Below are 230,753 nucleotides of genomic sequence, written 5' to 3'. Positions count from 1 at the left end.
GCGCGATAAATCCCCATTGGGCCGAAGGAGTATCGGCCGACCCAGAAAAAGGTGGCGCGACAACCTTGAAGCAGGATAGGAGGCAAGGATGTCGAAGATAAAACAGACGACTACGCCTAATACGAAGAAGAATCCTGCTAACGCTCATATAAAGGAAAAAAAGATTGAATACATATGTAAGACTCCATTAACACTCACTAGAAGCTTCCGCAACAAATTTCACATAGTCAGTTTTATTTTCTCTTGGATTATTGGCTAGAAATTACCAGCTACCTACCCAAAGATTATTGCAGGTTTTCGATATTTACGAGGTTTGTCTGAAAATTTTCCGACCTCAACCTAAAGATGTTAACACATAAATATAGTCGATGCGTGTGCGTTGAGATATTCTCAATCAAAGTTTAACCATTTCGGACGCTTAGCTTCTGTTTGACGCATTCGAATTAAAATTTTCTAGGCTTTATTGACGCGGTTTTATCAAATTGAGTCGATTCATAACCGTAGATGAAACCTGAATCATACCACTACACTCATGAAATGAAAAAAAAGTCAGGACAGAGGATTGCAAAGACGAACCTACTCCGAAAGAGGCAAAGACGGTTTCATCTGCCGAAACAACAATGGAAACTGTTTTTTGGGCTAGTTATGAGATAATGTTTATCGACTAACTCCAAAAAAATAAACAAGAATGTACCATGCATCATTGCTTGATTAGGTGAAGTGTACGCATTTAAAAAAACGGACAGTGCTTTTCCATCAGGATTAACATCCTCACACCTCAGTGATCTCCGTGGCTAAAATTAACGAGTTGCTTTCCGAATTGACTGATCACCTACCGTATTCACCAGATCCGCCCCCCAGCGTCTGTTTTCTGTCCTAACCTCAAAGTTTCAATTGCAGGAGAGAGATTTTTTTAGACGAGGAAGTTATCGCTATTGTTTAGAAGAGTTGAATTGGTTACCACCCACTATATTAACCATATCTAGACCCCTCTAGACTATTTCCTGTTACCTAACCTTGAAGTTTCACTTTAAGGAGAGAAATTTTTATCCGACAAGGATGTTCGACTGGAGATTATGTCTTACTTCTTTCTTTTTAGACAATCTTCGTAATGTAATCAAGAAGAAATTTCTTGGAATGAATTATACCGGTACATGACAAAAAATTGTTTCTTGCGGACCAATCATTATACTTTTTACACATGTTACTTATGTATTTTTTTGGTCGAAATTCTATTTACAGAAACCGGAAAATAATAAAACAGAACGACCCAAATACTAGTAGATAAATCAATAAAGATATAATTAACTTTTATTGTCAACAAATAGTGTTCTAAATTTCTTGTTTCTGTTTTTTCAGTTAATCAACTCAATTATTTTAAATTTTTAATAGACTCTAAATTCGAATTTTAGATATGTTTTCAGTAGTTTTTAATAGTTTGTAGATGTTTTTGTTTAAGTTATCTTTTAATAATTATTTATTCTTGATTTAGGTATCCTGTTCCTATTGGAAAATATCATTCAATATTGCCAAAGTTTATTTCGTACCTACTGCCTCAATCGATAAATCGATTGAACTGTTGCGCTATATCTGGGAAAACACGCTGAATAAGCTACTCTTTTGAGTCTGTAATGTGACAGAAATCTGTGGGTAGTGTGATGAATCCGATCGAGGTGTCTACTTTATTATTTCCTATGTCTAACAACTGCTTCGCAGAGCACATAATTTCAAATATCACTATCACAAAGGATCACCAAAGTAAAGAAAGTTCTCGCACACGTAGCGGTAATCGTCAATCACAAAGATAGAAGGATGCACTCTTTGTCCGAGGTATCGATCGACATAGAGGATGGATACACATATTAGTTAGTTGTCAAATGTCAAATATTATGGTTGCGTTAAGAAATTTAATTTGTGACGACACTTACATGTATGATTTATCAATCTACATATAGTTGGTTGTCATATGTCAAATGTTATGGTTGCGTTCAGAAATTTAATTTGTAACGACACTTACTTGTATGATTTATCAATCTACATATAGTTGGTTGTCATATGTCAAATGTTATGGTTGCGTTCAGAAATTTAATTTGTGACGACACTTACCTGTATGATTTATCAATCTACATATAGTTGATTGTCGTATGTCAAATATTATGGTTGCGTTCAGAAATTTAATTTGTGATAACACTTAAGATTAATTATCAATTTACATATAGTTAGTTGTCAAATGTCAAATATTAAGGTTGCATCCAGAAATTTAATTTGTGACAACACTTAAGATTTATAAATCTACATATAGTTAGTTGTCAAATGTCAAATATTATGGTTGCATTCAGAAATTTAATAAGTGACAACACTTACCTATATGATTTATCAATCTACATATAGTTGGTTGTCATATGTCAAATATTATGGTTGCGTACAGAAATTTAATGTGTGACAACACTTATGATTTATCAATCTACATATAGTTGGTTGTCATATGTCAAATATTATGGTTGCATTCAGAAATTTAATTTGTGACAACACTTACCTGTATGATTTATCAATCTACATATAGTTGGCTGTCATATGTCAAATATTATGGTTGCGTTCAGAAATTTAATGTGTGACAACACTTATGATTTATCAATCTACATATAGTTGGTTGTCATATGTCAAATATTATGGTTGCATTCAGAAATTTAATTTGTGACAATACTTACCTGTATGATTTATCAATCTACATATAGTTGGCTGTCATATGTCAAATATTATGGTTGCGTTCAGAAATTTAATTTGTGACAACACTTACCTGTATGATTTATCAATCTACATATAGTTGGCTGTCATATGTCAAATATTATGGTTGCGTTCAGAAATTTAATTTGTGACAACACTTACCTGTATGATTTATCAATCTACATATAGTTGGCTGTCATATGTCAAATATGGTTGCGTTCAGAAATTTAATTTGTGACGACACTTACCTGTATGATTTATCAATCTACATATATTTGGTTGTCATATGTCAAATATTATGGTTGCGTTCAGAAATTTAATTTGTGACAACACTTAAGATTAATTATCAATTTACATATAGTTAATTGTCAAATGTCAAATATTATGGTTGCATCCAGAAATTTAATTTGTGACAACACTTACCTGTATGATTTATCAATCTACATATAGTTGGCTGTCATATGTCAAATATTATGGTTGCGTTCAGAAATTTAATTTGTGACAACACTTACCTGTATGATTTATCAATCTACATATAGTTGGCTGTCATATGTCAAATATTATGGTTGCGTTCAGAAATTTAATGTGTGACAACACTTATGATTTATAAATCTACATATAGTTGGCTGTCATATGTCAAATATTATGGTTGCGTTCAGAAATTTAATTTGTGACAACACTTACCTGTATGATTTATCAATCTACATATAGTTGGCTGTCATATGTCAAATATTATGGTTGCGTTCAGAAATTTAATGTGTGACAACACTTATGATTTATAAATCTACATATAGTTAGTTGTCAAATGTCAAATATTATGGTTGCATTCAGAAATTTAATTTGTGACAACACTTACCTGTATGATTTATCAATCTACATATAGTTGGCTGTCATATGTCAAATATTATGGTTGCGTTCAGAAATTTAATGTGTGACAACACTTATGATTTATCAATCTACATATAGTTGGTTGTCATATGTCAAATATTAAAGTTGCATGCAGAAATTTAATTTGTGACAACACTTAAGATTTATCAATCTACATATAGTTGGCTGTCAAATGTCAAATATTATGGTAGCGTTCAAAAATTTAATTTGAGTCCAAACATCAAGGAAAAATAAAATTGTTGTTTTTAGTTAATTCCGAGCATTTTCATATTCATTCCCCTTTTAAACCTTCTCTGGACAAAATCTGTCCAGCCGCTCACGAGTTTTAGCTAGCAAGACTAACGAATAGCAATTTAATAAACATATCCATTGCAAAATACGATCAGAGTGTAGAATACGTGATGTCATTCAAATATCTAGGAACGGACATAACAAGTAATAGTAGTTTAAAGAAAGAAGTGAAAGGTCAAAAAACAAAGGCGTCATTAATATCAAGGTACCTGGGTATTGAATGGGCGAGAAACCGGCGAAGGGAATGGAGAGACCACGTGGACGGAATGTCATATGGTTGGCAATGATTGCAAAGGAAGAGAAACCGAATACTACTAGGACGACGATCTACAAGATGCTATGAAAGCTGATCTTCATCATCCCAGCTGTAGCTAGGCAACCATTGATGCAAAAACAGAACTAAATGCTAACGTACGGTGAAGGAGAAGAAGATTACATGTGGCTAGACAACTATTTTGAGTGGATTCCGACAATTATTTCATTTTAATATCTTGATTAGTTATCTAAATAATTTTTAATGAAAAATATTTACAAAACACTTATATAAATTATTCAATCTTTTTTCTCGTGCGCTTGGAGACAAAATGCATTTAACATAATTTTATATTTCTCATGAAAATAATCTCAGCACATTTTTTTGTAGATCGGTAACAAAATATAATGAAATTACGTAAAATATCTGTTTTTCATTTCCAATAACTATTGGAACCGCGTTAATTAAACGTTCATTTATTTTTCTACGTTCATGCAATAAACACAACTTTATTGAACTATATTTACTGGAAAAAGTGGATCTTTATTGCACTCATCTATCATTATAGTACAGAGGTTTGTGATGAAGACAAATATAAACATTCAAATGAGCGACATATTTAATCCCTTTTCTGTGAGATTCAAAGAATTGCGAATTTTATTTTATTATCAATCATTTACTAGATCACGACATTACTAGAAAATGCATTTTTTCCTAAATTTCCATATGATTACAATTTAAAAACACAAACGTAAATGCGTCAAACGTACGCGATCACGACTACTATGATTTGGATTATGCAGTTCTAGAAATTTTAGTTAACAATTAATTCTTTTTTCATGAACGTAGAAAAAATATTGTATGCAACTCGTGCAAAAAGTGTTTATTGCACTCGACGTGTTGTCACTTAATCTTGAACTTGTTGTATAAATAACTATTTGGTATAAGTATGATAAGCCACACCAAAAGGATCGTCATGAAATTTTATACATATACTATTGATAATACGAAAAATCGATTTTTCATATCTATTTTATGCGGAAACATTTACTTCCGGAGATACCGGAAGTGGCCATTATCTCAGGAAGGCTAACAGATATCTAACCATGGATAACTTTGTTCGATAGATCTCATCAAGATCTATCTGTGTGTGAAAAGTCATGATGGTTGACACATGCGCAGAGTTTCACGAAAAATCAATAGATAAAATTATAATTTAGTAATTTTTGTAAGGTTAAGTAAGGTTGTGTTAGAAAGGTAAATAAAAATGATTGTAAACAAAAATAATTTTCTTTAATACGAGGCATATTTTTTAAGTAATTACCGTTTTGCGATTCCGCCGCCGCAACCCCAAGGTCGGCGTTCCACGCTGGTTATTTACATCTTTTGTCTACGCACTGACGCCATTACAATCTGATTCTTCATTGTGTACGTTGTTTACTGAGTGTTTAAGATGCCACCGACAATCGTGAGTCCCGCCGATTGTGAAGTACGGGCTGTTATACGATTTCTTAGTGCTAAAGGCATATAACCGATCGATATTCATCGTGAGATCTGTGAAGTTTACGGACAAAACATTATGAGTGATGAAATGGTAAGGAAATGGGTGGAAACATTTAAAGATGGCCGCACGAATGTGCATGATGAAGAACGGAATGGGCGTCCTTCGGTCGTTAATGAAAATTTGGTGCAGCAAGTGGACGAAAGGGTGAGAGAAAACAGACACTTTACAAATTCATCATTGTGCGACTACTTTCCTCAATATTTTCAAAGTGTTTTGTATCGCAATGTGGCCGAGAACTTTAAATACCGGAAATTGTGTTCACGTTGGGTTCCAAAAATGTTGACGGATTTGCACAAAACCCAACGTTTAGGCAGTGCATTGACTTACCTTGAGCGGTACCGCAATGAAGGTGAAGATTTTTTAGACCAAATTGTTACTGGTGACGAAACATGGGTGGCCTACGTCACACCAGAATCGAAACAACATTATTCATGGAATGGCGATATTCATCATCACCCAAAAAAGTGAAGTTTAAGCAAACAATTTCTGCCCGGAAAATCATGTGCACAGTTTTTTGGAAAAGGAGTATTGCTAGTGGAGTTTCGGCCTCTTAATGAGACAATCAATGCAGCGTCTTATTGTGAGACATTGAATAATCTGCGTCGTGCAATCCAGAACAAAAGACGTGGCAAGTTGAGTAGGGGTATCGTTTTGCTGCATGACAATGCCCGTCCACATGTGGCTAATCGGACCAAAGATCTCATCAAATCTTTTCAATGGAAAACTCTAGATCATCCTCCCTACAGCCCTGATCTGGCGCTCAGCGACTACCATTTGTTCCTCCACTTGAAGAGACACCTGGCGGTCAGCGTCTTCAAGACAACAGTTGTGATACAGTGGTTAACAAGTCAGACGGCAGAATTTTATGAGGAGCGTATTCAAAAACTGGTGCCACGTTATGACAAGTGCATCAATATTCACGGAAATTATGTAGAAAAGTAGGTTAAGGTACAGAATTACATGTAAAAATAAAATTATTACGATATCTTTGCACTTCTTGTTTTAATTCCAAAACGGTACTTACTTAAAAAATATGCTTCGTAAAATATTTTAATTGGCGTTAAATCTCTAACTTATACATTTGATTTCTTCTATTAATGAAATTAATGGGTCTATTTTTGGTTCAGATTTCCGACATTCTCGTCGCCATGTATATTCTATGACTCTGTTTTCCCAATCTTCTGAAGGTACATGCCTATCGCGAAAGAATAGAGGTCTTTAGCTGGCCTCAATTCTTTGGGTATGAGCCCCGCTATCAGAAACAAATATTTCTTTGTGATTGACCCGTTCATAAGTGTAGACTTCATTGCTGAGGTTTCGATAGTCCAGTTATCTGGTATCTCCAGAAGTAAATATTTCCGCATAAAATAGATATAATAAATCGATTTCTCGTATCATCATTAATCTATGTCTAGAGTTTCATGATAATCGTCGTGGGGTGGCTTATCATACTCTTACCAACTATGTTTACTTATGTTTACGTAGCATGCACTCGAGGTATAATTTTAAATTTATTGTGCAAATATGAGATTTTAGATAGAGGTTTAAAGAGAAAGAAAAATGCATACACAACAAAATATCAAAATCCAGTGGAAGATTTACCAGTAGACTGAGTGGGTTGTAGCCTAAGGTGACAGATTTTAAGAGGCAGCAAATTTAATTTTCATTGTTAAAAAAAATTATTTCTATTTACAAAATATAAAACAAAATATTGTCCGCACTTATCATATTTTTTAATTTAAAATCTATAACGATTAAAAATATATTCCAAATTTCTATTAAATGATTAATTATTACATTAAAATTCTAATAACGTGTAATATATGATCGTAAATCCCACATAATCGATATAAGATATTCATTAATTCAATATAAATATTGGTAAAATGAGTTTGTAGTATAGGGGGAATCCCGCTACAGGAAAGACCAGATTCAATAAACCTTTCCATTGACTACTCTATATTGGATAACGTGTATTGGTACTAAATGTTATTAAATCGGTATTTCCCAATTAGATTTAATATATACTATATACATTATATTTAGTGTAGCCTTTCTAAATTTAGCGAGATTTCCATTCATGGAATATGTTGCAATATCATTGTTATCTATTTTAGGAACGTTTTGATGTTTTGAAGTGTTTCCTATTCAATATATACTATCGGACAAAAGTTTTTGCCCACCCTATAGTTTGAATGATGCACAAAAAATAAAAACAATACGATCGATTTTGATATTCATTCATTTTAAAGTATATCCCAAAGATGTAAAATGGAAGTAAGACATGGACATTTTCCTGACATGGGATCATTGACATACTGGACGATGAATTTTCTGCCGATCAGGCACTAGCCAGAACGTCACTTTCCTTTAGTATTTTTTACAGCTTTCTCTCTTCAAAATCCCTTCAATTTTTACCAAGTCTCCAGTCGCCCTTCCTCCAAAATATCCCCAAGCAATCACCGATTCTCCGCCGTGTTTTACAATCGCTATTACTCAAGGTCCTTTAGCCTGCACACAATTTTTATGTTCTTTTCTCCCCTGCAACAACGTCTTAAAATAGGTTTCTTCACTGCCCCCCTTTCAAAAAGACCAGGTTTTCTCAATATCCTTTTGACTGTAGAAGTACTCATATGAAGTTCACAAGAAGATGTGTTGGTCCAAAAAGTATAAATCACAGCACGTTGTTGCGTCTCTCAGGGCTACTTGGACTAAACTACAATAATAAACACCATAAACGAGTTTTAACTTGTCACACTCACTAAAATATTATTGTCTATAAAATTTAAGCAGATTCATAATTCATATTATGTCCTCCATAATAAACATGTGTCGTTAATGAACACAAGTCAAGATATAATTTGCTATCGCTTTTGTGAGAGGTTATCCGATTGGTGAGTAACCTCTTTGACTGACCAATGTATTTCTTGTCACAATTTGAAGAAGGAATTTCATATACTATGTTAGGCAATTTATTGGTTGGTGATTCACCTTTTATATAAAAGAAATTCATCGACAACAAATTAACCTCACCTAACCTCTGAAATTCAACTGATAACGACTTAACCTAAAAAAATTAAGGTCATTAATCATGTAGCAAATGAAAATCCACAAATATTTCTATAACAACCATAATCAAAACCTTAATATTTCTACGATCAAGCGTCAATTTTAATATTGATTTTTGAAATCGATGAATTTAATGTTTTGCCTTTTTAAAAGAAACAACAAAATTTGAAACGCCGCAATTAATTGTTATACTTTCATAGATATTTTTAGATTGTACTTGACGTTGAATATAGGCTAAATAAAGTTAGGTTGTTGTGGATGATGTTTAATATTGATTGGTTAGTTTACAAACATAATTTCAGTCCCAGACGATGGATACATAAGTATTCGAAAGCTTGGAATATATTAGTGTTAGTACACTTTGGTGAATAATTTTGCCACATACGAAAACGCTCATAATCTAGCTGGCAAAGATTTTGTTCCAATTCATATATCACGTTACGGTGTCCTCGATTAAAAATTATGTTTGTTTAATTGCAAAATAATATGTTGTCAAAGTTCTGTGTAAGATAACTTCAGACAATCAATAAAAACATTCCTGTAAGTACATTCAAGATAATCTCAAAATTTATTATTTTTCATTAAGATTGAATATTACTACCTAATATTTAATAATTTGTTGTTATGAATAATTGAAATGAAAGCTTCCTCTTTCTGCATGCATGTAGACGTCACGGCGCTGACGATATTCTCGTGCGGCGCCCATTCCCCTGGAATCGAATGAGTCACGCTGCCCTGAAGGCCCACTCCACAAGCTTTTCATAATAAACTAATTCCACTCAATCCTTGTTCGCAGAAATTCTGGAATCGTTTTCCAAGAAAATTCAGGCCCCCTTTTCCGAGAAATTCCGGAGAGAAAAGAGATAAAGAAATAACATATTTACAAGGTTCAGTCCAAGAGTTCTTATCATACACAGGGTGTTCGGAAGAAGATCTCTCATGTAAAATTTTTTTATGAAACTAAATCTCGGAAAAATGATTTGATAATAAATAAGATGTGGGTTGCTGTTTTCACTTGATTCAAATTTCAATTTGAAATTACTATCTTTACTTAACTTTTAGAAAAAAATTCAATTTGACTCACCATATCGTAGGGATAATATCTCCAAAAGAGGTTGGCTAAGGAAATGTTATCCATCATAACTTTATTCCAGTAAGGACTTTTTGAATTTTGTCGAATGAATTTAAAAATGTTGAAGAATTAGTTTTTATACAAAATGTATCATTTAATGATTGCTTTTACGTCATTTTAACTTCTATCGTCATTAAAAAAATTACTCGTCCACAATATAGACCGTGAAGCCTGTTCACTTATGAGTCTAATTTTGATGAAAGCGTCGAATGCTGAAGCAAAATGGGTAGTTATATATGATCGATAAATATTTTGTTATATACAAAAACAATTCAACTTTTTTTAAAACGAATTGTCTGCTTTATACCGTTTATAGAATAAAAAAAATATTTAGCAATGCTTTAAAGACTACGTTCCGAATGCTTTCAAAGGCGGAAGGTTAGATTAGGTTAGGTTTTTTCGACTTCAAGTATCGATATCTCGAAAACGAAGCAAGATATCGAACAATTTCGATGTACAAAATGACATAGCCAAATTTCGCCAAATGGCGCCACTGAGGTCGTACTTGAGCCTAGGATTCTTCTAGCAAAAATTCCTATCTATGTGTCAGATTTATGTCAAATTTTGATAGCTAACATAAAAAACATGACGAAAACTAACTGTAGTGAAAGTCGCCCTCGTATTTGAAATGTCAACAGAATCAACCTCCCTCGTTTCAAGAACATTTACTCGTCATTGATCTTTGACCTATGACTCATTTCTCTAAATTACCTCCGCATCCGTTGTGATGATATCTTGTGACGGAAATAATGTTTTGGGGTGTTTTTGCTCCAAAATGAAATTGAACTCTCAGCCGCCGACACTTTATTACAAGCGAGCGGCAACCACTTTAAACAATGCATAATAGCAACCAGATTTGTACTATTGGATAATGGTCGATATTTGGCTTATATATCTTTTCTAGGTCCCCGAATCCGAATATAAAGTTTGTTTTTAATTAAATTTGCTGGAAAATTGTCAATATCGAATTTAGAGAAAAAGTTTCGATAAACATCGAGTCATAATTTTTTGCGCTCAACTCAACTCACACAAGTCAGCGAAAAATCAATATTTCTTTAAGAAAATTTCAAAGTATCAAAAGCTATCCAAAATTTCCAAAGCATTTTCCGGTCGAGCAGGAAATTTCGGAAAATTTCGCACATTGAAATGAAAAAGTTGAGTCACAAAGTTTTCAACTACATAAATCACAACATTTCAAATCAGCTTCCACGCAATGGACTTTTGCAAATACTCCATTGCTGAATTTCTATCGTAGTCTTCTTCTTCTTATTCATTTTTAAGATCTCATGATCTGTTAGTGTTGCAGGTTCCTCTGTATCAGTTCCTGGGAGGTGGACTGCAAGCTGCCAGGTGGTCGTCCAGGTTCTCTTTTCCTTATTGGTTTCCCTTCAAGTACGATGCGTAGGATTCTATTCTTCTCACGTGGGCGTACCAGTATATTTTTCTTTGTCTCCCCCATCTTACGATGTCTTACATCCCACATTGTTCCCTGATGTCAGTGTTCCTGATTCGATCTACTCTTGTTTTTCCCACTATAGTTCTGAGCGTTTTCATTTCGGCTACCCGAAGCATGCTTTTCGTTTTGTTGGTCTCTGGATTCTATTATATCGTAGTAATCAGGAGAAATATTTCCATCATTATCAACTGACCATGCACATCCTTTCAAGACTTCACTAGTTATATTTGAACTATTGTTCTGCTTCCACTCATTCTTTTGCCAAAGACGTCGCAAAACGTGTTTTTGCAATGCAGGCTTGAATGGTGGTAATTTGTCAATACTTACATATTTGAACGTAGCTAAATTTTGTATCTTAAAGAATTAACAACTAATTAGATAGCTTTGACATAGATAGAAAGTTGCGTCGCGTCATCGAGAAGAACGTCTTCTAAATTGGAAAGTCTATTCAATTCTTCTTCATCGAATCCATTAAATAAGTATCAGAAATCATTATAATAGAAAAGAACAAACTCTGTAGCTATATTAGAACTTGAGATATAGATCTCTGAATGTAGAAAAATTGCCAAAAACCTACAAAAATCCATAACTCCTCATTGAATGTCAGCTCCTAGCTCCTCTCCAACTCAACCGATTTAAGTGTTCAAAAACTCAAAAGAAAGAAGGTGTTTCAGCAAGTGTTCTTAAACCAAAACGAAGACTCTATCTTGAATAGAACCTGAGATATTGAGGATAGAACGTGTGTATGTGAAAAACTCCCATAAGTAATGTACAGGGGGAAATCGCATTTGAGTATAACTTGAGAATGGTGAAAATTAGATGAAATCCGATGGTTGATGGCTGATCTGTGCATCAATACCTTTCAATGAAAAAAAAATTAAGCAAATCGGTTGGAGAGAACGCCTGAACGGACTCGGAATGGAAATCATCAATTTTTTTAATATATAAGATTTATAGACGTGGTATTTCCGTCCGTTGCTCACTAGGGTGCAATTTTATAAAGATTTGAATGATAAAAGTTTTCATAATAATTAAAAGAAATTTTTTTGTGAAAAAAATGTTCTTACTCGTATTTGGCAAGTGCAAATACAAAAAAAAACTCATTTTCTTCGTCTCTAGACGAAATTGAGGGCTGAAATTATCAGAAAAACTTCCTCAAACTATGTACGTTTAGACTATATATGTAGTGATGGATAATTAAAATTTTTCTCACTCAACTTTTTCATTTCAATATGCGAAGTCATCAAACAATGAAAAAAATTTTCTAAAATTTCCCGCTCGGCCGGAAAATGCTTTGGAAACTTCGGACAGCTTTTGATACTTTACAAAATAGTTGGAGAATATGTTATAGAAACTTTTTTTTTAAATTCGATATTGACAAGGTTCCCTCAAATTTAATTAAAAAAATATATTCGGATTCAGCGACTTTAAGTCATTAGTACGAATGCTTTCACTTTTCTAAGCGTCTTTTTGGGAGTTTGCCGCTCACCTATTACGTCACCGTGACCGTGGAAAGTTTGTTTCCTAGTTTTCATCCTTTCGCATTGGAAAGGATGAGTAATATTTCATATAATAGAAATGGATTCTAATAGACTCATGACGCATCATTTTATTAATGATTTTACTGTTGGATGGCTTCTAATTACATCGTCATGTAGCTATCGAGTTAAATAATACTTTTTAATTGTTATAGTAAAATGTTAACTTAAACATAATGTGGATATGACTCATGAAATAAGAAATTATGAAAAATGCAGTTTACTTAGTTATGTATCACTTGTAAACGATGTTTGAGTTTTTTCATTTAAGTCAAGATTATAAACTGGATAAATTTCGTTGGTTAATTTGGTTGCTAATTCGATATTTTTTCCAAAAACGAGTTCGAACGGTGTGTAATCATAGTTGATGGTGTTGTCTTGTATGCGAAGCTGTAATTAGATGATTGTGAGTGGTGAGGTGTTGATTGATTTGTTTAATTCCAAGTAGTTCATTCACACTCTTAAGAACTTAATTAAAAAATTCTTGTCCTTCTTCACGAGTATAGAAGGTGGTCCATAAATTAGAATACAATTTTCGACTAATGATTTTTGCTATTTCATCGGGTATTGGGATCGTTGTAACATAATTTTATACATTTATTTTATATCAGTTTAATCTACAGAGGACAAAAAGTTTGATTTACCAAAACATAGAAAATATCAAAAAAATTGTACCAAACATCTATACAAAAAAATGAACGGTGCTTAAACTAAAACCAGCCAATGAATTTCTAATAGCGTGTGTTGCCACTCCTCGCTCTAATTACAGCTTCCATTCGTCTTGGAAGATTTCTAAACAGGTTCTGGTCGTATCCTTGCGGCATGTTTTCCCAAAAGTTAAAAAGAAAATTTTTAAGATCATCTAGTGTTCTTATTGGTGCCGTATGTAGCTGAATTTGCCATCCTAGATAGTCCCAGACATGCTCTATTGGGTTAAGATCCGGGCTACGTGCAGATCAATTCAGGGTGGGTATTTCGACCTCTTCTAAATACTTTGAACCACTCTAGCATTTGGACGAGCATTGTCGTGCATTAGCACAGAGTTGTCACCGATACGAGGCATATAGGGCACTACATGGGGTTCTAGGATATTGGTTATGTACCTGTCAGCATTAAGTCTTCCATCATTCACTGGTATTAACTCCGTGCGATCCTCGAAAGAAATTCCTCCCCTATTCATGATAAAGCAACCACCAAAGCTTTCAGTTTCACAAAAATTAACCTGATCGTGCCGTTCACCACGTCGCCTATAAACTGGTACACGCCTATCTGATGAATACAGACAACATCTTGATGTTCCCGATGTAGTTGATGTACTCGATGTTCTCTGGTAAGACGTGGACCTCTAGCTGGCACTCTGGTGTTGTTGTTTGCAATGCGATGTTTTGCAATTTTTGTTTCATGATATTGTTTAATCAGCTAATGCTTTTACCCTTTTTTACACTTGTGAAGCGTGTGGAGAATGTTTGTACCTTTTTAGTATTGGAACTTACGACTGGAATTCCATTTCCACTATGATAAATCATTCGGATTCTGTCCAATTGCTCAGTTATTTTTTGTTTTCTTTTCGAGGATTCATTCTAATATAATAATAATGGTAATTGTACTCAACTGCATACATTCAATTTTCGTGAAAGTACTTGCTTGGGACAAATTGCCACCATCGCTTCTTTGACCGGCAGCTTGTACGTTGATTATTTCTTCGTTACTTGTAGTACCTCCCATATTGCTTTGTTCTTGATTTTTTCCTTTGGTCTTATCGGAAATATTTTATTTTCACTTATTTGAATTCGAAGAAGCTCAATTAACACACTGTACTCACTGGGGGGACTGTCTAATTAATTTAATGTTTAAACTGTTTAAATAATTTGATTAATAAGCATGCGTGTGCTACATCCTCTTGGTTATTAATTACGTTTATTAATAATAGCATGCATAATACGTATGCTACAGTTGTTTATTTGCGAGTCCCCAATCTCGCGATGAAATTTTAAGGTACTTAAACACCTAAAATTGTTTTCAAGCTTGAAGTGGACGTATTTATTGATTAAAAAAGCTTACTTAAGCCACAAAAGTTCCAAAAAGCACTATAATTTCCACGTGAAAATAAATGTTTTTAACACAAATACATAGTTAATTTAATTAATTGTGTTATGACAACGAAAAAGGTTTTGGAATCAACGATAAAGTATACAATGAAGCATACTTATTATCTGATACTTTTGGTTGGATAGAAGATGTACAGGGACTTTCACGACGAGCTGAATCGATATGCATATGGAAAAGTAGTGCTCCGAAAAGTTGCTTGCATGGGTTTTCTGAAATGCTCGTTTCAGCTAAAATAATTTCAGTTTTCTGTTATACCATAAGTGGACCCAAACTTCGTTATTTTAAACGGGATGCTATGGTTTTTATTAAATTTTTGGAATCTTCGCGAAATTTCAATATAACTTTATATAAAGTATAGTATGCCTAAAGTACACCTTTTTTTAATTATTTCACATTTTCGAAATTTTTCGACACAGCCGTCCACTAAAAAAATTATATTTCTAAGTTTGAGTGAGTCATGTCTTATATTTTTGGGATTTGGACAAATAACATTTACAGCTTTCAAAATCTGTGAAAACCTTGACAAAAATTTATATAGGGTGTTCAGAAAATAGTGCTGAATTTTGCTACCTAAAAACTTAATTTTTCCAAATAGCAACCCCCATTTTTCTCTTTACAATTGGATTGTACACTTCAAATTAAGGGGACTCCCTATATAAATTTTTGTCAAGGTTTTCACAGATTCTGAAATCTGTAAGTGTTATTCGTCCAAATCACAAAAATATTAGACCTGACTCACTTAAACTTAATTAAACATTAAATTTAATTTTTTTAGTGGAGGGCTGTATATGTCCAAAAATTTCGAAAAGGTTAAATAATTAAAAAATAATGGACTTTAGGAATACGATGCCTTATATAAAGTTATATTGAAATTTCGCGTAGATCCCAAAAATTTAATAAAAACCATAGCATTCCGTTTAAAATAACGAAGTTTGGGTCCGGTATAATTGGAAGTTTCAGAAAACTGAAATTATTTTAGCTGAAACGGAAAACCCATGCAAGCAAATTTTCAGAACACTAGTCGCAGTACTTTCCCATATACATATCGATTCAGCTCGTCGTGAAGGACCCTGTACTGTCATTCAATTCATTTACCTGTTATATCGGATAGGTAGGATAAGAAGGATAAGAAGGATTTTTGTACGGATTTCTTGGAGTAGGCCTTAATGTAGGAATAGTTCCTCTGCTTTTTTTGCCGCATTCCGCATTTCGTACGCCACACTTTTCTACCTATCCACTCGTTTTCCTGGATAGCTCTATTTTTCATATTTTATTCAATATCTTCCTTCCAAGTTCTTGAGTCTTCCTCGTCTCCTTCTATTCTGCGGTTGAAACATCAATGCTTTCTTCGGCCACCTGTTCTGCTCCATCCTCATTCCATGTTAGTACCAGAGCAATTGCTTAGTCTGTATTCTCCCTGAAGTGTTTATACTTTATATCTTCGTTCCCTATATGCTGTCCATTTCCACAGCCTCTATTTTTGTCTTCTGTTAATCTGTTGCCAGCACTCGCATCCAAACGCTAGAATGAGCTCCACTATGACTTTGTATATTGTCATTTTTGTGTTTAGGTTAATTTTTTCTGACCAGAGCCATGAATTGTGCACTACACAAATTCTGTTATTTTTAATGCGTAGACAAATCTGAAAATAGATAAATTCGAAATATCAAAATTTCAAAACCATACGATATCAGCTTTAGAGTGGAAAAATGTTTATAGAATACGTTTGAGCGTATGAAACGTATAGACCTAAGGGCGATTATTTCGATTTCTTTGGAACTTGTTATAGTCCGGGAGCAGCAACAGAAATACAATATAATAATAAAGCTTAGTGAATACGTCAACTGCGGCTCGGTGGGTGGGATGAGATGAGAAAAAAAAAGAAATTTGGTTATTTCCTCCCAACTAAAAATTTGTGAAACTGTAACTATCCCAATATCTCGAGGAAACAAAATAATTAGCTCACTACACTATAATATAATATACGTCAGTTGGCGCCTCGAATATGAAAAAAAAAATTATATTACAAGAGATTTTTTCTCAAATGAAAATTTTATTGATGTTAGCTTATATGTAACTGTGAATAAATATATAAGTCAGCTGGATATATCTCGGTGGAAAAACCTTCAGCTGATACTTTGGAAGTTATTACGTAAGAGTTAAGCGGAAACATCAGGTTTTCCTCGATTCACTGCTAGATGATTTTTTTTATATATCACAGCAGAATATTAGCAATTAGCTACTGCCGCTTATCCCATCCACCGAGCCGCAGTTGATGTTCACTAGTCCTTTATACATAACTCTCTGATACATATCACCAATTATCTTTCGAAAGGAAATAATTAACCAAATTTTCACCTGCCTCCCGGACTATTCGTTTCTGTTTCCAGCATCAAAAATATTCCACAACTTGGCCTATAAAAGAAGTCATCCTAAATCGTACTTGATATTTCGATAAGTTTTACAGCCAAAGAAAGCTCGAAAATTTGCTCAGGTACATTTATGATGATTTTAGGAAATATTTAGATTATTCTGAAATAATATTTGAAATGACCGTACTAAGCTTTGCATTAGAAATTATTTTTTACAACCCTCTAATACATAGAAACAGACTATAGTGTAAAAGCAGTGTATGTAGTACAGTTTAAGGAATTTCTACTGAGTGAAATTCTTCAATTTCGAGACATTTATAGTTATTGTCATCAGATAACAAGACTTTCAGTATTTGATGAAAAATCGTTAATTTCTTAGCTTTTATAAAACATTTTAAAGCTGCTTGTTGTATGACGATGAGCTCCAAAAATTAAATATCGAAGTCGTAGAAAAAGTTAAGTTAATATTAGTTGTATGTGGAAAACAAAAACGAAATTTTGTCAACAGGGGACACATGAAAAAAGGAAGTAAATTAGATCGATATAAATCATAGATACTCCAAATTCTCTAGTATTGTCCTTATTTCTTTTCTATAGACCAAGTCAAAGGTTCATTTCAAATCAATAATCTGATACCTTTCTGTTTGAACCATTCTATTATTAACTATTATTTAGGTCTTTTTGTTATCAAGTTAGAGATCGTATCGATTTCACGTGCTTATATTTTATTTTGGAAAGATTTTAAATTATTATGAACATCATATAAAAATAAGTTATTCAACTAATATTGAAAAAAAAACACTTGCGATGTAGAATCAACATTTAAATAATGTAAAAATAAGTTCGAGTTGATTTAATTGCTATTTCAATCATGAATATGTAGGTATTTGTAAACTAAAGTTATTTCTGTTAACTCAGTCATCTTTTGCTTATTACCTATTAATGACAAGATATTGAGTCACGTAAACGACGCCTGATGAAATTCTATAGAGACGCTCAAGTCCAGACGTCGTTAATATGCCTACAGTGACAATCTCGATTATTAAGTGGCTATAACCATAAATATAAATAGAGCATCCGTAAATTCAAAATAAATTAAATCGATATTTTTTAACAGAATTGTTTTGGTTGAAAATACACGTTGAATTTAAATGAAATATATAAGTGTTCAGTTGTAAATTAGTGCATAGTTTAGTGAATTATTAAGATAATTTAGTGAATAGGGTCTAAATAAATTATGTAAGAAACATTGTGTATATATTCACCCCACCCAACTGTTTAAATAATTGAGAAAAAACTATAATAGTAATCGAAATTCTAGGAATTATTTAATATTTAAGTTTTCATAATTAATTTTCATTATTGATAATGGTCGTGGTATAATAATTATGTAACACAAGCTTTGTTTTATTCAAGGCTATATATCCAATTTGAGCTCGTTGGCGAACACGATAACCTCCCTTTGAATATGGCGCTGCACGCAACAATCAAGAACTTTGGGCCGAACGTCGACGACGCCGGCTGAAGCGTCGCGGCGCTATACACACACCGGTTGGTTTGTAATCGTGTAGTAGCGACTGGCGCCGTTACGAGGCGCGTCTACAGACGCTTTCGTAGTCCAGCGGGTGCCAATACGTCTTATAATGAAAGAATCGTAGTCGTTTATCCGTAGTCACAATTAAATAGACTTGATTTGATTATTCGCTGGAAAATTCTGAATTGTATTAATTTTAGTAGTCATACTTTTTCTTTGTGATAAATTTTTATCAATTCAATAAATTTATTATAATTACTTATAGTTTTTAATTGATATTAAAATATAAGAGGAACGTGACAAATTATGTGCTAGATTTGAGAATCGCTTTGCAAAAAGGAAAAATTGAGACGGTATAACACACAAGAAATACGAGGTGTGGAAAAAGTAGGGTAAAGTCGCCCATACAGAGTGAGTTTCATATCTGGAACGCCTCAATTATCTCGAAAACTATTTTTATAAAGTTTTGTTCGCAATGATCTTATGGTGCTATGGTGGTACTTACAATGTTGTCAGATCTGTCCTATTTCTGGAAAAATAATGAATTTTGTTATTTCAAATGTATCACCCGCTTTTCGAAAGCCTTAAGAAACACTTTAATAATTTATATCCTAACGGAAATCCCATAACAAGATCTACTGTCAGTAGTTTAGTAAAAATTTAACGAAACTGGTTCAGTAAAAGATTTATCCAAATCAGGGCGCAGAAAAATTGCATCAACTGAAAACAAATCTTTGGATGTTTGTGTTCTGTCTGAAGACGATCCACACTTGAGTACTAGACAAATATCCAGGTAACTTGATATTTGATATATGATAATAAATTCCATCTATACAAAGTAACGTTCATTCAAGAGTTGTCAGAGTTTGCAGACCTAATGATGGAAAAATGTTATAATAAAAACGATCCACATTTGTTATGTTATGCTTTGCGATAAGGCCACTTTTTGTATTAATGGAAACAAAAATCAGCGTAATTGTAGATACTGGTCACGTAACAATCCTCGTTGGATGCGTGAATCCCACACTCAATATCCCGAAAAACTAAATGTATGGGATGGAATAATGCGCGACATAATAATTGGTCCCTGTTTCATTGAAGGTAACTTAAAAGGTGTGGCATATTTAGATTTATTGGGAAATAGTATTATACCTGAGTCGGCTCGGATATTTCCAAATCCTAGTAAGTATTTTCAATAACATTTAAAAAAAAACTTCATTATTAGAAATTTTCAGACAATAACGATATCCCAAACGACAATATTTGGTTGCAAAAAGATGGTGCCCCACCTCAATATGCGTGTGAGGTGTGGCAATACCTAAATAATGATGGATTGGGCCCCGCGATCACCAGACATTAATCCTTCAGACTATTTCTTGTGGGGTCACTTAAAAAACATCGTTTATAAAACAAAACCTGCCAATATTCAGGAATTAAAAGATAGGAATACCACAGGGATAAGAAGAATAAGCAGTCAGGGATGTTGCAAAATGTGGCTTGTTGTATTAAAATCAATGGACAACATTTTGAACATCTGCTGTAATCGCCTTTACTGTATGTTTCCTAAAATTCATATTTTTTCTACTTCACAAATGTGGATCTACTTCTAACATGACACAAACCTTTAAAGATTTGTCTTCAGTTCCTGGAGGTTTTCTGCGCCATGATTTGGATAAATATTTTACTGCACCAGTTTCGTTAAACTTTTTACTAACTAGATCTTGTTATGAGATTTGTATTTTAGCACTTAAATTATTAAAGAATATTCAAATTTAACGAGTTTATTCAATCGTAGCCATCTAAATTACAAAATTTATAGTAGCTTATGTGGAGATACCGTAAATGTAGCTAAAACTCCGAAATTATGGCATTTAGGTATAGAGAATATTACATAGAACATAATCAGTATTCCTTGAGGATTTCAAAAACACAAAATATATAGGGTGATATAATTGAAATAATCAAAGTTCATTATTTTTCCAAAAAAAGGAAAGACCCTTCCGCACAGAAATTTATAATATTCGTTTCCGAGATGATTGAGGCGTTCCATACATAAAACTCACTCTGTATAGTACCACTTGTCTCGTAATTATATAAATTAATGTTAGTTTTAAGATTATGAGCGGTTTCAATTTTAGTTGCTTAATATATTTCTTGAATAAAATATTTTTTGAATAACCTTGAAACCTTTCCAAAATGAATAAAGTCGTAAAAATTTTACAAATTTTACAAGTGGTGAAACTTGTTTATTTTCACTTTGGCTGCGAGAAAGAACGACGACGACACAATAAATGCGGTGTACCACAATGAACGCAAGATTTAAATTTGCCGCTATTTTTACAGTAAAGTGTTGACAACCCTAAGAAACAAATCGTCGTCTGACAGTTTAGGGTTAGTAGAAATGGATAGTTACACGATTAAACAATGTGTCTTTATTATTGAACATTATTTGAAAAATAATGAAAGCTGGAATTAAGATTGATTAAACAATTCCGGGAGACAGGATCTGCTGGAGATGTCAAACACACTGGTGGTCCGAAAACAAATCGTTCAAATGTCAATATCGAAGCTGGAACCTCAATTCGGCGGCGTGTACAAAAATTGCAAATTTCAAGAAGCTTTCAATAGCGTGTACTAAAGATCTGCGTCTCCATGCCTACAAAATTCAATTCAATTAAAGCAACAATTGAATCCTAATGACCATACACAGCGGAGGGAGTTTTTTGAGTGGATTAATGAGTATCAACAAATGGATGCTGATTTTTCGATCAAAATCATTCTAAGCGACGAAGGACATTTTCACCTTAATGGGTTTTGGAAAACAAATGCATGGTCAAGCAGTAACTGTTACTGATGCTCGATATCGCGACAAGATAACAGAGTTCTTTAGGTCGAAATTGGTTTCAAAACAGTGCCTCAAGCCATACATCCCATTAGATCGTGGGATTTAACACCATTAGATTTTCTTCAAGTGGTTATTTCAAATCACGGGTCTACGTCAACAAGCCCACAAGCACACGTGCATTGAAAGAGGAGATTCAAAGTTGCATTTTGTAGCTAAGAATGCTTTCTGATATTGTCATGGGTAGAGGCTGATAGGAATCGTTTACCGGTGTGTGGGTTCAGAAGACTGCTGACATCTTCGAGTACTTTCTGGCAATTCCTCTATTCACCAAAAAATGCTCAATTATCAACTAGAAATGTTATTTTTTTCTAAAGTGAAGAGGAAAGCTCTGTCAGCATAAGCTACGAACCAATACTGGCAGAAGTGTGCAGTTCATATGCACTAAAACTCAATCCACTCATGTCTCATTTATTTCCCCGCGGAAACCATTAGCGCGCAGGGAGGCATTAGCTAATTTGCTCTTCCTTCTTGATTACTTGTTGCTTCTTTTTTTTTGCTACTTCGACGTTTGTCAGTTGTGACACGTCCTACTTGGCTCTTCGATCACAGAACATGAAGAACTTTTACAACTATGTTTTTCTTTGCATTCCACTTGTCTTTGTCGACTAAGGTCTCAGGTGTTATGCCTTGATCCAGCGTGGCTTGCAGCTCATGTATATTTCAAATATTGGGCTCCACTGCAGGCTCGGAGTTCTTGAGACTCCTTTGTAAAGGTATCACCTAAATCACCTAAGCCCAGATAGCATCTGAGTAATGTAGTGGCAGACTCCTCCCACGTCTTTTGCCTATTTTGCATACTCGCCTCTCTCTTCTCAATTTCCTCAGCTAGTTGCTTGTTACCACATCCAACATTTAGCCCGGACCTTGTACCGTCAGATTACTATTTATTCAGATCCAAGGCGAAATCTTGATAACAAAGAAGCCTAAAGAATGGCTTTACCAAGAGTTTACTGAACGTTGGGTTGAAACTATTGAATACGATGAGCTCTACTTCGAATATTAAGGCTTTCGTCCAGTCAATTACATCACCATTATTTCAGCGATATCCAGGAGATTATTATCGTTTACTTACGTATGACTTAACAAGAAAAACAGAGAATATGTAAAATAATGTGGAAATATAATTGTTTAAAAGATATGATTTTGTTGTTTTTTTGTTTCACGATATATATAATTAAAAATAAATATATAGAAAGAATGTTTATCCAAGGATATCTTGTTTCACATTTCTGGATTAACTATTCATTTTAATTAGATAATTATAAATGAAACTATTCGATCGGACCAATTATGTATGTTCCTTCTTTGTATTTTAATGTTTTGTCAACATTCTGCAAGCTTGTCTACGTCACTAAAACGTGAAACCCATGAACTGAAAGATGAAAGTTGAAATTTTTTATAATTCCAACCGCATCAAGTGACAATCGCGTGCGCTGATGTCACGTCTCCTAGAAATTCAAAAAAACGCAGAAACATTTTGCCCAGTTGAAAAACCATAGATATATTACAGATAGAGCTGCGGCGTGGCTTGACCTAGATCAAAATTTGGTGAGGGGCTCTTCAACCTAACTATTCTTTGTTCTTTGCGTTTAGTTTGTTGTCAAATAAAGGGGTAAATATCTCTCTCTCTTTCTCCGCCCAACCAATTCATTAAAAAATATCTTTGTAAAGCGCAGGCTTAATAAGCTTTCTTTTCTTACATTGTTTCATTTGTCTATGGTTCATTGAATTTTAAAAGTTATTTATCTCCGTTAAATGGGTGTCTACTATTAATTCTAATGAGCAGCGTCATTGATAGATCAATGAAGTTTTTATATATTTCAGCATTTCAGTATAAAAATAGCTTATTATCGTTAAACTTTATTGTAAAATCCGTGTGAGGAGGTGAATCGTTGTTAACTGGCTTATTGCCCCTGATATTTTTATTTAAAAAAATATTTTCGGAGGATTTTAATTGAGATTTAAATATATCTTGTTCTTCTTCTTTCCAACATGAGTGACCCAATTAGTAGACTATTGTCTGTTGATTATCTTCCCAGGAAGACGAAGGCCAACATTCTTGCCATCGTTTAGGTGGTCTTCCTTGTGGCTTTCTTCCTTTCGGTTTGTTCATTTTTGCGTTCTTAACAAATATACTGGCTTCCATTATTTTTGTTTCTTCCAGAATTGTCGTCTTCTTTCTGTAGCCTGCATTCCGCTTTGCTGTCAATCGAAAATAATCGATTAATCGAAAATAATCAATTTTCGATTAATCGAAAATAATCAAATCGGTAATAAAGTTTCAAAAGAACGATTGTGGTTTGATTTCTACAAAAAACAAACCAAATAATGAACCTACAGAAGATATTTGGAAGTAAGATTCTGATATTGAATTATGTTGAAATAATTATTCATAAAATAAAATTTTTAATCGATAAATTGATTATTTTCGATTAATCGATATTTTCCGATTAATCGATATTTTTCGATTACTTAATTATTTTCAATTAAACGATAAATCGATTACCGATTATTTTTAAAAATATATATCGATTAATCGATCACCCGATTAATCGATTATTTTGCCCACCCCTAGTCTGCATAGCGTAGGGCGTGGTAGAATGTTATTCCCATTTTGAATTCCTCTGTATTTGGCAAAGTTTTATTATTTTATCCATAAGCAAATATTAAGGGACTGAGTGAGTCTCCTACAGTACACCTATGATCTATCTGATCCATTAAAATTATATTTATAAGAAAATACATCACAGAAGTTTCCATGTCCTTTTTAGCATCTAGAATACACGTGACAAACAATTTTAGAAGAATATGCTATTTTCAACGACCCACTCTGTAGTTTTTCATAATCAAATAGTTCTCCAGTGTCAACTAATAAATGTTATTAGGAATTATAAAAACTGAGCAATAAATTAATTAAAATAGTAATTCAAATGTGTAAATTTTGAATGCAATTAAATTAATCCGATGGAAACGAGACGACATACTTTTATTTATTATTATACTGTTGTAGATTGAGTTGCCGGAACAAAACAAATGTACATTTGGCAACGTTCCATCACGTTATATTTGTAATCAAACAGAGAAACGATCAAACTAAATAACGAAGTAAAAGCGAGTAGTCGCAGTGAAACAGGGATCGGACGAACACGATATTCAGGTTGTTTTCAACGTGAGCTCCTTTCAGTTTCGCACGTGATCGTGGCATCCAATCAACAGATTCAAACTCGCGGTTTCTCGGAATCGTTGTTTGGTCATCGTTTCTTAAAATAATCCTGTGGAACGGCTTGGTTAGTCGGTTTATTTCATTTTAGCTTCGTCGAAGTTCGAACGTTGTGTTATCAAATTACAAGGAATATTTTTAGTGAAAGTTTTAAATAAGTGACTATTTTCATGATTTGTTTTTAATAATCGTCGGTTAATTTTGTGACGAGTGTTGTTAGATGACCTTGATTATTGTTTGGAATTTGTTATGTTATATGTTAAGGTAAGATAAACGATATTAATCATCATTTTAAATTAAAAAAAAAATCATCTCATTGTATGTTGTTACTAAAATACGCTCTTTTCTGTCAAGGATCATCAAGAACTTCCACTAGAAATATAAATATCATGGATTACCACGATTTAGGTGTGTACATAATTACGTGTTATTTGTTGTTGGAAAGCATGCTTCGATTTTGTTGTTGATAAATTTTAAAAGGCAGTTGTTGGCTGTTAGACATTTTTTAGATTATTTTCGCTATTTAGCTAACGTAGCATTTCTATTTATATCGGTGAATATTTGGCAAAATATATATTATCACCTAACTAATTCAGTAGAATATCATTTAATTTCTTTATGTGTTAGTTGCAACTGTATCAAGCTACTAAATAAAATCTTTTACCTTATTTAGTTTACGTTATTTTGCTCCTAATCACTTTTATAAGCTTTTGCCTGCATGTGTATTTTTTTGTATATCATTAATTAGGAAAATCTGTTCCGGAAGTAATATTCAAAATTCATTTCTACTGGCAAAAACCTATTCAATTATCTCGATCATTTTTCAATTTTACAATATTCATGTTCTAGCTCTAGATGGCCCTATCTGTTAATGAAATTAGATAGTGTTGACAGGTTAATAGGTATATATCAATCATTCTGTTTCACATGGTCTTGTTGGGTCAAGGAGGTATACATCATTGAATAGAATGTACAGTAAAAGCTCTTTATTCGCGGGGTATATGTTTTGTAAATACGCCGCGATTATGGAATGGTAATTTATATTTGGTATAGGGGATATTTTCCTAGATGACAAAATAAAAACAAATATATACGAAAATCAATTGAAGTTTAGACAATGGTTTAAAGAATTTAGTAATTTTGTCCTGCTTGGCAATTTTTAAAAGCTTCAGACAAATCTTCAACATTAGAAATTTGCCTTTCAAAAATATGACTTTATCTTGCAATTCAAGCAACTACTTGAACACTTGATTCTATCTGTTCGATCCCATTTCGTCCTATTCCATTCGGAATTTCAGTTGAAGGTAAATGGTCTCTGAAGACGACAACTTAGTTATCGAAACGCGCGCCAGACAGTGTAATTGTGAGTGTTGGTGTAGTGGTAGTGTACACAGTGTGTTCAGTTTTTGAAAAATTGTTTGAAATTTGCACAACAGTAATTTATGGGAAACTTTATTATTAGGTATTAATTTGGATAAAAGTTATTCTTCATCAAAAGTTCTATATGTTGTAAAACTTTAAATGTTGCTATCAAATATTGAAATTTTTTAGTTGTATGAGAGTTAAGATAGAAAATATGAATAAGTTCAAAAGTAGAGTAATTATTTTATTGTTTATATCCAAAATTGTTATCAAGAAAATTTATTAAAAATTTCAAATAGTACCTAATAAACCGTTGACTATTTTTTTATCAAAATGGTAATGAACTCTTCCTAAAATAAGTGATACACAAAATTATTTAAGTATTTCACAAAATTATTTGACACATTTTAATTACATTTGAAAATAGTCCTTGTTTGTTTACATTCCTTTCAAGTAACCCCAAGAGAAATAATCTAACAGTGTTAAATTTATTAACTGACTCTTTGAATATGAATGTATTTTTCAATTAAAAGGCATTTTCAAAATATTTTAATCTACAAGATACTATAAGATGTTGCAGTCTAGCTGCTACCCTACATATTTCAGATTCATGTAGGTCATAAAGATAAACAAACAATTGATTTTGTGATAAGTTTAGATAATGTGTGAATTCAAAGCTTTATAAAAAAAACGGCCCTTATAAATTCCACTTGAATATTTTTCATATCTGCCCCATATTTGAATGAAATATACTTAGTTTAATCTAAAATAATGCTTTTCTGACAATAAAAAGGATAATTTCCAACTGTACCTATATGTTTTCTCTTCTTTGTTATTGGCAGTAAGGAAAATAGGTCTTGAAATAAATGAAATCAAAACGAAATAATTGACAAGTGATGCCTGCCAACTCAACTGAACAATACAAAGAGGGAACTCTAATAAAAGCTATAGAGCAACAACTCTTAGACTTTGAGAGAAGAATATTGATATATAGAATATTTGAAGATTTGCTCACTATCTAGATCTACTAAAGTATTCCTCTACAAAGTCCTTATATGCCCAATTCTGTATTTTGGATCAGAAACACTGGAACATGAAAGCTATAGAGCAACATTTCTTAGACCTTGAGGCAAGAATATATGCTTATAGAATACATGAAGATCTGCTACCTACCTAGATCGACTAAAGTATTCCTCTACAAAATCCTTGTGCGCCCAGTTATGTAATTTGGATCGGAAACATTGCATGACATAAAAGCTTTAGAGCAACAAAACAATTTAGAATCAGTATTTGATTATCTTGCTGGGGATGATGATGACTCTTATTATAGTAAGTTTTAATAAATGAATAAATTTTAAAGTATTAAATTTGGAATGGAAGATATAGAATACATACTGTTGCGCCCTAGATATCCAGGCAAATCCTCATCGAAACTGAGTATTTCAACATAAAACGACTTTGGAAATTAGTTAAGATAAGAGAATTATATATGAAACAAAATATTGAAGTATAAAGTTCGAATAATAACGAACAACGTACATATATATTTATAACTAATTTGTAAATAGTGTATATTATCTTTTTTCACTTATACCTACTAAAATGTTTGTCATAAGTGCTAATTATTTCGTTTTTACTAAAGTGAAACTACGTCCTCATTTTTAGCTGTGGTTTCATTCACTTTTATCACTATTCTATCGTACTAATATCTATAACATTTATTGCAATTACGCCTTCAAAATAGTGTTTCAATGTTAAAAATTGACACTTCAGTGGCCATAGATAACCTTCAAATACATAGTGGTGTGTTCCGAAATTTATTGTTTTGTGCTTCGCTTTTTTGACTCATGTATTGGCTTGTGTTGTGAAACAAAAATTCATCTTATTTTTCTATAGGTACAAGGTGTTTACGGGTGACATTTTTAGTCCATTGTTTTTATCTATTTAAATGTATACTTTTAGTTCTATCTACAAAATATGCGCCGTCATAAATAGTTTCTTTTTATAGTATTTTAATGATATGCTTTATCCGAAACGTATAAATTCAAGGTTTTATAATATAAAAACGCTATTGTAAATACTCATGTTATGCTTTTTGATATTTATTATTAGGACTTAATTGATGTTTACAATTCTAGATATTTATGTAAAATTACTCAGGTTTAACAGGGCAGATTAACATTTTGAGCAGGTGCAACTATACGGACGATAATTGCCAAGGGAACAAAAAAAGTAATTAATAGTCCCCACCGTACTTGTGTTTGATATTTGGACTTGAATCTGTATATTTCATTAAAAAAGTAAACTATATCGATACATATATTTTTTATTGATAAATCGTCTTGATTGCAAATTTGTTTTTGAAAAAGGTAAAATATTTTAACCACACTAAAGAATTTTTTTAATCCCAAGTTGTCGTATCTGAAAAATATGTAGCAGCCATCATTTTAATTATTCATAATCGAATTTTATAAAATAGAATTATAGAATTTTGCTCAAACTAACTTTCTATTAAAAAAGGTCTAACATCAAGACAATTTATGAACAAAAACATAAAAAGAAGTAAAGATCTAAAGAAATTTGTTTTGTTACTTTTATTGATAATCTTCTTGAAGGATTATTTTCTATGGTAAAGGCCTAAAAACTATTGATATTCATGCAATGTACGGAGTTTAGGTTCGAAAGTTGGCTAGGGCACAATGAGGAACGCAGTGGCCACACAATGCGCATGGAACTGTTCCTTGAACAGACTCACGAACAAAGTTAATGCATAGTTCTATTGAAGAACGAAAGAAGAATTATTGCAACTTGCGTTGTTGCCTTTTTTTGTCGCCAGTGACATTTGTGGAACTAGTCGTTTTCACTTCTGTAGAATTATAAGCATACTTAGGATATTGCAATTATGTTTACTAATAATAGTGTGAAACATGATCGTTTAACGAATGCAAATAGCGGAACAAATCATCGAGTACTTACCTACATCATGTGATCCGGTGTTGTCCATCGATAATACAGTTTTATTATAATTGAATCTACAAGGTGTCCCGCACAAGAACCGCCACAAATCGGAGGCCGAAATATGACAATTGGGGCCAATTTACCTCTGTAACAAGTTCCAACAATGAGTAGTAGTAGTATCATTCATGAGAACCGGATGTTTTTAAAATAATCATAAAAAATTGAATATTTACTTTGAAAAAGTTTTATTGGTACAGAAACACTTGTTAAATCATAGAATTACTTACTCATGTCCATTTTGGGCAATACATTGTTGTAGCCTTTGACAGAAACTGGCCTCAATTCTGTGCAGCATGTCTACATCAATCTGGCTGACGTGTCGACGAATTGCGATCTTTAGGTCCTCCAAAGTACGCGGTTTATTGTTGTCACTCATTAACAATATCAAATTTTCATTTTCTCAAAAATGGTAAGCATTTGTCGACAAAATTGTAACTGCTGCACGATGCCTCTGAATAGAGCGGCGCGGGCTTCTGACAAAGGCTTCCCTTACTCGTTCAATGTTCTCCGGGATGCTAGCAGTTCGTTGGGGACCCGGTGGTTTTTTCTTCGATATTGATCCACTTATTGGAAGGTTGTTTACCTATCGCAATATTGTGTTACGAGAAGGGACACTTGCATTTCGATGGATATTAAACTGACGGCGGAAATGTCGCTGAACAGCAGTTACGGATTCGTCATTTCACAGAAAACTGTCATAAACGTACAAGCTTCAGTGTAGCGTCCACGGCTCCATCTCAATGACTGAAATGAAAATGCTATGAACAAAGGAAACGTTAAATACCAGTCACGTGTCCCTCCCACCATGAGCGCCCGTGTACAACCCACCTTAAAAACATCCGGTTCCCATGAATGACCCTGTAAAACCTCAAAGATTTCGAAAAAAATCGATTTCTTTGCAACTCTCAACTTCAATAACCAAATTTAATACACTGTACGGTAATATCAAGTTTTTATCTGTCATTTGATTTGGAAAAAAATATTTTCACACCGTTTTTATAACTAAAAAGTTAGGAGCTGGATAATCTAACACCCATAACATATTTATCACCACGCATTCAATAAATTGATATTTATATTTTAAAGAACACATATATAAATAAGGATATATAGTAATTCTAAAACTACAGTCTGTAATTTTACATATTTAACTCTTTGATTTGTCGATGTAATCCCCTTTTGCTTGTATTATTTCGGAGCACACTTTTGGCATTCTCTGTTAAAATTTCGTCAAATAATCTTCGTCTATTTGTTTCCATTCGTTTTTCAGGATATTCCAAAGATGTGAAGTGGAAATAGACCACTGCTTTCTGACTTCCCTGTCCAATTTGTACTACAACAATTTTTTACGAGTTCTCCAGTCGTCCTTCCTCCTAAACATACCCAAACCATCACCGAGCCTCAGCCGTGTTTTACACTCGCATTTACACATGAATCTAACGTCCGTTATTTTTTTTTTAACTGCTCACAAACACCCTCCTTTTAGACCCAAAAACCTCAAACTTTCATATATCACTCCATAAAATTCTCTCCCACTCTTCATGTGTTCAATTTTTATTATTTTTCTTAATTCTATTTTGACGTCTTAAAAGGGGTTTCTTCACTGCCAGATCCCTAAATTCATTGATCTGAGCTGCTATCCCTAGACAATTACTTGAAATGGGAGTTACGTATTGCGGCTTTATTTAAGAAATTAAGTTCCCCCTGTTTTGCGTTGAGATTAGTTTCCAAAGAACTGAATTTATCCACCTCCTTAACAGTTTATTATACTCTTGTTGAGTCGCAACTCCAAAACGTCCTTCCCTTCTAGGGTACGTGTGGTGCGACTCAATTTGAGCGAATCTTCAAACTACAAAAGTGAGCTGTTAGATATTTACTCGGACTTCTTTAAAAGATTAAAAATTCTTACTCTTCCTTCCTTATTCATCTTTGAACTAATTCGTAAGCACGTTTCTCCAATTTCAAAAAAATACTTGCTCAGCTATCCACTTAGGAATGTGGAGCACGACCTTTACCTACCTACTCTACATTCAGAATTAGTTAAGGGCTCAATATTTTACAATGTAAAAAAATGTACAATCACTTGCCAATTGAAATCAAATCGATATAATTTTGTCTCGTATTTCACAATAATTTGAGGGCATATTTACGGGAAAGTGCCTTCTACTATGTAATCGACTTCTATTCTAATAATAATATTCCATTCCGGGCATGCTGCATACTGGTTTAATTTTGCTATGGAAGACGGGAAACGTATTAACATTGAAGTTGCCATTCCAATATATTCATTATGTGTTGTTGTCTTTTTTCATTTCTCTAGTATATATTTTCTATGCCCTCAACCTAATATAGTTTTCTTGATTTACTAGGTAATAAGTTTAATGACACTGACACTTCATCTTTATCATCTATTTTTCCAACAATGTAACTCATTTTTAAACTTTGTTTAATTGTCAAAATTAATTATAATCTTCCAGAAAAAGGATTAAACATTTCGCTCATTTGAATATGTTTGTTTTGATATAGTTCTTCTAATATCAATTGCAGACAATCAATATTTCATAAATACGCAGGGCACTAATACCAATTTAAGAAATGAAAAATAATGTTTACTCCCTGTATAATATTCGGTAATCATCTAACCAACCGTTAGTTCACGTGGACTTATCTGTTTACCAATGAAAACATCGAATCGTAAACAAAAATGCAAAAGTATTCCTGCTAGATAGTCTGCGATAAGCAGTGGCGTGGCTTGGTGAGATTCATTTAATTGATTTAATTTATTCTTTGAATAAATAGAAATATGGCTTTCTTTAGACCATGGGCGAATGAAGACAATGAAATTGCACAGGTTAGAATTTAATAATAAAGATTTAGTTATACAAACACAGCAAGTTATTTTCAATATATTCGAATGTTTAAAAAAGGAAAATATTCAGCAATCTGATATTGGAATCATAATAAGAATTGTCAAATTAACTAGAGTAAATAAATTTTCCATTTATCAAGTAGTCACGAAAGGGGTTGTTGTGGATAATTCACAGAACTGAAAAACATGTAAATAAAAACTGAAATCAGTTGACAAAGGAGAACAGGGCTGCGACATTAGAAGTAATACAGCAAAAGGTAGCAGGCCTTGTCAGCTTGTGGCTTTAAACACAAAAAGCGGATGGCAATAACCGAATCGTCAAGGATAGTTCGATGGCGACAATATTATTTGCTTCAGATAAAAGACTACCGAAGTTCTAATAGACGAATGGGGTACTAAAAGGGCTCGGTTCACGTCTGGTACCCTGTTTAAACCAAACTCCCTTACAGGCAGGTACATTTTACTCGTCTATTTACGTTTTATAATTTAATATTCAGTTGTAGCAAATGACAAGATATAATAATGATAATTTATGAAATGAGGTATCTACGCCTATGGTAGATCAAACAAAATTGCCGGCAAAGGTTTTTATAATCTGCAGTTGATATTGGAAGAACTTTACAAACCTCTGTACTCAGTTGAGTTCTATGAATTGCACTAGTGCAATAAAGATCCGCTTTTTCGAGTAAATATGGTTCAATAAAGTTGTGTTTATTCCATGGACGTAGAAAAATAATATATAATGTAAAAGGAGTAGAAAAATATAATATATACCTGTTTCTGAACAATAACACGCGCAACTGATGATAAACAAATAAATGGATATATTTTGAATCTATATTGTCGTGTGTGCAAACACATACTTTTGCTAAATCAGTAATTATAACCGAAAATAGCATGGCCCTGAAGAGGTTATTGCCTAGAAGTTGTTAAGAATTTTAGAAACAGTATTAACAGCGTATTTTATTGTGTAAATAATACGAACAAGTTTAGAGAAGCAAAGTTTCATTAACGGAATTTAAATTTTGATACGAGGAAGTAGTTATAAAAATCGTTCAACTATTAATTTTTTTTGAATGCTTTGATTTTTCAAGTATATCCAATAGTGGTTGTTCACATACCATAATAATGTATACAGGACGATATAATTTAAAGTTTTAACGACAACTTTTACTTTGTAAATATTAAAATTGAAGAAATACGACCCTTTTAAATTTTCTGAAAAACGTTATTCGAGCCCTATGACGCCATATGGCCCAAATTGTGCGTTATTTACTCTACTTTGAGCCGGTGCTCTCAGAATTAAAATTTTCCGAGAATCCCGGTAAAACTAAAAATGACTTTTTTACAAAAATCGATTTCTCAAAAACCCCTCCATTAATTTGCGCGAATTTTTTATATGTTTTTCAGGAACCCCTGACATACCTATCTGCCAAACGGCAGTTTACCAAAATGCACCATTCGGAAAATACGGCCCCGTAACGAAAATGTCGGTTTTGACCTAGACTTGCACATGGCGCCACAGGGTTCGAAAAACGTTTTTCGGAAAAATGAAAGTGGCAATATTTTTCCAAATTGAATATAGAATGATATCCCAAAGTTTGTAAAAAATCAAAGACATCCAAAGTACCCAAAGCAGCGTTCGTACCAGTTGGCGACTTCTCTACGAATCCATTTTAAAAAGGGTCATATAATAATTAGACAAGAAGCCCGCGAGAGTCAGTTGCGTGGAAGACGTAAGAACCAATGTTTTAGGATAGTCTGGAAATATGAAAAACCCGCGGTTCCCATAAAATATAACGTAAAGATCGTTTAAATGTGTGGATGAACCATTATTTCGTTATGGTTATATTTTCGTATCCCTCTTTTGTAAAACTAAAAGTTATTCAATTATTTAATTTAATAGAATAATCATAAAATTTGGACGATTTGGACTATCACAAACAGAATAGAAAAAAAATGGATATCACTAGTGCGAGCTGCTAAATAGACTATTAAGGAAATAAAGACCTACTTAGCAATAATGGCAGTGGAAAAATAATTCGAACGACTCGAAATCCTACCCAGATCTATTAATTACAAGCTAGACGCTTTATAAGTTAAGCTATCACAGGAATACGTATTCCAGGCACCTGCATAAGAGACCCACAGGGTAATATTACCGTCCATCTTATCGAATAGAGCCATTTTGAGAATTAGAATTAGCCTATAAGATCATTTTCATTCGTTATAAAAAACCAACTGTTGTAGTGACGACGTTATTATTTTATGCAGATTTTTGTAAGCCGCTCTTATTATAAAAGTTATGAGAAAAAACTGCTGCTTGTAAATGGATATATGGGGAAGGAAAGCAATAATGGAAATGGAAGGCCTACTCAGTAAATAAGTTTCAGTAATCGATTAAATCATTCGGATATTCCCCGGACTAATTCTAATGCCAAGATTTTTTTTATTTTATTATTGCAAAACACGTTTTTTTTGTTTTTTTTTTTTGAATTATAATTTATTCACTTCCAAGTTCACTGATTTGGTTTGGTATTCATTGTAGCGCCCGCTCCTGCTAAGTCTTGAGATAAGTAAGATTTGTTTCTAGATTATAACGAATCTTAATGTGATCTTAATTTGTCTGAAATAAATAAATTTTAAATATTCTCACCTCTGACTATTTAATTACCCTCCCGTAACTGTTTGCCTCCTGGGGACACCGTGATCATAATTTTGAAATACATTGAACTCTTCAAAAACAAACAACCTAGAGATTTTTATCAAATTATTATATATATTATTACAGCTATCATTTCACTATATTATTTATTAATTCAGTTTAAACTTGATGCTAAAATTTACTTCATTAAGTTAAAAAAAGATAATTTTCATATAAACTTTCTTCTAATAAAAACTCAAGGCCATCTGAAGTTGAACGATGAACAATTCTGTGTGAAGTACCATACAGTATGTATGCCAGTAAAATACCTTGGATCACCTTGTGTTTTATGACGCCACTGCTATTAAATTAACAATAACTATATAGTGAATGTTATGGCAATAAAATATTTGTTTTTACTTATAATTTATATAACTTAGAGACACGCTCTATCGAATTAACTTTTCCACTGGTACATCCAACAAACACACAAATTAAGGGAATCAAATTATAAAAATAATTGGCTACTTACTTTGTCGTATCCCTAAATGTTTTCACTTTGAGTTGTGGTGATTGTTCAATAAAAAAGTGTTATAGTCTTTAACTTTTTTGAAGATTTGTCGTTTACAGCGACAAATCTTTGTGAATTTGCGTGAGGTCAACTCTTTTACACATGTTTAAACACTGCGCGTTGCTCTATATGATTCATTTTGATAATGATATGTGATGATTTCGAATTCGTTGTTCTTCATCAAGTTCTACACAATTTATTCAATAAAACCATTTATAGAAAACTTTGTTAAAACGCAATAACCACGATTACAGTTCAAATGATCTACACTACATCACCAAAATAAGTTCTGTTGAAGTGTACTTTTCTGTGGGGTAATAAAAAAAGCACTATGGGAATATAGGGATTATTATGTTTAGTAATGAGCGAGACTTTTAGTCTTTGCTCTGGTCTCAAAAGTTTTATCAAACTGTAAAATTGAGTATTCTAAGACCACTTAAATTATAAATTTTCGTCTCTTTCTTACTGTTCGTAGTAGTGGGCCCATTAAGCACATAGGCTTTCTGCTAGACTAGAAACTATCAAAGGCCGGTGTCGAGCGTTCTGGCTTGAGCATTTAGACGAATTAGGATATGATTCCTAACCACCCGAAGAGGAATAAACTGGACCGTCTCGGCAGCATTGGCCTTATCTCTTCTTTGTTCTCCTCCGCCCCACTGATACTACGGCGTTTGAGCCGGGAAGAGTACCTGTTAAAGCATCGATATCGATAGGAACCGATGCTTTGAGGGTAGTGGTTTCCTTGTTTGATGAAAGCTCTCGGGGGGAAGAGGCTACTCTTGCAAGGCCCTTGGAATTTCGCTAGGTTTCCCGCGATACTTGATTAGTATTTAGAATTTTTCTCGGCTTTGGATACCTGGCTTTGTCTTTTAGCCAGTCGGTTCCTTCAGTTGAAGTGGGCCCTCATGTCTTGAAATCTTCTTCCGACGGTTTCATCCATGATATCTTTTATGTTCTCTTTTTAACTTTCGGTAGATATATATCTACCAAGGGCTGTTCCCTGCTTGACTCAGGCTGATATTCTGCTGGATTCGAAGCTTTGTTCGGTGACTTATGATGGTGTGTGTTGTTTAGATAAGGATGGCCCTGTTGAGGTGGAGGTTGATCTTCAGTTCCAGCTTGGATCGTCTTCCGATGATTCGTGATAGTCGTCCAATTGTAATGGCCGCTTTTTGTGCATCAATTACTTCATAACACACCTATCCTGAAGATCATTTTAATGTTTTATGGCGAAACCGCATACCAATTAAAACCTGTTGCTTTCGAAAGGAAAGATTGACCAAAACATACCACCAAAGATAGCCGCCAGGCATTCCAGGCGGTGTTACCGTGCATCCAATAACTTGCATCATGATCCTACTAGATAATATCAAATATAGGCGTGAAGTTGAACTAATAAAATGCCATTCATCAAAACAAATATGACTCACAAGTAATAATTGTGTGTTTACAATTTCGCACAAAACGGAAATTCCAGTATTTATACGGGTATTCACTGCTATTATTTAATGAACAAGTTGTAAAAGACTTGGATAACTTAAAACTCGACGGTGTGGTCAGTTCCTTTTGAATTGGAAATCAATTGGAAGGTAATGGAAATTTTTAAATTGTGCATACACGAACTATGAGTGTTAACTATTAAATGTTTGATGACATTATTGACGCTATAAACCAGGGGTGGATCAATACTTTGAAGCGCTTGCAAAAATGTCTGAGAAAAGCGCTGACATTCTCATCAATTACACTTGTTCTGGGGCACTGCAGGTCTAACAAGTTTGACCACCACTTCTCGGCAACACCAATTATAGTCTTGGAAAGGCACAACAAACATTAGGACACAAAAAAGAAGGTTCTCTTCAAATATAAGGGCCGCACAACATTAAGAATCAAAATTCATAGTTTTTATTGAATTTTTGAACCATATACTACAATTATTATTATAGAAATTCTTGTATGCACACCACAACTCAGTACGCATTTATTTGAAGTATTTTGAAAAAAATATTTGGATAAACTTCCGAAAAACGCCAAGAGGAATTGGAAGGTAAAAATGATAGGGAATTGTCACAATCGAATAAGGACTAAGAAAATATTCCTGGATCGTGCGCATACGCGGAAAAGTGAATTAAAAATTCGGTCAAAAAAGGCCTATTCGTTTCAATAAAAACGAAAGAAAAATAGAAATACGTTAGTAAACGCACCGGGCCTAACCTGACCGAATCTGTAACATCGACGTATTTCCCGATCCCGAAAGAGCAATAAAAACAATAGAAATAAATGAAAAGCAATTTTATTCCATAAAAACTTAGTCACTTACCTCATCCTCTTCCATTGGAGGTCGATCATTCTTTCCAGGATACAAAAATTTTATATCTGCAATGATTGCATCGAACGGATCCACATTTTTTCACTCGCCGTCTCCAGAGACATTCACAAAGATGCAGGTCCAAGTTATTTTTGATTCCCCCCTCGATATTCTTTTTCTTATGTGCCTCCAGCTGGATTCAATATTTTGGGTGTAGGCCCCTGTTTCAGGATCAACAAAGTGCTCTTGATGGTTGGATATTTCAGCTCCTATTTACCCGCGCACGAAATGACCGCGATTTTCGACATTGCGAGGAAATCGCGGGAATTTCAAAAATATCGACGTCACCTGTAAAATTTCATTGGCGTTTTTCGGAAGTTCAGCCAAATATACTTTAACTTTAAGCTTTAAGAACTTTAAATATAAGCATTTGAATAATTGAGTAACTACTTACCTATGGATAGTTACATGAGAAACTTTATTATTGCATTATTAATAAAAAACACTCAAACTGAAGTTAAAATCTCTACTTTTCATGTGCTTGTTACCTCCTTTCATATTTCTATAATTATAATACATACGAGGGTGAATCAAATATAAACGCGAGACTTTTGGACCTGCGCGCGCAATAGTGATGGAAGAACGTTCCGCTGTTATTGGCTGTTAGGTTGGTTTGTCAGGAGTGGGGGAAGCACGTGACTCGTCATCATAGACTCGCTCAGTGTCCATCGTTACGATGTCCGAGCAGGAGGTACCTCCTTCTATTGCGCAACGTATTGTTATAAAGTTTTTAGCTGCAGAAGGTGTAAAATCGGCCGAAATCTTGAGAAGATTGACTGCACAGTTTGGGGAAAAGACGCTGTCGCGAGCTAGAGTGTTTGCTTGGCATAAACAGTTCGTGGAGGGCCGTGAACGTGTTGAAAATGAGAGCCATGACCGCAGACCCCGCACCAGCATTACAGCGGGCAACATCGACAGTGTTCGTCAACTTGTTGAAGGTGATAGGCGTCTAACAACTTCGGATATTGCAATTGCGATATGCAAGACTTGCATATCGCCGCAAAAGACGACACCTTCCAATGAGAAAAGTGATTCTCCTCCATGACAATGCTCGCCCCCATACGGCAGCCCTGACAGTACAAAAATTGGAGCAACTGGGTTGGGAGACACTGGAACACCCTCCATACAGTCCAGACCTGTCTCCCTGCGACTTCCATGTCTTTGGTCCTCTCAAGGAAGCTTTGGGAGGGCAAAAATTCCACAGCGATAATGAGGTTGAAGCATATGTGCGCAATTGGCTACAAACACGACCTGATTCTTTTTACATGGAAGGAATTAAAAAATTACCTATACGCTGGGAAAAATGTGTTTCTAAATCAGGAGATTATGTAGAAAAATAAACTATGATTGTTTGTGCGTTTAAAATCAAAATAAATATTTTAAAAAATAAGTCTTGTTTATATTTGATTCACCCTCGTAGTTTGGAATATTTTTGCTTTGAAAATCATCAAATGTATTCCACTGTTATATAAATATTATCATTCTACTAATTCTTGGAATAATTCAAACTCGTTTATCGTTTTTATCAATTGCACCGATTTTTTATCAGTTTTCCAATTTTTCAAATACACCTACTGACAAGCCACTGCTAACAGATGCTATTTAAAAATAACACGCTCGCCATAAATAAACTTAGTATAGCATATGTTTCGCACTTCCAGAATAAATATTTGAGGATAACCTCACAGTTAATGTTCTCTATTATTATCAAGTCATGCTACATTTATTACTTAAATTCATTTATTATTGCGTTATTTATAATCAATAGTTATTTAATGGAACTCGGAGGTAGGAAAACAATGTATAACTTATTTCATATTCTTTAATAATTGTGAAGGCGCACTCAAAGACTTTTCCACAAATACAAATAAAAGACAAGTTCATATAAAATAATAATTTTGTTACCAGAAGATTGGTACACTTACGGTTAATTTTCGACATAATCACCGAAGAGATTGAGACATTTGTAATATCTGTGGACAAGCCTAACCGTTCAGTAACAATAAAGTACAAAACAGACTTTGAAACTTCTGGAAATTCCGTAGACAAAGCTGTAATGGTGAATCTGCGGTTTTCTTTAACCATTCTGTCTGTTGAACCAGGTCATCTGAAACGACAGATTTACGTCCTTAGCCCCCGTCCCATTCACGCACAACATTATCACTCATGAAATTTTCCCCATACACACGATTTCAGCAGCACTATTGCCTTCAGCCTGTAAAAAACGAATCACACGTCGCAATTCACACTTGGCAAGAGCATCAATAATGGCGGACATGTTTACGTGGCTGTAGCACAACGCCGACTGACGCCTGAATGTCAACAATGGCGGAATGTGTAGTGCGAGAGCTTTGTAGTCGCCTACAGCGCACGCCCCCTTTCTTCTGACCGCGTAACGACTGCACGGAGCGATCGGAGGTTGAAAAGAATATGTCTACCTAACCAAATCAGACTGTCTTTTGACGTTACAAATTATATGACTTTACTATATCTCACTTTATAGTAAAATGTAAACAAAGACCATAATAATGTGGTTTCCTTCAAGTAAACATCATTTTATAATATGAATAAATTGTGAATAGCTTCTCAAGTTTGAACAAAATTATGAGCACAACATGAGAAATTGTATATATTGAAGAAATATCTTAACTGGATTCAAGAAATATGATGTATACAATCCCACAGAAGCTCGTATCAGTCTTGCGAAACCTATATTTATTGTAAAATAACAGAAACAAAAAATTTGCCATATAATTTACGTCCACTGCAAATTTTATACACCCGATATGATATAAAACACTGAACCAACTGAATTTGGAATAATCACCAAAAGGTTTGATGATTATTCCCAACCAGCATAGGAGTAAGGCAAGGATACTCAAGATCTCCGAAACTCTTCATAGCAACATTGGAAGAAATTTCCGTAAACTAAAATGGGACAACAAAGGTATAAGAATAGATGGAGAATACCTTAACCATCTAAGATTCGCTGATGATATTTTGCTTTTTGGCCAATAACTCCGAAGAGCTACAAGAACAAATAAATGAACTCAACACAGCCACCAATAGATTAAGTCTAAAATAAACCTAGCCAAAACCAAGGTAATGTAAAATGAGCTGGTACATAGACAGGACATCCTAATAAATAATGGAGTGCATATGATAGAAATTCATTAATATTCAACAACACTTTATCTAAAATTCTTTGACATATGGAAGCGAGACTTATACATTCAAGATCTAAATTACTAAGAAACTCCAGGTTGCACAAAGATCAATGGAATGCGACAAAAAAGGATCGTAAGAGAATAGAATGGATATGGCAAAAGACTTAGGTAAAATTATTCAAATGGCAATGGGCAAGATTCTTGGCAAAAAGGACTGATAATAGATGGAGCACAAAAATTACATGGTACCCACGAAACATAAAAAGACCCAGGAGAAGACCTAACCTAAAGTGGAACCATGATATAAAGAAGCAACAGGGACAACTTGGGCCCGACTAACCAACGATAGACATCAATGGGCTCAAATGAAGGACCAATACATTCGATAATGATGAATATAGAATAGCAAATTGCTATCCTAAATTTTTGAGTGGAAAATATGATCATTGCTCTTGTCAATGTCACCGAGATGAAACTTTCACAGGTAGGTATGCAACATCGCTCATAAAATTATAGAATTATAGATATTTTGAAAAGTTTATGAACGATATATCGATAATTTTTCAATAGAAATGAGACATTACTTCATTTATTTTGACATTTAGGAATAACCCTGTCATGTTATCCCACACCTCCAACGCAATTTCTTTATAGGAGTAACAGTGGATGGCAGAAACATGAAATTCTGCTTTTGCTTCAGTAGGGTCAATATTTTATGGTCGCTTCAAATGTCATATATCGCGTCAATAGACGAGTTAACAACATAGTTTCCTTTTAAATCCAGATACTTAAATCAACGATGCTGCAACCTTTTTAACTTTTCCAAATAATAGTTGACATCTTCTCCCTCAAAATAGGGGCTTACGTATTCGATAACTTCCTCGTCTCATAATAATCTCTATTCTGCAATTGAGACTTTAAGGTAAAGAAACCGGAAATGTTCGCTTGGGACGATTGTCAAACAATAACTAAACATTTAAAATGGTGGAAATTTAAGTGAGGATCGCATGGGTAAATATCTTTAGCAACTAATATTGATAAAGTTAAGATTGAATACTTTTCATGCAAACCTCGTACAACATATATGGGAAAACCTCGCACATAACTGTTTCCTAATCGTTTCAGAGGTTGCCAAAAGAGTTCCATTGGCCTCAATTGAGGCACATTAGGAGCATTCTTAGATTTCTCAATAAATGGAATAATCAACTCTGCAAAAACTTTAACAACTTCATTTGCATAACGAGCAATTGCCATATCTAGCCAAAACACAAAATTTCCTTCAGGACGGTCTTTTATGAACTGATCTAGATGTGTAACAAACTTTTTTTCATATATTTGGGCGGTTACTGAATTTCCAAAAGGACTATTATTATTCGCAGTTTCGTTCCCGTAAAAAGTTTTCCAAACATTTAGCAGGCTGCTCAGAACATTTGGGAGCCGATTTTTTTTTATTTCAGAACTACATTCTGTTTGTTTAATACAATAAGTCGCTAATATTTCGAACTATGTTTAGTTCACGAAAAAATATGTTGAAATTCGATTTAGGTCATCTACTATGACTTAAAAATTGTTTTCTGGGAAAAGACTATTTTTGCAGGCATCTACCTTTTGTATTTCGATATCTAAAAATTACATTCTGCGATCATTTATTAGTAATGATAATTGGAAATAATTTATGATATTTAAATACAATTAATGATAGAAAAACCTACTATTTCTTCAGTTTAAATAATTTCCCAATAATTTTAATTTCACATCACTGTAACTCATTTATAAAGTGTGGTCTAGACGGTTTGGTATGTTATTTAATAGACTGAAAATATATACAGTGTGTTGTGGGTTATAGATTAATCATTCCCACATTATCTTTGTAAATTAATAAAAATAAAAAACTGGAATATATAGTATCACGGCAACCTTGGGGGGAATACAATTAAAAAAATAATATATACAATAAAAACCCAAACGTCACACAATTCTTGGAATCGAAGAAGCCTTCTCGGCTTACCTATATCTTGAAAATAAATTCATGTTCATACAATTCAGTCTTGTTTTGGTTATCTCTTCGGAAAAGCGTCGTTGAGGCAATGATTTTTTTTATTATTGCAGATACTGAAACACAGGAAGATGGAGAGCTAACCGAGGAAAGTATCGAATTAAGTGATGTCAGTAAGTTTTTATTTTCGCATATTATTTTTTCTTCAAAATTCAGATGTAATATTTAAGTTTCAATTTGGAATTTATGGAGCCGCTGGTGATAGTCGAGTTAAACATATTAATGCATCTAAAATGCTCTTGATTTTAGGTCTCTTCTGTTTTAAAATTAGTTTTATTTGGAAGAAAGATAAAATTTGAACATATTGTTAACTGCTAGCACCACACTGTTTCGATAACCAATTCACAACCAGATTAGTTACTTCCATTGACGAATCTAAGTTTATCCAAGCAAAGTCTTCTTTTAGTAGACAGTTAAAATATTTTTTGAAGGTGTACCTTGAGTATTTGTATAAATATAATGATGTACATTCATATTTTCGCCTAAAAGACCTGATTATAATTCCTAAACAGCTGCAGATGAAAAATTGCAACATTTTCTAAAATGTTTTATTCTTCCGAAAGGTTATAACATACTGGTTATCAAGGTATAGAAGCCACAACTTCGACTTTCCAATTATGTCACATTCATAATTAAAAAGTGTGAATAATAATTAAAAACTCGCTAGTATAAGTAGTAAATGATGGACCCATTTTTAAAAATTTATATTTATTAAAGTACAAATGCTACTTGAATAATTTTTATACCAATGAAAAGAAGAAGTTTCACAGTTTTTTTAATGTATTACGAGTGTTCAATGTGGCCTTCAGCTGCTGCACGGCAAACATCTACACGTCATCAAGGTAAAGCTTGTACACCAAATGCTACTCAAAACTTTCCATACAGTTGGTTGGGCTATTCCAAGTTCTCTACTAGCTCTGTTGGTAGGCTTACCTGGGTTGCGAACAAAACTGTCTACTATCCGTCTGACAGCATTTTCTGACACTTCCAGTCTCTTTAAATTGATTTAACCAACGAGTAATGCTTTTTCTAGTTGGTTGTCTAATACCAAATTCAGCACGAAATGCCCGCTGCACTACAATTTGCGACTCACTTCTTGCGAACTCAATAACACAGAACACTTTGAGCTCCACAGTCGCCATCTCACAACTGGCAGTGACAGAAAATGGCGGCCTTATGCCGCGGGAACTCTAGTGGCCGCTTCTGGAACCATCACCACCTGCTACACTTGTAATACACTAAAAAAAAACTTTGAAACTTCCCCTTTTCATTGGTATAAAAATTAACTATGTAGCATTTGTACTTTAATAACCCTTTATTATAATTCACATCACTTCCACATTTTCTCTTTTGCCGCTTTTCAGTCTTCTCTTCCTTTCCAGTCGTCAAAAACAACTGTTTAATACCACTCCTTTTAAAAGAAACCAATTTAATCGGGTTTAGTTCGCAATGATATGGTGGAGATCTGAGGGAACGTTTACAAATAATCACAACCTCTTTTGAAGATTGCAGTCCAATTTTTCACGGTCGCATACGAAGAACATTGATCACCAAGGGTATTAAGCATATCTTCGTAAATCTGCTTACCTCTTAACTCTCTTAAATACAGTACATACTCCAATGTTTCGATTTTCACAATTTCGGTAGATATCTTTTGTCTTTTAATTTATTGCGTAACTCTGGTTTACTTTTTTGACGTCAAACGTTACACTTACACTTCTAATAATTTATTGTTCGTTGCTATGGTAACGTAATATTTTGTTTATACATGGAACTGGTCTAAGCTAACTAGATATTAATACAACCTCGTATATATATTTTCAACCATATATAAGAGAGGTGAAGTTTCTTTACATGGGGGTAGGGCATATCCAATATCCAAAAAAAATGCGTTACGTAATTTGTGAGCGTTCCCTACTCAGCGTATTCCACGATTTTCTGCAATTTTATATTTTTTTGAATTTCCCTTTATGTAGGGAACTCACGATGTGTACCGTGTGCTGTTAGATGGTGGATTTAAACCAGGAGATGAATTATATAAAAAAGCCTGTCTTCGACTTAACATTTCATGTTGTAAAAATTTGTTTTGTGTCCTTCGTTGATCTATGTGCCTTCATAATTAAATATATTTATTTGGTACCTCGTTTGTTTTATAATTCTGAGGTAATTTCTTCTCCATATCTTCCTAATGATTTTCTATTTGAAATTTTGATTTTTCTTGATCTTCACGCGCTTTTTGAAATTCGTCACATTTCTCTTGTTTAATAACTTTGTAAAATCGTAGATTTCCTAACTAATTCCGCTGTGTCATCGGCATTTTTACATAAATGTTTCTATGTAAATGATTTAAAACCATGTTAATATTTTTTCATTAACCGCTGAAGACCGATTTTTCGACATTTCCAAATTTTCCATTATCACACTGGAATTCAAAATAGACTGCGCCTTGCAAATCGCAACTAAAGTAAACTGCTCAATTGTACTAGATTATTGCTTTTGAAATAACTTATTTTTTACGAATATTGAGAAAATTGAATACCTATCTTATTTCACTAATGGTCTAGTGCCACTTGGTCTAAAACACTTAGAACAACCGCTAAAATCTAGGAAAAAGTCTCAGAATAATCCATTTTATAGCATTTTCTCGAAATGTTTTGTTCCAAAATGGCATATGGCTGAGAATGACATTTTTAGAGGAAAATTTTCACAGTATTTTTCAAGGTGACGGTTCTAGAAAAAAGCGACAACAATCAATATCATAAGGATTTCTGAAATTGAGGTGGCAGTGGAATATTAGTTAAATCATGTGATTAATCTACTTAAAATATATAAAAAACATTTTTTTCCACGTACTTTAGACACACTTTCGAGTGCGTAATATATTACTTTACACACTAGTGCGTACAGAAACATACTTTGAGTAGTATTCCGACAATATTCACAATCGTCGAAAAAGGCAACTTTACACACTTGTTACATGTAACAATTTTTTTTTCTGCAACCAATATCATAGAACGACTCAGAACGACGATTATAACCGCGATTGCTCGAAAGTCTGCTTGTTAAAAATTATTTTTCGCGAAATTTGTGAATAATATAGAACAAACCTATAACAACACAGAACAACTGTCAAAAATACGTAACTTTAAAAATGCCAGCTCGAAAATCTTTTCCCCTATTAGAACAACCTTGAAAATTTTGGAACTCCAAGGTACAGTGCGATTTCTTGAGGGTCACCGCGCTACCATAACGTGAAGGTTTTGTGTAGACGTTCGAATTAGATGAGATTTTGATTGCTGCTTATAATAAGAGCTTCTCCAATTGTAAATTGAAAGTCTTTACTATATCAAGCTTTTCACGTAGGTAGTGTTGAACGTGTATTAGCTCCAGCGCAAATTCATAAATTTTTAAAATCAATCTTGGTAGGAAAATATTTATAAATACAATTCTAATAATAACGGTTTCAAATTTATTTTTTAGAACAAATATTCTTCGATATTAATACTGGAAATCAATTGTTTTAGTTGAGGTTATTGAGACTGATCCAGATTTTCAAGAATATAAAGAACCAATCCAGTCTTCCGCAATGTTTAATGGAGGAGGGGAAATACCTATACCACAACAACCCACAGCAAACCAAGCTAGTCAGTATTCATCATTGTCGGCGAAAAAGTAAGTACCATTTTGTACAGTGAGTAGCAAATACATATTAATGTTCTTGGCACGACAAGATGACACAGAATGGACTCCTTTGGGATTTAAGTAGGACGCCAAACTCGCTACGAACTCAGTCTACTTGCAACTCCGGCTTCTACTTCCCCAGTTCACAAATATTCCCCTTGATAGTCCATAATGCCACAGGAAGATTATTTTTAATACTGCTAATGGTTCAAATGTATTGACTTAGAAAGAAGAGAGTACACAGTAGAATAGTAGGTGGTCAACTGCTGCTCAGGCGCATAGACCCGTCGTGTCCTACTTGAAAAGCTCGTCAGAACACAGTAGGCCAAAACGAATATTGGAATGTGAACCTCTAGATCAGGGGTGCTCAAACGATCGATCGCGATCGTCCAGTCGATCGCGAGTGCTTTTTGAGTAGATCTCGAGAAGAAAAAAATTTTTAATAAGTAGGTAGGTAACTAAACTACAAAAATGTATGTAATAAAATAACACTGTTTGCGGCAAAAGGCGGCTTTATCAAAGGAACGCGCGGCACTTGTCAAAGAAAAGCCGCGTTGTTTCTAGACTAGACTGTACTGTCTAGTTTCGGGCGGCGCGTTTGACGGGAACATTCGAGACTTTATTTCACGCCGATATAAATGTTGCGCCTGCATGAATTGGAGTCATTCTGAATTGTAACTTGATAGCGATACTACGTCGATACAAAGTTTATTATTAAATAGTGGAAAATGAGTGCAGTGAAGAAATCTAAAACGTATCATCATTTTAATAAGGATTGGGAGGAAGAATTTTTCTTTTGTATGGTGAAGGATAAGTGCATTTGTGTTATTTGTCGTGCGTCAGTTGCAATACCTAAGCGTGGTAACTTAGAGAGGCATCATAAAACGGTTCATAAAAACTATCAAAAGGATTTTCCGCCACAGAGTGAATTAAGAAAACGAAAAGTAAGTGATTTTATATCTTGTTTGAAAAAAGAACAAACCATGTTCACAAGACCAGCCAAACAATCAAAAGCTGCTACGATATCTCATATATTGGCGAACACGAGAAACCATTCGAAGATGGATCGGTGGTGAAGGAAGCATTTATTGAAGCGGGTGACAGTTTATTTGGAGATTTTAAAAATAAAAAAGAAATCATGTCTGCTATTAGAGAACTTCAGTTATCTCGTCCGACTGTCACAAGGCGTATTGAAGTCATGAGTCAGGACATCGCAGATAAACTAAAACATTATATCATGGAATGTACATACTTTTCTTTACAGTTCGACGAATCCACCGATATGACAGACACTGCCCAGCTGTGTATTTTTATTCGGATGGTATTCAATGACATGTCGGCTAAGGAAGAATTTTTGACAATCATTCCTCTGAAGGGGAAGACCCGTGGCGAAGATATATATGATATAAATGATAATTTTGTAAAAAACTACGAGCTACCAATATATAAATTAGTGTGCATTACAACCGATGGAGCACCAACAATGACTGGAAACAAAAACGGTTTTGTGGCATTGTGTCGAGCTAATGAAGAATTTCCTTCATTTTTTTCATTCCATTGCATTATACATCAACAAGTTTTGTGTTCCAAAGTTTTAAACACGGAGGAAATTATGGACATTGCAACAAAAATTGTGAATTCCATCCGTGCACGTAGCTTGCAACGGCGGCTCTTTCAGTTGCAATTGGAAGATAGGGAGTCAGCTGAACGCACTGATTTAGTTCTTCGCACAGACGTCAGGTGGTTGAGTCGCGGAAAGTTCCTACAAAGGTTTCAAGAATTATTGCCCGAAATAACAGCTTTTCTAGACGAAAGAGGTGATGACACTCAGATTTTGAAAAACGACAAATGACTGACTGATTTGGCATTTTTGACTGACATCACAATGCACTTAAACATCGTTAACTTGGAGCTTCAAGGTAAAGGAAAAACTATTATTGAGATGATTAGCGCAGTAAACGCATTCAAAAGTAAATTACTACTTATGATAGATCAACTGAAAAGAAAGGATCTGAAACATTTTCCGTCTTTGAAAGCAAGGATTCCTCAATTTAATTATGATACGTATGAGGCTGAATTATCAAATATTTTGGGACAATTCGACATGCGTTTTTATGATTGCAGTAAATTGGAAAATATAGCATCATTTATGAGTTATCCTTTTTCATGTAAAAACATTGAGGAATTAGCTACTGAAATAGCAAGTCAGTTTAATATGAACTCATGTTCTGTTGAAAATGAGTTGGTGCAGATTATATCAGATATACATACATCTCAAAGCTACAGCATCTGATACAAATTTCTCCGGTGTTTTATATCTGAAAATAAATATCCGAATCTAAGGCAAATCGCCCTTCAACTGACGGCATTGTTTGGGTCAACTTACTTGTGAGAGTCTGCATTTTCTGAAATGAAGATAATTAAGTCAAAATATCGCAATCGACTAACTGACGATCATATGTCATCATGCTTGCGATTAGCACTCAGTGGTTACGTACCATCTTATGAAAAGTATGCTGAGGACATGCAGTGCCACGCTTCAACATCCAAAGCCACTCTTTAGTTAGGTTTAACACCATATGTAACTCTTTTGTTTTGTAACAACCAATAAACTCGCAATTTTGAATAACTATGAGTTTTTTCATTAATATTGTAGAGAACAACCTAACTAAACCTAACCCAAACCTTGACTAAAATAATGTACCTATATTGTGCAGAAAGCTAATATCTATATATGCTACGGCACACCCTACCTAGGTAGGTAGGGTGTATCGTGTATGTATGACAACCCTGCATCACACATACTTGCAGCCTCTCAGAGTCGATCGTAAGTAGTCTAAAAATATTGAGGTAGATCGCCAGGAGTTCAAGTTTGAGCACCCCTGCTCTAGATAGAAGACGTAGAGATGATAGCTAGAGATCTCTAAGGGATTGGCATGAAAGGGAACTGTGGAGGACAAGAATGGTTATTTCGTAAAAAAAATACTAAAGAAGAAGAAGAAATTTGAGAACGTTAAACGCAAACGATATATTCATACTAAGGGTTAAGTTAGATATCGATTTTTTTTGTTTTTATTTTCAGACAAGCTCGTATAAGGATAGTAGAACAACCCGCATCGAAAGCGCTAAGATTTCGATATGAATGTGAGGGTAGATCGGCGGGCTCCATACCAGGAGCTAGAAGCACCCCAGAAAATAAAAGTTACCCTACGATTAGGGTAGAAGGTTATAAAGGCAGGGCTGTAGTAGTAGTATCTTGTGTAACACGTGATCAACCATACAGGTAGGCGTTGCTAAAATTTTTTTTTATATTAATGTGTTTGTTTTCTCATGGTTTTAATGTTGCTTATGATGAAGTTGATAATTTACTAATGCATACAACATTTAGAGTAATTATTCAACAATTTAAAATGAATTAAAATTTAGTTTTCGTAAGTAGTAATTTGAGAACGAGCTTTGAATGATTCGTCAGGCATTGCGTATGCTTTCTTTTGCTTGCAGGAACGTTTTGATATATAATAATTGTACAGGATGTATCAGAATTAACTATTGAGATGTGGGGTTTAAAGGTGGATCGTATAATATAAAAATTTTATGTTGTTTAATCAAAAATCCGGCTGAACAATGAATCAAATAATTGACCAATGTAATTGTAACTGCCCATGCATTTATCATATTTTTTTAACAGTAATATCTATTATAATTGGTGGGTTTGGAAACTGATTAGTCCCAGATATAGCATTTCCACGAATAAATAACATAAGATTTTTATTATTACCTCCACCATTATTTCTTTTAATTGTAGAAAGAGGTGCAGGAACAGGATGAACAATTTGTCCCCCCATATATCCCCCCTTTCATCCAATATTGCCCATGGAGGTTCTTCAGCAGATGTAGCTATTTTCAAGTTAAATTTAGCAGGAATTTCTTCTATTTTGGGGAGTAATTAATTTTATTACCACAGTAATTAATATACGACCTAAAGACATGTCATTAAATCGAATATCTTTATTGGTCTGACCGTTAAAATTATAGTGATTCTCCTTTTATTATCTTTACCAGTTCTTGCAGGTGTTATTATTGAACTATTGACAGATCGAAGTTTAAATACGGGAGTTTAAATGCGGGAGGAGCTGATTGAATTTCATACCAACACTTATTCCGATTTTTTGGACTACCTGAAGTTTATATTTTAATTCTCTCAGGATTTGGTTTAATTTCTCATATTGTTAGGCTCAATAAAAGATTAAGGAAATTTTATATCGTCACAAATACCTCGTTCGTTTGCTCTATAAAATTGAATAATCCGATTTCAATAATTTGTTTTTATTTTCAGTTTTACGAGAAAAAAAAAATAAAAAAATTAGTTTCAGAGTTCGAAATGCTCATGTAAACGAACCCATTTACGTATAAATGTTGGTAATTTTTTTCCAAGTTTCAAATATTTCAATTAAAATCACATTTGACCTTTCCTAGTATATTTGAGTGCTCGGTTGTACTCGCAATGCCCTAATACTATTTTTTACTTTTGATACGGTTGTTCAGCTATTATTAACAAATAATAGTGACAATGAAAATTCATCAGGGAATAAGAAAAAATACCCCATTGAGGTTGAACCGACTTATAAATCGGATAGTGATGATAAGTCTTCTTTGGCACAACATCCACTTCCAAATGATGACGTTCGGGTAAATAATTATGCATCTCCATGATGTGAAGGTCAGATACAAGTTACTTCGCAAAAAAATAAGCACAGATAGATCTGAAGCTGCAAATGAGTTAGATTGAGACTTGCTTTTCATCTCTTTTTACAGAAGTAAATCTACACCAATGCTGAAATTGCAATAGAATCTGAAAAATACGAGAAAGTAGTATTTACTACTCAGAAACAACAGATCCTTTTGAGGTTAGAGCTCAAGACGTTGAAAGAAGCCGTGGATTATTTATACTCGGAAGTTATCGAGGCCGTCATAATCGCTTTACCTCCCATGGTGGACAATCTCACCATCGAAGAGGATGTGGATGATGGCGATCTGGAAATTCCCAATGGTGATATCGCTGGACGTATTGAGTTGGACGTGCCACATCATTTTGACTCGAGTGACGATAATTTTGATAGTGATGACGATAAGAAAATAAACAGACAATAGGAAAACTAAACTTGCTAACTTATCTCCAGTTACAAATTTTTGACGACGCTGTGTACGACAAGACCATTGAAGAAACAATTCGCTACGCAATCGCCGAGAAAATTAATCACGATATTTTCGTTGAAAAAGATTATTCGAAAATATTTATTGGATTTTTTCTATCCACCGGATATCATACACTACTAAATGAAAGAAACTACTGGTCCGACGATGAAGACTTTAGGTATATCGATTATACTCAACGCTTTTAGTAGGAATTTTTATCTTGAATTGAAATCTGTGCTACAAAATGCAATGCAAAAGCTGCCTAGAATAAAGAAGACAGAAGTTTCAAAATTCGTCTACTCATAGAAAATGTAAATATAAATTTTCGCGAGTGAGGAAGTTTTCATCGTGATTTAGCAATAGATGAAATTATTGTTAGATATTAATGCGTTGAAGCAATTTATTAGAGCCAAATCTATAATTTCTTCTTGTATGGTGGAAATGGAAATGAAAGTGGTGAAGCTGCAAGTGAACCTTTAGGATCTAGGATTGTAGAATATCCCTATTACAGCAACTTCTTCAGTAGCTACCAATTATTTCTAACACTAAACAAAATGGGTTTTCGATCAACGGGAACTATTTGAGAAAACCGAACTTAGAAGTGTCTTTTTAAAATAAATGGAAAAGTCTGGTAGTTACGATTACTATTTTGATAAGAAAAATGAAATACTCATTTTGAAGTGGAATGGCCATAAATGTGTGTCAGTAGCTTCCAACTTGGGGAGAGTACGATTTCCGTGGCGCCGGTTTTGGCTTAATTAGTCCAAAATAAATCGAAAATGAGGAATGAAATTTTCCAATATCTCGCTTCGTTTTCGAGATATCGATACTTAAAGATATAATCAAACGTTAGTTCAAAATTTGCTTTATTGAACAGATGGCGTTCAATATTTTATCATTTTAAATTCAATATGAATCTTGTAATTCAATAAAAAAAAGGATTTTTTATTCAATTTTTATATTCATTACCCTGATAATCCAAAATTATATTGAAAAAAACTAATTTTTATAACAAAATGAGCCATTTTTGAAAACTTTCATCATTCTGTGATGAATATAACTTAACATACGATAAATACATGAATAATTTGATGTTTTTCATATTTTGTCGGTTGTTTTTCATTATTTATACAATAAAAAAATATATTTAATGATAGTTTGAAGAATTAATTAGTAATTTATTGTAAAAATATCCTGTTTCGAGCAAAAAGTACGTTCTGAATGCTTTCAAAAGTTATTTATTTTCGTTTGTTTTATAATTGAAAAGCCAGACTACTGTAGTATTTCACAATTATCCTGGAAAAGTTCTCTAGCAATTATTTTTGCATCATTTATCCTATTTTTAACGACAAAATCAACCGAATAAAAAAAATGACTGTAAAAAATCGTTCCAAATCTACCCGCTCCGAATTTATCTGCCCTCAATCTCCCTTCTCCAAATTCACCCGTTCCTCGCGGCATGTGGCCTCCCATAAGAAAAAAAAATAATAAAATAAAACTAAAATAATCCTCACGCGAATAAAATTTTTTTAGACAATTTTGGCTGTAAAAAATTCACGATTTTTCAACTTTTTACACTCAAAGTGCACCACGAGAAGGTTAGGTTGGGTTGATATGTACAAATATTAAATAAAAATCAATTTTTTCAACTTCAAGTATCGATATCTCGAAAACGAAGCGAGATATCGAAAAAAATTTATTCCTTATTTTCGACTTATTTTGGGTCGATTTACAAAATGGCATAGTCAAATTGAGGCGCCACGGAAATCGTACTCGTGCCTCCAACTTTGACACAGTAGATCCTTTGGCAACACTACAACGATGGTATCGAAAAAAAAAGGAGCGGGTACCATTTCTACAACCAAATGCTGTAAATAATTAAAATCGACATGAGGGGGGTGTAGATCACCACTATTGGTTGCTTGAAAAGCACTCAATAGCAATTAAAGGAAAAAAAGTGGTACTGGAGTTTAGTTACGCGTATTATAGACATGGCAGTGGTCATTGTTTTTTTATTGCCTCGTGCAGTAAACTGTAAAAAGTCGATATCAAAATAGATTTCCGGAGGCAAATTGCAGTTCCTTACCTGAAAATTGGACATTGGCAACGAGTAATGAAGAGTCAACAACTTAGCTTACCGTCGACATCAAAATCAAGTATTGAAACTAGTGTCAGGTAGGATTAAAGAGAAAAATAACGTCGGTGTCAATTTAGGGGTTCCAAAGGTAAGCCGAGAACATTTTGTAGTAAATTTAATGTAACATTATGTTCTGAATGTTACACTCTACAAATAAAGTAAATTTTATATTTCTTTATATTTTTATTTAGTACTTAATTATTACATATAAAATAAGAGATTTACATAACCTAACCTACTTAAAAATCTATCAACTTTCCCTCTATTGGGTTATTTTATGACTCGACCTACCTGCACTTCTTAGCGCCGAAAATACATGTCGGATTATCTACCCTTCTTGGTCAGACAGGTAAAGAAGGATGGTTAGCGCCCAAATTACACTCGCCGAAATTTATAGTCCCATACTCCTAGCGTCCTCATTTGAGGACGTCCCTCTTTGAATAAATTTAGACGTGGTATTATTTTTTTTTCAACGCTGGTAAGTTTCTAATGGAAAATATTCTGTAATTTTGATCTTTTGAAAAAAAGTAAATTGGGCGTTAATGAGTTAAACGCGTATTTTGAGAAGGAAGGCGTGTAAATATTATTTGGAAAGATTAGCTGGAGTCATAAAACCATATTGTAATGTTTTTCTTATTTATTTACACTATTTCTATTCGTGGGGTAAATTTATAAACACACACTCTTCATCATCATCACCATCAAGCCTCCCAATCCTATGTGGATTATGGCTATCGCTTTTGGCGCTTCAAATCCTTCTTTTTTTAGGTGGATTACTCCTCGTTTTCTAATTTTTATTTTCTTCATAGTTTGTCGTTTGTTTTGGCTGTGTTTGCTATTATTTTCCATTCTTTTGGGTTCCGACAATTTGCTCTACAGTTTTCTATATTGAGTACTCTTATGTCCTCCTCTATTTCGTTTCTCAAAGTTTTTCTCGGCCTGTCCCTTCTCCTTGGCCACAATGGGATCCATTGCGTTATTTTTTTGATCATTTCAATTGGTTTTCTTCTCATTATATGCTCAGCCCAGTTGAGTCTTTTTGATTTTATGGGTCCCACTATATTGTCCTTCCCCAGTTCTCTCTCTATTTCTTCGTTTTTCTTTGCTTTTCTTTCTCCTTTCTGTCTTATGTTTGGACATGTTATAGTTCTGATTCTCTTTCTTTCGGTTCTTTCAAGTTCATCTTCTTCTCTTTTATTTATTACTGTTGTTTCCATTGCACTCACTCTTACGTTCTCAATTTATTTAGAAACTATACTCTACACTTAACTAACTTATATAATTTATTTAAATTCTTCGGTTACTTTTTTATTTATTATAAACTATATTGTTTATATATCCAAACGAAGTTCTCAAAAATTCTAGAAAATAAAGAAACAAAACAAATAAATAAATTGACTTGACTAGAAATTAGTTCAAAAGAAAATATGTAAACAAATCGTCTGCTATGATAAAAAACAAACATCAAACGAATTCCAGGTATATCAAAGTGTCGCGCGTTCACCGAATTTTAAAATTTCACTACAGCCGAACAGGACCGGCTCCAGGACCTACATCGCGGACTTGTTCGTAACAATTTGAAATATTCAAATGAGATATTACCCGTATTTTTTTCCATAAATTTTGTGTAAAATAAATTTTCTTTGAAATCGGATGGATTTCTGTAGCCAAAAAACGAGGTGACCGTGATAATATAAAATTTCCGAATTTGTGGATGAACCGATTCAAAATTTGTTCTTTATATTGATTTACAAAACATTTATTTCGTTTTTATAGTACACGTCACTGACTAATAATTTAATTTTTATTCACCGATAATAGATTAGGTTCTACTCTAACTTGGATGGTATATTATTCAATAGCTTTCTAAATATTACGAAGATTTATTATGAGGACGTACAGAAGACGCGCTCAAATTATTATTAACAACTATAATAAAAGTTATATTGGTTATGTGATATTTGTTTTTTAATTTTATATTCATTAGAATTGTCGGTAATCAATTATTTCGTTCGTAAATACTTATTTTAATCATCTAATTTTACCATAAAAATGTGCATAATAATCTTTTGTATCTTTTATAATGTATCGCGTGGATAGAAAAGACTATTGGGGAGGGGCAATTGTCCTCTTCGCCCCCCGAAATTGCGCCAAAATTACTGCAAAATGTATTCGCCACTGATGATGAGGAGCACGACCTTTTCGTCGCTAACCTTGATTCGCTCTACATTTGTTAAATTAATTACTGAAAATTCTATTGAGTTTCGACTATAGATAATATCATCTATTGTCTTTCTTCCTCTTAACCTTCCATTAGTAGCGCCTGTATCTACGAGATACATGGCTAACTTTTTGCTAAATATTTATTTATGTAATAGCTCTAGAAAATGGAGATTTGCAGTAGTTCTCGGTAGATGTATCTCGAAGCCTTTCCTAGAAGTACGATCGGTTTCACTTTTACAATTCCTGGCCACCCCAAAACCCGTCCGACCGCCGGATTTGTACCTGCTAGATACAGCGCGACCAAAAGCGTCAGTTTATCTTCAGATTTAATTGGGATAAGGTCTCGTTCATTTCGACGTTTTGTAATTATTCAAACGTAAATTTTATAGTTTTTAAGTGTTTATTTGTATTCTAAAAGTGCTTGTGCGAGTGTCAAATTAAAACCAGAAGATATTGAAGAACTTACTAGTCTCGCTTTTTCCGAGAACGAAAATTTACAAGATGATGTGGATGACTCTGATGAATCTGAAACAGGAGACCACGTAGAGACAAGATCAGTTGATTCCGAGACTGATCATGAATTTGAAGTAAGCGATGATGGTGAAAACGATGACAGTGGAAACCAAGAAAACAGTAAATTTTTTTTGGGTAAGCTGGAGCAATTTTATGCACTTGTATTGAAATGGTCAATGTAGGCAAAGACGGAATACGATGGAGTAAAATTGTACCAAGAGTAACTCGAGCCCGTCCTCATAATATTATGATGAAGTTACCTGGTGTAATTGGTTAAGCAGCCATAAACGCCGAAACTGAATTAGATTGCTGGATCCTATTTTTTAGTAATATGCTAAACATGATAGTTGATTCCACAAATCTATATATAGAAAGTATAAAAGCCAAATTCAACCGTGAAAGAAATTGTCGTCCTACTGACTTGATTGAAATAAGAGCATTGTTTGGCATGTTATACCTAGCAGGTGTATTTCGAGGAGGTCACCGCAATTTGAAAGATTTTTGGGCATCTGACGGGCTAGAAATTGATCTTTTCAAAATGGCAATGTCTGAAAAGCGCTTCAGATTTCTACTCAGATATCTAAGATTTGATGATCGGTCTACAAGAGAAGAAAGACGTGAATTTGACAAGTTAGCAGCTGTTAGGAATCTCTTCAGTAATTTCATTGAAAACTGCAAAAAACATTGGGCAAAACATGACCATAGATGAAATGCTGCCGGCATATCGTGGTCGATGTGCATTTCGACAGTACATACCGTCGAAACCAAACAAATATGGTATCAAAATTTTCTGTTTATGTGACGCCAAACTTTACTATACTTCGAATATGGGAATCTATTGTGGACAACAACCAGAGGGACTCTTTCGGCAAAGCAATTCATCCTCTGACGTAGTAATGAGATTGTCTGAACCAATTTTTCAGTCGGGTAGAATATTACCGCAGACAATTGGTTCACAAGTGTAGAGCTGGGTGAGAAAGTTAGAAGAAAAGAAGCTGTCGTACGTGGGGACAGTTCGAAAGAATAAAAGAGAACTTCCAGCTAACTTCGTCTTACCAAAAGGGCGTCAAGTATTTGACAATATATTTGGATATACAAAAAATGAAACATTAGTTTCATATGTCCCGAAAAAAGGAAGTAGTCCTTATTTCCAGTTTGCATGTGGCGTTGAACGAAGTGAAAGAAGATGCCAAGAAAATCCGGCGTGATTTGGTCGACAAGCTTTGCGCTACTTATAATGTTGCTAGATCAACTAAGAGGTGGCCTATGGTAATTTTTTGCCATTTACTGAACGTAGCTGGAATCAACTTGCGGGTGATATTTCTTGGAAACAAAAATACGTTTGTCACAAGAAGAGAATATTTGAAAAAATTAGGACTAGCCTTGCTAGACGAACAACTAAAAGTTAGGGCCCAAATAAAAAGTCTTCCACGACAAACCAAAGATTTGCTCAAAAATTACAAAATTTTGGAAGCACATCAAGAAGTTCACGAGGCAAAACTTGGACCAAGTAATGAAAGCGATGCGAACCATGATATGTAGAAAATAAGAAAATCTCAGTGTCTGCATATAGTTGTAAAAAATGTGGAATTCATTTATGTATAAAACTCCATACAAATATGATTTGTATTAAATGTTATAATAAAGAAATTGAAGAGGGTGATTACTCCTATTAAATTCATAAGTTTGTAAAATATTTTGAATAAATAATGTAACTTTAAACCTAGTTCTGACGATAACCTAATTAAAATTTTACACATTTTACATATAAAATAATTATTTCTTTTTTACTTTAAAAAATGTTAAATTAAAAGCGGAGAAAAGAAGTATTCATACAAAATTTGCTGTATTAATATATTAAAAATATTAATAACAAAAAAAAAATATATTTGATATAATGTATCTGCTAGATACAACGCGACCAAATACATACGTTAGAAATACCCGCGCGCCTAATGGAAGGTTAACATACATTAAATTGTGGTAATTTTCGTTTTAAATATTTAGATTTTTAAATGTTGCTAAAAATGATGGAATCCTATTATCCCAATATTTTGCAAACGAAAACCTTTACAAATACCATTTTTTTTTGAAGTTAACTCGCTTGGATATAACAGCAAAAAGTCTTTTTAACTTTTTTTAAACTTTTGTTTAATGTTGCCAAGCTTACCAAAGTAGTTCTGTATTTGCTTGATGATGTGTTTAGAGTGTTTTGTTACAAGTGCATGTTAACCAATTTTTTTTAATATATAATCTATTTATTAATTGTATAAGTTTGTTCTTATTGCGTGTTTTATAAAATAATTTAATTGGACTATCATATTTTAATCATAAATTATTATCATTCTTATATTATGAACGTAGGTTAAATTGAGAGATAAACTTTGAAGCTTAGGTCTATTTCTGTTGTTGCTACTTTGAGTCTTATGCGCATATTTTAACAGGTTATCCTTCTTTTACGCACAACGAAAAACAAAGAAAAAACTTCTAATCAAAATAATTCATTTATTGAATCATTTCGAGATAAAATTAGCACCCAATGGTGCTAATACCTTGTTCGTATGATAGTTTGAAGGGATCTACGCTACCAAGTGCGCGTGTTCTTAGTATTCTTTGCCTCTCTGGGGGCTTTTTGATACTGTTTCTGGTCATTCAAATGAAAATACTTATAATAGTACAAATTATAAACGAATCTGGAATATCTATATTATCGTCTCTCAAGCTATTCCTCGCCTATCTACATGACCAACCAACGTCTGTAAGTTTTGAAGGTTATACTTCCACAAGTGTTAAAATAGATCTGTCTGTTGATCCCATAGCTTTAAGGGCAATTTACTATGAATTTCATGATGGCATAAGTTCAGTTGAAGTGGATGATGATCTATCCTACAGAACTTACACCACCTCGAAATGAACAATTCACCAACAACAAATTAGAGATTCGTCTAGGAGAAATTATTAGATAATATGACGTGTCCAGAGGAACTAGAATCCTCACTTAGTTGTAAGGACTCTAAATTGAAAATGGTTGTAATTATTATTCAGTCATTTCAATCTATACGCAACAAAACGGATGAGTTGTATTTGTTTTTGGAGAAATTGGGGTTCCCGCTGATAGTGACTATTTTTGAACACTGGCTACATGAAAATTAACCATTTTTTATTGACAAATACAAGTTATTAGTAGATATGATGAGGTATGAGGTAATTAACGGAAGAACACTAATTTTGTCTTCCTGCAAGTACTTCTCGGATGTATTGAATTATGATTTTTTACTAGTAGAGTTTTCCATAAAAAACAAAACTATCGATTTATGTATAATTTATATTTATAGACCTCCTCAATCAAATATTCATTGTTTTCTCAAAAACCTTCTAAATTTACTCGACGCTCTGATTTTAACATTGACTTCACTAATGATTGTACCATTCGAGAGTCTCTGGTAAATATTTTTGAGTCATTTCAGCTAAATATGCACATTCTAGATTACATAGTTTCCCACTTCCTATCCCATGATGTGATTCAGTAATTAATTAAGCTCTCTCTGACCGTAAAGCAGTTTTCGCCGAATTTTATATTACCTTGTAAATCTCTTGAGAAAAACACTCAGTTGCTGAGGATTTTCTCTAAAGAAAACTTCACCAAATTTCATAACTCATGAAGTTCCGATTAACTAGAAGATTATGACATCCGACGTGTTTCCTTGAAATGGTTTATTATATCTTGAATGTAGAAAACAACTGGTATGACCTGATGGTAAGGTTTCGAGTAATTTACCAATTGGCAGTGGTGTACCTCAGGGTTCAGTTTTAGGTTCAATTCTCTTTTTGATATTCATTAATGATGTTATAGATTTACGAATTAATGGTAAATTCACTTTATTTGCGGACGACACCAGTGTAACCTGGAGTGGTCCAGATATACAAGCTTTACATACTACTATGAGCAAAGATCTCATTACTATAAGTCCTGATCTGAAGCAAACACTGAGAAAACTTTAAATTTTATCCTACAAACGAGTTTTTCGACTTCTAAAACTCAACAATGACTTATCCAATCTTCAAATTCGAGTTTCTTGGTCTACATATTTGACGGTGCTTTTCAATGGTATCTGTACATTACAGCTCGAGTTTCGTACTGTTTTAACAACTTAATACGCATTGTTCGAATCGCATTTTTGCTATGATTTGCTTTTCTGGTGGTCTTGTAGTTTGCACCTCTTCTGATCTATCTTCAAGTTACAAAAAATACATATTTCTAACTCTCCCGTCTCTTTTTATTTTAGAATCTTTTTGTTTGGTTCGCAAACACTTTCACAACTTAACTGAGAGACCCATTCATAGTTATCCTACTAGAGGAACAAATTTGGACATTTATCAAGCAATACCCACCTCTGATTTGGTAAAACATTCCATCATCTTCAATGCCAAATAATTCAACATTCACTATGCAACCAAATTATGCCGATTTATCAAAAAAATGTTAAAATTTTCTCTATTTGAGATTCAAAGAAAGTCCGATTCGCAGTTTTCCAATACTTATTCAATATAATAAATGATGGATAGTAGAACTGGTATCCGGGTCTCAAGTAACTTAGATGGGAATCTGATCTAATTCTTTTGCAATGACGGATAGATCTTTTGTTTAAAAAACTTTTGCAGATCGTTGCATACCTGAATTCTTCCGATTGAGACGATTGATGTTAGTGCTTCCAAGAATACCAATTTGCAAAGTTACGAGCAATCTGGTGCAGTACTGGTTAAAAAACACGAACTCGGAGCAAAAGCTTCTTCTGACAGAATCCAACAGCGCAAAGGGATTGAATTACATGTCCTTGCCCTAAGAAAGTACGTTTCTGTTATATAGACCTAACTGGTGGCCATACTCAACGAATCAAGAATAACCACACTAGTATGTACATCTAGAGAGTGAAGTGGCTCTACAAAGTATGACCACCAATTCAAAACTGGAATAACAAGGCGCTCCATAAGCTAGCTTGCGACAGACAGACAGACAATTCCTCTAGTTTCCTTGTCGTAGAAGACTCATGACATTGTTGACGAACTGGTCAAGCTGGGAGCCACTCAACCGATGGGTGCACCCAAAGCTACAGTAAGAAATCAACATAACATAGCTGTGTAAAATAAAAATAAAAGAGCAATCGCTCCTGTTGTTTAGCTGCACCTCGAAATAAACAGTTACAGCTAAGTAAACGGAGGGCAAAGACTATGATACTTATCCGCACTGCTGGCTCTGTGAGATAGAGAAGGAAACTGTCAAACTCTTATAAGCACACGAAGTAAACTCATAGGATCTAGTACAAGAGTCTTACTATTAAACCAGCGACTCTTAGAGGATTCTCTAATATCAGAGAGCCTCCAAGGAGACTACAAAATGATTATCCAGATAACTAGGATCGAATAAGGCCAATTTATTAGAAGCAAAACTGTTTATTAGAATACTAAACAATTGATTTGATTTTTATTCTTATTGTTTATTATGATTATCTCCAAGTACTTTTAACGACTGTTTTATCGTCTTAATAAACAAGCAATTAAAAAGTAGTTGGTATGTTTAATTACGTTATTCAACCTTGACAGTTTGGAACGTGTTTTCAAACTAAATAATATGCATTATAATTTTTATTTGAATTGATTCACGGCTTTGATTTATTTATTCTTTGAGATGTGGGCGGTGAAAAATTGTTAGGATAATATTGTTCTTGGAAGTATTGAGAATAAATAGACTTTTTTTTCTAAGAAACTGAAATTGTGAAAAAGTCCACAAAAAAAATGAGGTACGAGGATTGTCGCAATAAAATACTAAACTACATCTTCTAAGTAGTTCCAAAATATTCATAGAACGGGTCCGTTGTATTCGTTAAGTTTCAAAAAATGAGAATATTCTCCAATTGAACTACCTGTCTACGAGAATGGTCCCAGAAGTACCTGGCCCAACAAAGTCTGGGAACAGAAAATAATCCGAAGGGGCTAAATCTGTCAGATAAGTTGCATAATGAAGTAATTCAAACTCTAATTCATTTAATTTTAGCCATTGGAATAACAGATGTGTGAGCCTTGATTAAACAACACTTTCTTCTAAGACAAATGCGGACGTTTTGCTTAATTTTTTCGCACAAACGTTGCAATAAGTTCGCATAATACTCACCGTTGATAGTGATAGGGCGATAACAAAGAAAAAATATTTATGGTAATTCGTGGAAAAAATGATTTAAGTCTTTTAGTCTAGGAATTGCAAGTCTTTTTAAAACAGCTCTTGCTTTTCAATTCTATCACATAGTATAGTGTTGTTTTGGATGAAATGAAAGATTGCACCAGAAATAAGAATCTACTTAAAAAGCACTAAACGGAAGAAAACTGCGCGTCGTTGCAGCGAGCAGCTTTTTGCTACGAAAATTGATGCAAAAGTACATTACGATCCTTTATAAGCTGTTATTCAAATATACATATAAAAATACATATTTTAAAGGAAAAAAATCAAATCAACAAATCATCGTTTATGTTAATTTATCATTTCGGCTCATGCGCATAAGATTTAAAAACAATCTAAATAGACTCTAGCGTCAATTATCATCATCACTAGCTATCTAAATTCAAATATCACAATTGTAGAGGGTAACTTATATTTTCAATATATACCTTGTAGTCCTGAGGGAAAAGGAATTGGTGATTTGTTATTTGTCTTATTTTAAACATGTAATAAATAGTTCCTCAAATAAACAGAAGAAGTAGGAGACAAGGTACAAGCTACGTATAGAGCATTTGGTGCAAATACACAATGTTGGTGAACAAAGAAATAATAACAGAACAAAAGAATAGAAGAAGTGCTGGTGGACGAGAATATGGCGAAGATAATGAAAAATCAATAATAAGATGCTGAAACATAATATATGAAGAGGAATGATGGTAGAGTGCACTGTGATAGAGAAGACCGAGATGAATTTGGAACGAATGGAAGTGGAAAATATGCAGAAATAAAGAAAGCTAGTAAACAGGCTGAAGATTAAAGAAGATGGGGACTGAACATTTGAGGCATCTATGCCATATTCCAATACATTAGTAATATCTTTAATAGATGCACAACTATAAATACGATGATAATTTCAATGAGTTTATCAAGATTTCGTATGCTGCTTTCCTTCCTTTTTATGTTCGATCTACAACGTTGGGACCACAGAGCTGACGGCATTATCTAGCAGATTTTTACGTCGTTGAATTTGAAAGTAAAATTGTTCCTTATTTCACAATAGTGATGTTCTCGCAGAAAATAAAACCTAAAGTAACATTGATGTTTTACTATGAGAAAATAAAACTCGTATCTTCTCTAGAAAATAATATTTTAAGCTGCAAGGTAAACTCGTAACTATAAAATTTAATCCTTCAGATGGAGGATTACACTGAGAAATATCACACGTGGAGCCAAAAAGAATGAAATAAATTCTTAATGGTGTTTGATAGACTAATGACATTTTTTCAAATACCCCAAGCTTACCACACTTTTTTGCTCCTATTCTATTCTGCTGGTAGTACCAGAAAATTTCTCTTTTTGAGCCTGTCGTTAGAGTTAGCATAAAAGAACTCTTAGCCACTCCACTACGACTAAGTCTTGAGACAGTCTGGGAATTGCTATTCTTTTTTATGAAAAATTGTTTGCTGAAGCCACTCCTCGCTCTTGAATGTGCAAAATGAAGGAAAAGTAGAATACCAGTGGCAAAGAATATGACAAACCTTTATATAGTTTAACAACGAGGAGGTGCCCAGAAGTAACCGGAATAGCATTGCCATGGATGGAGCTTTTGTAGTACTTATTTCTGCCGCTATGGCCTGCCGAGCGCAACACGTTGCCAGTTCAGTGCCGCGCGGGCCGTTGACCTGCCACGTTCTGTTCGTCACTAGTGACCGTTTTTGCTACTGCTTTTTCACTGCCGCTATGCCGTATGATGGCAAAAACGCTGCTGAAACTGTTCTTATGTTTAAAACTGCTTACAAAGATGATGCTATGGGGAAAACTAAAATGTATGAGTGGTTTTCTCGATTTAAAACGGCGATATGTCCCTTGATGACAAACCTCGCTCTGGACGTCCATCAACTGCCCGAATCGATGAAAATATTGAAAGAATTCGAAAGCTTTTGTGCATAGACCGTCGAGAGACAATTGATCAACTGTCTGAAATCAGTGGAATATCTTGGAGCTCGCTTCAACAAACAGGTGATTGGTTCTTCCATCATGACAACGCTTCTGCACACTCAGCCATCACTGTTAGCCAGTTTTTGGTTAAAAATAACATTGTTCCGCTGCCCCACGCACTTTACTCGCCTGACCTGGCTCCGTGCGACTTTTTCTTGTTTCCACGCATGAAAGGACGAAAACATTGAAGACACCAAGAAAAGACGAGACAGGAGCTTGCAGCCATCTCTAAAGATGAGTTCAAACAATGTTTCGAACAGTGGAAGCACCGCTGGGACAAATGTTTTACTTGTAATGGAGAGTAACTTGAAGGGGATAAGGATGTTTTGTAAATATATAGCATTTAAAACATAATTCCGGTTATTGTTGGGTGCCCTCTCGTATATTATCCTGAACACCTGAATGACAACTGCAATTTGCAGTTCTTGTTACTACATTTATATATAAGCGGGCTGTATCAAAAGTAAGTTTCCCATATATTTTTTTCAATTAAAAAATATTGTTTATTGTTGTTAATATATACATCATTGAAAAGGTTACACTGTTGTCTACTTTTAATTTAGTCTACATGTTTTTCGAGAGATTTGGACCAACTAGTCGAAGAAATCTCCAGCCAATCCTTTGAGGAAGCGTGTGACTTCTGTTCGGACTTCATCGTCGCCACCTAAGTGTTCCTTCAGCTTTGAGAACAGATAAGTCCCGGCTGTAAGGGGCTAGAGCAGAACAGTCCACCCAAAAGCTTCTGTGATTCCGTCAGTCATCGACAATACTGGAATGCTTGCCGGGGTTTGGTCTATGTTTCACAATATCTGTCTGAGTTTACTGTTCCATGTTGCATTAAATCGATAAGTTACCCTCTTCCTATCCAAAAACACAGCTGTTTAAGTGTCGGTGTTTGTTCTTTTCTTCTTTTATTATAATAATAATGATACACTATTGTATTTCGTAAACGCACAACTTTAATTACTTATATTATCCTTGCATCTCATATATTGATATTGAATTATTATACATTAAACGAATTTTTATAAATTTTACGTCTGCTACTCTTGGGGTGTGTATCTTGAATGACCTGGGTTTTTGTTTTCCCTCTTCTGGGCCCTCGTGGTCGCAGCGTTGCCAGGTTTAGCTTCCATATAAAATTTAGAAGTCGTAACAACAGCCGATAACGTTTGATTGAATTTATTTAGTGGTGGTGAACCAGAAATTGTTGTTTTGTTTCAGGGGTGTAATAAAATATCTCATGTGACGATAGAGTCCACCAAATTCTCTTTGTTGCCTACCCCCTCACATTGTTGAAGAAATTTGAGAGCACAGTCAAGGCGCTGCTCTATGGGGAACCCAATGGCTACTCACCTTGCGTTACCCCACGCTTTTGTTAAAGTTTTTTCGTTCTTGGAAAACTTCAACAAGTGACAATCCGATCTTTAAACATCTCACTGTTCCGGCGATCTTCCCTTCCGTTCTTCACTGTGAACTTCAGTTCAACCATCAGCAATAGCTTCTGCAGTATTTGCAGACATGCACTCTTTACCATAAATCTCAGTCAGTTGCCGATGAATTTTGGGCGAGCAACTTTTTAATTGCATCTGCCATTGTTGACCGAACAATGATCCTCGTTTATTTCATTCCTTAAGAGACTGTAATGTCAATACTCGACTGCATGTTGCAGTTTACAGGAACCTCATATAGAGAAAAATTTAAAACAAAACTATATTCATAACTTGAGTTGATTCGTACACATTGTCAATGTTCCACTTTAATTCTCAAATAGGGGTGGCGATTCTTTCCGAAAAAAGATCGATCTTTGAATCGATTCGAATCGTAACCTTTATAAGATCGATTTTTAAAAAATAGTATTTTTTAGTTCAGAGAATTCCATAATAACAATTATTTTCATTACCATATCAAAGTGTAAGATCAGGTATAGAAGAAGACAATTATTTTCTAAATGTCTAAATTTTAAAAACAACAGTCTGTCAAGTCTACTGGGATCCAAGCGGTTCCGCTTATGACTTGCGATGTTGCCGGCAATTCAAAAAAGGAGCTCACAAGGAACAGGCACGTTACTCATTTACATCACGGCTGTTGGGTGAACATAGTTTTTGTTCTAGCCAGTGAAGTATAGGATCATACTTTAGATGCACAACTGCCGGTGATAAATGATGTTGTATTTTTATTTACCAAAACAGAAAAAATCGATTGTCGATTTTCAATGGTGATTTATTTGGTCCAAGGAATCGATTCTTCGATTTATTGATTTCAGATCGTCATCCCTACTCTGAACTAATGTTAATTGTCCTGAAGGCAATTGAACCGATTAAAAGTAGACCGGTCAAATAATTGAAATGGTAGTAGTTTAAATAGATTTTGCAATAACCCATCAATTTGTTTATAAATTTATATTGGTAATTTATCTTTTAACGGCATTAGAAAAAAATCTTATTTGGTTGTTCTATAAAATCTCTGTCTACAATTGTGATATTATAGGGGTATATCATAAATGTTATAGCACAGTTAAATGAGAACCAGATCTTATTTCACGCATCTTTTAATGTTGAAACACTTTCAGGCCACATCCGCATAATTTAGTCGGTAGAGAAGGTTGTAAGAGGGGCGTGTGTACATTAGAAATCCCGACTGATACAATGACAGTTCATTTCTCGAATTTGGGCATTCAGTGTGTTAAGAAAAAAGACATTGAACATGCCTTAAGGGTACGTGAGGAAATCAGGGTCGATCCCTTTCGAAGTAAGTTTGCAATTACAAAAAAATGATTGGCTTTAGTGTGTAGTTTATGCTTATATGTCTTTCCTACTAAAACAGAAACGTTTCTCATACTGCAATAAAAAAATCTAATTTAGTGCAACTAAGTTGTTGGTAAGAGAAAAACATGTAATGCTAATTTTTTATAATTGATTGTTAAGCATAATTAAAAATGTATTGAATCAAATTTAATAAAAAATAACTACAAAACGCGTTATATTGTAATAACCTTAAATGAAATCGTTTTCCGCGTCTGACTCTTCGTCCACGATAACTTCTCCTAAGGCCTAGTTTCCATTCGTGAATTTAGCAGTTAAGTACTAACTATCCCTTCAATTGTACATTTGAAATCATAACTGTAAAGTCGAGAACTCGAACGTGGTTGAATAGTAAACATGGTAAAGTAACTCGTCAACTCTATTCCTCAAACCACCTGCTTCTACTCCATTTGTTGTAGAGAAAATACGAGCATGTATAGTCAAGTGTCTAGACTTAGTGCAGACATCTCGTACGAAAGTGACTCTATAGATACAAGAGAACCAAAAGTCTTTTTAGGATAATGATTATTTATTTTCAAAGTACGTTCGCGTCTGATGGAAATCTCTCCCTTGAAGCGTTCCATTGTGACTAAATTTCCAAGAAACAAGGACCGTTTACAAAAGTCCAAAAATAAATTTACACATAAAATCTGTAAAATTCTAAGAGCTTGCTGTGGACAATTGAAATGGGATTTACATATTGCCGCCTTATCTAAAAAATTGAGTTCCTCCTGTTTTGCGCTGAGATCAATTTCCAAAGAACTGAACTTATCCATCTCCCCAACAGTCTATTATGCCCTTATTTAGTCTCCTTATAAAGTTGAATCTTCAAACTACAAAATAGAGCTGTTAGATATTTACTCGGACTAAACAGCAGGTCTCACTGCAGGGACTTCTTTAAAAGAAAAAAAATTCTGACTCTTCCTTCATTATTCATCTTTGAATCCGTTTGCCTAATTCGTAAGCAGACTTCTCCAATTTCTGAAAGATCGTTGAACGGCTATCCACTTAGGAACGCGGAGCACGACCTTTACCTACTTACTCCACGTTCATAATACTTTACAATGCGAAAAAATGCGAAAAAAATTTATTGTGGTTTTCTTCTTTATATTGAAATTTTATTTTATTTGTATCTTTATTTAGTTATTTTTTTTGTTTTTTACAAGTTTTTGTCTACAAATTGTAACAATTTCTTGACAATAAAGCATTTCTCCCTCTCCCTCATTTTCAATGAAAAATTCTTACGCTTTTTTAGAATTCGATGGGCTTTTTGCTCATTGGAAGCCCTGGCTTTTGATGATATAAAAACTATACATTACTATGGTAAAATTTTTCTCGGAAAACGTAAAATATTTTTTGATCAGTACAATTTTTAGCTAATTATTGAAATTTCACACTAAAATTACTCAAAAAGTGTGAAATTCCATGATAAACAAAAAAAATTCAAATCTATCAAATATTAAGATAGGATTCGAAGGGAGTTCAATCTAAAAATGTGAATGCTGCAATTTTTATTATGTAAAAAAGTTGATTTATTGGATTCTAATTATATTTATGTCATAGAAAAACTCATAAAATATAAATGTAAATCATGCTATTCAATTCAGATACTTTATACTGATTTGTTTATTCATTATAATATTTTTTAATACATTAATCTTTTTCTCTATAAATACTCTTTTTCTACGCCCATGTCTGTAAACGTCAAAAATAGCACTGTCAACATTCCTTGTAAATGACATTTTTCTACGTCCATGTCTGTATACGTCAAAAATCTCACTGTCAACATTCCTTGTAAATGACATTTTTCTACGTCCATGTCTGTATACGTCAAAAATCGCACTGTCAACATTCCTTGTAAAGGACATTTTTCTACGCCCATGTCTCTATACGTCAAAAATCGCACTGTCAACATTCCTTGTAAATGACATTTTTCTTCGCCCATATCTGTAAACGTCAAAAATCTCACTGTCAACATTTCTTGTAAATGACATGTCTGTAAACGTCAAAAATCTCACTGTCAACATTCCTTGTAAATGACATTTTTCTACGTCCATGTCTGTATACGTCAAAAATCTCACTGTCAACATTCCTTGTAAATGACATTTAACAATAACATGCGCGTTATGAGATCTCATAACATACACGTGCGTTTTGAGGAGAAAACTTAAAATTCTTGGTTTAATTTAATCACAATAAAATTTTTATTTACTTGAGACTTTATTTGACCTATTTATACAAATTTAGTCAATTAAAAAACATAAAAACTTTTAGCATTATCGAGATATATTTAGGATTGAAACAATGATGCCCCTAAATGTAGGCAGCACATTATCCAATTTCTTTTCTTAAGTAGCATGTTTTTTATTTAATGGAAAAACATGAATGGTATATGAATGAAAATTATAGTACGTTGTAAGCCCATTACGCACTCAACAAATTTTTCACTTCGTGTCTAATGTGTTACAACTCTTGCTACGTAATATACTAATTTTGAATTCTAATCAATTATCCATTAGTTTTTGTCTGTTTGATGTCATTTCTTTATTGTTAGATTTGGACAGATCTTCCCTATTTCTGTACATCTTCGAAATCTTCAAAACCATCACCGTCTTCATTTCCAATTTTATTATCATCAACTTCCTCGTAGCTTTTTCCTTCTTAATTGGAACACTATTTACTACCATGAAAATTGAAATTAAATTTTGGCATTTTAAAACTCATTTTCAGCAGCGACACTTCTGTGACATTGATATTCAATTTTTTATTTAAGACTTGCAGTTTTGCCTCAAATCGAAGAAAACATTTACTATTTTTATCACTTTTTGTTATACGTTGAGGATAATTACAATTTATGATAATTTTCTTCAGAATGTCTCTTTATGGCTAACGGTTTACTTGGCATGTACAACGATCTGAAAATCTACATATCTCCTAAACTATACATTTTATCAAGTTGAACAAAGAATAAGCTTTTGTTGAAAAATTGATTTAAAAATTGATTTCTGAGCCGCCCTTGGCGTTCAGATAGTAGTGTAGTAGTTCTGATTTTGTAACTTTAAATGCCTATAACTCAGAAACGAGGGGTCGTATGAGAAAAATTTTTTTATTTATTGATTAATTTCACTCCCAATTTGTCATATCAACTCCAGTAACACCCTGTATATTATAAATTCAATGACATTTTTAGAAAGTTTCAAATAAAAAATACGTGCTTGGTACAAATTAGTAAATAGCAAAATAAAAATCTATATAAACTGACTGTTCCACATTGCTACTATCAAAACCTGGTTCATCCCATCTTTATCAAGTTTTTCAAATAAATCTCCACGTAGGCAATAGTTGCATTTGAATTAATTAAACAATCATTAATAGTTTTTATCTACGTTTTAAATTATAACAGAATTAATAAAAATGGTCTTTATCTGATGACTCAAGCTCGGAGAAATGATAAGTATTCCTCATATACAGTGAAAATTTTTTACCACAATTTCGAGATAATACGTGAGTAATAAACCGCTAGATTACCTAAAGTTAAAGGTGGTGCAACTGCAAGACAAACGTTTCTGTTTTATCGACAATAAGTTAATTGAAATTTGTAAATGTTATGCGCATCCAAATTTAGTCTAGCCAGAATCGGTAATGTCAAAGAAACATTTATATTTTAATGTGGGTTTAAACAGATAAATAAAAATAAATATTCATAGAACAATAAAATGAAAATAAATAAGAATTTTTCTTATTTTGGGTTGTTAATCGAAGTTTTCTGTGTATATTTTGTAAACGTTCGATAATATTTAATATCTCAGTTTTTTATTATATTGATGCATATGTGACGAGTAGAACACGACGATGTTTCAACGTACCCAGAGCAGTGTTGCCAGAGCTAGTACAATTGTACAATTTTAGTACATTTTAGTGTATTTTATAAGCTATTACATTTTTCCTTTTTTCTAATACATTTTCCCTGCGTTCGCAAATATAAAGTTATTTTATATTTTAGTTTAATAAAATAAACTAGAAATTGTACTAGATTGTAACAATAATTAGAAAACAGAGCAAAGTTGATTTATATTTAGATCGTGTGATTTTTGTACTGCATTGCTAATTTTATCGGTAAACTTTATATAAATTTTTCATCCTTAAAATAATAATTGACACAGTCTATAACATTTTTGGAAAAAAAATTTAATTTAAATTTATGTTTATACATATTTCTATAATTTTATTAAATTTTTTTGAAGTTGGTACAATCTAGTACATTTTCTAGTTCAATTTTTACATTCAGCTTTTAAATTGTGGCAACACTGACCCAGAGTGGTATATTACGTAATTATCGTAATAGCGGCAATTTCAATAAAATCGATTTTATTTGTGACAGGTACGCACGCGCACAAAGCGTCACTAAGAAAGTTCTTTTAATAAAGATGGCTATTACCTATCCAAATTCTTTCAAATTTACGTTGTGATTAAATCTTTTAAATGCAAAAATATTTAGATCTGACTCGATTTTTGTCTTCTACTCATAGACCGGGAGGGATTGGACCGAGTTTTGTCCGCTATTTTCTGATTGCTGTCTGAGTACTGAATGAATATAGAAAGCACTTACGATTCTTGGAAAACTTCTCGTGTTCCCATTGTTATTTTCCTCGAGAAATGAGATTTTCCAAAAAAGTGCCCGGTCGTGATTTTCCGATTCCTGTCGATAGTTTATCTTTGATTTTATTGCTAAAATCAGAAAATCCCGGAAACCCAGGACAGGGCTGGGCTGGGCAATTATCAAAAAATATAATCGATTATAGAAAACAATCGAATATTTTCGATTAATCACAAATAATCAAAAATAATCGATTGATTGAAAATCGGAAATAAAGCTTCAAAAGAACGATTGTGGTTTGATTCCTACAACAAAACAAGATAAAGGGCGAGTATACCACTAGGAACATACAGAAGACATTATGATTTGATTCCCAATAAAAACAAACCAAATAATGAACCTACAGAAGACATTTGGATTATGTTGAAATAATTATTCAGAAATTAAATTTTTTAATCGTTAAATTGATTATTTTAACGATTGTACGAAAAATAGTGTGTATGTCATAGCCGCGAAACTTTTTAACGACCTCAAGATTATCTTATCGATATTTTTATATTTTCTGATTAATCGATATTTTCCGATTATTCCATATTTTTCGATTGTTTGATTATTTTCGATTAATCGATTACCGATTATTTTTAAAAATATATATCGATTAATCGATCACCCGATTAATAGGTTATTTTTCGATTATTCTGCCTACCCCTAACCTTATAACTTTCCTGCCGTTTTAGTAATAAAATCGATGATAAACTATCGTTCTATCAATATAGCAGGAATCCAAAAATCACCAGAGGATCAATTTCTGCAAAGAAAATATTATTTTTCTAGAAAATTGTCAATGCAAACCAAGTATTTTTTCAGGAATCGTAAGTTCCTTCTTTACTCTTTCGGTTCTTAAAAAGGCAGGAATGATAAAAATCGCGGACAGTCACTAGTCCAATACCTCCCGGTCTATGTAGGCGCCTTTTAACAGGTCTGGTTCTAGCTTGAGTCTATGCATAATAAATTACGGCTCTCAAAATTTGTGATAATGTAGAATCTATTTCCTAAAACAAGGAAATACATTGACAGTTCGGATCGCATATAATTTTGATTGCTATCTACTGTATCAAAAAGGTTTTTGTTGTTTGTGTAAATATTCACACTTATGAATTAATCACTCTGTATAAAGATTATCTATAGTTGTAGTTCAACGTATCAAAATTCGTACTTTAGTTTTCAGAAGAAAACAATAGTTGAAAGTTGGTCTTTTTTTATGTATATTGTTATATAAAAAGTCAATTATTTTTATTTTTATTTAGAATTCAATTTTGATTTATCTGTATAAACCAACTTTTGAAGACAACTGAATATATGAATTATTTTGCATTGTTATTAGAAACAAAGTCCAGAGATTTTTACATAATTCCCGTATATATATGTAAATCATAAATTTTTGTCTAATTAAACTATATGCCTATTATTTTGTCCAACATATTTATAACTATGATTATGTTAAGCAGTATACGTATACTTTTTGTTACAAAAATATCGATATTTTGTATGTATTCAAAGAATTAGAATTATGTTGTTATTGTGCAAAGACTTATCGTTAAATTTAATTGGTGTCTTATGGCTTTGAATGACTGTTGGCTATGCGTGTCGACAATTGTAGCAGCTACCATTCTCAAACAGAAGAGTAGAGTAAACATCGTTTATCAAAAACACAGTTATACACATTGATTTGGCACAGGATCAATGTAGTGAAAACAAAAAACATAATAAAAAACTTACGATACACTCAATCCAAAAGACAATGGGAATGATCACTGGACATTTTACTATTGGCACTAGACTCCAAAAACGTGTGTTAACGTACAACTATTGCAAAGAGTGTCAAGAAGAAGAAGAGCCAATTGAGCATCTGCTCCAACTTAACATAAAAACAACGTCAAATGCTGGAAGCCCATAGAATAGATAGAAGAAACAACAGAATTAGCCATGACCAATCTAGGTCGAGAATACTCCTACTAACCTAACATAGTAAAGGGTTGCACAAGCAGTTAGTATAAGCTAAGGCACAGGGTAAAATATGATGACACAAGTCATTATTCCATACCAAACGCAGTAAAAGTATAACGTCAAAAAAGATGTAGATACAAAATATATCCAGACAATAACTCTAATTCAAGAAGAAGAAATGTACGACATTTTCAAATCTTTGATTCTTTATTATGTCGAAAACTTTGTTTACGTTATGTGCATTTTATTTTTCTTTCTCGGATAGTAATGGGTGATGAAACTTACGATACCATGAAACTAAACTACAATCAATGGAATAGAGGCATACTTGGTCCTTAACGAAAGTTAAAGTTAAGTATAATGGGCAGAAAAGGCATTTTGTTGATTGATTTCTTAATAGGATAACAAACAATCAATGCACTTGTGAAACCATGAAGAAATTTTCACGCAATGCAGGACAATCGCCGAGGATTATTAACAAAAGATGTTTTTTTTTACGATAATACTGCGAACAAAAACACTACTACAGGAATTTGGATGGGACGTGTTTGATTATCCTCCGTACAGCCCGAACCTTGCTGCTAGCGATTTTCATCCCTTTATACAACTAAAATATTTCTTTGCTGGTCATAAAAAACATGTTACCACATGGTTGAAAACAGACGGCAACCTTCTATACAGAAGACATACAAAATATTATGCCAGCTACATAGAAAGTTAGTTGTACAATAAATATTTTTTCTATATTTGTATAAGTTGTTTTATATAACCAAAAGGCATCGGACATCAATCATTTAGTAGAATCTTTTCTATTAAATTACGCCGGTTTTCGGAATCAATTATTTTATCGTAATGGTGAAAAAGAAAAAAAATACTTCAAATAATCTACAATACATAAACTTTTAATTTATTTATTTGCTCATTTCTATGATATATCATAGACCGATAAGTTTCATTTACTACCTTGAGGTCGACAATAAACTCCATGTTTACAAAACTTTGTCATTAAATGTTATAATTCTTTAGAATTAATAACATGAAGGAATCTTGAAAAAAATTGTTCTGTGAAATGGTATACGCAAGCTAATCCGACAATTTGAAAGTACATAACTGTTTTAATGTGTAAAATATACATTCTACTTGGTAGGCTTGTCAATAAATGTAACTTCCCAGTAGCAACATTTAAATTTTAAATTAAAACAAACTAATACTCTGTTATAGTCTTTTCATTAATCGTACGAAGACATTTTACTAGAATGACTGTAATAAAAATAAAATTTAATCTTCATAAACCATTTAACGATTTGCAAACATTTACTTTCTTACTTTTTTCTTAAAACTTTAATCATTGTCTCTCCACTAATTATTGCAGTAGCTACTTCTTTTATTTTGGGTTTTAAAAAACTGTCTTAAATGTAACAAAGTTACATAAATTTGTAACACGTGCCGACAACAAACCTATTGATTGATTGATATCTCGGTGTTTTCTGTTTCCTCTGGGTCGTCCAATTATTCATTCTTTAGGTTAGGTGATTATAGATGAGTTGGGGCCTAAATGCCATGAATCGATCTTGTTAACGTTTTAACCAACTTTTTGTTGGTTTTAAGAAATGTGATTGTAAATACCGTAGGTTTGTCGATGGACAGCCTCCCACTCACAGAGGAAGTGTTCGGATGTTCCCTTTGGTTCATTGAAGAAACACCAAGAGGTTTCTGCAGTTTTTCCAATGGTCTTCAAATCTTAATTCAATAGAAATAATCTAGTGAGCATATTTGCTGATGGGACCAATTTGTAGAATAAGAAATAAATTTTTTCGATTGTTTCAGACTTAGGGTCTGTTTCTGTTCTTGGTCTTTTTGGGAAACTTAAAAAAGGTTGTGGTCCTATGAAAAAACTTGTCCCGCCTTTCTTTGTCATGTGATCAGCTTGTTCATTGCTATATACCCCGGTGCCAGTGAGTTCAGAGACCAGGTCCATTCCCTTACTAGCTTTCACTTAATTTTATAGTCATAGACTTTGGGCATTGCTCTACTGTATGAGAGAATAAATATCTTTGCATTTCAGTAGTTGTACATTGTTGCATCAAGTTGATTTAGTTCCTAATTTTGATTATTTTCTTAGTTGTCTGGACTATCCATGTGTAGTTTAACTAGAAATTATTCTAAATTCATGACGAATTTCAAAAACTGTATCAACTGGTGCGTTAATCTTTTGTTTATTCTTATTGAAATAATTGCTTCTGGTAAGCAGGGAAGCAATGGTGAAGCAAAAGCCATTACAAAAGTTATAATAGGTTTTAATGTGGAAATCTCAAGTTTGATGGGTTGCATTGAATTTCTACATGCCTGTGCGTATTTGGTAGCTGCAGTAAATAATAATTCTCCACTTCACGGAGAAATATAATAAAACTGTGCTGGAAATCCCAGCGGCCCTAAGCCTATCAATTAAAAACTAAACACGCCAATCAGAAGCGTTTGCTGTGGCGAACACTTACCATAAGATATATGGACATTTTTATATTTTCAAATGACCTTCTGTATGTGCTTTTGGATGACTGATTTTTCAAGGTTAGAATCATTTTAACATCATCTTCCGTAAATTGTCTTAGAGAACTAATTATAGAAATGTTCATACTCAATGGAATAAGTTTTCAATAATTTAAATGACAATTATTAAATCAACAGCTTGAAAATGTGGATATAAATTTCTATTGAGATTTTCTTTCGCCTGGTCATTCTTCCTTCGCAGCAACATGAGGTTAAAGACTTTGTAGTACGTGTCCGCCACCGCCATATCTATTGCTACCGCTTAGGTTTGCGTGAACTTCAGACAACTTCAAACCATATTTTTCTGATACCATTTTTTATTTCTATTTATCTTTATTTGTTGATTATTCAAAATTATAATGCTATCTTTAATCAAATACATGCAATCACAAAATTTTATTAAGATAGATAATAGCAAAATAATTTACATTACATCTACAAATAAAATGATTTCGTTGTTGGGTGGTTATGGAAAAACAAAGTGGAAGGGAACTCCAAAGCACTTAGGCTTACAAAAAGAAAGTAAAAGATGCCGAAAAAGATTACAAAATTAAATTGTTAAAATATGCTATTAATACAAAACGATTTGGTCAAGGAAAAGAAAATAAAAAAACAATTAAATTCATAAAAAAATTAATCCATAAGACCGTTAGAGTGATCACTGGATTGGCACAAAACTCCGGACGTAATAGGGATAACGGAAACTGTTGAAAAGTGGCTAATTGAGAAGAAAAGCGACGTCAAATGTTGGAAAGCGACGTAGTAGATTGCCTTGAAGAAATAGCAGAATTTAAAATAAAAAAAAGTGAAAAAACATTATTCTGTGTTGGAAAAGTTAAATACAGACAAATAGAAATAAATTCGTTGGGAAGAATAGGAACTATTTTTTTCAGCGTATTATTTATTTCTAGATTGGCCGTGATATAGGAAAGCTTTTTCCTTTGCAGGGTTGGGGTTGTGGTGATTGTTACAAAAGGGCTTCTTTACGTGAGGCATCAATTCATTGCGCGAGGAATAAACCAATGGAGATGATGGGAGCAAAACACAATGGCTCGACGACCCAAACAGCTTTTGGACAGTAGAGTAGATTATGTTGAGTGCAGCGGGTACAACTGTGGATGTATTATTCTCTATCGTCGGCCTTTTGGCTGAGTTCAGGAAAAGAGCAGATTCTGACGATCAGGAAATGCTTGAGCATAAGCTATAGATGGAAATTTGGTGTACGTCCCTCGTTAATCCATGTTTCATCTAAATAAAACACATTTCTTTCATAATACTTAGGTAATTTCTTCTTTAGTACTACAACGTCGCTTCTTTCTATTGAAATAGACTTTCTGGAATCCTTTTTCCAGCGAAAACCTACTTCTTTTAAAAGTTTCCATAGTGTGCTTCGACACAGTTCAGGATAATTCGTATTCTTGGAATTCAAATACAGTGAAACCTCTCAAGTTGTACACCTCCCTATGTTGTATGTTGTACAATTTCTTCGCCAAACAAAATTTCTTTTATTGGCAAATAATTACTTATAGATCTCGTGATATGGATATGTAATATTTAATACACATGGATTTTGGCTAGTCCAAACCGTTTTGTATTGTTCTGTATAGCTTATAGTTATGAAAGACCAATAAAACCCCTAAAAATTGAATTAGATCAGGTACATTTACGAAAATTTTAGGAAATATTTAGATTATTGACCGGACTAAGTTTTGGATTAGTAAGTAGGTTTTATTACTCTCTCGTACATAAAAATAGACTAAAATAACATCTAAAGAGCACGAAGACAACCTGAACAGAAAGTAAACTCTCCAACTTGATGTTTGAATCGAAATATCGTTTATTGTTGAGAGATATAAATCGATGGTGAAGGTGCTGAAGAACTAATTTAATAGGAAAATATTGTATTGGAATGTGGTGGAGAGTCATTGAACAGTTATAAAGTTAACTTATTATTTTGTATTTGTGCAAAGAAATATTATCGAAATCCTCTGTATTCATCATCAGGTCAAATATAATAAATAGTATGGTATATGAGATGAGGTTAAATATTATTAAGAATGATTTTTCTTTTTCTATATTTTAAGGCCTCATCCTTATAAATTGGTATCGAAAGCAAATAACAAGGATTGCGAAAAGGGGATAATTTTATTAAACAACGTATCAATAGATGGAAATAACACGTTAATTTCTTTTAAAAATGTGGGTATTCAATGCGTGAAGAGAGCAAAGATGGCGCAATCTTTGGAACAGAGACAGTTATTGGACGTTGATCCTTTTTTGAGTAAGTTATTTCATTATAAAGTGAATAAAATTGAACCATGAGAAAGGTACTTAGCGGCTTTCATCATAATGTGTCCAAAATCTCGAAATATTAAATTGATGTTATTTGATTTGTAACCTACACTATAGTGCGATTTAGCTGTGGAATGTCTCAAGTATTTCCGGAACAAAATAAAATTTACAGTGGAAATTGATTTTTTTAATGGAATGTATTTAGGTTGTTGCTAATCCGATTTTAAAATAACTCGAGGAAAATGTACGAAATTTAAACAAATCGTATCTGTATCTAAAATTAAAATTTGATTTTAGTTGGAAAAATGTTTGGAATGTTTTTAATGTCAGTATTTACATTACAATTTTTTCAAGATTCCTTTATGAAACCGTGTAACATACAACAATTCTGAAAATATTTATATATTTTGAACAATTACGTCATCGATTTTTAACGTGAATTGCGTCATTTCGCCGATTTTTAGACCTTATTTAAATGACAACTACGTGTATTGGTATTTATAGTCAATCTTAACCTACAACAATGAATCAAAATAGTCTTTCACGTATGCGATAACTTCCTCGTCCGAAGAATTATTATTAGGACAGGCACCAGACGCTGGGGGCCAGATCTGGTGAATACGGTGGGTGATCAATCAATTCGGAGAGCAGCTCGTAACAGTTAACCATTGCGATCACCGAAGTGTGAGAATGTGTGTTGTCCTAATGGTAAACACTGTCTCTTTTTTTTTTCAAATGCGGTCTCTCTCCTGTTTTCATTTTATCTTTTTGAAGATGTACACAATCTCAAAAAACGCCATTATTTTTCCGGCCGATGAAATCGTCTTTGCCGTTTTCGGAACAGGTTTGCTCTTTGCAATCCATTGTCTTTACTGTTTTTTCTTCTTCCAGCCTTTTAGTGGTAAATCCAGGTTTCATCTACAAAAATCCCACTTAAACTGCCAGCGCTTTTGGTGTGAGCAAACGCACTACCTAACGCGCGGATAATTCTTCCATTAGTATATAGCAAGCGATATTTTGAGATACCGACAGCCTTTTCTATTTCTCTAAGCTGAATTCGACGGTCGTCAAGTACCTTTTCGTGACATTTTTCGACGATATCGCTGGTTGTCGCATTTTTTACGGTGCTACGGGTACGTTCGAATTCTGCTGATCAAAAGTTTAGGATCGTAAATGATGATGAAGAGTCTAACTACTCATTTTAGTACGCCGAGTGAACAAGCCCATTATCGTGCTTCCCAGAAGCATTCATCTCCGGCCTGATGTAGTCGACTTTTTATTTTAATCTTTATAGTACTTCGTCCTTTTCCTGGTCAACCTGGAACATTTTGTGCTATCAGTTCGACTGCGATTTCCTTAGCTCTTAGAGAGACGTGCACTAATCCAAGCGTCCTGTCGATGTCGCTCGAAAAGCTCGAATATCTCTGAGGTTCGATCCGCTGATTTGCCAAAACTCCTTTATACCAAGCCCTCCACCACATCGCGCGACGCGACGCTCTACTTTCCAAACATAGGTTGTATTATTTTTCGCTCCCTCACCTTCAATTTGAACCCAAATTAATTATATTGGGTTTAATTCAAAATGGTGATATGATAAACGTAATACAGTGTATTTAGTAGATTTAGAAGTATTGTCCATCACATTCTTCCAACCTGCTTAATACTTTTTCGACCTAATTTCCGCATTCATGTCGATGGTAATCGCCAAATTGTTTTGATTTAAAGAGCAACAAACCATCACCGACAAAACCGTCTTCTAATCCTATGTGTAGGATAATAAAACGTCCAACTTTACCGAAAGGATGTTTCAATTAATGGAACGTTCCTCCGAGTGGGCTGCTCTGGGAGTTGTAATGTTCACTCATTGGTCACATTCAGCGGACGCAGCGCTAATGCCACCTATCGGTAGCGGTAGCGATCTGGAACGTGTTGAGTGTTTGCTTTTGAGCCTTCTTCGTTTTCTGACAATTTTTCAGTTATTTTGGTTGCTTTTAATGAATTTTATGAGTGTTATAATTAGTGGCAAATGCGGTGGTACTTTGTATGGTTCCTTTTCTAAGAATCAGGAGATGTATCAATCATTCATCCTTAATTTTATGAGTATGTATATAAAAAAGGACATATAGTGCAAAACGAAATGATAGAGAATAATCTGCATAAACGAATAAAATAATTTTTCTTTTAAGAATGGCTACGTTTGATCACGGAACACAGTTCATGTAACAAATTTCATTTCCACAACGCTGCCTGGCATAAATTAAAAATGCTCCAGAACGTTTTTAGCATATGTGCCACCGAATAATTCCGCTAGGGTTATACAACAGTTGCACAACGGTGTAGATAATTCTGTCTTTACAAGTCCAGGTATTATTTAAATAATGAATCTTCTGGTTGCCATTTCTTTTGTTCTTAATTTCACGCAGTTATTTAGATCGCTAAGCTTTGTTTTAAATTTCTCTGCCTCTTGACGGGAAGAGACACATAAACAGGTAACTGACTTCTTGCCATGTTAAAATACAAAAAAAACACAAAACACTTATTACTAAATGATACCACTGGACCAAATGACCTTATGTATCTTTATTCGTCACACTTTCAATTTGCCAATAGAATAATGTTTTCCGCCAACCAATTCGTTTTACAAGTATAGTATAGTTCTTCCAATATCAATTGCAGATTGTAAAAACCCTTGCCGACAATTTTGTTTGATCTACCATAGGCGTAGATACCTCATTTTATAAATTTATTATTCTTATAAATACTTTAAAACATATGTATATCAAATGCGAAAAAGTATTCGTTAAAAGGCAATCGAGTCGAACGGCAAACGCCGTTATTTAGACAGATGCACTTAATTGTAGTCCTACTTAGAACTTAGAAAAAAATCATAATTTTACATCGTTAACCTGCTACAAGTGAATATCAAATTATAAAACGAAAATGGACGAGTAAAATGTACATGCCTGTAAGGGCGTTTGGTTTAAACAGGCTACCAGACGTGAACTGATCCGTTTTTGGAGCCGATTCATTTTTTTTTTCTGAAACACGAAATTTCAAAGCAAAAATCATAAAGGAAAATAAATTGTTTGCAGATAAAACAAAAGAAAAAACATATTTCAATTCCAAAGTATCTTTATAAATAATCGGAATCGTCTGAACTAGAGTTATCATTTGATTGACTTTTGATGAGTTGTAAAGAGGGTGATCCACATACTAATCTTCTTCTTTGATAACATATTCAACACGGTTTTTCCAAAGCTCTTGGCGGTCTGCTGCTAGAACTTTCTTTACAAGTTCTACAACCTCTTTATTCAGTTCTGGATTACATTTTCGCAATTCTGTATGACCCTGTTCTTTGCACAGCTTGTCAATATAATAAATTTTCTCTAACTTTATACCTTCAACAACAGTAAGCAATTCTTTGGTTGTTGGGCCTTTTTTACGATCGACGACAGAAATAGAAATATTTTTTTCAGACTTAAATGCTAAAATGTCGCAACGCTGTTTTGGAATTTATTTACTCTAGTTAATCAAGCAATTCTTATTAATGATTGCATTATCAGATTGCTGAATATTTTTTTAAATATTCGAATATATTTAAAATAACTTGCAGGGTTTGTATATCTAAATCATTATTATTAAATTCATACCTGTCTTTATTCTCACTACTCTGTGCAATTTCATTGTCTTCATTCGCACAAGGTCTAAAGAACGCCCATATTTCTATTTATTTAAAGAAATTTATTGATTCAATTAATCTCGCCAAGCGACGCCAATATCTGCCAGGAATATTTCGAAGGAATTATGTACATACAGCTTCGGCCAATAGAAATGTATTTATATGTACGATTCGATGTTTTGATTGGTAAACAGTGGAGATGAGAGTCCACGTGGACTGACGGTTTGTTAGATGAGTGCCGTGCGTATTTATGAAATATTGATTGATCCTCGCAAAACCGTCTTCTGCAATTGATATTGAAAGAACTATACCAGTGACACTGAATATGATAATGAATAATGTTACAAATAGTTTATGGAATAGCAACTAAAAACATAAAATCTTGTTTTACTAAACTTTTGGAAGAAGTACTGTATGCAATTGTACATAATTGTTATAATTCATTTTGTTTTTGTTGCATACAGATCACAGTTGATTGCCAGATTGATTACATTTTCTGATGATGATGATAATAATAATAATAATAACATAAAAAAAATCAGTAGATTTGTAATCGAAAAGTTATACGTACTGCTAGTTTGAACTGAAAATTTCAACGAACTGTTATTTTTAGCCGGTTTCAGTCACAGAAATCAACCCACCTCTATAGACTTAAATGTCGTTAGGCTGTGTTTTCAAGTTTTTTTAGAAGGTGATACTCCAGGAAAATTTTCAGTAACCGTACCTCCCGTAGTCAGCGATCCTATCTACGATAAGAAAGCGATGTCAGATTTAACTATAGTTAAATTATCAGATTGTAGCAGTTACGTAGATGGCGGAAGGAAAGATATCGTCCTTTTATGTGAAAAGGTTTGTATGGATTTCATTTGCACAATTATTTTATTAAATTAAAATACTTGTTAAACGACTGATTGTCGTTTTGGAACAAAACTCTTCAGCAACAAATGCGTTCGTTTTTAGTCAATTTCAGTATCAGAACTTGTCAGAACATCATTATTATGGTAGGTATTTATCATCTTCCCTTTTTTTTAAATAATCCAAAAATATTAAACCTTTAGAATCTCGAAACACTGTGTCCTTGCACGAAAAAATGCTTTTGCTTCCTTGGAAACACGTTCTTTAGGTAGAATCCATTGCTTGAACTGTTTTTGTGTGTCTAAAGATATAATGGTGTACCTAAGAGTATAAATTTTTAATCTAGCGAGCTTCTGATCAGTATTAAGTACTGTCGAGACCCAACTTTAAGCCAAATATTGCATACCAAGTCGGTTGAAATATTTACTTCATTCTTCTTCCAGTGCCTGCTTCATTCTAATGAAGTTTGGCACTCATCCTTTGGAATTCCTCGCGATCTTCAGTCATGCGTATTATATTTACGGCATCACGTACAAGGAACCAATCTCGAAGGTTTTCCAACCATGAAAATCTTGTTCTACCCCGGCGGCGCCTACCTTCTATCTTCCCTGTAACAAGGCAAATTTTTGATTTCTAAAAATGTGGCCAAAGTAGGAAGCTTTCCTTCTCTTTACAATGGTTAATAGCTCTCGTTCTCTGTTCATTCGTCTTAGCACTTCGTCGTTGGTCACCCGATCCGTCCATGGCATTTTAAGGATCCGTCTAAAGAGCCACAATTCAAAAGCTTCCACCTTACGCATGCTGGAGTCCAGCTCTCAACACCATAAAGTAGGGTAGTCAAAACATAGCATTGTGTTATTCTCCAGTGTGTTCTTAGGTTAAGGTCATTACTTGTGGGAATCGACTTTAATTTAAAAAACGTGCTCTCGGCTATTCTCCCTCTATTCTTGTCTTAATTTCTTCATCTGGGTCCCACTCGTCTTTTAGCCAGCTTCCCATATACTTATAACGGTGTACTCTCTCTATGGCTTGGTTATTAATTGACAGCGACACATTATTAATACCAGTTTTCGATATTACCATGAATTTCGTTTTACTGTAGTTCATTTTAAGTCCGTAATTTTCACTGATAGTATTTACTCTGTTTAATAGCTGTTTAATATCTTGAATGCAACCCTGTCTTCATTAGCTAACCATTTCTGGAGTAAGTACAGTCCCGAACCATCAGTTTCCATTTGGCCACTTTCAAAAGCAGAAGACCACTTTCAGGATAATATTAACAAAACATTTCTCAAGTTTCTTCAATTGTATATTCTCTATCTTCCATTAAACCGACCTCATAAAGTATTTCAATGCTATTTCGGGTATCAATCAATCGAGACAGTATCAAACGTGGTTTTATAAGAAGTTTGACAAACTTTGTTTTCAGGTATTAAAAGAAGACATTCAAGTGAGATTCTTCGAAGAAAATGGTGATTGGGAAGCATTTGCCGAATTCCAACCGTCCCAAGTACACAAGCAACACGCGATTTGGTTTAGAACTCCGAAGTATAAAACAACAGACGTAACCGATGTCGTCAAGGTTTTCATCCAACTTAGGAGGCCCTCTGACGGCGCTACTAGTGATGCATTACCATTTGAACTACACCCAATAGATTCAGGTAGGCCTCCGTATTGGTCGTTCCGAAGAACACTAGCTAAAAAAGGAAATTATAATCTTTTCGATTCCATATTAGCGAACGATGCGAAATTAATGACAAAGCGGCAGTTGAGTTTAACGAATGACGTTGGTTGGAAGGAAACAATTCTACCTAAGGAAACAGTTTTACCTGCAACCAATCTACCGAATATTGATGATGAAGTAATATTATTAGATAAATCTTTGGATCAAAACGCTAATGATGTTGGAGTTATTCAAATCGTCAGCGAAGTTCCTATTGACTGGAACACAGCTACAGAAACCAATAATAACCAAATAATTCCAGAAAATATGGATTATTCCGAATTGAAATTGGATAAAAATGACAGTATTTTGACAAATGTTCCTGATAAAGTCGAAGAGAAATCATTCAATGAACTCATCAACCAAGTAGCGGAATTAGACGAAATTTATTCAGATACAAAAAATCGTCTACTCACTCAACCTTTAACAGAATATGATAAAACCGATTTACCTTACAATGACTCTTTCGATGACGCTAAAACGTATTCTAGTCTACAATTAGCTTTCAAAAATCCCGTAGATATTGTTTCAAGACCTTCTTATCCCCCGAAACCGACTAATAACTCCACGATATCGAATAAACGAGAAAATGATTCTGAAAAATTGCCTCCACTTCCACCGAAACGTACTAAAAAACTAGAAACGTTCATCGGCAGCACAAACAGTTTACAAAAAAATAATAAACCCGATTTACATACATCAAACTCTAGTATACGAACAGTGAGCAGAACTAACTCATTTAATTTACAAAGACCTAAATCACAGCAGGAACTGTCGCCACCGGAAAAACATTTACCTCCAACTCCGAATTATTCGACTTTACCTAATCCTAAAAAACGAGGATTCTTTTCAAAATTATTCCGTAAAGGAAAATCTAAATCTGCGAATCCTTCTCGCGAACCCAGCGTCTCTCCTTCGACAAAAACCATTACCAGCACAAAATCTCTACAGGTTCAAAATGTTTTAGCCAAAAGTTCCGGTAACATATCGACTCACTCTTCTAACAGTATTCGTATACCACTGAAAGATAGCCCTCCTAATAGCAATGAAAATTTAACAAATAACGATGTTAAAGACACTGTTAACATATCCTCGGATGATATTGAAATGAATTTGGATTTGACAGAAGCTGAGCATTATGCTTTATATACTGCCATAGCTCCTCATGCTACACAGAGTGAATTTGATGAGATGTCTTGTTACTACGCTCCGGTGGAAGGGGGAAAGTTATTAACCAACGCCGAGGTGTTAGCCAGATTGGCCTCGAAAACATGAACGTTCAAGAAGTTAACGTATTCTTAATTTATGATTATGAGTTTGATTATTAAGTATATATTTTATCATATTATGTGAAATATCTACATATCCTGAATATATTATGTTCATACAAGGAATAAAATCATAAAATATGAAATAAATACACATTACAATTGGCATTTAATTATATTTCAATGTATGACAATTTTAGATGAATTTGACCAATTCTATGTTTTTTTTCAATATGATTTTCTTGATTTTTTATCTAAATCAATTGATAAATTGGTTTTTATATAAATACTCTTGAATTTTCTAAAATATTACTTAACATTTTCAACCCTGATTAAACAAAATGAAATAAAATGTATAATAACAAAATGGTTCCTTGACCAAAGTGAAAATTATTTTCAGATTTTTAGGTCCACTTCGTATTTGGAAATATAAAACTAAAAAATCAAAATTTCTTAAATTCTGTCCCATTAAGTGACACTTTATAAACGATAATTGAATTATCAAAAAATTCTGTGTATTTTTCATTTCAGAAGGTTCAGTCTTTTCAAAAAAAAACATTGGGGGAGTGGGAAAAGAAAAAAATGCTTGTGAGTACTTTTAAAAGAGTCGTTTTAAGAGTTGAAAATTACACAGTAAAAATTGAAAATCAAACTCCCGTCTTTCTCCCAGTTTTTCCAGGCTGCTACTCGCATTTTCCCGGTTGAAATTTCGTGAATTTACTACACTTTTATGATGATAAATAGTTATTTTAGAAAATACAAGTATAATAAAACAACCAAGTTATTTTTTCAATTTAACAAATTCTTGTTTCACTGCTGCAAGCAAGTCTGCATGTTTTTAATTTTTTTCAGTTTCTCTTTCTGTTTTTCTAGTTTTATTTTTGCAATATTAAGCAAAAAATTGGATTTTTTGTCTTTTTGTGCTGTGCCATATCTTGCTTAGACATCCTCATAGAGAGCATATAAATTTTGAAATATCCACATTTTTTAGTCTACCAATTTTTTTAAGAGAATCAGTACACTCCACGTGTCAACACGTGGAGGTGACTGATTATTGAGCTCCTCCACGTTCCAGCAGTACCACCCAACCTATGTCGAAACCTATGGCATCTCAGAACCTTCAAAATTTACTGTTAGCTGTTGGAATTTATATTTTCTTCTAGTTTCAAAAGTTGGCATTAAAGTTTTTTGACTTCAGCTTTGCTTTTATAAAGCTATTCACTTCCCTAGGCCCACTTACCGACGAAGAAGCCCACAAGCTTAATGCTTTGTTTCATTGCCTGTGTATGACAAGGAAATTTAGGAATCTCCAACTTTCTTTTTTACTTGTATTGCTTCATGAAGATCTGCTCCTGTAATAAGCCGAAAAGCTGGAAGAACCAGATACTATTAAGTTGGAAGTTCTGGAACCGTTGGTGATATTCATGTGAAATACACTGTTTACACTACCTCTGTTTACACTCACAATTTCATTGTCTGGCGATAACTGTTGTTCACTTCAGTCTCTGAAGACGATAACTTGGTTATCAAAACGCGACTCTGGCAGTGTAGTGGTGGTATAAACAATGTATTCAGTATAAAACTGGCCAGTGTTAATTTTCAATAGAATTTCGAAATTGTTCCATTGGATTTCCATTTACCAGATTGTAGTGAAAATTTTTGAATCATGATTTGTTTTTGGCTCACGTTCGCTTATGAATGTTTAAGCACAAACAACCAAGCACACTATCAAACACGATGGAATAACGTTATGTTATGTATAAAAAATTCAAGAGATATATGAGGTCAGAAATTATTTGAAATATACATTCCCAGATCACCAGATTTATCGACAAATGATTTCTTTTTTCATTTAGTTTGTTTTAAACAAAATAATCATCGAAGGGCTTTGAAAGAGTTACGAATTAACTTCGCGACATCTGCTTAGGGTTCAGTTACCATTCAACCCTCGGCCTTGGATTAAAAATATGTTCAAACCCCAAACATTTAAATGAGTCAATTAAAATGAACATTTCTAAATAAAAACGGTAAAAGAAATATCGACAAAGTTTACTACCTAAACTATATTTTAATGTTCAAGTTGAAATTTCTTGAACCGTTGGTGATATTCATACTGAACATACTGTTTACACTACTACCACTACACACTACATAACTTGGTTATCGAAACGCGCATCACTCAGTATAATTGTGAGTGTTGGTGTAGTGGTAGTGTAAACAGTGTGTTCAGTAGAAGTAGTTTGGCCTGGGCAAAACTAGTTTGTACTGAAATCGGGTTTGCCTGTTAATATACATAACGATTTACCAAATATTTTGATAAAAACCAAAATAATGCAAATATTTATATAAAAAAATAATTCATTGATTTAGACCTAAAATCAATAAAAATTTTTATTTATGAGTGAACTAAATTCAAATTTGTTTATTCACTGTTAATAATCAAACTTTTATATCACTTTATTTATTATGTTGTTTCAGTATCTTATTTATTATTTGATATTTTTAGAACCAGGAGCTTTAAAACATAAGCGGCAAAAAATTAAGATTTTCGATCAAACGATGAATCCAACAGTAACTGTAAAAGATCGTAAGTTTAAATTTTTCAAATCATATTTTTGGTGGTGGGATATACATTTTTTAACACATGTACAGATTTTTGATAATATATACAAATATTTGTCTGTACTACAATTTTATATCCCTCTTTGTACAGTTTTGATACAAAAAAACGGATATTTTGAAAAATTTTGATCAAAATAAAAATTTTATACATGATATTGAACTTGTAGTTATGTTTAGTTGATCTTTACAAGCTATTTATGTTAATTATATACTTTTTCCGTTAAGAGTTTATTTTTGATTGATCATTAAAGTAACAGGAAACGAAAATGATATGATCTTAATTATTTTTATAGGAATCAATTGTTTTTTTTTTCCGAAATTCCTCAACAATTAGTCAGTTGTTCCAAATCGTTATAATAAAACTTATTTTAATTATTTTATACCCACTTTGTCTCTACCGTTCATAGTTATGTATTTAACACGTTGAGCTCCACAGTCCAGAGCGCTCCTATGGACGTTACGACGTATTTTATTCCAAACCTTCTCCATGGCTGGTATTTAAATGTGATAACAGTTTGCTTGGATCGTCCTGGGTACTTCCAACATTACCCTATTCTTGGCCCTTGACCCTGATTTTTTTTGTATGATCTTCAACTCTTCAATTTGTTATTACGAATAATATTTGACTGAAATTTGTCATTTGTGTCACCTTCACGTGACCTTGATCTCTCATATAATATTTCTTAAAACACATCGCACATTTGTGTGCACTTTACATAAAAGCATAAGTCATCGTTCGAAGTATAAAAAAAGCAAACAAAATTTTGTTTTTCCAAACTGCAAGTAGGATGTACCTCCAAAGAAATATAATGAAAAGATGGGAAGTTTTAGCAGTAACCTTTTTATTTCCAAAGAATTTTCGTTAGATCCACACCCCGTAAAAACACAAAAAAGAATTTTAGGCCCAGGGGAAGGTTTTAACAAGTTTGGTTGGAGCTCAATGGGCTGTTAATTATTTTAATTTCTGTTAAACATCGTATTCCTTATTATGAATTGGTTGCCAGTAGTAAAAATATATTATCATTACGTTTTTATCTACAAATGTAAACTTATATTAATTTAAAAATAAACTCCTAATGGACGACACCAATTAGTGTAATTGTTAAATAATCTGATTGCTTTCCGATTTAGAAAATTCAACAATTTTAGAATGTGGGCCAATGACTTCAATTCACATAAACAAAAAATAGTTTCACGTTAACATGAAAAACATTCTTTGACACTAATAGCCATTCCAACAATATCATCTACTTTCCAGAGTAATTTATCGCTCCCAAGTTTTTCTTATTTAAGCATATATGTAATAATCTTATATGGACAGTTGGTATAGGAAAGAAAAAACGTCCCTACGTTACGGTGCCGACAATATTTATTTTCTCTCTCGTTCGCGACCCTTTATCTATACCGCGCATGCTTGAGAATGCGCAGAACCTAGCTGAAACCTCGGAGGATAGAGAAATCGTTGTCATTCTGTCTTCCTTAGTCGGAACAGCTTCCACTTATAAAAACTGTCCATATTAGGCGGCCCTAGACAATCAATTTTATTGCGCAATATTACGAATTGTGCAATATTATTGACCGTTTAGGGTTAATATTGAATATTGCACAATGATTGAACAAAAGATTGAGTGAGCTTAATTTTAATTGCACCATATTTTACCATTGCATTGTGTAGAGTCAGTATTGCGCAAGGAATACACACGCGAGCGTGCATAATGGCGGAAAAAGAGAATGAAAAAAATGTTATTGTAATCCTGATTGTCTTTAGATCAGGAAGGTAATCACTAGTTCTTGTTATGGAATTTTCAAATGGGAAAAAGATTCCCTATAATCTGCCAAATTTTATTTTTCTACCCGACTGACACACTTGAGCACCTACAAATTCTATTTTCTTTTCACTCAGTGAAGTGAGGTTATGTTTTTGACGATCAGCGCGTAAAAAGTAGAAAGTTGGTTACGACTTCAAGAGCGCGTACTAACGCGATCATTGTGGGCGTTATCACACTTTTTCAACAAGTTTTTTTATTCTTGTGTATATTATATAATATTTTTTAATAATTTGATAAGAGCATCTTGTGCAATATCTACATACTTTCCAGTTGTTAATTAAAAAAGTTTTGGCCAACATTTTACTATGCACCTTAGTAATAATTAATAAATAAAAACATTTTTTGTAGTGTTTGAAACATTACTTGGAATGGTGCTATTGTCGTGGTACCATAACAAATACTTGTTAAAATATACTTTTGTTACATTTTGTGATTGTTAGAATAACTTTGTTTATTTATCTGTTTTTGTAAATGATATAATTATAAAAGTTTGTTTCCTTATAGGTAGTTTAAACAGATGATTGTTTTTAAATTTAATTGCTATTCTAGTAATTCTTTTGAGAAGGTTGTCTATTTAAAAAATATATAAATGTGTGTTGAATCTGGAGAGTTTTCTAATTAGATCGTTAGGTTTTGTGAAGCTTTATACATTTGTATTTGCTTTTATAATATTAAATAAAAATATACGTATTTTATATCCACTTGTGTATTCATTAAACAGAAACAAGTGGGTAGTATAAAAAATTCCTCCCTTATTTAAAATATTTTTACTTCAGATGATATGACAAAACTGAATATCACCCTATCCTCCACCGTTTTCGTAAGTTTAGTAGGAAGTCTAATTAATTAATCTAGCTTTATGACTCGTTTCCCTAATTAAAGTTTTATTGTGCTTAGTTAATATTTCAGAGAGAATTCTTCACTTTATTTTATGTAATCCCATTTCCTTCAACACATTTCATATATCTACCAATACACCAGTTCAAAATGGCAACTTTTTTCTACTTTTCACCTGATTTTCATTATATCGGCACAATAAATTTTATTTTACAAAAATCAATCGTCGTAAATTTCAGCGGTCTAATAATTAAATTAGTACTAACTACATTAGATTCGTATTTTGGATAGTAATCTTCTGTACCATACTTGGACAACTAGAATCATAAATGTAATCCAAATTTCTCTACATCGTAGGAATACTATTTAGTTCGAATAGTGGTTTTTGGTCCTTTCAGAGAAGCGAAGTGTTTGTATCATTTTTCAAATATATTTATGTATGATTGTGGAATTGATTGAATTGTTGTTAGATTTTTATTTTCTATGTACACAACCAGATCATCTGCATAGATTCTGACTTTTATTGGTGATGTTTATAGGTATAGGGAATATAATTGGATTGACAACTGATCCTTTCAGTGTTCCGTGCTGATGTGCTTTGAGGTTATTGGTTGTGATAAACTCCCTATATTTTCAAAATCGTCAAAAATTATGAGGATCGGATTTAACAGTTGAAGTAGACCCATATCGACTCTCCCATGTAAACCCTTGGGGTCCATTTGGATAACTTTGGAAACCACTGTTCTACAATTGGAAATAAAAGTGATAAATAACTTTGAAATGTACTTTATTCATATTTCAAATATAAATTTATTTGTATATGTGTTTTTTAACAAAAATGATAATTCATTATTTGATTCTTCTGGTAAACTTGCTATGTTAAGTTTCAACGAACACGATGAAAAAGTGAATATATATTGAATGTTTAATAAGACAATCTTATTAAACTTTTAGCATACAGGGAAACATTAAGGTATATAATAATTTTTATATCGAGTGTTTAGTTTAATGCATGGCTTTAAATGAATGTCTTACACCTAGTTTTTTTTTTATTTTTTTCAACTAAATCTATTTACACATTACAAAATCTTTATGTAGATGCAGATATTTGAATTACACATTGTTTTTGTTTCTTTTTGCATTAATTTTATGTAGCTTCTCAAAAACAGATAAAGAAACATAATTTGATTTCTGTGCATGTGCAAAAAATTGATGTATTAGAATCAATTTTTCTCAATACTTTTTGAGCCAATTCAATCAATTTTCTTATGAACAGCGTTTTCTTGGAGAAATTACGAAACATTTTTCAAAAAAATTTTCATATTTTTTTTAATCTCCTAACTTTTGAAAAGAACTACTTGTAGACAAAAACTTTGAGGTTAGTTTTCTTTACAAATCAGATTTAACTTTTTATTTAGAATATCAACCCAATTCTTTTTTATATTGTATATGTAATAGAATGGAAACACGCTTATTATTTTTCCAAAAAAATTTTGGGATTTCTCATTGATATAATATACGTGGAAGGTCCCAGAAGTACATGGCCCTACAAAGAAAACACAAAAATTTTGGAAAAAAATATATTTATGTATTATGATGTATGAGCTGGTGCATTGTCTTGATGAAACAACACTTTCTTTTAGTCAAATGCGGCGGTTTTTGCTTGATTTCTTCGCTTAAACGTTGCAATAAATTCGCATAATACTCACCATTGATAGTTTTTTCTTTCTCAAGATAGTCAATGAAAATTATCCCAAAAACCAACTCCATGACCTTGCCTGCAGATGGAACGGTCTTTGCCTTTTTTGGAGTCCGTTTTCCGTTTTCAATCCATTGTTTTGATTGTTCTTTTGTTTTTGATGTGAAGTGATAGACCCACGTTTTATTCATGGTCATGAAACGGCATAAAAATTCGGCTTTATTTTTGTGAAGCATTGCCAAACACTCGATGGAAACATGCTCGCGGCGCTGTTTTTGTTCTATCGCAGCACCCAGCACAACTTTCTCGCGTCTAAATTTTTAGTTAAATTGTACTTTTTGAAATACCTACTATGTCTGCTAGCTCGCAAACTTTCAGTCGACGATCATCCAGTATCGCTTTGTGGATTTTCTTCAACATTTTTGGGTAGTCGCCTCATTTGGTCGACCACTGCAATGCTGGTCTCGTTTAAACTCTATTACCCAATACTTTACTGTTGATAACAAAGTAACAGTCTCAGATCTCAGTATAGAATCTAGTTCAAATTTTATATTGGTTAGGCTAACGCCTTTTAAATCTTGTATCATATAATGATGACCAAGTTTTTCCACGTTTACAAATTTTCTGAAAACGTTCATTATTGATGGTTGCCAAACAAATACTAAACAACGAGGCGTCTTCAAACTAGAAACATATGATATTTTTCAAGCAACTAACACCAGCTCTAAGTCAGGCCAGGTATTTCTGGGACTATCCTCGTATAACATGGTTTTAGCTGATTTTCGTTTCTAATGATTTGGCATATGCTGATATTTTCAATCAACTGATGTGATATTAATAAATTACTCAAATATGAATATTTTGGTATAAATGCGACATTTAATTTCCATAAAAAAGAATATATCATTTTCAAAACATGAAGAAATAAAAGCACGTCTCACATGTTGAAAGAATTGAATCAGGAAACAAATTTCATCTTTTTTGCATAATTTTTTTGATTAGTTAAAAGCCTACATAACTTAGACTAAGTCCCACTTTCAACGAACCCCAATTAGATAGCTAGAATGTTAGCATTGAATTTGAGTATTTATTGTTGCTGCTTATGGTGATTAAACACTTTGCTGATGCTGATCAAAGAATTCGTAACTACCCTAGATTATTATCTAATATCATAACAACTAATATAGTTAAAAAAATTATTTAAATTTTGTATGATTTCTCTAAGAAAAATAGTATTCTGTGTGTTTTGTATGTGTTTTTTGTATCAATAGACAAATTAGTTAATATTTTGTTCATTGTAGATGCAGAAAGTCTATTTTCTACATTATGTTATTCAATGGGAAATATCAAGGAAGAACCTAGAGGTGAGTAAGAGTAGAAATATTTGTTCTAATTACTAGAATAGATTTAATTAATATAGGCAATGAGATGAGATAAGAATATTTATATAAAAAAAATCATTTTGAATACTAATCTTCATTATCAGTTGAACTACATCACGGAATATTTTTCTATGTACTGAATCTACATCATTTTCCAAATACAAATAAAATGCATAGCTTTTCTTTTTGTTTGTAGCAACACCTTCTCCGTATTCGGGATCTCTAAGTCCTTACAATGTTGGAATTGGTTCAAGCCCTGAGTACGCTCCCAATATTTTATCACCTCCACAACAATCACAGGTAAACAATAATTCTGAAATAAATACAAACTAAGAAGGTATTAAAATCATATCATCATGGGTTACACACATTAATAAGATTGGAAACCATAAGTACTGAATACAACATAGTATTAGAATTATAAACTAGATAAATTTTATCTAAAATTATTGGGCACCAAAGCGACATTAGTTAGGAACTATTCAAAATGTGTTTAATGGATATTATTAAAATATTCATATACGAGGTCTGACTATTAAATAACGAGACTGGTTACATAAAAAGGCTTTATTCCCGTCCCCTCGCCACACACCTTTCCATACGTTTTTTCCATTGATCGAAGCAGTGCTGGAAGTCTCCTTTGTTGAGCGCCTTTAAGAACTCTGCCGTTTTTTGCATTACCGCTTCCATTGACTCAAATCGAGTCCCTTTCAAAGCAAATTTTATCTTCGGAGACAAAAAAGTCGCACGGTGCCAAATCTGGTGAGTATGGCGGGTGTTCGAGCACTGGAGTGCGCTTACTGACCAAATACTGCTTCACATTCCTGGTGCAAAATCCACGAGCTGTTCTTCCACAATTCGTTCTCGCAGTGTTGCCAAAACTGACAAATATTACGTTTGGTTGACAGTCCGACCACCTACCCATCCAGTCATGACGATACCATTTATGTCGAAAAAAAAACGATTGATTTTGATTTGGACATCCTGCCTTTTTTGATTCTGGGTGATTCATGAATCGATTGTCGCTTTGTTTCAACATCGTATTGAAAAAATCCACGTTTCGTCGCAAGTAATCCCCTTCCTATCCCCTCTACTCCCCCTTGGACTATCAACAGTCAACAAGTCACAAATTGCCATAAAATCTTCCCTATAAGCTCGTTGCCATATGTACAGACTCTCTTGCCTCTATTTTATCCTTCCAAAATATATTTACCGAATATCCTATTGTCCAATCGATACATGACTCCTACCAGCTTATCTCATCCCAAGGAATAGCAGTTACTTTAATTTGCTTACCTTCCCACATTGGCATCGAAGGCAACGAACTAGCAGACCAACAGGCAAAAATTGCAACTACATTTAGAGTTACACGGCAGCAGCATTGGGACACTATTGACACAACCTATTATCTTCGCTGGTCTCTCAAGGCAAGACTTAACTGCGATAAGAAGAGTAAGAATCGGCCATTCAAGACTTACTCATGGATACCTTATAACTACTATTCCCAGACCGTTTTGCTCCAGCTGCAACTCGTATCTAAACCTTGAAGCACATTTTGACCGAGTGTCGCAAATATACCGTCGAAAGACAACAGTTTCAGCTTAGCCTAAATTACAATGAAATCCTTAACAACTCGGAACAAATTACCTCTCTACTCCAGTTTCTCAAAAATGTACAACTTTACCACAAACTATAAAACAATCGTTGGCTAGGCTCATAATGAGTAATATCGACGGGAAAAGTCGCCTAATTTTACGAGAACTGTCGTTCAAACATTGTTACCAGGGGATTATACTGTTCTGAATATGAACTACAGCGAAACAGTACTAATTTAATTACATGGGTAAAGCGTTCTGAAGAGACTGGTACAACGCTTACACCACAAGCAAAAGGGCGTTCTAGAATATATAGAACCGAAGACAAAATTGAGAGTGCTATGAAGTCTGTATGAAAACTTAAGGAGAGAGATTTAAACTTTGATCTTAAACTGCATCCATACCAGCTGCAATTAAGATATGAATTGGAAGAATGCAACTTCAGGGTCAGGCTTGATCGATTTTCCAAATTGAACATATCATTCGCTACTACTGCCTTTTCCTTTGGCATCAGACCACGGAGACCTAGATGCATAACTGTATTATAAATGCTAAAGTTGTAAGTTATTGTTTATAAAACAAATCATTATTGATTTTAACACAAATTGTAAGTTGCAAATTGAAGTTGCAACAAAATTTCACAACTGGCAGAGTTATCCTTATTCAATCCGTACTATTGTTCTCTATTTTTATCAACTAGGATTTATATCCTGTTTCTGAGCATATTTGATCGCTTCCTGAAGTGGTATACGACATAAATATTCGGCAATGATATTTTCTGGGCCTATTCTTAGCAAAATATTTTTCTTTAAATAACTATACGCACAGTTTCCATATTCTGATCCTCACATTATACTTTATGTAGATCAGGATACAAATATTTTCCTTGTATGAAATATTTCTCACTTTAGTATGAAAAAAAGCAAACATATGTCTTTATTGGCTCTAATGTTTTGAAACTAATCGTAAAACTAGCTAATTAGATATGTAGTTGTAGTATTAAGACACGATATGAAATACCATATAAGTGGATGCCAATAAATCTATAATATGTGTATTGAATACACTGTTTATACCAATACTACACCAAGGTAAACTGTTTACGAAACGCGCGTCATACAGTGTAATTGTGAGTGCTGTTGTAGTGGTGGTGTAAACAGTGTAGTCAGTATTAATATCACCAACGGTTCCAGAAATTCAAACTTAACTATAAAATGTGTTCAGGATGGCTCAGAAGTGATTAAGTTGAAGAGATATTTAAATAAAAAACACTCCAAATACATCAAACTGTTTCTTCTTTTTTAGATTAATTGGAATTTTCCGTCAACGTCAACAACACCATTGCCATCCATGGGAACTTGGAATATACAATCTAACAATAATCTACAAACTAATGACAGTCAACAAATTAACAATAATCTACAAGTCAACGACGTTCCAATTAATTTAGACCTGGACAATGGAGCATTTGTTGAACAACTGGTAACAATAGATCAGCAATCCTCTCTTCCCAATTTATCATCTCTATCAGATATTGTACCCGTAGAAGATACCAATATGACGGACTCTATAACTAAATTAGTGAATATTCGAATTAATGAACTCACAAATCTATACCAATAGATTTACAGTGCAATCGATATTTGTGATTGAGAACAGTATAACTGTGCTACGTCTGGAAGTTGTGGAGATGAAGAAAAACTAAAAATGTGCTTAACGTTGTCTACCTAGAGAGAAATATCTTTAATCTGTTTCAATCATACTGGTTAGTTAGTGATATTTTCTAGTTATTCTAATTGCAACCTTAAGATTTATCATTCTCATTATTATAACTGTTTTCAATCTTCAGCTATCCAGTTCCAGAGTTGTAATAAACTCCATTAACTTTTCCTACAGGTTTCTTGTCCAAATCATTTTTGAAATGACGAGGAATTCTCAAAATAGGTCAACTGGAGTTTCATTTTCTCTTCACAGAATCTACAATCCAAATACTCCTTGAATTTAGAGGTATCAAAGTTGAGGAAAAGATTTTTGTTGTTTGTAGTGATTTAGCTCCGGAGGCACTATCTTTTTTAGTATCCTTCTTTTTCTGAAAATTTTTTCTCAATGGAACTTCCCGATCTATAGAAAGACTCTAGGCTAATAAAAAAACGTTTGTGCTCCTTTTATGGCGAGTTTATTGGCCTATTTGTTAATCTTGCCTATTATATCTTAGTGATAATTTGGGTGCTCAGATATTTATGTCATTTGCATGTTAAATTTCTGAATCGACTGATCTCATTATGTTCCCTTTTTTCTTTCCAACAGAAACATCGATTCTTGTTTCACGATAAAGCTTTTGTTTTTGAGATAAATAGTAGTAATATGTAGAGAATAATATTTCAATTATAGTGGAATGCTTTAATGACAAACAAATAGATAAATACTTTAAATGACTTTAAAAACTATATGTTAATTTTTAGCAAAGAATAAAATAGTTTTTCTATGAAGACACTTGTATATACCTGTATATAATTTTTAAGACACTTCACTTAAGTAATTTTCAATTTGTAGAGATACAAATAAAAAAGAACATCACTAATATTATCTTATTGAGGTGTATAATATGTAAATAAAGTTTTACATTCAACGAGCAAGGATTTCTCATGTGAATAAAATTAGGGCTATAATTGTGTGCCCAACTGTTAACACTATTGTCAAATAAGGTCCTTTTTCAATGTTTGTTATATTACAGGACTGAAAATAAAACATTTTTATATTAAGCTTTGCTATAACAAAACTCTGATATTGCAAAGTATTGATAAAATCTTACGTACATAATCCGCCAACCTCAATTCATATGAAATAATTGTGTTACTACTCAATGTTTTAAAAATTACTTTCCAGCTTTTTCTGCTAATATTATATCATATAAATGAATCCTGTTTTGTAAAGGGTCCATAACAAGCCTTATCCATAATATTTTTAATCTTTTTTCATGTGGTTTTCTTTATGTTTTATACATGTCATATTCTACTAATCCTATAAGCCAAGCGCCGGGTACTCTTTTTACAAAGTTCTTGACAATGGATTTTTTTTTAAATATGTTCAGGAGTGTCCCCTGAATGTAAATCCAAATGCTTGAAAAACACGTTTTATCAAATAACTCGCGAACCGTGCATCGTATGACAAAAATAGTGAAGATCATTTTTATAAAAAATAATTTTTGTCATCTTTTTTATTTAAATTTTTTTTATATAACCCAGAGGTTTTAGTTATAGCGCTCCAAACATTTTACAATATGGTTTATGCTAAATATATAGTTAACTGAATTTGTAGAGCATGAAATTTAATAAAAATTTTATTGGAGACTTTTTCTCGTAACATTTATAGTTTAACAGCTGCATTTTGGTAAAACTTTCACCTCGTCAATACAACTGTGTGGCGAATCATTCAAAATTATAAATAGTGCGAAGAACAATTAATGATTTATCGATCTTTATTGTTATTTGCAAGGGTAAAACGGTATCATCATCGTCTATGTGGCAAAAAAAAACAATAGTACACCACGCTACACGATAAGAATAACACTTACGCAATACTTAGCTTAGAGCCGGGGTATTATTTACCTATCCCGGATATACACTATCAAAAGTATTGGTTCACATAATAAACTTGCGCACTATGTGGCAAGTATTCAATATTACATACCTCTGGATGTTGGCGAAGGTGTTTTTTGGAAATCCCAGTTTAGCCATGTGCAGGGTCTTAGGCACGACGCCGGTTACATGATAACTGGGACTATTTTCACATTTTCGCCTTACCGCATCTGTTTAATCTCAATTGCGTGATCCGCGGCTTTGACCAATTTCTCCTGGTGTTTGTTGAGACCGTTATGAGTGTTCGGTATAGCTACATCGAAAAGAAGGACTGAATTGACTATTCTTTCAACCATCATGATGTTAGATCTGTTGTTCGTCATCTGTCTTTTGGTGATAATAGTCCTATCGTAATAGAGTCCAATTGTCATTTTCGAGCACCTTCTGCGGCTGGTATTTGTAATAAGGTGAATAAGTATTGAAAAGACCAAACTTCTTGGCCAGTTTCTAGTGGATGATGTTTGTTGGCACTTTCTGCATTGTTATATTGAGTATTCGGATCCAATAACATTTTTCTTGTAGTTATTAGCCTGTTGGAATCCTAGGTATTTGTAGGTTTCTCTGTTTTTCATCGAGTGTACGATATCTCTGTTGAGAAGTTGCACATTTCCATATTTTGCGTTCACTCGACATTTACAGCGGTATAACTCCTAAGCTTTAAATGCTACGGAAAAAAGTTTCCAATGAAATTTATAGGAAATTTCATACTCTACACATTTAGTTACCACCATTTTTAATTTATCATGGGCCGTTAACATATATTTAGCAAAAACCATATTGTAAACATTTTGGAGCGCTATAATTAAAAACCTATGCATTATACAAAAAAAGTTTCAAATAAAAAAGATGGCAAGAATTATTCTCTATAAAAATGATTTCCACTATTTTTGGATTAACATTCAGGGTACACGCCTAAACATATACCAAAAAAATCCATTCGCTAGAGCTTTGCATTATGAACCTAATTTTTTTGCTGTGGCGCTTGGTGTACCATTCATATATTATAATTCTGATAAATCGACCTAGAAATTGCCAAAAAATATATTCTTCCACAATGTAATGGTTGTTGGCTAAATATTGGCCTTTCAAATCTTTTAATAAGGAATAACCAACAGTCTCTCGATTCAACATGATCATTTTGATACTTGTTAATTAATCCAAGATTCTTTATTCAATATATAAAGTCATGAAATATTTTTTCATACTTTCCCGTTTCCTCATTATCCTTCCTACTTTATCTACCTTGCAAATTATTATTATCTTATATTTTATTTTATGTCAAAATGCAATTAAAATTTTCAACTTTTAAATGTCTCACATGTAAAAAAAGTGTAAATTTAATTGTTGATAATCACTATTTTCTTGATATTCCAAATTTTTAAAATTATTAGTCATCAAGGGGAACACAAACTGACCAAAAAAAACATTTTAATTTGTAGTTTGTAGAATTTTTTACGAAATATTGGTAATGGTATATGGCTATAACTTTAGTTTTCTTTATACTGCTCTTATTTAAGGGATGGTTAGAGAAAATTACTAGCAACTCATAGCAAACACATTTCGTAATGTAAAACGTGTGCACATATAAATTCGAATATTTACTGGTACCATTGATGGAATAGATTCTAGAAAAATTAATTCAATTAGCAATAATAATGTATATGATATATTGAACATATATTTTTACCCTATTTTCTATCTTTGTGAAAATTGTATGTTGAAAAGATTTTCAAGTTTTATCTTATGGAACAATTCTAAGATATGGCTGATACTCTATAGAATAATATACTAAAATATAAGACGATTGTGCAAGTTTTTATTAAATTGATGTAAAGTGAAATTACATTCAATATTACAAATAACTTCATTGGAAGTTCATTTAAATAATGCTCGTCACTTTCTGGTTGATCTTCAAAGCTCATAGTGAATAGAATATCGTCTTTCAATGTTTATATTTATATTAAAAATTGTTAAGTTGATATATTTTTTAATTAAATACTTTTATTAAAATTTGTTTTAGTTTGAATATGTTTTTCATTCTCCCCAATTCCATAAATGACCTAAATTAATAGAGCAAGTTTACTGTAGTAGGCTGAAGCCTAGGCGGTAAATTTGATCTGATAAGCAATTTCATTGTAGTGGAAAAAATTTAATAGTTGATGATGATAACTCTAAAATGAACTCTTACGTTTACCAAAAATCTGTTACCTCCCAAAAAATGTATTGCAGCTATCGTTACAAGTAAAAATGGCACAAAGACTCCAATTATTACTTTAAGAATTTAATTTGAGGACAAGAATACCTGCAACTGGTTCTCCGTTAATCTAAGCACTACAGTATACTATAGATAGATCATTTGGAATGGGAAGATATCCAGAGGTTGAATGTAATGCTTTTAGTCTCAGTATTGTCTATTTAGTAATAATTAATTCATCATCATTATACAGAAAAGTGTCTGCCTATAACTATAGTGTTGTTTTTAACTCTTCTTGATTTTAGTTCTTCTGATTTAAAATTAGTTTTTTTAAGACATCAAAATACGATATTGACACGCTCAAAAATATGTAGCAGCCATCTATCAAATTGGTCGAAGCTGTATTAAAAATTACAATATGCACTTTTATAAATTATTTAGATTTTATCATGTATTACTTTCTCGTTCTTATATCTACACGAAACTACCAAAAAGGTGCACAAGTATTTTATTGGTCACTAGAATGGGATTTCAACAACCAGTACAATTGTAAATATTAAAACTTTTTATTGTTTTCGAAGTGTACCTTGAGGATATGTGGTTGTTTTTTATCTCATAAAAGTGCTTTAAACACTTTCTATTGTTTATAAAATAACATTTTTTTTTAATTTTTATATTTATTTTTCTTTAAAAGGTTGTATTATGTGTAATTGGATTATTTTCTTATTTTAAATTGTTTTCATTTTCAGACTCGTTTATGAATTTTTAACTTTTGTTTGTATAGAATATTTTTTTTGGTCAATCCCAAAATGATGATACTATATCATTGTAATATTATTTTACTGTTTTATTTAGGGTTAGTATTTAATTACATATTACACTTTTCACTTTGCTTGCTAGAAAAATTTGTATTTTGTCAGTTTTCATTTTAAAAGTGATATAATCATGTCTACTAATTTTCCTTGGTTTTGTTGAAAATGTAGGTAAATATTATTTTTTAAATAAACGTGTCCCAGTTCTAAGGTATTTTTTTATCGTGAAAACAGAAAACTGCGATATCGGAACTAGATTGAAATGAATAACATAGAATTCAGTACAGTAAATTTACAATATTCTTTGTTATAAATTTAAATGAACCGCGAAAATAGATTAGTTCTGCCACGTACTATCGAGGGCACTGGCATCAAAAATCCGCCACGTTGTTTCCACTGGATAACAACTAAGTTTGCATTTCTTCTTACCGTATATATGTGGCCTACTTTATTAAAAGTTTATTCAATATTTGGATGATGTATTGCTAAAAATAATCCTGTAAAAATTTGAAATATTGAACAAATTCACAGATTTAACGATAAACTCGCATATTTTCCCAAAACATAAAGATGTCTCAAAAAATAAGGTATACAGTGTGGCCAACGAAAATAAAGAAAACAATAATCAGTAAGTTAATATTCCAGAAAAAAAGTGGAAGTATGAACTTCTCTTTGTATAGTATTTTTAATCCACTATTACTCTTCCATTATGTCTTTGTGATAATCATAATTCTAGAGTTTCTCCTTTCAAAATAAAAGATAAATTCAAAATTTTTTTTATTTTTTATCTTAATCTATATTTGGAAAATATTTGTGAAAGAGATGTATGAATTAACTTGATTAAACACAACTCAAATAATAAGAGTATTTCACACGAAACTCATAAGATAAATTTTTTTCATAATGCCACCTACATTAATTTTTTCCTCATAATTTTTTTCTTTCAATGCAGTTTTTGCTTCTTGAATCTAAAAGGTAATTTGTAGTACTTTCTGGATTATAATTGGTACATACATGTTTTGAAAGTCAATAAACTATTTCTAATGAATCCAGTTTAACTAGATTTGATAATGATTTTTGGTGAATTCACTATATATTCATCAATATATTTTGAGAATGGCATCACTAATTTAAAAAATTATAAGACATTATGGTTAAAATGAATGTTGTACTTTTTATTATATCAATCAGTTTATAATTTGGTTTGGTCTCATAAATTATTTGAAGTTTGTGTACAAAATCGTAGTAAGTCGATTGGCTAGATTGGTGTATTTTATTTAAATATATTTAGTTTGTAAAGTAAAAAAATTGTAAAAGCTGTCAATAATAATAAAACTAGTAATGAAAACCTCAAATTGAGTTTATTAAGTATGTACAAAAAAACTTGGTAAAATTTTCTTAACAAAAATGGTAAAATAGTTTAACAAATAAATTACACCATTGAGCCTTATAGATCAATAATTCCATTAACTAGACCAGTTTTCCTAAGATTTTTTTGAAGAACATGTGCATCAGCAGGCTCTATTCTTTTGTAATAGTGTTCCTTTGTTTCTACAATTTCAAAACCAAATTTTTTATAGAAATCGATGGCTCCTTTATTGTTGACCTGAACATGTCTATAAACAAATTTATTTTCAAACAAATGTTTATAATTTACACTAAGTACTTACAAAAATATACTATCAAAATTGCCATCCTGTTCAACGTAATTTAAGACATGCTCGACCATAAGAGTACCGATTCCTAATCTCCGGTATGGATACAAGCATCCCAAAGTCATAATATATAATCTCCTAGATTTTTCCGATGTATCTATTCGACAACACACTGCACCAACTACAATGTCGTTATAATATGCTAGTTTAGCCAACTCTCCGGCTTCTAAAACGTCTTTGTAAAATTTATCATTGTAAGATACAGGGAAAACCACACTATTTAGGCGCTTAAGTTGTTTTATGTTATGTGGAGTTACATTTCCAAGTTCTATACTTTCTCTAAAATAATATTAAATGAATCAAATAGTATAGTAGATATCTTTAAGTATATTTCATCAATTACCTGGTCATTTTAAAATTTAAATAAATAACCAAAAATTTATTAATTTACTGGGAAAGTGACAAATGATGAATGAAGGATTTGACATTGGCAAATGATAGATCAATCTTGTTTGTTTGTTCGCGCTAATTCAACGATCGTATTTTACATATTTCCAAATTGTATCCAGACCCATCTTTTATTCATATTATACAACATCTGTTTGTATAACCTTTTTATAATTTTTTATATTTTTTTAATTAATAAATAAAAATCAAGCAAAAATGATTCTTATGTTGGCTACACTATTGTTTTGACAGATAATTATGTTGGTGCTTTATGAAACATGGAGAATAGTGGCAGAAATGAAAAAGGCGTCTGCAAAAACTGAAGCTGTCACAGATAATATAAATAAATAAATATTCAGTGAATTTAAATGCAAAATACGTTTATCAATTATATCTTTTTGATATCAGATGGGTTTTGTGATGATGCATCAATTAAAAGAAGTGTGAATAGTGCCCTAGCTGTGATTTTAAAATATATGACCTCTTTAGATTAAAAGTATGGCTGAGTTAAACGAATCGAAAGTGTTCCTGAACGATCCGGCTTTCATTAACCCATTGCCAATAGAATCTCAGGAAACTCAAAACGTCCTAGGGTAATTTATCTAAAATTTCAGTATATTTACTAGCAGAATTATAATAATGCACCTACTAATAAATGCCTGTTTTGAACAGAAAAATCAAAAATATTTTATGTATTGAATAATGTAGTTTATCTAATTTGCTTTTGCTTTGATAGATGCGTATTTTAACTTCATATTTTTTTTTATTTATTTGAAAATATTGCTGTCATTAACTGAAAGTAGATCTAATGATTTAAAATAAGAAAAAATACTATTTATTCATAAAAATTTTGCCTGTTTTTATTTTTGAATCTTTTCTATCGTAAAAAATTACTATTTGTTATTTAGGTTTTTAATGTTTCATAATTTTACAATAAACTTATTTCTTATCATTTGTAAAGATTGGTTTTTCGATTTACTTATATTTTGAAATCTCCCTATTGCTTTTTAACCGTTTATTTTGTAAATATCCAGAGAGAAGGATGCATATGCAGAGAGTGATCCAATAACGCTATCAGAAAATGACGCATTGAATCCAGAAAATGAACCAGAAGCCCTTACTCCTGCCCAAGAGATGATGATAGATCAGCTTTTGTCAGAATCTAATCTTGAAAATGAAAATCCGAAAGATATTTCTAAAGAGGATGTATTTAGTGCTCCTTCTGAAGAGCATCATGTTGAAACTGTTGAAAGCCCCACAACTAGGGACAGTTTTACATTTAAATGTATATTTTGTGACAGAGTGCTTAGTGCTGTAGACAATCCAAAGTTACTGGAGTGCCTGCATAATTCCTGTTCTAGTTGTATAGATAGTAAATTGTATGAACATTCAAATGATGGCATGCCAGGTAAGTGTCATAATATTTTTAATATTACACTTATTATACACAATTTAATTTTGGTATATCAGTTATTTGTCTATTCACTCATAAGCAAATGTTATTCAATAATAATATATAAAACTCACTTAAAAACTACACTATTTAAATGTTTAAAAGTTCACTACAAAGTAAAAAATAAGGGACAAGATAGATTTTGAGGCAGGCAAGGTTGATAGATATGATGTCAAAAGTTAGTAATAATAGAATTGAAAAAAAAACACTACCAAAAGTGTGGGTGCTTTATAAAAGAATATAGAACAACATAAATTATGCTTGTTAGAGATAAAATTTGAGCACCCCTACTTTTGCTATTGATATATTCTAAATTTTATTTCAACTTTATTATTACCAACTTTTGACGTCATAGGTACCAACCTTGCCACCACCATACTATCCTACTATTTAGTGCACTTTTAAACCTCTAGTACACAAATAGAAACTTACTTATCTATTGTAGAGCGACTCGAAAGCACTATATAAAATCAAATTGCAAAAAGAGAGACCTATGTCCTATCAGTGGACTTTATCTTTTAAGACTTGATTTGAGACTACTATATCAATTATGGTTGACAATTGATAAAGGTGTTCACAACTTTACAACAGGGTTCTAAGTCTTTCCATCTTAGGTTACACTTCATTGTTGCATGGTTTCTTTCCCATTAGCTTCGAGCCATCTAATTCTTGAATTCGTAATCCATCTAGTGTTCTTACTAGCCTTAGTATGCTTGCCCCTTCACAAATAGTGATGATGCAAGGGCAATCACGTCATAATCGTCTGTATCTATGTAGAAAATGTAATTGTTATTAGCACCATTCATATATTTTTTCAATTTATTACAAAATACAATAAGACAAACAGAGGGAGTTGAACAAAGTGCCATAAAAAAAACATACAAAATTATATACTTTTAAGTAAACAAATCATATAGAAAACATTAGATCTCACATCAGAATATGAAAGTTTTGTTCATGAGTACAAATTAGGAGTTTTTTTATAATCGAATGATAACAAAAGTCAAACCTAAGCAAACAAGGATGTAGTTTTTATATTTAAAAATTTATTCAATTTTGTTACATTAACATCATTTGTGCAAATGAACTATTTTTGTGGTAGTAAATGGTATTTATAAAAATATACAAGATTATTGTCAAAATGTTTTCATTGGTCTAAAAGAAAATTATTAATTTGACATCATTGATTGGTGATTCATAAGAAGCTTTTTTAATTATTATTTCATCTGGCTGGAAATCAGTTCAGTCTGCAGCTATTTCATGCAGGGGAAGAATATAAAGGTCATTAAAGATATTTTGTACACAACAATTACATCTAATAAAAGCTCTTAAAAATTTTCCAATCCATGTGTCTTAGTCATCTAAAGGTTTAATCTATGAATGAAATGGGGTGGACTTTGTTGTTAACCCCTGTGTTTCGGTATTCTAAATGGTATGTCAAAAATCACAGTAAACTGTGTATGAGAGTTCTTACATATTCAAGGTCGAAGTTTGTAAAGAAAAATTCTAGCAATATCTTTCCAAATTTGCATTTATTATGAAAGTTGAAGGGTACAAATATTTCTTAAAATAATATTCATATGAATTTTTTTAACTTTACATATCTGTTAACTAATGGTTGAAAACTTTTATTTATAAATTAAATAAAATCACTCACTCTTCTCATATAAATAATGAAGAAATTCTATGATATATTTTAATTTTATTCTCATTTAGGATTATCTAATTTAAAACGGGAAACAAATTATTTTAAAGTCCTATAAAAATTTAGGAGTTTGGGAATTAATTGCCGTTTTGTTCATTACCGTTGATTTCTTTTCTCAATTGAATAAACAATTTCAAATTAATTATTGTCTTCTTCCTCTACATTTAACTTTGAACCTTTGATGAATTAGTTTTCTTTTTTTATCTTTGTCATTTTCAGTATTTCAATTCAGTACTGTTATCATACTTTTTCTCAGTGTTATTTAGCTTGAACTTATCTAGAACCCCAGTATCAACTGGAATTTTTACGAAATGTTATTTTATTTTGACATATATGCTGATCACATTGGTTGCAAGCTAACAAAAATTAATTATTTGTGCAGTTACTAAATATCTGGTCTGGTGTGAATATTATTAAGCATTCTCAGTACTCAATCCTATTTGGGGCCTAATAAAGTATAAGTAGTCAATTCTGTCAATAAAATAATTATTAGTAGTATCATTGACCTCATAGAGAAGGTTAATATTGTTGAGCCAAAAAATGATATTCAACATTCTTCTTTTATCAAAATCTCTTGCATTGAGGAAGACAAAGTCCAATTATAAATACAAAATTGATAACAAATATTTACATTAGTTATATTTTTAATGATAACTCATAAGATATGAGGAGTAATATAGAAATGATAACATTTTCTCATATCTATATAAATAGAAATGGCTTTATTATTGACATTTAGATTGCTCATTTGAACTCAAATTATATCTTCAATGACTACTGGATAATGATTTCCAATATTAATGATTATATAATGGTTATCTAATTAATTCTAATGGCTAATAAAAATTTTCCTAGTGTCAATAAACTTTGGCAGTTGATGAAATGTGATTGTACTTTATGTTAACAAAGATGTATCATTATAAATTTCTTTAATTTCTTATTAGACCTCTTGATGTGTTTATGTTTCTAAATGTTTTTGATTATATACAATAGATTTATAGATAATATGTTTTGGGGTAAAGTTTTCGATTAAAAATGTTCTATTACTTCTTTCTCATGTATATAAGTCTTTTTAAATTGGTTTTTTCGTATTTCTTTTTGACTTTCAATTTTTGCCAGCGTCAAGGTCACATAACAACTCTTGTTGATCCCTTTTAGTATTTCTAATATTTATAAATTCCTCTTTTTACTTTGGTTGATGTGATCTATTTGTGTTTGTAGTTTCAAACATATTATGAAAAAAATACGGTACTTGTATTTTTTAAAAAGTATTTATTTTTTTTGTTTATTTTATAAGCTCTTGAAATAATGTCAGACAGTGAAATATTTAATTAAAAGTGAAAAAATAATATTTGAATATTAAATAGGTTTAATAAAAACATTCAGCAGTTGTCTGCTTGATGATCACGAGGCTATCGTTGTCGGCAACGTAGCGTGAGCTGTTATAATACAGTTTGTATTTATTATAAATAAAAAATGTTTCTTTATAGTAATAATAATAAAGTGAATAAACCTTTTATAGATAAAGTTCTTACGTTATCACATAATTATGTTAAAAATTAAAAGCACAATAAACTTAATTACATCTCTCAGGATCTTCAAAACGACCAACACTGCCAAACCATTTTTTTTGTAGTATATTAGAATTTTTTGGTATCATAAATTTATCAGTTGTTTTAGTCGTAGTATTTTTACATCCTGGCACAAAACACGATTTATATACCATTTTTCAGGTTAATTAAAGTTTATTTTAAAATAATCGAGAGAATAACTGTCGTATTTACTTTGTATCATATGTTCAGTGTTTATTTTATATCTATGACGTAACGCAATATGGCAGCCTTACTGAAATGTTTAAACTACCTAAAACATTTTTGAATTTTCAAAAATTTTTTTCTCTATATATAAATATTGATCAAATAATAAAAAAAATATAATAAACTATCCAAAACTATTTTTTTCTCATGCAATCATGCAAGTACACTATTATTCAATCAGCATTGTCTATTCAACTATGTCGCATTGAAGACCACTCAATGTTGAAAATCTTCAAGCTTTTCCTAAATCAAAGATCACTATTTTACAATATTAGAAGAAGTTGATTAATATGAAGAAATTAAATATAAATAGAGAACAAATGGTACTGCACCATTGTTTTCCTTAGTGGTAATTGTTATTCTATTTTTATATTTTGTGTGACCACAAAAACTTGCCAGAATCTTTTCAAAACTTTTGAGCATATACCCTTGATGATAAAAGTACGTTTCCATGGTATTAGCCTATGGTTAAAATCATGTCAGTTCTTTCTTCAAACTGGTATCTTCGAGTATTTTCGATGAAGAAAACTAAAAAAAAATTGTGTCTAACATGACAGACTCAAGCATAAATAACTATTTAATAATTTTGTACTTTCGCGGTCCCCTCGTTTTTCGGCTCTAGAAAATCGTAAAATCCTCTGTTTTCGATGAATTTTTTTCTTAAAATCTTCGATTCTACGGCCTTTTTATCTAAAATATGGGAAATATCACACCTGGAGATTTTATATAGTTTTATGACTTTAAATGTGATCATAAACGCATGTTCATAACTTTTTTACAAAGTATCAAACGCAGTTCATATATTTTTTTGTTGATCTATACAAAAATGAACATTTGGAGAGAAAAAATTGAAAAATGTTTGTATACCATTTTTTTTAATATTGAAAATTTTCAATTTTTCAAAGTTAACTTTTAATATTCTACACTGGATTACAATAAGTGATTTTAATAACGTTTTTGTTCATATAAATATAACAATTTCATTTGATTATTATTTGGAAAAAAGTTATCAACAATTATTCGTGAATTATTGCATTTTCATGAACATTTAAAGCCCCGAAACCAATATAAGTTTTAATGTTTTTTCGTAAATCCGCCGTAAAAACGAAGATTAAAAAAAATTCATTGAAATCGGATGATTTATCCATTTTTTAGAGCCAAAAAACGAGGGAACCGCGAAAGTATAAAATTACTAACTATTTTATTTGTTACATTTAGCAAATCTGTCAAGAATCGACATCGAACGACTTGATGAAAAAATTCATAATTTTTGGTAAAATGCTTATAATTTCAGAACGGTTAGAAGTAGGTATAGGGAACCTTAAGCACTCTGAATGCTAAACTAGTGTTGCTGCTTGAGTTTTGAGATATGAATATGTCAAATCTGCCATTGCCATGATAAAGTTTGACATTTTTAATAGTGAACGTACTCAGAACGTGTTGTTATACAAGTGCTATTAGAGTTGTTCACAGATACTTGGTCAAAAAATGGAAATAAAATTAAATTAAATTTTCAATGATTATCGACGTGGATCAAACCAACAGCAGTGTGCCAGCTCTTTACGACTTTTAGTAGTGATGAAGCACCATCTCGAGCTACACGTGTTCAGCTGGTTTTTCGAATTCAATCACTTCGCTACTGGATGAATTTCGTTTAGATCGTCAATAAAAGGATGTTGTGCCAAAAAACATCGACGCTGTTCATAAATTGATATTGCAAATGACACATCATCAGATTGAGGCATACTTGGACCTTAGTTCCAGTCGTATACATTCAATATTGCATGATTAAGAGATTTGACTGCCAAAAGGTTTGTTCGCGTTGGATACCGTATAATTTGACAATTGCTAAAAAACAAAAAAAAAATGCTGAAAAAATTCAATCGCGGTGCTTCAAAAGACCTCCATAAAATCGTAACAGGAGACGAATCATGGATATTTGCATATGAACTCGGAAACTAAACAACAATCGACTATATTGGTCTTTGAATACGAGTCAAATCGAACAAGATTTATTCGCGAATAACTGGACATTAGAGCATCGGTCAATTCTGGTTGGTACATCAGCCGGAAGTATTCGAAAAAATCAGGGAAACCAATCGCAGAAGACGAATCGACAACGAATGGTCAAAAAATCGATTGATGGGACATCCGCAACCAATAATTTCTTCTGATTCCCGCAGATCACAAATAAATTGCGTTATTCTATCATCAAATCAACGTTATTCTATTGATGTGTTCAAATCACGTGTTTTGGAGGTACCTCAATCGGAATAGAAAAAAAGTTTGATAGATCTTAATGGAGAAAATTTTGAAAAACAATCAAGCCGTATCCAACTATAAATACTTATTTTTATTTGTTTATCTCAAAACTTACGTAACACTCCTCGTACAATACATTAAAAATATATAGGGTACTTCATTTGAAATAATCGATGTTTGAATTTGGCCAAAGTGACCTTCAATATTTGAACACCCTATCAGGTTGTTCCTATTAAAAAATCAAAAATATCACCACTAGAGACCGTATACATACAGGTGACTCACCCTTTATAGAATAAACGCATAATCAATTTGTTAAATTTGTATAATTTAAAGCATAATAAACTGAAACAGTGAAAATGAATTCTGTCTTGAAAATTAAACATTTAGTTAAAAAATAATAAAATTATGATTCTGTAGTTTCATTTTTTCAAAATAATTTCAAGTTATCCATTGATTATTTATTATATTGGTTAAGCTTACAATCTAATCATAATTACAACTAGGTCGTCAGCATATTTACCAATTAGGTTACATCAGAAACCGATTGTTGACGAGTGCGTTTCTGAACATTTTCGCAATTGCTGACCATGTATTGTTGTAAAATAGTTTTTATTTCTAACGAGGTTGTGAGCCACGTTCGTGAATAGGCAACTTTTATTTTCTGTTATTTACAATATTTAAAAAAAAAAAAAAGAATAATAGCTTAAAAAACACGCTGCACTGCAATAGCTAACCAAACTAAAAATTGGGAAATAATTTTTTTAACTCTTCAAATAATGGTAGAGCTGATTTAAAAAGATAGCCTAATCGGACACTATTACCGTTTTCAAACAGCTGTGGAATTTCATTTTACGGCCAGATAGTGGAGCAACGCTGAACTCAACACCCATAAAGTTGAATGTATTCTTTTCTTTCTTTTTACATTATATATTCCGCATATTAAAAATTCATTTTATATTTTGCCCTTTTTATAGTAGTATCAGGAACTTCAATTCCTCAATTTAAATGTTGGATTTTACTTTTTTTCTTAGCGCAAAATGTTTCCATAATTTCTTTTAAATTTTTTTTCATTCAACGGTTAAAGGAGCTATTTTTCGCGATCATGTAGCTTTACCAAATTTTCCATTATCACACTAGAATTCACCATAGACTGCATCTTGCTAGTTGTTCTATACAACTTATGGTTATACATATAAAAACAAAACTTTAAAAATTTTTAATCAATCTATAGAGATTTATATACTTTTTCGATTGAAATAATTTGACACATGTCATCTGGGATTTCTGGTAGTGCTGGAAGACCGTCACGTTTCCTTCGTCTATCCATTCCAAACTTTCATCCACAAAGCACAGCAGCTCTTTAGCACGACGCTTGACTGCACGCATTGGTTGAATCCTGACTATAGTTAGAACCGCATGAAGAGCTGATCTGTGCTTCTGCAGCTTTACACACGAAGCGTCTATTATCAATAGTTTCATCATTTTCTAAGAGAGAATTACGTGCTAACTAAATATTCAGAAGGCAGTCGAGAAATATCATTTCTACAGTTTTTGGAGACCTTTAAACCACCATGCTCGATGTACTAAGTCCTAGTAGTATTTTTCCATTTTGAAAACTGACACGCCAAGCCTCCAATCACTTCTGATTATTTAGTGAGCACTTAATTTGCACCTCATTATCTAACAGTGTGGAAGATAAAAAATCATCCCCTGGATGTATTGCATAACTCATGGCGGCTCTATGACTTTTATCGCCCATAGAGTTGAATGTATTGCAATGTTTTCGTTTTCCGTTAAAGCACTCGAATGTTCTACTTCTTCAGGATTGCCATTTGGCAATTTTCGCAGAACCCTCTGGGTATTAAGAAGATATATAACAGTTGCATCGAGTCCATTCACTAAAATGTTTTGTAAGGCGGTAGTATTTTTTGGTCCTCGTTTCGAGAGTGGGACTGAGTTCATTTTTCCAAGGCTACTTTTAATAAAGAGGTCTAGGCATATGTGAAAATACTCGCAATTTTGTGAAAAATATTTCAAAGACTGTGAGTAATTAGTTTTTTTGTTAAATCTGGATCACATAACAAAATAACTAAAAAACTCGTCGCACTCTCGGCAATAGAGACTATAGCACATTTTTTTACCATTAGAAATCAGTAAATATTAATAAAAATCTTAATTTATGAAAGGAAGTTTCCACGAAAAATAAATGAATGAAACCATTGATAATTTTGTCCTAATTTTTTTGTCATGAAAATTCTCATAATACTTGGTTTATGAAATGAAAAATGATCTCAAATGTCATGAATTGACGTCTATTGAAGCCTATTTAACGTCTATGGTCAATTCATGTCATTTGACCAATTGGATACCTTTTGGTTGTTTTGATTAATTTTTTCCTAATAATGTCTAAAATTTCTTCCGTTTCGGAATATTTACATCTATACAGGAATTAAATGCAAAAAAACCTGTGCTCGCTAAACATGCTTCCAGTGAGGAGGAGCTGCTACAAACAGACAGCGGACAAAACGCCTTTTTTGTAAAAAATGCGCTAAAAAGATGTGGAAACAGGGGTATGTATCCTTGATCACTTCTTGTCCAGTGATCAATAACACCCCGAAACAATAATTATAACTTTCATAAATGTGATTTAATAGAAACATTTTTTTTTCCATATTTTGCCACCATATCCATACTAATAATAATAATAGATGTCTCAATTTGAAAAATATCTTGTTTGATCGATGACACTCATTTTATTCGTCACCCTCGATTTACGGTCTCAATTTAATTATTTCTGTTGAGAATTATTACGTCAAAAAAATATCTAATAAAATTTACATACAATACAGTTTTAATCAAAAATACATTTTTTATGAAAGTATATCATGTATATTGATATAATTTCTATTGGGCCTGCATTGTTTGGATATATTATTTTTATTCTATTTCTCATTAATTCAACATTGTAATTTAAACATTAAAACAAATAGTTTCAAGGTTAAATATTTCATAAATTGTGACATTACGTATTAATGTGTCAATGACCCTACACTGAAATCAATTTAAAACTTAAAATATACAGGCTTACTTTCAATTAAGTATACCACAATTATTTATGAAAGTACTTAAATCTGTCATTTGTTTGGAGAAGTTTCATTTCAATAATTCGATAATTTTATTATTTTTGAAACTCTAAAAATAATACTCTATATCTGCCCGGTATATAATCGAAATAAAACATGCTAATTTGGCATATTTGAGATCGCAACATCCATTTATCCATTGGTGTATTTTCTATTAACTGGATTAACAGTAGCTTTTAATATAAAAACATCGCATTTCATAGAAAAATATATTTTTTATCAGTTATCGGCCAATTAAGATAACCTAATCCAAAGTAAAACTAACCTAATAGAAGCTGGATTAAGCCTAACCAGATATTGGATCCGTTCCTTTGTTTGATTAATAACATAAAATATTTATTTTCGACATATGGAACCTCGATAAATGGATTCTATAATCTTAAAATCGCTAAACTAACGTGTTTTTATTATGATCCGAATTTAGAAATGTATGTAGGTATAGTCAAAAGTAATTTAAAAAAATTAAACTTACTCCAAAATCGGAATTTATCCAATTAATATTTCAAAAAATTATCTAATACCTAAATAAACCCACTATTTTTTGGAAATCGAATTCTGTCTTAATGTTTGGGACTGCTTACAGTCATTGGTACGGATCTGGTACGAGTACTGTCGTGACATCAACCTTGAACGTGTTCCGACAGCAAAAACGAATCCCGAATTATAATTTTCGGTTTTCGAAATTTATTTTAAAAAAAATTTATTTTTGGATATTTGAAAGAATACAATTAATCTCAAGATCGAACTAATTATAAACATTAAATATCATCAAGTTGTTTACAAAAATCTTATTTATGGTAAAATAAATGCTGATACATGTTTACGATATTTGATACAAAATAAAATAAATGCTGATACATGTTTATGATATTTGATACAATTGCATTGTTTATAAAATGTCCTTCAAGAATTCTTCACATGTAACTCCCGAGCTTGCAAAATACAACGTCAAAAAGCCTAATCTCGATAAAAAAATTAAATCTCATTGGCCACTCGTGACAGCCGCGTAAATACAACTTTAAAACTTGCAAGTACCTGTTGATTTGTTTATTATTCTTTAACTGAGAATTATTTCTTCGCTGTTTATGATTGTATTTTAGTCCCAGTTAACCATGTGAGACGCAAAATATTGCTGTGATTGATACTTTTTTGACCAAGATATCTTTTTGTGAAGTTCGTTTTTTTCTCGCAAATTCAGACTTGTAAGTTTTAAAATGGGTAAAGCCAAGGAGCTATCGGTCGAAACTATTAGATTAATTGCAAGTCTTCGTAGCCTAGGCAAAAGTAACCTAACCATTGCAGCCGGAATAAAAATATCTCGACGTACCGTGGACTACAACGTGAAAATGCATCCACTAGGAGCTTTGGCGATAGACACGTTCGGGGCGGCCTCGATAAACCACAACCGCTGAAGGGATACGTATTGTATTAATCAGTAAACGTGATCAACGGCTCAGAGATAGCATCAATAATTTTAGGGATCTGTCTTTGATAACTTCCACAGTATAAAGGAGATTGAGAGAAGCTTGACGTTTTGAACGGCTAGCAGTCAATAAACCTCTTTTAAGGCGTCGAAATCAAATCAAGAACAAAAAAACGCACGAAGAATGTGTTTTGATATAGGAAATTCCCATTTAAAATTATTAAAATTAAAAAACATCGCACAAATGTAACCCAGACAGAGATACAATCTCTTGTGTGTAAATCTTAGTCATTCACTTGAGGGATACAAAAGTATTTACCCCCCATCAACGTATCCTCTCGGATTACTAAATGTTTGTTTTATATTAATGTGACTATGAAGAATCATATATTTAGATACTTAAATTCAAGGTTTATTGTATTCATTAAAACTTATGGTTCACGATCCTAATGGGGATCCACATCATAGATGATTGATTCCGGGTGTCCCTTGGTCACTTGAGTGAATCTAACGACCATACTTATATATAATTATAACCTTATGAATTCACTCACACGGCCGCGGTTTAAACACCTGGGCAAACCCCACAACCTGCCTAACGACATCAAAAGGCTCAAGCCAAAGCGCCTGATCAGACTTCGGACTTTTGTGACGTCAAGTGGGCCTATCTGAAGACCTATGTGCTCAATAGCTTCACGGCCACCCACACCTACAACCTTTGAACTAACCTTATAAATAACAGATGAATGTCTTAATATTCTGGCGTTCGTTCGAGTGCGGTCGTCAGATTATTGAAACCACGTTTTTAGTTTTGATGTTTGAATACAACGAATATGGTCAACCATCATTGGTTAGCCCGAAGATACATTACAGAGTGGTAGAGAGTTTTATGGTGTGATGAGATAAAGTTTGAGATTTGAGAATGTTAGATCCATGTGTAAACCCGAATGTAAATCACGGCGCAGGCGGAGGAGCATGTAGTAGGTTCTGGCCAGCGATTGACCTCAACCCCTATTGATTTGTTGTGGGATAAATTGACCGGGGAAGTCAGAAAGTGTCTATTTTCGCCCCACGTCTTTGGAATATCCTGATAAACGAATGGAATCATATAAACGACGATTATTTGTCGAAAAACCAAAAATTTAACAATTAGAGTCTGTATTTTTATTATCACTATATTCTTATCTATATAATGTTCTTCAAAATATAAATATCAAAATCGATCGTATTGTTCTTATAACACGCAAACTATATGGTGGGTAAAAACTTTCGGCCGATAGTGTACATCATAGTGACATTATACAATTCGCACTTACAGTCCACCAACAAAAAAGTGGAACATTTACACTCTCTATGAAAAATTAATAAAAATAGCATATCTAAGAACGGTCTCTTGTGACCTTGATACATAATATTTCCAAGGCCAAAGCCCAAAAATTTAACTTATCCCGTTTTATTCCTATTAGTGTACTCACTTATTATATATTTAAATCACGAAATTGTTAGTAAATGTTTATTGTATAGTAGTGGATATTGAATCAACTTATCGGGATTTCGGTGTATGACTGCGGAAGGTTTCCGTAAATGATAATTATCCCAGAAAACATATTTAAAATAAATAATTTGAAATGTATTTATAAAACATACCAGAATTGTTTATCAACAAAAATGTCTGCAGAATAATATAATTACCTTGGTTAAACATAATAAGGATGTTATATAAATATTCAACAATAACTGAGAAGGCAATGGTACGAGGGTGGTGCGAATATAAACAGGAATTTTTGAATAAACGCGCCAATTGATTATGACAATGACTGGTGGATTGATTGGTAGATATGAATAAACATTTGACTGGTCTGAATATAAAGTTACAGAGTAAAAATCTGATTGTATGTATTCATATATTCAAGCCTTTGAAACAAAGTTGAGGCTGTGGGAAAATCAGACTTTGGACCATTTTCCTCATTTATAATCATTTGCCACAGTGAACAAAAAAAAATTCTAAACTTCTGAAAAATTTGATTTCGGAATTCAACAATTGTTTCATAAAATGAATAAAATGGAATTCCCAATTTTCAACAATCTATTCAATTTTGAAGTTTCACAGGCACCAGTTCATTTGCAAATGGAGTTGATAGGTCTTCAATCGGACACTATTTTGAAAGAAAAATTTAATGAGATTAACGCTCTTACATCTTATACACAATATTTCAAAAGTTTGGATAATTACCCGGAATTAAAAAAACATGTAGCACGCATTCTCTACATGTTTGGTAGCACTTATTTATGTGAGCATATATTTTCCGTCAGGAAAAATAAGAACAAACATCGCGCAAGACTTACGAATGAACATTTCCAATCAATTCTTAAAATAACTACAATGAATATGATACCTGATATCAATGAGCTTGTCAAAAACAAGAGAAGTCTAGTATCTGGATCCTCGAGCTCATCATATTTACCTACCATCTTTTATAACTTTGATATAAATAAAATGTTATAATAGTTCAGTCCATTTTTTTTATTTTCAATTTAACCCACCTACCAATTCAAAATTTAATATATGGCCCTCTGCAAAATTGAGTTTGACACCTAATATATTCATTATTTCCATATTAATACCTTGTTTACTTCCATTTCAGCCCAAATAGAATGCCCACCATGCGGCATTATATGTAATCCAGACAACATAATCGAAAATCAGTTTTTGCTGGAATTGGCAAGTAATAATGAAGATCCTAACAAAAATGCTGATATGAAATGTAGTAATTGTAGCGACGATGCTGTTGCAACAAGTTACTGTACCGACTGCTCAGAATTTATTTGTGATAATTGTGTACAAGCGCATCAAAGGTAAGAATACTGCCTGTTAAATATACTTAAATATGTATTGTATCACTAATTGACTCTACAACCAAAAACAAAGTAATTTATCTAGGAATATAACGTTGCTAATAATAATATTATCATTAAATATAGTTTTCTCTAAATAGATACCATTATTAATAAGAAGGATTTAATAAAACCATTATAGCACGCAAGTTAAATTTGTTTTTATGAGAATATTGTGCATCAACAAACCTCAAGAAATATGTGGAAACGAAAAAAACAGTGGGTTCCCTGATTATTTCATCACAAATTATATAAAGTTATTTTTCAAACTTATTTCATTTTTTACTTCTCACTGTTTATTATCAAAAATCTGTATTAATTTTTACAATGTAAATAGTTTATCTTTGGATGTCATATCCTTGCTGAGTGATGGCAATCATATTGTAGGTTATGATTGTATTGACAACATTCCTAAACAAAGTTGCACTTGGTCTTTAGAACCATTCCATCAGCTTCATAAGCCACTATTAGGTGTCATTAAGTCCTCTTGTACCTTCTATTTTACCTTGAACCATCAAGAGGACGACATTCTTGCTTTCTGTGTGTAGCATTACATGTTTTTTTTATTGTTTAGACAAGTCACATAGATCCTCCTCATAAAGACCCTATTGATACAACATATCTACAACAATCTATAATAAAAACTTTATTATAAACTTTTTAGTTACTTTGATACCGCTGTCAACACTGTTAAGTGTTTTTCTGTTAATGTAATCCGATTAAAGATTGTCACTAATTCCGAAATTTTTTGGTCAATGTTAATATTTGCCTGGTGATTCTGATAAAGATTTAGAGAATAAATTATATGTGTACAATTTGAAAATTTTCGACTTTTTCAGACTAAAAATAACAAAAGATCATACCATAAAACCGAAAGAAGATGGTTTGGTTGAGTTGCATTCTGTTTCAAATGGTGGACCGGCTAATTTGTTCTGCATGATTCATCCCCACGAAAAGTTGTCATTGTTTTGTGAGACTTGTGACAAATTGACTTGTCGAGATTGTCAGTTGATTGAACACAGAGAACACAAGTACAAATTTACTAATGAAATTGCGTCTGAAGCTAAAAAGTTTATCGCTGAAATGTTGAAAGATGTAGGGTAAGTACGTTCATTTAGGTACAATGATTTAACCAACTATCTTTTTTCTGGTTAATATAATTATTAAAAAACAGAAAATTATTTTTACAGGAATGTGAATGTTTCAGTTTTAAATAATATTCATTATAATGAGAATTGAAGCCGCTCATATTGAGCTCTTTTGACCCTGATTTTTGTGGGTGGTCAGCCAACATGTAATCATACAGCTTATCACATATTTTTGAAGCCTCGACTATTGTTCTCCATTTTTCTCTGTTCTGGATCTGTTTGTTCCAGTCACGTACTTCCAAATTTTGCTTATCTTGGACAATCTGAACTTCCCATCTATTTTTTTGTCTACCAGGCAATCTTTTCTCGTTAGGTCTCCATTCTGTAATTTTCCTTGTACCTAACCGTTTTTTAATTGTATTCTTTTTGCTGTAATTGTAGTTACTATATCTTAATTTTTTAATATGTTCTTAATTTCATAGTTCATAAGTCCTCTATACTCATTATTTCCAACTTTCACACTGGTCCATGAATTTTCCTAATTATTCCCCTCTCCTATATCCTTAATTGTTCTTCGTCCATATTTGTTAGTCTCATAGTTGTAACTACTGGTTTTATCGCAGTTTTATAGACTCTTAATTTGGTTGGTCAGCTTATTTTTGCCTTGCTAATAAAGTTAAATCATCAGTATGTGCTATTACTTGTATTGATTTATTAATGATACTTCCATCGATATTACATTCCCTACATATTTTATTAGTTCATTCACCTTTTCGTCTGGTTCTCCTGTTTTATTGTGTTTTAGTTTGTTGATTATGTCATTACATTCCACTTCCGTCGGTTTTTTGTCATTTTCTACTATTGTACCATTGTCACTTATATCATCTTCGTATTCACTGTCTTCTTCTGTTAATAATTTTTTGAAATACTGACTCCATTCTTTCTCATTAATATTTGTTGTAGTTCATTTTCTGTTTTGTTTCTTTATATGTTAATATAATTTTAAATTATTTCTATATTATTTTAAAAAAAATTATTTGTACTATCTACTATTGTTTCTTAGCATTGAATTGGCATATTGACTAGCTTCAACTTTCCCATATCATGACTTGTCACTAACTGAAGGTTTTGTAGATATTTTTTTATGTTGATTGTTTTATTTATTTTTGTAGATACAAAAGAGCTTTACTCACTAGTGCAATGAAAGTAATAGATGATCGTCAAAATTTGATAACTGACAAAAAAGGAGCACTTGTTAACGAAATCACCCAATTAGTTGTCAAGTGAGTATTGTTTATGATGTTCAAATGATCTTACTTTTTATATAGTTAATAGAAATTCTCGAATAACCCATTTACTAAATTTGGATTTTCCCGTAGATTAACAAATACAATTAATGTCCGAGGTAAACAATTGATAGCAAAACTATCAGAAGTATGCGAGTCAAAGCAAAAAACACTGCAAGAAAAGAAAGTTGCTCTAGAACAATTATCCAAAATGACAGATCATTGCATAGAATTCACACAACATGCTTTAACAAATGGTAGTGACATGGCATTATTATTTAGTAAAAAATTGATGACCGAACATCTTAAAAGGATAAAATGTAAAAGAGCCGATATACCAAATCCTGAAATACCTGTTAGGATACATTTAGCATTGGATAAGGTGCCAGACTTGATTAAAGGTTAGTTTGTTTAATTAGTGTCAAGTTTTGATAGTAAAGAATGTTCAAGAGGTCTATAAGAAAAGAAAAAATTCACAATCTATTATACAAATTTTTTATAAGCTTCATTTTGATTGGAACTATAAATGCAATTCATTAAAATACACTCTTCATCAAAAATAACTCATATTTTACTAGCTTAATTTATCTTATCAGTACTTTCTGCTGCTCTGACCACAATTCAATAAAGCCTCTGGGCTATAATCAATAGTCGATTATGAGCTTTATCAAATCCACCTCACAATTTGCATCATCTATTTCATACTGTAATTGATGTTAGAGAAGGAAATAAGTACTATTGAAATGATACTTTTCAATTCAATCTTCTTTTTGTACATTGTTTGTTAAATTGTTGGGGGGTGTATTGTATCTGTTGGACATTCTACCTAATACATGTTGAGATCAGTTATAGCTTTATTTCTCTTTTGCTTTGGAACTATCAAAACTATCAAAATCATTTCTATTATTAATTTTTAAAAAGATCGATAAAGTTTGTTAACTGTCTCAATTATTATTTTGGTTTTTGTGCTTACCTAAGGGCTTTCTTCAGGTAAATTTCCATTCACGTATATTTTGTATTATTTAACTATTTTCAAATGAAATTTAAGTTTGTAGAATATTATTTTTGGAAGAAAATATCTATTGCAATTTTTAGTTTTCGTTTAGTAGATAATATTATCGGTTTTAACTAACAAAGTTAATATACAAGAATAAAATAGAGTTTTACCTATTAAACGCATTATATCATGTTTGTACATCATGCTTTTATTTTTCATCCCTACTTTTTTGCACCATACGACTACTTAGCTCAGCTTTTTCTGAAACAAAATTACATCATAACATGAGTATGTTTATCCTATAATAGCTAACAATTCTTCACAAGTTTAGAATATGGCACATATTTAATCTTAGTTTTATTAACTTGTTACCCCTTTATCTAGAATATTTTAAGGCTATAGAGTAAAACTGTATTTAAATGCTTCTAACTGTTCTTGATTTCAGATCTTTTCTGATTTAAAATATGTTTCTTTTATAATTTTTTAAAGACAGATGATAAAAGAAGTCGTAACGTCAAATTTTCATCTGCCTTTAAAACATTATAAAAGAAACTAATTTTTAATATCAAATTCAATTATATCAAAAGTTCTAAGAAATAAGAAATTAAAGAGAACTATATTTAAATTCATGGAAGTTCCTGTTATTGATATGAATATAGCACAAACCGTTTTGAAGTCAGTTTAAATGCCATCGACAAACTTTATCAATTTGTTTTAATACTATACATTTTACTTCAAATTTGGTTTACATTTTTAAAATTTATTTAATTTCAGTACAATATATACACTCACTGGCACAATCAACCACCAACTCAATCTCATTGTCAATTTGTTGATGATAAAACCCAACTTTCGATTTATGGTTAATTTTTCCAGTGAATGCAAATATTAGTTTTGTATTTGTAATTAAATTTATTATTGCTAGTAATGTCAACGATTGGCCAAATTGTGGTCGATGGTCGTGTCTACCCGTCACAGTCATCATCTCCAGCATCTTCTATACCACCTCAAAGTTCAACAAGTCCTGGACAAGTTCGACCGCCTCAACAACCGTCGCCTATAAGTCCTCTTCATCAGTTACCGTCACCATCGGGCTTTCAAAACACCACTAGGATGCCCGGTCCTCCACCTTATTCACAATATCAGAGTACTTCACCCTACTCATCGGGAATGAATGTACAAAGTATGGGACAAAATCTCGCTCAAGGTATGGGTCAGAATATGGCACAAGGAATGGGACCAAATATGCAATCAATGGGACAAGCTATGGGTAAGTATCAAAATGTGTTACTTATTATTTTTTTGTACATCATTTCTTCTTATCATAAATCGTTTTTATGTATGAACCTTTTTTGCCGAGGCGACTAATTGTATTTTTGGATATGAGTTTGTAATTTATATAAATCAGTTGAAGTTTTGAAACTGAAAATATTTTTTTGTATTTACAGCTCAAAATCGTTTGCAAATGGGGCCGCCAGGAATGAACAACATACCCCAACCATTGGCTAATACCCTCACGCAATTAAGTATGAGTCGAATGCAAAGACCTCAAGCTCTACAGAGAGCTCTTATGCCTAGAATGCCATTGGGGCTCAATCAACAGCAACAACAGGTGTGTACACTCCTTTCTTGTCACTTAAAATTTACCTATATCAATTTGTAATCGAACTAAATTGCTTAATTTGATCTTAAATAGAGTATGATTTTAGAAATCTCTACATTTATCCAGTCACTACAACAATTTTCTGGATGTCAAATAGTTAAAAAGTTTCATTGTGAAGTTTTCTATTGATTATCAAAATTCCTTTAATAACTTCCAATCTAGGACAAATTTTATTGATGACTTATGCATTCAAAGAAATTAATTAAAATATTTTCTGTTATTTGCATTTAGAATAAAAATAACAGTGAGGTTTTAAAATTTTGGCATTTATTTTTTAAACTTATTTATGCATAATTTAAATTATGCAGGTTTCATCGTCAACTCATCCTCAAGGAATGCTGGCCGATCGTAGTAATTTACGACATCTTCTTCAGCCTAGTAACGCAAGTAATACAAATAACGGATTCAATCATGTTTATATACAAACTGGTCCTGGACAATATCAGGCTATACAACCACACATGGCACAGCAATTTCAAAATAGATTTCCCGGTCAACAACAAATTAGGTATTTTTTTTTTATTTTACATCAATTTATTTCTATTATTATTTGTGAAAAATATGTATTGCTTGTTATTTATAATATATGTATTGTAATTATTTGTTTCTAAATCTTCTTGATAGGTCTCTTCTGTTTCAAAATTAGTTTTTTAATAAACTTTGAAAGATAGATAAAAGTGACGTTTCGACTTTTCTTCAAGTCTATCAATTTCATATATCTTTCAAAGATTATTAAAAAAACTAATTTTGAAAAAGAAGAGGCCTAAAATCAAACAGATTTAGAAACATAAATATATCTAAGGTCTAAGAAATTAAAGAAATTTATTCTAATTATTTTATATATAAAATTATTTATAGGTTTTCTCAACAAAATAATCAGGTGAGGATGTTATTACCAACTCAGCAAAATCGTATGCCAGTACAACAACAACAGCAAACACAACAACAATCGCAACATCAGCAGCTTCAGACACAACAGCAACAACAGCAGCAGCAGCAACAACGATTGCCTCAATACCCAAGTGGAGGAGGTGTTAAATGGCATACTCCACAACAAAGTACCACAGGTAAGCAAAAGTAGTGCTCAATATATATTAGGATGGTATGAAAAAATCTCGCTCTTATTAAAGAGTAAAAAAAATGTGAATCAATAATCTAGCTGCATTTATTAATAACTTATGAACCCGTAATTTATTTATTAAATTTATATAGCAAAAAAAAATTTCAAAAACTAAAAATACTAAAAGAAAAAATTAATAACAATAACAACAATAAATGTTAATTCTAAAAATTGAGCAACAAGTCCATAATAAAAGTGTAAAAAGTATGTCACTTGTTCTACATAGAGTAAGTAATATTTCTTGATTTGAGGAATGGAATTGTGTATGTCAACACAAGCTATCACATTTCTCGAAATATTAGAGATATATAAATCCCAAATAAACATTTTTGTTAGGCTATATTTATCAAAAATATTAGTTTTTTCATTGCAAATAAATTTATAAGTGACCAAAAATTACCAGTTCATCAGCATACAGTAGAGCGTAAAGTCGATATGAATACCCTAACAAATGTTTCAAAATCAATGCATTCCTTTTCTTTTTTAGGTATAAAATGAGGGTTTCATTCCCTCGTGTACTCAATTTTTGTATATTTCCCTATTCCTCTATTTTCTTCAGTTCATATGATATATCCATAAATTTCTTGTATAAGCAATCGACAAAACTACAGTAAAAACTAAGATCCATTTTAAAACCATCTTTCAGTTATCAATTGTAAATAAATTATTTCACTGTGTTGTTACTAATTTTTGATATTTATTTTTACAAGTAAACTGAGTAATATTATCAAATAAAATATTTAGTAAGTAATAAATTATTACTTATCAGTATTCCCTTCTAATTTATTGCTTTAATTTTAGAAAACACAAACGGTAACACAAATCGCAATATGACTTTACCATCAATAAATGACAATTTTAAAATAACTTTGAGACAACAGACCCCAAACGATCCAAATAAGAATCTACCGGGCACAGTAACGTCGACTATTCCCAAAACGCCAAGTCCTAATCACGTCCAAGGAAAATCCGATACTGAGAGAAACCTGGATAAATTTTGCGAAGATTCAGTTAAAGATTTGATGGCAACAATTGCCAAGTTAGATTCGAATGGCGTGCAAGTCCTTGCCGAAGGAAGGCAAAAGGTAAATAAATCTTATTGTTCATCGTTTTCTCTAAAACTGTAACAAGACACTAAATATAAATCGTGTGGAAATTTCAAAAGTTTTTACAATTTAAAATTTTTTGAAGGGCGGATCGCCGCACGTTGATAGCTCCACTGGAGATTCTGGTGTTGGTAGTGTTGGAACTAAAATAAAATCAGAATTATCTGAAACAAGTAAAGATGATCCGAATGAAGACTGGTGCGCCGTTTGCATGGATGGTGGTGAATTAGTGTGCTGTGACAAATGTCCTAAAGTATTTCATCAGTACTGTCATATTCCTAACTTAAGTGTCGAGTAAGTACATAACGCTTCATAATTATTTTTGCTATAAATTCCGTCCAATCAGTATTCATAGAAGGAAAAAATTGACTCAAGTATTCTTGGAACTATGATTTAATTCACAATTAGATCTATCTGTAATACAATATTCAATCAACTCATCAATTACAATTTATTGTATTTCTCTGTAGTCATCTTCATTATCAACTAAAGGTTCATGATTCAATAATTTTTTTCTTATTAATTTCACATTACAAACCTTTTTATACACATTGTTATATTGGTGTGTTTTTCTTATTTATTTATTATTTGTGGGGTGAATTTATAAATACTGTCTCTTACATTCTTAATTTATTTAAACACTTTAAACTACACTTAACTAACTTATATAGTTTATTTAAATTCTTCAGTTACCTTTCTATTTCGTTCCGATCACATGATTATTTATTGTAAACTAACTCCGCTAAACAAACTCGTTTATATACCCAAAAAGAAATTCTCAAAAATTCCAGAAAATAAACAAACAAAACAATTAAATAAAAAGACCTTCCTAGAAATTAGTTCAAAAGAAACAATGTAAACAAATCGTCTGCTATGATAAAAACCTATATAAATGAAAACATCAAATGGCATTTCGCCAAATTCCATTATAACCGGACAGGATCGGCTTCATGTCGGTGACGAGTTTGTAACAATATGATGGCTTTTCTTTCTTTTCTTGCTGTAACACTGGGGATGTTCAGTGTTTACATCTGATCTATTAAATACACTAGTAGTAGCGGTAGTTTTCCAATTCGACAAAGTGTGGATCCTCTATTTAGCAGAATTTGCATGTTACATTCTCTGCTAAACCTAGAGTCTTCAAGTGTCGATAACACCCCGACAAAACCCCTGTTAGTATTCGTAAATTGTACTTACTTATGTTGATATATCCACTAGGTTCCTAAGAGAATCTTTGTATCAACCCCTGTAAATTGTTCTAGTAACTGACATTTTCCCTATTTACTTTCTTTTCTAGTGTTTTGTTGTAGCAGAGTGCACAAAACTGTGTCTCAGTCCAATTAAAGGGTATTCTTTTTGCCCATTTAATTTGTCTGGGTATTCCCAAACCAGCTTGGATCTTGTGGAGCTCAGAGCTCTAATTGCTGCTTGAACATTAGATAAAATGATAGTTTTCTGTTTGCGAAAATTTCTCTCCAAGTTGAACTGGGTACATTTTTCAATTATATATATATATATATATATATATATATATATATATATATATATATATATATATATATATATATATATATTTCTGTTTAAAAAATACTTGTTAGTATTGCACGAGCAGCTGTTTACTGTTTTGGAGCCATTCATGTACCATTTAATGGTTTTTCTGTTCATCTCTAGTATTGTTTTAATTACTTTTACAGCTTAGTTTTAAGATATATTATTTGGATAGAAAATATTTTTTCTAAAATAGTCTCTATTAAGCTCTATACACTTTGTCTTACACCAATTTTTTATCTTTTCCAAAACATGAGATTTTCGAGTTTATCAAAATGATACTCGTATTTGTTTATAAGATGATTTTTTCATTGGGGTCAAATTTCAAGATGGACATAACAAACTTTTTGGTTCTGATTGGTCTCAGTTACACACCCACAGTCCCAATTTCAAATTTACTATTAGAAAGCAGTTAGTATTGAAAATTTGGTTTTGAAAGAAGAAGATACTATTTAGCATAATTTGTTAATTACAATTTTTTTAGAGAAAATGATACTTGGCAATGCCTATTATGTATGAACTTTGCTGATATCCCAGAAAGTATCTTGTCAGAAAAGAAAGAAGGTGAACTTAGTCTAAAGGAAAAGAAAATTGCTGAGAGATTGGTTTTAGAATTATACTGTCAGTATGACCCAAGTTTGCCATTTAGAGAAGTAATCGGAGCAGATGTAAGCAAAAAATAAATATTTATGTAAGAGGGAGAAATTTGTCACAAGTTACAAGCCTTTTTGTTTTTTTGTTTCAGAATGAAGACTATCATTCAATCATCAAACGACCTATAGCTTTGGACTCGATTAGACAAAAATTAAATTGGAATGCAGATATACATTATCGAAATATGGAAGAGTTAGTAAGAGATGTTCGGTTGATGTTTAAAAATGCTTACTTGTATAATCCAGTAAGTATGTTTTTAAATAAAATTTGAACACAACTCGAAATTTCTTTTGCTATATTTGTACAAATTTGATAATAATATTACTTGGTCTTCAACTTTATCATTGTAAGAATATGTACTTTGTGATTATCAAAAACAAATGATGAATTTTTTAATAAAATTTATTCGCTCAATGAGTTATTCAACTTATATTCTTCTACAAAGGCCAATGAAGCTTTTTCTCGTTTTTATGCTTCTTTGTGGATTGGTTGTAAATATTATACATTCCTCAGCAAAAATATTGTGATATTTGACCAAAACATTTTATGACAAAACTTCAGCTTTCTTTCACTTTTTTTTTAAATTGATAATAACTTAACTTTACTTTTTGCTGCTATGTAGCGTGTAAAGTTGTTCAAATGCAAGGCAAACAATTTATTTTAAAATAATTTTGTCTATGTAATCTGTAATTAAAATTAAAAGGTTCACCAAAATCATAATGTAACCCCTGAATAGTATTCTATAGCTTTGATTCAAGATGTCTTCTCACAGGTACAAGTACTATAAAGATTCCATATGGTATAATCATCAATTTCTAGAATATTAGGAGCCAAAAAAAACATCAAAGAAAACAAGTCAGGTCACTGGGAAAACTTATATAAATCGGTACCGATTTTTACGACTTAAAATGCTAAGTCAAAGATTTTATGTGTATTTTGCTTAGCCAAGATTTTTGATCACACTAGCAACAAGAAATAAGCAATGGAATTTTTGTCGTAACAAATATCTACGTTGAAATAGATCATTTCATTATTTTTATTTTCTACTCAAACTACTTTTTGTACATTTTTTGTGAATAAGGTGAATTTTTAATTGAGTTCACTCCAATTTTTTTGTTAAATCAAGAATTCGAAATAATGGGTAAATTTATTGATGCACTGATTCAAAATTATTAATAGTTCTTGTACTGCAACTGTACTATTTCTACAAATCAATCATGACTACTTACTCGAAATTTGTTATTAAGAAAAAGTGGAGCATTGAAGTTATTGATCATTTCTACAACAAATTGAAACTGTAATAAAAAATGTGAATATTTGATAATAATTAATTACTCAAAGCAAATTAAACATATAATTTGCCTAATAAATGGCACCAAAATAAATGCAGCTTGATTATCACAAAGTAAATGTACCGACGATCAATTTTCAAATCTACATACAGTTTTTATTATAAATTTAGGTGGATTCGCAAGTCTACATGGATGCAAAAACATTGGAAAAATTCTTTGACGAACAACTAGAAAAGTTTCTTCCCGAATATGCTTACGAGATGTTCGAAGATGAAGATAGTCAACCACCGACCAAAAAGTTTAGAAGGATAGTAACAGACTGACAAATTGTTCATGGGGCGAATAATACCGTGTATTTCTCCCTATAACAAAAAAGGATAACCAATTCTCCTCAACAAAGCAAATACATAAAGTATGGCCAATTGGTTAGAAGGGAGTGTGTATTTTCTGGCTTTCTATTTTGTTTATTTGTCTTGTTGTTTTTTTTTGTATACAATTAGTTTATAAGAATTAAGCAAATATGACTTTGTTTTTTATAAAAAAATCTTAGGTTTATTTATTGTATTATTTTATTAGTATGTTGTTATGTCATGTTTTAATGATGTTATTTAATGTTAGCTCCGAAATTCTAGAGTAACGAAAATATATATCCCATATACCTTATCATGTAATTTATATAATATGCAGTAGTTGACATTCAATAGTGCATATCTTCGTAAAAATACACTTCAAATAAAAAAGCTTTTGCGTTTGATTCATAGTAATAATATGAACAAGCTTCCTATAAAATGGATATATTTGAGTATGCACCATAAAAGTGTTCCAAGATGTCATGCTCATCATAGTATTAAAGACTCCGAAATTACACACTGGTAAAGGGAATTTTGTTAACCATTATACGTTGAAAAGTAACTTCACGGAAGTCTGTAGCATTTTATGCAAATATTTCATTCAAGTTCCAAATCAATTTTTTGTTTAATTTATACTGTTTTGGGGCTCCCGTTTGGCATACTAATTGGTTGTCTAAATCAGTAACCTAAATGGGTGAAAGGACAACGTGGGAAAATTTACGGCGCACTGATATAAAAACTCGCAATGGGCCAAAATGGTATCGTCTTATGGATTTATACATCAAATATATAATAGCTAATTAAAAACAAAAATGAAAGCGTTTCACGAGTGTAAGTTATTAGAACTAGAAAAAACATACAAACTTGACCAACACGTTCTTTTGAAAATAAATTTAGTTGTACCTATTACGTTTCTTTAGTATTAGTAAAATGTCGGGTTTGTTACTAATTAGACAAAATTATCATTTGTTATCAAGGTTCACGAAATCAATTGAAAAAAGCCTGAAGTAATCCATTAGAAAAAACTAATAATGTTGAATCAAGCGAAGATATGTGGAAAATTGGATACATATTTTTTTAACTCTATAATAGTAGTCATGATAACAATAGTACGTCCAAAGAAAGGGCAAAATAAAATATTTGCTATTGTACTTATTTATCAAATAATTAAAAACCGGGTGCGAAACATCCAGGGTAGGGATTAAAGGAATATAACAAGGTTTTGGATACATAATTTTCATATTAATTGACATTGGTCTTTATTTGCCTTAGTGGATTTGGGCAGATTTCACAGGCTGATCTATAAATCCCCATCTACCTTAATTCTCATTTTAAATTCAATCTTAATTTAATGGTTATTACCTTAAACTAACAAAAAAAGCAGATCTAGAAATATTGAATACTTATGTTACTTGTCAGTTTTAATATATCATTTTATTGGGGGCACCTGAAAATTGTGTTCGAGCTCTACATACAATTTAAACACTATACATATTGATCAACTTTTAGTAGCACAGCTCATTTTTGAATAAAAATTTTTTAAGAGCTATTGTTGGTCGCATTCATGACATCTTCCAAGGGAAACCTGTCTGTCTTTTTTATTGCCTGTAAACTTCGAATATAAGCTTATATGTTAGATACTCAGCCAAATTGTTTGCCATTAACAAGTACAGATAGTTGTAAAGGCCGATTTATATTAATACAATATCTGGCGCCTGCATCAACCTTAACGTGGTTCGATAAAGTCCATATTTCAGTTTACAGCATTTGATCTAAATATTCCATTCACGTATTTTTCGACCCAGTGAACGCGTATAAACACTACGCGCCAGTGAGTGCCAGGAAATGAGAAGGCAAACAGCCTTGCCAAAAAAGTGGCAATGACCCTCCATCTATAGGATGATGTTAAGAAACTTCAAATTATCACCAGATTCCGCAAGAGAAATAACTAAAGGTAATAATCATTATGGAAAATTTATTTACATCAAAGTTCAAAATTATGTTTAAAAGCATTCAGTGTAGTGAAACTTGTTAAACTTAAAAAAAAATCAGGACAATTTTCACATAAATCACATGCTGCTTGTGATTTAGGCATAGCTTCAATATTACAAACCCTATATAATTGTTTTAAAGCAATTTGTTTATTATTCAATGTGAGAAAATAAGTAAATTTATATATTTTTCCACCTACAGATTTGGTCTAAGTTTTGTAACACTTGTGTATTATGTAAGCAATGGATTGAAAAAGTTTTAATCAAATTCTTGGTTATGAATGTTTGTGAAAAAAACACAGAAATCTATAAAAAAGCTTAGCTTAGCTTAGATCTACTGCAAATTACACAAATGTTAAGTGTTACAAAATCTTTAAACTGGTCCAAATCATCTGGAAGTAAAAAAAATATAATAATTCAGCTTGTCACATATCAATCACTAACTAACTCTTTGTATATATTTACAGGGGGTTTGAAATGTTAGAGCGGTGTGCAAGACACGCAAGGAGCTTGTGGTTTCAGTGAAAATTTTAATTTTGACTTAATGTAGGTCTTCATCTTCTTGAATTATTAAGAGCAAATTTTTCAACTTCATCGCTATTTTGCTGAGAAAGTAATTGTTTCAAAATGTTCTAAGTTCACTGTGTTTTGCTAAGAAGCCAATTAAGTACCAAATATGGATATAAACGTGGAAAGCAAGCCCTGTTACTGCAACATAGATGAACCTCCAAAACATTTATATACTCTGGCACCAATATTAAAAGACACGCAGTATTGTGCAGATAGATTTCAATCAATTGACTAATAGGTATCTGCCTGTATCCGTCACTTGCAAAGATTTAGGAGGGAGGCAAATTAGACATAATAGACCTATTCAAGTAGCTGTCACTTGAAAACAAATATGATGACACACACATTTTACTTCTGTTTTAACATGCCCATCTCATTTGAATCAAAAAGTTCTTTACGATGCCATTTTGCGCTGTGATAAAGTATAGAAGTAGATCTGTGAGGAATGCTGTTTTTGTTTTAATTCTGGCTATTATTTCAATCAAACATAAATAGCATCTCAACCAGCTGTCCAAGGAACATAGAAAACGATGGCTAGATGCTATAGAAAAAGTATATTTAACAGAAGAAAAAGTAAAATATACAAGAGTACTCTCCAAGCACATCATTTCTAGGACGTGCGTATGATTAGTAAACTGTTGAGGCTTTTACAGCAGTCTAAGAAAAGTATTATTCTAAGTTATGTTAGCTTGATACAGCAGTCCAGCTTCTATTTCTTTTATATCTTATAAACCGGGACGTCTGGAGGACAGATTAAACCCCGAGTCCCCAATTTAAACATAAGCTAGAGAATAGGTGAAACCTTCATCTCTACAAAAAAAAATAAGGTACGAAAGAGGAAAAAAAGTCAAAAGGTACGAAACATGATAAACTGTAAAGTAGAAAATGTAATTATAGTAATTCCATAGTCCATTTCGGTTGTAGTTAGTAAAGTAAGATACTTAATACAATAATTAATTCTGTGAAAGCTTACTAGGAAAGATGTTTTATGAAGCCTGCTTCTTTTCAAATACTAATTTTGCCTCTAGTCTCAACTGTAATTGGGCATACGTTTACATCTGTATTACCAAGGTTTGGGTTATAGATTTAGAGTATCAACATCAACAGCTTATTCGTATTTTAAAAATGTTATTGCATATGGCTATAGATATAAAATTTGCTGTCGTCAATAGAGAGATTTTATTAAAGAGACATTGTTAACTTGTTTTAAAGAATAGTATTCAGAAACAACAAATGATGTGTTTTAAAAATAAATCTTGGGAAGTGCAAGGCAACAGAACATTGAAAAAATAGCAAAATCCAGAGGTCACAATATCATTAAACATGTAGTAAAGTATATAAGTAGAAAAGTTACTTTGCACAATTTTTACACTGGAAAGACTTTTTTTGGCAACAAATTGCAGCAACCAACTAAGTTTAGAACCTCCACGATTCAATTGCCACTTTTTCCAACCGAAACAAATATGTATCTTACACAGATCTATGGATAAATTAGTACACTTCCTTCATAATATCGTTATTTTTTAACCCCTTATTCTAAAATGACTGCTAAATAATGTATTTGAAATGTTTAATATTCATGGACGCCCTATAGTTTTCGCATCTTCTCGTCGATGTTTTACATATTTTACAATTAAATAAAAGCTAAATACTGAAACTTTGTTAATATACTTAAAATTATATATAAACAAGAAAATAAATCCATAATGACATTTAAAATAATTTTTGTTTTACTTTACTTGTTCCGTAGATTCAAAAATTGAGTTCTAATTTGGTAAGTAATAACTTGAAAAAAAATTTCTCTGTGATTAATTCTCGTGCCAAGCGATATATAAGTTCTTATGAAAATATTGTTGATAAAATATGATTATACGAATTCAATTGTTTTTTGTTTTAGCACGTTAAAAATAAAAATTATCAAATCTTTCAAATATTTAGTCAACTAAGACTTTCAAGTTGGCAAAACTGACACACATTTTGTTTGATGTTTAAAACGTCAAAACGTACCAATGAACGGATAACTTTTAAAAATCAATTGAAAAAGAGGTTAGACATTACTTAGTGCCATTTTGATCATTATATTTTATATATCATATTTCATCAGTCTACAATACGTGTACATAAAAAATATATCAATAATATAATCAGAAATTCAAATCAACCTTGAAAAAGTTTTAAGATTTAAAATTGCCGTTGGTGAAAAACTGGTGGGGGGATTTATTCAAAACGGACATTTTGGTTGGACCAGTCTGTTTTTATATCTTTGGCTAGGTAGGTTCTTAAAGAAATTCTTAGAACTAAAAATAAGTTTCCTGTCTTATTAAATTGATTTGAAATTTTTTTCTGAAGGTATATCATATATGTGTCAAAGCCTTAAGCTTATACTTTTTTTAGGTCTACACAATGAATGAATCATAAATCGAGATCACTACATTCTGAAGATAATTTTCGTTCAATCTATACGTATTAGTAAGTTCTGTTATTAATTTTAAACGATGGAAGACGAAGAATACAAGAAACTTCCAATTGAGGACAAATGTGTTCATAAATTATGGAAAGCCAGGGTATGTGGATATGAAGAAGTTACAAAGTTATTTAGACAAATTGACGATGAAAAATCTCCGGAATTCGGTAAATACCTGGGATTAGTTAAAAAATTTGTTACTGATAGCAATGCTATGGGGCAAGAGAAAGGATTGGAAGCTACTTTAGGTAAGTACTACATATTGTTAACAATAACAATTTATTATTTTATTCCATTAAGAGAAACAAAACTACCTTCAGTTTTGTCAGTGACATACTTATTGCTAACTATTTCCAATGTATATTTTGTAAAAAATAGTATTTGCCTTTAATATTGTAGCCAAATAATGCATTTCATTTTTACTCATATTTCAAATGTAAATAATTTTAATCATTGATTTCATGGTAACATATAAATACTCGACAAGTAGACAGCAATAGCGAATTTTTTTAAGAAAATAATTGGCTGCTACTAGAATTTAGATTATAGAACCAATTATACAAAAAATATTTTTTTTTAATTTGGTACTAATCAGTTTTGAAAAAGTGGATAAGTATTTAAACTAATCTTACTATTCAATAAAGAAAAAATATTTTGTAAATTTACTTAGTAGCAAATAATATTTATATTTTTTCATTTTCACAACAAATTCTAGTCAATTTTTCAAATGTTTGTGTCATCTATTTTTAAATGTTCTGATCATGTAGAAAATTGATTTTTTCATTTAAGTTCAATAAGAGAAAGAATAGGATTAAAATGGTTAACATTTTTCCTTTATAAAAAAAAATTTGTAGCAAGAATTTGTTGTGTGTTAACCCTTACCAAATCACACTATTTTCATGTTTTTATTTTCTTACCTACAGGGATACTTAAATACTAATAATTCTGAATCTTTCTGTAATCTCACATTCATTGTATCACTCATCACAATTTTTTTTGTCATATATGTGGTATTTATGAATTTTAATTATAATAGTCAATTCTAAATAGATTAAAAGCAATCTATGATTCAAAATTGTAGCATATGTAGAAAATTACGCCCATGCTGGAAAAACGGTATCAGAAGTAATGTCCGGAGTTGTTGCAAAATGTATAGCTGCACCTAAGACAAAAACCAGAGAATTGGCACTCCAACTTACACTTATGTATATCGAGATTGAAAAATTTGAAGCTGTAGAAGATGAACTTATTAAGGGCATGGAATTGAAGAATCCAAAAATTGTAACAGCATGTGTAAATGCTTGTACAACAGCTTTGAGAGAATTCGGATCAAAGGTCATTAATGTTAAACCACTTTTGAAAAAAATCAGTGTCCTTTTGGCAGATAGAGACAAAAGTGTTAGAGATGAAACTAAACTTATGATTGTAGAAATGTATAGATGGATAGGAGCTTCCCTTAGGTAATTTTTAAATATAATGATGAAAAAAATGTTTATGAGGACAGTAATGTAAAATTGCTAACTAGCTTGATATCAGCTTAATTCTCATTAAAATGACCTTTTAAATTATACTTTTCCACTGGATTCATACTCTACTTTACTACAGTGAGGATTTTCGCCTTGGTTAATTTTATAGCTAATTTGCTATAAGTTGATATATAGTATAATACTACAATTTATTCAAATAATGTAAAAATAGTTACTGTTGCTTTAAAACACAACAACTATTTCCCAAAAAAAAATCATATTTGTAAAGTATAAATCGTCAGATTTATTTCCAAATCTTACTAAATTAGGAAAAATATAAACCAGCTTTGAGGTTATAATTAACAGCTAAGAGATATGGCAAAAAGACCAAATAATTTTTATTAAGCTGAATTATTGGTTTCAATGCTGATGAAATTACTGAAAAATAAGATAGAGTTGGAATCCAGTGGAATAGTGGAATTTATTATAATTTATGGTAAAGCTCTATTAAAATTCACTCTTGTAGATAAAGCTGGTTAGTTTTTTTATATGGATATTCGTAAAATTTTTTCTTTTATACACATCAATTGCACTGCAATATTTGATAATTGTAATGATCTTAATTAAAAATGATTCTTTATTATGAACTAATATACTACAACAATAAAATAAAATTGATATAAAAAATTTTAGGCTACAATTACAAGCAGCTAGCTTACAACCTGTTCAAATAACTGAATTAGAGACTGAATTTGCGAAAATTGAAGGACAGAAAGCTGTTCCAACCAGATATATAAGGTCTCAGCAAGTAAAACAGGCTAAGCTTGCTGAACAAGTTGCAGCTGGTGAAGGTAAGCAGCTGATATTTGATAATTTTTTTATATAAAGCTGTTTTATCTTTCATAAATATTTTTTAATTGAATTAATGAAATTTTAGCTGAAGAAGAAGAGGAGGAAGCTGAGGTTGTTCAAGAAATTGATCCTTATGAATTGGCAAGTGCAGTAGAAATTTTATCAAAAATGCCCAAAGATTTTTACGAAAATGTGGAAGCTAAAAAATGGCAAGACAGGAAAGATGCTCTTGAAGCAGTAGAAAATTTGGTAAAAACTCCTAAATTGGAAAACGGTGATTATGGCGACCTTGTAAGAGCACTTAAAAAGGTAAGTAAATTCTACCAGTTTTGTTTGATATTATTGATTCATTAACTGTAGATTATGATTGACATAAGTACTATTTTAACAACTTAATTATTCATTTGTTAGGAATAAATCTCTAGTGATAAAAGGGAGAGTCTAGGTAAATATTCATTTATGTCTGATCCAAACTTATTAAATATAAATATCCTTAATAGCTTTTATTATAAACCACATATCAATGCTTACGTACTCTGATTTTTTTCTTTTGTTATTGACATACAAATAGGTCTGGCTAGGTTTATAATAAGCTATTATTTGGTTCACTAGGGCGATTGATTTCTTTTGTGTCCATGACCTTCAGTAAAAACTAATTTATTCGTAAATAGAAATGTGTAAGAAGTTATCCAATTGGATAATCTATTTGTACGTTGTAAGCTGACAATTTAATAATGTTATTTTTGATTCATAGATTTAGTTATTAGATGGGGTAAAGTTTTTCATAATATATAGGATGTCATGTTTAAGAAAACATTGTTACTACAAAAATTTATTATTCATTTAAAGTACTCTCAAAATGTTTGTTGAAAATGAATTCTTTTAGTCTCTGGTGGAGGTTAGTGATAATCACAATTCTCCATTCTATTCTCTATATTGAATTAGTATAAGTTCCCTTGCAAAATTTTCTATTTCCACCCCAAGCTATATGAAATGGTATGACTAATTTATGAAATTTTGGTTATAAATAATTCAAACGAATTCTAAAATGTATATATGTATATTCTTTAGCTGATCTAATAATGGTATCTATATTTGTGTCAATATTTTCATTGAAAAAATATATTTGTGTGAAACATTTTATTAAAAAACGTATTTAGAATCTAACAATGAAACACTTGATACTAGACTTCTATTTTATAGTTGTGCAATGTATTTTTCAAGTAGCTTAGCAATTTAAACAAGTATTTAACTTATTTCAGGTAATACAAAAAGACAGTAATGTTGTATGTGTTGCAATCGCCGGTCGATGCATAGCTGGACTCGCTAATGGCTTAAAAAAGAAATTCCAGACGTATTCTGGATTCTGTGTGTCAACTATTTTAGAAAAGTTCAAAGAGAAAAAACAAAATGTTGTATCAGCTTTAAGAGATGCTATTGATGCAGTTTATTTAACAGTGAGTATTTACATTTGTTTTAAACAACAATAGCAAGTGTTAATTTGACTACATTTGCTTTTGGATTAATAAAAACAGCTTGTGTTTTATGTCTCAAACTATTCAAATAAGTACAGTATGACCCTGCTTAACATAGGCGATATGTTCTATCAAAGTAAAGTGTAATGTGAAACAGCGCTAAACCAAACATTTCTCATAAAAATAAAAACAATACCAGATCATTTAATCTATTCTGTGTTTCCAATTTTCTGCTTTTTGTCAAGTACGCATCTAATGTATTTTACGTTTTTCTTTTGCATTCTGTTAGAAGCTGCTTACAACTGGATGAAGCATCTATAACACCCTGTCTTGCTTTTGAACTCTACAAAATTTGGATCATTTTCAACAAATTGGTCTATAATTTCAGTTATAGAGGTCAAACCATCAAAAGTTCTTTTTGCTCTTCTTCGAAATCGCTACTATCAATATTTTTGTTTTTGTCTTGCTCAGTTAATTCCTTGAGCTTATCATTAGCAAGACTAGCTGCTGTTTCTTGAACTATTACTTTGACGTCTTCCACATTTTTTATTAGAGTTCCAAATTACAGGTAAAGTTGATTTAGATATGCCTTTCATCGCTTTTGGGTTTTTGGAGTGGTAAACTAGTAGTGGTTTAATTTGAAATCTCCGCTTGCATTACCACCCAGTAGAAGTGTTAGGTGATCTTTCATAGATTTAATTCAATTAATTCCTGATGCTCGTTTCTCTTCAAGGGATAGAAATGTTCGTTTTGGCATTCTTTTCCAAAACAGGCTTATTTCATGAACATTTCAGGAGTATAGTTTCCTTGTTCAATTATTGTTTTTAATGAATTCAACCACCGTTTTCATATCACTACTTGCTGCTTCTCCTGTAATCTTTATGTTTTGAAGATTATTTCCATGTTTAAATCTATTAAACCATCCTCGACTAACAACGACTTATGTCACTTGCCTCAGCCAGAACGTAATTGAAAATTTTTCTAGCTTTTTCCATTATGATAGATTGGTGTAATGGCATATTGTCTAATGGGTCTAATTTTTAATGGTTACTGATTTCACATGTATTTGCATCTAACTACTGTAAAGTTTTTTTTTAATCACTTTTCTATTTTGAACTCGTAATTTAAGGTCTGTTATCTTCTTTTGTTAACATTATAAACATGCCTTTTGATTTTATTAGTTGATTTATGTTTTCACATGTGCATTTAAACAACTCATTCATTAATAACTATAAATAGAAAGTGGATTAATTAATCACATTGAAAATAAAATTTCAAGAAATAAAGTAAAACTGAGCTTATCAGTTTGCATTTTTGTCCTAGTAATTATAATGTAATCAGTAATGTATTCCTGTGTGATAAAATGATTTTTATCTCTATTACAAGCCAATTAAATATTTTTTTCTGAGAATTGTTTTATTTCTAATTACATTTTCCAAATATGATTGAAGTTCATTGAATTTTTAGAGATAAATTTAACAAAAGACAAAGAAATTTTAATTTTTCCAAAAAAATTATCTTGATTGAATTGATAGGCCATTTATATTTAGTCAACACTTAAAAACCAAAAGCTACAAAACCCAAATAGTCAATCAATAATTACAAAGAATAATCACATAATTTAAAAGCAGAATCAAATTGTATTGGAAATCAAACCTCAAATTGATGACAAATTTCCAGAGTAACTGATTTGTACGTTCATCTAATTTTTGATACAATAAATAATTCAAAGATTTTTCACTTTGCTTCATCACTTCATAACCTCTGGGCAGCAGAAGTATGAAGAATATGACTTTTAAGAAGAGAATTTTATCTATAAAGGTAAAGAGAGGCTCAGAAGCAAACTATCACCATTGGGAATGAACTACCAAGAAAAATTCTAGGAGTAACTAAAGTATACGAAATAAAAAATGAAGAGATAAGATCATCAACCACATGGGCTCTATAATAAAATTATCGCTAACAAATGGTTAACAAAGAAGAAAACTTCGACTCTCGCAATGAATAAAAGAACACTAAGAAAATTTGTTGAATTTTATTTGAATATTATGCAAATCTTCATGATATTTTATCTTGCTATTGATAGAATCCAATTATTAATTCAAAATGTACGTTTACTGACGATGTCATGCTTATTATAACATGAAAATTGAAAATTTCTTTCTAATTTTTAGACAAATCTTGAAGCTATTTTAGAAGATGTTTTGGAAGCACTCAATAATAAAAATCCTTCTGTCAAAATAGAAACCTCACTATTTTTAGCGAGAGCATTTACTAAAACTCCACCAACATCTGTTAATAAAAAATTACTAAAAGCTATAACAGCGCCTTTAACAAAAAATATAAATGAATCGGGTAAGTTTCATATTTATCTCTTTTCTTAATATTTCGTGAGTGTTTTCGTGTATTTTATGACTGGATTTGTACATGATTTACTTGAATTTTCATTTTTTGCAATAACAGTTCCATTTTCAACATATTATTTCTACTTGAGCAGTCTAATGCCATTTTATATTGCTCTAGGTTTGTTTTGCTACGAGTTTTGAACTGTGTTGTACAATTACATCTATGAAGTCAAAGTTCTTCATTTGGAAGGTTGATTTTTTTCAAATTTATCAAGTAATCAATTTATTGTTTTTATCAGTTTCCAGTTTTAGCTGTTATTTTTTAACTCTGTGTTATTAATTTTATTAATTATTTCAGATCAAAATGTAAGAGAAGCATCTGCCGAAGCTTTGGGAACTTTGATGAAACTTGTGGGAGAAAAAACTATTGCTCCTTTCTTGGTAGAATTAGAAAAAGACAATTTAAAAATGGCCAAAATTAAAGAATTCTGTGATAATGCTGTTATTCTTGTAAAAACACCTGGAGCTAAAAAGGAAAAAGTTGCGGCAGCTTCCACAAAAGCTCCACCTAAAGCTCCAGCTACTAAACCTGATAGTAAAAAACCTGGTAAGAATAAAAACAATTTTTCACAACTCAACATTAATTTTATGGAGAAACTATAAAAGCTACTTGAATCAAAATTAATTCTGTAAGTGAAAGCTTTAGAGAAAGTATTCAACTTATCTTTTAGTTCTGGATTGAACTGAACTAATCTAGAACATTTAAAATTATATTCAAATATGTTTTAGTAATAATAAGAAATAAAAATAAATTGATTAAAATATTCTAGTTGGTTTCATTCTACGTAAAATTGATGTAGCTTTTAACAGAAACTTTAGAGTATTTTTTATATATGTTGCACATTAAACTTATGCACAAAATATTAGCAGCCAAGAAGAAAGCAGAAATATCTTCAGGTACCGCCACTGTAGTGAGATCAAAAGGGCCAAAAACTTTATCAAAGTCATCATCTCAAAATATTGAAAAAGAACTAGCAGATGAAGAGGTGGATAGTATAGTCAGTGATGTCATTTCTGCTAGTATTATAACTGATATTGCAAGCGCCAATTGGAAATTGAGGTTAGTAGCTCACCATTATCATTTTTCAAAAATTTCCTCTTACACTTTTGATGGACTGAAATGTCCACTGAAAAAAGTGTATCAGAAAGATTTTATATGATACATTTTAGATTGGCTGCAGCTGAACAACTATTGACAGAAATAAAAGGCTTAGATTCCAAATCAGTACCTACCCAAGCTCTAACAAAGTTTATTTCTAAAAAGCCTGGTCTCAAAGATACAAACTTTCAAGCACTAAAAGCAAAATTAGATGTTATTAAATATCTTGCAGAAAATACAAATTTCACTATAACATCTGCCGGTTGTTGTGTTGCCGAGATTGCTGAAAAGTTTTCAGATGCTAAAAATGGTACTTCCGTTGCTGAAACTTTGAGCGCTATAGCTGAGGCTACTACTCTAGGACAGGTATCAGATATGGTGTTGGATTTTGCTTTTGGACAACGGAGCCCTAAGGTCCAACAAGAAGCGTTGGTATGGTTATCTGGAGCTCTTAAAGAATTCGGATTTTCGTGAGTATATAATTTTTTAATATGTTGGTTATTACTATTTTGAAGATTCTGAAACATTTTTAAATTATTCTTGAATATCTAAATTTATCCTCATATTTCCAGAAACCTTAACATCAAGTGTCTCATAGACAATTGTAAAAAAGCTTTGGGATCTACAAACCCGGCTGTCAGACAATCTGCTATATCACTATTAGGAGTTATGTACTTGTACATGGGCGCTACATTGAATGTATTTTTTGAAAATGAAAAACCCGCCTTGCGTGATCAAATTAATGCCGAATGTGATAAATATGAAGGTGAAAAACCACCAATACCAACTAGAGGTGAATTTACTTTACTCATACTCATAGATAAGTTTATTGATATGCAATATTTAAATGTTTACTAATGTCTCCCCATTTTTTCCAAAGCACCAACATCAATCATTAAAGTTATCATATTTTTCTAAAATTCAGCTGTCAACACCTCTCCTGCTTGTGATTCTACTTTGCTGTAGTTTTGTTATTAGCATCCTAATCAAATTTGTTTAAGTCAATACCACAAAAATAGGAATTTTAAAATCACATTTTTTCAAATAAAAGTATTCATAAAGAAATTTAAAAAATAATAAAAAAAATGACATTTTTTAGGAGTGGTAAAGTCTGCAAGTACTGACAGTTTGGATGTAGTGGAAGACGACGAACCTGAGCAAGTGAACATTCAAGATCTCATTCCTAGAGTTGATATTAGTGGACAGATCACAGAAACTATTTTAACGGAACTTTCAGATAAAAATTGGAAAGCTCGAAATGAAGCTGTAACAAAAATAGCTGTAATAATTAATGAAGCCAAATTTATTAAACCGAATTTAGGTGATTTACCTCAAGCAATAGTCATTAGACTAACAGACAGTAATGTTAAAATTGCTCAGTCCACTCTAGGATTATGTGATTCAATATGCAAAGCCATGGGTCCACCATTCAAGCAACATATTAGAACATTCTTTCCAGCCATTTTACAAGGTTTGATTATTTTTTAATGTTTTATAATTTTTTATTATAAAATAGATATTTCTGTTACTGAATATAGTATAATTTCTTCATAAAATATTTATATCACATATTTTTTATTTAACTATAATTGTATGTATATATTGATTTTTGATAGGTTTGGGTGATAGCAAAGCTTCTTTAAGAGCTTCTTGTATGGATACAATAAATGCTTTTTCTGCACAGTGTGGTTATAAGGAATTTTTTGAAGGAGAAATGATAGCTGATGCATTAAAATCAGGGTCACCATCGCTGAGAATTGAACTTTGGAATTGGTTGGCAGAAAATGTTCCAAAAAGTAAGTATTCCAAAAAAGTTTCATACTTTCAGACAGAAAGAATAGAGTACACAAAATCCATTGATCAGCATAAAATCTACAACTTTGTGCTTGGTAATGTTATGTAATAAACTATTTTCAGTACCTCCCAAGCAAATACCAAAAGAAGAACTAGTTGCATGTATTCCACATCTGTACACCAATTTGGAAGACAGAAACGCCGAAGTTAGAAAAAATGCACAGGAAGCTATTTTGGGCATTATGATTCATTTAGGATACGAATTTATGGCTAAGCAAACAGAAAAACTTAAACCAGGATCTAAAACAGTAGTATTAGCCGCATTAGAAAAAGTTAGACCAAACTTACCAGTTAAACCATTACCCACCAAGAAAGCTGAAAAAGAAGATAAAGCTGTGAGAGGGACAAAACCTGTTGCTAGTGGCAAAAACGCTGTTAAGAATAAGGTTGGTATCTTGTTGATTTGTATTGAATGAAAAATTATTCTCTTATTTTTAGCCGACTGCTTCAAACAAATCAGCTGCTCCAGCTCAAACACGAAAAAAAGATGATGACATCGATACATCGCCCCTATTAGTCGCTAATACATTGAAACTTCAGAGAATTTTAGATGAACAAAAATTGAGGGTTCTCAAATGGAACTTTACTCAACCAAGAGAAGAATTCGTGGATCTCCTAAAGGATCAAATGTCGGCTGCTAATGTCAATAAAACTCTTTTGATGAATATGTTTCATTCAGATTTTAGGTAAGATTAATAATACTATCTATATTTAAAAGACAAAATTATAAATATTGAAGCATTGTTAATCTTCTCTCTTCTACTATTAAAACATTTCTTTGGTTTAAGATGATGATCTTATAAAAAAGAGTTTTAGAAAATAGAGAAACCGAAAGACGTGCACATGTATCCATCCTCAATAATTAAATATTTACATCTCTAATTTATATGGTACATGTAGTTTAAATAGTTGATTGTTATATGTTACAGAATTCCCAATTCGCAAAACAGTATTCCTATATCACTGCCAAATACTGATTTTTCCATATATTTCCAATTAAACTTGGATTAGAGTTAAAATCTAATTTTAATTTTTAGGTATCATATTAAAGCGCTTGAATCTCTTTCTGATGATTTGGCTGATAATAGTGACGCTTTGATAGCAAATCTAGATCTCATTTTGAAATGGTTGACTTTGAGATTTTTTGATACTAACCCTTCTGTTTTACTAAAGGGACTGGAATATCTTCAATTTGTTTTCAACATGCTCATTGAATCAAAATATCGAATGTTAGAAAATGAGGTGGCCTCATTTGTTCCCTACCTCATTAACAAGGTAAGATACCAGATTATATACTAATTTTCTAGAAATGTTTGTGGTACTCACATGAACCAAGGAAATCTTCATAGAGCTCACACGAACCAAAGGAAGTGGACATCAGAAATCTTTTATATTTGCTTCATTACAATATTACAGACAGTTGCAAACATTTCACTTTCACAAGTGTATATCTGTGTCGCCAATGATTAAACATCAAGTATTTATATTTGATTACGTAATTGATTCAGTAGTACCTATCTGTCTATGAATCCATGTGTGCGTTACTCTATATTCACGTCATAAAAATATTAAAATTTTCACAGATTGGCGACCCAAAAGATTCTGTTCGCAATGGCGTCAAAGCATTATTAAACCAACTCAATAGGCTATTCCCCATAAACAAATTATCTCTGTATATAATGGATGGCGTGAAATCTAAAAATGCGAGACAAAGGGCAGAGTGTCTAGAAGTTATGGGCGGTATTATTGAAGATTTTGGTGAGTAAAATTATGCAATTATTAGATATTCCACAGCAACACAATGTAAACTAAATAATAATCTCTAAAGCTGTTTTTCTTTATATATATCTCATTATAATTTTTAGGAATCACTGTATGTATGCCTACTCCAGCCGCTTGCTTGAAAGAAGTCGCCAAACAAATATCTGACAGAGACAATTCTGTGAGGAGTGCTGCACTTAATTGTGTTTTACAGGCTTATAACATTGTCGGAGAAAAAGTTTATAAGCTAGTTGGTAATGTAAGTATAATAAGAAACCATTTGTATCATCAACAAAGGCAATGACAAGTCGGACTCGCTCGCCAGATTGGAATTGGTGAACTCACTGATGGGCCTAGAACCCATCCTTGGTGTGGCTAAAAGCGTTGCTATCGTGTCTCTCAACGGTCTACTTGTAAGGCGGGCTCGACAGAGATGAATAGAGAGATACCTAGCATGAGACAAGAGAAGGCACATATAGATGGACGGTCTATCTATATGGACCTAGGTTTATTTAGCATAGTTGCAAAAGAAAACATTCTTTCTACCGAGCGAGAGGACGGCATTGGTGTATTGTTCTTAATAAACACTTTGCCTATATCAGGATAGCTTTGTAGAAACTCTCGTTCTTGGCTTCCTTCGGCAAAAAAATTTTTTAAATGATCATATTCGCTCTCTTTTTAGCATCAACTGATTCCGCTTTACTGCCAGAGTCGAAATTAAAATAAAAAAAACTCGTCTTCTTGCTGCTGCAGAATTGACTGTTAAAAGCTCTGGGATTTCTGATATTTCTTTCCTTACGACTGATTTAAAAATGTTTATACACTTCTTTTGATCAGTGGCAGTTAGACATACTAGCCACTTTTTTTTAAATCTTGGGTAACACAGAGCTGCAATAGCTGCATATTTACTAGTTTCACTCAAAAGAGTGTAAAACTCTTCAAATCTTTTGGAATTGGAATAAGGAATGTTTACATTTTGAATTAATGGTTTTCTTATACAGAATTCCATTTTGGTTCATTTATTACTGCTTTTGAAGTAACATATTTATGTGTTGCATATGCTGATGGTGTTGCTCTTCCAATAAATAAATAAGTAGTTAATAGTTAATCAAATTCACGATTGAAGATTATGATTAATAATCTTAATCATTTCAAATTTAATTATGATTGATTAATCTTAATCATTTTAAATTTGATTATGATTAATTAATCTTAATCAAATTTTTTTATTATGATTTTCAATCATTAATTTTTAATCGTCAATCAGATTAACTTTGGGCCAACACTGGATGGACCTCGTATGTCTCATACCAAACAACCGCTTCAACTGAACAGGACTTCTAACGGGATACTGCCATCTCCACACCATAGTTATAACGGACGATCTGGAGTGCCGTTGATACATGGAGGAGGACGAAACTGCAGATTACATCATCTGTGAGTGTCCTGCAGTCATACGAGCGCGGTTTAAACACTTGGGAAAGCCTCACAATTTACCTAATGACATCAAAGGGTTCAAGCCAAAGCAGCTGATAGTATTCTCAAAGGACATTGGCCTTTGGTGAAGTGGGGCACGACGGGCCTATCTGAAGGCCTATGTGCTCAACGGCGCCTTGGCCGCCCACAATTAATTATGAACTATATTAGCAGCCAGCTTTGGAGTAAATAGTTGTGTTGTTAATAACTCCATAATAATAAATTGAAAATATTGTACAAATCTTTTTTGAATATTAGTTTACACAGTCAATTATATTTTACAGATATCTGATAAAGACATGTCTTTGTTGGAAGAAAGAATTAAGAGATCAAGTAGAAAAACAATGGCTCCACCTAAACCTGAAGTAAATACGACTGTTGTGACCACTATTATATCTCCTCAGAAAGAAAATACACCTCCTAACAGAAACACTTTGGATGCTACTCATACTGTCAACGATGTAAATAATGGAAGTGATCAAGAAGATGTAGAGGAAGACATGTTACCGCCTGTGTAAGTACATTTTCATATAATTCACAACTTTATTACAGAACTTCAGGCCTTGAAGGCACATGGTTAAAAATTTTTTACAATTGAAAAATTTACAAAGTATATATTTCTAAATTTTTAAGCTTTATTTTGTTCTTCTTCCTTTACTCTTTTTACTATACCTCTCGACGGTTTCTGTCTCCTCTATATTCACAACTTTGTTTAATCAAATAATTTGTTTGGGATAAGTTGATTCGTGTTTTCATACATCAATCAAAATTATATTCTTAGACTACCACAAATGATTGTAAAAGAACCACCAAAAGAAATACAGGGTCCATTCAAGTTAGATCCGGAATTTATGGAGGAATTGGAAAAAATGAAACCTGAAAAACCTGTTAAACCAAATCTTAAATCATACAATCTAGATTTCCTAAGTGAAGAAATCCGAATTCCTACAATTGAAGAAGCAAGAGCCAAGTAAGTAATAGATGAAGACACAATACACCAACATAGAAAAAAACTTAAAATTGAGCTTGCTTTTTATGATATCTCATATTTTATCACTTAAGAGAATAGATTTAACTATGCCGTTTCTCAAAATACCTGCCCACACTCACTTTTTCTAGAAACTTAGAGAAACCGTTTATTTTACCACCAAATTTCATATGAGAAGGTTACATAGAACCTGAATACATGACCATATACGACAATGAAAAACTAGTCAATTAGGAGCAGCATTAAAGCATGTTTCCTTTCCAACCCAATTAAGATTTAACACATTTACTCAATAGTTGCTCTTAATCTGCTTCTTTCTTCCATAATAGGTCTATCGCCTGTATTTTCTTCAATATCTTTCCTCATTCTGGTTCTAGATTGTCACTCCATATCTTTTGTGGTCGACCTTGTTCCAATTATTCCTTGCCGTCTATCGTCTGTCATTCGACTAATGTATTCACTTTTTTCTCGGTCTAGTTGTTTTTCCAGAGATCAGCTTGATAATTCTCAATTCTGTGGTCTCCAAAATGTTTATTTCGTTTTTGATGTTTCTGGCCTTATTTCTGATGTATTTTTATATTATGGTTTAGTTGTTGTTTTGTAAATTCATGCCATTGTTTCTTGTCTTAGATGTTTCTTTAGTCATGCTATGTTCTGAAGAAATCCCGAGACCATATTTGCTCTCGCTTTTTGCCCTTATACCTCGTCTTCATAACTGGTTACGTCAATTCTAAGTTGCTCTTAATATATATTTTAAATATACAAATATATCAATAAAAAGAATTTCATTAGTACAACTGTTCAAAATGTACGAGGTATGGAAGGGACATAGTATATAGTTTTTTAGGTATATCTCATTCACGTGAAATTGCTGTTGAATTCGATATAATGAATCTAATATTTTTTTCCTTGTGCTTTTAGAGTGCAGGCTGGTGTAACATCACAACCTGTAAGTTTTGGAGAAGCTGTTTCAAGACTTAGTTACGTCAATACCTTGAGTCCTAAAAAGCAAGATCCAGTTATTGAGAGATTAATCAAACAAATGGCATCACAAAATCCTACAGTATCATTAGCTGTAAGTATATACTGTATTGTCTAGAATAAACAGTCCCAAAAAAGAAAAAGAGAAGGTTTGTTGGTGGGAAATTGAGTATAAAACAGGTCAAGTTATTAGGTTTCATGTTCAGTCTATGAAGACGATAACTCAATATATCGATTTATATAACAAATTTTAGTGAGGCCATTTTAATGATCAATATTATTTCATAATAACTATTTACATTTTTAGGGTATGACCCAATTACATGAAATACTTGCTCAGTCAAGGGGAAATGCATTTGTTGACTATGAAGACGATTTTATGAATGGAATTATTTTTCAATTCCAACAATTGCAATCTGCTGATCTCACCATGGATCCAGGTGCAGTAAAAATGTACAGAAATGTATTGACAACCATAGATGCGGTAAGTTATTATAATATCTAGTAAATAATATATATACCAAGGAAAATTTTTCTTATTGGAACAAAGTTCTAAGTTGATTTTATCCTTATTTTGCTATTCATGATCAAGGTAATCTATAGATCAATATAAATAAGCAAATTGTCAGTGTCAGTATCATATTTTTATAAAGACTAATAGAAAAGTCGAAACGTCAAAATTTATATTTCTTTTATAAACTATCAAAAAAAACTAATTTTGAAGAACATTTAGATGCGTTAATATATCAAAAGGTCTAAGAAATTGAAGGAATTTATATATATATATATATATATATATATATATATATATATATATATATATATATATATATATATATATATATATATAAAGCAATCAGGGTGATATTATAATTTTCATTTACTATCAATATGTAATGTCAAATTTCACAGTTGAATGTTGGAATGATGAATTTTACCGCACTAGTCCAGTAAAGTTCTAAAATTCACTTTTTTCAAATATTTTGGGATGATGTAATTGAAAAATTAAAGAACATTTTTTATGTGGAATTAAAATTAAACCTACACTTTTTTTATGTAAAAAGAAGCACAAGAGAGTAAACAGTATTACACTCGAGTAGCTTGAGTGGCGCCTACCTACCGTATGGAGGTGCCTGTGGATATTGATCTTGAACTTCTGTAGGTGTGTGTTCAAGAAAGACATGCCTTGGTAGCTGAATCCACAGGCTTGCACTTCACCAAAAAAAGGAGTCTTGATAAATTAAAGTAAAACAAAGTCAGGTCAGCATCCTTTCTTTCATGCTCCAAGCTGTCCAAGTTTCTGATCAACTTTGGATCGCCTGTAAGTCGAAATGCTTCTTCTGGATTGAGCCGACCTCCAAATGTGTGAACAATACTCCAAAGATAGTCGAATGTGGGTCTTGTAGAGGATTAGAAGTTATTACGGGGTATATAGCTTTTTGATACTAAAGAGGGTGCCAAGTTTCATTTGAAGCTGCCTTAGTTAATTCGGCTACGTGACTATGACATGACATATTACTCCCAACCATAATACTCAACAAGTCAATTTGCTGTGATTGTGATATTGGGGGATAATGGGAATATTCTGTTTTCCTAAGTAAGTAGATGTAAAGCAACAGGTCCAGTTGTACTAATACTTTAAATGGAGGAGTAATGAATTTACCATTATTTTACTACTTATTATTCTCTCATTTGCTAATAGATGTTTCTATACATCTCTCAGCTACAGCAATGGATTTCCATATTATGTCTTTTTGAATTGGACCGTCTTCTTCGATACAGATAAATCTCTAGATTAAACTAGTGATTAATTAATTTCATTAAATTAATAAATTTTTATAGTAAAGTATATTATTTATATCATAATACTTAATCAAACTCTTTCTTCAGCCTTTATTATTAGAATATAATATTTCACGATACTTATGTTGTAAATAATTAGTACTGTTTTACTATCAAAAGCAAAGGTCTGACCAAATAAGTATATTTTAAATTTGGTTCACTAAAAAGACACTGCCACCTTCTCAAACTTATTGTGGTATCTGGGTATATATATTTCATTTACAGAAGAAATAATTTATTTACATTTATTTTGTAAACACTTCAAAAATATGTTTTAAAAATGTTTATTTCCTTTGTATTTGATCAAAAATTGAATTTTTATAATAGTTAGTGTAGAGTCTACATTTTTTTTTTATTCTCCTCTGTTACAGTTCTACAATAACAAAACATTAGGTAGCCACGTCTCGGTTCCAGTGATAAAAGAACTCATGTTACAAATGATAACACTATTAGTAGAAGAACGGTTAAATAAGGTTCCCAATGGTGATGCTTATGTAAGGGTGATTAATTTACATTGTGTCAAGGTTATTGAAAGATCCGACCACACAAATACAATATGGTAAGATACATTCATTTATATACATGTCATTTGTTAGTAAATATTAAGTAAACTCGATTATTGAATGATGAAAAGTCTCTTCACTCAATATTTTCTACATAAATTGCTTTAATTATATTAATTTACATGTTTGAAGTTTTAACACATTATTTGATAGTATAGTCAGTGATATAAAAATAGAAACAAATGTTTTATATCAATCTGATATTAGTGGGATGATGAATATGGTGCTTAAAGAACGTCAAAAATCTACTATGAAAGATATCGGAATAATAATTAGAATCACAAATATATCCTGGAATTAGGTTAGTTGAACTGGTTCCAATATTATTAAAAGCAATATATGAAATACTAATAATAGAATTATTTCGTTAATAATATTGTTAACAAGCAAAACCAAGCAAGCAAAGATAATAAAATTTGATCAATGCTATTAAAAGTAAAGGTTTGCATATAATGTATAGTGTGATTTATGATACCATATGATTTAGAACAAATAGCAAATCCTATTCAACTTGTTTCTTTGACTACAGTAACGACATTTATTATTAAATAATTGTATTCATATGTATATAGTTCAAAGTCAAAAAAATAAGGAAAGAGACTTTACTTTATGAGGATATTCATTAAAACTTTAAAAAAAATCAATTATTTAGTTTCAAAGATTTAATTAATAATTTATGAAAAAATTTTTCAGTGCTTTGGTGAAATTAATAAATGAGTCTATAGGTAATAGCAGTTCTCCTAGACTAGTAGATTTAGTGATGAAATGTCTATGGAGGGTGATCAAATTAATGCCACAGTGGGGTGATGACATTGATTACGACTCTGTATTGTTAGAAATACATAATTTCCTTAAAAAATATCCCTCATCATGGTGGAAAAATAAAGAAGTAGATACACCGTTACGAACAGTAAAAACTGTTCTCCATTCCAGTGCAAAGATCAAGGGTGGTACTATTATGTTACATTTTGGGAAGATTCCAAATACAAGTGAATCGGAGGTTGAAACCTACATTTTAAGAATACTAAAGGTATGAATTTTTTTCCAAAACTAATTAATTCATTTATAATAATGAAACAATTTTAGAGTTTAAAAATATCCGAAATTCAGCATATTCCGGTGAAACAAGAAATGCAAAGAAGATCACTTTCTAGAGCCAATCACAAAATGCTGACAGATATATTTCAAAAAATTGGTAGCAAAGATGAAACAAAGGAAGGTTTGAATTTACTTTATGATTTCATGCAGCAACACCCTGAAGCTGATATAGAGCCATTTTTGTCTAATTCTAGTAAATTTTTCCAAGATTATATTAAAAACGGACTGAAAGACATAGAAGACTCCAGGAAACCTTTGAAGACTCCCATAAATGGTAAGTTATCATTTGCATTTCATACTTAAAACACAGTTTTATGAAGAGAAAGAAATGAGACTATTCCCCCGCCTGCCCCTAAAGTTATTGATCGGTAAAAATTTAGCAATACTTTTTGATGCTGTGCATAACATGTAAATTTTGCTAAATTACAAAAAATGATTTATTTTGAAATAATCTTGTCGAAATATGTGACCTAGGTCTGTAACTGAATTAAAACTTAAACATTTGCCAAAACCATAACCATAACATTAATTTGAAGAGTGAGCTGCAGCAACTGTGTTGATTGGAGAAAGATTCCTACAGGGACAAGTAGTGCAACCATTTCTAGAAAAGGTTACTAGTAGCAAAAAGAAATTGAATATGTCAAGGACTGGGAATATATATTTTTTCAATTCACTCTTAATCGGTTCTAATGCTAATAGAATTACAAATTTACTCAAAGAGAAAGTGAGAAACCAGTGGAAAAGTTATTTTTATTTTGTGGCAACGGTTTATTGAAATTCAGTTAGATTAGAATTAAGTTGGTTAAAAATTTTACATTGATGTTAGGCAAAATTTTCAAGCTATCATTTTGAAGCAATCTGTGCAATAGAATGTGAAGTATACTTAGCTGTCTCCTTTTATAATTATACGTAAATACATTCATTTTTTAGTTATATATTAAATCTCTTTTTCATTTCTGAACGCCTATTTAAAGATAAATATCCATTGTCGACAATGTTAATTTCACTTGTTCCATCTCAATTAACATTTATATTCCAACCACTTTTTCATTTCTTCGATTCTTTCTAAATCCTTGAGTATATTTGCTTGCTTACAGTTTTGTATTGTATCTAATACAGCACTTGCTCGCTATTAATATGAATAATTCTAAGAAAAGTGATAAAAAATGTTAACATTTTATCTCATTACAGCCCACAATTTATCAAATATTACTGATATTTCTTTGATTTGTAGAAAAAGGTGTTGATAATATCCAAGAAAAAATGGAAATTGCAGTTCCTCAGTCGGACCCTAATAAAGGTCCAGATTATTGGAAAGAAAGACTGAATATGTGGAATCGGCTATTTGACGACGTCAAATTGGGAAGAAACGCAGATGTTCCTGAATAAATTCTTAAATATACGTAACGTCCTACTAAACATTTCATATTTACGTGCAAAACTTTTATTGTTGATAAAGTAGGGTAGATGTTAATCATCAACGTAATCTACTCTTGTTGTATGACCTACTCACATCTAGCCTATTTATTTTTCTCTAACATTGTGATAGATATAGCATTTTTTAGTGATTGATGGACAATTGTCTTACTTATACATTATTTCTTTGTGTTTTAACTTATTGTTAGGCATTGGATAAGTAATCCTTATCAGTATTGTGCATGTAGCTACAAAAATTATTTAGTTTAACTTTTTAGAAAAAATGTCACCATTCTTCTAAAATGAATTGAGATACATTTTTAAAAACATTAAATTTTTAGTTATTAGTGAAATTAATGACTTTAACCAGATCCTAACACGATTTAACTTATCATTTTGTTGGACCAATATATTAGTTATGATGCGCTAGCTATTGAGCGAATTACTGGTGTTAGGTACTTACCTACTGTCTAATTTTTATTTATACTGAGTGCCTGTAATCTTATTTTTGAGATAATTACTTTTTTATTACATTACAAACATTCTCTGTTACTAGTTTTAATAAAAAGATTTCTCAATTGATGTTTTGTTTTAATTACCTCATTTTTTATTATTAATAATTGGAAAGAATACTTACAAGCACAATTAGTAATTATAGTTTTCAATGAATATGTTCAACAATATCAATATATATATATATATATATATATATATATATATATATATATATATAATGAAAAAGCTATTTTATAATTTACACATTTATTTTTCATTTTTATCATCATTTTCATCACTTTCTTCCTCAGATGATACATTACAAACATTCTCTGTTACTAGTTTTAATAAAAAGATTTCTCAATTGATGTTTTGTTTTAATTACCTCATTTTTTATTATTAATAATTGGAAAGAATACTTACAAGCACAATTAGTAATTATAGTTTTCAATGAATATGTTCAACAATATCAATATATATATATATATATATATATATATATATATATATATATATATATATATATATATATATATATATATATATATATATATATAATGAAAAAGCTATTTTATAATTTACACATTTATTTTTCATTTTTATCATCATTTTCATCACTTTCTTCCTCAGATGATTCTTCAGATTCTTCATCATCATCATATTCGTAATCATAGTCGCCACCAGCAGCTTCATTATAATCATCGTAATCACCTCCAGTAGCTTCATTATAATCATCATAGTCTTCATATGAAGCTTGACCTTGTCTACCAAATTTATGACTACGAGCTGAAAAATTAGAGTTTTATGGTTAATTCCAATTTTGTTAAATGATTTAATAATTCAAATAATGTGAAATAAGCATTGTTTCTGAAATTGTTGAACTATTGTACAAATGTAAATACAGATCAGATAATATATTTAATTATAGTTTACTGATAAACACTTTATGAGAAATCTTTAATTTTAAGATAAATATTTGTAAGTACAATAATAATAAGGTTATCATTTCAAACTCCAATATAAAATATTTTTGAACTGATTATTAATATTTTAATAGCAAAAAATTTAGATAATAAAAGTTATAAACTTACTTGACATGCTAAGATCTTTAGTCTGTGATGTTTCAAATCCACATTTGGGGCATGGAATAGCTTTGTTTTTTTCATATTTAAATCCTTTCCTTCGAACATGATCTTCACAATAACATGTCTTGCATCTAAGACATGAATATTGTCCTAACTTATTACAAGATTGACCTAAAACATGTTCACAGTTAATCTAGATCACTACTTATAAAACAAAGTCCTCAGAAGTGTTTACCTGTACCCAAAAAATATCAAAGTTTGCCATATTTACAGAAATAATTAACTTTCTGTTAATAAATTTGGAGCAAATTATACAAAGTGAGTTTTGAGGGGTTCTAAGAGATATAAACCGGCAATAATAGCATTCAGGAAGACGAGAAATTTGTAATCATTTTAAATTTTAGAGATAAAAATACACAATCAGCATGAAGTAGACTGGAACGAGGCCTTGATTCCACAAATTAGCAAGAATAAGAGCTGCCAAAATAATAACTTGGAGGAATTGTTTTTAAGTTATGTTTTATCTCTTTTTAGCGAAGTAACATAAGTTTTATTTGAATTTTAAAATTTAGTTATTCATTATCCATGAGTAATAATAAAAAGGAATACAAAGTGCAATTAAAATAAGTTTGAACTTACACTTATAATTTTCAGATTCCAAAACTTGACAAGATGCTTGATGTTCGAATTGATCATCTTCACAAAGGAAGTTTGTACAAAAAGAACATCTAAATATCCTTCCACCATGATCCCAGACACTACGTTCACATTCTATACAAATAGCTTCTTGTAATGGACAAGTACAAGCATGAGATTGAAGGCACTTCCTACCATGACATACCCATGCTTCACAAAAATCACAAATGGCACCCTAAAAATATTGGCTACTGCTAGTTGTTCGCTAAACGGATAATTAAAATAACTTAATCTTTCGATAACATCAATTCATTGTTATACTAAAAAATAAATTGGATAAGTAGGATTAGAAGTAGATCATAAGTAACCTAGCCTAACCATATAAAGCTGAATGTATACAGTCAATTAACTTGTACATAAATAGAAATGAAATTGAATCTGTCTACCTTGACATTTATTTATTTTTAATCCAAAATTTTTCAGTGTTTTCAATAAAAATAATAAGTTGAAATCAATTGAATCAATAATCGCAATACATAATTTTGGATCAATTTATTTAATAATTAAATATTATTAAGATGATTTACACTAAGATTATTGTAAAATATTATCTAAGAAATTCAATTATAACATTTTAAATTAATTTTCTATGTAACTAAGGATCACTGAGTGGAATTTAGATATATTTTTTTTAATTTTCAACAGTAATATTCTTTCAGGTTTGGAGAAATTTTAAAAATACATAGAAATGAGTTTTCTTCAATGGTGGCATCTGTTTTTAAATAAATTTCATATTCACTACTTATTCCATTGTTATAAAAAATTGTTTATATCTTTCATTATTTTATAAATAGAAACCAAAATTGAGTTATAAAATAAAATAATTTGTAGTTACATTCTATTAAATTAATAAAATCCTTCCAAAATAAAATTCATTGATATTCCTTAATGAAATATTATGTTATTCATAAGTTTAGTGGATGACAGACACTTCTATAAATATTTGAGAATTAAAACAGTAAAGTTAAAATAAAGAGTACTTACAACCATGCCCATTCCAGTTGTATATATTCCTGGATGTTTTATTACACAATCTCCAGTTTTCAACATACATTTCATTTTTCCACATTGGGCACAAACAGGAAGTCTCTGTATACTTTGGCAAAAATAACAAAAAGCCCGACTTTTTTGCTTTCTGAAACATCAGCTATTACTAAAATACTTAATAAAAAGAAAACTCAAATAACATACCGATTGCATTTTTCACATTCCATAGAAATATTGCATGGATGCTCTGCTAATTGAATATTTTCTTTTGCAGTTCGTATTTCTTTTTGCCTTAATTTTTGCTTTTCAGCTTTTTTTCTTTGTCCAGTTTTTTTCTTGGGCATTTCAAAAATAGTAAATTTGAGCAAAATAATCAAATGTGAATTTTGGTCTCTAAAATTTTCAAGGTTAGAATGAAATTTGTGCAAAGATATACATGTAATACTCCGAAATATTACATATATGTGCAAAGACAGTACATGTTGCGTGTCACGGGTCTAAATTTATTTAAATATGACGTTGACATAAATTGCTAAAAACTTCGATGTTGGCCAGCTTGTATCGGCCACGTAAGATTGACAATGACGTTTGAGAAAATGATTATTTCTGTCCAGAAAGATTTTTCTGCAAAAAAGTGTAGTGCACTAACTAATAACTGATATATTTATTCAGAAACTATTTATTTTAAAGTAAGTTGCCTCAAAATTGCTAAGCAGTGATAATTTATTTCTTCATTTACAAAGTGTATGATTGGAAGAAGCTGTGGTTAAATTTGATTAACAGAAAAGCAATTCATTCAGGTTCAAAGTCAAGTAGTTATAATTACTTATTCATTTGAAGACTATTTAAGAAAAGGCGTGTAAGTAGTTATTTATCTACTATTAATTTGCACAAAAATCTTATTTTTATACATTTATGAGGGTTCTTAAACACCTTTTAATGATGTGAAAAATAGGTCATAAAAATATTCGAGGTCAAAATGAAGATTATTCTGATTTTCCACACTGCAAGCATATCAAAAAAGTAATTTTTAATGATGCATTACTTTCACCTGTTTCAAATTATACTAAAAAATATTGCTAGAGAAATTTCTGTCTATAAAAACAGTGAAAACTTATCTCTATGTATGTGTCAATCTTAATGCATGGTATGTGTCAAACTAGGAAATGATTTATTTCACAAAAGAAAAATTAAATTATATAAAGTAATTTTAAGGAAGGCAGTTTGGTGTGTAGGGTATAAACCCTATAAACTATTTTTATGTTAATAAATTCCATATAGTAGCCCAATTGAATATGCCAGTAAATGAATGATAAATGATGTTAACTGCATTATAGAGCATTCAATCATTATAGTGTATCTTTATATTATACTACTATTTGACCATCCAGTAAATGCACTTCATGAAAATTCAATCAAATTGAATGAAAATTTTATTTTAATATAATTTTTGACCTACCTATTTCTAACCTAATTTTGGGATCAACTTTATATGTTATAAGATTCAAAATGAAAAACCATAAAGACCAATCTAAGCTTAAAAAACTAATGAATGATTTTGATTTAAAGGTGACTGAGTCCAGAAAACATTGTGCTATTCTCTGATATGATTTTATAATATTTTTTAGTTTTGAAAACAAAGAACAATTAATTTTTCCAAATTGAATAGAATAAAATAATTAAATATAAAACAATGTGTTACATATAAATATATATATATATATATATATATATATATATATATATATATATATATATATATATATATATATATATATATATATATTCTACACAATCCAAATATTGTTATCTAAATTTCATACATATTATCAACAATAGGATTTCTACCTTGGTTTCTATTTTTAACAGTTATAAATATATAATTTTTTCCGTTAATAAGATTACATAAATTTTGTTTCTTTTCCTCAATACTTCATTGCTGCATTAAAGCATCAGCTTCAACAACTTTTGTTAATTTGCATTTTTTTCTGAAAGAGACTAAGCTATTTAGCATTCTCACTGTTATTAGCAACTCTTAAAAGTAGTATTAAAGAAGGTAGTATCTTTAAACATGTATAATGTTAATTAAATACATAATTATCTTCCTATACTGTTTAATGTTTAAATACTTGACAAATATATCATAAATTGATATTTTGATTATTGTCATTGCTAATATCTTGAATATCATTGAATTGCTTTCTTTCCAATCATTACACATTTTTACAAATATTTGCATTTTGTAATTAGGTTTACAATTTTCAGTATACTTCAATGATATCATGGCTGAGAAAAACTTGAATGGACTATCTTTGAATGCAGAAAATCTTAAACATAATGCTGTACAAGATGATAAACTGTACCAGCAATTTAATGGAGTTCATTCTTCACAGTCGTCGAGAAGTTCATCACCTACAATGCGACTGGGACAAATTCCATCCTCCCAGTTACCCCCTACTAGACCTATACCCCAATCTCAACTACCCCCCTCCCGTTCTTTAATTGGAAGTGTAACACAACAAGTAGGGGCTTTAAATATTAATCAAGGAGTAACTGGGCGTAGTCAACAATTTGGAACCACACCTCAACCTTCCAATACCAGCAAAAATGTGTCTACTATGTCAAATGTATTTATGAAAGATCACATAAACACAAATAATTTGGCATCTACTTCTACACAGCCAACTCTAAATAATCCTAGTTTAATAGGTTTTCAGCCACAGCCTGATCCTGAAAAAGTCCCAAAACAAGATTTTCCTCCAGGTCAATCCAATGCTCAACCAATGGAAAACATTAAAAAAACTAATTTCGAAACTCCAACTGTAGCACAAGTTAAACATATAGAACCCACACCTAATATAAATAGCCAACATATACCGTTGAATCCCACACAATCAAATTATTGGTCTTCTAGAACACAACCAAATCAAGTACAGAATACAATTAGTGTTCCAAATAGTTCAACTGAATCTAGAATAAGTCCTATTACCTTTCAAAAACATCATCAGATAAGTCCGAATCGAACAGTTGTAAATCAAACATCTCATCAAAGCATTCAGAATAACCAAGCTACTCCAAATAGGACACTTCAAGAATCATCTCCTATATTAGGCCAACCAAACAATCCATCATATAAACATTTTACTGGCCCTCATTTACAGCATCAACCAAGACCACCTTTTCAACCTGTTATATCCCAAATGGGTCAGAGTGGATTGCCCAATCAATCGTCAAGGCCTCAATTAAGTCATGTAGGTGCTCCTTTAACTTCAAATCAGCAAAGAATGTACCAGTCATCTCCTTTTCAACAACAAGATAACCAAAGATTTAACTCTACTAAAACTGTCAACAGTAATGCTAGTGTAAATGCAAACTTACTTCCAAGTACATCACCTATTGGTTCGCAAGCTTCTGTATATCCGCAAACTTCTAATAGTTTACCTCCCCTCCAACCATCAAATATCTCTCAGAAAGCTAATCTGCATTCCAATAGGTATCCCACATTACCAGTAAACAACTATCAGCAACCATCACCTGGGCAGTATCAATATCAGCAACAGACACAAAAGTCAATAATTCCTGAACAACATTCAAATACTTACCTGAATCAGAATAACCAACACACATCTTATCAAGGAGTTTTGAATACAGGTTTTAATAAACAATGGGGGATGGAACATTTAGATCTTCTTCAAGCACCAAACATATTACCAAGTACGAAAATTGAGCCCCCTCAAATTCGCCTTGGTCAAGAATTGTTAGATCAAGCTAATTGCAGTCCAGATGTCTTTCGCTGTACAATGACGAAGATCCCAGAAAATAATTCACTTTTACAAAAATCAAGACTTCCCTTGGGAGTATTAATCCATCCATTCCGAGATCTTAACCATTTACCTGTCATTCAGTGCAATGTGATAGTGAGATGTAGGTCTTGTCGTACTTATATAAATCCATTTGTAATATTTGTAGACAATAAGCGATGGAAATGTAATTTATGCTATAGGATCAATGAATTACCAGAAGAGTTTCAGTATGATCCAATTACAAAGACATACGGAGATCCTACTAGAAGACCAGAAATTAAGGCTAGTACCTTAGAATACATTGCTCCTGCAGAATATATGTTAAGGCCACCTCAACCTGCAGTTTATCTATACTTGTTGGATGTGTCTAAGTTGGCTGTTGAAAGTGGATATTTGAACATTGTTAGCAATATTTTATTAGATGAACTTAAAAATTTGCCTGGAGATGCAAGAACACAAATTGGATTTATTGCTTATGATTCTGCACTACATTTTTATTCTTTGCCGGAAGGTAAGGTACAATATTAACAATATTAGTTTATTTGGAAACTATTAATTGATCAAATTTCAAGTAAACGAAATTTTACTGTTACTCTTCAAATACCTACAGTATTAGTTTTAATAATTTAGAAAAGTATTCATATCTTTTTTACACATGAAAATATTTTTTCTCTTTTATTTGGAAAAGATATTTTATGAGGAGCATATTTAGTTGATTTATTTAAGTGTACAATATTGCATTAGATTGTCAAGGCTACATAAACAGTTGTTTGCTGCATCATTTTATCAGATTGAGCAAGGAAAATGTTAGATTACATTACAGGGCCCGTAGAATAATTTTGAAGGGCTGAAATAGTTTAACGAACAAAAAGTTCATTCTAAACATTTGTGATGAAGTTTCTTATAAACCTAATGGTAAGACTGCAATTAGTTCACTAGATCAATAATTTGCTATCTACAATATTGACACCTTTGTGCTGATATCTACAATATTGACACCTTAGTGCTGATATCTACACAAACTATGAGAATAAATAGAAAATTTTATGGTTGATATTAGTACTAGTTTTATTTTTTAATATTGTTTTCAGGTATAACTCAACCCCACGAGATGACCATTTTGGACATAGATGATGTATTTCTTCCAACTCCAGACAATTTGTTGGTAAACTTGAAGGACAGAATGGACCTAATAGCAGATCTACTTAGACTCTTACCTACAAGATTCTCCAACAGTTTTGATACTAACTCCGCCCTTGGTGCAGCTCTACAAGTAGCCTTCAAAATGATGGGTCCAACAGGAGGTAGAGTAACAGTTTTTCAAGCCGCTTTGCCAAATGTAGGGCCTGGAGCTTTGGTATCAAGAGAAGATCCATCTAAGAGGGCTGCTGCAGAAGTAGCTCATCTCAATCCTGCTAACGATTTTTATAAACGTCTTGCGCTAGAATGCAGTGGCCAACAGATAGCTGTGGACATGTTTATAGTTAATTCTCAATATGTAGATATTGCTACTATTTCGGGAATAAGCAGATTCAGTGGCGGTTGTTTGCATCACTTTCCATTGCTCAAGCCTTCTAGACCCATAATTTCTGATAGTTTTGCGCGATCTTTCAGACGTTACATCACCAGAAAAATTGGATTTGAAGCCGTAATGCGAATAAGGTGTACAAGAGGATTATCAATTCACACTTTTCATGGTAACTTCTTTGTTCGTTCAACAGATTTACTTTCTCTACCAAACATCAACCCAGATGCAGGATTCGGTATGCAAGTAGCTATCGAAGAAAGTTTGGCTGATGTGCAAAGTGTTTGTTTCCAGGCAGCATTATTGTATACTTCTAGTAAAGGTGAACGTAGGATAAGAGTGCACACGATGTGCTTGCCAATAGCATCGACGCTTCAAGAAATTATTCATTCTGCAGACCAACAGTGTATTATAGGATTGTTATCAAAGATGGCAGTCGATCGATCGATGCAATCTAGTCTTTTAGATGCCCGCGAAGCGTTCATCAACGTAGCAATAGATATACTAACAAGTTATAAAATGAGTCTTAATCTCGGCAGTCCTGTGCTGGGTTTGTTGGTACCGAATTGTTTGCGATTATTGCCTTTGTATATATCAGCTCTTCTCAAACACGTCGCGTTTAGAACAAGTACCTCTACAAGATTAGATGATAGAGTAATGAAAATGATAGATATGAAAACTAAACCATTATATATGCTCATCAAGGACGTTTATCCCGACTTATTTCCTATACATAATTTAGAACAGCAGGAGGTTATTATGAATTCTGATGAGGAACCAATATCGATGCCCCCCAGACTACAACTTACTGCCAGATCTCTTGAAAGTAGAGGTGCATTTTTGTTAGACATGGGTGAAAACATGATTCTTTTTATTTGTCCAAATGTGCCACAAGAATTTTTAAATGAAGTGCTCGGAATATCGCACTATAACGCCATTCCTGATGACATGTATGAAATACCCATATTAGATAATATAAGAAATCAAAGACTACATCAATTTATTAATTATTTAAATGAGGACAAACCTTTTGCGCCACCAATACAAGTGATTAAAGACAATAGTACTAATAGGAGTGTATTTTTTGAAAGGTTAATAGAAGATCGGGTAGAAACTGCACTTTCTTATCATGAATTCTTGCAACATTTAAAAACTCAAGTGAAATGAGTTTAGGTGTATATTTATTATTTTTATCATTGTATCTAATTTATGCAAAAATATTGCTATTAGGAGGGTTAATCTGAAATTATCAAAGTACAAAAATGAAAATAAATGAGCATTTATATCTTCAATATTTAAATACAAATATTTTTTCTTTATAACGGTAACCTTAAATGGTTGTTAATTTATATCTTGCATAATAAATTCAATACATATATCAAATTAATTTTATAAATAATCACTATATTTAGCATTACCAATAACATGTCACTAAAGTTAACAGAGTAATATGAGCAGTCAGAAAAAACAATAAGTGGAAAATTAAGTGCCATATTTCGAAATTTTCCGCTGTTCATGTTTTTGAGAAATTGGCTATTATACTAACTTTGGAAAAAAGTTAGCATTATTAATAGATATTTGAAGTAGAATGTTTCCATAATTAAATGCTCCGTTGTTCAATATTAAAAAAATTTCTCCTATTGTTAGACGTCACGAAAATTTTGACTTTCCAAGTTTTCTCAGCAAATCACTATCATTGGTGGATAATTATAGACTTGTGGGGCTTGTAAAGACTTGTTTAATGAAATGTATGCCACACGAATCTATAATTCTTCACCAATAATAGTGTTCGGAAAAAGTCATAATTTTCGTGACGTCCAAGAATAGGAAACATTTTTTTACAAAAAAAATTTTTTTTATTCTTGAAAAACGTAACATCTAATTGGTATTTAAATATGAAAGCATTCTACTTCAATTATTGATATTGATAATGCTAACTTTTTTCCAAAGTTAGTATAATAGCCAAGTTCTCAAAAACATGAACAGCGGAAAATTTCGAAATATGGCACTTAATTTTCCGCTTATTGTTTTTTCTGCCTGCTCATATTGCTCTACTAACTTTAGTATCTTAAGATTTATCATGTCTCAGACTTAAAAAGTAAGTGATTAAACATTGCTTTTTAGAAGTTAATTCTGAATTCAGGTCTCTTTTGTACCCAGTTTTTTTATTGTCTTGTATCTTTTACTGTATTCCTCGATTCCATTTTGAATCCTAGTGTATTTTATTTCTTTATAATATGGGTCGTTATTATTTTCATCTACTCTCCTGACTTTGTTTTATTTATGTTCACCATTTTAATTATTCCTATTTATGAGGACCCAGACGTTCATTAACTTTTGGATTATATTCTCTTAAGACCAAATTATCAAAATATAACAGGTTATATATTCTTATATCCCATTATTGTACTGTAGTGTTCACATTTTTTTATTGCTTAATTATCGTGTACATGATGAGTTTAAACAGCATTCCTCTGATGTTTGTACTCTTATTTATACTTATAGCCCTCTTATCATTTTATTTGCACTTCTTAAAGTCTATATTAGCCCTCAAGTATTTTCATTTTCTATAGTATCGCACTTTTCTACAGAACATGATAGAGGCTGGTTACAAATCAATAAATACTATAAAAATGTCTTGCCTTTTCTGTATTGTTATTTCTACTAACTGTTTTATTATGTATATATTATCATCAGTTTGCCTGCTTAGATTTAAAGTTGTCTGGTTTTAATCAACTTTTGAATATACCAAAATATAGGAATGGTATCCCAAAAAGTGATAATACGCTCCTTATAGAAATACTTTTTTATGAACAAATACATTGCATTACCTATCATTTAATCAAAAACATTGTTTGCTACTACAACACCCAAATTCACAATTACACTGTTTCGATAACCAAGTTATCACCTTCAGAGACTAAAGAAAACAGTATAATTGTGTGTTGATGTAGTGGTAGATGTGGATTTCACCGAGGTTCTATAAATTTCAATTTAATTTTTTATTCAATTAATGCATCATAAATGTTGTATTGTATAGCAAGATAATAAACTATTTTATTATTCGACATTATATTTCTTAGATTATATTCAAAAAAATAATAAGGTTTTATCTAAAGACTACATTGCTAATAATAATTTTTGATGAAATGGTGAATCAAAATATGTTGAAAAAAATATTAGAACGATTTTTCTAATTTCTTGTACATACATAATTTTTGATAGACCCTCGTAAAAACTAAATCAGACTTTGTGTAATAAAATAATTTTAAGTTTAATTTTTATTCCCTTCGCTATTATTGCAACTAGTCTATTATTGAAAGTATTTAAAAAATAGAAATTTTTGATAAAATTGTTTTTATATAATATTCAAGGTTATCATGTTTGTTTGATGTTCATAAAAAGCAGTTTTCGAATGAGAAGATGTAGATACAGAAACATCTTAATTAAGGATATCCTGAAAATTTGAATCGTAGATTTTTATTTGGGTTATTTTCAATAAACATTTAAATGGAAACAAATCTTATAATATTAATGACTATTTATTTTGCTTAAACTTGTACAACTGTTTATAACAAATAAAATTCTATGGCAACAAATGGCTTGCAATGAGAAAAAAAATGAAAAGTGTCAAAAAAATTTTTTTAGTTTTCCTAGTTGTATTTTTTTAACACTCTATATAAATGTTCATGTATTTGTTAATTACTTCAATTATACATAGTTCATTCTTTCAGGAAAGAATTTGGAACCTTTATATAATAAAAATCTGAATTAGTCTTAAAAATTTGAAAACGAAAACTGTGCAAAATATCAACTCTCTAATATGCCGTTGTCACCTTTTTTTTTTAATGAGTTTTCAAAAAATAAAAAATCCTTTTTTGGAATTTTAATATAAAAATTCTACAAAAGGACAAGAACAAAATTTAAATTCATAGATTATCATAAAAACCCATATTTTTAGAAATCAAATCAGCTTTGTTAGTTTCTTTAATTTGATTTTGGCAATTAAGTTATGGTATAACCATATCCCTGATTGATTCCTTCTCGACATTTTTATTGATAATACACTTCCTTCCATTTTGTTTAATGTTGCCTTATTTTTAATCTGGTATTAACTGAGTTGAAATTTCTGGAACCGTTGGTGATATTCATACTGAACACTACACCAACACTCATCGATAACCAAGTTGTCATCTTCAATGAAAAAGTAAACCCTTTGGTACTTTGAGCTCACACTTGAATCCCTTTGGCTGTTGTAATTGTCGTTTGGGCTATGTCCAAAGTTAACAAAAATGTTTTGGTGTTAGCAGACACATATTACCATTCTTCGTTTGGTCGTGGAACCCCTCAGTACTTTTTTAAAATACAAGAGGAAATCTCATTTTCATCTCACTTAGTTATTCCATCATGCTACAGGTGCTTTAGTCATGGAAAATTATAGATAATGGTTTTTTCTTGCTTTTTCGTCTTGTCTATGAATCACCTCAAGTTTGCCTTTGAAATCTTGTCATTTTAATTAGTTTTCATCATTACATTCAATGAGACACATGTATTGCAGGTATCGGTCCGAGGATGGTGAATGTTTTAGTTGAGAATTTTGATGTAGCAACTGTTATTGCAGATATCTTTAAATATTTAATACAATTTCTGAATATTCAGGTTTTGATTTGTCTTTTTTTCTTTTGGAAAGGAAGAAATGTGTTGAATTACAAGATCATCATCTGCAGGTGAGGATATTCTATATTCCTCTATGCTACACATAAATAGTTACAATCGTTCAATTTTAACGGGTCTTTTCAATATTGCAAAACTATAATATGTAATGTATAAAAATAAACTTTTCATGGCTTCTAATTTGCTTTGGATTTTCGTGTTTTACAAACCGTCAAAAGTCCCAATACGAATTTTGTTTCAAGTGATCACCCGATGGAATAAAGTCACTATTTGTTCACGTGGTATATCAACACACTTTTATTAATAGTTAAAGTCAACCTAAAGACACGGATAGAAAACGGAAGGTTTCAAAATTTCATGAAAACCATCTTGCTGTTGCTCACACGATTTTCTTATTGTATTTTTAACATAAAACAAGCAAAGTAAATAAAACTGTTTAATTGAAATATAAACATAGTAAATTGCTACTGACAACAGCTGATTTGTGTAGTGGTACTTAGCACGTTTCCATAACAAATTACTCGAGACTGTACCCTCGCGACATCTTTGGTATAATATTTAAAATGGTTCCAACGTATGTCACATAATCTGTATTATAAGTTATTGGCGATGGCACTTAGCACTCATCACTCATTTGATGTCCACAATAATTATTTAAAGCGTTTTCTACTTAATTTTCTTTTTCATTACACATCTGATTGTACTCCTAAGCATACCACATCTCTACCATCGGTTATCATAGTTTCATTTTCTTCTTCCTGCACAATCTCCATATCAAAGGTTTGCTATTTTCACTTTTATAGCTGCGGTCATATAATATGACCATTTTCGCAGGTTCCTAAACCAAGATATTCTTCTTTTTCCTTCAGTTTTTCCTCGAATTATGAGCTGTAAGATCTCATATTTTGAACCTCTCATGATGTTGCCAAGACTTCTCCTTTACACGATATCCTACGGTAGGCACGCTCACGAAGGCTTCTAGTCTTCGCTCGCAATATGCGCTTAGGGTCCATGCTTCTGCACAATATAATAGGACAGTAGGCTCGTACCACTCTAGCATCCGTGTTCTCAGATCGCGACTGCAGAGAAGCTTCTTGATATTCATAAACCATGCTATCTCGAATCGATTTTTTATTTGTCAATCAACATTTGTACTCTTTCTTTCGCCTTCCACATTCAGTTTTTCAATGGGCGCTTAGTAGATATATTCCGCTGGCATCATTTTCGATAGTTTTGGTGAAGATTTCCTCCGAGTAGTCGTTGAAAAAGAAAATAGAAACAACACACCTCTGTCTGACTCTTCGCTTGATTTTCACGGCTTTTGTCAGTTTAGACTGAATGAGAACAGACGCATTTTGATTCAGATATAATTTGGTTTTTATTTGTAAATTCCTTGTGTCAAGGTTTTTTCGTTCCTGGGCTTCTATTGCTTATGTCTCACTTTATCAAATTCAATGAAGGAAAAATTCAAAAATATGATATAAAAGGTCAATATCTTTTTGATTCTTTATGTTTTCTACAAACTTAATTACTACAAAAAGTTATATAGGACTAGAAAGTTTCTCTAATAATGATTTTTGTACGTGTTTACTCTCCTTTAAGATACAGAAACTGTACTTAATTTTAAAATAGTCTCGAATAATATACGTATCTAGGTAAATTTTTTAAATGGTCTAATAATTTTGACAATTACATCAAACTAGAGGGTGTGACAATTCTGACAATTTTATATTAAACTAATGCGCTTTTCGATAACCAAGTTGTCGTCTTCAGAGACGGAAAGGTGCAGTTGTCAGTATCCACTAACGAGAAATTCCAACAAGATTCCTAGATTCTGACATTCATAGTTTTTATTTACGAGATGTGGCTATTAAATACCCTAGAGGGCGCCCTAGACACGTGGAGTAAAAAACAAATAGTGCGTTGTGTATCTTGTCTATGAACGTGCCAAAACACGTTTCCGTCACTATTATAGGGTTGAAACGAACGTGTTTTTTTCTTGTGATGAAAAACGGGAGCAACGTATCAATCTCAAATTTCTCGTCAATTTGAAAAAACTCCGACTGAGTGCTTTAAATTGTTGCAAGAAGCCTATCTCGTGCGCGTGTTTTTGAGTGTTGTAAGCGCAGAGAAATCACTGAAGATGACCATCGCCCAGGTCACCCTGTGACTGTTTCAACTCCGGAAACAGTGACCAAAATCAACCAAATTGTGCGTGCAACGGTTAGAAAAATTTTAGACGAAGAATTACATATGAAAAAAATCAAAAAATTTGACTCCTAATCAAAAGCTCTTACATTAATGAGTCTGCTCAGATTTCCTTGAAAGGTTAGAAATAGATCTGCTTTGAAAGGTACCGATTTGAGTCGATAGAAGCAGTAAAGCAAAAAACGACAGAGCTCCTAAAGGCACTCACTAAAGAAGACTTCCAGCACTGCTTCGATCAATGGAAAAAACGTGTGGAAAGATGTATGGTGAGGGGAGGAGAGCGTTCGAATGTAGAATAATTTTTATAATAAAACCCTTAAAACTAAAAAAATGCAGTCTCATTATTTAATAGCCAGACCTCGTAGATCTGAAGACATAGTTCCATGGACAGATGGACTAAAGTCGAAGACCTAGATATTGACGTGCAGAGTAATCATTCAGGTGTGCTGTATTCTACCGTCGAATTAACGAAAATTTCCCAAGAATTTTTATAATAAAACCATGTTTCGTAACCAGTCTCGTTATTTAATATCCAGACCTCGTATTCCAAATAAGTTAACTATTTTATTTCAATAATTCGTTTATTTATCTAAGAATTTTTTCAATATTGTAGAATCTATTTAACAATATTTGTTTTGGTAATTATTATTTAGTATTAAATGAGAGTTGGATACATTTCATGAAAGCAGAAAACTTTTACGAAGTGCTTTTTATGGTGCAAATTGAATTGTGGTAATCTTTTTATTCTAAGAAAAATAAGACTGATATTGGAATTAAACATGTTATATAATTTATTAGTTATTTAAAAAATAAACCAAAAATAATATTTTTTAAAAATTTGTTATTTTATTACGCAAAATATATTCAAATGGAATTTGATATTATATATTGTGATAGAAAAAGCAGCAATACTTTTGCATCGATCATTGTTTTCACTTATCATTTGCCATCTATATTTCGTACTGTTTCCAATTTGTTGTATCATCTACATAGAGCATATTATTTTATTGTAAAATAGGAAATATTACATCATGTCTTAATTTCTATTGTGTATTCACGATTTTGTCTGTTTCAATACAGATGGGCTGAAAATAAATTGTATATATTTATGCCGAGTATTTCATAACCCTTTACATGGAAAAATTGATTAACTATACACAAACTGAAATTTCCTTAGTGTACAAAGAGAGACAAATATAAATTGGTTACCTACAAATCCTGGAAAGCTGCTAACATCTTTTTTTATCTCTACTCTTTTTGTAGCAACATGATTAGCACTAGTTGTCTCATTCTAAATCACTATCTTTTCAAACGAACCTCTTTCAAAAATACAAAAAACGGAAGTTCAGCCTCAGAAAACAAAATGGAAAAACATATCAAAGATGTGAGAGAATTTGTAGAAATTGCTGAGCACCTTTCAACTCGTGAGGAGTGAACATAATCTTCCCAGCCCTTCTTCAAAGAGAACAGGAGGAAATCCTCCACACTTGATCTGCTTCAGTAGAAGCAGTCTAGAGCTTGGGTACATAACAGAACCTTGGAGAAGGGCCAAAGTAACCTTCATACCAAAAATAGGAAAGATGGACACCACACATCCTAAATCCATCGAACCAATCAGCCTTAGACGCAAATCTATGGAAACTGCACTGGTAGGAGTAGATAGGACAACCTCTAGACTACTATCCACTAGAACAGCATAAATAAAAGTAGAGCAAGACACCATATTAATGATAACAAGGGATCCCCACTTATGTGGAACTCAGTAGTAGAAGAAATCTTAGCAGCGTGCGAATTCTGTTGCGCAGAAGACTAAAGCTCTATCCACAACTTCAGATCACTACCCCTGGAAGGTATGAAATAGAAGACGAAGATCTCTGGCAGCTACAGCTTCCGCAAATTCTGAACTTTCTAAGAGGAATGGGACTAATAGATCAGAGAGATAAAATAGATCGTTCGGGTTGAAGTGTACATGGTACCCTAATATACACATGACTAGACGAATTGCCTGTATCGCTACCATATCAGTTTTTTATTGGGGGTCATATATATATTACTTCACACGTTAATGAGGGGCTAAGGTATCACCAAAATGTAACAGTATGAGACAAGGGGGAGGGGGTCAAAAGTATTACTACTAATTAAATTAATATTTCATTGTTTTTTGACTAATCGTTTTTTTTTTTTGGTTATCTGGAATATTGGACTTTATTTTATAGATTATTCAATAAAAACATAAATAAAAAATGATAATAGCTGTTTCCTTTAGTTTATTTGTGCGTCAAGTCACATGAAGAGTCCTAAAATTCGTGTAACGTAATTTGTTTCATCTCATATGTACCTACTGCTATCATCTTCTATTGTTTCTATTATTTTTGTTGCAACATGTGGTCCATTCCACTAAGTGTTCACGACACCTGAAATATTCTTTTGGACGTTCTACATAGCGACTACGACCGTTTTGGTCGCGGTGAGAAGGCACCTTATGACCATCACGAGGGGGTTCGAAGTGAGAGTTGTTTGGAGGAATTTTCAAAACTTAAACGACGCAGATTGCAACTATGGGATTCTATTTCATTATGTGATGCTGTATGTGATATTATAAGTACTTTTGAAGGATTCTTGTGACGCACCAGCAAATATTTTACTATCGCCACCATATTTTGATTTTACTTTAATGTAAATTAGTTGAGAATTACACTAAAAAATCCAATACAAATTATAACATAACTTCTTAAAGCTTCAGTTTTATATTTTCTGCTTTGCCATTTCTTAATATTTATCTCAACGCTCAAAACGCTTCGTAATCCTTTTTATTTGGACTAGGTTGAACGAAAAATATTGTGGTCGTGAGTACTTACTGTACTGCACCCTAAGATAAGATTATTAGCCTTTATTGTAAAATATCACTATGTTAAATAAATATTGACCTCAGATTTAGTTTTTGTATTAAATAATTATTCAACTATAAGAATAATCTTAATGCATTCATACTAAAAATGGAGAGCGGAATAAATGAGATTTGTAAAAAAAGTAAAATTAACTGACTGTGTACATTCGTAGATGAACAATGTATTACCCCATGGTTAACAATGGATCTAGTTATTTTAGATACCAAATTAGAAAAACAGACAAGTACCTAATATATCTACTAAGGAAATATAAGGAACCTTGAAGAACTTGCAAATGAAATAGGGAAAATAAATCAGTGTTGAATAACAACAGTGTAACACTCAAATCTTATTCATTATTAACATTTAATCGATTCATTCAAAAACTAAAAAATAAAGACATGTTCAGCAATAGTCGATTTTCTCTAAGTCCATGTTTTAAATGGGTTAAGTGCTTAATAAATTACTATTCCAGCTGAAGTAGGTTTGCTCACGAATAAAGGTGCATTTTCTCTGGAAGATTAAATATTTCATAGTGAAACTATCAAAAAACACAAGAACAAGTAAAAATTCATTAATTCTGTTTTCATATTTATATACATAAAAAATTCTACCTAAACACTGTACAACATAAATAAGATTCTTATTTCCTAAGAGCTTTGTCTATTTTTGTCATCCATTAAATCTGAGCTCCTGATTAGTAAGCATAGTATATTCAATTTGTTCCTAAACTGTTGCTAAAATTTTCTACACAATTCTGATGTTTCAAACAATTGTTATCACAACTGTGTGAACTATTAGTAACTTTAAAGTACCTTAATATTGGACTCCTAGGTGTGACACATTTTCTTTTAGGTATTGTTTCAGATTTGGGTTGTTTAGACATATTACCAGTTTCAGTCTTCTCATACTCTTTGCGTATCATTTTTTCAATTCTAATTCTTGTTAACCAATCTTGACACTTTTTCTTTGGAGGGGAATATGTTAAATGGGGAGCAACACCATCTACTACGTAATTAGGTAGATTTACTGTCGGAGAGGATATATCTGGTCTTTTGTTTTTGGTTGGAGTAATTTCTAATTTTGCAAGTTTCATAGGAGGTTCAACATCCCATTCAGCACTCAATACATGATTTGTGTCTTTACAAAGACGTTCGTAAGTTTCAGTGCATCTTGGCACTTTCAAAGGAGGTTCATAATCATCTAAAGGCATTGTGTCATTATTACCCAAATAAGAAGCTAAAGTATCAGTTCTATCTACTGGCAGTGGATTATTCACATTAGCAAACAATCGTCGTGGGCCAAAATCTGTTTGAAGGAATTTATTTACACTTTCTGTATCAAAGGGATTTTTCCTTTTTGAAAAACTTTTATTACAATTTTCGCAAAATGTTGAAGAAGTGATGTTGTTACATTTTTTACATTCGGTAAATTTCTTTTTGGGGATAAACTCAATATCCATTTTGAGATTTCGCTTCAACTTATTTTTAACAGGCATTATTTCAGCTATTCCTCTTCCTAGTACCTCCCAATCATCAGGAAGTTCTGTTGATCCCACTGACCAAATCTTATGGCTCATATCATCAGAACAAGTAACCACTACCATATTCTTAGTGCACCAAGCTACACATGTAACTTCTGCAGTATGACCTGTTAGTTTCACTATAGGTTCTGATATTTTAGTATTCCAAATATAAGCATTATCATCACTGCTACCACTAATAAGGTAATCACCATTTTTGCTTAGAGAAGATTTTACGTAGAATGTACTATTTTGATGACCTGTATAGTACATTATTGGTTCACTATTATATGTACCAACATTGTAACAATATATAGTATTATCTAAGCAGTTTGCGTACAACTTCATATTATTGTTATCAATAAGAAGACTACTGTAACCATTCCTAGTAGTATTACCTGGGTAAGGTATTATATGTTTTGGTAGGGCTTCTTTTTTAGATTGGCTGTAATGTTTCCTTAAATCCCATATTTTTATGAGACCATCTCCTCCTCCACAAGATATAAGAGTGTTATTTTCTTGAAACACAAGACCAGTGACAGATTTTATTCTTGAATTTGTTGGAGTGTTGAATTTTTTCTTCGATTTACTTGGTGTGAATACTTTAGAAATGTGAGAGTTACTTATAATTCCATCTGCTTTACCAACGAAACTACTAGTGTTTGTACGAGTATCCCATAAAATGATATTACCATCTCTTCCACCAGTTGCAAATACACTAGAATCATCTTTTCTAAATGCTACAGTCTTAACAGATCTTGAATGCCCAGAAAACACTCTTTCTTGTCTTAGTTCACTTTCTCCTACATCATACATTTTAGATGTATGATCTCCAGAAGCAGTAACAAGTTTCATGTTGTCAAACATCCATGCCAGATCAAAAATTGCATTATTGTGGGCATGTACACCGTGTCTAAAATAAAATAAATTCTTGATTGGTATTAGAAAAACTCAAATACAAATACAATGCTCACCGATAATCATTAGAACTGTCATGTATGGCCAGCTTCCCATCTTCATTTGCTAAAGCTAATATATGTTCATTACTGGTATAGGGAGAGAATTTACAAGTAAAAATTGGTGTGTCCCTATAGAATTCATCTTGACTTCTTTGAGGAAGTAATTGAGTATATGAAGTATCTTTGGTACATCTTAATCTTTTTATTGGGGCATCACAGTGTTTCCATAATGCTAAAAGGTTTCAAAAGGCATTTTCAATTTTACTTAAACTTGTTATTTGTAAACAAAGTTGTAATGTATACTTACAAATACCAGTTTGTTGATTTATGAAGGACTGCACATCATTTAATTGCATAATTGAAAGTAATCTTATATTAAAACAGTTAATAGCGGGAAAATGTTTACACTAAAACGAAGTATGTAATTGCTTTGACAAATAAACTAACCTTGAATATTCTAGAAATATGTTTTTGGCATTTTTTAGCGAGCTACTAATAAAAATATTTGAAATTGGTGAATAAGACAAAGTAATGACTTCATCTTAAATGATATCAAACGAAATATACGCAATAGAAATAAAAAATAAGGAATATTGTGAAAAATAACAATTTGGTTATGGTATCATACTGGCTAACGCGTTGACGTCATATATTTGAACCATATTTAAAATAGTGCTCTTGTTTAGTCACAACGATGCTACCAATATTGAAATATCTATCAAAACAATAATGTAAAATTTGAGCCACACTTTATATAAATTTTAATGAAAATATCAGCTATTACAACAATAAGTCCCATCATTTATGAATACAATTTGATTCATTTAGTAAATTTTAATATCAGCAAGCCAAAAAGTACGAAAATCGCATTTGTCAACAGATTGTTCATTACGCTGCTCAAAGAATTAATCTTATGTAACCATATTCAGTAAACTGATATTATTTACACCCTGTTATAATGAGTAGAATCAAACGATCATATTATACAACCCGTTTACTTCGTTGTCGAACAACAGTGAACTTGATATTGAGATTAAATTCAAAACCCACTTTTTTAAATTATAATTTTGTAAATACAACCGTAGTCTTCAAAAAACCAAACAGAGGCCAATCAAAAAGAAGAAGTAAAGTGTTACAATTTATAACCTCTAAAAATATGCTATAAAATAAACAACTACAATGAATTGTAAATTGACATTTCCTGGGATTTTTAAAAATTTTTGCACCAGCGTAAGAGCAACTATAGTACCGAATAGTAATGTCATACATGATATAGATACGAATGTTTATAAATTTAGAAAACATCCTGGTGTGGTTTTTCCTAGAACAGTAACTATTCCTGAAAATTTTGTAAAATCAGTTATAAATGTATTGGCTGATTATCCAGTGAAGAGTTTTATAGAACCTAGCGAAAAACTTTGCAGGCATTTGAAATGCAGAGTGGCTCCAATGGAAAAATTTGAACTCAAAGAAAAAGTAAGAAATATTCAAGAAAGAGTTTTGCAAAAACAGAAAGATATTGAAATTAACACTATCGAAGAAGAAATGAATTACAGGCAAGTAATTCAGAATAAAATTCAAAGAGCAATAAATGAGAATCTGTACAATTGGAAACCAGTTAAATATGATGCCAGAAATGCTCTCCTGTATCTGATAGGACGTTCTGCTGCTGAGTATTCTGTTTTAGTAAGAATATTCAGTGAAATAGAAAGTCGTGATCCTGATTTTAAGCCAAGAAGTATATTTGATTATGGATCTGGAGTAGGAACAGTTACTTGGGCTGCAAATATTTATTGGAAAAAGTACATTTTAGAATATTTCAATGTTGATACATCTAGAGAAATGAACGATTTGGCTCAAATATTGTTACAAGGTGGAAAAGGTACAGGAAATATGCCAATAAAAGGTGTTTTCTATAGACAATTTTTACCATCTACTCCTTTAACCTATGATATAGTTGTTTCAGCTTATTCATTGTTTGAACTACCATCATTTAAAAGTAGATTAGAAACTGTTGTTAATTTATGGAATAAAACTGCAAAGTATTTAGTTATAGTTGAACATGGAACCAATGCAGGATTTAGGGTAGTAAATGAAATTAGAGATTTTCTGCTCAAACTCAATGAAGATGGTCACAAATGTACAATTTTTAGTCCCTGCCCTCACGATAATACTTGTCCCAGATTTTTATTAGATGATGGTACTCCTTGTAACTTTGAAGTAACTTATCACTCACTTCCTATTAGTACTCATTCAAAACTGAAGAAGGAGTTATATTCTTATATTGTTTTAAAAAAATGTAAGTCTGATGATAAAATTATTGAAGAGAGATGGCCTAGATTAGTTAGACCAACTTTGGTTAGGTCTAAGCATACAATTTGTAGAATGTGTACAAGTAGTGGAAAACTTCAAGAAGTTGTTGTGACTGCCTCTAAATATGGAAAGACAATGTATCATTGTGCAAGATCAACTAAATGGGGAGACTGTCTTCCTGTATCAGTTAAAGATGTAGAAAAGAATAAGATAAAAGATTAGATTAATAAAAAAATATTGTTTTTAACTTTTTGTTTTTTTTTCAAACAATTTATTAAATATTTATATTTTCTTGTTTACAAAACATATTAATAATTCTTGGTAACAATGTTATCTGTACAGGTTTAACTTCATAATGCTCATTATCAATAGAAAACCAAGCATTTTGTAGATCATCTTCTGGACTGATTTTTATGGTTTTTGCTTCTATTATTTCCTTAATATCCCTTTTTTCTCCCTTTTCTAACTTAATTCCATTTTTTACAAAATCTAAATACTCTACATTATCAGGACCAATTTCAACAATCAATTTTCTTAGGGAATCTGATGACTGATTTGGTGTTATATTCATAGTTGATAAAGCGAGATCTGAAGTTAAAATCTTCTTCTCATAATTTATTTGACATTCTGGATTACTGACTGATAAATATTTTGCATGAGGATTATCTGTTTTCATAAACCTAAAAAATATATGTTATGCAATAATATAATCTTTTATTAAAAACAATGAGTTTGTTGTAGAGATCCTCTTAAATGATGCATCCAAATAACTGGATATATTGAATAAGAAATTTGTCATTAATAAGCAACATAATTAATTCATATCATAGATTAAAGATTCCTGATAATGGGGGTTTAGTCAACATGTTGTAGTTAATTTGTGGGGTTTTGTACCATTGTCCAGTATCTATTTACACCACTCACAGCACAAGGGTCAATTAAAAGGTGGAAAAGACCTACATAAGAGTTAACAATTGAACAATCAAAGTTGTAAAGTACAAATAAATAATGGTAGGTATATTTAATGTAAGTGTAAATAATATAAATACAAAAAACAAGTAAGCAGTTCTAGAATTATAATAAGAAAGTTATATAATGGTAAAAATTTTTTGTTTTATGTTAGAAATAGTACTGCAAAAAGTGTCTAGAGAGTTCTGTATATGATAGTGATATTGATTCATTCGATAAAAGGAGAAAATCTGAGAACATTATTTCTAGCAACTGGAAAGTGGAATAAAGAGTGGAGCCTGATGGTGGCAACTCAAGGAGTATATATTCTTATATAGTATGTTTAAAATTCTTCTTGATTTTCTAATTTTACTCTTAAATCTATTAATTGTTGCCTTATCCAATTACAAAATCCATAAAAGGTTTGAATGGATTGTGTACTTCACAACCTTGACATACCATCAGGGTCTCAAGTAGGCGTAAAATAAAAATATATGTGCAGTATGTTTCTAGGGAGTCTTTAATCCATGGTCACATTCATCAAATAAATTCAAGACTTATCAAAGATGTGTCTCAATAGAATTATACTCACTTGGAGAAAAATCCTCCCCCATTAGTATTCGTTTCTAATCGTCTGTAACAATGGGAACAGCCTTCACAGGGAGCACTATAACTAAGTTGTGCTACACAACGCCAGGTAAGTTTATTCTTAAACCTTGAAAATTTTAATTTAGATGTTATATTTTTTAACCTTTATCAATTAGTTTTCTATTTCACCATTGATATTTGATATTTACAAGCAGGAAATTAACAAAAAAAATTATTAGCATGAAAAATGTAATTTCATGAGAGAAGTATTGAAAGTGTTACATAATACTTCTTAGGAATGGACTATCAAAAGCAGCTTTAAAAAAATCTGGCCAGCTATGAAAGTTTCATATTGCTTTTCTATTCTCACATTTTAAAAGATTGTTTGCTTTAATGGATTTAGTCTTAAAACCTCTCTTTTTGATAAAATGGATTTCATTCATTTTCATCCATATTTTCATTTCAAAATAACTTTTTTTTTGAAGAAGTATAATTTTTACGTATAACTAATAAACATGAAAAATAAATAACTTATAAGCCTTAAGTAGATGAATATTTTTTTAATATCAATCAATTTGGAAATTTCTTTTTTCTGGCTTTAGTTCATGGAAAAAACTTTGATTATATTTTCATAATTAATTCCTTGGACAATTTGACTTTCGATAAAAGAATATGTTTTCACTCTTTTTAGAGTGGAAAAAGATTTTTCTTCTCAACAATTTTTAGACGGATTACTCAAACTCTGAGAGCAATGTCCACTTTCAGATAATTATCTTGAATACTCAGTGAAAATGATTCCCAGTCATAAAGTCAAAAATTAAATAAATTATGAAATTTTAATAGTGAGTAGAGAAGCAACTGTTCAGAAAAAACGATTGTAAATTTACCCATTGAAAATATATGTAGCATAATTCTTAAGCGGTCCAAAATACCAGTAACTTTCCTTGATTGCCTCTGCATCTCTGTATGCTCCCCATTTTAGAGAGCCAACTGCATAAATTGGTTTATTTGCCTTTTCAGTTTCTTCATTTAATGATAGTACCTCTATTTTCATAACATCCACAGGCCTTATTGTCTCTTCTATCACAGCCATTGTAGCATCTGCTAATGCTTTAACCCTCTCAACTTTCTTTTTTCCAGGAAATTGTACACTAGCTAATGAATTTGTTTTTCCAAGTGGTAAAATACCTTAAAAATAATATATATTGTTACGAACTTGTCTACTACTGCGAATGTGAAGCCGGTCCTGTTCTATTATGATAATAGAATATAAAGTTTGGCGGATACGGAGGGGAACTTATTTACAGTATGTTATGGCCATTTTGATGTCATCCCAAACACATAAGACAAGTAAACAAGTAAATAAATTAATATCTCAAATATTAGATGAATGTTTAGTAATTATGTATTAATTCACCCTACTATTGAAAAACAGTTTAAATAAATAATAAAATCATTACAATATGGCAATTCTGAACCAAGTATACCTTCCTAGAGGACACTCTGATAATACAGAAAATCATATGCAGGAATACCAAATTTATTGCTTTTATAATTAAAAAACAGAAAGTACATTCATCTTTTAAGAATAACAAATAAACTCATGAATTCTAATTTAAGACATACCTAAAGGAATTTTAGTACCACTGTCATTATTCTTTCTAAGTAACCCAGTTACCACCTCGGACAAAGTACCATCACCTCCAGCTATTACAATTGCGTCAGTACCTCCAATTTCTTCAATTAGAGTTTTTGCGTGACCTTCTGATTCCGTTTTTCTAATATCAACGTTTATGCCTGCTAAATGTAATAAAGGAGCACAATATTTTTCAAATTCTTCAGTAGACTTTCGTTTATTTGCATTTGGATTTAGAATAATTGTTACATGTCGAAGATTTTCATTTGGCGATATATGTTCTTTACCATATTTAGCTGCTTTTTGGCAATATGCTCTCATTAAATCTTGTGTTCTAAAATTGAAAACATTGAAATATTGAAGTATTGTAGATTTGAAATAAACATACTGAATGTAATTCTTTGCGTATATCACTCCATACGTTATTATTCCTGTAAAGAAAACTGATTTTTTCCAGTGGTTACGAACAGTTTTAGCTGTTTTGATTATGATTAACATTTTATACAAAATTAATTTCAAAACTTTATTTTAAAATCAGAAATAGGAATTTCAGGTTATCTTCTTCATCTTTTTGGGATAATATAAAAAAGTTTGTAGCTTATTCAGTTACTGAGGATACTTTAAAAAACATAAATAATAATATTAGCAAACATAAAATAATAGAGAAACGTTTTCTTCCTCTATCTATACACGATTATTATAATAAATCTGATGATCTTTATTTACGAAAAAAATTAACTTTAAGGTAGTGAAGATCGTATCACGATGTAAAATCGAACGAAAATCTCACACGTGCCATTTGTCAATATTGAGCATTTTTGAAATTGGATAGATAAAAATAATTTTCCTTAATCGGGGTAGCTAAATTAAAATGCAGCAAAACGTGCGTTATATAAGTTACAAGGCATTAAGAACGTGGTATGCAAAGCTAGTTAAGCCAAGACCTGGAGATCCTCCTTATAAACATGTTGTTCAAATAGGCGATCCAAATTTGAGAATAGAATCTGAACGCATTTCTGAAGATGAAATCCTAACACCAGAAGTTCAGTATCTTATTAAACAATTAAAACATGTTTCGAAAACTTACAATTGTGTAGGTCTTTCAGCGCCACAAATAGGAATGCCTCTTCAAATTATAATAGCGGAATTTAATAAAAAACATCTAAAACATTATTCCGAACAAGAAATTATAAATAAAGAGATCACCCTACAGCCTCAAACAGTAAGCAACATATTTTGTTTGATAATTTCCTCAACAATACAAATTGAAATATTTTTATTAATTTTGTTTATGAACATTAAACCAATATTTTTTAGTTTTAGGTAATTATTAATCCATTATTGAGAGTTGCAGATTATTCGAAAGTTACTTTTTCAGAATCGTGTGAAAGTATCAAAGGATATTATGCTGATGTTGCTAGGTACAGGTCCATTGAAGTAAAAGGTATTTGTGTACAATATATATACTACATTTAATCGAAGATTATTTCTTCACTTCATGATATACTCTTATTGCTAGCAAATGTTAGATGAATAAATTTCACATTGCAACTTCACAAATACTAACATGATGAACAAGCAAGAAAAATTTGAAATTTATTGTATATTAATATATAGTACAATTGGGGTGAAATGAGTTTATAAGGTATTTGATAATATTGAGATAATAAATATGTTGAGTCAATTAAAAGATCATAAATACTTGCTTTGGAGAGCTTATGGCTCATTTTTTGCATTATTAAAATACTGCAACTCTAATTACGAAATAATATAGGTTAAGATCTAATATTTAGTAATATTTTTTTATGTAAATAGCAAGCACAAGTAGGTAAACCCTACCACACTTAAATAGTTCGAGTGGTGCCTGCCATGTGGAGATGCTGTTGGATTTTGAATTACTCTAGGTTGTAGTGTTTGGGAAATACTTACCTTGGTAGCTGATTCTGTTGGCTGGCACTTATCCAAAGAAAGGGGTCCCGAAAATTTGACATTCTGGTTGTCTGCATGTGAACTCTGAGTTCATGAACCTGTCAAGTAGGTAATGCAAATACTGCTCTGGGTGGGATTGGGACGGCTGATTTGATCGACGATACTAGTGTGCTATCGTCGGCGAAGCTGTAGATCGGGATTACAGTTTTGTCAAGTAGATCAATGAGGTACAGTAGGTGACAAGATGCATGTCTAGGGAACAGCAGCATTGATCTAAACCTTGCTGAGGTGTATCCATCGATAGCGCAAATGATTCAGATAAATGAGGATGATATTGCTGGCATAAGCTAGGAGCTTCCTGATTGATTTATGTTTATAATGTATTGATGTTCGTTGATGATGTTATAATATTATTTAATTACAGTTGGTGTGATAATCCAATGTATTGTGAAACATGATTTTCATTTGATCCACAAATTTTCTTACTACAATTGTGTATCAAGTAAAATTACATGAGTAAACTGTATAATTCAGTTTTTCAAAGACAATTTTCTTTCTACAATATTTTAGTCCAACAAATTTATTTATAGTTCTCTTTTATGTTGAGGTTCTACAAGTGAGTATAGTAATAAATCAATAATACAATATTTGTGTGAAGTTTAAAATTAGACATATACATCTGTTATCATTAAACATATCATAGACGTTATCATATTTTTTTTGGATACTAGTTGTTTGAATTATATGAGCACCCCCTTGAACGTCTAATGGTTTTTAATTATAAGGTATTTGAAAATATTTTGTAAAACATCAATGTAAAATCACTAATAGTGAATAAGTAAATGAATAAAAGTATTACCAAATTATTTTAATCTCAATTTTATTGTGAGCAGAACAATCAGCTTGCTGAAACTCTTATCTGTTTGATATTGTTCTCGGGAAATAGTTACAGAGTTGTTTGTATCTTTCATTTTTTGATTATATTTTCAAAATTACAATATCACAGTTTATGGTGTTCCACATTGTTGATTTTATATATGCTTTAGTGATGTTTAAATACCATTCAAATGCGTCAGCAAAATAACGGAAGCTACATTAGATTTCCATTTCTTGCTAAAATTGAGTTGTCTGATAATGGCTCAACTATGTGTGCTTCATTTTGTTTTGAACCTCAAAAAATTAAGCATCACTTCAGTTTTCCTTTAGTCTTCATCCAATATGTACAATCAATCACCTGAAACTGGAATCAGATAGTAAATGACTGTGTGTTTGATATAGATTATCCTCAATAGTTTCATTAGTAATTATTTTATTTTAGGGTGGAATGAAGAAGGCAACTTTTTTTCCATTCTAGCTCACGGGTGGTGGGCGAGAATTCTTCAACATGAAATAGATCACCTACAAGGAAAAATGTATACAGACATTATGGATCCTAAAACGTTAACATGTTGTTGTTGGCACGAAGTTAACGAAAGAGCGGGCAGAGTTCACATACCTTTAGGAAATAAATAACACAAAAATTAAATCTAGTAATATATTTAATTTCTAGAATATTATGCAAAATGAAAAAAAAAATATATATTTACAAATACCAAAATCATGCCTTTTTTACTTGGTATATTACTCAATCTACACTCTATGTATCCATATATTCTAAATAAAAAATACATAAAACTAATGACACCGAAATTAATTTAATTAAGCATTCGGCGCGTGAACCCAGGCGGCAGTAGAAGTTTGTGGTTCGCCCGCTCGGATTTCATTCGGGTATGTCACTAGGAAAAGTTCATGTCCATTGATATATCTGGAAAATAAGAAAATTGTATGAGAGACATTAATTGGAAGCACTGATATGTTGCAATGAAGTTCCAGTAAAAGAAAACGTTACAGTGCTTTTTTTGAAAACAAATAAAAAAAAATGCTTACAGATTTCTATTTGGCACCCTTACTGTCCTTCCATCCTCTAATTCTTCTTGAGTATATTCAGTAAGTAACTGCCCTGCAGCCTCTTCATCTTCAATATGTAATTCACTACTCAACTCTTCTTCTTCGATAATTTCTACTTTTTCGATTTTCGAAAGTGGTCGCAAATTTTTGGAGGCCGTCGTTGGTCCCTTAGAGTGAGTTTTCTGGTGACGTTTCATATCCGACCTTACTCGGAACGGTTTTCCACATACTCCGCACATATGAGGTTTTTCGCCAGTATGTATTTTTCGATGGTTTTGCAGATATGAAGAAGCTCGGAATGACTTGCCACAAAATTCACACTTGTAGTTTCTTTCGCCTAAAATGTTCAATTTAAATATAAGTGGTGCAAATGGATTTGATTTTTCAAAAAGCTATAGCCTTTGGACAAATTCCCACATCAATAAAAACATATACAGAGAAATAAAAAGACAGAGCAAGGATGAAATGTATTTGAAGATATATGATATTTAGCAACAGAGCTTACGGAAAAGTGGAAAAAGGAAATTTCCAAGAGTTATTAGATCATCAAAGCCAATTGGATAAAAGCACCAAAGGACCGGAAAAAACTGAAAATAAAACCCAATAATAGAAAAAGAATCTAGGTAGTTCGGGATTTGGTGCAGTATTGGAAATTATGAATAAAGCGTAGGAACATAAAAATATTCCAAAAGAATAGGGAATAGCATTAATAACATCTATACACAAGAAACCAAAAATAAACATGTTAAAGATTATTATGAAACTGATATTGACCTAAAGAAGACCCTAATATCATATATTCACTATAGCACAACTAGAAAATGGAACTATATACCTGGCATTCATAGACCTTGAGAAAGCGTTTCATAGGGTCCTATATTTCAATATTGACAGCATGAAGGGAAAAGTGATTATAAAAAAAATAAATATATAGAAAACTGATTGAAGAAGAGGGAATGTCAATTTACACAAATAAAATGAAAATTCTGGTGGTAAGAAATACAGGAATAAAATATACAAGTAGAACAAATACAAAAAGATGTAAGTAATTTTTGAAGGAAGATGAAAACAAGATACAGAAATAAATTATAGTATTGAAAAAACAATTGGGCAGGGTTATGTCAAGAGCAAAATATAAACACCCAAAGATAAATGTCTATAATCCTATTTATCGATCAGTCTCAACTTATGGATGCGGATCGTGGACAAAAAAGAAGAAAACTACTTTAGGAAAATAGAGTAGAGAAAAGTAAATAGAGGGGACAAAATTAGAGATCAAAAAGTAAAAGAATTAGGGATACAATCCATTTTGAACTGTAGAAAATCGAAATTAAGCTGAGGAGAATATTCAAAGAATGGCTAAAGATAGTTAGTATTATTTAGAAGTATTAATTATACAATGGATTCCTTTGAAAGTTTTTGATAAATTTATTCTGAATACCTGACACCATTCAATAAAAAACTGAAAGTCTAAAATCCAATCCTGAAATACGAGAAAACATGAAGGGATACTTGATACTTTATAAAATATTTGTTAACAACAGAAAAGTATTTTATAAACAGAGTGAATTTTTATAAACATTACCTGTATGGATTCTCCTGTGTACAACTAACGAATACTTTCTCGCAAATTCTTTGCCACAATATTCACATTGGAAATTCTTCTCAGTGGAGTGTAATGATGTTATGTGATACTTGAGATCGCCCCATTGTCTAAATCGTTTTCCACAATGTTCGCAACTGTACGGTTTGTCTCCTGAATGAAGCCGAAGGTGAACCTATGTGCACAAATAAAGCTATAATTTGTAACATTTACTGGTAGTATTCGTTTTATATAGAACAAATGTCAATGGTTACGTCATATTTTAAATATCAAATGTTTATTTACCTTAAGTGCACTGGAAGCGAAAAAGCTCTTGCCGCATTGATCACATTGGTGAGGTCGTATACCTGAATGGCTTCTCATGTGGTATACCAATGAATTTTTATGTGTGAAAACTCGATCGCATTCGTTACATTCGTGAGTCGCTTTTTTCTTATTTTTTTTATTAATTTTTTTAACGACAGCAAGTGGCGCCGATTCTGGAAAAGAAAATACAATTGCAAGGTTGTCCAGAATGGTATTCACATTAACAACTACAGTTTTACATAAAGGGTATAATGAGAGAGATGCAATCCTTTAAAGCAACAAATTGTTGTATTTTTCAAATATCTGCCACAAGGTTTTGAAAATGGAGTCCTTATTTTAGGATTGATTATGAGCCATTAAGATAATTAATTTTAACTAAAAAGCAATTAATATAATTGATTAGTAACACAAATAAAAGAACCTACAATTCTAAAGAAGGTAATGGAAAATTTAATATCTCAACAAAACAAGAATCAATAATAGGAAATGAAGATAGATGAACATGAAAAATAATAGTGAACTTGGTATGCATTTATAAAGGGGAAAGAATTAGATCAAGTAAAGGAACTGTGTCAAAAAGTATAAAAACTTTAGAGGAATATTGGAAGATAATGGAGGAAATAAGTCCAAGAGAGACATCTGAAAAATAAATGGGAAGAAACATTATCATGAAATAGATTTATGAGCCATAATTGAGAAAATCTCTCCATTACCATATATTCAAAACCTTGATAAGGAGGTAGTGGAAAATTTGGATATTTACTAGTATGCCTCAAATCCATAATACCCATAACTGGCAAATTTCAGCCATTTTTCATCCCCATATCAAAAGTAGGTGTATAATACACCCATTAGTTGAAACAATAAGTTTGTCAAAACTTCTTGCCTGAACCAACCTCTATACCAAGTTTCCCTCTGCACACAAAAAATTATTGTTCTTGTGAAAATTGTAACGGTTTAATTTAATTTTTTTCTATAACTAACCTGTATTGCCTGAAGTAGATCTGCAGGTGACTAAATGTTGAAGTAGGATAGCTCTAAGAGGAAATGGTTGATTACATAAATGACATATATGTTCACTACCACATTCGAGTTCTTTCAAATCTTCTTCAGTCTGATGAATCTCTTCTTCCCTATACCATGCCTTTGAATCATCTTCATCAGGTTCAGGCTCATTAGTGTCTACTACCATAGTTATACCTACAAAATGAGTCATGAGATTTTTAAGCTACAATTATAAAAAATACAAAAATTTGATATTACTACCTTCCATGAGATCTTCAGGCTCACTAAACTCATCCAAAGGCTCATTTTTACTTGTGTGTATGTCCCTCATATGAGCTTCAAATGTCTTTTGTCTCCTGAAGGTTTTGTTACATTCAATGCATGTTAAATTAAGTAGACTGGATAACAAACTTTCTTGACGTTCACTTTCATTTGGTTCACAAAGTTTTTCAGGTGACGGTTTCTTGTCAACTGATGTAGTTTTTAGTGGACTGGTCGGTAAACCTCCTCCACCAGGCTCATAATGTTTTTTCAAGTGTTCGAAAAACCTAGGGAAAAAAATAACTATTAACGTTGGAATTAGACAAAGTAACACTTTTGTAATGGACATTAATACTCACTTTAGTTGCTCAGTAAAAGGTTCATTGCAGATTTGACAATTGAATGCATTGGCAGGATTTACAGGGGTAATTGTTGTTTGGCACAACATTTCGTGTTGTGCAAATTCATCATTAGAGCTAAAAGATTGTTCACATAAATTGCATATTATTTTTTTGACAGACGTCACTGAATTTTTTTTAAGTTTTCTTGAGATCCGCTTTTTGTGAGGCAAGCTTTTTTTCGAGGTACGAGGTTCATTTCTGAAAATCATAACAGTATGCATAAAGATTAAGGAGATTTAATAATTTTCTTTCTCTCTTAATAACCTCTTTGATAATGAGAGAACTACTATTATATGTTTCTCTTTTTTTGACATTTAAAAATCAAGTTTGATTATCTATTTATACTTCAAAAAAATTATACTGATTTATAACTTACTTCAAAGATTCTCTGTCTGAATCTACTTTTTCCTCTTCTTTTTTTGTTGTACATTTTTCAATTTCCACATCGTCATTGAATGATTGACCAACACTATTTACAGTTGTAAATCTAACAGTATCAACCAATTTTGGAAGAGGCTGTTGCTCCACATAAATATTATCTGTATTTACAATTCTCAAAAAACTAGTTCCTCCTCCTTTTTCGTTACTGATAATCAGTTGTGGTTCTTCTAGAATTTTTGTTCCTGTATGAAAAAAATTGATCAAAACAGATAAAATGAAATGTTATTCAAAAAATAAAATTTAAATAATGTTATTACTGTTTACTATAATATTTTTACCGTTGACCAGAAAACAAGATATTGCAAATGTAAAACATAAAAGCAATAAATAGATATTACAGTAACCAATAAATAGAGTGATAACTCTAAATTAAAATTACCTATACCTAAGTTAGATGTAGCAACTAGAGATGGTAAGGTGGTATCTTGTAATTGTTGTTGCTTTTGCTGTTGACTAAGTTGGACAGCTACTAAAGCAGCAGCCAAATTTCTGTCTTCTTCAGTTAGATCTTGCGAAAGTAAATCTTCGGATGAATAGCTCACTGGAATAAAATCATTTGTTCCCAAATCTACAACTAAACCATGTTGTTGCTGCAAAAGTTCAGTACTTAGAAGTTGAGCATTTTCAGGGACTCTTTGAATCATAAACTGTTGACTGGTTCCATCTCCAATTACGATGTTTTCCAACGTTTCACGATTATCTTTATTTTCCATTGTTTAAATGTTATGTGAAGATGTTTTGGTCGATGCCAAAAAATTTAAACGAGCCGCTACTGAAACTTATATTATGTTGACACGACGTTTCAAGGTCATAATTTTCCCAGAAAATAGGAAGTTTATAGCCTTTGATAAAATAGTTCCTCCTATCTCCAAATATGATTTATGAAAAATTCCGGAAAAAACATTCACAATTTCTCAATTATTACTTCAAAAACTTGGAAGATTGCGTTAAAAACTAAATATTGAAACTAAAATTGACAACAATGCACTAACACTGTATACAGACGCCATTCTTATTCGCAAAATGAAGATGCGTTCCGTATTATAATGAAGATATCTATTCATCTATTCTCAATATGTACTTTAAATTTATTTGAAATATTTATAGGTGAACTTATATTACATTTAAATAAGTTCTATATCAATACGACGCACGATACACGATAATTCTAGAATTATTTAAGATAATAAAATTTTAAAGAGAAATTCACATTAATCATTTTATGTAAATGAATAATATAGAACAACTTATTGATAAAAATGATATTTAATCTGTTTGAAAATAAAAAATTGTATTTTTCAAGAAATATTTGCATTATATTTCGATATTTATTGATAATTATACCTTCTCATTTGTTCAAATATGACACTCGCTGAAAATTGCCTTGTTGATAAACTGAACGTACTCTTGTTTTTGACCTAATCATCCTGGCAATTGACATCTAAAACTTCTTTTCAATCGAAGATTGAAGCAGAAGCAATGGTAAATAACAGTTTTTTTAAATTTATTTAAATCTAAATCATCTATATTTCTTATTGTAAAACTTAGTTTGATATAATCTTTTTAGAATCTATGCTACTCTTTTAACATATTATTTGTATTTCAGTCTGCCCACAAAACGTTTATTATCAAGCGCAAGCTTGCTAAGAAATTGAAACAAAATAGGCCTATTCCACAATGGGTTCGTATGAGAACTGGAAATACAATCAGGTAAATATTTTTTTTCTAAAGTAAATATAATTTAACCTGGTTTAAAATACGTAATAAAGAAGTTGCTAATATGGGCTAATTAGCTTGTTATTGAACCCAGTAATGTAGCCACAATTTTCCCTGATATCATTTAAGATGTATCAGTTCTAGCAGTACGTTTTAAATTCAAGAAATGGATTTATTCAAACAACTTTTGTAATATAAATTATAAGTAATTGAGTTGTTCCTACTCACCATTTAAATTCTCGATAGTTTTTGAAGCATATGAACATATTTTTAATCACAATATATTGTTTGTTGATATATAATGTTCAATTTTACATGTTTTCTTGTCATAGTAGTATTGTGTTGAATGATATAATGAATCTATTAGAGAACTAGGGGCCCACAGTGACTAAATTTTTATCTGAATTGAAAGGTAACTATTTCTTTAGTAATCTGTGTGACTCTTATATAGAGTTTATAGAAAATATTTGTTTGTATTTTGAAAAGCATTCATAGATTTTGTTGTATAAAATGTTGAAATCCCACTTAACCATTTCTATCTTTATGAAAAGTTGATTCAAAAGAAAGGAGTTGCTTAATAAATGATTGTTTACCATTGGATTTCATTTCTGTAAAAATAAAAAAATGACTTTATTTTTGCCCTTCTAAAATACTTTTAAATCATAATCAGCCCCAGAATATGAACTTGGCAATCAAAATCTTGTGGCAGATTTGACCATTGAAATCTAAAATTTTATAAAGAAAATGAAATCGTACTCATAATTGTTGCTGTATTCATTAATTCAAGCAAGAACAATGGTGTAAAAAGATTTTAATGAAATGTTTTCATCTCAGTTGAATGCATTTTATTTTTATACAGAAAATATTAGTAAAAATTAGGAACAAGAAAAACTTTGATCAGTTTAGTAGCATGACTAAATACATTTAATACTTAGGTATTTACTTTTAAATGTTGGCAATTGAATCTTCCCATTTCATTTTACCAGTACTAATCCAATACTGATTATTAAAATTTTTCTGATAATAAAATATATCTTTGAAGTATTGAAAATTAATGAATCATTTGAGTGTATTATAGTAATGTTTTTATTTGTTTCAGATATAATGCTAAAAGGCGTCATTGGCGTAGAACCAAGCTAAAGTTGTAGATATTTGTGTATGTTTATAATAGGCTTAAAATTAATAAAAACTCTTAAATAGAACATATTTAGTGTCAATTGCCTCATCGTCATAAGAATTATGCAGAGGGAAAGCAGTTCTTTATCTCAAATAAAATAATTTTTCGTTCAAGCTTATTGTTAGCGCCTTATTGTATATTGGTCCAGGTATTATTTCATGCGCATATGACGTTAGTTTAATGGGCGATGCAGAGCGGAGATATAGTGTACTCGGTTTGAAAGACCAATTGTTGAGGTCGTTGGTAACATCATTTTTCCATTTATTTTGAATTTGTAGCTGTGTTATAGTTAATCATGTGACCATCTGCTCCAAAACGGCTGTAGCCTAATGTATCTAGATAATGTACTTGCGTTATGATCAGTCAAATTTACATGAAATTATAACTGCGTCAATATACAATAAGGCACTAACTCATAACTTTGGGCACACAAATATTCTACGGTTGTGATTTCAAAAATACAAATGTAAATTTGAATAAATGCCATCTAAATTATTCTACAGTTTGTGTCTAAAATTTGAATTTGATTTTATAGTTTGAGGGGCAATGAGAAAACTGTGTTTCACTCACAGGTCTCAAAAACGACAGTAGAAACTGTGTTAATACAATAGTTTAACTACCACTAAATCCATTTTGTGGATTTGTAATATGGAGAATTGATAAAATTTTCGAAATTTAATTGGTGTATAGTAGAATAATGGGAGCCAAGTACTGTTAAGCATAAAGGCCTTCTGATAGGTCTGTCGTGTCCTTGGTAAAATAACCAAAGGTCGATAACCTTTAAGAAGCGGATTTTGCGCTTTGACGAATTAGGATATAATTCCTAACCAGCCAAAGGGGTAGAAACTACGGTGGCTTGGTTCTGCAGCTAGTTGCCTGCATGATTGCCTAAGTAACAGCGTCAATGAAACCCAAGCAGTATTTCCGTGAAGTCGGTATAGGGTTGACCGGCAGACTCAAGGCCATTTGCGTAGCTAACTCGTTGTTTGATTGGCTTTAGCTGCACTTCCTGGTTGGAAGCCTTGAGTGAAGGAGGGCAGCCTTCACCTTCTTTCTTTTCTTCATGCCACTGATGTTGGAGCGGAGTCTTTTCAAATGCTTCGACATCAGTGGAAACTGATGCTTTGGAGATACTGGGTATCGTGATCCCTGCTCTTGCAGTGCCCTTGGAATTTTGCCTAATTTCCTGAAGGAATTGTTCGCGACATCTGATTAGGGTTCAGTTACCATTGATTCGTCGGCACGATTGCTTCTGTCTTAGATTGAGCCCATAAAAATGAGCCTTTCTTTGCACAGACTTCTCTCCTCATGCCCACGTAGGCGCGACCGCCGGGCCTCCTCACCATAGTCAAAGTCCAATAGATCCTTGAGAGGGATTTAATTGGTGGTTGATTAAATATTGATTGTAAAATTCCATACAGACCTACAGAGGTAATTAAGTAGCGTTTTAATAAAATAAAATTCTGATAAAAATTTACTATATTTTGGTAGTAACTATTCACAATTTATTATATAAATATTAGCTGATAACATCTATGATTTCATTGAAATCAGTAACAAACCATTTAGCTTTAGCCTTTACATTTGGTCTTATAACATTGCCGCCATAACCTACAAACAAGCCTGTAACAGACTACAATAATTTTACAAAAAATTAAAAATTAGTTAAATACTAAATTGGTATATCTAGAAATACATTTCTCTGAAGAAGATAACTTGATTATCGAAACTCGTATCATACAATGTAATTGTGAATGTAGCAATACAGTAAACAAATATTTTTTTGTACATCTTGATATTTGCAAATAAAAAACAAATTTTTGTGGTAACATTTCCGTATTCATCTAACAGGCAGAATTAGTATAAAACTATTATTTATAATAGTTATTGAATGAAGATTACATAGATAGATCACATCAGATGTAGAAAAAGTATATTAAATGAAGAAAGAAATGAGTTACTGCTTATAAACCAAATTATTTGACAAAATGAGACATTGCAGATATACTGGCGCAGTGAGTTCCTTCCCTCCCTCCCGTGAATGTCATTTCATTTTTTTTTGGCAACTTAATGAATAAACGACAGGGTTGAAATGTTTTATAAGTTCATGAATATCTTCAAGAGTTATAGTTGTCCCTGCGAATCATTACTGACCACTGCTACAAGAGACATCCTTTAGAAACTTATGTTCCTTTAAATCTGATCAAAACTGAACTGCACATGACTTTGGCATATGTATAGATTTATTTTTTCCACTTTTACGTTACTAGAAAATGATTATATTTAAACCCAGCCCAGGACGTCAACTTATACGATAATCAAAAGAAAAAAAGAGCTTAAAAAACATGTTCAGATGCGGATATTTTTACAACAGTAACACCAATCCTTAGATGGTCCATGAAATACAGTTGCCACAACATTTGCTGTTGATCCTAACGTACTATGTGAATCAATTTTATCTTTTTCCGACAAGTCAGATGGCAGACAGTGAATGAAAAGTGAAATTTATGAACCAACTTTAAACCTTTTCATAAGAGGTTACTACTTCACTTCAAAAACTGGTAATTAAGTAAAAAGTATAAATTTAAAATAGTTAAACTAATCTCAAATGTGATAAAACAAATGAACTGAATTGAGCATTAGGTATTTTTATTTTAATTACCTATAAATGCATCTGCAGGTGGAGAAGCTTCAAGGTCTGTTGCTCCATCACCTACTAATACAACATTTTTAAAATTATATGTAGTTTTTAAATTATCTATTACTACAGCTTTTCCTCCACTTCTTGATGTTGGTTCAGTTTCATCGAATCCAGCATATTCACCTAAAATGGTTCCTATCAACAATCTTGTATATACAAGTAATGTTGGTAAAAATATAAATAGGATTGAAAGAATTATGTTAATTTTTATCCTATTTTAATATAATTTTTTTTTAAGAAATGTGGTTTGGCTTTAACCTTTATTAAATAATTTAAAATTTGTAACTCGGTAATTTCAGAGCAAAACATATTAATTTATAAAGTTTTTGTGAAAATGTTAATAAAATATAGTCAAATAAAAGTGAACGGGATATGAGACAATCTTGATAGTAGTGTGTAGGTTGATTGAATTTTTACCTGAAAAATAGAACTTCAGTCTATTTGCATATATATTATGGGTAGGAATACCGAGTTGACTGGCAATAGGTGCAATTATACATTTAAAACCACCAGAAATTAAAAATACCGGTATACCTTTACCCTGCAACAAATGAACCAATGTTCTGCAAATAAATTATTAGTAAATAATATATTATAATATTTTACATGAATACCTTATACCAGGAGTTAAATTTGGTGGTTTTACATTCAAAAATTCCTTGATTTGTGATACACTAGGTTTTATTATTCCTAGGCGTATTTTTAACGATTCTTCAAATGTCATACCACCCCCCATGGCTTTAGAAGTTCTGAAATATTAATGAAGTTGTATAATAGATCAACTGGATAAGGAAGTATTTTTGTTTTTCTCAAATTTGATATAACTTTGTAGATTTTATAAAAAATTACCACAAATGAACTATAAATCCTTTTACTATATATAAAAATTGATATGTTCAATTTTAACATTTAAGGATTCCGTAACAAAATATCGTTTTGTTACTCACAATTTTGATACCTCGTCACCTTTGTTGCAAAATTTAGCCAATTCATCAATGCCTTCTTCTTGAATAACAGTAGAATCAACATCAAAACAAAATGCATCGGCATTCCTAACAATATCTTTAATTTCAGATACCATTTTAAAATAACTACGTCCTTCCGAACACAGTAAATGTTTAAAATTTTAAAAGAAAATTATATTATGTTGAGTTGACCTTTGATATGACCCGTACTTCTATTTTTCCGTTCATAGTGATTATTATTCCATCATATTTCAGTAACATTTCGACATCATCGAATAAGCCGACTGTCCTCACATATTAATTTAATACCAATTATCACATTTATGTATGTCACTCATCTGTCAGCGCATTAAAATGACTGTTACCAATGTCTGACAGGTGCTTTAACATAACTGTCACCCATGTTTGTCATATACTGCGAAATTTATATAGGCCAGGATTTTAAATTTCATTAAAAAATATTTTATGTGTCGCTAAGATGATGTTAATTTACTAGAAAACAAGAAGCATGTTGTGATATTAGTTATAAAATCAAAATTTTTAGCTTCCAACAAATACGAACATTGACAAATTTAACCGCTTAAGATGTATAGTCACGAAAATAAACTCTATAGCCGGTTATAGCCGTTCCAGGCTGCCCGTCAATTCCTTAACGTAAAGACAAAATAAATACATAGATGTGTTAGTGTTAGATTCTTTGACTCGAATTTAGTTTATTTTAATATATAACCTAAATATATTGGGTTTATTGTGAAAATAACAGGTTACCGTGATGTTAAAACGAAATAAATTATTCTAGTAATTATGTGAAAAGTGTATAAAACAGTATAAAGCACAGCCTAGAAATATAACCTGAATCAAAAATGCCTCCAATAAATACTCCAAATTCTGTTACTGGAGACGTGAGTGATAATGATATGTCTGGAAATGATTCGGACCATTCAAATACAAGTCATGAAAACGACGCAATTCACGAATCAACAGAAGATGAACCTGACTCTGATGATAGTTCTGAAATGGATGAAACGGAATGTGAAACAAGACGAAATACACTGTTACAACATGTTCAGGATTTAGAAAACCAATTCAATCATCTCAGAGAGCAGTTGTATAGAGAACGGTTAACACAAGTTAGTTGAAACCCAATGTTTACTGACTTTAGTTTTAGTGTCTTATGTTCACAGTTCAAATAGATTTGTTTCAGGTTGAGTGCCAATTATCTGAAGTTAAATCTGGCAAATCCCACGATTATTTAATCTCGTTACAGGAACTTCAGGAAAATATGAGAATACGAACTGAAGTGGCAGGGATTGTGAAACAATTAAAGCTTCAAAACATTGATAATCAATATGAAGCTGAAGAACAAGCGGCACTTCAAAATTTTGAGAGCGAAAAAACTTTGGCCTGTGATTATTATTACAGTGAATTAATGGAGACAATAAGACGATTAGAAGAAGATAGACACAATAGTGAAATAAGTTGGGGTGAAGGAGGAGAGTGGGGTTCTAGGTAAGTTATATACACATACATATTACGTTGATCATGAACTTGTTTTAGTTCCATTTTTAACATTACATCTTGAGCTAAAGTTAATCAAAACTTGATGATTTGTGAAGTTTTTACGACTTCTTCAGATGTTATTACTTCATGTAGGAGTGGTAGGATCAACTTTACAAAGTACATATATCAGTGGTATCCACAATATTTCCAGTTTTCTTTGATATAAATAGGATACGAAGAACCAGCAAGATGAAGAAAAGTCTCTTTTAGTTCATCTTCTTCATTATTTTCTAATATTAATGCCAGTCACCACATTTGATCATATAGTTGTTATATATCCACTAACTTCTATAATTTGTAGCTTATCTGGACTTTTTTGGATGGTCACTGTTTCCTCTGTTGTATCTTCTTACATTTCTTTGATACACTTAAATTTGCAGGCATATAAGCATGATATTGTTGTGTTCCCTTAATAGTTTCTGCATAGCTGAAAGGGTTATTCGGAAATTCCTCAGACTCAACATACTCATATTGTGTGGAGAAGATGAAACTAATGCCAGATAAATTTCCAACTGCCCATTCATAAAGTTGGTCTTTGTATGCTTGTTTTTGCAGCAAGTCTTTTCACTGTGCCCAAACTCCATCACATGGTGCTTTTCAATGGGCAGTAGTGGAAAAATTCTGTTCTCCCCTTACACCAAAGACCCACAAACAACAATTTTGAAAGTGTACATGCGATCAATCCCTAAACTGATTAGGAATCAGATCCATGAATAAAGCTAATATAACCGACAGAAGAGAGAACTGGAGTGAGCCAGTCTCAACATGACTGCAACAAACCCTGCTGATTATTAATTGTGAAAGTCTTCTTAAACTGCATTATAAATAAATATTATTTTGTAAATAACTAAATTGTTTTAGAGGCAACAATACTTAGTACATAATAATCACCTTCTTAAATAAAGTTAGAGTACATAGTACACATTTTACAACCTGATAAAGTATAATGCACAGTCTAAAATATGAGTTGACATATGTTCTAAAATTCATCATTTTTGCTCTTCGAACTATTATAGTACTGAACAAGTTTAATTTGTTGCTTGAATGTGAAATTTTTTATCCATTACTTGAACTTGTTACTATTGGAATACAATTTTCATATCAAGCATGATCCATTAGTTACAAACAGTCTGCTGGAACAACCTAAAATTAATTTTAAATTTATTTTTATTTAGGTCACGATCAAGATCTAGAAGAAAAGCTGTTACTGTTTCTGGACCTTATATTGTATATATGCTAAAACCTCAAGATATTTTGGAAGACTGGACTATTATAAGAAAAGCCCTCAAGAGAACCTCCTGACATTTGGATCTCAAATTGTCTAATTTTTTCAAGACAAATAACTTAAATTTGGATTAATTGGTCTTCATAATGTGTAATTATATTAGTTTTTGGTTTCGTACAGTACCTAAACTAAGTAATGAAGATTATTTTTATTGTGAGAGAATATGTTCATGATGATAACTTCTCGTAAGTCTATAAAAATTCAATTAAAATTTTTATCAAGCAAATAATGCTATTGTATAAATGATTCTTTATGATAATTATTGTATAAAATGTGATTTTACGACTTTATTGTATAAATACTATTTTATGATTTCAATTAAATCACTTTTGTGTTAATTTTTTCAGTGTTTTTTTCTAGAATCCAATAACCAATGAAACCTAAATGTATACAATCTGATAAATCTACCATATCGTGTATAAAAGTTTACAAAATTCATTTATGGTATTTATGGTAATATTTATATATATTTATTTATAGTATTTACTTAATGGACTTTCTGAAACTGTTTGTAACCTTTAGTTTCTTGAAGACAACAAATTGATTATTAAAATGTTTGCAAAACCAGGTCCGACAGTGTAATTGTGGTAATTTGTTAGCGGTAGTGAAAATAAAGAAAATAAAAGTAATCAAGAAGATGGAAAAAGAAATAGACTACAACATGGAAATGCAGAAAAAACAAAATGTAGGGTGCAGCTGAATAACTTTTTTAATACATTCCATTCCATAAGTTGTTGGACACAATTCCGTAGCTGTCAGTAGAACAGTGAGGAGCATTTGTTTGTCAATGAGGCCTATTTTCCAATCTAGTGAAGAAGCCTATTTTCATTTATGTCGAACTATCAACAAATGTAACAAATACACTGCTGGGCTGATAACAATTCTCAAAAATTTCATCCAAGCCTTTCCATTTTTCTAAAATCACAGAGTGGTGTGAAATTTTCTTATGTGGAATTATTTGTTTCTGGTTCTTTATTAACAAATAAAGAAATATAAGAAAGTTATGCTGCTGTTGCTGTATGTGACTTTCATATGGAAAAAAAACTAAATTAAACAGTTAAACAATATAAAGGAAGGAATACAAGATTCAAATCTTAAGAGAAAACACAAACAAAGTAAATCCTTGGGGAAACCAAACATTTTATATGCAATTTAAACAGCATAAAATAGCAGAGGAACAAGAGAATTGTTTAAAATATAATTATAACAAATCTAAATTCAAGACAGGTTAGAGTACAGTATCGAGAACAATGAAGAAAAACAAAATGATGAAAAGAAACACATCTTATAATTACCATTATGGGTTAAAGTTAAGAAGACCAGCAAAAGTAGAAGAAGGGATATGAGTACTGAATATAAAAAAAATTAAGCAAAGCATTTCAGTGATAATGTTTGTTATATATTAACTGTAATTCATTATACCCAATTTCCTATTGTATACAGTACAACATACTATACGAGCTGTAAATGATAAATTTTATTAGAAGCATTTGGTGTCACATATTGGGAATAGAATAAATGGAAATTAGGAAAACACTAATTTAATTCAGTATAACCCCCCTTAAGGAGACGTTGGTGAGGGAGCCCTCCCCTGGCGCGCTTATGTGGACATGTGGAGGGGGCCGTTGCAAAATGGCCATTTTTATCGGCTTAATCCAAGGTAACTAAAACCTAATCAAGTGTCGCAAATAATACCTGCGGAAACCTACCTTCAAAGCATTGATTTCTATCGAAGTTGAAGCTATGGCCTGTACTTTTGCCAAGGCTCTACTCAAACCCCGCAACATCAATCGCCCCGTATCCTAAGGTTGCCTCGACCTCCAACTCTCCTCTATTCAGGGGTTCCAGCTCGGAGGTCCAGACAAAGTCTGTTAAGAGCTCAAGGAAACCTGGTTCTTCGCCCATAGAACAACGAGTTTGCTCCAAAAGCAGTGGTTAGTCAAGTGGGACACGATGGACCTACCAGGAGGTCCATGTGCTTAACGGTCCTTGGCCGCCCACTATTCTAGTATGAATTCAATATGACTATGACTAAGAAGTGTTACATTGAAAAAGGCCTTTATCCTGTAAATGCTAGATGTTTAATGGAATGTATTGTCAGTTTATGTTGAATTTTGGAAATCACAATTTTATACAAACAGTTGAAAGTATGAAGTTATTTATACCTTAAAAAATTTTGTATTGCAAAATTAATTCACGTTATTTTATTATTTGTGAATTGATTATTGTTGTATGGAACAATTCAGTAGTAATGATGAAAATATGTAATTAATAAAATTGACATAATAATGCGGCAGCATGTATGTTTAACAAAAGATGATAAACTGTTGAATTGACTTTTCTTCGTATGTCAACAACCACATACCGTATGTCGACGTCAAGATTAAATTAATTTGACAGAGTGTGTAATATTAAATAAACAATACTTTGCGTCATCCAGCATAGATCGATAACCGGTATACTTATAATGATGAAACGTAAAAACATTCTGTGTGTCTGTCAAATTTAATGACATTTGAACAAATGTCAGAAAAGTTTGTATTCTTAAAAAAAGATAGAAAATTACAAGTGTACAAGTAGAATTTTGTTTCCAGTTTAATGATGAATTTGGGTTATAGTATAATTAATTACTTTTGAAATATATTTATCGATGAATGATCAAATATCAACTTGGGGAAACATCTACTATTTAATCCTTATACCATTATGAAAATTATCACGAAAACATGTAAAGGTATAGTGCAAAGCAAACATCGATTGTTGACATAAGCCGTAATGTTTAATTTAGATTTTAAACATGTTCTCAGAGCACAACATAGCTACTTTATGTGTATATCCCTGCTTATTTATGAAACCGAAAATTATTATGAGTGAAAATGGAAACCAAAGAAGTATTATATCTCAGATTACATAAATGGTACAGATAGATTGTGTATTTTTTTGTTAATTTGAGTTCAAAGGACTATAATAATATATAGTTATAAAATGCACCAAGTCAAGTGTAGTTAAGATTATGAACCAGTTTGCAAACATAATGAAAGAAAGGGAGAGAGCAGATTCCTCATCTTATGTTAAATCAGATATTCAAGAGGATAACCCTTCTGAGCTGGTTGAAGATGAAAACACACAATTGTCACTTGATCCCAATGTTCAAATGTATCTTGCTCAAATGTCTCAGGAATCAGGATGTTGGGGAAAGTATTTTCCAATACCATTTGAAAGAGCAGATCAAAAGTCATGGTGGGATCCCACTTTTGATTCAGAAATACTCGAAGAACAGTTCAAGAAGAGTTTCAACAAAAGTAATAAAATAAAATTCAGGTAACAAATTACTACATACTATTTAAATAGTTTACAATCCATTTTTGTATTTGTAACTTAATATATAGGGCTCATAAACATTATTTTGAATTGGTAACATTTTGCATTCCCACACACATATTGTAAGTCAAAAGAAAACTATTAAGTAATAAGTGTTTGAAATCGATTCTACTTTATTTTACACTTTTCAGATGATAACTCAAAAACTTCAAAGTCAAAGCAATAGTACTATTTACATGACATTATTTGAGATATGTACACCAATAGTACAATAAAAGAGATTTTCTAATTTTTTTATTTATGACACTATTTGAGCAAAGGTGGAATTTACATAATTTTGCTAATATTTATAAATATATCTTAATTAGATATATATGATTCATTAGTAGGTTGATATCTAGGTTTTGTGATTGGGAGTGCCAAAAACAATAAATACCATAAGCTTTATTTGTTTTAATATTCCATGAAACTGTGTTGAATTGTAATTATGAACATTTTGGAAATTGTTTCATAGCATTCACAATTATGCAACAAGACTGTAACTTGGTAGCAAATATCTTCATTTTTACACATTTTCACTTTTTGGTCATTTTCAATTGAAATAACCCTTTTTTATTACTTATTTTTGGGGTTATCTTATTAAATACAATTTTTTCATGAATTAGCTATTAACCTAAATAATTCTTCACCATTATAATATGAAGAAATAAAACTTCACTGTGTAAATAAGATGAAATACAGAAACAAATACAGAAAGTGTGGTAGTCAATTCTTTTTAATAAATCAAGTTAATTTTTTTACAGTTTATACATTCCTTGGTAGATATTTTAAAATCATCTAATTATTTTTTGAGTTGAAACATAATTTATGGCAAATATTAAAATACACTTATAGACTAACATTTTATAAATATCTGGAGAAAGAGATAGATGCATGTTTATTTTCATAAATTTGTTTATGAAACCAGTCACTGACTTGATTGATTCAGAGAATTTTTTCAACCATGAAACTGGTAATGTTATTACAGTTACTTCAATTTTATGAGATTAAGTTTACTAGGAGACCTATAACTAGAAAATATTTTCCACTGAAAAATAAGTTTATGATGAGTTGATATGATCTAGGATCTAGTGATTTTCAATGTTACCATTTTTTTTAATTTTAATTTCTGAAAATTTATTAATGTATAATATTTTCTTCTCTAATTTAATTCCCTTCCAATTAGCTCCAATACTTTTATTTACAGCTTTATATTTGAAATGATTTGATATCAATTTCATTTCGTAACCTGTCCACTTGTAATGCTTTTGGAAGTAAACTTCTTTGCTTATTTTTATTTGATGCTTCTCAAATCTGTAAACTTCTTTGCGTACTCTGCTCTTACTGTTATAAATTTTGAGCTTCTCAAATGTTCTGTTATGGAAAAATTAGGTGAGCAAAGGCGTAAGGTCGTGAATCTACCTCGCTAACACTTGGATCTATTGTGTACCCTGGACTGTTCATTAGTCAGGCAGCAACGACTTTACGAGCTACTTCTGTTATTTAATATTGAATTATAGACATAAAAACGCAGATGAAAGGACTGTAACCCTGTCCAAGTTTTCTCTCTTTTCTTCTGAAATGCTTTTTGAAAAGTCTAGAAAATATCACAATAGTTTTTTTCCGATCTTCCAATTAATATAGTAAATTATTTCTATAATCAAACTGGTTTTTTTCTACATTTTACCATTGTTATTAAATATTAATTGTTTGTCAATATCCTTTTGACAAATTACTTTCCTGAATAGATACCTTGCAGTAGAAAGTCATCAATTAAATTTCAATTTCTCAATATATTTGAAGCTGTATATAAAAACTATATGAATATTTTTAGATACACAAATGGGATATTTAATAATAAACTGAAGTCAAGTAGTAGATTTAGATTTGTTCTTTATATTAATCTAAAAATATATAGGTCTAGGTCTCAAATATGGTGGAAGTCGTTAATCTGCCCACACGTACTATCTGTAACTAAATTACGAATTTCTTCTCTTGCCAAAAGATCCTGAACCTGAATCAAAAATATTTAAAATTACCTACTGGGATGAGAACATTTTCAAAATATACAAAGTGTCAATGAGATTTAACCAACCCAAAAGTGCTCAACAAAGTAAAAAAATTGTAGGTTATGTTTGCGACGTCACTGCGTGTCGTAATTTTTAAGTATTTGATAGAAAAGTAGAAAATAGGCTTTTATATGTTTATTTTTCATTTGTGGTGATACATTTTGAGTTTTAAAACACCACAAATTGTTTTTTGGATCTCATATGAACTATTACATGAGCCTAGGTATTTTTATTTGTTTGTTGAAAAATAAACTTCAACACAACGATTAAAAAATATATATAATAGGGCAAAAATATGAAAAAAATATCATTTAACCGTTTTATTTTCTTTTAATTATTTAATTATTGATATAATTACATCCATAAGCACAAGAAAGTTCCAAAAAATAACAAGTAACGAACTGAAATTGTGAATTAAACAACACAATTCATGTTCACACATGTCATGTAATGATATCAAAAATCTCAAAACTCGGAACTTTTTCTAATCTATTTTCTTTCTTAGGCAAATTGAGTCTCATTGTAAAGTGAATTATTTGAATGATTATTTCTACGATTCAACAGAATGTATGTATAAAATGAAAACGAATTTTTTTTTCCAAAAAATTAACCTGATAAACGTGCATTAGAATCGTTATCCTATTTGCAGTGACAAAGCTGGATTTAGTAAGAACTCGAATCGATATTTTTCATTTTGTCATTGAAAAAATGAACATTCAAGCGATCATGACTGATTTGTCAGTCACAGGTCAACAAAATACCCGATCTGCAGGTGTCTATTTCGTTGTTGACTCTCCAGGTGATACCAAATTTATTTTACCGATTTTTACAATGAAAATCGATGTTCAAGCGATCATGTTAGATACAAACTTGTATTTCCTAGAAAATTGAATATAGTAGTGTCTTACAGCAACTAATTAGCAACAAATTCTTATTGATCCGATTTAAGCTTCAAATTATGGGTGATAATCTTGCCACCTTAACGTAAAGCTAGAAGGAGAAATCGGCAATACCAAAAAAATTGATTTTTTGACATCTAATTAACAACAAAGTTTTTTCAATTTTTGCTGATTTTGTACTGCCAGTTTTAAAGAGCTACAAAGATAGCCTAATTTAACTGTAGGACATATATGTATGTAATACTTCTATATGAACAGTTTCTATAAGTGGAAGCTGTTCCGACTAAGGAAGACAAAATGATAATGCTTTCTCTATCCTCAGAGGTTCCAGCTCGGTTCTGCGCATTCTTAAGTATGCGCAGTATAGATAAAGTGTCTCGAACGAGAGAGAAATTGAATTTTGTCGACACAGTAACATAGGGACGTTTTTTCCCATACCAACTGTCCAGACCAAGGTGTCTACGTGCGCAGATGTCAAGGGGGGGGTAAAGAGTGTAGTGTTGAACTAGGTTACTAGAATAATAGAAGCTTTGTGACAATAACAAGTGAAGTCACCGGTTCCTCACAGCTATGAGAACGTTAGTTAGAAATATATTCGTTTGTATAGCCAGATCAGCAAGAGATAATACACATCCTCGAACTCGAACATAATGTTAGTGAAGTTCTGTTTGACATAAAAATGTAAACATAATGACGTAAAACAGTTGATCTACATCAAAATGGGGGCTGTGGGGTAAACAATTCTTTTTTTTTGTAGTGAGATTTGTTTTGTATTATTTTTTGTTTAATAGTATGAATAAGACTCCATAAATACTTTTTAGATCTGTTTCAAACAATTGACAAACACTTGTATTTATTTTGCGCTTCAATTACTGAAGTTTTTTGGCATTCATTTCCACTGTTACGTTCAAGTTTATCAAACATAAGTGAGTAATTTTTAACGTTGCAAAGTGATAACCTGGTGGCGGTTATAAGGTACAAGGACAAACCCAACGCTTTAGGTGGAGTTAATTAGATGAAAAGGGCTTTTATAAGAATCCTACTCATTTTCAACAAGTTTCAAATATACTTGCTTGTCAGAGGGAGGAAATTTCGTACTTCAAGTAACAGCTGTTTATTTTGAGAAACCGTTTCGTTATCTTCTTCTTCTTCTTCTTCTTCTTCTTCTTCTTCTTCTTATTTTAAGACTGTGTCTCGTGTTTTCAAAGAGGCAGCCTAAGTTGTGACTGCGAGGACCAGCTCTCATACCAGCGCTTTGGTGGTCTTCCAGGCGGTCTACTTGTATTGGGTCTCTCTTCCTTTGCGATTTTCGCCAGTCGATCGTTGTTCATTCTATTGACATGATCTCTCCATGCTCTTCTTCTAGTTCTGGCCCATCTCACTATATCTTCTGATTTCATTGCTCCTTATTCTGTCTCTTAGGGAAAACACTAAGAGACAGAAGAAACGTTTCGTTATAAAACTGGAAATAATGATGTCTAAAACCCAACATATAACTTCACAAACCGCACAATAACTTATGGCAAAAGCATTTGTTTACCCCGCGGCGGTCATTTTTAATTGTCCTTTTCATCGTTGCTGAGATTATAAACACCGATAAAAAAACTTATCGATAGAAACGATAAAATTTGTGGAAAAAAAATAAATACCTGACCATTAGTTAGTCTAGTTCAGTAGCTGGATACTGCCTAATTCTGTACTCTGTGATTTTTTTTCTGCTTCCGAAAATAAAATTTGCTTCTGGGTTCATAAGTCCCTCTGAATTGAATAGTTTGGGCAAACGACTGCAATTAAGTAAATATATAAACATTTATAAGGAAAAAAAAAACGTGTCACTGGCCCTGGCACATCACGGATCTATCAAAACTAAATGGTATTGTGGAATCTATAAACCGAACGAGAAATCTTACTAAAAATGTGAGAATGTAAAAAATATAACCGTGAATTGGCTAATGGTTAAGAGCAATACGACGTACACGAATTACAATTAATCAGCATCATTTACCGTGTGAAATTTTTGCTTAAACGCAAATCGAATCAAATCAATAAACATGTCGTCGTTTAGAAAAAAAAACGTACTGAATGCCACATAGGGTGCTGGTGAAACGTGCTGAATGCGACATAGGGTGCTGGTGAAACGTGCTGAATGCCACATAGGGTGCTGGTGAAACGTGCTGAATGCCACATAGGGTGCTGGTGAAACGTGCTGAATGCGACATAGGGTGCTGGTGAAACGTGCTGAATGCCACATAGGGTGCTGATGAAACGTGCTGAATGTCACATAGGGTGCTGGTAAAACGTGCTGAATGCCACATCGGGTTCTGGTGTTATTGTTTTCAGTCTGGCACATCACACATCTATCAAAGCTAGATGGTATTGTGGAACCTATAAACTGAACGAAAAATCTTACTCAAAATGTGAGAATATAAAAAATATAAACGTGAATTGGCTTATGTGGCAAAAAAATGGTTAAGAGCAATACGACGTACACGAATTACAATTAATCAGCATCATCTACCGTGTGAAATTTTTGCTTAAACGCAAATCGAATCAAATCAATAAACATGTCGTCGTATAGAAAAAAAAGCGTGCTGAATGCCACATCGGGCGCTTGTTAGGTTAGGTGGTGTTGTTTTCATTCTGGCACACCACGCATCTAGCGTCGCAAAATGATAGTTAAGGGCAAGACGAATTTTTGCTTAAAACGCAGACCGAATCAAATCAAATGACTTACAAAGATAAGAATTTCATTAAGGGTTTACCTCTGGACAAAGTTTACAGTTTGATGTAGAGCATTCCACTACCCACTGTTATTCCTTCAGAACCTCATCGTAATTCGGTTCTTATTGGCGCGTACTCTCCTTCCGTTTGGTGGAAGGAAAAACAAATTATACTGTGAGTGGTGAAGGTAGAGAGAATACAGGACAGGGCGGTGTTTGTTTTTTGAATAAAAATGTTTCTTATAGTTACGCGCAATATTTAATAGCAGGACTCCGTATATAAGTACCTAACCTAATACTACAAAAAATTTATCGTTTTATGAAAATTTTCGTGTAGGTGATACCACCTCCCACGACGATATTTAGAGAACCAAATGTCTCGTTATAGTTGAGAAATATTTCAGATTATTTAAATTTGTTATCAAAATATTTGAAGTATAATCTTTCTACATCTTATTCAATTTAAAAAGAATGTTCTGTGTTATTCTGATGACGTTATCCATTGTTCAATATTGCCTTGTTGCGTATACCAGACGTCCCATAACAAAATTTAGAAAGTTGTTGGGTACGTTAAAGAAAATATGGTCAAATCAGAAATCGACAACATTCTGTAAATTCTATGTACTTAATGACTCCAATAATATAGTTTTTTTTTAATTCTCGGATCTGTTTATTAGTATTTCCAGTCGCTTTTTTCATACAATAATAATTTATACAGGTCATCACAATTTAGAGATCTACTACCGGTAAAAAGTTTTTATTCACCCTGTAGTTTGTGCGATACACATATTAATTTCGACAAATAATCTGCGTCTCTTTCGTTCCGTTCGTTTTGCAGGATATTCCAAATATAAGAAGTGTAAGTAGAACGCTGCATTCTGACTTTCCTTTCCAATTTGTCTCGCAACAACTAAATCGGGTTAAGGTCGGGCGACTGTGATGGCCAAATCTTTACTTTCAGTAAATTCTTTTCAATTCTTTCAAATACTCTTTGCATATGAGCTACTACTATCTCTAAGCGGTGAGTCGTCGATCATGTTTACTGATCAATACGATACGATACGTTTATCTTCAGCGGTTGTGGTTTTTCGACGGTATTCTGAACGTTTTCTATCTCCCAAGCTCCTGGTGCATGCATATTTTTTAACGTTGGAGTCTCATAAATACCGAAACAACAACCCGCCGTTGAACAATAATAATCGCAAGTTTTAACTTACCAAACTCACCGGCAAAATATAAACTGCGCTCTTATAAAGTAAACAAATAAAGGACACTATTAATTTTTAATTGGGATAACGCAATTGAATTTAGATCAGAATATTTCTAATGACTTGTGGTAAAACTTATTTGTAGTTCTGAATATTTCTAATGACTTCCGGTGCTCTTAGCTCCTTAATATTTGCTATTTTTTCACGGGAGATTGAAGTTACAGAAGCAGAAGTACGAGGGTAGAATACCTAGGTATTGACGTGTAGAGTGATCAATTCTGATATGATGTAGAATGCTGCCAGAGTGCCGTCGAATGCCACCAGTCTCACGAGGAATATACTTGTGTGTTGAGTACGAAAATTCTGAGGGTCGGGAAATTCTCGTTAATTCGACAGTACTCTACCTCACACCTGAATGATCACTCTGCACGTAAATATCTAGTTCTTCGACTTTTGTCCATCTGTCCATGGAACTATATTCTAAATCATCAAAGGATTTCATTTTAGGTCGAATCCTACCCGGCCAAGTCTTCAGATCTACAAGGTCTGGCTATTAAATAATGAGACTGGTTACGAAAAAGGGTTTATTATAAAAATTATTCTACATTCGAATGCTCCCCTTCAATATTAATCCCCTCCCCTCGCCACACACCTTTCCATACGTTTTTTCCATTGATCAAAGCAATGCTGGAAGTCTTCTTTGGTGACTGCCTTTAAAAGCTCTGCCGTTTTTTGCTTTACCGCTTCCATCGACTCAAATCGGGCTCCTTTCAAAGCAGATCTTTTTCTAACCTTTCAATGAAATATTGTCATGTGTAATTCCTCGTGTAAAATGTTTCTAACCGTTTCTTTATCGGCGTTTACAGCCTCGGCAATCATCCGGATGCTCATTCGACGATCTGCACGCGCATTTTTGTTGATTTTGGTCATTGTTTCCGGAGTTGAAACATTCACAGGGCGACCTGGGTGCTGGTCATCTTTAGCGCTCTCTATGCGCTTACACCACGCTACGAGATAGAGAATTGTTCCCATAAGGCCTCTTGCAACAATTTATAGCACTAAACTAGAGTTTTTTTCAATTTAATGAGAAATTTGAGATTGATACGTTTCAAACCGCTACTGCACAAATACTATTATAGTAACGGAAATGTATTTTGGGATGTGCATAGACAAGATATTTAGATACCCCACCCGTCTAGGGCTCCCTCTAGGCGCCCAGTCTTGTTATTTAATAGCCAGATCTCGTATAATTCTCACACCCTCAATATAAAACGTGATTTCCCACCTTCCATTCTAATGCCTAGAAAATGAGCCCTTACTCTGTTCGAAAAGTACAGAGCAAACAATGAATATTTTCAGCAAAATGTCCTTTGAAAATAATTATTGATTCGTTTTGTTTCAGGTACGCTTTGATTTATCTCATCGTTATCTCTTCGGCGTGGCTTACATATTATTTCGTTGTGGGCTTTTTAGGAGACGAACGCCACTGGCATCTGGTATCCGGTCTAATCGTCCTAGTAATTATTTGCCTCATAACTTCTTTGATTTTCACTTACACCAAATTCTTCGATAAAAACATGACATTTCTAACGTTTATAGTAGCTTTGTTGTTCATCATATTGAGTTTGATATTTTTGATCGTGGTAAAATTTTCTCCAGTCGGTAATCTAGCGCTTTGCATTCAAATATCCTTCTTATTGTATACTCTGGTACCACTAAAATTGTACGTCAGTCTTCTATTGGGCATCTTTTATTCTACGGCTTATGAGCTGCTCAACCATTTCATCAATCCTGAAATGAATTCGGATCTATCTCTACTCGGAGCTAAAACGCTCACTCACTTTGCCATACATTTGATCGGTTTCCATATTTGCCTCATGAATAACGTTAGACGGAGGAATACGTTCATGAAGGTCGGGCAGAGTTTGTTAGTGAGACGGCAGTTGGAATTAGAAAAACGGCTGAAAGAAAATATGATACATTCGCTTATGCCGAAAAGTGTGGCGGATTGGTTGAAAAAAGAAGACGAGAATTTCACTAGGAGGCAATCCTCGGATTCCACGCATGATATTAGATCCTTATTCAGACCTTTCAACATGGACAACATGGAAAACGTCAGTATATTATTCGCCGATATCGTCGGTTTTACCAAAATGTCCAGCAACAAAAACGCCGAAGAATTAGTAGACATTCTTAACAATCTATTTCAACGTTTCGATTCTCTATGTAAAGTCCACAACTGCGAAAAAATATCAACGTTAGGCGATTGTTATTATTGCGTCAGCGGTTGTCCGGAAGCTAGACCCGATCACGCTAAATGTTGCGTCGAAATGGGCCTTAGCATGATACAAGCCATCAAGCAATTCGACCTAGAAAAAAACGAAGGTGTGAACATGAGAGTCGGTATACATACCGGAAAGGTTCTCTGCGGAATTGTCGGTACGAAAAGATTTAAATTCGACGTTTGGAGCAACGACGTTACTTTAGCTAATAAGATGGAATCGACGGGAAAACCTGGAATGGTTCACGTGTCCGAGAAAACCGTCGGTTTTTTAAACGATGGTTACCTTTTGGAAGACGGCGATGACGTGATGGGTAAGTGATATTAAACTATCTATTGAAAAGCTCATACGAAGTTTAGCTATTAACTAAATAAATCTTTTCAAATTTATACTTGTTATTAGTATGCGAAACTTACTCTGTTTTGTCAGTTCTTCCAGGACATGTGTTACTTTCTCCCCACAGTTTTAATCTTCTTATCTAGAAATCTTTTGCGTGTCAGAGTATAGGGGTTTTAGTTTTCACTCTCCTTTAACCCTTTTTTCCCTTTCATTCCGGTAAGTTAATACTTCATTCAGTTATCGCATTGTTTTCCTCTTTCTTACTCTTCCAATGCTAATATTTTTAACCTTATTTTCTCTGATCTCCCTTCCTTCTTTTCTTATATCTTTTTTGCTTCCGTCACTTTGTTATTAGGCTTCGAGATGTTCTTTCCTTCATTTATCAACTATTTTGCCTCCGATTGGTTAAACTTTTCTTCAATTATCTCATTTTATACCTTGACTATAATCTTTTTTCCTTAGTCGTTCCATATCTAATCCTATTATTTTGTAGATTGTTTGCAGAGTCGTTTTGGCTTTTTCAGCCATTCTGCACTTATATACAGGGTGTCCCACGACGAGTTAAAACTATCTGTATATGGCAAAATACAGGGTGCGGCAGCATAACTTCCTTTTTTAAAAAGTTCGCCATTTAGTCGGTAGATGTCGTAACGGAGTGCTAGTGGTCTCGTTCGAGAGGGGGGACTATAAAGTTTTGTCCCGGCACAGTTCAGTCGCCATCATGCGTTGGAACAGTGAGGAGCGTGCGTTTGCCGTTGAGGTTTACTTTTCGAGCGGATGTTCTGTGATCGCAACCCAGCGCGCCTTTCGGAATCGCTTTAATTTAGCCCCCTTGGCCCCTGTCCCGGACCGGAAATCAATTGTTACGTGGGTCACTACGTTCAGACAAACTGCAAGTGTGACAAGAACTGGAGTCCCTCGGCCCATTAGATCACCGGAGAACATTGAGTTAGTTAGAACTTCAGTGTTGCGATCACCACGGCGTTCTGCGCGCAAACATGCGTCTGCCCTTGGACTTTCCGATCGTTCTGTGAGGAGAATACTTCATGATGATCTTCATTTTCATCCATACAAGATGGCAATTGTGCAGGAACTTTCTGAACGTGACTTCAATTCTCGGAGGAACGCGTGTGAGGTTTTTCTGGAAGTCGTTCCTGAGGACGCTATTGTTTTTTTTAGTGATGAAGCCCATTTTCATTTGTGTGGATCCGTAAACAAACAAAACATGCGCTACTGGGCTGATACCAATCCTCGACAATTGCATCAACGGCCTTTGCATTCACCTAAAGTCACAGTGTGGTGTGCAATTTACTCACGTGGAATTATTGGTCCCTGGTTCTTTGAGGAAAATGAAGTCACAGTGACAGTGAATTCGCACCGGTATGTAAACATGTTACAGGAATTTTTTTTCCCACGGCTAGATGAGTTGGACTTAGGGGACACTTGGTTCCAACAAGACGGAGCAACGGCACACACTTCAAGAACATCGATGGCTGTTTTGAGGGAACACTTCCCAGAGCGCCTTATCTCAATTAGGGGCGATTTGGAGTGGCCAGCCCGCTCTCCCGATTTGACCCCTTGTGATTATTTCCTATGGGGTTTTTTGAAATCCCGTGTGTATGTGAACCGTCCAAGGACCCTACAAGATTTGAAGACGAACATCCAGGAAGAAATTGCCAACATAACGCCTGCTATGCTGGCAAGAGTCATGACAAACGCCAGAAATCGGTTTACTCAGTGTATGGAGAATGGGGGACGTCACCTAACTGATTTGATCTTCAAAACTCAGTAAAACAAAACTTTATGTATGTGCCTGTATTATAAAAAACGAATAAAAATTTTCTGATTCATACAATAAGTTTTATTAACTTTTGAAAAAAGAAAGTTATGCTGCCGCACCCTGTACTTATAGTAAAATCAAGAAAATTTCTACGTTTGGGTTTTCGGATACGATCTTTTTAACTAAAATAATTTCAAAGATGACCGACTTCTGGTACAACCGACTGGAACTTTGTTATTTTAAATAGAACACCCTGTATATTAATACATTTTTGTAATATGTATACGTAAATTTTTAGTATACTTTTGCCCAAAAACTTTTTTCGAAAAATGCATTATTGAGTTATTAATTTTTTTATAAAAACTTTCAGACCCCTATAAATTATTTTTTTACCCTTAAAGATATGAAAATGGTTTCCGTTCGGTTGCTTTTAGCAAGGTCAGGCGTATTTGAATCTATGTTGAAAAATTTTTTATTTTATACAGGGTGTGTATAAAAATGTTCAAAGTTTAAATTCATAAATATCAAATTTCTTTATTTTTTTAAATAGAACTACCTGGTTTTTTCTATTTTAATGCATTCAGGGGCAAAAATAAGGCAAATTCGAGTGTTCGAATGTTTAAGTTTTGGAGATGCGGGTGTAGTCTAAATTTTATTTTGACCCGTTGATACAAGCACTGCGAAATAAAAAAGTATTTTTCTTTATCTTGTCAAGGTCTGTAAAAAAAATCAAATTGTATTGATTAATCCTATTCCAACTTTTAGTCGTTTCCGAGATATTTGAGGTTTTAAATTATTAATTGTATTTTTTAACAAGTTTTAATTTTTTATGTATACTTGTAGTAGGCTTTGACACTTGATACTTATTTAACTGTCATTTGTCAATTGTTGGTTGATATTTTCGAAAATCGTTATAATGGCTCGATCTCAATTTAATAACGAATAAATAAAATTTAGACCACACCTGCATCTCTAAAAATTTACAGAAAACATCCAATATCTGGATAACGGTAAGCTTTAGGAATATAAACATGAATTTGTCTTATTTTTTATCCCTGAATATGTTAAAATAGAAAAAACCGGGTGGTTCTATTTAAAAATAAATAAAGATATTTAATATTTATGAAGTTAAACTTTGAACACTTTTTATACACACCCTGTATAAAATGAAAAATTTTTCAACATAGATTCAAATACGTCTGACCTTGTTTAAAGCAACCGAACAGAAACCATTTTCATATCTTTAAGGTTAATCATGTAAAAAAATTTATAAGGGTCTGCTACGGTCAATTTTTTTACAAAAAAACCTCAAAAACTCAAAAAGTAAGCATTTTTCGAATAAAGTTTTTAGAAAAAAGTATACTAAAGTTTCAAAAATGTGTTAATATACTGGGTGTTCTATTTAAAATAGCAAAGTCATCTTTGAAAATATTTTAGTTAAAAAGATCGTATCCGAAAACCCAAACGTAGAAATTTTCATGATTTTGCTATAAGTATTTTGCCATATACAGACAGTTTTAACTCGTCGTGGGACACCCTGTATAGTAGATATTTTGTACAAAACTCTGCATCTTATTACACTGCTTCCAAAATACGTTGACTCTTCCCAAAGGATTCTATTTGGAAATACTTATACCTTTTGATGAAAAAGGTCTGCAGTAACGTCATTTACCATGCTTATTGTTTTGAGTTGGTGTTTGACGTGCCGACTGGAAAACCGACCACAAGTTTATTGTCGTTTCTGGATATTTCGAAATGTTCCTTGAACCCATTAGATATTTTTTTATAAAAGAAACAATGCATGTAATCTCATGATTAACCGATATTTTACATTTAATGGTTATGAGTCTTTTGGAATGCCTTAGGCCTGGAGTGTTTCTCCAATAAGTGCTTATTTTTACAGCCCACTACTGTTCTCAACTTTTGAGCTAGTGCAGAGAACTGTATACACTCGACAGTGATGTCGTATTCAACCACGACTTGCTGGATGTTACGTTGATGATGCTTTCCAAACCACATTCCTGCCTTATGTACATAAACGTCAACAAGTCGCTTTTCAGCTAGACAATGCAGATCCGCATATTGTACAATTGTGGAGTTTCATCTAGAAGCTGGAGCTAATATTTTATCGCAACCAGATTTAAATCCTATAAAAAATATGTGATACTATGGGTGGGAAATTATCTAATTAGCACCACTATCCACAGACTCTAGCGCAGTTAACCCCAGACGTAAAAGTTGTTTGGAATGAGATAACACTAACAGATGTGTGTCTACAGGAGGGTGTTCAATTAAGGAGTCACTCAATACATGCCATGACGGTAACTTCGGACCATCGTTGTCAATGTTTCATCTGGGGCAGAGAAACTGCTTTATCTAAATGAGCGTCCACGGCTGTTTTTTCAGCATTAAATGCAGGCCCACGTATTGTATGTCGAAAGATTCCAATCCAATTGAACACATATGCAATGAAATGGAAAAAAATCTTCCAATGATTCTAGTTCCACAGTTGTATGGAACTAGCTGTTGTAGGTCTAGACATCTAGACATATACAGCAGTGTGTTCAGTTACGGTAGCAGTGCAGGTTAACATATTGTCCGTCAAAAGATTTGAATCCTATTGAACACGTGTGGTATGTGATGGATAGAAGGCCGTATACTTAGCACTAACTTCCACAGATTTTGGTTCGATTAATCCACAAAATCAAAGTTGCTCGGAACTAAAGATGTGAGTTTAGTCATGTAAAGGGATGTATTCAGTTACGGGTCCGTCAAGTACACGCGACGATTTGAACTTTTTCTGAAATATCAGATCGTTCTCGTCATCGAAGTAGTGCAGAGAACGGTAGCAGTGCAAGTTTACATATTGTTGGTCAAAAGATTTAAATTCTATTGAACACAGGTGGTATGTAATGGGGAAAAGACTGTATAATTTGAACTACCTCGCACGCGTTCTGGTGCATTCAACTCACAAAGTAAAAGTTGTCTAGAACTAGCAGAAGTAGATACCTAGACATGTACGGAAGTGAATAAACTTACGGGGCCACCAAATACACGCCACGATTAGTGCTTTATGTGACTTAGGACCATTCTTGTTGACGTTTGAATAATTAGTGCGGAGACTGGTAGGAAGGCAGAAGTGCAGAAGGAGACTGCATGATTTGAACTACCTTGCACACGTTCTGGTCGTGGTGGTGCCTGGAATACTATGATTTGCAGTACCCTCTACAGACTTCTGTGCAGTTGATTAAGAAAATAAGTATGTGGGAATGAGGTGCCGCGAACAAACATAGATCCATTCTTTTCGATTATGTTATCATTTCGTTATTGATGTGATGCTATTACATTATTTGAAATTGAATTCCTTCTAATGTCACTGGGTATAAATTTTTCCCATTATTTAGTAGTATAGAAAAGCTGAATCTAAAAATACAAATTACCTCCCGATATAATATTTACATTTAAACATACATACAATAAAGTAAAAAGTGACAGCCAGGATCTGAAAATCCCCAAAGTATTTATTTTCGTCGTATCATAAATTTTATGGGATTACGTTTTATATTAAACAAATACCGTTCTAAAAATTTTTTGATTGTTCCACTGATAATTCAAATTTCATGTAAAGTTACCTGGTGATTTTTATCTTGATACATTTTATATCAACGGAAGTAAACTATTTACAGGAAATTTACTTTAACATATTGTTTGAATGAGCAAATGTTTATATTTTTAAATTTCAATTAAAGTCAATGTCAATTTTGATTGTGTACGTAATTTTCGATCAATTAAACTATTCGACCCTGAAATAAGTAAAATTTTCACTTCTCATTATTAATCAGAATTATTGAAGCACTAGAAATACTGACATTACAAGGATAGTCCAATAAGTAATTAACATCATCATTAACAAGTACATTGTGTAGCACATTCTCGTAAGCAGCTACTGTCAAAATTTCATCCATTTGATATCTTTATTTATTTATATTAATTGAAAAATTAGAAAAACCCTTGTCGACAACATAAATAGACGAATAAAATGTACCTGCCTGTAAGGGAGTTTGGTTTAACCAGGGTATCAGACGTGAACTGAATCCTTTTTGTACGGCATCCGTTTTTTTTCTGGATGGCAAAATTTCGAATCAAAAACCATAAAGGAAAATAAATTCTTTGCAAATAAAACAAAAGAAAAAGAAACATTTCAATTCAAAGTATCTTTATAAATAATCATGGTAGTCAGAATCGTCTGAACTAGAGTCATCATTTGATTGAATCCAAAGCTCTTGGCGACTATTGGGAAATGTAGAGAATATAACAAAAATGAAAGGAAAAAGGGTAGGGAGGAGTTTTTGAGGATAAAAAACGGATAATCTCGTTTGACGGTAAAATTACAAGACTAAAAAAAGTTTAATAGCAAAATTGTAGGTAATGAAACTTTGTATTCAAACTTTTTTCACATAACCTCAAAATGTATGTGAAAATTTTGAATAACCAAATTACGGTGGTTCAGGCACGCTATTCCCAAATTATAAATGCTTATTCTTGTTTCCACTCTAAATGAAATTTTAATGCGAGTGCCATTGTCTAACTAAACAATTTTTTGTTAATAAAGCCATTTTTATTATTATAGCGATCTATTTTGAATTTCTTTAAATTTTGTGCTAAAACTATTGCGACATTCACTACCGGTCAATAGTTTTTGCCCAATCTATAGTTTGCGTCATACATGCCATATGAAAACAATACGATGGAGTTTGATTTTTATACTTTAAATAACATATATAGATTAATAAAGTAATAAAAATGTTTGATACATAGATGTAGCCCCATTTTGCTTTTATTATTCCGGCGCACAATTTTGGCAATCTCTGTAACAATGTCTATAAATAATATCTACTCGTCTATTTGGTTCCATTCGTTGTTTAGAATGATGTGAAGTGAAAGTAGGACGCTGCAGTCTGACTTCCCTGTACAATTTGTCCCAAAACAAATCAAACGGGCGATTGTGGCAGCCGAAACTCTTTGCACAGCATTGAGAAAACCTTGGGATCGTTGTTATGTTGGAAGATAAATTTTCTGTCAAACAGACAATGGCTAGAACGTATATTTACCTTTAATATATTTTATAGTTTTCTTTTTTCAAAATCCCTTCAATTTTTACAAGGTATCCAGTCGCCCTTCCTCCAAAACGTCCTCTATCTATCACCGAGCCTTCGTCGTGTTTTTTAGTCGGGATGATTACCCATGGATCCAACACCCGTTCTTCCTTTGACCAACAACACTCTTAGCCCAATTCATCCTCTTAATTTTATTTTGACGTCTTAAAAGAGGTTACTCCACCTTCCAAAAAGACCAGCTTTTCATAATCTCATTTTCATTGTTGAAGTGCTCGAAGGTAGATCACTAGATTCATTGATCTGAGCCCGTGAGTCGTCGATCACGTTTACTGATCGATACAATACGTTTATCTTCGGCGGTTGTGGTTTTTCGAGTCCATCTTGAACGTTTACTGTCGCCAAAGATGCTAGTCAACGGGACGTCGAGATATCTTCAATTCGGAGGCAATAGTACAGTTAATATTTCCTAGACATGCGATTCATGCACAAATTTCAATGGATAGTTCCTTGGTTTTACCATTTCAAAACTTACAAGTTTGAATTTGCGATAACAAAAACAATTCGTATATGAACAATATAAAGGATGAATTTGTTAAAGTGTATTAGTTTGAAATAATGGATTATGGGGTAGGCAATAATAACTTTTGACCGGTAGTGTACGTTAATGCAAATATTGAGACGGCTTCTTTAAAATAATCAGCCGGATTTTTGAATCCGAATGCTTTCAGATAAAAATATTCCTATAAATGAATCCGTTAAATTAAATTCATTATTTCGGAATTAGTGTTTCTTTGACCGATTTTGTTTTTCCAGGTTTGCGTACATACTTCATCCTGGCGCGTAAGAGTGACAGAACTCCTTCATATAGTGGCTCATTTCGCGCAGAAGGTCGCCAAAAATACGCCAACTCTCTCCAGCTCTTCATATCACCTCCTTCCAATTCTTCATCATCACCACCATCGCGACCACGCGTCCTTTCTTGCGACACTTCATCTAACTACATCAAACCCCAACAACAATCGCAACATTTACTTTCGCCCGACGTTTGTAAAATCAAAGCTAGTAGTCTTCCAAGCATTTTAGATTTGGAAAGCGACGATACTATCTGTACTACTCCGAATAATAACGATTCCTCATTTACCGACGACATTAAAACTCCCACTAGTACGGCCAGTTCGGGAAAGTACGCTGGAAAATTGAAAAGTTGGAAAATACCGAAGTTTATGAGGAAATTGTCAGATCAGAAGCAAGATTTAGAAGTCGACGTATTTACTGTTTCGCCTTTACCATCTACTGAAGATGGTTACCAGCAAGTAAGTACTTGACATTTATTTATTATATCAGTTTTTGATCAATTTTAACTAAAAATTAATGAACAATTTTTGTATTAAACTGCAAGAATATCAATTTTGATTTGTCACCGGTATTTGAAAATATTTTGAAATTATTCTTTTAAAATGTGTGATTATGGCGCTGATATCCATCTAATGTGTTCTCTTGAAATATTTTGACAGTTATATCACGGTAAAAATGTGTCTTAAATAACAATCTGTTATTTTCTTGTGATTTAAACGAAAGATTCTACTTTGTTTGGACCAAAAGTGATGAATCATCACCCATCCTTTTTTGCTACAAGACATCCACATTTGCTAAAAAAGTCGGCGTGAAGGTAGATCATCCTGCAATGTATATCAAGATTCAAAACAGCTACGGAGACACATGCAAGTGTACAGAACGAAATTCGTCGCCAGAAAATATTTTTAAAACTGGTTCAAACATTTTAGCGACGACTAGGAAGTGATTGAGGATGGATCAACGTCAAATCTGTTGTCGAAGAACAGCAGTACGAAAGATGCTGGGCAAGAAATCGGCGATTGACAACACGATTGGAGGTGGAGACATTGAGCATTATCGAGAAAATGGTTCGCAATATCGCGGAGATTTTGATGAAAGTACGATCTGTTCCCGATTTGTGCAATCAGACGATCAGAAAACAAAACGGATGGAAGCCACTGGAGATTCCATTACCATGTAAAATCGGAATTCGATACGAATTCTAAGTGGCAGTACGTTTTCCCCACGACTCCAAAAGTATCGTTGTCCAAAATCTTTTTAGCCACAGTTGAAAGAGGTTCATTTTGCACAATAACGTAGCTGTGCTCTCTGCGATCCGCGTGCGTCGATTCTTGTCCCAGTTTGGGGTAACTGTTCTTGATAATCTACCGTACCCGCCTGACCTGGCGACTGCGGAATCCTTTCTGTTTCTCCGCTTAAAGGAGCTCTCAGAAGGTTTTGCGAACGGGCGCTTCATGAACGTTGTTGTGTACAATGGCGATTAGTTTGACTTTACCTGTGGACGGATCTTTTTCGAAGTCTTTAAAGGAAACAGGTTAATTCTAATTATCTAATTACAGGTTCCTACTATCATCGAAGCAACTGTGAACGGCAATAAGATAGATTCATCACAAAAGACAGACATAGAAGATTTACTAAAAGACAATATAGACATTAAATCATACATAAGTCAATCTAGAAGCGACATAGGCCCATACGACTACACCTCTAACGCCGAATTCATCAGGAGCGGAAGTTATCGTTCCCAATATAGTCGATCGCCATTATCAGATTTGCAATATCTGCATCGAACGGGAAGTAATAGATCTAGAAGAGGTCGCTCGCCGTTGTTCGATAGTTTAGAACCTCATGAAAGGGCTAGAAGCGCTACGGTATCCACTATCAATATTCAAAGACCGAAGAGATCGTTCGAATTACCTAGTCGATTATCGAGCATAACCGGTTTGGAAGAGAATCTCAATCAGAGTAGAAAAGATTCGGGAATACGGAGCAATAGCAGAAAAAGTAGCATTCAACAGGTACGTGACGTCAAATGGTGATTTATAGAGTATTTTATTACAGATGTTTCGATTTAGGACCATGCTTTTAATTTTCTTTTTTTTTTTTTGTTCAAACTTTCTCATATAATGGAAATTTCCTGAATTTACTACACTTTTACGATGATGAATATTTATTTTAGAAAATACGACTATAATAAAGCAACAAATTATTTATTTAATTTAACTGATTCTTGATCTACTACTGCAAGCTGTTTTTGAGAGGCTACAAGGATATTTTTTTCTTTTTTGTTTCCAGTTTCTCTCAGCAAATCTTTTGATTATTTATTTTTTTGATATCTTGAGGCTATCAACAAATAAGAAGAAGAAGCTAACACACTGAAAACTAACAAATACAATTATGAAACAGTATCGACCTTTAATTATTTAGGAATAACGTTGGATTAAACAACCAGAGACAGGATAAAGGAAAGGATACAAAAAGGCTATGGAAGAAACAGAAACCTATTAAAAAACATAACCAAATAAAACAAAATAAAAAATCCTAATAGGACCAGTAATCACGATGCGATGGTAACAACAGTAATCAACAAAAGGGAAGAAGAAGAACTCAAAAAACCGAGAGAAAGGGAATGAGAACTATAACAGGTGCAAACACAACATAGAAAGGAAAAAGGAGAGCAATGTACCACATTGTGACCAAGCAGAAGAGACAGGCTTGGAGAAACGAAATAGAGGAGGACATTGATATAGAGAACTGGAGGACAAAATGCCAGAACCGAGATTATATGCTGCTTCTTTGGTATATTGATCAGTTTTTTCGTTTCCTGCAGAAACTAGTGTGCGATGTTGATACAATAATCGTTACGCCTGCCTTGCATTGGTGAATAAGGCGAGTAGTTCAGATTTAATGAGTGTTTAAATAGTGCGGATAGAGTTTGTAATTATTACTATCTTATTATATAATATAAATTATGAACGTTTTCTTAGTGGGATTGTGGCAAAGTGTATTAACTCCAATATATTTCCGAGCTTTCGAATACTTTTTTACATCGTCTGAGACTGAAGATGTGGTCAAGTACAATATAAAAATATGTATTAGAGTATAACAATAACAAAAACTACTTACATTAATTGAAAGAATTGCGTTTTAAATTTTGTTGATTATTGATTTCAATAAATCCATCAATTTCAAAAAGCAATATTCAAATTAACACTCGATAGAAATATTAAGGTTATTGATTATAGTTGTAGATGAATTCAATGTTTTTTTTTTAAGAATCAACGAAATTCAAAACTAATTGATGTAAGCAGTTTTTCTTATTGTTACACTTTTATACATATTTTTATTTTATACTTGTATACATCATTCAGTACCAAACGATGAATACACAAGTATTCGATAGCTCGGAAATATATTAGAGTTAGTACACTTTGCTGTTTAATTTTGCCACAATCCCACTAATTCTAATTAATATATGAATTATATATAATGTGGAGATAGTTTAAATGTCTTTTATTTCTTATTTTCTCCTCTTGGAGTTATTAATGTCAGCCAAGTGGATAAAGAATCGTGCAATATCTTATTTACGTTAGTTCTTTTTGATATTTTACAATTTTCATGGTCAAAGTAGCTTTTCGTGCCTCTGTATGGTCTAAATATGGTAGCAACATCAAAACCTTACTATAGAGCCGATCTTTACCTGACCTCTCTCCCATTTTCATCTTTCTTAGTCATGTCCCTGCATTCACTACCATATAACACTGTAGGTTGTATAACTGTCCTGTAAATTCTTAGCTTCCCTGCCCTTGATATATCTTTGGATCTTATTAGGCTTCCTAGAGCACCAACTGTTTTATTGTCTCTTGCCAATCGTTTGTCGAATTCTTTAATTTCGTCCTCTTTACTTGTTACCGTCACTCCTTATTTTGGTCATTTTGTTAGTTAAAAAATCGTTAACCATTTCCATATATTTCGTTGTATCTTTTATCTTTTTGCTGTATTTTCAGCTAGAAAAAACATTTTCTGTAGTTCCTGTTTTGTTCTGGTTATGAGCACTACGCCATCTGCGTATGCTAAGACTTTTGCTATCATAAATCATTCCTTGGTACCGTAAACAAAACTGTTGATAAGCTTCCTTCTATGGCTACTATATTTTTGTTTAGTGTTATTTTCACTAATCGTATTAATTTCTTTATTAAAAGAAAAAGTAAATAAAAAGAAACTGACGCAATTCAAATTTTCATTACAAAATTTCATCATTGAAAAATTATAAATTGAATAAAAATTAGATAAATAATTGGCTTTTAGGAAATTTATGGTTAAAATTATAGATGGTATATAATGATAATAGACTATAATAAATTATCCTGAAATAAAATTAATTCATAAATAACGTATAATAAAACGGCAATTAACTACTATCTTTTAGATAACGCTTGTTTTTAATTACAGTTTAAAAAGGGTTTTTTAAAATCTAACGTAGAAAAAATGCTGAAAAAATCCACAAGGAGAATAATCTTTTTAAATGTAAAATGATTATTACAAATTTTAAAGCTCTAAGAACACTACTGACATCTATGTATGCATTATTGTAATTACCGACCGATAATGACCAACACTTTCAAACCATTTTTGTTGTAGTTTATTCGAATTTCTTGGTATAATAAAAAACTTTATACCATTCTTCAGGTTAATCAAATTTTATTTTAGAATAACCGAGAGAATAACTGTCGTATTCACTTTGTATCATATGTTCAGTGTTTATTTTATACCTATGACGTCACGCAATATGGCGGCCTTACTGAAATGTTTAAATTACCTATAAAATTTTTGAATTTTTCTCTATAAATATTGCTCAAAAAATATAATGAAAATTGTATATAAACTATCCAAAACTATTAAAACGACAAGTAACCTTTAGTATTTCTGATAATGCAAAAAAATTTTCCGATAAAAAAACTTCAACAGAAATATTTAGTAGTCGTGGATAAAGTATAGTATTCTACTCGCGTATAAGGGGCCATCCATAAAGTACGTCACACGTTAATGGGGAGGGAGGGTATCACCAAAGTGACATCGTGTGGCAAGGGGCATGGGGGGATCAATAGTTTTGTGACGTCACATGTTAAAATTTAAAATACTAATAAAACGCAAAGTTTGGATGTGAATTGATAATTTAAAAAATTTTATGAAATGTTGGACTTTATGTTGATTTTATTAGATTATTATTTAATAAAAATAATATCTCGTTTATTTTTAAATAGATACATAAGTTTAAAAAAATGTGTGACGTCACATCAGGAGGGGGGGGGGTTATAAAAATGTGACAAGGACGGGGGGAGGGGTTCAAAAGTCCTAAAATTCGTGTGACGTACTTTATGGATGGCCCCTAATGACTTATTATTAACTCGGTGATTTATGTCACTCGCTAGTGTCGTGGCTGTAAACTTTACCTCCTGAATAATAACCTTCATTATACACTCGTGAATAATATACTATTATAACATCAGTTTTGTTATTTAATACATTTCGTAGCGCTAATTTGCGTACTAAATTGTTGTTTAATATTTTTTTTTCTCGTTTTCAGATAGATGGAGCCCTTGCTAATTCGGAAATGCTACATCGCGTGTCCGGTTATTATACAGCGAGTCAGTTTTCGATAAATCACACCCCTCAAGTGCCAAGAAAATTCGGAACATTTTTCGATAAGAACGGAGCAACTATACAAATATTGCGAAAACAATCAGACAGACAACTAATAAAATGTGTTCAAGATAACTCTAAATCAAAATGTTCGTATTTCATAAAGCCGCCCTTATCTAGATTAACGTTATTTTTTAAAGACAAAGAAATGGAGAAACAGTATCGACAGAATGTCCATAGAATTTCAAAAAAAGACGAACAAGATATCATGACGTTAGCCAATTCGAAATTCAACACTTATTTAGACGTTGTCGTATCGCTTTTAGTTTTTCTAATAATTTCTCTCGGTTCTGCTTTGTTGTATAAAGTAACAACAGTATGGCTGATAACCTTTTTTACTTGTTTGCTTTTGCAAACTTTGGGTATCGCTTTTTGTTTCAAATCGGTAGTTAGATGGTTCGATAGAGTTTTATGGTGTTTCATTAGATTTTACCGATGGAACTTTTTCGGAGCGATACTAATCAGCTTACCGTTAATATCGGCTATAGCCAATTTTATAAATAATCAAACTTTCTCGCCGGCCAGCCTAAACGTATTCAGCTATTTGTTGTTCGTAGGTCTAGTTCATTTTTGTAATTTCACCCAATTAAATTGCTGGATGAAAAATTTACTAGCTACCGTAACAAGTTTAGCTTTAGCTTCCACTTTAATTTTCACCGATAATAACACTCCATGTAGCTACCAAACGATCCAACCTAATATCACGAATATAAATGATAGTTCGTTAATTTTAGATAATTTCAATACGACAAATCCCAAACAACAAATATCTTGTTCGTTATATAAGGCTGAAATAGTTTTGAATCTATTCATATTGGTCATTTTGATTTGGTTGTTAACCAGAGAATTTGAAATTGGATACAGACTGAGTTTTCATACGAATTTCGTCGCTATAAGAGATAAAAATAAAGTACAAAGTTTGAAGAATCAAGCCGATTACCTGATTTATAATATAGTGCCGGAACACGTAGCCGAACAACTGAAAAAAGATGCTAAATATTCGGAAAATTTCAAAGACGTCGCCATCATATTCGCCAGTATTGTAAATTTTAATGAAATGTACGATGAAAGTTACGAAGGGGGTAGAGAATATTTGCGCGTACTCAACGAATTGATCGGCGATTTCGACGAACTTTTGAACCGATCCGAATTCCATTGCGTAGAAAAAATAAAAACAATCGGTTCGACTTTTATGGCGGCGAGTGGATTAAATTCACGTAAACGTCAACAACAGAAAGATCCGAACGAACATCTCTACGCCCTGATGGATTTCGCTATAGAATTACAACACGTCGTCAACGATTTCAATCGAGATTTGCTCGGTTTCGATTTGGAGTTAAGAATAGGTTACAATTTCGGTGACGTAACTGCGGCCGTTATTGGTAACACGAAGCTATTCTATGACATTTGGGGTGATGCTGTCAATATCGCTTCCAGAATGGACAGTACAGGCATGAAAGGGAAAATACAGGTAGGTGAACATTGTTTACCCGCTATGCAAGAAAAATACGAGTTCGAATTGAGGGGATCGGTTTACGTTAAAGGTAAAGATAATATGAATGTTTATTTTCTCAAAAAGAAAAAAACTTCGCCGTTCCTGTCGGTTCCCGACACTTCATTGTGATGCTTAGAGTAGAACGTAAAGAAATTTAAATTTCAAAACGTAGTTGGCTAAGTCATTTTTTTAGAAATTCCACAAAGAAAAATAATCGTAACGTCCTTGTTTGACAAAATATTACCGAAGGTATTTCAACTTTCGTCTACAAACTAAAATCATATGGAAATATTAGTATTACTTGATTGCTTAATCCCGAAGGCTTTTTATAGTTTCAGGTATAAGGCATGCTAGAGTTGAGGCTCCATTTCCACACCAGTTTACATTATTTCTGTCCAACTCCACCTCGGTCTCCCTTTCTTTTTTTTTGTAAGTTCGTGCTTCATATACCTTCCGTATTAATTGTTCTTCTTCCATTCTCATAACATGATCAAACCATCTCAATTGTCCTTCTTCTATTCTGTTTTGAATTGGTTTCTCTACTACCACTGACACTACGGTCCTTAAAGATTCTTAGCCTCGTCTACAACATTCCTCCAGTTGTTACGATCCAACGTTCGTCGTCTTCACACCTAAATCCCGAAGATCTTCTTTGACTTCATCCAGCCATCGTTTGCGCGGTAGTCCAGGCAGTCGCCGGCCCTCGGTCTTCTGACCTTCCACATACATTCCAAGTGGTCTAGCCATCTGAGTCTGTCCCTCTTGACTTCTGTCATCAGGTTGAGGTCTTCATAGGGCCGATAGAACTCGGTGTTTGTACGGCTGCGCCATGCTCGCATGCTGATCTAATATATTCAGCGTAAGATCTTTCGCTCCCTTGTGTTGAACAGCCGCTACTCGCGGCCATTACGTTGACCGTTTGCGTATATTTTCAAAAATTTTTTGAAGAAGTGGTCGAGGAATACTGATCTTTTCTTCAATATTATTCTCGTAGACCACGCTCTTAAGCTAATTCCCCAAGAAAAAATCAAGTGGGTTCAAAGCAGGGCTTCGAGGTGACTTGTTAGTGGTGTTGGAATCATGTCAGCTGGTTATAATGCTCATATTGTTGCAGTTGAGACCCTAAAAAATTGCGTATCATGTCGTGCAGAAGTTACAGTCACTGTATGCCCTCTGTTATCTTTATAAAAGTAGGGCCAAATATTGCAGTTCGCCGACACAGTGACTTTTGGCGTCTGTGGATTTTTTTCTTCACAAAAACGACAATTTTGGCGATTTACGTAGACATCCAAATGAAAATGTGCCTCATCGTTGAAGAACGTGTGTTGGAATTGTTGAATCTCTCTAATATTGCATTCGCAAAATTCAATCTTGTAGAGCTTGCACAATATGAATCTTGTATGCCTTTAGGTGTAAATCAGATCGCATTTTGTGGTGAATTGTCGCTCTTGATAATCCCAGTTGAGTCTCAAGCTGACGCTGACCAGCATTCTTGCTGTCCTTGGACGGCAATAGTGTTTAGAGTAGTATTGAATGTGCATGATGGCAACTAAAAACTAGTCCGCGCCTTGTTTGCTTCTCACTCACTCTTGAAAAAGTTGGATCGTTTTGAGACATCCTGTATATGTCTATATGATTTTAATACATGTAGACTACTAAATTTTTATGAAACAAATTAATAATCATTAATCAATATACTCATTTTGATTGTTATAATATACTGTTGATAGTTTCTTAATTGTTGATAGCTTTGTAGGTTTTACTTTATTATTCTGTTAAGTTTGATATCTGTTTATCGAAATGAATCAAAATATAAACGAAAATTTCAAGTTTCAAGGCACGGGACGTATTTTGATAAACACCATTGTTAATTAGTCGAAAATCAATTTCGAAAAAATGACTAGCAATCTAAATTCTTATATTACCAAAGAGTACTCTAATGTAATACTGCTTGAAAAATGTGTTTGTATAACAAACTGTTTGTCATGTTGTTGCTTTGATAGAGTAATATGAAAAGTTGACAATATGAATGTTAGAAGAAATAAAGAATCAAATTATGACGAAGTAAAAGATATTAGAAAAATAGTGTAGGGAAATATAGGTAGGATCCTCGCTTGCACTCTCCGATAATTATGAAAACTTGGTACATTTCTATTATAAATATAAAATTCTGAGTAAATTCATTCGTTTCTAATGTTTTCAGGGTTAAAAATTTTTGTTATATGCTTTATTTGAGTCTTATTTTGTTACTTTCCACTTTGTAGTACTCGTTTGAATCCAATACAAGGAAGGCCTAGATTTTAAAGATCCTTATTGGAAAATAGTTTACACATTTCATTTTTTTTTTAAATCTCCATACATTTCTTTGTGAGATCAAACTTTTTTTTTGTATTTTTATTCCATCATTAAGGACAGATTACTTGGTGAGGTTCACCATTTAGGGCACTAATTTGTTAATAAATAAAAATCTAATTACGGAAATGTCAGTTACAATTTTTCTCATTTTTTTTAATTGGCTATGAATTTTTGTAAATATTGTAAACAGAAAAAAATTTTTCGAGAACTTATCATCGTACATCAGATAAATCAAACCATTTTTTTTGTCCAGAATATAATCTTTCTTTTTGAAAATGTGATCTCATAAATGACAAGTGACATTTGAAGTTTTGTCACCCAATACTTCTTAGTTTACTTACTTACTTCGTTCGGCTTCAGCACTTGTAGGCGTTATCGAAAGTAATTGAACGCTGCAGTCAAAAAAAACTTTGCGAACGCCTCTAACGCAATCGTAAATGCTTATTTCTACCCTAATAATGGAATGGAGATCTGTGTTTACTTTGAAATTCGGTTATGTACAGTCATTTTCGTTATTTATTTTTCTAACTGTTGTGCGATTATCAACTCCTCGTCATCATCGCCACTGATGGCAATTGCGTTCGATACAATCGGTTGTACACAGTTGTACATTGTTATGTGAATATTGCAAAACACCGAATACATTTGTCCGCCTTTCCTTTATTCTCTTTCTAAGAGATGTGGTTAGTTTTCTACTCAGATCATTTGACTGAAGATCAAGTTTCTCTAGCATAAATAAGCTTGAATCACGACGGCACAATGACAAAAAAGTAGTTTTTATCACATCCAATTTGTAATGAATGTCGTGAAGATCTTGGATCTGATCGTCTGTAAATTTTAAATTTGATTTCAAATCTAAAATGATTTTGATTTGATAAATCAGCCCACCATATCTGACAAGCTGTTCCATCTTGTTTTCCAGTCTAGTATTAGGTCAACGAATCGTTTTTCCGAGAGGAGTTTTAAAAGATTTTTTTATAGTACCTTTGTATAAAAACTCCGATTCTGGAACGCTGATTATTTCTACAATAAACGCATCCTCATCTTCAATTTCCTCTGTTTTTTTAGCGCCGGTATTTTTGAGACAGACAGATTTTTGTGTTTTTCTATAAAACTTCCGGGATTCTAGTTGTAACCCACGAGTCGAAACACAATTGGCGGTGGTCGTTAAAATTTCTATCCATTTTGACCATTACACTTGCTCCATCTGCTGTCAAAGCAATTATCGTCTTCCAGACTTGAACCGAAGCTACTCAATTGAGTGCCTACTTCAGCTGGCATTGATCCCTGTAT

The 230,753-nt window shown here is 32.0% G+C and overlaps 15 protein-coding genes and 1 long non-coding RNA gene across 28 annotated transcripts; 9 read left to right on the top strand and 7 right to left on the bottom strand.

The window, feature by feature from the left end:
- The first annotated feature begins 24,925 nt into the window (after positions 1-24,925).
- Positions 24,926-104,041, top strand: LOC130452774 (embryonic polarity protein dorsal-like). Of its 5 annotated transcripts, XM_056792206.1 has the most exons (12): positions 24,972-25,319; positions 25,410-25,463; positions 43,161-43,220; positions 46,632-46,779; positions 49,871-50,071; positions 67,639-67,817; positions 83,606-83,841; positions 85,277-85,508; positions 89,345-89,425; positions 95,127-95,189; positions 95,404-95,507; positions 98,108-104,041. In XM_056792206.1, the coding sequence occupies exons 2-12, from the start codon at positions 25,445-25,447 to the stop codon at positions 98,423-98,425; spliced, it is 1,641 nt and encodes a 546-aa protein (XP_056648184.1). In that variant the 5' UTR covers positions 24,972-25,319; positions 25,410-25,444; the 3' UTR covers positions 98,426-104,041. The 5 variants fall into 5 exon arrangements, 4 of the variants coding, with proteins under 4 accessions (XP_056648182.1, XP_056648184.1, XP_056648180.1 ...); XR_008911000.1 differs by lacking the exons at positions 67,639-67,817; positions 95,404-95,507; positions 98,108-104,041 and adding an exon at positions 79,106-79,302 and having other exon boundaries at positions 85,277-89,425; XM_056792204.1 differs by lacking the exons at positions 95,127-95,189; positions 95,404-95,507; positions 98,108-104,041 and having other exon boundaries at positions 24,926-25,319; positions 85,277-92,008.
- A 556-nt stretch (positions 104,042-104,597) lies between these two features.
- LOC130452775 (probable N-acetyltransferase san) lies at positions 104,598-105,590 on the bottom strand. Its single transcript, XM_056792207.1, has 3 exons — positions 105,505-105,590; positions 105,117-105,440; positions 104,598-105,062 (listed from the first exon to the last, which is right to left on the bottom strand). Exons 1-3 carry the CDS (start codon positions 105,510-105,512, stop codon positions 104,894-104,896), a joined length of 501 nt encoding a protein of 166 aa, XP_056648185.1. The 5' UTR covers positions 105,513-105,590; the 3' UTR covers positions 104,598-104,893.
- A 221-nt stretch (positions 105,591-105,811) lies between these two features.
- LOC130440536 (E3 ubiquitin-protein ligase TRIM33-like) lies at positions 105,812-131,745 on the top strand. The gene is made up of 15 exons (XM_056773775.1): positions 105,812-106,141; positions 106,583-106,956; positions 120,000-120,210; positions 121,089-121,349; positions 122,510-122,620; positions 122,717-123,024; positions 124,546-124,890; positions 125,069-125,232; positions 125,592-125,791; positions 126,142-126,350; positions 127,205-127,488; positions 127,595-127,803; positions 129,542-129,725; positions 129,803-129,955; positions 131,174-131,745. Exons 1-15 carry the CDS (start codon positions 106,047-106,049, stop codon positions 131,324-131,326), a joined length of 3,261 nt encoding a protein of 1,086 aa, XP_056629753.1. The 5' UTR covers positions 105,812-106,046; the 3' UTR covers positions 131,327-131,745.
- A 4,136-nt stretch (positions 131,746-135,881) lies between these two features.
- LOC130440535 (protein mini spindles) lies at positions 135,882-156,597 on the top strand. Of its 5 annotated transcripts, none has more exons than XM_056773769.1 (26): positions 135,882-136,185; positions 136,309-136,626; positions 137,460-137,838; positions 138,538-138,695; positions 138,782-139,005; positions 139,959-140,153; positions 142,346-142,526; positions 142,875-143,123; positions 143,444-143,636; positions 143,747-144,145; positions 144,248-144,468; positions 144,775-145,146; positions 145,292-145,471; positions 145,593-145,915; positions 145,968-146,215; positions 146,567-146,804; positions 147,113-147,287; positions 147,395-147,549; positions 149,051-149,280; positions 149,548-149,736; positions 150,676-150,829; positions 151,043-151,219; positions 152,949-153,136; positions 153,834-154,170; positions 154,227-154,512; positions 155,473-156,250. In XM_056773769.1, exons 2-26 carry the CDS (start codon positions 136,410-136,412, stop codon positions 155,625-155,627), a joined length of 5,823 nt encoding a protein of 1,940 aa, XP_056629747.1. In that variant the 5' UTR covers positions 135,882-136,185; positions 136,309-136,409; the 3' UTR covers positions 155,628-156,250. The 5 variants fall into 5 exon arrangements, with proteins under 5 accessions (XP_056629747.1, XP_056629749.1, XP_056629748.1 ...); XM_056773771.1 differs by having other exon boundaries at positions 135,920-136,185; positions 143,474-143,636; positions 155,473-156,251; XM_056773770.1 differs by having other exon boundaries at positions 135,920-136,185; positions 143,447-143,636; positions 155,473-156,251.
- A 121-nt stretch (positions 156,598-156,718) lies between these two features.
- LOC130440537 (zinc finger protein 330 homolog) lies at positions 156,719-159,443 on the bottom strand. The gene is made up of 5 exons (XM_056773776.1): positions 159,122-159,443; positions 158,915-159,065; positions 157,874-158,105; positions 157,241-157,405; positions 156,719-156,935 (listed from the first exon to the last, which is right to left on the bottom strand). Exons 1-5 carry the CDS (start codon positions 159,259-159,261, stop codon positions 156,736-156,738), a joined length of 888 nt encoding a protein of 295 aa, XP_056629754.1. The 5' UTR covers positions 159,262-159,443; the 3' UTR covers positions 156,719-156,735.
- A 33-nt stretch (positions 159,444-159,476) lies between these two features.
- On the top strand, positions 159,477-174,022 carry LOC130440532 (protein transport protein Sec24A). Of its 2 annotated transcripts, none has more exons than XM_056773765.1 (3): positions 159,477-159,606; positions 161,183-163,231; positions 163,812-174,022. In XM_056773765.1, the coding sequence occupies exons 2-3, from the start codon at positions 161,200-161,202 to the stop codon at positions 165,410-165,412; spliced, it is 3,633 nt and encodes a 1,210-aa protein (XP_056629743.1). In that variant the 5' UTR covers positions 159,477-159,606; positions 161,183-161,199; the 3' UTR covers positions 165,413-174,022. The 2 variants fall into 2 exon arrangements, with proteins under 2 accessions (XP_056629743.1, XP_056629744.1); XM_056773766.1 differs by lacking the exon at positions 159,477-159,606 and adding an exon at positions 159,613-159,776.
- A 342-nt stretch (positions 174,023-174,364) lies between these two features.
- On the bottom strand, positions 174,365-176,952 carry LOC130440533 (protein lethal(2)denticleless). Of its 2 annotated transcripts, XM_056773768.1 has the most exons (4): positions 176,804-176,937; positions 176,512-176,728; positions 174,831-176,450; positions 174,365-174,528 (listed from the first exon to the last, which is right to left on the bottom strand). In XM_056773768.1, exons 1-4 carry the CDS (start codon positions 176,850-176,852, stop codon positions 174,471-174,473), a joined length of 1,944 nt encoding a protein of 647 aa, XP_056629746.1. In that variant the 5' UTR covers positions 176,853-176,937; the 3' UTR covers positions 174,365-174,470. The 2 variants fall into 2 exon arrangements, with proteins under 2 accessions (XP_056629746.1, XP_056629745.1); XM_056773767.1 differs by lacking the exon at positions 174,365-174,528 and having other exon boundaries at positions 174,575-176,450; positions 176,804-176,952.
- Positions 176,953-177,643: 691 nt separating this feature from the next.
- Positions 177,644-179,197, top strand: LOC130452628 (methyltransferase-like protein 17, mitochondrial). 2 transcript variants are annotated; one of them, XM_056791980.1, is made up of 2 exons: positions 177,653-178,402; positions 178,454-179,056. In XM_056791980.1, exons 1-2 carry the CDS (start codon positions 177,676-177,678, stop codon positions 179,029-179,031), a joined length of 1,305 nt encoding a protein of 434 aa, XP_056647958.1. In that variant the 5' UTR covers positions 177,653-177,675; the 3' UTR covers positions 179,032-179,056. The 2 variants fall into 2 exon arrangements, with proteins under 2 accessions (XP_056647957.1, XP_056647958.1); XM_056791979.1 differs by having other exon boundaries at positions 177,644-179,197.
- Positions 179,050-182,765, bottom strand: LOC130452629 (acylglycerol kinase, mitochondrial). The gene is made up of 5 exons (XM_056791981.1): positions 182,370-182,765; positions 181,972-182,315; positions 181,233-181,533; positions 180,350-180,472; positions 179,050-179,489 (listed from the first exon to the last, which is right to left on the bottom strand). Exons 1-5 carry the CDS (start codon positions 182,477-182,479, stop codon positions 179,084-179,086), a joined length of 1,284 nt encoding a protein of 427 aa, XP_056647959.1. The 5' UTR covers positions 182,480-182,765; the 3' UTR covers positions 179,050-179,083.
- LOC130452630 (peptide deformylase, mitochondrial-like) lies at positions 182,749-185,588 on the top strand. Its single transcript, XM_056791982.1, has 3 exons — positions 182,749-183,203; positions 183,305-183,425; positions 185,229-185,588. The coding sequence occupies exons 1-3, from the start codon at positions 182,853-182,855 to the stop codon at positions 185,420-185,422; spliced, it is 666 nt and encodes a 221-aa protein (XP_056647960.1). The 5' UTR covers positions 182,749-182,852; the 3' UTR covers positions 185,423-185,588.
- LOC130452627 (zinc finger protein 568-like) lies at positions 185,431-190,905 on the bottom strand. 2 transcript variants are annotated; one of them, XM_056791978.1, is made up of 9 exons: positions 190,260-190,905; positions 189,810-190,056; positions 189,392-189,631; positions 189,033-189,319; positions 188,751-188,966; positions 187,746-187,939; positions 187,443-187,635; positions 185,837-186,194; positions 185,431-185,714 (listed from the first exon to the last, which is right to left on the bottom strand). In XM_056791978.1, the coding sequence occupies exons 1-9, from the start codon at positions 190,585-190,587 to the stop codon at positions 185,609-185,611; spliced, it is 2,169 nt and encodes a 722-aa protein (XP_056647956.1). In that variant the 5' UTR covers positions 190,588-190,905; the 3' UTR covers positions 185,431-185,608. The 2 variants fall into 2 exon arrangements, with proteins under 2 accessions (XP_056647956.1, XP_056647955.1); XM_056791977.1 differs by having other exon boundaries at positions 190,254-190,902.
- Positions 190,906-191,271: 366 nt separating this feature from the next.
- On the top strand, positions 191,272-192,792 carry LOC130453134 (60S ribosomal protein L39). Its single transcript, XM_056792744.1, has 3 exons — positions 191,272-191,356; positions 191,481-191,584; positions 192,690-192,792. Exons 1-3 carry the CDS (start codon positions 191,354-191,356, stop codon positions 192,736-192,738), a joined length of 156 nt encoding a protein of 51 aa, XP_056648722.1. The 5' UTR covers positions 191,272-191,353; the 3' UTR covers positions 192,739-192,792.
- A 1,436-nt stretch (positions 192,793-194,228) lies between these two features.
- Positions 194,229-196,801, bottom strand: LOC130453133 (phosphoserine phosphatase). Its single transcript, XM_056792743.1, has 5 exons — positions 196,416-196,801; positions 196,083-196,217; positions 195,886-196,031; positions 195,430-195,591; positions 194,229-194,378 (listed from the first exon to the last, which is right to left on the bottom strand). The coding sequence occupies exons 1-5, from the start codon at positions 196,547-196,549 to the stop codon at positions 194,287-194,289; spliced, it is 669 nt and encodes a 222-aa protein (XP_056648721.1). The 5' UTR covers positions 196,550-196,801; the 3' UTR covers positions 194,229-194,286.
- An 18-nt stretch (positions 196,802-196,819) lies between these two features.
- Positions 196,820-199,619, top strand: LOC130453132 (breast cancer metastasis-suppressor 1-like protein). Its single transcript, XM_056792742.1, has 3 exons — positions 196,820-197,563; positions 197,638-197,942; positions 199,169-199,619. Exons 1-3 carry the CDS (start codon positions 197,297-197,299, stop codon positions 199,293-199,295), a joined length of 699 nt encoding a protein of 232 aa, XP_056648720.1. The 5' UTR covers positions 196,820-197,296; the 3' UTR covers positions 199,296-199,619.
- On the bottom strand, positions 197,970-201,630 carry LOC130453135 (uncharacterized). Its single transcript, XR_008911021.1, has 2 exons — positions 200,988-201,630; positions 197,970-199,136 (listed from the first exon to the last, which is right to left on the bottom strand). It is a non-coding gene; the product is annotated as an uncharacterized LOC130453135 (long non-coding RNA).
- Positions 201,631-201,816: 186 nt separating this feature from the next.
- On the top strand, positions 201,817-228,325 carry LOC130453232 (adenylate cyclase type 9). Its single transcript, XM_056792857.1, has 5 exons — positions 201,817-202,599; positions 210,937-212,129; positions 219,866-220,365; positions 221,467-221,925; positions 225,495-228,325. Exons 1-5 carry the CDS (start codon positions 202,292-202,294, stop codon positions 227,232-227,234), a joined length of 4,200 nt encoding a protein of 1,399 aa, XP_056648835.1. The 5' UTR covers positions 201,817-202,291; the 3' UTR covers positions 227,235-228,325.
- Positions 228,326-230,753: the final 2,428 nt, after the last annotated feature.

The sequence above is a fragment of the Diorhabda sublineata genome, chromosome 2, assembly GCF_026230105.1.
Source record: "Diorhabda sublineata isolate icDioSubl1.1 chromosome 2, icDioSubl1.1, whole genome shotgun sequence".
NCBI classification, from domain to species: Eukaryota; Metazoa; Arthropoda; class Insecta; order Coleoptera; family Chrysomelidae; genus Diorhabda; species Diorhabda sublineata.
Note: the sequence above shows the minus strand (reverse complement) of the source record. Positions and strands in the feature narration are given on the sequence as shown.

What these genes read in the sequence shown, in the direction of transcription:
- LOC130452775 (XM_056792207.1), bottom strand. An exon ending in AATTTTGATAGTATATTTTT is followed by an intron (nt 105,063 to 105,116) that starts GTAAGTACTTAG and finishes ATTTGTTTATAG; the next exon opens with ACATGTTCAGGTCAACAATA.
- LOC130453134 (XM_056792744.1), top strand. An exon ending in AGAACTGGAAATACAATCAG is followed by an intron (nt 191,585 to 192,689) that starts GTAAATATTTTT and finishes TATTTGTTTCAG; the next exon opens with ATATAATGCTAAAAGGCGTC.
- LOC130440535 (XM_056773769.1), top strand. Translation starts at nt 136,410, where the DNA reads ATGGAAGACGAAGAATACAAGAAACTTCCAATTGAGGACAAATGTGTT. An exon ending in GAAGACATGTTACCGCCTGT is followed by an intron (nt 149,281 to 149,547) that starts GTAAGTACATTT and finishes TTATATTCTTAG; the next exon opens with ACTACCACAAATGATTGTAA. An exon ending in ACATTTTAAGAATACTAAAG is followed by an intron (nt 154,171 to 154,226) that starts GTATGAATTTTT and finishes AAACAATTTTAG; the next exon opens with AGTTTAAAAATATCCGAAAT.
- LOC130452629 (XM_056791981.1), bottom strand. Translation starts at nt 182,479, where the DNA reads ATGTTAATCATAATCAAAACAGCTAAAACTGTTCGTAACCACTGGAAA. An exon ending in TGGTACTAAAATTCCTTTAG is followed by an intron (nt 181,534 to 181,971) that starts GTATGTCTTAAA and finishes ATTATTTTTAAG; the next exon opens with GTATTTTACCACTTGGAAAA. An exon ending in GCTACATATATTTTCAATGG is followed by an intron (nt 180,473 to 181,232) that starts GTAAATTTACAA and finishes AAAATTTTCAAG; the next exon opens with GTTTAAGAATAAACTTACCT.
- LOC130453133 (XM_056792743.1), bottom strand. Translation starts at nt 196,549, where the DNA reads ATGGTATCTGAAATTAAAGATATTGTTAGGAATGCCGATGCATTTTGT. An exon ending in AATTTAACTCCTGGTATAAG is followed by an intron (nt 196,032 to 196,082) that starts GTATTCATGTAA and finishes ATTTATTTGCAG; the next exon opens with AACATTGGTTCATTTGTTGC. An exon ending in ACTGAAGTTCTATTTTTCAG is followed by an intron (nt 195,592 to 195,885) that starts GTAAAAATTCAA and finishes GAACCATTTTAG; the next exon opens with GTGAATATGCTGGATTCGAT.
- LOC130440536 (XM_056773775.1), top strand. Translation starts at nt 106,047, where the DNA reads ATGGCTGAGTTAAACGAATCGAAAGTGTTCCTGAACGATCCGGCTTTC. An exon ending in GAAACTCAAAACGTCCTAGG is followed by an intron (nt 106,142 to 106,582) that starts GTAATTTATCTA and finishes GTAAATATCCAG; the next exon opens with AGAGAAGGATGCATATGCAG. An exon ending in TCCACAACAAAGTACCACAG is followed by an intron (nt 126,351 to 127,204) that starts GTAAGCAAAAGT and finishes CTTTAATTTTAG; the next exon opens with AAAACACAAACGGTAACACA.
- LOC130452774 (XM_056792202.1), top strand. An exon ending in ACACGTGATCAACCATACAG is followed by an intron (nt 50,072 to 79,105) that starts GTAGGCGTTGCT and finishes CTATATTTTAAG; the next exon opens with GCCTCATCCTTATAAATTGG. An exon ending in TCGTCCTTTTATGTGAAAAG is followed by an intron (nt 83,842 to 85,276) that starts GTTTGTATGGAT and finishes CTTTGTTTTCAG; the next exon opens with GTATTAAAAGAAGACATTCA.
- LOC130440533 (XM_056773767.1), bottom strand. Translation starts at nt 176,852, where the DNA reads ATGCAATTAAATGATGTGCAGTCCTTCATAAATCAACAAACTGGTATT. An exon ending in AAATCAACAAACTGGTATTT is followed by an intron (nt 176,729 to 176,803) that starts GTAAGTATACAT and finishes GAAACCTTTTAG; the next exon opens with CATTATGGAAACACTGTGAT. An exon ending in GACAGTTCTAATGATTATCG is followed by an intron (nt 176,451 to 176,511) that starts GTGAGCATTGTA and finishes ATTTTATTTTAG; the next exon opens with ACACGGTGTACATGCCCACA.
- LOC130440537 (XM_056773776.1), bottom strand. Translation starts at nt 159,261, where the DNA reads ATGCCCAAGAAAAAAACTGGACAAAGAAAAAAAGCTGAAAAGCAAAAA. An exon ending in GAATGTGAAAAATGCAATCG is followed by an intron (nt 159,066 to 159,121) that starts GTATGTTATTTG and finishes CTGATGTTTCAG; the next exon opens with AAAGCAAAAAAGTCGGGCTT. An exon ending in GGAATCTGAAAATTATAAGT is followed by an intron (nt 157,406 to 157,873) that starts GTAAGTTCAAAC and finishes AACATGTTTTAG; the next exon opens with GTCAATCTTGTAATAAGTTA.
- LOC130452628 (XM_056791979.1), top strand. Translation starts at nt 177,676, where the DNA reads ATGAATTGTAAATTGACATTTCCTGGGATTTTTAAAAATTTTTGCACC.
- LOC130452630 (XM_056791982.1), top strand. Translation starts at nt 182,853, where the DNA reads ATGCAGCAAAACGTGCGTTATATAAGTTACAAGGCATTAAGAACGTGG. An exon ending in TCACCCTACAGCCTCAAACA is followed by an intron (nt 183,204 to 183,304) that starts GTAAGCAACATA and finishes TTTTAGTTTTAG; the next exon opens with GTAATTATTAATCCATTATT. An exon ending in CAGGTCCATTGAAGTAAAAG is followed by an intron (nt 183,426 to 185,228) that starts GTATTTGTGTAC and finishes ATTTTATTTTAG; the next exon opens with GGTGGAATGAAGAAGGCAAC.
- LOC130452627 (XM_056791977.1), bottom strand. Translation starts at nt 190,587, where the DNA reads ATGGAAAATAAAGATAATCGTGAAACGTTGGAAAACATCGTAATTGGA. An exon ending in TACATCTAACTTAGGTATAG is followed by an intron (nt 190,057 to 190,253) that starts GTAATTTTAATT and finishes TTTTTCATACAG; the next exon opens with GAACAAAAATTCTAGAAGAA. An exon ending in TCAGACAGAGAATCTTTGAA is followed by an intron (nt 189,632 to 189,809) that starts GTAAGTTATAAA and finishes TATGATTTTCAG; the next exon opens with AAATGAACCTCGTACCTCGA.
- LOC130453132 (XM_056792742.1), top strand. Translation starts at nt 197,297, where the DNA reads ATGCCTCCAATAAATACTCCAAATTCTGTTACTGGAGACGTGAGTGAT. An exon ending in ATAGAGAACGGTTAACACAA is followed by an intron (nt 197,564 to 197,637) that starts GTTAGTTGAAAC and finishes GATTTGTTTCAG; the next exon opens with GTTGAGTGCCAATTATCTGA. An exon ending in GGAGGAGAGTGGGGTTCTAG is followed by an intron (nt 197,943 to 199,168) that starts GTAAGTTATATA and finishes ATTTTTATTTAG; the next exon opens with GTCACGATCAAGATCTAGAA.
- LOC130453232 (XM_056792857.1), top strand. Translation starts at nt 202,292, where the DNA reads ATGAACCAGTTTGCAAACATAATGAAAGAAAGGGAGAGAGCAGATTCC. An exon ending in AGTAATAAAATAAAATTCAG is followed by an intron (nt 202,600 to 210,936) that starts GTAACAAATTAC and finishes GTTTTGTTTCAG; the next exon opens with GTACGCTTTGATTTATCTCA. An exon ending in GAAAAAGTAGCATTCAACAG is followed by an intron (nt 221,926 to 225,494) that starts GTACGTGACGTC and finishes TCTCGTTTTCAG; the next exon opens with ATAGATGGAGCCCTTGCTAA.
- LOC130440532 (XM_056773765.1), top strand. Translation starts at nt 161,200, where the DNA reads ATGGCTGAGAAAAACTTGAATGGACTATCTTTGAATGCAGAAAATCTT. An exon ending in TTTTTATTCTTTGCCGGAAG is followed by an intron (nt 163,232 to 163,811) that starts GTAAGGTACAAT and finishes TATTGTTTTCAG; the next exon opens with GTATAACTCAACCCCACGAG.